The sequence below is a fragment of the Canis lupus genome, chromosome 1 (genome assembly GCF_003254725.2).
Source record: "Canis lupus dingo isolate Sandy chromosome 1, ASM325472v2, whole genome shotgun sequence".
Lineage (NCBI taxonomy): Eukaryota > Metazoa > Chordata > Mammalia > Carnivora > Canidae > Canis > Canis lupus.
In genome coordinates this window covers 85,574,032-85,831,598 of record NC_064243.1, presented here as the reverse complement: position 1 = coordinate 85,831,598, position 257,567 = coordinate 85,574,032, and the positions used below count along the sequence as shown (strand labels likewise).

At 39.6% G+C, this 257,567-nt stretch overlaps 2 protein-coding genes and 2 long non-coding RNA genes across 4 annotated transcripts; 2 read left to right on the top strand and 2 right to left on the bottom strand.

The window, feature by feature from the left end:
• Positions 1-19,235: 19,235 nt before the first annotated feature.
• C1H9orf57 (chromosome 1 C9orf57 homolog) lies at positions 19,236-118,412 on the bottom strand. Its single transcript, XM_049106316.1, has 4 exons — positions 118,132-118,412; positions 29,565-29,689; positions 23,238-23,360; positions 19,236-19,923 (listed from the first exon to the last, which is right to left on the bottom strand). Exons 1-4 carry the CDS (start codon positions 118,410-118,412, stop codon positions 19,799-19,801), a joined length of 654 nt encoding a protein of 217 aa, XP_048962273.1. The 3' UTR covers positions 19,236-19,798.
• GDA (guanine deaminase) lies at positions 118,299-197,681 on the top strand. The gene is made up of 14 exons (XM_025423311.3): positions 118,299-118,533; positions 153,643-153,731; positions 159,268-159,439; positions 166,560-166,647; positions 168,575-168,680; positions 170,605-170,632; positions 171,803-171,910; positions 174,411-174,518; positions 177,374-177,471; positions 179,803-179,870; positions 188,678-188,824; positions 191,975-192,105; positions 192,514-192,541; positions 193,643-197,681. The coding sequence occupies exons 1-14, from the start codon at positions 118,411-118,413 to the stop codon at positions 193,711-193,713; spliced, it is 1,365 nt and encodes a 454-aa protein (XP_025279096.1). The 5' UTR covers positions 118,299-118,410; the 3' UTR covers positions 193,714-197,681.
• A 2,162-nt stretch (positions 197,682-199,843) lies between these two features.
• Positions 199,844-206,927, bottom strand: LOC112644723 (uncharacterized). The gene is made up of 2 exons (XR_003126687.2): positions 206,747-206,927; positions 199,844-200,047 (listed from the first exon to the last, which is right to left on the bottom strand). It is a non-coding gene; the product is annotated as an uncharacterized LOC112644723 (long non-coding RNA).
• Positions 206,928-238,024: 31,097 nt separating this feature from the next.
• Positions 238,025-250,064, top strand: LOC112644722 (uncharacterized). Its single transcript, XR_003126684.3, has 4 exons — positions 238,025-238,104; positions 245,127-245,222; positions 247,481-247,596; positions 249,092-250,064. It is a non-coding gene; the product is annotated as an uncharacterized LOC112644722 (long non-coding RNA).
• Positions 250,065-257,567: the final 7,503 nt, after the last annotated feature.

Sequence of the window (257,567 nt, the reverse complement as noted above, 5' to 3'; positions counted from 1 at the left end):
ACCTGGATCTTCAAACTCCCAAGTCCAGTGTTGTCCTCTGGGCCCCCTAAGTAATGGCCAGGGTGAGGGTATGGCTGTAGTGTTTCCTGTGGACATTCTAGGAATTGGGGAATGGCATGTCCTAGAGGGATGCATTTCTTTCTTTCTTTAAAAAATTTTTTAATTCCAGTAGATAACACACAGTGTTATATTAGTCTCAGGTGAGCAACATAGTGATTCAACAATTCTGTACATTCTTCAGTGCTCATCATGGTAAGTGTACTCTTCATCCCCATCACCTGCTTCACCTATTCCCCACCAACCTCCTGTCTGGTAAACCATCAGTTTGTTCTGTATTTAAGAGTCCAGTTTTGTTATCTCTTTTTATCTTTGTTTTGTTTCTTAAATTCCACATATGAGTGAAATCATATAGTATATAACATTCTCTGACTCATTTCACTTAGTGTAATACCCTCTAGATCTATTCATGTCATTGCAAATGGCAAGATTCCATTCCTTATTATGGCTGAGTAATATTTCATTGTGTGTGTATATAAATATACATTATATATAATATAGATAATCTATATAATCTATATTATATATGTGTGTGTGTCTATCTCATATCTTCTTTATCCATTCATCTATACATAGACACTTGGGCAGCTTCCATAATTTGACTGTTGTAAATAATGTTGTAATAAATAGGCCCACATACATCTTTTTGAACTAGTGTTTTCATATTCTTAGGCTAAATACTCAGTAGTGGAATTACTGGATCGTATGGTAGTTCTAGTTTTATTTTTCGAAGAGGAATGTATTTCTCTTTTTTTTAAGTTTATTTATTTTTTTAGTAAGCTCTACACTCAGAAGGGGACTCAAACCCACAACCCTGAGACCAAAAGTCTCATGCTCTTCCGACTAAGTGAGCCAGGAACCTGTGGGAATGTCTTTCTTTTCTTTCTTTCTTTCTTTCTTTCTTTCTTTCTTTCTTTCTTTCTTTCTTTCTTTCTTTCTATTTTCTTTCTTTCTTTCTTTCTTATTTTCTTTCTTTCTTTCTTTCTTTCTTTCTTTCTTTCTTTCTTCCTTCCTTCCTTCCTTCCTTCCTTCCTTCCTTCCTTTCTTATTTTCTTTCTTTCTTTCTTTCTTTCTTTCTTTCTTTCTTTCTTTCTTTCTTTCTTTCTTTCTTCTTTCTTTCTTTCTTTCTTTCTTTCTTTCTTTCTTTCTTTCTTTCTTTCTTTTAAAAATTTTATTTGTTTATTTGGGGGGAGGTGGCAGAGGGAGAGGGAGAGAGAGAGTCTTAAGCAGACTCCTCCCTGAGGAAGGAGCCTGATTCAGAGCTATATCTCATGATCCTGAGATCCTAAGACAGTTACCCGACTGTGCCACCCAGGCACCCCGGGAATGTATTTTTTAGTGGGCTAGTATATGAAGCAGAAGTTCAGCTAGCTTTGGAAGAGGTTAAAGATTTTTGGAGGAGGGAGGAACTAGTACCAAAGAGCCTGACCTCAGGATTTTCAGGGTTCTGTAGGATTAAAGAATTAATAGTGACTTTGCAGTAGCTCAATTTTATGGAACACTTACTATATGCCAGGCACTGCTCTAAATGCTTACACACATACACACCACACACCAGTTACAGGCAGGAGAAAAGGCAGTGACAAAGTTCTTGAGATACTAATGAGCCTGGCATATTTAAGGAATCGAAAATGGTCAGTGTTCTATAAGAGCAGTAGTACTGTTTCTCTTCACAGCAAGCCAGTGAGGAAGGCATTGGCATTATCCCAATGTCACAGATGAGGAACTGAGGCATACAGAGGTTAATAATTTGCCTAAGACCCAGCGACTAAGTGGCAAGAACTCAAGAGCCCACACTTTCCAACCATAATGCGCTGCTATTTATTGAGTGGACAATACGTATAGGAGCTCTGCAAAAATTGTTTATGACCCGGCCCTGAAAGATGGCCATTATTAGCTTCCTCCTTTGATATTTAATCAAGTCCAGAGACCATAAGTAATCTCCTCAATGTTGTTCAGTGAGCTCAAATCCAGCTTAATCCATGCTTTTTGCTGTACATTCTGCTGCCTCTCAGGATCTCCAAGGAGGATCCCTCTCCTAAACTGGACTGAATAGCAGGGAAACCTGGACTTGTCAGGCAGGTCTTTCCTAATCTGAAATGCAGTGCTCAAAACTGAGGTCAACTGCATTTCAGATGTTCTTGTTATTAATCCACTGAGATGCTTGGACTGAAAAAAAGTAACTTTGGAATCTTGCTGAGAGTAGGATTATAAGACTTATGGAGCAGGACCCTCCCAGAGGTGATAACCAAGAATGTGGTTATAAAGCCTAAAACCATAGCTTCTCCCACAAGGAAGAGCTAGATAGAGAGACAGCCACCAGGGAACAAGGCAGGTGCATAAAAAGACTTTTAGGGGAACCTCATTCTGTACTGATTGCAATGGACCTGTTAGTCTTTTTTTTTTTTTTTTTTCATATTTCCTCAGTGATCTGACCCATTCAATGCTCATTACCTTTCATATCTCCCAAGAGGCAGGCATATGATGACTTTGGTTTTTGGAGAATTCCATGATCATGCATGTATTCAAATTCTTCTGCTTTTATTCCTCTGAATGTTTTCTGTATTCCTCATTAGTCTTAAGTATTTCTTATGATTGTTTCCTAACAGTCAGATTCTTCCAAATATATTACAAAATGTAATTGTATATATGTATCTGCTTGATGTTGAAGGGACTCTTTATAATGGCTAATCTGTGCTCATGTTGAAGTTCTACTGTAGCATTTAATAACCATGACATTTGTACAGGAACAACCTTTTGAAATCTAAGGTTCAGTGCCAAGATAATTAACATTTTAGACAATAAATTTAAAGCATAACAGACCTACTGAAATCTTAGGTAAATTGGTATCCATATTTAATCTTATTAAAAATTCTTTTAAAGTTTCTACTGCTTATTTTTTTAGAGCTTTCCAGTCTTATGAAAAGAAATGAAACAGAGTTTTAAGATGATCTATTACACTGAATCCGTGTAGGAAACAGATAGTGTTGCCATGAGTCAATTATAACAAAAAACAAAAACTGTATGAACATTATATATCAACCTATGATTGTGAGGGTCTTTTAGGTTAAAGAAAAGATTTATGTTCACAGGGCTCAGAATTCATGAGGTTATATTATTCTATAGATTATTACTTTAATTAATATTCAAGGTTAACCCTGCCAAGTGTAGCCTGGAAGTGGAATTAAATTAATGGCTTCAGGATCAGTTCTCAACCACTGTGGGATGGGAGCCAGGGAATAGATGTTCCAGCCTTCCATCTTTTAGGTGGACAAATCTGCTTTTTAGGAGGTACCAGGAGTCAAGACCTTGCACACTTAATGTTGGCTTTTCTTCCATCCCTGATTCACTTTCCCTCACTCCTGTTGCTCACAATCACCTCACAAATAACTTGCTCTCACGTCCAAGTCCTCATTTCCAGTTCTGCTTTAAGAAAAATCTAAACTGAGATCCCTGGGTGGCGCAGTGGTTTGGCGCCTGCCTTTGGCCCAGGGCGCGATCTTGGAGACCCGGGATCGAATCTCACCTCGGGCTCCCTGCATGGAGCCTGCTTCTCCCTCTGCCTGTGTCTCTGCCTCTCTCTCTCTCTCTCTGTGACTATCATAAATAAATAAAATCTTAAAAAAAAAGAAAAAAAGAAAAATCTAAACTAAGACATTTGGTACCAGAACCAGCCCTAGAAAACAGACTATTACGGTGGGCTTCCTGACATGTATTACCTACTGAGAACTTGCTAATGGTAAGTGGGGTGTTCTTGATCCTTTGTGTGCTATAGCATCACAATTGCTGAGGCTCTCGATGGATGGGTTGGGATGAGGTATAAGTGAAAGGGGAAGCACTGAGTTTGTCAGAAGCCCAGTACTTGAGTGGTAGGGGGCAATGGTAATTCTAAAAATGATGGAGTTGGCTGGATGTCTGCTTTGGAATCTTTGAAAGAAAAAATGGACATCAGCCAGCTATTAACTCAAGGGAAGCTATAAAAGCCAGAAGGCTTGCTTGGCAGCATATGAAGAGAGTCTTGTCTCTTGTAGCTATAGGGCAGCCTTTGCTAATGATCAGACCTTCAATTTAATAACAAGGTAGCAGGGCTGCAAAGAACACCAGAATGCACAGCTTTTACCAGTCTCCTGTGCTAAAGTCAGGGCTCCAGGATAAAGAAATTTGCAAAGATGTGTCTGAGAACCTTGGGTCTTTCCCCGTATTCCTCTGAACCCACCTTGTCGGCAGAAGCAATAGTCCTCCCTGCTAGAGGAGAGAGAACAGCCTCCCTTGGCAAGGAGGCCATGCAAAGCCCTTACCTAAGGTAGGCTGTGTTGCAAGATGATGCTTGTTCTCAAGACCTGACACTCTGATCCCCACCCTCCAGCTTATTGCCTCTAGGCCAATAACTAGGGTCAAGTCTCTGCATAACCCAAGAAGGAAAGTTTAATACCTGCTATGGTAGAAATAGATATTCACCTAAATAATTGCAGGGCATAGGTAGTATGTAGTGTGCAGAACCAAGGGAGCATGTGCAGGAATGGATTTTGAGGGTACTGGGTTGGGTGAGGAGGTGGGGTAGCAGAATATAAAACTGATTAGTAACAGTGAAATGATTCTCCCATGACTCGGGATTAAATGTCCTGGCAAAGAAGCATGCAGCTGGTTCCAATATGCTATTGGGTGGCTCCTTGAAGCTTAGTCATGATATGGAAGCATCCAGAGGAAGGAGTTACTATGCTCAGAGACTGGGCATGCTGGAATAGATTTATTACATAAGAGAGGCTACCCATTGTCTAGATTCTCAAAAAGGGCTCAGAAGGTACTCTTTTTATAAAAGTGAAGAAGAATGCACTAGTGAAGGGCACAAGAATCATTGAAACCTCAGTGGTGATTGCCTTTGTAGGCTGAGGTTAGCAATAGTAGGGGCCATTGCAAAATTAATCCTCCTAGTGTAAACGGGAGCAGTAAGATTTCAGAATAACAGGTGCCAGTGGCAGCATGTAAGCATCCGATGCAAGGGGGACGTGACTGTTAAAATGAACAGCAAGAGGAGTGTCAGACAGAGCACTGTGACCGGCAGAGATCTGTAAGTGATGGTTAATAGACTATGGTGTTCTCAGGGGTGAGACAAACAGGTCACAAACTGGGGAATGCTTGATTTGTATAACCAGAGGAAAGTAAGACTTGATGAGCAAAGAGTGATGTCAGTTTCCACTATAAATTATTTCTCTCCCAGTTTTCATATCCCTGTTTTTGCACCCAAAGCCCATCATTTGAAGGGGAGGGTGGGTCCCTGAAGTAGGCTTCTGCAACCTTCCAGCAAGTATATATAGGACATATTCCTTCAGTTCTTTCCCAAATAGAAGTTTACACTGGGAAGGTTTCCATATGAGCTCTATTGGTATAGTAGAGGGTCTAAGCTCAAAATGTTAGGAGCTCCCCATTATATTCCTATTCAATTCAATTTGGTAACCCTTGCAAAAACCAGATGGATTATTGCAATAAAGGTGGGCTATATAAACTTAAACAAAGGTAGCCCCACTTACAGCTGCTCTGATATATGTGGCATCTTTTTGTTACAGATCTACTACTTTGTACATGGCTATTGATCTTGGGGAATGCTTTTTTTTTTTTTTTTTTTTCAGTTCTGTCAGTAAAGGTTATCCAAGGTTTTCACAACGTGGAACTGTTATATTACCTTTCCTGATTGTTGACACAAAATAATCTCCATGGACCTTGACCATCTTGATATTTAACATAACCCATTGCCCCAGTATCTCACTGATACAATGTTAATTTGACCTGGTGAACAAAAAGTAGCACTGGGGATGCTTTACTTAAGAGTTATGTGCTCTAAAGGATGAAAGATAAAATAAAAAAGATTCAGGGGGATGCCATATTAGTAAAATTATTAGAGGTCTGATTGTCTAGGGTATGCCAGGACATCTCCTTTAGGTAGAAAGCCAAATTACAGCACTTTGTACCTTCAACCACCGAGAGGGAGGCTCAGTGCTTGTTGGGCCTCTTTGGATTTTGAACACAGCCAGTTTTGAATAAAGACCAGAGCAAGAAAGGACTTTACTGTAGGTTAGGGTTATACTGCAATCTTCCCCAAAGCTTGTGCTGAATGATCTAGCAGACCCAGTGGTGCTAGAAGTATCTATGTGGAAAGGATACTGTTTAGTCTCTGACAAGCTCTAATAGGAGAATCGCAGCACAGGCGGATAGGGTTCTGGACATAATCATGCCTTCTGTATCTGACCACTCTCCATAGGAAAAGAGGTTCTATGAGGCCTACTGTGACATTGTAGAGACCAAGCACCTGACCATATACACTAGGTGATGATGACAGAGTTGCTCACCATGGACTGGACATCATCATGACTACTGAGTCATAAGGACCTGCCACAATCCATTGTATGATGGAAAATGTTTCATAAAGATCAGGTCCCAGCAGGTCTAGAGGGTGTCACCTTTGTGGCACTAGTTCCTTTTCCTCAACTCATGCGCATGTTCTCACAGAAGCTTCCAGATGATCCAATGGTAGAAGAGGAAAATCCTTGTGTCTGGTTCATGGGTGAGTTGGCTCAGTATATTGGAGGAAAAAGAAAATGGACCATCATCACATTAGAGTCATTCCATATTGACCTTCAAGGACAGAGTGAGGGGAATCCTCCCAATGGACAGAGATACAACTTGTACACTTGGTTGTTTGCTTTGTATGGGAGAAGTGTCTGGAGATATGGATACATATAGGTTTCTGGGCAGAGGCAAATGGCTTGGTTAGTCAGCAACATGAAACTACCAATATTGGAAGATTGGAGACATGAAAGTAGACCTATAGGAGTGCGCACCAGGTCATGTGTGCTCAATAATCAGATGGAGAGGATGACTTACTCAGTGAATATCAACCAATATCTCTCTCTGGCCACCCATTGCTTGAGCATGGAGTGGCTATACTGGTAGGAATGGAGGCTCTGAAAAAAAAAAAAAAAAAAAGGAATGAAGGCTCTGCATTTTCCCAAAAAATGAGCTGCCTCTCGCCAAGGCTGACCTACTGGCCACTGGCTACTGCCAAGGCTGGATTTCCAGCATGTTAGCATCAAGGAATCACCCTGCACCCTCAGTGGGGTATGATACCTGAAGGACATCAGCCAGCTGCTTGGTTTCAGGTTGCTTACATTAGGCCTTTTCCACCTTGTAGTGACACTTCAGACCATATCATGCCAGTCTACATATGGGACTTTATTCTGTTTAAGGGGAAATACAATTATTTTGAGAGTAGAAACATAAAAAGGATCCATTAAATTCTTTGAGGTATTTCTGGTTTAAGCCTGATTGCTAACAAACCATTTGGCCACATTCCCTCCCATTCTTTCTTTAGGGGATAAGGGGTAGGACAGTGACCCATTATCATTTTTTGTGGAAGAGCATTTATTTAAAAAAAGATTGAAAATGGCTCCTCCATAGATAAAAAGTCCCAGTCCCAACTTCTCCTTCAGGTTTTCCTGCACATGTAATCCCCCTCTAAATTTCTAGCATCACTTTCTTAAAATAAGCACATGGGTGCACTAAGAGTTGTCTAGTCTTTTTTTAAAGATTTATTTATTTGAGAGAGAGAGAGAGAGAGCGCGCGCACAGAGGGAGAGGGAGAAGCATACTTCCCGCTGAGCAGGGAACCTGACCTGGGCCTCCATCCTAGGATCCTGGGATCATGACCTGAGCTGAAGGCAGACACTTAACTGACTGAGCCACCCAGGCATCTGAGTTTGCCTACTTTTAACAAAAAAGATTCTGACATTTTGAACCATCTCTATATTTTCTGCCTGCTAGTCACTGGGCTAGGTGTTTTTCATAAGGTATTTTACTTATTTTCCAGAATAACTGAACAGGGAAAATATTATAATCACCACATTGTTGATGAGGACACCAAGGATCAAGGGAGTTAGGTAACTTGCCCACAGCTGGTCAGTTGTGCAGCTAGGCTAGAATCTACCTGTGGTCCTCAGCAATTCATACAAGATTCTCATATTGTCTTTTGAACTTCGGAGCCGCATACTCCACCGGGCCTATTGAATTCATTATGCCCCAAGAATTACCTTTCCTCCCTTTTCATCCTGAATTTTTTATACCAGGCACTCTCTCTTGGACTTCATAACACCCCCGCAGTCACTGTTATAAGGTTTCGGCTCATTTAGCCACAAAGGTCACATGTGTTCTGATAAGTCAAGGCTATTGTCTCTACATAATTCGGTGCAGGACACTGAGAACTAAAGAGAGGAAATTTGGACCATCCTGCCCTGATAGATCTGGGAAAGAGCGTTGCGGGAAGTTTAGGCTGAACCACAGGGTGCAGTTATACCACTGTTGGCCACCAGGTGGCAGAGGCGCTCAGGGCAGCGCAGCGAGGAGGCTAAAGTTGCGCCCAGGCTGGGCTGCAGGTGAGGCTCTCCCCGACTGAGAGAGAGCCCTGGAAGGGTTCATTAACAGCGTTCTCATCAGGGAGGTTTATTTGCTTAGGCAAATATAATTCAGAAAGATAGAGAATAGGATTCTCTGGTGACTTTCAAACAAGCTCATTTTTTTTTTTTTAAAGATTTTATTTATTCATGAAAGACAGAGAGAGAGAGAGAGAGAGGGAGAGAGAGAGGCAAATACATAGGCAGAGGGAGAAGCAGGCTCCATGCTGGGAACCTGATGGGGGATTCGATCCTGGAACTCTGGGATCATGCCCTGATCTGAAGGCAGATGCTCAACCACTGAGCCACACAAGTGCCCTGCTCATTTTGGTTCTGATGAAGGATTTATGCCAGGGAAATGAAATCTAGAAGTATGTGTCTTTGTGCGCGTGCACACATGCTTCTGTTTGTTTTGGAGGTGGGGGTCACTGGAAGGGATAGTTTCAAAGAAATGAGATCAACACAGAAAATGAAGACATGAACCAGAGAATAGCTAGATGTGATCAGCAGACAGGATCCAGAAGAAGCAATTAGTGTCTTAGGGTAAGTTATGTAATGTGACCGAATTTCAGTTGTGACAAGGTTTTAGAAGGGAATTCTTTTTTAAAATTTAAATTTTTGTTGTTGTCATTGTTTACATAGGCTCCATGACTAGGGTGAAACCCAGTGCAGAACTTCAACTCATGACCCTGAGATCAAGACCTGAAGTGAAATCAAGAGTCGGTCACTTAACCAAATGAGCCACCCAGGTGTCCCTAGAAGGGATTTCTTAACATATGTATTTTTTTAATTTTAGAGAGAGAAAGAAGGGGGGGTGGCGCACAGAGGGGGAGAGAAAAGGAGGGGAAACAATCTCAAGCAGACAGCCCTGAGAGTGGAGCCTGACCTGGGGCTCTGGGGCTCCATCTCAGAACCCTGAGATCACAACCTTAGTGGAAACCAAGAATCTGATGCTCAACTGACTGAGCCACCCAGGCGCTCCCCAATTTTTTTTTTTTAATGCCATGGGACCATTTGATAGGCTGGTGACATTTGTAGATCCTGTGGTAGACTGTATTTTGCAAAAATGATCTTAACCCTATCTTGGGTCTTATTTTTTTCCTGAAGTTTAGTTCTTCTCCACCAAATGATAGAGTCTGTGTACTTTCACCAAGAACCTGGGTGGGTCTTTGTGACTGCCTCAACTAATAGAGTAAGGTGAAGTGCCACATGACTTTGAAAATAAGTAATAACAGTTAGTTATATTAACTGTTATACTAGTTGAGACTCTGAGGTACATATAAAAAATCAGGCTACCCTGAACCTGCCATGTCAGACTACATGGAAATATCCACTTAAAGATAGAGATTCTGGGGAATGCCTGGGTGGGTGACTCAGTTAGGTGTCTGCCTTTAGCTCAGGTCATGATTTCAGGGTGCTGGGATTGAGTCCCACGTTAGGACTCACTGCTCAGCAGGGAACCTGCTTCTCCCTCTCTCTCTCTCTCTCTCTCTCTCTCTCTCAGATAAATAAATAAAATCTTAAACAAATAAATAGGGACATTCTGGAGAGATTAAAGAGTACACTTATCATGATGAAAATATAATAAAATTTAAAGAAGTAAATAAAAAAAAATAGAGATTCTGGATGAACTCCACCTGTCCTAGCCCCCAGCTGTTCAGGTCTTCCCAGCCTCAGTGGTAAACATGTAAATGGATTATTCCAGTCCCAGCTACTGTCTATGTTTCCATGAGAAATCCCAAGCAAGAATTGCTTAGTGGAGCTGTGAGCCACAGAACCAGGAGAGATAATAATAAAATGACCATTGTTATTGTTGGTTTTTTTAAGATTTATTTATTTATTTGAAAGACAGCACGTGTGAGCACATGTGTATGTGAGTTGGGGGAGGGGCAGAAGGAAAGAGAAACTCTAAGCAGACTCTGTGCTGAGCGCAGAGCCGGAGTGGGGAAGTGGGTGGGGGCAGCTTGATCTCAGGACCCTGAGATCACCACCTGAGCTGAAACCAAGAATTGGACACTTAACTGACTATGCCATACAGGTGCCTTCAAGTGATTATTGTTTTAAGCTATGAAGTTTTTCAGTGATTTGTTACATAGCAACAGATAATACAAATGGACTTTTTCAGAGTACTCTTTCCAAATGCTTAAAATAGAAAATATAGGATTACGAAGGACTACTGGAGTATTAATAACCCAAATAAGTGATAATACATGTGATTCTTTATCAATGTATTAGATAAGATCTGGTGCTGGATATAAAGATCTGGTAATTTTAAAGTGTTGATGAACATAAATGATATCTGGAGATAATCTGTACAACAAAAATTTTTGTCTGTATAGCAAAAATATGATATAAAAATATTTGTTACTTTCATGATAACAAAGTCACAGGACTTCACAAGCACTTTTATTAATTATTAATTATAGAAGGAAATGCTAAATTTCAGTTACAGATAAGTGAAAATAAAGGAACAAAGGTATAATTTATTTTTTCAATCCTGGTTCGGGGACTGCTTTCCTCCACCCCGTACCCAACTGAGAACCATTAGAAGTGTGTACTTGTAAGAATCTCAGGTATTATAAAACAGTCCTATCTTTTGTAGATGTTGGAAAGGAGGGATGTAACATTAAATCCCTACCCAAAATCATGTGGCTCTTTGGTACCAGTGTTTTTTTTCCAAGCCACTGCTCTACTCCCTTTCTCTACAATTGTTTGTCTTGCATTCCTTCTTCCATGGGTCTGTCTGCTTCTCTCTTTTTTTCCATGACCTTTTCTTCTTCTGTGATCCTTCCTAGTCATGGAATTAAATGGAGATCTTTAAAACCAAAGCTGTGTGGTCTCACTTCTTTCTCATTCTTGCCCATAATTCCAAGGTAAACATTTTGGGCACTCATTGTTCTCTTTTACACACTGTGATTTCCCACATGAGCCCTTTACTTAATTAAACAGAACACGAATCCACATATAACCCTATGTCCCACTCCAGCATGCTCTGTACCTTCTTCCGTTTACCTAAAGTATTATCACCTGAGAATATCCAATGGAAAAAAGACAGTCTATCCAACAAATGGTGTTGGAAAAACTGGACAGCAACATGCAGAAAATGAAACTGGACCTCTTTTTTAGACCATACACAAAAATAAATTCAAAACAGATGAAAGACCTAAATGTCAGACAGGAATCCACCAAAATCCTAGAGGAGAACACAGGCCGCAACCTCTCTGACCATGACTGCAGCAACTTCTTACTATATACCTTGTCAGAGGCAAGGGAAACAAAAGCAAAAATGAACTATTGGGACTTCATCAGATAATTTTTTTTTAATTTTTAAAAGATTTTATTTATTTATTCATGAGAGACAGAGAGAGAGGCAGAGAGAGAAGCAGGCTCCATGCAGGGAGACCGACTCGGGACTCGATCTCGGGTCTCCAGGATCATACCCTGGGCTGAAGGTGGTGCTAAACCGCTGAGCCACCCGGGCTGCCCAAGATAAAATGTTTTTGCACAACAAAGGAAATAATGATCAAAACAAAATGACAACCTAAGAATGAGAGAAGATATTTGTAGACAACATCTGGTAAAGGGTTAGTATCCAAAATCTGTAAAGAACTCATCAAACTCAATACTCTCCCCCCCCCCCCAAAAAATAATCCAGTTAAGAAATGGGCAGAAGACTTGAATAGACACTTGTCTAAAGAAGACATTTAGATGACTAATAGACCCATGAAAAGATGCTCAACATTACTTGCCATCAGGGAAATACAAATCAAAACCATGATGAGATACCATCTCACACCCTGTCAGAATGGCTAAAATTAACAACTCAAGAAACAACAGGTGTTGGCAAGGATGCAGAGAAAGAGGAACCCTCTTGCCCTGTTGGTGGGAATGAAAACTGGTGCAGCTACTCTGGAGAATAGGGTGGAGGTTCCTCAAAAAATTCAAAATGGAGCTACCCTATGATCCAGCAATTGCAGTACCAGCTATTTACTCAAAGAAGGCAAAAATACAAATTCAAAGGGATACATGCACTCCAAGGTTTATAGCAGCATTATCAACAATAGCCAAACTATGGAGAGAGCCCAAATGTCCATCTACTGATAAATGGACAAAGAGGATGTGGTAACTATGTATACAATGGAATATTACTCAGCCATCAGAAAGGATGAAATCTTGCCATTTGTAATGACGTAGATGGAGCTAGAGTATGTTATGCTAAGTGAAATAAATCAGTCAGAGAAGGACAAATGCCATATGATTTCACTCATGTGGAACTTAAGAAGGAAACAGATGAACATATGAGAAGGGGGAAAAAGGGAGGGAGGGAAACAAACTATAAGAGACTTTTTAAAAGATTATATATATTATTATAAAATGTATATAAGATATATATTATACATAGGTTTTTATATATCTATATCATGTAGATATATTTATATAGATATAAATAAATATATAACCTATATGATATATATATTATAGATATATAAAATCTATATCTTATGTAAAAGACATATATTAGAGATATATGTTTTATATACTATATATGTTATATATATATATTAGAGATATGTATGTTAGAGAGGGAGGAGAGGGGCAAAAGGAAGGGGAGACAGAGTCTTTAGCAGATTCAGGGCTCAATCTCATGACCCTAAGATCATGACCTGAGCTGAAACCCAGAGTCACTTGCTCACCTGACTGAGCCATCCAGGCACCCCATCATAAGAGACTTTTAACAATAGAGAACAAAATGAGGGTAGATGGAGGGAGGTAGGTGGGGGATGGGATAGATGGGTGATGGGCATTAAGGAGGGCACTTGTTGTGATGAGCACTGGATGTTGTATCTAAGCGATGAATCACTGACTTCTATTCCTGAAACCAATATTTCACTGTATGTATGTAGTTAATACCTAAATAACTACTGTATGTAGTGAATAAATAAAATTTAATTTTTAAAAAGGAAGAAAAAAAAAAGGTAGTATCACCTGGCTCAATGCCCAACCTAGACTACCTGAGGGCAGGTCTTGAGAACTTGCATTTTAACAAGCTGCCCTGAGTGATCCAGAGGCTCTGAAAGTTTGAGTACCCCAGGTCTGAGCCTCACCCTCATAAAAGGTCCATGTAGGTTCCGCTTTCTGGGTGTGACCTCTTCTGACCACCACCGCCGCACCCTTTAGTATTGCTACTTATCCTATGCTACCTTCTTATGAAGACTTTCAGGGCAGAGAGAAAGAAAGAAGAGGAGTATGTAGGGAGACTATGTTACGTATCAGACACTCTGCAAGATCCAGTGAAGTAGATGCTATTGACCTTGTTTTACAAATGAGGAAATTGGGGACACCTGGGTGGCTCAGCAGTTGAGCTTCTGCCTTTGGCTTGAGTCATCTTCTGGGGTCCTGGGATCGAGTCCCACATCAGGTTCCATGTGGGGAGCCTGGAGATAGATTCATGCACCCGGCATCTAGGTCAAAAAATAAGGTCAGTGTAAGAGTGAGAAAAGAGATCAGGGCAGAACTTTTAGAAAGACATTCATCGAATATGGTTCAGCAAGAAATGAGAAAGAAATCTGTAAATGCTCAAGGGTAAGTTCAGGTTATTGCAGAAAAGGAACGTATATTAGAACTTAACATATGAAAAGTGGCTAAGCCTCAAATCTGAGGCTAAGTTGGATAAGGTCTATGTCATGAGAAGAGCAGAGGGTCTGAAGCTAAAAAAAAACAGCAAGGCTGTATGTTTAGTTCTACTATTTACTGTGTGACTCTGAAGCAGTTATTCAACCTTCTGAGCTTCAATTTCCTTATTTGTGTTTTTTTTTTTAAGATTTTATTTATTTATTCGTGAGAGACACACACACAGAGAGGCAGAGACATAGGCAGAGAGAGAGGCAGGCTCCAAGCAGGGAGCCCGATGTGGGACTCAATCCCAGAGCTCCAGGATCATGCCCTGATCCGAAGGGAGGCGCTCAACTGCTGAGCCACCCAAGTGTCCCATCCCCTCTATCCCTTTTAAATCTCTGTTTGGAGATGCCTTGCTCTGCCCATTCTATCTAAAGTAGAGCACACATCATCATCTTACCCCATCTAACTTTATTCCCATGGTATTTGCTTGACATTGGGTTCTTAGATATTAGGTTATTTATTGCTTGTTCCACTATAACATAAGATCCACTATAAGGCAAGGTCTCTAAGAGTAGGAACTACTTGTTCACTACTATATCCCTGGAACCTGGAAGAGTTCCTGCACTTAGTAAGTGCAAGAAATATTTCTGATTTGTGGATGCCCCCTGCCACTTTCCTAGTCTAGGCCCACCATCATCTCTCACCTGGCTTCCTGCAAAAGCCTAAAAGCTCCCCTGCCTCTAGTTCCAGCTATATTCTAAACTGAATATAGTGACTTTCCTAAGATGAAAAGCTGTTCATCCACTGCCCTTAGGCTTTTCAGGGGAGGTTCTGTGTTAGTATCAACCCTGAATCTCAAGCAAAAGAAACCTCTAACCTTCCAGCTCTTCTAATTGATTCCCTGTCTTTCAGATTTTGGCTTTCTTATACTTCCCTTGAGAATCTTTTGTGACCATCATTGGGGTAGGTACCTCCCTTTTGAACTCCATAGATCATCCTGTAATTATTAATATGACAGACCTATTATATTATGTTACAATGCCAGTTTTTGTGATTTCAGCCCTCACACTGGAAGTAACTGCATGAACATCTAAATTATTCACTATTGTATCCTCATCATCTCCATTGTACCTGACATGTAAGAGTTGCTCAATAAATATTTATCAAGTTAATGAGTCCTTTTTTAAAAGATTTTATTTATTTATTTATTATTTATAAAACACAGAGGAGAGAGAGAGGCAGAGACACAGGCAGAGGGAGAAGCAGGCTCCCTGCAGGGAGCCTAATGTGGGACTCGATTCTGGGTCTCCAGGACCACGCCCTGGGCCAAAGGCAGGTGCCAAACCTCTGAGCCACCCAGGGATTCCCTAACTGCTACTTCTTTCTCTCTCTTCCCTCTCCATAATCAGAGCTGTAACTCTACTCAGCCACTATGTTGCTGCCGCAGGGCTCTGAAATTTACAGTGTGCCAACTTTTAAAATGATGGTGCAATTAATTCAACAGCACATGCACATAGTATTACTATGCTTAACACCTAGTTAGCAAGAGTGATTAGTTAAAATAGGAAGCTACCAGATGGTAAGTATTATCAATAACACCCATATGTGAGCCAAGACATGAGTTACAGAGTTAATTTGAGGGCATATTTTGTGCTTGCCCTGGCACCAAAATTGCTAGCTACAGCTCTGCCTGGAAGTTCCATTCTACACAATAATTTCTGATGGCAGATCTATTAACTTTATTCATTGTATGTGGACATGAGAAGGTAGAAAATATACTCACACCATAAAGTTATGAGAAGGATAGATTATGGACCTGCCTTTCTGTTTCTGTCCTGTTAATTAGGAGTGTTGGGATTTGAGGCTCTGCCAAATGACATTACTTACTAGTGGTGATCTGCAAAGATCAATGAAATATCCAAGATAGGAGAAATATGTCCACGAGCAGGTATAGCCACCTCTAGTGTCTTCACTTATAGGCCAGTGCCCAGGAGAGAGAATATATACTCTTCTGGACAATCAGTCCGTGCTGCCATAGCCACAAACCTCCCCAAGGATATGGGTGTTTCCCACATCTTCAATGGTGTATATCAGCTTTCTGTTTCAGTGAGAAAATTATTAGCACACAAAGTCCTTTACTGCAGAAAATTAAAACAAGAAAAGATGGCTACCTGTTTACATAGCTTGCAACATTCAGGATTTCAAAACTTCTCCATCATTATCTAAATTTTTCTTTTTGTCCAAAGTCCTGAGCCAGACTCAGAGTCACTTATGAAACTCAGAGGTCAGTCATCAACCATCCCATTCCTTCTACTTCTTTGCTCTTGGACTTCTTTCATAGACTCATGTCTTAGAGACATGAAGCAGTGCCAATGACTCAGTTGCATCATCGCACTGACTCAGCTTCTTGCCTATTCCTGTGTTTCTCCCAGAGACTGGCACTTGTGATGGAGTGAAGACCCATCACACCTCAAGTTCCCCCTCTGCCACTTATGAGCTGTGGAGGCTCAGACTCCTCATTGGTACACTGGGAAGGATAGCAATGGCAATCTCACTTGTAAAATGTTCTCTCTGGAGCTTCCAAAAACCTTGTAACTGAGTATTAGCATGAAAAATGTCCCATCCCTCTTCTGCTAATGAAATAATTTGTCTCTTCCCTGCCATACCCTCCATATGCCCCCAGTTTATTGACTGCAAAGACTTCTTTTAAGTGAATTAGAGACATTAACTATTGAAGCTTCTATTTCAGTTGCAGAGAAAAATGTTATTAATAGGGAAACTAACCTAGTATTCAGAGGATCAAGGGAGGTCCTCAGATTCATTGGCCTTTCAGTGTGATAAAAATCAAGGCAACCACTTTGTTTTTAGGTGTGATCAGTAAGGAAAGAATAAACTTGTTAGCTGAAGAAATCTTGAATGGATAAGTGCTTGAGTGGGAGGCACACACTGAAAAGATGTGATTGCATGTCTATAGGACATCTGTGTGTTTTAAGGGAAATCATGACTGGGAAATTGTTAGAATGAAAGGAAGATAATAGGACACTGGAATGTCTCTAGAAATCGGATTCATGTAAACCAAGTGTTCCAACCTTGGAAGAAGGGGAAACACCATAGCATATCTTGCATAATCAAGTGTATTTGTTTCCCATGACTGCTATAACAAATCATGTTAGAAGAAAGCAAATGATTTGTAACTATGTGTAGTGACGCACGTTAATTAAACTTACAGTGGTGATCATTTTGTAATACTTACAAATATCGAATAATTATATTCCACACCTGAAACTAATGTTATATGTCAGTTATATCCAATTTTTTTTATATCTAATTTTTTTAAGGCCAGTTTATCTTACCATTATGGATGTTAAAGGTCTAAAATGTATCTGCAGGGTTTTGTTCCTTCTGGAAACTCCAGGGGAGAATCTATTTTTTTGACTTTTTCAGTTTCTAGAGGTTGTCCATTTTCCTTGGGTGATGACCCCTTTTCTCTATCTTCAAAGCCAGCCTGTAGCATCTTCAAATACCTCTCTTGACCTTCCTGCTTCCCTCTCTTTTTTTTTTTTTAATTTTTTTTTCCTGCTTCCCCCTCTTAAGAAGACCCTGTGATTACATTGGGCCCACCCAGATAAATCCAGGAAAATCTCCTAACTTAAAAATCCTTAGGCACATCTGCAAAATTCCTTTTGCCATGTAAAGTAATATTTTCACAGCTTTCAGGGATTAGAATGTGGACATCTATCTTTGGTGGGGGGATAGGGGGGTGGGGCAGGAGGCAATTATTCAGCATACTGCATCAAGGATGTGAAAATTATTTTTGTTCTGTGATGACTTTTGGGTCAAGTTGACATGTAAGTAGTAAACTGCTTTGGTGATGGTCATGATGGTCATTGTGTTATGATTTGGATTTCTCCTTTAATTTTCCTGGATTGCACAGAGCTAGGAGAGCATTGATCATAACCAGGGTCTCTCTTTTAGATATTCAGCACCAACTCTTATTTTTAATTGCACAACAGCAGAGAGGTGTCAGTGTCAAGTCATAAAATTGTAGGACTTGAAGGGATCTGAGAAATTATGTGACCAATCCTTTTCATTTTAAATGTGAAGAGAATGAGGTGCAGAGACACCAAGGTGATTTGTCAAGGTCAACCAACAGTAGCACCTACTTCCTTGTTCTCTAGTCATTACATCACTGTTTGAGAAACCCTATGGCGTTAGTCACTGATTGTCTGATCCTGTCATGTTTCCCTGTGATATTGGGTAAATAATGTTGTGTTTAAAAAACAAGAAAATTAAAAGTATTTTCATGAAGTTCATTGATTTAACAATATGGCTAATGCATAAAGTGATGGAATAATGGCAAATGGATTTAAATGGTAAGATGAAGGCATTTTCTCCTTAGTAAGTTCATAAATATAGTCTAGGAAATATAGCTGAAATGAGTGTGGAGGGAAATGTTTTGTTTCCTTGGGCTGTTTTTTTAAATGCTTGTTTTTCTTCAAAGTTTATAGAAAAACATTAAAAAAAATTTTTTTTATTTATTTATGAGAGAGAGAGAGAGAGAGAGAGAGAGGCAGAGACATAGGCAGAGGGAGAAGCAGGCTCCATGCAGGGAGCCCGACGTGGGATTCGATCCCGAGTCTCCAGGATCGCGCCCTGGGCCAAAGGCAGGCGCCAAACCTCTGCGCCACCCAGGGATCCCCAAAGTTTATAGAAAAACATTTATCGAGGGCCCACTGTATGTGAGATGTCGTTTTAGGTTCCGAGAAAAAGACAATAAAAGAAGATTTTGTTGAGATTTATTATTTATTATTTGGATTTCTCAAACTCCTGAAAACACAGAAAAAAACAACTTTAAAATTTGAAACCCAATAATCTAGAAGTTGTATAAGTAGGGCATTGAATGAGAATAATTGGATATGTGGCACAATATGCAGGTCAAAGTAGATTCAGAACCCTCTAAAATTGCTTGTGGATGTAAACTTATTCCCCTGCTTAAAGTGAATTGCTTCATCTGCCAAAGTTAGATGAACCAAAGCACTTAGGTGTGGTTAAGGTATGGAAATCCAGAATTTGGACAAATCCTAATGCAGATGGGAGAAATAAGTGCCAACCCTCACATTTGCCTAAGCTCTTTGCAATTTGGGTTCATAGTTCTCACAGGCCTGGTTTGCTTATTTATGGCTTATTTTTCCCAAGGTATTTGTTAAATCACTTCTCTTTTGCCATAAATTACCCCAAAAGAGCAAAGCAATTTGCTTTGGAAAAAAAAAAAAAGAACGCTTTCAGGTCTCTTGGTGTCTTGTTATACAATCCATTTCTCAGTGTATATTGGGACATGGAAATATTTAAGAAAACTAGTAAACTAGAGACAATGAACAAAATTTGACTCAGGGAATTACATTTTTACTTCTTTGTAGCTTTGAAATCACCAGAAGGGGAATTAAGCAGAAAGAGGAGAAGAGAGACATGGTGTTGAAAAGGATGTTTCTGGGAGGAGTTTTGAGGTGATAGGGAATAAGTAGGGCACCTTGGAAAATGAGAATTGGTTTTTTACAACTCACATGACCTGCACAGGTCTGCAATGTTTACAGAGGGCCACTTAATGGTAGCCTGTTTTCTTGTGATGACCAGGTCAGACTTTGAGATTGATCAGTCAAGCAACTTGGAAACGGGCCCTTGGCTCAGAAATTGCACAAGGTACGAAAGCAACAGTAAATGGTGATCATTCCAGAAGACGTTGTCATTTTCTTGAAGCAGTCATCTTGGGTCTCTGTGCAGCCTAAAATGGAATACCACTGAATTCCACCTGAAGGAAACAGAAGAGGTAGGAGTTGGGGCTCCTGGCTGGCTCAGATGATAGAGCATGTGACTCTATCTTGGGGTGGTGAGTTCAAGCCCCACATTGGGCATAGAGCTTAGTTTTTAAAAAAGAGAGAGAGATAGGGTGCAAGGTGCAACCTACCTGGCTTCAGATGCTTTAGATAACTAACAAGTTAAGAAAACAAACAAACACAAAGACAAAGCAAAAATTCTAGGTTTATCAAGATACATTTTAACTTTAAGAACTCCCACCTAAATGTATTCTAGATGGGTACATTGCAATACAAAAGCTTTGAAATTTCAAAATAGAATAGCTTTCAAACTCAGATGATAAAAGCCATGCAATTGCCACTGACTGTATGTAACTTCCTGAAGTGTTAGTTGTTTGGAAGTTCCCATTATCATTCCCCAGCTTAACCCAGGTCATGAGTTACTCAAAGGGCTGAATCCACAGAAGGGACCTTTTAGATGTATAAGTGCTTCTCAGAAATGGACATGTGTCCTTGACCTCACTGTTTTCACCCTGATTACAGAAAGAAGGCATGCTCACTGCAGAAAATGTGAAAAATACACACAAGTGCAAAATAAGTGACAGCGTTGTCCTTATTTTGTTCACTTGTTTGGAGGGAGAACACAAAGGAGTAGCTCCCCAAAGGCAGCAAAACATATGATTCTGAAAACAGTAGTCACTCAATGGGGGGCAATTTTGCCTCCTACCCCCAGGACATAGATAATGCCCAGAAGCATTTTTGGTGTTACAATTTAGAAGATATTACTGGCCTGGAGTGGGTAAAGGCCAGTGATGTGCTAAACATCCTACCATACATAAAACAGCCCTAACAAAGAATTATCCTGCCAAAGTGTCAATAGTGTCAGAGATGAGAAACCCTATTAATAAAGACATCAAAAGTGTTAAGTTTCAGTTCTGTTTCACAAACAAATGCTATGACAACCACACTGTCGTCAAACTGGGCCTTTGACCCACCAAGAACTATTGTCAATATTTTGACACATCCCAGACTCTTTTTTTAATGTGCAGAGTCCCTTAGTTCTTGTTTTGAAGTTAAGCTGCCTAGATAACCATCTGCCCATGTTTAGGAAAAGTAGAGCAATCACCGTGAGCTAGTGTCTCATGGCTCCGGGGGGTCTCGGCCACCTCTTTCCCTTTCCGTAAGGAAGGAGCTCTGACTGGCAGAGGTGTGAGCCAGAGGGAACTTGGAGCTTAGAGAGAGGACTCAGGATAGACAGGCTGCACAAGCTCAAATAACCCTCTAAATACTAAAACCCATCCCATGGGACCCCCAAATTCTCTTCTTCTCTCCCAACTTTCATCTCCTCTAACTTTTGTTCTTTCCTTCCAGTTCTATAGAGGAAATCAGAGTTCTGCTTCATGGAGACTTTTATTCATAACTGGTGTGCCATACCTATTGTTTGGCAACTGCCTTTTCTTCTGCTTAACAATGTTTTAGAGATTTTTCCCATTTTGGACAAATCTAGTCATTCTAAGAGTTGCATAGCATTCCATGGCCTGAATGTACATCATACTTTAAATAACATATAGAAAATCATTTACGTCATGGCCATTGCTTTATTATTAAATATAATACTCCAGAGATAACCTTGATAGCATGCCTTTTTGTGTCTTGTGTAAATATTTTTTCTGCAGTAGATAGCAAGAAATAGAATTGCTTTGTAGAAGACTGTGTTCCTTTATACTTTTAATGGGAATTCCCAACTCACCTAAAAATTGCTAAACTAGGGGCACCAGGGTGGCTCAGGCGGGTGATCATCAGACTCTTAGTTTTGACTCAGGTCATGACCTTGGGGTCATGAGATCAAGCCCTGCTTTGGTCTCTGTGCTCAGCAGGAATCTGCTTGAGAATTTCTCTTTCTCCCTCTTTCTCTGTCCCTTTCCTTGCTGGCATGTGGGCACGCTCTCAAATAAATACATCTTTAAAAGAAATGCTAAACTAATCTAAATTGTCCCTGAGTTTGTCATTTTCCCATACCATCACTGAGTCTTATTATTATAAAGCTTTTATAATTTTTATCACCTGATAGTTTATTTTTTATTTTTTTTAAAAGATTTTATTTATTTATTCATTAGAGGGAGAGAGAGAGAGGCAGAGATACAGACAGAAGGAGAAGCAGGCTCCATGCAGGGAGCCCGATGTGGGACTCGATCCCGGGTCTCCAGGATCACACCCTGGGCTGAAGGCGGCGCTAAACCACTGAGCCACCAGGGCTGCCCCTCATCTGATAGTTTAAAAATATATCTGTAATTTTGCATTTCTTTGATATTTATTGATTAGTTGAGCAGCTTCTTATATTTTTAGATTATGTTTATATTTCTTCTTCTGATAATTGTCTCTACATTTCCTTTAACAAACCTTTCCCCCCACCCTCTGATTGTTGGGTCTTTTTAAAAATTGTTTTTGGAAGTTCTTTACTCTGGATAGGTATTATATATTTTCTTATGTTATTTATGTTTCAACTATTTTCACCCAGTTTATTCTTTATCTTTTAAATTTTGGGCTTGCCATTCATTTTATAAATTTTAAAATATTGAAGTATTCAATTTTATCTATCATTTCCTTTATAACCTATGTCTTTTGAACGTTCAAGAGGTCTCCTCTCTTTCAAGCTTCAGGTATATTCTTTAGTATTTCTTTTAATATTTTCATCAGTTGGATGTTTGTATTTACTCTTTAACCCATGTAGACAAGGCTGGCTTCCTGGGTGTGGTGTCAGTGAGGCAGTACATACATTCACTAGGAGTGTATACTCTGGAATCAAAGTACGTGCATTTGAACAGTGGCTCCAACACTTAGCAGCTATGTAACATCATGTACATTTCTTAATCCTCCTTTGCTTCAAATTTCTCAACTTTAAAATGGGGGCAGTGACAAGATCCTTGGGGCACCTGGGTGGCTCAGTCAGTTGAGCATCGGTTGAGCATCTTGCTTTCAGCTCAGGTCATGATCTCAGGGTCGTCAGATGAAGCCCAACGTTGGGCTCCATGCTCAGCAGCCCAGAGTCTGCTTGTCTCTCTCTTTCTGCTCCTCTTGCTCATGCTCTCTCTTTCTCTCTAATAAACAAAAAAATAAATAAAATCTTAAAAAAATGGGGATAGTGATAAGATTCAACTCATATCATTGTTTTGTTGGTATAATGTAACACAAGTAAAGCCCTTACTTAGTACAACATCTGGCATGTGGTAAATGTTCAGTGAATGTTTGAATGTTATACAGATTTTTTTCTGTATTTATTTGCATTATATTTTTAAGTGTCAAAACTTACCTCTTAGGTGAATCTCTTTCTTACAAAATTGACCAGGTTTTGTTATGCAAGTTCCAAAATCCAAAAGACATCCATGGAAGGGAACTGAGAGGTTGCATAATCTACAAATCACACCTCCAACATCTCCAAAGTACAGGAAAAAAAAAAAAAAAGATAAGAAGAAAATAGAAGTGGAGACCAGAAAAAGACAGAGAGAAAAAAATAGTGATTTTCAACTTAAAAAGGTAAGCAATACATATGTTTTTCAAGACTTATTTATTTATTCATGAGAGACACAGAGAGAGAGGCACAGAAATAGGCAGAAGGAGAAGCAGACTCCCTGTGGGGAGCCAGATGCAGGACTTAATCCTAGGACCCTGGGATCACAACCTGAGCCAAAGGCAGACACTCAACACCGAGCCACTCAGGTTCCCCAAAGGTAAGCAATATTTTAAAATTTAATTTAAAAAAATCATATAAATTAAAATTATTTTGAGAATGGGGGAAATTCCAAAGCATATATGCTACATCCATGAACTGGAAGTACCCCAAATGGATACTGATTAGACACATGAGGCCAGGTGGTCTACACAATTTAGTTGGTAAAAACTTACTCAGGTCCTCAGTGCCTAATTAAATCAAACCAGTTATTTAGGCAGCAAGTTTAACTTTAGCCATCCACTATTAGGCCTTCACTTCAATGTCTAAGGCAGTACATTATATATAGTAGGTTCTCTGTGAATATTTATTGCTTGATTAATGTTTACATATTGGTTATCTTCAGCACTCAAAATCAGTGGTTTAAAATGTTATTCATTTTGCTTACGTAGAAATAGCCCAGAGAGATGCCTGGGTAGCTAATAAAATCTTTAAAAAAAAAGAAAAAGAAATAGCCCAGAGATTCTTGAACTTAGTCAACATAGGTAAGATTGGAAGCCATATCTAGATGGGTTTCCAGATTTGACAGTGCATCCCATTTATATAAGCAGTTCAAATAAAATAAACACAGATTCCCAGAGCCCCTACAGACCTGAGTTAGAATCTATAAAAGCCAGGGCTCAGAAATCTGTATTTTAGAGATGCAGAAACATCTGAGGGCATGTGATGTGGTTACAGATGTCTGGACCGGTATTCGAGAACCACTAGTTCCACTGAATTCAGAAATTTCCTTTGTAATAACTTCTGCAGGAAACCTTGCTTAGTGACTCATCACCAGTAAAAACACTTCAGATTGTTCAGAGATTCTTCTGAAACTTAGACCAAACTTGTCTCACTGTTCATAGTCCCAGTCTTTTAACAGAGGAAGGCCATTGCCGTGTCACTCCTATTCACTGATAACTCAAAAGAAGAGTTCACTAGACATTTTGCACATTGTATTTTCCATCTCTCTCTACCATATTCAGGGTTAGAAAATAATACTTTCTTTCTTTTTTCAAAGATCCTCTAATTGGTCTAACATAACCCTTCTTTTTTTTTTTTAAACATTTTATTTATTCATAGAGACACACAGAGAGAGAGAGAGAGAGAGAGATGCAGAGACACAGGCAGAGGGAGAAGCAGGCTCCATGCAGGGAGCCCGATGTGGGACTCGATCCCGAGTCTCTGGGATCACGCCCTGGACTGAAGGTGGTGCTAAACCCGCTGAGCCACCGGGGATGCCAGAAAAGGCTACTTTCAAGGGAAAATAGTCTGGCTAGCTGATGAGGCTAATGAACCTCTGTTGACTATTCTCTATAGGCTTAACCTCCTCCCAAGACACTTTGGAAATTTCATATTGGTTCTCACTCAGAGAGCAACAGACTTTTCAATCCATAATCAACAATCCATCAACAAATATTTTTTTAAGAACTAAGCTTATGCCAAGCACTCTGCTAGGCAATTTATATGCATTAGCTTAATAATTTCTCACAAGAAACCTTCCAGGCAGGTATTATGATTGCTCACATTTCACATAAAAGAAAACTAAGCCTCAAGATTTTAAGTAGCTAGTGCAAGTGGCAGAGACAGAAGTTTTTAAAGGTCCCTTGCAATCTAAAGTCTTTGTTCTATGCAAGCACACCATGTCCCTAGAGCTCCCTTTTTGTATCCTAAACCTTAAAGAACTGAGCAGCCCTCTTCTTTCTGGATATTTTGATTCTTTTTTGTTTGTTTGTTTGTTTTTGTTTTTTTGTTTTTAAAGGTTTTATTTATTTATTTGAGAGAGAGAGAGAGAGAGAGCATGAGCCAGGGCGGGGAGGAGCAGAGGCAGAGGGAGGGGGAGAAGCAGACTCCTCTGCTGAACAGGGATCCTGATGTGGGGCTCAATCTCATGACCCTGGGATCATGACCTAAGCCAAAGACAGATGCCCAACCGACTGGCCAGGAGCTCTAGATATTTTGATTCTTAGTAGATTTGGGTCAGTTGCCTGCCCAGAATACTAGTGCTGCTTAGTTCTTTAAGACATGCCTGAGATAGTTTTCCTCTTGCACTTATGACTTCTCAATCTCACTGCTTGTCTTAGAGATCCACTGCATGGCTTGGACGTTTGGTGCCAGTGGCCCCTCCAAGGTGAAGACCTCATAGGATACTGGCTCTTTCTCTGCCTTGTCTGAGGCCCATGGACTGTCATCCTGGGGGACATCTGCTCTAGCTTCTTTCCTTCCCTCTCAGATGGGCCCTCCTCCATCCTGATCCCATACCCAGCATCCCTAACCTTCCTAAAACCTTGGTTCTGACATTCTTCACAGCTGATGATGATACCTTAATTTTTAGGCTTTTTTGTTGACTATATCTGTTCATTTGCCAGAGTATTTATAAATATGTTCTTAGATCCTATTTCCTTTCTTCCAGTGCCTTTTTATCTGAACATTTATTGTTAGTTTTATTAACATTAAACAAAAGATGTATTCCAATTTGACAACTAAATTTAAAGCTTTGGACTGTATGTAAGATGAATAGTTTCCTTATATGATTAATTCTGAAGTATGCTATTCTATGACTTTATTAATAGGAAACATCCAATAGATTATATATATATGTATATTTTTTTTTTAAGATTTTATTTATTTATTCATGATAGTCACAGAGAGAGAGAAAGAGGCAGAGACACAGGCAGAGGGAGAAGCAGGCTCCATGCACCGGGAGCCCGACGTGGGACTCGATCCCGGGTCTCCAAGATCGCGCCCTGGGCCAAAGGCAGGCGCCAAACCGCTGCGCCACCCAGGGATCCCAGATTATATTATATAATTATTTTAAGGTATGTTCTAAATCATATCTAGTTATTTAAATATATACTATAAAATCAAGATGATGGTGTGCTTTTTAAATAACCACTCCTAGAGGCACCTGAGTAGCTTAGACGGTAAAGCATCTGCCTTCAGCTCAGGTCATGATCCCAGGGTCCTGGAATCAAGACCCACATCAAGCTTCCTGCTCAGTGAGAAGCCTGCTTCTCTCTCTCCCTCTATTCCCTCTGCTTGTGCTCTCTCTGTCAAATAAATAAATACATAAATAATAACTAAATAACCACTCCTTACTTCATGGGGAGGGAGTCCTTACCTCAAAGTTTCTCTTTATGCTGCATTTTCTTCTTTTACCCTCACATCTTCTCAAATTTAGTAAAATTAATGCAGTCCCCTCCCTGAAACATTTTTTTCCCATGATATTCAAGACACTGAAAATGTTCTTGTGTGATTTTTCACCTACTCATGTGCTCCTCCCCACGATTCTTACAAGAGGCTGGGATAAAGATGTACATATAGTAAGTTTCCCGCTGCCTTGCCTGTCATGCTCTGTACTTAGTAATGAAGGTGGTGTGGGAAGCAAAGGCCACAAACTGGTGGCCTGAGGGCCAGAATTGGTTTGTTTAACTTGCACAGAGCTTTCAAAAATTAGTTGTGAATCTTTAAAAATTGAGAGAGTGTTCCCACAAACTTGATTTCTGGTTTCTCTTTAAGAATCAGAAGATTTGGTAATGTTAGGCTCTCCTTTCTCCATGGCAGCAAACATATGTAGCTAGGTACCAGCTGTCCCCACTCTTCTTCCCATTGCTCGTTAGCTTCCCCCATTGGTATGAGCTGACCCAAACACTTTAGGCATTTCAGTCAGTGACTCCAATATTAGCTACTCAGAATCTCCAAGTCTCAATATTAGAATTTTATTTATCTCTGGGATGCCTTCTGGATTCTTCCTACTGAAATGTGGCCTCCAGACCAACAGTATGAGTTTACTTAGAGGTTTGTTGGAATGCAAACTTAGGCCCCACCCTGACCTGTTGAATCAGATTCTGCATTTTAGCAAGATTCCTAGGTGACTCATGTGTTTGTTAAATCTTGTGACTCCAAAAGAACCCTGGGTTCAGCATAGAGCTTACTATCTTTATTCTCATCTTGTCACTTCACTGAAGTGAAATCCCATAATGAACATGCCTCTTTGGAGGTGTTATCTTCATGCATATCTACCTAGTATGAAGGGCCTTAGGAGTTCTGTAAAGGGAATTGAAGGTGCCCCATTATCTCCTTTATTGGTTCTTCTGTAAATGAAGGAATGTTGGAGATGATGGAGAGCACATATAGTAGGAAAAGTGGTAGAAGACCCATGTCTATGCTTATTTGTTTTAATTTGTTTTGTCATATATGTGTGTGTGTGTATATATATATATATATATATAATTTATTTATTTATTTATTTATTTATTTATTTATTTATTTATTTATTTAAGAGAGAGTGAGCAGGGAAGGAGCAGAGGGAGAGGGACAAGCAGACTCTGTACTGCTGACCACAGAGCCCAACGTGGGGCTTGGTCTCACCACCCTTAGATGATGACCTGAGCCGAAATCAAGAGTCAGTCATTAAACCAACTGAGCCCTCCAGGCGCCCCTCTTTGCCACATCTGTAAGAGCTTCCAGCCTCATTTGTTTAGCTCCAGCTTAGTAATAACAACACGTGGGCCACTGCCTAGAAGCCCAGTTTTTGGGATGCCTGGGTGGCTCAGTGGTTGGGCATCTGCCTTTGGCTCAGGGTGTGATCCTGGAGCCCCGGGATCCAGTCGCACATCGGGCTCCCTGTATGGAGCCTGCTTCTCCCTCTGCCTGTGTCTCTGCCTCTCTCTCTCTCTCTCTCTCTCTCTCTGTGCCTCTCATGAATAAATAAAATCTTAAAAAAAAAAAAAAAAAGAAGAAGAAGCTCAGTTTTGTCATCTATAAAATGGGAAATAACAGGACTTCACTCCTAGGGTTGTCATGAGGGTTCAGTGAATTCATACAAATGTAATATTTAGACCAGCTCCCGGCATATGGTAAATGCTCAATAAATGTTAGCTGTATGACTCTCTAAAAGTGCTTTGTTAGGCCTTGCTGTAAGCACTTAACTACCTTTTTTAACGTCATCCTCCACTGATATTGTAATTCTCCATTCTCTTAGATGATTTTCCCCCTTTTTGATTTATGTTTTCTTAATGACTTACCACTCAAGAGGCATAGTACAATAAAAACACCACTGAAGACAATCCTTCTCATTCTTCGATGTCTAACCATAAAAGAAAATGGAAGGAAAGATACAACCCATCATTAAATCTTTCCTGGGGAGGAAGTAATAAAGTTACACATTTTAAAGGGAAATAATTGGCTAAGTTTCATTTGCTTCATTAAGAAAGTATAAATAAATTTATTTTGTGAAAGAGGAAAAAAAGGTAACTGTCCTTTTTTTTTTTTAAGAGTTTGTTTGTTTGTTTATTTATTTATTTATTTATTTATTTATTTATTCATTCATTCGTTCATTCATTCATTCATTCATGAGAGACACAGAGGGAGGCAGACACAGGCAGAGGGAGAAGCAGGCTCCCTGCAGGGAGGTGTCTGATGCAGGCCTCGATTCCAGGACCCTGGGATCACACCCCTGAACTGAAGGCAGACATGCAAACACTGAGCCACCTCGGTGCCCCAAAAGTACCTGTGTTTATCAAAAATTCACCATAAAACTTCTAGAGTATTTTAAGTTTAGCTATCTTTTTATTACCAAATACTATTCCCTCCCTTATTTTCTCTCCTAAGATATAATTGTTTAAAACAAAAAAAATTAAATGATATAGATTATGTTTCTAGAATAATATCCTATTAAAAATCTCTTTTAAAAAAATCTCTTTAACGAATCGCCTAAGGGAAAATATTTATGTATGGTTTCTCATAAACTAATGCTTTCATTGTAAATTATCATGTTTATAAGGTAAAGCATTATATGATAGTTAACAGTTGTTAGTACTTATTAAAATCAAGAGAAAGAAATAGATTGGCTAAAAATATATCATTTAGTTACTTAGTTACTTACCTACCTGCCTTCTTGAAGGTTTAGTTACTTAGTTACTTACCTACCTGCCTTCTTGAAGGTTTTTGGAAATTTTCCTAGGTCTGAATTGTTTAAAAAGTAAATTTCTGGTGTAATGAAATCTATTTTAACTGAAATCAACAAGGCAAGTTCTTGATCCACTAGATTCCAAACAGTTTAAACAGTAAAAATTGTCCAAGTAAACAGACAGGAATTGTTCATGTGTACACTCTGATGTATAGGGGACTTTAGTTCCTTACTCATGAAATTAATGAGACTAAGTCAACACTTAAACTGATTAACTGTAAATCTGGCTAAAGATGTCTATGTTTACTATACTACATATGAGTTGGTTTAGATACACCCCTGCCCTACCATATAATTTTTATAGCAGAATTTGGTATATTCAGAAAGCACTTTGATTTTAAAATAATGTTTATTTCTAAATGAATATATAGTCCCAAATTAATGCATTCTTCTTGAAACAAAATACTGAGAATATTAAAATCTCCTTTGGCCATGTTCCCACCAAACCCAGTGTCTTCCTCAAATGTAACCACATTATCACTATGTTGGAGATATATATATATATATATATATATATATATATAGTTTCTATTTAAATTCCAGTTAGTTAACATACAGTGTTATGTTAGTTTCATGTGTACAATACAGTGATTTAATATTTCCATATATCACTCATCCCTCACCCAGTCCCCCACTGGTAACCACTAGTTTGTTCTCTGTAGTGGAGAGTCTGTTTTCTTGGTTTTTCCTTTCTCTCTTTTATTCCACTTTGTTCATTTGTTTTGTTTCTTAAATTCGACATATGAGTGAAATCATATGGTATTTTCTTTCTTCTGATTGACTTATTTTGCTTAGCATAATACTCTCTAGCTCCATCTTGTCATTGCAAATGGCAAGATTTCATTCATTTTTATGGCTGAGTAATATTCCATTGTAACTTGGGAATATGTGTAACATTGCTTTTTGCTTTATTTTTACAAAAACAGTATCATACTTTGTGTATTATTTTCCCCTTTGCGTTTTACTTAAAAATATGTTGGAAATCTGTTTATGTTAATCTTTAAAACTGCTTCATTATTTTGCATTGCTGTATAGTACTTTTGGTACATGATAAAACTGTAGTCTACCCCTTCTCTGGTTGATAAGGACATAGGCTATTTTTTTTTTTTATGCCAAACAGTGTTGCAGTGTGTATATATGCTCTTGGATAACTATACAAGTTGTCTCTCTAAGACAGATCCTGAAAAGTGGAATTTCTTGTCATTAGGGTATCTTCAGGTAACATTTTAATAGATACTATCAAATTGCCCCTGAAAGTAATTATCGATTTTCCTACCACTAGCAGAGAATTAGTACTTTTTCTGTTGTACCCTCATTAATTCTGAATCAAAGATTCTCAAAATACTTATTACTATCTAAAAATCTATATTAAAATATCATTATATTTTGGCATATCTAGTTGCCAAAGATGAAAAAGTGGATTATTATTGACAAAGGTTATTCTGAAATATGTACTTTTAGTCACAGTATGGGGAAATATAAATCAGAATGAGTGTATTAATACATACGTCCCATCCCCACATATACTTATGCATACATACACACACATAATTTGCATCACACCATAGGTATGGATGTGTAGCCTGCTTTAAAAAGGAAAATAACTTCATATTTTGAATATTTATTTTTTCATTAAATATATCTTAAGAATATATATATATATTTTTTTTTTAGAATATATTTTTTAAAGGTTCTGTGTTATTCAACCATATGGACTTACTACAATTTATTTAATAACTCCCACATATTTGGGTATATCTCACTTATATTTTTGTTCATGCTTGATTATATTTTTAGGATGAATTTATAGAAGTAGAACTCCTGGGACAAAGACATAAACCTTTTATAAGGCTGTTGACACACATTAGCAAATCATTTTTTTTTTTTTAAAGTAATACCAGGGCACCTGGGTGGCTCAGTAGTTAAGCATCTGACTTCAGCTGGGGTCATGGTCTTGGGGTTCTGGGGTTAAGCCCTGTGTCACACTCCCCACTCAGCGGGGAGTTTGCTTGTCCCTCTCCCTTTGCCCCTCCTCCAGCTTGTGGTCTTTCACTCTCAAATAAAAAAAATTAAATAAAAAAATTAAAAAGTAATATCAATTTAGAGCAATAGTGTGGTATATTCATTTTCAAATCCCCAGTGCTTAGCTAATACTCTGCCGAGACTATAATAAGCTTTCAGTTAATGTGACTTTTTCTTCCATTCCTTCTGGATATTTTCCTTTTCTCACATATCTTCATGACAAGTTTGTCTTTGGTTCTGATGGTCCACTACTAGTCAATTGATTCCTTGAATCAAGGTGACATTATCTGATTAGTTCAATCCTCAAACATAGGTTTGTACAGATATAACCTCTTAGTATAAATCATGAAAATACTTTCCTTGATATACATGATCTGTATCTTCTTTCCTTTAATGAGGATTTGGTTTTGAGATTCTTTCTAATTCATGTCTATTAGAAAAAGGTTTCGGTGTCAGCAAAGAAATCAGAATGGAGAGTGGGGCCCTAGAGTGGCCACTAGATGTCTGAGAGCTTGGGGATAAAAATTTCTGAGATGTTCTAGAAAAGATGACTGGCAAGGGTGCCTGGGTGGCTTAGTCAGTTAAGCATTTGACTCTTGATTTTGGCTCAGGTCGTGTTCTCAGAGTTGTGATATCTAGCCCCTCATTGGATTCTGTGCTCCGGAGGAGTCTGCTTGAGATTCCCTCTCTCCATCACCCTCTATCCCTCCCTGCCACTCTCTCTCTCTCTCAAATAAACAATTAAATCTTAAAAAAAAAAAAAAAAGGTGACTGGCTATAAAATATCAATACTTGATTAAATCACAGTACATACTATATGATTGCATTGAACATATGAAGTTCAAGAATAGACAATACAAATGTATAGTGATTGAAGATAGAATAGTGGTTAAATCTGGAAAGGAGGATTGACCTGAGAAGGAGCATGGGAACACTTTTCGGGGTGAAGTGAGAATGTTCTATATTCAACCTGAATGAACATGTATTTAGGCAAATATAAAATTTTATCAAACTGTATATCTATTTGTGCATTTTACTGAATAATACCTTCAGAGATTTGTGTGCTTTCATTCCCCTTTTCAGTAGGGATAAGTCAGTGGGAACATTTGCAAGCACCTCTATGTGAATTAGGAATTTACTGAATTGTGTTAAGTAGGGGAGTGACATTAATTATTCAATAGATATTTATTCATTTCTACTATATTCCAGATATGTTGATTTCAATTAAAAAGATCATTCTAGTAAGAGAGTGAAAATTAGGTTGGCAACAGTGAGATTGGAAGCAGGAAGAAAGGGAGATGTTAGACTAGTTTAGTCAAGAGATGATAAAGCCAGGGCACCTGGGTAGCTCAGTGGTTGAGCGTCTGCCTTTGGCTCAGGTCATGATCTCAGGGTCCTGGGATTGAGTCCTGCATCAGACTCCCCAGAAAGAGCCTGCTTCTCCCTCTGCCTATGTCTCTGCCTCTATACTGTTTTCTGTAGTGGGTGCACTAATTTACATTTCCACCGACAGTGCACAAGAGTTCCCTTTTCTTCATATCTTCACCAACATTTGTTATTTCTTCTCTTTTTGGTACTAGCCATTCTGACTGGTATGAGATGATAATCTCATTGTGTTTTTTGATTTGCGTTTCCTTGATGATTATTGATGTTGAGCATCGTTTCATGTGCCTATTGGCCATCTGTATGTCTTCTTTGGAAAAATGTCTATTCGGATCCTCTGCCCATATTTTAATTGCATTGTTTGATCTTCTGGTGCTGAGTTGTATAAGTTCTTTATATATTTTGGATATTAACCTTTTATCAGATATATAATTTGCAAATATCTTATCCCATTCAGTAGGTTGCCTTTTTGTTTTGTTGATTGTTTCCTTTGTTAAGTAAAAACTTTTCATTTAAGAAATGAGATATCTTTGATGGAAGGAAGATCAGAGGAAAAGTGCTGGAGTAGTATAAGGATAAACGACTGTGGGAAGGATAAGTGAAGGATATGTAGCAAGGATGAGCAATGGGGTTGGATGGACTCTCCTTGGCAGGAGATATACCTCCTTGGGCAGGTATAGACAGAGTTCCTAGGTGATGTTTAAGATCTAAGGTTGTGGGCAAACCCCGGTTTTTTCCTAAGGATTATTTTACATAGTTTTCCTCTGACACTTAGAAGGAAGAATTGGCTGGTCTCTAGAATGTCACCTTCCAAATAAAATCCTAGAATTTAAGCTAGCTAGAAGTCCAGGGTCTTTAAAATGGATAGGCTGGAACACCATGGGAGAGCTCACATTTGTCCAGGCAAATCAGGACAAGACTGTCTGCCTCCCTGGATGGTCACCTCTGTGGTGATACAAAGATCTCTCATGATCTTAAATAATTTGCTTCATCATCCTATGCCTTGATTTCCTCATCTTTGTTATGAAGGGGCTTGATTGTAATATTCTATAGTTCGATCAGCTCACAAACTTGGTAGCTTTATTTTAGTACCACAATTCTTAGTGAGGAGAAGAAAGAACTCTAAACCTACAGCTTAGATAAAACATCCATAGTAGCAACAAATGGCATTTTGTATTTTACAAATCTTGATTTCTTACCCACAGGAAGGGGAGTGTGTATGATATACATGGGCTGGTGCCTGTCCTGTGGATGCATAGATACACACACTGCAGAGTACCACTAGTGAGTCACATTTTGGATGCTTCCCTCCATTTTCCGGTATATATTGTGATAAGGAAAAATGTGAAGGGGCATAATTTTAACTTTATGTCATGACGATACGATCAGGGTTCAGAAGCGCTCTAATATTTATGGTAAGAGGAGAGATTTACTTGTGGAACTTCTGTCATCCTGTTCTTTGCTGAGGACGAATTGTGAATTATATTGCTTTGGAGCTGGAAGACACTGCCAGCCACCTGCTGGCATCTAGAGCTAGAAAATTCTTTTCTCTTTTTAATTTTGGTTTAAAGGTCTACTATACTTTAAATTTTTATTTTATTTATTTACTCATGAGAGACACACAGAGAGAGGCAGAGACATAGGCAGAAGGAGAAGTAGGCTTTCCCCAGGGAGCCTGATGTGGGACTCGATCCCAGGACCCCAGGATCACGCCCTGAGCTGAAGGCAGACACTCAACCACTGAGCAACCCAAGTGTCCTTCTACTATACTTTTTTATGTGACTTTGACTTCTTTAGCTTAGACAGAAGCCCCTAATTCATCATTTCTCCACCCTTAGTCCTGTAAGACGGTTGAATAATGTTGTGTTGTCAGGTAAGTAAGGGAAAAGTGTATATGATACTACAGAAAACTTAAATATACTTTGAACTATTAAAAGTTCTGGGAATTACTGAGTTGTTTTAACATGATCTTGCCTGAATTTATTTGACTAGCCAGCTATTTTTTTTTCAATGTTTCTTAACATCCTTCAGAGCAAGTTAGGATCTGAATAGTGTCCCCTTAGTAACCATAATCACTGTAAAGATGATGATTGCTTGCAATTCTTTCTCACTCCACATTTCACAAAGCTTGTTTGAGTCCATAATTACCTTCAGAAAGCCTTCTGATATTAGGGGTAGAAAACATTTTTATTCTCATTTGGGGATGTTCAGGGTCAGAGAGGTTACAAGAATTCTTTGATATGACACAACGAGTAAACAGAGATCTGGGACAAAAAACAACCAAGTGTCCTTATTCTACACGAGGCATTCTACATGAGATTTTTCTTTCCTCCTGTCCTCCTATTTTCTATCATTGCTTCCCATTGGCAAAACCCAATGGAAAGAGGGATCAAGAAAGCCTGGTTGATTTATCCCATGAAGGTCAGCTTTCTAGCGAACAGAGTAGAGTAGAGATGGGTGGATGGTGTATCCAGAGGAACAAAAGGGAAATATTTAGCAGTGGCTAGAGATGGTCTTTTTGAGATGACATTTGAACTGAGACTTCAGTGAAACAGAAATCATAGGGAAGTGCGTTCCTGCAGAGGAAACAGCAAGAATAAAAGCCTTGAGGTGGGAATGAACTAAGTATACTTGAGAAACAGAAAGACAGTCAGAGGGTCCATGGTGTGAGGAGGTCAGGGAAACATGTACATGATCAGCTCAGGGAGGTGGATAACCATTGGAGCACTTAAAGCCTTATGAAGTAATAGTAATACTTTTATTGTTAGTAAATGGAGAATTTTAAGTTACTGAGATGTGAGGTGAGGATCACTTCAGCTGCTCTGCGGAACCTTGTTGTAGGAGTAGGAACATAGAAGCAGGATCCCTGCTTAGGAAGCGATAAAGGTGGCCAGATGAACATGATACTGGCTTGCACAAAGGTGGTAAAAAAAGGAGGTGGAGAGAAGTGGACAGATTGAGGGTCTGTGTTTAAAATAGTGAAGATAGGACTTGTTCTTGCATTGCATGTGGGAAGAAAGTAAAAATGAGGAATCAAGGTTGGTGTCTAGGATTTTTGGCTTGAACAATTCAGTGGTTATTGTTATATTTACTAAGATAGGAAAATGAGGAGTAGAACAAATTTGAGAGGAAGATTATGAGTTCTGATTGGGATACATTATGTTTTAAATATTCTGTAAACTTCCAAGTAACAATGTCTAGTAGCAGCTGGCTATGAGTCCCAATCTCAGGAGAGAATTCAGGGCTGGAAATATAAATTTGATGTGTTATTTGAAGCATGTATATAAGATTGGATAGAATTGCCTACTGCAAGATTATACATAGAGAAGAGATGTCTTTTTCTGGCAATATGAAAAGCCAGAGATTCTGAAACTCATGTCTGCTACGTGACATCTAAAAATACTCAACAACAATAAAAAAAAAAAAAAACCCTTTTGAAATAAATGGATGAGTCCTTTAAGAAACTAATGGAAATCCTCTGAGGTTAGGAATAAAGAGTACAGGAGAACCTGGAGGTAAATGTTGTGGACTGAATATTTGTGTCCCCCACTGTTCCCCAAATTCATAAGTTCAAGCTCTCACCCCCAGAGTGGCTGTATTTGAAGACAGGATTTTTGAGAAACTATGAAATTACAAGGTTAGTAACTTTGAGGTTAAAAGAGGTTATAAGAGTTGCACTCTGATCTGATAGGATTAGTGTCTTTATAAGACACCAGACCTCACACTCCCCCCTAACTCACCCAGCACACAGTTGTTGAAGGAAGATCCACTTGAAGATGCAGTGAGAAGGAGGCTATCTAGCATACAAGAAGAGGATTTTTACCAGAAACCAAATTTACTAAAATATTGATCTTAGACTTCTAGCCTCCTCAATTGTGAGAAAACAGATTGTTTAAGCAAACTAATCTGTGATATTTTGTCCTGGCAGCCTCAGCAGGCTAAGACAGTAAGTGAGCCCTGAATCTCTCATATATATTAAAGCCATTGGATGTGGGTTTAAAGCTTTGGAGCATAAGGGATATTGGAGGCAAAGTCATGGGTCAGTGCAGGACGTGAATTTACCACCTTACATAATAGTCACCTTATATAGATCTAGGACATAGGAAGAGCTATGTCCTAGGTTAAAGGGTGAACCAGAAAAAGAATATTCACCCCTCAGAAGCAGACTGCAATGTTGGCTATGGTATTATTGGAAGGAAATAAAAGAAAAGAAATGCCTTCTCTTAAAAATGTCTTTCATAGATTTGGCTGAATTTATATTATTTCTATAGTCCTAAGAACTACACATTAAGAATTGTAGTTTATTTATTTTTTGAGATTTTATTTTTAAGTAATCTCTACACCCAACATGGGGCTTAAACTCACAACCCTGAAATCAAGAGGCACATCCTCCATGGACTGAGCCAGCCAGGCTTGCCTAGGGATTACAGTTTAAAGTAGACTCTGGTGTCTTCAGACACAGAACAAAAGCAACACAGATCCTCCCTGGAGGACTCTTTCTTCATTCCAGGCCTCAAAAAATTCCCATAAAGTTAAAGCATATTTAAAATACATAAGGAGGGATCCCTGGGTGGCGCAGCGGTTTAGCGTCTGCCTTTGGCCCAGGGCGCGATCCTGGAGACCCGGGATCGAATCCCACGTCAGGCTCCCGGCGCCTGGAGCCTGCTTCTCCCTCTGCCTATGTCTCTGCCTCTCTCTCTCTCTCTCTCTGTGTGTGTGACTATCATAAATAAATAAAAAATTTAAAATAAAATAAAATACATAAGGAAACAAGCTACTTTTTAAAAAAGATTTTATTTATTTATTTATTAACGAGAGACACAGAGAGAGAGAGAGAGTGGCAGAGACACAGGCAGAGGGAGAAGCAGGCCCCATGCAGGGAGCCTGACGTGGGACTTGATCCCGGGTCTCCACGATCACGCCCTGGGCTGAAGGCGGCACCAAACCACTGAGCCACTCCGGCAAACCACTTGCCCGAAACAAGCTACTTTGAAAAAGGGTTAGCAGAAACAATATGCAGAACTAGAATTGCAAGATATTTAAATTTGGAATAATTAGATACAGAATACAAAAGATTTTTTTTTTTTGTACTGGTTAACAAAATAAAAGGAAGAAATAAAACCTGATAAAAAAAAATAAAAGACAACCAAATTGAGCAAATAGATTGGGGGGAAAAAGCAAACTGAGTATCCAAGAATATAACATGTAATAGTTTATCAACAAATGTTTATTGAGCACCTGGTATGTAATGAGCACTCCTCTAGGGTTGGGTTTACCATGGTGAACAAAATAAGCAAAAATATTTGACCTCAGAACTTATCATCTAGATGGGGAAATAAATAAAATTTAAAACGTAGTATAAGGGTTAAATGGCATACAATTCAATCTTAAGTAAGAATTGGTGAAGTAGAAAATAAATCTAAAGAAGTAACACAGAAAACAACCAAGAAATTAAACAAAACAATGACAAAATCAAGATGCAACAGAATTCTGCAGAGAAATACAAAGATGTGAAAAATGTGACAGATTAAGTGATAGAAAGGGTGTAAAAGATAAAGTTACAAAAAGAGATAAGAGAGAGAATGTGGGAAGAGAAACTTTCAAAAGTTAATGGTTGATAATTTCATGAAAGTCATGGTTTTTCAGATTTTTATGGCAGAAGTGAGATGTTAAAAGTAGCCCAAGAGAAACGACATTTCATAAACAAAGGATGGCAATGACACTGACACTTGACTTCTGAGGAGTAGAACCCAGAAGATGCGGAGGAGTGTCTTCAATGTGCTGAGATAAAATAACCAGCAAACTAGAATGTATATGTAGAAAAACAAGAATTAAGACTAATTAAAGAACTTGCAGTAAAAAAGAGAAAATGGAGTTTATTCCCCCAAAAAAGAAACTTGCACAAATGAATTTCTAAAAGATATACTTCAAGAGGAAAGAAAATGGTCCTCAAAATTGTGCGAGATACAAGACAAAATAGTGAGTAAAGATTATGCCACAGGGCAGCCCCGGTGGCATAGCGGTTTAGCGCCGCCTGCAGCCCAGGGTGTGATCCTGGAGACTTGGGATCGAGTCCCACATCAGGCTCCTTGCGTGGAGCCTGCTTCTCCCTCTGCCTGTGTCTCTGCCTCTCTTTCTCTCTCTCTCTCTGTGTGTGTCTCTCATGAATGAATCAATAAAATCTTAAAGAAAAAAGATTATGGTAAACTCTATAGGAATATATAAACAAATATTGATGTTATAAAACATGAATAATGCTTAAGTTATGGAGTTAAGATAGAGCTAATATATAGAGTCACAATTGCATATGAAAAAGCAAGGCAATTGCAGTAAAGCATTTCAAAAGCTTTATATTATATGTGAGGTGAGTGAAGACTATATTTTGGTAAGCTAAGTGTCCATTTATAGTCTAGTGACTAAGAGAATAGAAATAAGGTGTATCTCTTCCAAGCCAGTTAATGGAAAAAAATGGAATGAGAAAAAATATCTATAGTCAGTTTAAATGTAAGGAGAAAGGTGGAGAAAGAGAGAGAGAGAGAGAGAGAGAGAAACATGGAGGGAAGGAGGGAGAAACAAGAAGCAGAAAAAAATGCAAGCTTGAAATAAGATGGGAAAATAAATCCAGGGATACCTGTGCAGTTGCTTGAGCCTCTGCCTTTGGCTTGGGTCATGATCCTGGGATCCTGGGATTGAGCCCTGTGTTGGGCTCATTGCTCAATGGGGATCCTGCTTCTCCCTCTCCCTTTGCCGGCTGCTCTCCCTGTTTTTGCTCTTTCTCTCTCTGTGTCAAATAAATAAAGAAAACTTAAAAAAAAGAAAAAAAAAAAAGAAATCCAAACAGGTTAGTAGTCACAATAAATTTAAATGGACTTAGTTCTACAGTTAAGGATCATGGATTATCAGGATAGCTTTTAAAAAAGACAATTGTATATTGTTTATAAAATATATACTTATAAGGACAAAGTAAAGTTAAGAGAAAGAGAATGGAAAAAGATATCCAAGATAGATATAACCAAAATAAATCTGGTGCATTTGTATGTATGCCTGACTAGAATTTAAAGAAAAAATATAGTACTAGAGATAAAAGGGATTACTATATAATGATACGGAGTCCAAATTTTGAGATGATTGTACTAAATTTCTATACTTCTAATAATATAGCTTCCAAATACAAAAAGCATATAGATAGTAGGTAAGTGATAAACTGATCAAACTAAAGCAGCAATAGACAAATATACCATTTAATACATGTCTATCAGTGTTTGATAGATCAAAAAGAGAAATCATTCTAGATAAAGAGAATTTGAGGAATACAATGAATAATTTTTTTTTTTTTTTTTTAAGAAAGAGAGAGAAGAGGGTGGGGGAGAGTCTTAAGGAGACTCTATGCCCAGTGCAGAACCTAACTTGGGGTTTGATCTGATGACCCTGAGATCATGACCTGAGTAGAAATCCAGAGTTGGATGCTTAACCAACTGAGCCATCCAGGTGCCCCAACAATGAACAATCTTTATCTAAAGAACAAATATAGGGCAGCCCGGGTGGTTCAGTGGTTTGGCACTGCCTTCAGTCCAGGGCATGATCCCAGGATCGAGTCCCACGTCGGGCTCCCTGCATGGAGCCTGCTTCTCCCTCTGTCTGTGTCTCTGCCTCTCTCTCTCTCTCTCTGTGTGTGTGTCTCTCATGAATAAATAAATAAAAATCTTAAAAAAAATAAAATAAAGAACAAATATATAGTACTTTATACTTAATAATTGGAGAATATATCTCATTTCAAGAACACCCAGATAATTTTTATTCTTTTAAATGTATATTTAATCTTTTACTTATTCTTTTCCTCAAACTTTTTACTTAAATTCTAGTTAACATACAATGGAATATTGGTTTCAGGAGTAGAATTTAGTGATTCATCACATATAAACAATACCTAGTGCCCATCATAACAAGTGCCCTTCTAATACCCATCACCCAACTAGCCTATCCCTCACCTCTCTCCATCAACCCTCAATTGTTCTCTGTCATTAAGAGTCTCTTATGGTTTGTTCCCCTCTTCCCCCCCAACCCCATGTGTTCATCTGTTTTGTTTCTTAAATTCCACGTATGAGTGAAATCATATGGTATTTGTCTTTCTCTGACTGACTTATTTTACTTAACATAATACACTGGCTCCATTCACATCATTGCAAAGCACCCAGACCATTTTTAAAATGGACTACTTCTTAGGCCATAAAGTAAATCGACATACAGCAGAGAATCAGTATCATATAGAACTCATTTTTTAAACCAATGCATTTAAGGCAAAAGTCAGAAATGAAATGTTAACTTAAAAATATGTAGTAGAACATTAAAAAATTAGACTTCTAAATATTTAAAGTATTAAAGAAGATATCAGAATAGAAACCAGAGCTGATTGGTAATGGGAATGCTAAATAACTACAGATTTACCTTTAAAGCTTTACTCAGAAGAAATGTATAACCTTAGCTGGTTTATTTTAGAAAAGAGTAAAGACTGGAAATGAGATTAGCATTCAACTTAAGAAATGGGGAAGATAAAAACAATAAATCCAAAGAAAGTAGAAGGAAGAAACTGTAAAGATGAGAACAGAAGTTAAATGAAGTAGAAAAGAAAGGTACAATGATCCCTTCTTTAAAAATACTAATGAAAGTGACAAATTTATAATAAAATTATCCAAGCAAAAACAAAATGCAAAAAAAATAGTGATTTGAATACTGTGGATTTCTTGTCGGAAAACCATAAAAGGCCAGAAGACAGTGGAACAGCGTAAAATACTAAGAGAAAAGAATCGTCAACTCTGAATTCTGCATCCAGGAAAAGGAAACATCCTTTAGGAGCACAAACAAAATAAAGACATTCTCAGATGAAGGAAAAGTAAAAGAACTGTCAAACCTTCAGAGCTGTTCTAGAAGTGCTGAGGTTCCAGGTTCTTCAGGGAAATTATACCTGGGAGAACCTTGTAACATCATGAATAAAGGAGGAGTAACAGAGATGGTAAATGTGTGGGTTAATAGTATAGACGATTTTTCTTTTCTTAAATGTGAAAGTTGAAAGAAAAAATATTACATTACTGGAGGAGTTTACAATGTAGTTCAGATGATGACTAAAATATAAAAAAGGAAGAGGGAAGGAACCAATGTGGTCATAAGTCTTTTACATTTTATTTCAGGTGGCAAATATTAACTCTAAGAGTTAATTAACTTAATTAAGAAGGTTTGAGTATTATAATCATGACAGCAACCACTACAACAATTGCACCAAGAGATATATATCCTCTTGGTAGCAAATAGAACAAGTAGACAGAAAAATCAACAAAGATATAGAAGACCTGGAATTCTTTCAAGCACACGTGGTATATTCACTAAGACCACATAATGATTCATAAAATGAATCCTAAAATTTTAAAAGAATACAATGTATACAAAGTAGGTTCTCTGGGGGTACCTGGATGGCTCCTTTTGTTGAGTAGCCAGCTCTTGATTTTAGCTCAGGTCATGATCTCAGGGTCCTGGGATGGAGCCTTGTGTCACTCAGCTGGGAGACTGCTTGAGGATTCTCTTTCTCCTTCTTTCTCTGCCCTTCCCTACCCTCCAAAATAAATAAATAAATAAATAAATAAATAATAATAAATAAATCTTTAAGGACCCCAAAAACCAAAGTAATTCCTCTGTCCATAATAAAAGTACATAGGCATGTGTGGTCAGTAGATTTCTGATAAAGTTCAAGAAAGGATATTTTTTCAATAATTGGCAGTAAAATAATTGTATATCCATGCAAAAAAACAAAAACAAAAAACAAAAAACAAAAACAAAAAACATTTGCCTGAACCCAGATCTCACACTTTATACAAAAATTAATTGAAAATACATTATAGAGCTAAATGTAAAACATAAAACTAGACATGTTCCAGAAAAAAATAGGAGATTTTTATGATTGTGAATTAAGAGTTCTTAGACACCAAAAGCATGATTCATTAAAAAAATAAAAATAAAAAGAGAAATAAACTAAAACTGGTAAATTGAACTTCATCAAAACTAAAAACCTTTGTTCTCCAAAGGATGGTTACAAGAATAAAATGGAAAGTCATAGAATAGGAGAAAATATTTGTAAATCATATGTCTGAAAAAGGACTTGTATTCAGAAAATACAAAGAACTCTCAAAACTCAATGATGAGAAAACAAACAGTTCAATTAAAAAAAAAATAGGCGAAGGATTTGAACAGACATTTCCCCAGAGGAAATATGCAGATGGCAAATAAGCACATGAAAAGATGTTCCATCATTAGTCATTAGGAAAATGCAAACTGCTGTCATAATTGGATATCAGTATACACTATTAAAATGGCTAAAATAAAAGGGAAAGAAACTTGACAATACCATGTACTGGCAAGGATGCAGAACACCTGGAATTCTCATTCATTGATTGTAGGAATGCCAAGTGGCAGTGTTTTGGGAACACGGTTTGGCAGTTTCTTATAAAGGTAAACATACACTTACCATATGACACAGCAGTCTGACTCCTACGTATTTACCCAAGAGAAATGAAAATATGTGTTTATACAAAAATCTGTACTTAAATGTTTATAGCAACTTTATTCATAATTACCTCACACTGGAACCAATCCAGATGTCCTTCAACCAGTGAACGGTAACAAACTACAGTACATCCATACAATGGAATCCCATTCAATGATAAAAGGCAATGTACTATTGACACAACAAACAACATAAATGGATTTCAATTGCATAATGCTAAATGATATAAATCATATCTATAATGCTACATATTCCCTAGTACCATTTAAATGACCTTCTGGAAAAGGCAAATTTATAGGGATGGACAGGGGTTGAGGGGAAGGAAAGGGATTGACTATGAAAAAATAGCATGAGGAAATTTTTCCTCCCTAAGTGATGGTTACATAAGCAACCCACTTTAGTCATCAAATGGTATATATATAATGTGTGTGTGTGTGTGTGTTTTCTTAAAAAATATTCAATGTATTTGTTTAAAGATTTATTTATTTACGAGAGAGAGAGAGAGAGAGAGAGAGAGAGAGATCAGGAGGAAAGGCAAGGGAGAGGAAGAGGGAGAGGATCTCAACCAAACTCCCCTGCTCAGAGCCCAACTCCAGGCTCGATCTCAACTCTGAGATCATGACCTGAGCCAAGAGTTAGATCCTTAATCCACTGAGCTACCAGGGTGTCGCATCAATTTATTTAAACGAAAACAACAACAACAACAACAAAAAAAAACTGTTCACCTATTTCTCCCAAGCCCACCCCCTCCTCTGGCAACCACCAATCTGTTCTCTGTATTTATGAGCTTGGTTATTTATTATTTGTTTATTTTTAGATTCCACATGTAAGAGTGATGAAATGGTATTTGTTTTTGTCTCTCTGACTTACCTCTCTTATCACATGCCCTTGAGGTGACCCATGTTGTTGCAAATAGCAAGGCTTTATTCCTTTTTTTTTTATGGTTGATATGTATTTCTTTAACCATTTATCTATCGATGAACACATAGGTTGTTTCTATATCTTGGCTATTGTAAATAATACTGCAATGAATATGGAGGTGCGTATGTCTTTTCTAATTGGTATTTTCTTTTTCTTTGGATAAATACCTAGCAGTGGAATTACTGGATCATATGGTAGTTCTATTTTTAATATTTTTGAGAAACTTACTTACTATTTTCCTTCAGTGGCTCACCAATTTACATTCTCCCTAACAGTGCACAAGGGATCCTTGTTCTCCATATCCTTTTCAAAACGTATTTCTTGTCTTTTTGATTCTAGCCACTCTGACAGGGGCAAGGTGATATCTCATTGTGGTTTCGATTTGAATTTTCCTGATGATTAATGATGTACAACATCTTTTCATATACTTGTTGGGCATGTGTATGTCTTCTTTGGACAAATGTTTATTCAGAACCTCTGCCCATTTTTAAATTATATCTTTTGGTTTTTTGCTTGAGTTGTATGAGTTCTTTATATATTTTGGAAATTAACCCTTTAACAGGTAAATGGTTTGCAAATATTTTATCTAGCCAGTAGGTTGCCTTTTTTTGTTGTTGACTGTTTCCTTTGCTGTGCAGAAGCTTTTTAGTTTGATTTAGTCCTACTTGCTTATTTTTGCTGTTGTTGCCTTTTTTTTTTTTTTTTAAAGATTTTATTTATTTATTCATGAGAGACACGCAGAATGAGAGAGGCAGAGACACAGGCAGAGGGATAAGGGAGCCCGATGTGGGACTTGATCCCAGGACTGGAGATCATGTTCTGAACTGAAAGCAGACACTCCACCAGTGAGCCACCCAGCCATCCTTGTTGCTTTTGGTATCAGATTTTAAGAATCATCAAAAAATAAAAATAAAAAATCATCACCAAGATCTATGTCAAGGAGTTTACCATCTTTTTTTTTTTCCCCCTAGTTTTATGGTTTCAGGTCTTACATTCTAGTCTTTGGTTCAATTTGAGGTAATTTTTGTATAGTATAAGATAGTGGTCAAGTCTCATTTTGTGTGTGCGTGTGACTATAATTTTGCGGAGACTATTCATTCCCCATTGTATATTCTTGGCTCCTTTGTTGTAAATTAATTGATCATATATGCGTAGGTTTATTTCTGGGCCCTTATTCTGTTCCACTGATCTATGTGTCTGTTTTTACACCAGTGCCATACTGTTTTTAAATGACATTTAAATGATATTCTGGTAAAGGCAAAACTACAGTGATTGCCAGAGTTTGACGGGGAAGGGAGGAACTGAAGACACAAAAAGATAGAGGGAAGACGCTAGTATGGTAATCAAAGTGTTCTGTATCTTATTTGTGGTAGTGGTTATAAGACTATGGAGTTGTGAATTTCAGTGAGTATAAATTTAAAAGTGAGCTTTAAAAATTAGTAGAAAAGAAATCCATGAGTGCTGGCAGGGAGAGATACTGAGAATTAAAAGAAATAATAAGGAAGAGGTGGGGGGAATTCTATGTTATTTATATGGAGGGTTCAGGGAAGACTCTGAGGAAGTAACTTTAAGCTGAGCTGTGAGGGATGGGAGGAGCTGGGTAGGAGATAAGTGGGGGAAATAGGATTTCAGGTAGAAGAGATAACTTATGGAACTACTTGACAGGCAAAGGAGTACCTGGATTCTCAAAAGCTAAGAGAAAGCCAGTGTGGTTGCAGCCCAGAGCACAACAAGAACAAGAGTGATGAGAGATAAGCCTTACAGAGAGGGGCCACGCCCTATAGGGCCTTACGGGCCACTTAAGGATTTTGACTTCTTTCCAAACACAGGTTTTTACCAGTGCTTAGGATTAACATGGTTAGATTTAGAATTTTGCTTTAAAACTAGAGCTACAGGGATCCCTGGGTGGCGCAGCGGTTTGGCGCCTGCCTTTGGCCCAGGGCGCGATCCTGGAGACCCAGGATCGAGTCCTGCGTCGGGCTCCCGGTGCATGGAGCCTGCTTCTCCCTCTGACTGTGTCTCTGCCTCTCTCTCTCTGTGACTATCATAAATAAATAAAAATTAAAAATAAAATAAAATAAAACTAGAGCTACAGGTTATGAACCAATTGAGATGAGGGAGAGGAGAAGCTGGAAGACCTACTTGGTGAAAGTGACAGATGCCATCATAAAAAAAAAAAGTGACGGATGCCATGATAAAAGAAAAATGGTCTGGGCCACAGTCTTCTTCAGGTGGCAATTCACATTCAACTTCTTGAAGTGCTAACTTCTCCAAGAAGTTATGTTAATTTCTAATACATTTTGATGGAATGAAGACTTGCTCTGGGTAACTAGTGACTCATGCACGCAGTTGACTATCAGCTAACTGCCAGTGACCTTCAACTAGGCTCTTCTTTATTTCTATATCTAATCCATTCTTTTTTTCCTAGAAAATTTCCCTACCAGGAATAATATTTTATTTTATTTTATTTTTAAACATTTTATTTATTTACTCATAGAGACACAGAGAGAGAGAGAGGCAGAGACACAGGCAGAGGGAGAAGCAGGCTCCATGCAGGGAGTCTGATGTGGGACTCGATCCTGGGTCTCCGGGATCACGCTCTGGGCTGGAGGCGGTGCTAAACCCACTGAGCCACCAGGGCTGCCCCAGGAATAATATTTTATTTATTTATTTATTTATTTATTTATTTATTTATTTATTTATTTATTTATTTATTGTTTTTGGAATAATATTTTAATTGACAAAAATAAAAAATAAAAAATAAAAAAATATTTTAATTGACATACAAAGAGCAATTTTTTCTTGCTTGTGTACAAAGTTACAATAAAATGTTGACATGTTTATTAAAAAGAACGATTTTAATAAAGTTTTTGGAAACAAAATCAACATTCAAAACTTAATTGCCTTCCTGACTATCATCAATAAACCACAAACAAACATAAAACATCATTTACAATAGGAATTAAAAGTAAGAAATTTGGGGAAAAAAGTAAGAAATTTGGGAATAAATACAAGATATGCAAGAACATTCTGAAGAAATTATTACTTTATTAAAAGTTTCCTGTGACTGCCATAATGAATTCCCACAAACTTGGTAGCTTAAAACAACAGAAATTTATTCTCTCACAGTCCCTATAGGACCAAGATGTTGGGATCCCTGGATGGCGCAGCGGTTTGGTGCCTGCCTTTGGCCCAGGGCGTGATCCCGGAGACCCGGGATCGAATCCCACGTCGGGCTCCCGGTGCATGGAGCCTGCTTCTCCCTCTGCCTGTGTCTCTGCCTCTCTCTCTGTGTGTGTGCCTATCATAAATAAAAAAAAAAAAGGACCAAGATGTTGCAAGACCAAGATGTGGGCACAGCCTCACTCCCTCTGAAGTTCCTAAGGGGAACTTCCTTATCTCTTCAAGCTTCTGGTAGCTGCAGGTGTTTCTTGGCTTGTGGCTGAGTAACACCAATTTCTGCCCCCACCGTCACATGACCTTCTTTTCTGTGTCTTATGACACTTGCCATTAGACCGAAGGCCCAGAGTGAAGCATCTTGAGATCCTTAATTACATATGCAAAAACCGTTTTTCCAAATGAGTTCACATTCATAAGTTCCAGGGGTTATGAACATATCCTTTTGGGGTCATTATTCATCCAGCTACAATAAAGAACCAAATAAATGGAGGGATGTACCATGTTAGAAGACAAATGTTGTAATGTCAATTGATCCTGCCAAATTGATTCAATGTATACTAATTATATTCCCAAAGAGTTTTTCGGTGGAATCCAATAAATTGGTCCTAAAAGGGACAAATAGCCAGGATACTCATTAACAAGAAGTAGGTAAGGAGATGAGATATGACCAACTAGATATCAAGATTTATTTGAAAACTATCCTAAATAAGGCTGTTTAGCATTGGCTCAAAGCTTAAAAAACTGACCAATGAAACAGAAATTAACCTATAACATATATCAAAACCTGATGTGTGGAAGATGTGGCATTGCAGATCGGTGGGGAAAAAATGCCTCTTTAGAAAACGCTCTTGGAACAATAGGTTACCCATGTTGAAAAAACTGAAATTGGATCCCTACCTCACATGATATCCAAAACATCAATTCCAGGCCTACATATAAATGCCAAAACCTTAACACTATTTGAAGAAAATATAGAAAATTATGACATTAGAGCAGGAAATGATTTCTTAAGCAAGAAAAAGTATACTAATAATAAAAGATAAGAACAATACATTTGACCAGATTAAAACTAAGAATTTTTGTGAGTTAGAGACATCTGAGTGGCTTAGTGGTTGAGCATCTGTCTTCAGCTCAGGGTGTGATCCTGGTCCTGGGAACAAGTCCCACATTGGGCTCCCTGTGGGGAGCCTGCTTCTCCCTCTATGTCTCTGCCTCTCTCTCTGTGTTTCTCATGAATAAATAAATAAAATCTTTAAGGAAAAAGAATTTTTGTGGATGAAAAACTATCAAAAATGAGTAAAAAGACAACTTGAAATCTTAGAGAAGACATTGGAACACATAAAACAAAGCTTAATGACCAGAATACGTATAGAGTTTCTGAAATAATTAAAGGACCAACAAAACATACATATGTATTATATATATTATATTGCTATATATTATTATATCTATTAGATTCTATTCTAGTATAGAATTGGACAAAATATGTGAGCAGGCATTTTGAAAGAGGAACTATGAATCCTCAATGAGTATATGAAAACATGCCTGATCTCATTACTCACCATGGAAATACAAGTTAAAACATCAATGAGATATAACTTTACACCTTCTAGATTAGCAAAAGATTAAAAAGTTGTGAAAAATTGTTTTCTTCTGTTGGGCCTAAGAAACAACAGAAACTCTTGATGGTGGAGTGGATGTTTGTATAAGCATTTTGGTTCATAATGTGGCATTATCTGGTAAATATCGACTTGCACACATTCTGTTGATGTGAGAAGAAAAATGATTAAATTTCCTTATTATCTACAGCCCATTGACAAGTCCTTGAAACAGGCAGAGGGACATTCCTCCAGGGACTCAACTTCCTGGACGGGCAAAAGGCAATCTTAGCCTAACTCCCAGGATCCTGTAAGTCTACTTGAACATATAAAAATTCCTTTGGAAATTTCCTTTATCTCTACCCTCCAAGATACGTGTTGGCAATTGTCCTCCAAGCATATCACTCACCAATACACATCTAAAGGGTCTCATGAATAAGGTTTTATTGGACAGTAATAAATGGACTTTTCCTAACAATAGCCAGCCTCTTCAAGGTCCTGGAAACCTTGCTTCAGAATTCCTTAGAGACTTATACTCTCCCTAACTCCCTCCCAGCTTGAAAGTGTATAATGAGCCAGTCCTTATGATGCCGGTGCAGCTCTTTCTGCCCACAGGTCCTATCTTCGTGCTTTAATAAAATCACCAAAGACATCTCAAGAATTCCTTCTTGGTTGCTGGCTCTGGACCTCACCAACATTCCAAAACTACATTTGGCAACCATGAAGTGACCCCTCTCACTCTAGAGAGCTTTCTTTCTATTCTCACCTTCACTTAATAAAACTGTCACCTCATCCTTTTGTATCCACCAGATTCATTCTTTGACTCTGTGAGACAAGAACCCTGCAACCCTGAAAACCTATGACTTAGCAGTTCTCTTCTCGGCAGCAGACACTGGTCCCAGAGACTGTTTCAGACTATGGATAGCAGGCACATAGAGGAATGGTCATAGACTGAAGCAGTGCTGTAAAAGTATAGAATCAGATCCGGTCTTTATCTTCAATTGTCATATTTGGTTTGCCACAAAATTTTTCACATTAATTTTTATTTTTAAAATATTTTAAAAGATTTTATTTATTCATGAAAGACAGAGAGAGAGAGAGAGAGAGAGACAGAGACATAGGCAGAGAGAGAGGTAGTTTCCTTGTGGGGAGCCTGATGCGAGACTTGATCCCAGAACCCTGGGATCATGCTCTGGGCCGAAGGCTGACGCTCAACCACTGAGCCACCCAGGCATCCCTTATTTTTAAAATATTGCATCAAAATATCATTTATCCTGAGTATTAGGGGTTTTTTTTTTGGTGCTCCTTAAATTTTCTACCCAAATGCTGCTTCTCCTTCTGCCCATGTCTCTGCCTCTCTGTGTGTCTGTCGTGAATAAATAAATTTTAAAAATCTTAAAAAAAATTTTTTTTGGCACCCAAATGAATACCTCACTAGCCCCACCATAGTCTTGGTCCTTGTTGGTTTTACTATTATGCTTCATAACTTGCAAAATTGCTGTATGTATTCTTTTGAATTTATCTAGCATTTCAAAAATTTAAAATTAATAAGAAATAAACCATAAAGAAGAAAAGAGAGCTAGGGAAAGAATTCTGGGATTTCTTCAAATTTCAGTAATCTGAAAGAGATGCTGCAAGTTAAAAGAACCAAGAAGAAGCCAGCAAAGTAGGAGGAAAAACAGACTGTGGCATTTTCCAGGAGTGGAAATATTTGCAAGTCTATTGGTCAAGGCAGCTGCTACCTTAAATAACTAAAGAATCACCTGTTTAATATGCAGTCACCTAGACCTGGATTTCAGAAATCTTGCACATTATGCATTCATGCACAAGAAACATAAATTTTAATGTAAAATTATTAAAGGTAGATTTTGAACAAAGATTTTGGACAAAGATTTTTGGACAAAGATTCTTAGCATTCTGAGTCCTTGACATAGCACGCTGTATTCACGTGAGAGACTGCTACGCCTCTAGCCTGTCTTACCTTGCTGGCTGGCCTATTCTTTCTTAGCTTCAAGCCTCAGCTCAAGTGCAGTGTACACTTAGGGAACTTCCTTGAGGTCAGTTTTTCTTGTTTTTTACAAATTCAGAAATTCTTCTGTTTTTCATAACTGGCCTCTAGAACAGTATAGGCAAAAAATCTTTGAGGCATGCTTTGGACAGGAGAAAGGGCCAAATTCGAAGTAAGGAGAATAGATACAGGATCTCAAATGACTTAAGATAATGGGGCAAGCTGAGAGCCCCTGGAGGAAGATCTTGTGTCTGAACAGGTTACAGCAGAAGTGTTTGAGAATATGAACCAATATTTGGAATTTAAAAAAATGAGAGGGAAGATGAATATATAGTTCTGAAGAATGTATTCAGATGCTGGATGAGTCAAGTCTCTTCCTCCCTCCCTCCTTCCCTCTCTCCCTCTCTCCCTCTCTCCCTCTCTTCCTTTCTCTGTTCCTCCTTCCCTCCCCTCTTCTTCAATACTTACTTAGTACTTACTGTATGCCAAGTGCTGATTTCAACACAGAGGCTCCTGAGATTAAGACATGTCCATACATTTTGTTGATTCTAATTTGTGCGTTATATATTCACATTCTATCATCTGTGAAATTGGACAATATCTTACAAGCATATTATGATTCAATAGCATCTTACTTACTAGGTCTTTCAGTTTGAAAGTGACTTAGATTTGAGAAAATACCATAGAAGCTCTGTGCCAATTTTACCTGACAGCCAGACGTTAGTATACATCCTCCTGCACAGCTTCTTCTTCCAATCCCAAATACGGGTGATAAGGATGGGGAACAAGTTTGTGACTGATTGTGATGATTGCTTGTGATGATTGTCTCTGCTCTATCACTCCCTCCCGTTAGATGGACACAGTTTGGAGAGGTGAACTCCTGACTACCACCTGACCACATCTTTCTCTTCTCTCTTTCTTCTCCAATATCTTCCAGCCTAAATCCAGGAAGAAAAAAATATGTGGACTTTTTCTTCCCTTATATCATATTATCCTTAACCTGATTAATGATCCATTGGTAAACCATAATGGTGTCATTAATACCTTCTATAGTCTATTGAAGGGACTCTATACTCATATTCAGAGGAATTAGTTCTTGACATGTTTAGTTGGAACTTCAGGAATTTAGCAAAACTCATTAAGCAGTTATCTTCTGCCCTGAATTTATAAGTCTCGCAAGAGTGAAAGACTAAGAAACATGAGCTAGGGTGAGAGGTAGGGAGGATTAAAATGTGCCTGTTGTGAGAATAGTTGTGAGACTATGCTCCCTTTTAAACTCATTTCTTTTTCCATTCTCTTTTCTTTTGTCTTACTGCTTATTAAAAACAATATTAAATATTCCAAACTTCAGTGGAAGTACATATAGGTTTTGCATAACTCTGGTACTGACTGCTTTTCTGGGAAAAAAATAAGTCATAATTGTATTAAAAAATGCCTTAGTCTTAGTTTAGAGTTTTTACCGGAAAATGATGTTGATTTATATCAAATATCTTTGACTGATGTGTCAAATCTACCAAAATTATCATGACATCTTTTCTTTGATATATTAATTTAATACTATATATTTTCTAAGATTGAATAATCCTTGCATTACTGAAATAAACATTGTTATATCGTATTATTTTATTTTCGTATGCGTTCGATTTTCTGGTATTTTATTTTTGCCTTTTCCATCTATTTAAAGGAAATAATCTACATGGAGTGTGTGTGTGTGTGTGTGTGTGTGTTTGCTATTTCAGTCAGGTTTGCTAGCAACATTATGGGAGCTCTAATATAAATTGGGAAGCTTTACATGTTTTTTTAAGATGCTGTGAAATTTCAAATTCACGCTCTTCCTCTTACAAGATGTATAACTTTGGGCAAGTTGCCTTACTTGTTTTTAGGTTTCTTTTGTAAAAATTAAATACCCAAGTTTTTCCCATGTTTGAAGTGAATTTTTATAATTTATAATTTACATTTATTTATATGTATATTTGTATTTTCCTGTATGAATTTTAAATATATCACCAGATATATACAAAGGATTTTAAAATCATAACATGTAAAAAGAAATAAAAAAAATAAAATCATAATGTGTATCAAATCTGTGGCAAATTTTGCATACAAATTTTGCGAATCTTATAATTTTGTATGCTTTTTAAAAAAATTTTTTCTTTTTTTAGTATTTGTAGTAGTTTGTTTGTCTTTTATAACCTAGCCCTACGATTATTTATCAAATATTTTCAGGTTCTCCAGTATATTAATATTACATTTTTACCTCTTAAACTGAGTTTGTCAGTTTTATTATATACATGTTAGATCTCCTGGATTTATTCTCCACAGTTCTTTTACCCTTTTAATTTCTTTATTATTTTTCTCCAAGTTCTGGAAGGATTGCTTGGGGTGGGTTTTAATTCAATGAGTTGCTTAAAATTCAATAATCAGGTTTTCTATTTTTTTAGTCTTTTTTCACAATGTCAGCTTTTTTCCTGTTCAGCTACTGCTTATTCTGGTGTCCAAAATGCAAAATCCTCTTCAACTAATCAGAGAATTTCCAAAGTTTCATATGGGAAAATTAAATTTCATTACTCAGATCATCACTTAGATGGGTGCCTTTTTTGACTTGTACTCTTTTCCTATTTTTCCTTATTAAATGAAAGAGGTCTCAGTTGGTTCAGTGTTGGTGGTTAAAGTTCTTTTAGAGATCATGGGGATTTGAAGTTTCAGATCAAGTAAGCCTGAGCTTGGCTGGGACAGCAGTCCGTCCTTTTGTTGGCAGAGTTGCCTTTGTATAGAGAGACAGCAATGGCAACCTCTCTGTGCTTTTCTTAGCATGGCAGTCCATGTTCAGTATAAGATATTTGGAGGGATCCAAAGATTCCTGTTCTTTGTGGCTCTGGCATGCAGTGCATTCATTTGAGGTGGAGGCTAACTTACATGTGCCCCTTACAAGGTCACTAATGGCTTATTATTATCTCTAGCCCTTGCTATGGCAATGAAGCTTATGGTCAGATTTTGCTGAGGTCTCTCTTTTTTTTTTTAAGGTTTTATCTATTTATTCATGAGAGACACACACACACACAGAGGCAGAGACACAGATAGAGGGAGAAGCAGGCTCCATGCAGGGAGCCATACGTGGGACTCAATCCAGGGTCTCCAGGAGCAGGCCCCCGGCTGAAGGCAGCGCTAAACCCCTGAACCACTTGAGCTGCCCTGAGGTCTCTTTTCATTTAATTTCCAGACTTCAAAGAAACCTGGAGTGATAGGCCTTTTCTTCATGGTCTCATCTTGATGATACTTAACAAAGGTCCCTCATTTCTAATTACCAGCATTGCTATGTTTCTTGTTTATAATATCTATAGGCTATTTCAATAGAAAACTTGGATGGAGTAAAGGGTCCTTAAATGTATCCTCAAGTCACCATTTTTAGCTGGAGGCCATCTCTGTCATTCTGAAATCTGGGACAGCTACCAAATTAACACCCACATGTACTAGTAATGGCTGGCAGAGTCGGGAATTGGGGGCAGATTTATGCTATATATTTATTCCATTTCTAAGTCATCACCTACAAGCAGATGTCTTCTACAAGAACATCAATTCAGTGGCCGAGAGTATCTTGGAAAGAGGAAGCCAAGATATTTTTCATAATGGTTGGCCTTCCAATATTTTTGATATCTTGAAGTCACTAGCTCAGTTAAATATCCAATTGCATCCCTCACTCCCATCTGTTGATGCCCTTCAGGAACACAGGTGACTACCTTTATAATGCCTCTGTTACAACCCTGTGAACTGTTTCTTGTTCATAAGATTTACCTTCAAGTGGGTAGAAATTCAAATCATTCTTGCCATATGTAAATTTTCTTTTTCTAAATTTAGATTGTCAGCATCCCCGTGTACACCTGCATCATACTATACTAAGGAATTTCATCAAGTGTGACCGAATTTAATAGTGACATCAAAGTTTCCTTTTAAAATTCTAGACACACAAACATAGCTTATCATTTTACATTTCAGTTCTTTTTTTCCTATAGTTTTTTTTCTTCAGGTTCTGACTGGATTTCCTCTTACCTGCCCCTAACCACTGTATAGTAGGCAGTGCTCAAATTCAGTGAGTTAGGAGCAGAACTTTCAAAAGCTTGGCATTTGGTCAAAGCCTCAACATTTCAGCAAGAAGAAGAATGCCAGGATTTTGGTTATTTCTGGGAGGTACAGGCAAGATAGGACACTTAAGCACAAAAGCCTGTTAATGGCTACAGTTTAATATAAGGACTACTATGGGGACTCAGTATAGGAATACCTAGGTGGTGTGACATTTAATGTGAAGTGTACCCAGGCTTACAGGAAGATTATCAGGGGCTGCTTTATTGCTAACACATGAATAAAAAATCAGCAGCCTTCTAAACTTGTAGGTGATTAAACAAATTTGATCAGAGTAATAGGACATTGATGCTGATGCTAAAAGTGATTATTACTATCCAATAAACACTGATGAGTGACTACTATATGCCAGTTACTGTGCCAAGACCCAAGTATACCAAGATGCATGAGACCTGCTGACCAAAAAGCTAATTCTTTAGGGAAAGGGATCTTTTCAGAGATCCTTCCCTTACAGAGAAGCTTATAGAATTCTGTCATTTTACTGATTGGCTTCATCTAGCTCCTTAACATATATTAATGTTTTTAAATTTTTATTTTAGAAAATTTTGAACATATAAAAGAACAAATAGTATGATGAGCCTGATTAATTCATTACATAGCTTCAAAAATTATTAATACATAGTCAAGCTCTTTTTGTATTCCTTCAACTCTCCCCTTCAGATTAAAGTCCTGAACATTTGGACACCTCAGTGTCTCAGGGGTTGAGTGTCTGCCTTCGGCTCACTGTGTGATCCTGGGGCCCTGGGATAGAGTCCCATCATCCCTCTGCCTATGTCTTTGCCTCTCTGTGTGTCTGTCATGAATAAATAAATATAATCTTAAAAAAAATAAAGTCCTGAACATCATATAATATTCTCTGTAAATAATTCAGTATATATCTTCAGAAAATAAAGACTCTCTTTTTTAACAAACCCACAATCCATTATCATCATATGTAAACAGATTTACAATAATTCATCAATATCATCACATCAAACTGATTATTCTATTTAAAAAACTTTTTTAATAGTTTGTTTTTGAATTGCAATCCAATAAGATCCATAATTTGCCATTGGTTGATAGGTTTTCAAAGTATCTCTTAAACTATAGGTTTTTCCTACATCCCTCTCTCTCTCACTTGCTTTTTTTTCTTGAATTTTTTTGATGTTGAATTTTTGTTGAATTTTTTTGTTGTTTATTTTATAGCTTCCATAATTTGGATTTTGTGTATTATATTCGTATATTAAGTTTAGAATATTCCTTTATTTTCTATATTTCGTATAAATTGGCAGTTAGATTTAGAAGCTTATTTCAAGTTAAGATTGTTTTCAAAACCATTTCATAGGTAGTGTGTTTTTCTATTATGAGGCAAATAATGTCTTAGTGTTTCTTGTTTTGTGACATTCATTGGGGGTTACAAAATGGTGATACTCTAATTTTATCATTACTTCATCATTTACTTTTTGGAATACTTCTATAAAGAGAAACTTGCCCCCATCAACTATTTATTTGGTTATCCTGTAATGCAGACTGATAGTAAGGGCAGGAGAGGCTTGATTTCTTTCCCTCTATGAGATTTCAAAATAATGGCATATTTTCCTGGCATTTTGAAAGGTGGCCAATTAGTTTAGTGTTAGTATAATTACCAACTCATAGTTTCAAATGTATTAAAGCATTTCAGGCCATTGAATCATTATGCTCATTGATGCTCAGGTCTATTTCAGCCTAGCAGAGTTTAGGCTGATGCTTGAGTCCTTTTTTTTTTCTTAAAGATTTTTAAAATTTATTCATTTGAGAGAGAGAGAGAGAGTGAAAATATGAACAGAGGGAGGGTCAGAGGGACAGGGAGAAGCACACTCTCTGCTGAGTGGGGAGCCTAAGATGGGGCTTAATCCCAGGACCTTGGGATCATGACTTGAGCCAAAAGCACTCAACTGATTGAACCACCTAGGTGCCTTGATGCCTGAGTACTTTTGATACAGCCCTGGTGGTGTTTAATAGCTTCCTTCCTATTTTAAATAATAATGTTCCAGTATTTTTTTTTTTTTTTTTACATTTCTTGCTCTAGACCCATGATTTATCATTTTTCCAAAGAGCTCTGTTTGCTTTGAGACAAAAATGATATTTTGGGATAATAATCTGGATACTAGGGTGCTCCTTGCTACCAGTTGGTCATTGGTTCTTTGCCTGTCATTGGTAGTTAGAGTTAGGGAGTATCTTTGTTTTTTGTTGTTGTTAAGTTGAAATACATCATGAGTTTATACTTATACAATTCATTCCAAGTTATAATTTGGTTTTTATTTCATTTCATCAGTTGTATATCTGTATCTTCTGGTAATGATACCCGAACAGATTTCAGTTCTCTATGACACCAGCCTAATTAGACATTTTATTTTTACCATACACACAGAGTCATCTCAGAAAGCAATTCTAACACCACCTCCAATAAGATTACTAGAAATGGTTGAAGGGCTTTTTTTCCCCTCTCCAGTTCTTCTTGTCCTTAGAATGTATCTCCAATATACCTCCTTAAGGAAATATAGCTATTGGAGTTCCAATAGCTATATTTATAGCTATTGGAGTCTCAGTCAGTTGAGCATCCGACTCATGATTTTGGATCAGGGTCCTGGAATTGAGCCCTGTGTCAGGCTCTATGCCCAGTAGGGAGTCTGCTTGAGGATTCTCTCTCTCATGTCCCCTCTAGCCCCTCAAATAAATAAATAAATAAATAAATCCTTTTTAAAAAGAATATACAATTATTGTGTTTTAAAATTCTTTGTTATAATTTCCTTCTCTCTCTCACTGATTATTCTACCAACTGTAATACCTACAATACAGTTACGTTCATTTGTTTACTATTACCTTTGAATTCAGAGATTGCTTTTATTATTTACTTTTGTTTTAATTTTGATGTAAAATATTTATGTAGTTCTAAAGCCAAACATACAAAACAGGATATATTTATAGAAGTCTTGTATTGCTGTCCTCTCTACCATGCTCCCTCCCTCTTCCTATAACTAACCATTTAGAAAGCATTTTATCTCATAGTTTAGAAAACATAGTTATATGTATAATATAGTATATGATAACATATATTAAATAATTATTTATTAACCTTTGGACACAACTCAACTATAGAATAATACAATTGAGTCAGAAACCCACATGGAACTGTTAAAAACAACATAGTAGGCTCCAAATCAACTTGCTTAGGCTAGGCCTCATGTTACTAAATCAAGACAACTTTTGGTTCTCTCAGAAACGGAATCTTATATTAACTAACTAGAGTTTAAATAAAAACTTGAACCAGCAACAACAAAAAAGAAAGAAATGGAATCTTAAACCAGACATTCAGGAATCACCTGATCAGCACTAGTCAGGTAATTTGCCTGATAGGCCCCTGCCATCCCCTAAAGGAAAGTATCCTTGCAGTCAACAATCTGCTTTATTGCTTACCATGACATCCTTGTTCCTACTATCTTCTTTATTTTGTAAAGCTCCTTGGAGCTCCTTTCTATCCACCAGATTGAAAGTTGCACACGTTGCATAAATTTTTGCTCAAACTCCTAAAATTTTTTTTAAAAGATTTTATTTATTTATTCATGAGAGACACATAGAGAGAGGCAGAGACACAGGCAGAGGGAGAAGCAGGCTCCCTGTGGGGATCCCAATGGGGAACTTGATCCCAGGACCCCGGGATCACTCCCTGAGCCAAAGGCAGATGCTCAACCCCTGTGCCACCCAGGCATCCCAAACTCTAAAAATTTTAATATGCCTTAGTTTATCTTTTAACCGAAGATCTACCCAGCTGAGCACTGCCCAAATCCCTGTCTCACAGAATCATGAAAAATGATAAATAATTGTTTTAAGAAACTATATTTTGGAGTGGTTTGTTGTAGATTATACGACATATATCCTGGAGTTAATACTATAATAGTGTATACAGATATGATTATTTTTTTAATGTGTATCAGAAAATTAGTTTTTCACCGAATGCAAAGAGTTCACTGCTTGGTGTGCATCAGCCAATAAATCAGCTCAAGTTCTTTTAGTTTGAGAAAATAGTTTTTATTACTTATAGCAAGTAAGGAAATGGAGGGATAGCTATCAAAGCATTGTCTTCCCATCAGGTTAGTACAGGAAACTTTTCTTCAGTGTATTGGGGGTGGAGGCAAGAAGCTTATATATTCATTAAGGGACTTATACATATTCTATTACTTAGGCATCTTTGTTCAATTATGCATGCCTGGCGTGTCAACATGCTAATGCATACATTGTATGTTCCAAACAATGGCGTAAAACTCCACCTGTGGGAGGAACTCTTAGTATTATAATGAGTTTAAGGTAACTTGAGGACAACTCAGGAGGGCTTTTGCACAGATTCCGAGCTTCATTATGGCTCAAACTGGCTCATGTCATGGGCTATTTAGTGAAACACCTAACTGGGCATCTCCTTGGCTGGAACTGGAACTTTAAAAAAACAACTGCATTCCTTCCTTTCTTGTGTCCTGTCCCTCTCTTCCCTCCTTCTGATTTAGCTTTCAACCCTTGAATTTAAGTAACCTCCTGTCACATCCTAGGTAACAGATTTCTAAATTTTTTCCTTTCAGAGTAACAGTTAGGCTAAAAAATCATCATCATTAGGCTGATGTGGGAAGGATTAGCCCCACAGTCAACTTCATCACAAAGGTACTCTCTATGGAAGGGCACCTGGGTGGCTCAGTCAGTTAAGCCTCCAATTCTTGATTTTTGTCTCAGGTCATGATCTCAGGATTGTAAGATCAAGCCCCTCATCAGACTCTGAGTTGGTCTTGGAGCCTGCTTAAGATTCTCTCTCTTTCTCTTTCTCTCCCTCCCTCTTAAAAAAATACTCTCTATGGAGAAGTGATGTGAAAATATACCATTTCCTGGTGTAGATTGGGAAGAAATTTTCCGTGTATCCTCTGAGTCCTTGGCTGAGATCCCTATAAGAAAAGACAAATTAGGGATTCCTGGGTGGCGCAGTGGTTTAGCACCTGCCTTTGGCTCAGGGCGCGATCCTGGAGACCCGGGATCGAATCCCACGTCGGGCTCCTGGTGCATGGAGCCTGCTTCTCCCTCTGCCTATGTCTCTGCCTCTTTCTCTCTCTCTCTCTCTGTGTGACTATCATAAATAAATAAAATTTTTTTAAAAAGACAAATTAACAAGAGAAAACAAGCAAATAGCTTTATTAGCATGTATATCTCATGTGTACATTGCAGATATCCAGGGAACTGAGTAACTCCCCCAAGATGGCCCAAGCTACCACCTTAAATGCGTTCTCTAACTACAGGCAAAAGAAAGTTGTATGTATTGAGTGGGGAGGCCAGTAATATGGGGTTGACAGAAAAAGCATAGTAAACAAGGGTAGGTTTGTTGTGCAGATTTAAGTACTTCCTACATTAATAAGTTTCTTATGATTTAGTCATTCTTCTCTTCCTGGTACAGGGAAGGAGACACCCGTGGAGACACAAATGGAGATTTGCTTTATAAATGTAAACTCCCTTACAAAAGGGTGACTTCTATTCTGTTTTCAGAGCTTCTATGCCTGCAATTTCTCAAAATAATCAGCCCAAAATAATCCCTGTGCCAAAGAGGCATATTTGGGGGTGGCACATTCTGCTACTTTTTACTGGATTTGTTTTATGGCTTAATAGAGATGCTATCAGAGTCTTTGGTTTATAGGCAAATTTGTATATATGACCTCAGGAGCATGATTAAACATCCCCCAAGGCATCATAACACAGGAGTGTTCTTATCATTCATTTAGTACAGATTATTTATTATTGCTGGCTTTTGAAAGTTCTTATTTAACATGTGAATTCATTTTCTAGGCCTGCTGTAACAAATTACTATGAACTGGGTGGTTTAAAACAACACAAATTTATTCCTTTCCCATTCTGGAGGTTTGAAGTCTGAAATCAAGCTGTTGACAGGGCCATCCTCTCTGAAGGCCCTAGAGGAGGATCCTTCCTTGCCTTTCTCATAGTTTCTGATTGTTGTCAGCAATCCTTGGTTTTTTGTTTGTTTTTTTTTTTTTTTTTTTTTTTTTTTGGCTTGCAACTGCATCACCTCAATCTCTGCTTCCATCTGCACATGGCCTTTGTCAGGGAGGAAAAATAATTTTCCCTCTACCCTTGTAGGTTCTTGGCTGAAACACTTCCATAATAAAAGACAGATTAATAGAAGAAAAACAAACAGAAGTAAAACAAACATTTATACATGGGAGAGATTCAGAGAAACTGAGTAAATCCCAGAAAAAAATCCAAGCTACCTCCTTAAATACTATACCTAACTAAAGACAAAAATTTTGGGGGTAGGAGTGAGGCTAGTTACAGGAGGTTGCCAGGAAAAGCACAGTAAATAAAGGTATGGTTTGGATGCTGGCAGGCAGGGTCTGAGGACCCAGAAGGGGGTTCCTACAGGACCAGCCAAGAGGGTCTTTGGCTTCACTCAGGATGGAAATAAAATACAAGCCAGCAGGAGGTGAAAGCAGAGTTTATTGAAGACAGAGAGAGAGAGAGAGAGAGAGAGAGAGAGAGAGAGAGCAGTACAGAGGGAGCATCTAGGCGACTCAGAAAGGAAAGGAGCATGAGTCTAGTCTGTTCGGGGGGCCTGTATTGAGGATGGTGGTTTGGTGTACATGTCCCCTTAGGCATTCAGGAACTGGTTAGAACAATAAGGAGGCCCAGGTGTTATTCCCTCGAGCCAGGGGGCCTTGGCATCAAGATGTCTAGTGCCGTTAGTCTGGGATACACATATGATAGCTTGGAATACACATATGATAGCTTCATCAAGTCATTCTCACCTGGTCCTTCCTTAGATGTTATCTATTCTAGGGTAATCATTAACTCCCCATCCCTTAAAAGGAGGACATATGCTATTAACATTACAAGGCATGTGTAAAGTGGGGTGGGGATGCAGGTCCTAACAAGAATAGAAGCAAGAAAAGGAACAAAAAGCAGATTTTTATGGAGTCCTTCAGTTTCCCTGTCTCAGTGATTGTGCAGAGTTAAGCTCTTACCTTCTCCACTGATAAGCTTCTAGAGAGTTAGTCATCCTCCTCTTCCTGGTACTGAGAAGAAGACATTTGTACCCATTTACAAATGGAGATTTCCCTCATAAATGTAAATTTCCCCTGGAAAAGAGCAACTTCCATTTGTGTTTCAGAACTTTTCTGGTGTCTGTTTCTTAAAAATAACCTGCTCAAGATCATCCTTATGCTAATGAAGCATATTGTTGGGTGACATTCTACTTTTCTTCACCTTCTCTCCTGTCTCTATGTTCAATTTTTCTTCTTCTGAGGACACCAATAATTGGTTAGGGCCCACCCTTATCCAGGATGATCTCATCTTACCTTGGTAACATGTGCAAATACTGTATTTCCAACTAAGGTCACATTCACAGATACGGGGGGCTAGCACTTGAACATATCTTTTTGGAGAACATAAATTCAATTTGGCTCACAGCATGCATTTATTATCTATACAATATAGTACCTGGAAGATTGAGATTAACAGGATACCTGGTGAGTCTAGGACAGAATCCCTAAACCAACTGAAGGATCATAAAGTGATCTTTAGTTATGCAAATACAGGCCTTCATTAAAAATGTGGCTGAGCAAATATTGCTCCCAAGTGATTTCATTGGAATTTTCCTGTCAATTTCCCAGATGATTCTAATGCAGGTGATCTAAGACCACACTTTGAGAACCATTATTTTTGTAGAATGTAGATTCCAAAAAAGACTTTCAGGGTGGAATATTTTATCACCAACTTTGTTCAGAATCACTAGCTGGTGGTAATAATAAAAGACAAACGACCTTTTTGTACAGTCATCTGTATTGTTTTAAATTCGTTATAGACCACATTCCCTCACCAGCTGCCACAGGTGGACTTCTTGCAAAGCTCTGTCCCTGGTGTGGAATAAAATGAACTGTAACTCTAGGCTTCAAGGGAGAATGGGGTGCAGGGTGCTCCACAGCAGCTTTATCCTTCATCTATGTCGGCAAGAGTATCCCTGGGACAGTGGACAGGTGTTATCTCTTGAACTTTGTTGAACTGGTACAAAACAATGACCTCATGCTGAAAGCCATGACACTATTGAATTGATGGGACCTTTTTTCTCCCCCGTACTTATTGTCTGCATTCTACGACCTCCATTTAGTTTGAACAAGTCTCTTAGACAATACAGGTAGAGAAATCCCAAGGGGGCATACTAGATGGATGACAATGTAGTGATTAATTACAGAAAAAAAAAAAAAAAAGCAAAGCGAGAAAGTGATATGAGCACAGAGCTGCTTAGTTTGTGGAAAAGGCAATAGTAGTGATATTTAGAGTATATTAGACTGTAGCCAGGAGACCAATAGTTTACCTCCTCGTGATAATTAGCACATGAAGAGCATTTAAAAACACTGAATTGCTCTATGGCAGGTCTTTGTAAATGTGTAAACAGGATTAGCTGCCATAATCACCAGAGCAACTGATTAAAAATACTGAGATTTAGGCTTAAACAGATCTACTGAATCAGAACTTTGGACATACAGAGTCTGAGAATCTGTATTTTATTTTATTTAAAAAAATATTTTATTTGAGACAAAGAAAGTGAGCAAGCAAGCACAAGCTGAGGGGAGGGGCAGAAAAAGAGGGAGAAGCAGACTCTTCCCAATGTGGAGCCCAATCCCAGGACCCCCGAGATCCTGACCCTAGCCAAAGGAAGATACTTAACCAACTGAGCCACCCTAGTGCCTAGAGAATCTGTAGTTTAAAAAAGTGCCTCAGGATGATTCTGATGTTCAGCCAAGATTGGACACCAGTAGTATATAATGAGAGATATGAAGAGAATTCATTCTAACCCATAGGAAAAGTGGAAGGCATCCTGTTCCCTAGTGATGTAGTTTTAGAATGTTGACAGGTCCTGAGCCCACAGCAAAGAAAGAATTCTTCAGACATCTTTGGGGCAAAATGGTGGTTTTATTAAAGCACAGGGACAGGACCTGTAGGAGCAGAAAGAGGTGCTGCCCTGGGGGATTGTGAGGAGCAACTGATTATATACTTAACATATATATAATTAAAGATAAGGGAAGTTTCAAAAGGTTCTTCATATGCTAAAAAAGACTCAAAGGACACCAGAGAGCTTGCTATTGTGAAACCAAGGTTGTTTGTTTTTCCCTCTAGCAAGACATTAACATTAAGACAGGAACTTCCTGGGGATCCCTGGGTGGCGCAGCGGTTTGGCGCCTGCCTTTGGCCCAGGGCATGATCCTGGAGACCCGGGATCGAATCCCACGTCGGGCTCCCGATGCATGGAGCCTGCTTCTCCCTCTGCCTGTGTCTCTGCCTCTCTCTCTCTCTCTGTATGACTATCATAAATAAATAAAAAATATTTAAAAAAAAAAAAAAAAGACAGGAACTTCCTGGAGGAACATTATATTCTGCTGGCCTCAAGTAGTTTTCAATGTGTTGCAGGTTATAAGAACATTTCATTTTATCTACATTTTCTTCAGCCTTTGTTTCCCACATCACACAGCTTCGTGGATTCTTTGTGGAAAGAATTTACCTTCTTTCCTTTGACGGTCCTAAAACAAAATCTGTAAATCAAAACTGAAAGCAAAGATATTATTGACAACGTTGCTATGTATCATTCTGTCTGCTTGAGAATGTTTCTGAGTTCTTGTTGATGTTTGGCAGTCTTGCCAGCACATCCTGAATTAAATAAAATAGCTACTTTTTCTAGCACGGCATTGGAATGACTCCAGCAAAGAATTGATCTAGTAACAAACAACTTAATTTATGATGGTTTAAAAAGCCTCTGCCCCAGAATATAATGAGGAAGAACCTGACTGAGATTGAAGTGTACTAAAAGGAACATTCTCCTCTCCCTTCTTTGCACTCTGCACACACATGCACATCCACCTCTTATTTTCATAGATTCTCACAGAATACTTAGTAAGAAATTATTTGGTCTATCATGTGGGCTTTTAGGCTTTTTGAATAAATAAAATACCTGAAACTGTGATAATGTTAAGGAATGAAGATGCCCTCACAGCCATTCAAAGTGTAGAGGAGATCAGGAAAAGAGAAAATAGAATCCTTTATAAAGACTTTCATGGTAATGTTTGCAAAGACAGCTAGGAAATGTCATCTTTATTCTGGTTGACCATGAGGTTAGCTAAAGTCTGGGATTCTATTACTAAGGAATAACTGGAGAATAGATAGTAGGAGGACAAATCACTATTTTGAGCCCATCTCTTCATAGGCAACCATTGTTACTGGTTTCTTGTGTACCCTTCAAGAGATATTCTATATAATATATAAGCATATGTGCATGTATATATATACACATTCCTGCTTTTAAAAAAAAACAAAACTAGGAGCCTGCAAATTGTACTTCGTTGTTTCTGGTTTGTTTGTTTTATCATTTTTTTTGTTTCTGTATAAAATAGTTTTAGGAGATCGTTCCATATTGGTCATTATAGGTTTGTTTTATCCATTTTATTTTATTTTATTTTATTTTATTTTATTTTATTTTATTTTATTTTATTTTATTTTATTTTTTAAAGATTATTTATTTATGAGAGAGAGAGAGAGAGAGAAAGGCAGAGATACAGGCAGAGGGAGAAGCAGGCTCCATGCAGGGAGCCTGACGTGGGACTTGACCCTGGGTCTCCAGAATCAGGCCCTGAGCTGGAGGTGGCACTAAACCACTGAGCCACCTGGGCTGCCCATATTTTATTCCTTTTAAATGGCTGGGGAGTTTCCCATGCAAGTGATACACTAAGTAAAATCCTACTAGTGGCATTTAATTATGTTTTGGCCTGTTTCTACTATAAATATGCTGCAATGGCTATCGTTCTAAGTTTGTGTAAACAAACCTGTAGGATATATTCCTAGAACTGCTGGATTTAAATTTGAATAGTTATTGTCAAATTGCCTCACATTTCTTAAAAAAAATGTATGATAATGTTGCAGGATTTCTCTGCCTTTAGTGCCTGTCTGTGGTTCTTGGTCACACCACTTTGAAGGATGAAGAGGTAGACCAGATGAAGAGTGGTGGGCAGCAGAGCAAAGTTCATTGAGCAAAAGTGGAAAGCTCCAGGAGGGGGTGGGGGGCCCCAAGAGGGTTGCCCTCAGAGTTTCTAAGTTGAGGGGTTTCTATGAGCTCTTTCACAGAACTATCTTAAGCAACCAGGGTGGGATGAGTCATGCCAATCAGGGCTTTGGTCACGTATCTGTCTTCCTATTAGGTTAATGTCAATGTGCTGATGGTCTTTTTTTTTGTTGTTTGTTTTGTTTTTTTTTTTACTGATATCTGGGGGCTTACATCTGAACTGCCCCTTGCTTGTGATAGGGACAAATGTTTTATGGTTCAGCCAAGATTGGACATTATTGTCTTATTTTAGGATGTTTTGCAGAAGTCACTTCTGTGAAGGCTGCAAAGCAGAATGCTAGTGTGATCCTGTCTGAGCTTCAAAACTGCTATTAAATTCTAGCTGTCCTGACCCCACATATTCTTGTTGGAGATCCTGGCCCTGACTCTCTAACTGCCCAACACACTCCTAACACTTCTACACATAAGTTTTCTCTTTTTTTCCAAGTTTTTATCTAAATTACAGTTAGTTAATATACAGTGTAATATTAGTTTCGGGTGTAGAATTTAGTGCTGCATCACTTATATACAATACTCCGTGTTCATCACAAGTGTAAAGCTCTTAAATTCTTGATCTGATATGATGCTTTTGTGCTTAAGGCTGGATCCCTAAGGACTCTGCCCTAACTCATATCAAGATTCTAGGTATCAACATTCTCACCTCCATACTTCTACCAAGCCTACAGTTTTTTCTCTTGTCTATATGGACACCTGTATTATGCCCTCCTGGCTTCACTTCCTTTCCCATTTAGTAAGATTCCATGGGACTTTTTGTTACAACCATAATGTTTTGCCATCTTTTTTTATTCCCTTGTTTCTATATTCCTTTCATCCTCCAATTTCTAAACTGGATTAGTCTGAACATTTGCCTCCAGGATACTGAGGACTGCTGGAGAAATGATTCAATTTTCTTAATGATGTAGGAATGGAGCTGCTACTGGTTATGGCATCCAGTCTCAGCAGACTCTCACCACTATTTAACAGTGCTATACTGCCTTGACCTATGTTTATTTCCCATTCCCATCACTGTCCCCAACACTCATACCCACATTTTCACCAGATTTCTTTGATCAAAGTTTCACAAAGAAGATGGAAACTATTACATGTTAAATCAGTTTTTTAAAATTTAAAACATTTAATTTTTTAAATTTAAAATAATCTATATCTGAACATGTCTTTAGAGAGCTAAAATGTACAATGTGGGGCAGCCCCGGTGGCCCAGCAGTTTAGCGCCGCCTTCAACCTGAGGTGTGATCCTGGAGACCCAGGATCAAGTCCCGCGTCGGGCTCCCTGCATGGAACCTGCTTCTCCCTCTGCCTGTGTCTCTGCCTCTATGAATAAATAAATAAAATCTTTAAAAAAAATAAAAAAAAAATGTACAATGTGCTTGCCCAGTGCCAGGAACTGCAGTAAATAGCATGGTAGCTAACATTTTCTGAGCATTTATTATGATTATGTATCATGGTAACTGGCATCTACTAGGCACTCAGTAAATATTGGCTATGGAATGATAGGCCCAAGTGCCGATGTTTCTAGATACGGTGTCAGAAAGTAAAGTGACCAGTCTTAACTCTGGAACACATACACTTAATCTCTCTACTTCTCCCCTTGTGTCCTATTTCTTTTGTCTTTTAAGATTTTATTTATTCATGAGACACAGAGAGAGAGAGAGAGAGAGGCAGAGACACAGGTAGAGGGAGAAGCAGGCTCCATGCAGAGAGCCCGATGTAGAACTCGATCCTGGAACTAGATCCCGGGATTCCAGGATCATGCCCTAGGCAGGCGCTAAACCACTGAGCGACCCAGGGATCCCCACTTCTGTACTTTTAATGAGCATTTTGGCCAATAATCCTTACAACATCACCATAAACTTCTTTTTTTTGGAACTATATAAGCAGATTCCAGATTTTTTTTCCCCAGGGGAAAGGAGGGAATAAGCAGGTAAAATAGCTAGGAAAATTCTGAAAAAAAAAAAAAAATGATAAAGGCAAATAAATTAATGCTTATATTGTATATGAAAAAAATAGTATAGGGGATCCCTGGGTGGCGCAGTGGTTTGGCGCCTGCCTTTGGCCCAGGGTGCGATCCTGGAGACCCAGGATCGAATCCCACATCTGGCTCCCGGTGAATGGAGCCTGCTTCTCCCTCTGCCTGTGTCTCTGCCTCTCTCTCTCTCTCTGTGTGAATATCATAAATAAATTTAAAAAAATATTTAAAAAAATAGTATAAATCTACAAGTACTTGCAACAGTTTGATAACAGTGCCTGAATCCATCAACAGAACAGAATGAAGAACCCAGAAATAGGCTGAGATACATATAGAAATTTAGAATAGGATAAAGGTGGCTTTTAAATTCATTCATAAATAAATAAATAAATAAATAAATAAATAAATAAATAAATAAATAAATAAATTCAGTGCAGAAGGGACACCTGGGTGGCTCAGCGGTTAAGTGTCTGCCTTCGGCTCAGGGTGCGACCCTGGAGTCCTAGGATCGAGTCCCACATTGGGCTCCCTGTATGCAGCCTGGTTTTCCTTCCTCTGCCTATGTCTCTGCCTCTCTCTGTGTCTCTTGTGAATAAATAAACAAAATCTTTAGAAAAAATTCAGTACAGAAAAGATGGGTTATTCAATAAATAACAATAGTACAATACAACTCGTTAACCATCTGGGAAAAGTAAAATTGGATTCCTTCCTCATTTCTTATAAGGAAATAAATTCCAGACAGAAAATAATTAAGCGTTAAAAAATGAAATTGTAAATGCACTAGAAGAAAACGTGAGAGAATGTTTTTATAAGAATAGAACAGGTGCAAACTTACTAAGCAAGAAACAAAATCCAGGAGATACTAAAAAGCCTACTGATATTTTTAAAACATAAAAAAAAAATACCATAAAGGAAGTTGAAAGTAACAAACTAGGGAAAATATTTCTGGCATATTAGATAGGAAAGAGGCTAATTTCCTAATACCTAAACAGATCAAATCAATAAGTGAAAAATTCACATTCTGATAGAAAAATGATCAGATAACAGGAAGACAGTTCATAGAACAAAAAACACAAATGGCTTTTAAAACTAATAAAAAGATGAAAATAGTGCATAAAATGACATGGCAACATGTTTCACTTATGGGAGGAGGGGGCAGATTTATAGTACACAGTACATGAAAATGTTAGGAAATAGGCATTATTGTTAGGAATGAGTTGGACAGTTAGAGTCAGGGCCAAGATCTCCAACAAGAATATGTGGGGTGAGGACAGCTAGAATTTAGTAGCACTAACACCCAGTTTTGAAGCTCAGACAGGACCACACTAGCATTCTGCTTTGCAGCCTTCACAGAAGTGACTTCTGCAAAACATCCTAAAATAAGACAATTAACCATAAAACATTTGTCCCTATCACAAGCAAGGGGCAGTTCAGATGTAAGCCCCCAGATATCAGTAAAAAAAAAAAAAAAAAAAAAAAAAAAAAAGACCATCAGCACATTGACATTAACCTAATAGGAAGACAGATACGTGACCAAAGCCCTGATTGGCATGACTCATCCCACCCTGGTTGCTTAAGATAGTTCTGTGAAAGAGCTCATAGAAACCCCTCAACTTAGAAACTCTGAGGGCAACCCTCTTGGGGCCCCCCTCCCCCTCCTGGAGCTTTACACTTTTGCTCAATAAACTTTGCTCTGCTGCCCACCACTCTTCATCTGGTCTACCTCTTCATCCTTCAAAGTGGTGTGACCAAGAACCACAGACAGGCACTAAAGGCAGAGAAATCCTGCAACAGGAGCATTAAAAAAAACAATAAAAAAAAAAAGAGCTTTAAGAAATTAATCTTTAAAGCTCTGTCACTTGCTCTACAGGCACAAAGCCGTAAGAATGATCAGTCTGGTTTGTTTTGTTCTGGAGGAGTCACTTATATGTTTTAGAAGAAGAGAACAATTCTGTACTCTGAATTCTTAATTATGATATTAAACACACAAAAAGATAAAAGTAACACAGGCACAAAAATATAAAAAATGAATGTCTTCCCTTCTCTACTCCTAATTCCTAGGTGTAACCACTCTTAGAGAAGGTATTGTCCTAGTTTGGATTCCCCCAAAAGCAGAGCCTAAGACAAGGACTTGCTGGACTTTGGTTCAGGCATTTCACATGTGTGGAGAGCAAAACAGAGTCTCTCATGTCAAACAGAAGCCTATGTCAAGCCATGATGCAAGCAGTTAAAGGTACTGTAACTAGGAGATATAGCTGGGACCAATGTCAGCTGACACCCCAGAACTGATAATGAGCAGAACCAGAGGAAGTCTACAGGGACCTGAAACCAATGAAATCCCATTAAAAAGGGAACAATTTTGGCAGCAAACTGTCAGTCTCTTCAGACATGACCTCTTTGTGTTTGATCACTTAAAAAAGGCAACTGCCCCCCCAAAACTCTGCCCAACTGATCTGTGAACAGAGCTGAGATCCTTGAACATAAGAAGCAGTAAGTGCCAAGAGCTGACCCAGACAAGACCGAGGCCTTATCTCCACTGCGCGCCCACAGACTGACTTGGTGTTTGGTTTGTTGGCTTCCTACACCCTTCCGTTATTTTGTTTGTGGTGTGGTTTATGCCCTGCTTTGTGTGCTGTGTAAGAAGCTAAGTTGAATCACATGGTGAATTGTCATCAAGTTTGGAATCCTGAACCTGCTTTGTAATTGTGATTTGACTTTGGTTTATGATTGACTAAAGCTGACATTGTGGAAAGATACAACTCGTGTGTGCGCCTTCATAGCGTGCTCATGACAACATGAGCAGGAGGGGAGCAGGAGAGAGAGGCAGGAAAGAAGGAGCAGCCAGTTATCATGACCTAAAAGAAGTATACAATTTAGAGGCCCCTCAAAAAGTTAAACTTAGAATTACTGTATGGCCAGCATTTCACTCATAGGTATGTATCCAAAAGAATTAAAAGCAGGGACTCAGATACTTGTACACCATGTTCATAGCAGCATTATTTGCAATAGCTACAAAGTGGAAATAGCATAAATGTCTGTCAACAGGTGAATGGATAGATGAAGTGCGGCTTAGACATAGAATATAATGTTTCAAAGTTGTTAGAGACTAGATCTTCAATGTTCTCACCACGAAAAAGAGATAACAATTATGTGATGTAATGGGGAGGCTTGCTAATGCTGTGGTAGTAATCATACTGCAATATATAAACGTATCAATCCAACACATTGTGCACCTTAAACTTATGCAAAATCATATGTTAATTATATCTCAAAAAAGAGGCAAAAAGTATTCAAATTCAAAAGTAAGAAAAAAGAAATGAAATTCTTCTATGATGTGGAGGACCTTTGAAAAGATTATGTTAGGTGAATTAAGCCGACAGAAAAGAACAAATATTACAAGTCCACTTATACAAGGTACCTAGAGTGTCTAATTCATCGAGAGGAAAAAATAGAGTTTTCCAGGGACTGAGAGGAGGGGCAAATGGGATTTGGAGGGTTGTGAGTACAAAGTTTAGGGATGATGAAAATGTTCTGGAAATGGTTAAGAGTGACGGTTGTGTGACAGGTTGAATGTACTTAATGCCACTGAATTGTACACTGAAAAACAGTTAAAATGGTAAATTTATATTATGCGTGTTTTATCTCCACCTCCCCACAAAATACACAGAGTAACTCCCAAACTTGTCCATTCAGAGGCTGTAGTGGGTAGGCTGGAGCATTTATCCATTACCTTTTATTCCCTGTTGATTCAGTATTGCTCCTAGGGGTGTTCACACTTGTCCCTCTGGGTGACTCTTGTTTGCAAGGCTCGGTGGGCTCCTTTGAGAAGTCTCCAAGGCAAAGTATGAAAAGATCGCAGCCATGCTCTTCTGGTGGGGCCATTATCAGCATGTAGCTGAGCTTGAGTGGAATCATCTACCACAGTTGGGGCTGAAGTCAGGTCTCTGGCACAGGGATGTGCCACTTCACACAATTCTCTCATGCATTTATGAATATACAAATAAGGCCATCCATATCTATACCTACATACATTTCTATCCACTGATATTATTACTATCACAAATATTAAATCATACTGTTCTTATTGTTTGGTGACTTGCTTTTCTCATCGACGTGCTGCTAAGTTAGCACCTTGACCCGTGTAACCATTGTGGAGCAGTCTGTTGGATGGGGAGGTGCCATCACCGTTTCAATCCACTGCAGCTGTGTTCGCACATTCATCAATAACAAAATGACTCTTGTCAAGACCACCAGGATCTTAAATAAGATACTTTTAAATCCAATTTCAAAATCTGGTTTTAGTTCTCTTCGCTTTCTGTCATTTTCTTTGATGTGTTTTCTTTGATGTTTGTATTATGATGAGTGTATTTTGTGCTTGAGTCATACCGATATCAGACATGAGTTCAAAAGGATTAGCAAATGTGATGATAGATTCAAAGTCAAATCGTGATAGGAGAGAGAATGGAGTTTGTTTTTCTTGCCTCCCCCCACTTTTTTAAACAAAAATGTTTTTCTAAGCTGTTTGCTCCTTTTTTTTTTTTTTTTTTTTTTTAAGCTGTTTGCTCCTGATTTTTCTGGAAGCAAGAAAAAACTCTCAAAAATGTTTGACTTGATGTTTGAAGAAGATATCTGCTAATTATAGTTTGCAGGCGTGTACAGCAAAATAACACACATGTGGATTACAGCATTTTGTATTCTTTGCTGACACTGAGTGAAATAGGCTATTATTAGTTGAGAATTATGTGGGCAGGATATAGATTGGGGGATTTTAGCGATTAAGTGAAAAGACATTTTTTTTCTTTTTTCAATGCCAGTACATTTTATTGTCTTTCAAAGCCAGTCTTATTCCATTGAAATTGTTTCAGGAGATTTAGGAGTGCTAACGTTGCATTTTTATTAACTCATTTGCTTTGGGGTTGACATTTGGGACTAAGATTATAAAGAATAATGTTCGTACTAGTTGGAATGCAAAGAGTGTAGAGGTGAAAAGCATGAGCTCATGGGTGTCTTAGTCAGTTCAGGCTGCTATAACAAAATACCATACCCTGGGTGGCTTTCAACAACAAACATTTATTTCTTATAGCTCTGGAGGCCAGGAAGTCTAAGATCAGGGTGCCAGAGTGGTTGAGTTTGGGTGAGGGCCCTCTTTCTTGCTACATGCTTCCTCAGCTCTGGTGTGTCCTCCTCCTCTTACAAGGGCACTAATCCCATCACGGGGGTTATACCCTCATGACTTCATCCAAACCTAACTGCCCCAGAGGCCCACCTCCTAATACCATCACATTGGGAATTAAGACCTCATTATATGAATTTGGGGGGGGACACAGATGTGTAGATCATAAAGCTGGGATATTTATGTGTTTTGCCACTTATTACCTGTGTGACCTTGGTCATGACACTTAACTTTAGTTTTCTTATCTATAAAATAGGAGTAATCATTCATAATCTCATTCTTCTGTAAAGATGGAAAGGGATGATATTCTAAAATGTTTGATGAAATGCCTTTAATTTAGGTAGTTGTTATTAGGACTCTTTTATCAGTACAAAGTATCAGTCTTTATAACCCTTCAGTGGAATTCAGTTGTGTTGGAAGAGGAGACTTTTAGTTGGACACAGTGCAGCATGAAATTATTACCTGTGTCAGGAAGAACATCTACTTGGAAAGATGATTCATCAACACTGAATGAATCATCTACACTTGATGGATTTTGATAAGGTTCAGGGATGCACTGGGGATTCCCAGAATTCTAACTGGCTTGCAGGTAGACCAAACTCATGGACTTTGTTTCAGCAACACTACCCTCTAACCCCCATAGGGAACTACAGAAGTGCTAGAAGCTGAGATCTGATGCAAGCTTTTAACTTAGGATCCGATGGCATCCAAGATTGGAGGGAATGGACAGGCTTCAGATGTACTTGTATCAATGGGCTTTATCTGCAGAGAAGCCGAGAGTGTCCTCAGATTCTCAAAAAGATCTCCGATTCAACAAATCATAAGTCTGACCACAAAGAAACTGTGTTTCCCAGCATCTTCCTTAACTAAATTTGCTGTGTCCTATATTTTCAAATGAAAAACTTTTTTTCCCCTCTCCCTAAGAAAAGATTAATTTCTACTGAGATTCTCAAGATCTAAAATTTGATAAATTAATATATGCTTTGGGGGGCAGAAAGGGAGTTTTAAAATAAGGAACAGAAAAAAGCTATCTGTAAATTAAAAAATAATGAAGGAATGAGAAGCTGCATTTTGTTTTTTAATTCTAATATTGCAATGTAACCTGAATGTTTTCAGCTCACCAATCAGTGGGCATGGATGAAGAACATTAATAAGACCTGAATTTAGCTTCCTCACAGCCTTTTCTGCCATCTGTCAGGACCTCAATTCATCTCCAGTCTTTTGGGGCAATTTTATAAGATTCTTATTTGTACTCAGGAAGAAGGCCACATGTCCTTATTTTGTATCATTACTCAAGTCCATTGCTACTAGCCACCAAATTGCAATTCTTCAGCATAGCCTCTGGGGCCAGGCTTGTGGGAATGTTGCTTCCTGGCATTTCTATTCTACAGCTACTTTGAGATTCCTGCCACATGTCACCTTGTGCTGTGCAGAAATTGGGGACCTGCTCTTCTCCTAAGTAGCTATTTGGCACCTAGTGCTAATGTGTATGCAGTGTGTTTTAGAGTCTTTCGTCATAATGCTTTAGCTTTCATTCATAACCTCTGCTTCTCTATAGGGAACCCCTGACAGTTGGGGTGAGTACCAGGTGCTTTTTATCTTTCTCTTTCACATCACTTTTTTTCTCTATTTTAGATGAACATAAAAACCCTCCCTGCCTTCTTTTTGTGTATGTGTTTGAGGGTGGGGTAGGGGTTAAGTCCTGCATACTGAGTGACACATGCAAATAAATCTCTAGGGTTGAGGATTTGAGGGAAGTTATACTCAGCTTAGATATTTCATTCATTTTCACAAATTTGTTTATTTATCCACTTATTTATTTATAAAAGTGGACTCTGCACCCAACATGGGGTTTGAACTCATAACCCTGAGGATAAGAGTTGCTTGCTCTACCAACTGAGCTAGGTGCCCCTACTTTTTAAAAAAGATTTATTTTAGGCAGACAGAAAGAGACTGCATGAGTGAGGAGAAGGGCAGAGGGAGAGAAGCAGACTCTTTGCTGAGCATGGAGTCTGACTCCGGACTTGATCCCATGACCCTGAGATCATGACCCAAGCTGAAATCAAGAATTGGACTCCAATCAACTGAGCCACCCAGGGGCCCCATCCCCCATTTTTGATATTAGTAATAATAAACCCTCTAGATCACTTAGAATACTTTGGGTTGCAAGTAACAGAATATTTAATTTACAGTGTCTTAAACAATAGTGATACTAATATCTTCTGCTTCATAATATGCTCTGGATGAATATCCAATGTAAGGCTGTCTGTTTTATTTATTAGCATATTCCCAAAGCTTAGAACACCCATCATAGCAAGAGCTCAGTAAATATTCATTGAATGAACAAATGAATGTCTGTGAAGTTCTCCTGTTTTTTCCTCTCACAAGCAAGCACAAGATGGCTGCAGCTGCTCTAAGTATCACATTGTCACATAGCAATGACCAAAAGCAAGAATAAAGGGTGTCAAAAGATGAAAGACTCTATCCACATGTACTTTTCCTAGCAGGAGGAACATCTCCAAGAAAACCTGAGCTGACTTCGTATGCTTCAATGCCTAGAAATAGAGTACAAGCACACCCCTGGACCGATTGCTGTAAGAGATATGGGATTGTCATAATCGACTTAAGCCAGTCTTGATTCATCTGATGAGGCTGAGCACTTTGCAACCTAAGCAGAAAGGACAGCCAGAAAGGAGATGATGTCTGTTGGGATGTTAACCAACAGTGTCTGCCACACTCTTCCAATATTCCTAACCCCAGTTTTTGCATTTGTTCCATTTCCTCATTTGCAGCACATGTTTGTCACTGGAATAAAGTCATCAATCATGTCCTCATTTTTAAGCCTTCCATTGGGTAGAAGTGGGTAGAATATCTGGTCTCTGTTTTATTTAAATGGAGAAAAAGCCCAGCAGTCCAGATCCTTATTATCCTTAGAACTAGAATTTGGCAGGCATCTCTAGGTTGGCCTCCATGCCTCCATGCCTCCAGCCTCTTCCTGCTTTAATCTATCTGAGTGATAATAAGCAGCTGAGTGATAATTCACATTCCAGAAATGATAGTTTAATTTCTTTGCCTAAGAATTTCTGCTAATTCCCATCACGTCTCATACGTCAACTTGTATCACAAACAATGCTCTTCACAGTCTTGACTCATCCTGTCTCTCCAGCATTATTCTCAGGTCCTGTTTCTTACGCACCCCAGCTTCAGTTTGTTGTGACCGGCATTCTCACGCACCTGTGGCTTTACAAGGCCATTCTCTCTCTCTGGAGCATCTTCCCCACTTTGCCTGCTTAGCTGTCTCCATTTTATGAGCTTTCCTTGATGGCACCAGGAGTCACAGGTGCAGGTATCTGTGGTTGTCAAGTGAATGAATGAGGTAGGGCAGGTATAAGGGGGGAAAAGTGCTATTTATGATTGACCTTAGTATCTTGGAGAGAATAGGAAGCTGTGGAGACTGGTAAACTGCAGAACATGTGCTAAAGGAGAGCATTCACTACTCAGCTTCAGCAAATTATTGCCATGATGGAACATGACCCCTTCGTTGCCAAATATTCTAACTATTCCAGAGAAGCTAGGAATCAGTATTTTATGGGAAATCTCCCAATTTTATGTATTTAGAGTTTTGATATTTCAAAATATTGTAGACTCAAACTAAAACCAAGAAACCCAGATAGATTGGGCAACCAGTTTTTCATTTCTGCCTTGATCACGCCCATCTATGAGCAACCATAGTATTAGATTTTGAACCACAGGAAGCTGCTGAATGGCAATTTCATAGGTTTCAGTTTGATACTTTGATCCTCCTGTCAGTACAACACCATTTATGTTAGATTCAAATTTCACTTCTTGCTAATACGTTTCCCTTTTCCACTATACTTTCATTCATGTTAAGCAATGTACTCTTTCAATTATCCATTTTCTAAAGATTATATTTATTTATTCATGAAAGACACGGAGAGAGAGAGAGAGAGGCAGAGACATAGGTAGAGGGAGAAGCAGGCTCCATGCAGGGAGCCCGATGCCAGACTCGATCGCAGAACTCCGGGATCACACCCTGAGCCAAAGGCAGATGCTCAACCACTGAGCCATTCAGGTGTCCCATATTATTAGTTTTATAGGTGGAATTTAGTGGCCAGTTACATATAACACCCAGTGCTTAATACATCAAGTGCCCTCTTTAATGCCCATTACGCAGTTACCCCATCCCCCCCCTTACTTTCCCTCCTATAAAGTTTGTTTCCTATAGTGAAGAGTCTCTTATGATTTGTCTCCCAGTTCTGTGCATTCTAATAGCTCTGAAAACCCTTTTCTAAAGGAAAGTGCTCCCCTGCTATCTTTTTTTTTTTAATTTTTTTATATTTATTTATGATAGTTACAGAGAGAGAGAGAGGCAGAGACACAGGCAGAGGGAGAAGCAGGCTCCATGCACCGGGAGCCTGATGTGGGATTCGATCCTGGGTCTCCAGGATCGCGCCCTGGGCCAAAGGCAGGCGCCAAACCGCTGCGCCACCCAGGGATCCCTCCCCTGCTATCTTTTAATGACCTTTTTCTGGAACGAGGCCTTTTACTGACACCAGTGGTTTTTCATTGTGAGCTCCTGAGACGACTAAGCCTCAGGACACTCAGGACACTCATGACGTCCATGAGAAAGTACATGTGATTATTCCTCTCTCTGAGAAAAAGTGCCTTGTGTCCCTAGAATGTAAAGCTGAATGTTCCAGATGGACAAGAACCCCTAAGGTCCCATTCTAGGGGACAGTTTGTTCCTTTCTTTTGCACTTCATTTTCAATGCCTCCTGATGTCTCTGAGTCTACAGAACCCCCTTTAAAGGATTCATTCAGCTAAGACAACTCTATCTAAAAGTCTCTGATTAGTTTCAGTCCAATAATGGCAGGATTTATTGTCCATAGAACCCAGATTAAGAGGGAATGAGGAATGAGTTGGGGCACCTGGGTGGCTCAGTTGGTCAAGTGTGTCTTCAGCTCTGGTCATTACCCCAGGGTCCTGGGATCAAGCCCTGAATTGGGCTCCATGCTACGTGGGGAGCCTGCTTCTTCTGCCTCTCCTTCTGCTGCTCCCCCTGCTTGTGCTCGCTCTCTCTCTCAAATAAATAAATAAAAACTCTTTTAAAAAGAGAAGGAATGATTTGACACTTACTGATGTATTTTTTTTAAAGAGGGAATGATTTGACACATTGCTGATGTATTTTTTTAAAAAAGAGGGAATGATTTGACACATTACTGATGCATTTTTTTAAAGATTTTATTTATTTATTCATGAGAGACACAGAAAGAGAGGCAGAGACAAGCAGAGAGAGAAGTAGACTTCCTGCAGGGAGTGTGATGTGGGACTCCATCTCAGGATCCTAGGATCACAACCTGAGCCAAAGGCAGACGCTCAACCGTTGAGCCACCTGGGTCCCCGAGGCAATAATTATTATCCTAACTTTTCAGTTAAGTTATAGTGTCTGAGTGTCTGAGGAGATTAAACAACTGGCCCAGTACCACACAGCTAGTAAGTAACAGAACTTGGACTCAAGCTGAGAAAGGCTAAGTTGCAGACTTACTGCCCAGCTTATACTAAGAGAGAATTAAGGGTTGATCTATTCCAGTGTTTCTCAAACTTGAGTGATGAAGCTGTCTCTTTGAAGGAAAAAACAACTCACATGGATTCACAATGTTGGCATAAATCATTTGTATTTTAAGGATCTTAAATAGGCACAAAATGTTCCTTTTATGACCATATTTGTTATATAAGCATATAATCAAAATATATTACAAATTAAATAACCAAGCAAATTAAAAAGCCAATCAAGGGAATCCCTGGGTGGCTTAGTGGTTTAGCGCGGCCTTCACCCCAGGGCATGGAGACCTGGGATCCAGACCAGCATCTGGCTCCCTGCGGGGAGCCTTCTTCTCCCTCTGCCTGTATCTCTACCCCTCTCTGTGTGTCTTTCATGAATAAATAAATAAAATCTTAAAAAAAAAAAAAAGCTAATCAACTTTTAATTAGTAGCATTAACATGACAACATGCTTGTTTTGCTGAAACTGAATTGCCCAGATTAGTTTTAAAACTAAAAGTACAAGGCAGCCCCGGTGGTACAGTGGTTTAGCGCCGCCTGCAGCCTGGGGTTTGATCCTGGGGACCCTGGATTGAGTTTCACGTTGGGCTCCCTGCATGGAGCCTGCTTTTCCCTCTGCCTGTGCCTCTGCCTCTCTCTCTCTCTGTCTCTATAAATAAATAAAATCTTAAAAAAAAAACCCTAAAAATACCAAAAAATATCGACTAGCAACTACTATAGTTAATCAGTGTGTAGTAAGGGGGTGTTCATATAAAGTTCAGAATATTATTAATAATTTCAAGGCTGTGAGAAATGTCCAGATGCCAATTTTAATGGAGTCATTTATGACTCTATAAACTGTTTTATTTACTTGAAGATAAGATTAGTAGTCTGTCTCTTTGGAAATCTACATTAAACAGTACCTGTCGAATTATTACTGGAATGTGAAACTAAAATTTTCTCATATTAATTGCTTTACAAACCTATACCCCACAAAGCAGATTTCACTGGGCTTCAGCAAGTCTAAACTATTGCTATGTTACATAATGGTTCAATTCTCCATCTACTTTTTTCTTTTTCAAAGTTTTGTTAAGGATAGTGTTAGTTCTTAGGGCGCATAAGCCTCATTGTGTTTTCAGTGGCTGAACCCAATAAAATTCACTTCTCGCTCATGTCAAAGTCTGATCAGACAGTGTCCACATTTCAGGATTCCTTCCATTTTGTGACTCAACCTACCTGTGGTCCTTAACGGCCTTTCTGTTCAGCTGACAGTTGCGGAAAGACAGCAAAGATTGCATGTGCTGGAGGGAAAGCAGTAGGTTCTTATATGGGCCTCACGTGGAAATTGCACACATAACTTCTGCCCACCTTCTAGTGGCCAGAATAGTCCCCCGGCCGCATCCAAATGCAAAGGAGGCTACTAAGTGTAATCTAACTGTGTGTTAAAAAGGAAAAGGAGGGATCCCTGGGTGGCGCAGCGGTTTAGCGCCTGTCTTTGGCCCAAGGCGCGATCCTGGAGACCCGGGATCGAATCCCATGTCGGGCTTACGGTGCATGGAGCCTGCTTCTCCCTCTGCCTGTGTCTCTGCCTCTCTCTCTCTCTCTCTCTCTCTCTGTGTGACTATCATAAATAAATAAATTTTAAAAAATAAATAAAAAGGAAAAGGAAACAATAAATATATAGAATAGTTCTCATTATGAAAAAAGTCACTTTTTAGATGAACCAGAAGTTCTTAATTGAACCAGATCATAAATATAAATACAAAAATTGATCCTGTAATGATGTAGCAGTGACTAGATTTAAGTGGTGATCCTGATGATCTACATATACTTAATGTTTTAGAATATCCCTGAAATGAAAACATTAAATATAAAAATTGTCTTTGAAAACTCAAAGACCTCTGAGAAGACATACACACCCTGAAGGTCCATAAATCCTAATTTTAGGATCCATCACCCTAAATGAAATTTCCATCAGGGGTGTCTGGGTGGCTCAGTAAAGTGCCTACTGGGGTGAAGTCCCGCCTTGGGCTCCCTGCAGGGAGCCTGCTTCTCCCTCTGTCTATGTCTCTGCCTCTCTCTGTGTGTCTCTCATGAATAAATAAATAAAATCTTAAAAAAAAAAAAAAGTAATTTCCATCCTAGTTAGGCTGGAGTGCTCCCCCATGCCTATTCATTCACCATAATTATTCCTGGCTTTTTTTTTTTTTAATTTTTATTTATTTATGATAGTCACACAGAGAGAGAGAGGCAGAGACACAGGCAGAGGAAGAAGCAGGCTCCATGCACCGGGAGCCCGACGTGGGATTCGATCTCGGATCTCCAGGATTGTGCCCTGGGCCAAAGGCAGGCGCCAAATCGCTGCGCCACCCAGGGATCCCTATTCCTGGCTTTTTGTTTATGCAGCTTACTGCCTAGAATGCTCTACTCCTTTCTTTTCAGAAATTCATCTAACTTCTACTGACCACATGGCCAATGGCCTCACACTTCTATTAATGAAATCCCCCAGGCTTCCTGTTTTCTACAATTTCTGATTTTTTAGAACTCTTATCTTATTTTTTTAAAGATTTTATTTATTTTCTCATGAGAGACAGAGAGAGAGAGAGAGAGAGAGAGTCAGAGACACCGGCAGAGGGAGAAGCAGGCTCCATGCAGGGAGCCTGAGGTGGGACTCGGTCCTGGGGCCCCAAGATCACACCCTGGGCTGAAGGTGGTGCTAAACCGCTGAGCCACCCGGGCTGCCTCTAGAACTCTGATCTTAAATAGAACCGAAAATTTATTCATACCATTATTTAGCTCATGAATATATGACTAGTCTTATCAAATGATTTCCCAACCAGAATCTAGAGGAATTTTTCACTCTACAAAGAAATGAGGAAAATAAAGATACAGTGCTTTTTTTTTTAAAGTTAAACTAATTTAGCTTCCAAGATTTTTTTCCTGAGATCATGTCTTTTTTATTTTTTTAATATTAAAAAAATGACATTGCTTTTATAAAATAATGTTTTTGAGATACACAGAACAATTTTCTCCCTCTCTCCCTGCCTTTCTCTCTCTCAATGAAGAATCTGAACTCAAAGAGGTGAATTAACAGCCCTAAGTTTACCTTGTAAATTCAAACCACAGTATATTAGTCAAGATATTGTGCACAAGTAACAGGAAACTCAAAGGAAATGTCTTAAACAGTGAAGATGGGCAGCCCAGGTGGCTCAGCGGTTTAGCGCTGCCTTCAGCCCAGGGTGTGATCCTGGAGACTGGGGATCGAGTCCCATGTCGGGCTCCCTGCATGGAGCCTGCCTCTCTCTCTGCCTCTCATGAACAAATAAATAAAATCTTAAACAAAACAGTGAAGACACATATGAAGAAGTTTTGAAGAAAGTCTCCCATGCAGGGTTGGATTTATTCATTGGCTCAACGATGTCATCAAGGACCCAGATTCTTTCTGTGTTCCCTGCTTAGCCATTCTCATTTGGGTAACTTTGGTTACTAGGTGGCAGTCATGGTCATAAGCAGACATGACAGTGACAATATGAGAAGAGACGGCTCTCTGTGTTAATCTTTTGTCAAGGTGAGGAAATCTATCTCGGAGGTTATCAGCAAATTTTTCTTCAACTCATTGGCTAAAAACCTATCACCTGCTGAGACCCAAAGCAATCACTGCAACAAATGGGATGGGGTAATCATGATTGGTTAGGATGTATGACTGAGGTGGGTTAAGGTTACCTTCCTCCAGGAGTAGAAAGCAGAACAGAATTGTGTCTAGAAAACACAGAAGAAGGGGGAGGAGGTGATGCTTGTCAATAAACAATCATTGCAGTCCACTATGCCAGACTGCTTTTAGGAGTCTTCCTACTGAACAAAATACTGGTTGAATAAATAGAGGTAAAAAATATACATGTGGGGGAAGGATATTATGAATGTGAATTCAGGCATCGAAATGGAAATTGATTCCTCATTCTTTTCTTTAGAACCATCAAATACTTTTATAATTTATGATAATGTGCACTTGTATGTGCAATATAAAAATTCCTCCTTCATTCTTACTTATGGTGTTATAAAGATAAATGAGCTCTATAAAGTCATGTACCATAAATATACGTTTTTATGTGATTATTTCCAACTCTATTTCTAAAGAGCTGTATAAATTTTATAAAACGAAAAATAAGACTTTAGGAGCTGCAATAGGAAAGACAAACAATTTCGCAGATTTTTAAGGCAGCATTTTCCCCCAAAAATGTCAGAGCAGTATAAATATGTTAAAAAATGTTCAGCTTCACTAGTAATCAAAGAAATGCAAATTAGCATGAGAAACATTTTCACTCATCAAAATGACACTTCTTTTTTCTTTAGGCTTAGTATTAAAAGTTGGTGCATATGTAAGGAAATAGGTGTTCTTGTATACTGATGGTGGGATTGTAACTTGCTGCTTTTTTTCTGATTGCCGTTTTAACAACATGTGACAAAGGATTATTTATTTTCTGCCTTGGTAGACTTTAAGAAAATTGAGTACAGAAACTATATTTGCCCTACTGAATATTCCTGTGGTCTAGACTACTACCTAAATAATGCAAAAAATATGTATCTAGTATTTATTGGTGGTCACAAACATCTGTTGCATTAATAAACAGATGTTTTAAAGAGTAAGCTTAGGATTCTTTAAAAGATTATTTATTTATTCATGAGAGACACAGAGAGAGGGGCAGAGACATAGGCAGAAGGAAAAGCAGGCTCCCCGAGGGGAACCCAATGCGGCACTCAATCCCAGGACCCTGGGATCACTCCCTGAGCCAAAGGCAGATGCTCAACAACTGAGCCACCCAGGTGCCCCGTGAGCTTAGTTTTTTTTTTTTTTTTTTTAAGATTTATTTATTTATTCAGAGAGAGCATGAGAGAGGCAGAGACACAGGCAGAGGGAGAAGCAGGCTCCAAGCAGGCTCACGTGGGACTTGATCCCGGGTCTCCAGGATCACACCCCAGGCTGCAGGCGGCGCTAAACTGCTGTGCCACCGGGGCTGCCCCTTAAGTTTTAACCTGGCATTGAAGTCTCTAGGAATATACATGAAAGAAATAACAGTTATATAACAAGAATTACCCATAAAGATATTTGCTATAAACTACAATTACTTTATTGTAGTTTATAGCATCAACAAGAAAGAAATGTCAGTAGAGAAATATTGTTCAACAATAAGGGGTTAGCATTCTAAATGTTAGCACGTTCAGATGACAACAGCTAATAAAACAATTGGTGGGGGTGCTTGTGTGGCTCAATTGGTTAAGCATATGCCTTCAGCTCAGGTCATGATCCCAGGGTCCTGGGATGGAGCCCTGTGCTGGGCTCTCAGCTCAGCAAGGTGTCTGCTCCTCCCTCTCCCTCTACCCACCCTCCCTGCCCCACCCCCGCTCATGCATGCTCTCTCTTTTTCCCTCTCTCAAATAAACACTTTAAAAAAAATTGCTGGAGATTATTTAAGAACATTGAATATGTTCATAAATGTATATTATCAAACCAAACAAAATTTCAAAATAGCATGATCTCTTTTGTTAAAAACAGATATGTGCAAATGCTTAGAAAAAATGCTGGAAATACATTCAAGAAAATGTGAACAGTGATTATTTCATTATGATGGGAATACAGCTGATTCTTTTTAATGTTTTTTTTTATACTTAACATGTATTGTTTTGTCATAAGAAAGAGAAGAATAAAGGTTCTTTTGTTCAAGTGAGTGACTTGAAAAAACAATCTCCATTCGATTACTCCCAATCAAATGTCATTATTTTATTTTGGTGATGGTGGCTTGGTAAATATATACATACACTTTATCAACCAAACGAAGCACGAAGAACAAATTACTAGTATTTTTGTGACAGACTGTGGGATGTTTTCCCACTGTGATTCCTCTAGCAAAGATATATGTTTTTAAATAATTTAAAGATTACCAAAAAGAGTCACAAATTTCTGTATAAATTGTGGAATCACATCCTTTTGTTCTGACCCTCAAAATTTAATCTATTATATTTGAAGTGAAGATTCAACCTCGTATATTTCATATGCAAGAACAGCAACTTAATGTTTTAAAAAGCTGTTTGCCTGCTTCTCTCTCTTTGCCAGTACCATTTAAAGAGCAGTACAAGCATACTTATCAATAGGATGGATGAGTCACATCAATAATTACAAGCAACAGCAATACTTTTCTCAAAGATGTGCAGTGTTTTTTTTTTTTTTAAACTCTAAGCAAAATGGCATCTTTATGCAACTGAATGATATTAGGAGCTCTTTAGAAGTGATAGGGTCTTTTCTTGTTTTCCATCAGTCTGTATCATTGCTAGTGAGAAATCAAGTGATTCAGAGAACCTCAAAAGTGGCATTTTTAACACAACACATTTGACGCACAGAATATTGGGCATAAACTCATTGTTCCTAAGACATGACTCAACTTCCCTAGCAGGTTTTATAAGGTCCACCATATTTATCAACAATCTTCAGGTAGCTTCCTGGGTTCTCATGGTGGATATTTAAGTTTTTTTCTGCTTTTATCAAGTATATGCTTCTACCATCTGCCCCTTCATCCTGATCTCAACATTTCCATCATTCAGAAAAATAGAAAGCACAAGACAGAAAATGTCTCTACTTGGCACAAGTAGCATCCTACAAACTTACCTACTGAGCACCTGCCAATCCACTCTCCTTTCTCTGGTTAATTCCTCTACCTGTGTTTTGGATCTCATCTTCCCTGACCTTCCCATAAATTGTACTCTATAAATTAGATCCCTTTTCTATGTCTTCAGCTTCCACGGGCATTTTAATATCCTCTTGAATGGTGTATGAAGAAATTAATAAAATGGCACTTCCCATCTACTAAGCATTTAGTCTGTACGGAACTCAGAGCTAAAGGCTGTTACATCTATTAACTTCTTTTGACCTCTTTTTAAGGTCAGCATTGTTTTCCATATTATGCAGATGAGGGAACTGAATCTCAGGAAGGTTAGGCACCAGCTAAGCTTATGCAACAAGTCTGTGGCAGAGTAGGGGTTCAAACCAATTTCAGTCTGATTACAAGATTGTATCTTAACCATTTTGTTATTCTGTGCTTATTCGTCTCTGAAAAATCTGATTTCTATCTCATCATAGAAATTATCTCCACCTCTATCTATCTCCACCTCTCACTCCTCAACCCACATGCAGCTTGGCATGTGCCTGAGGTCATTGACACCACTCTGAGCAACATTATAGTTACCTTCTTTTTTTTTTTTTTTTTTTTTTTTTTTTTTTTTTTTTTATTTATTTATGATAGTCACAGAGAGAGAGAGAGAGAGGCAGAGACACAGGCAGAGGGAGAAGCAGGCTCCATGCACAGGGAGCCTGACGTGGGATTCGATCCCGGGTCTCCAGGATCGCGCCCTGGGCCAAAGGCAGGCGCTAAACCACTGCGCCACCCAGGGATCCCTATAGTTACCTTCTTGTTTGTAAAGCCAAAGAATCTCCTAAGTCCCCTTCAAACTTAACCTGTAGTAGCTTTGGACTCTGTTGACAGCTCTCTCTTTGTAACGTTCTCTTCTACAGACTTTCATAAAACACTCACTTTGCTAGTTTTTCTTTCATTTAATCAGTCTTTGGGGGTGTGAGTTGCTTCTTTTTTCTCTGTCTATCCCTTAATGTGTTGAAGTTCCTCAGATCTGTCTTCTTTTTATTACAAATATAAATACTTTCATTACAAATACCATCCTGGGGATTTCATCCATTCCCATCGCTTTACCTCTAAGTGCTGATAAATCTCTCTGGAGCCCAGGACTCTATCCTTACCTTCAGATCTGAATATCTGCTGTCCATTCACATCTGGTTTACATGTCCCACAGGCCCAGAAGTGGAGTAGTGATGTGTTGAGAGCATCCTATCTAGATTCAGACCCTTGGGCTTGAATCCTAGCAGCACGGCCTAGAACCACGTACCTCTGGGCTTTCATCTCTTTGGGCTTCCATTTCCTTACCTGTGCTTAACTGACCACACACACAAACATACACAAATACATAATTTTCTCTTTTTAAGAGAAATTATATAAATATAAAAAATGTATAGAAATAAAGACACTAGGGATCCCTGGGTGGCGCAGCGGTTTGGCGCCTGCCTTTGGCCCAGGGCGCGATCCTGGAGACCCGGGATCGAATCCCACATCGGGCTCCCGGTGCATGGAGCCTGCTTCTTCCTCTGCCTGTGTCTCTGCCTCTCTCTCTCTCTCTGTGACTATCATAAATAAATAAAAATTAAAAAAAAAAAAAAAGAAATAAAGACATTATTATACTATTTCAGGTCACTTTTCATAATTCTTATACAGGCCACCGGCCACTTCATCTAATGAGAAAATGAGGTTATGTTCTTTATTTTAATATTCCAGTATCCTATTTGTTATGGAGCAAAGACTATAAAGAAGACAGAGAGGGGATCCCTGGGTGGCTCAGCAGTTTAGCGCCTGCCTTTGGCCCAGGACGTGGTCCTGGAGTCCCGGGATCGAGTCCCACATCAGGCTTCCTGCATGGAGCCTGCTTCTCCCTCTGCCTGTGTCTCTGCCTCTCTCTCTCTCTCTCTCTCTCTGTGTGTGTGTCTCTCGTGAATAAATAAATAAAATCTTAAAAAAAAAAGACAGAGAAAAATAAAAGAGCAAGGGGGGAGGAATGATGATTGAAATTAAAAAAAGGCAAAAAATGTGAATTTTCACAAAATTTTACACATACTACTATTCATTAATGGTATCCCTCAAAGTAATTATAAATTATTCACTAATGGGGACTGGTTGCATTCACCCAGGTCAGTCAGTACTCAGGAAATAATAATTGAGTAGTATTTCTTAAATCTGATTTAAGATTGATTGTCAGAATCACTGCAGAAAATTTAAAATATAGGTATGTGGGTTTTTCCCTAGATGTTCTGAATCAGAATCTCTGGGGATAGAAACCAGGAATATGTATATTTTAAGGCTCTCAGCTGATTCTGATAATGAGTCTTATTTGCAAATCACTGACAAGCAAGGTTTTTAATCATTTGCTATGCCAATATAATAAAACCAATAGAATAAAATAGTCATGATGTTTCTTAGAACAAATGAAAACTATTTTTAGTGCTACCTGATATTTTATATTTCCATCCTGGATAATTTGAGAGAAAGGATTCAAAGGACTCATCTTGAATGATTACATTGATCAATCTTTTGCAGGGAGGTGTGACCACGTGACAAAGTTCTACCAGTTGGATGAGAGTGGAAATGAGGTGTGCAAATTAGGGTCTTGCCTTTCAAGCAGTGGTTTCTATTGGTTTTTGTTCCACAGACTCTTTTGGTAGCCTGGAGAGGTCTAAGGACTCTTTCTTAAAATAATATCGTTATATGCATAGAATAAAATATTTAGAATTACAAAGGAGACCAATTATATGACATACTGTTATCAAAATATTAAAAGAATCAATTGGTGATATACTGAGAGATGTTTATCAATATATTCATTAAGATTCAGCAGCAGGTTACAGCAGAATTATGAACATTAGGGTTGCTTGGAGTGAAGGTGGGAAACATATTTTAAGATAGGGTAATGTCTTGGATTCAGAGCACTTAACTTTCTTTGGCTTCTAAGAATGAGTGAATTCTGTTTCCTCATGTTTCCTAAACCCTAGAAACTTCTAATTTTGTCCCTATCCTACCTCATCAGTTACTTAGAGGAAAATTAAATGTATATATTTTATATATATATATATATATATATATAATGTAATATAATATAAATTTATAATTTGATACAATATATTTTTAAACTTGGTACTTAATTTGTTTATCCATTAATCCATCCATCCATCTATCCATCCATCCAACAAATATTTTTGAGCATCTGCTATACTCCAGTCACTATGCTGAGATATTTAATAAATGTTGGCGATTCACAAACTTGCCAAATGTTAAGTAGTGGTTATGACCCGTAGTGAGAGGCAAATGGCATCTTGACCTTAAGTCTGGCCAAATCTACTTGCCCAGTTAGAATAAGATAAGAATTAGGTTTACAAGAAACCATAAAGGGATACAGAAGAACTGGTTAGTTTTTCTATCCCTATTTCAAGTTTGTTTTATTTAATTTTTTATTTTTTTTTATGATAGTCACATAGAGGAGAGAGAGGCAGAGACATAGGCAGAGGGAGAAGCAGGCTCCATGCACCGGGAGCCTGACGTGGGACTCGATCCCGGGTCTCCAGGATCGCGCCCTGGGCCAAAGGCAGGCGCCAAACCGCTGCGCCACCCAGGGATCCCTCAAGTTTGTTTTAACTATGTGATCTTTTCTGAGACTATTTGTCTTTCTTTGAGCAAACTGCCAGCTTGCATCAGTCAGATAGGTTTAAGGATATACAAAGTCAACTCTAGAAAATTTCCCAGAAAAAAAAAAATTCTCTATGACCTTATTGATTCAAACTGGCCATCTGCATGGTTCAAAATCATTAGGCAATCTGCCAGATTCCAAATTTCCATGTCTTTATGTTTGACTTAGCCTGATCTTTTTTGAATGGCATGATACTTGTTATATTTAATGGGCTGCTTAACTTGGAGTAAAAAAAATAACCATTTGAACCAGGCTGAATCAAAACCAGTTGTTACATTTAAATTAATTGATGGAGAAAAAAAAGAAAAAAATAAATTAATTGATGGGAAAAGAAATATCTTTTATTTTTTTTATTTTTTATTTTTTTAAGAAATATCTTTTAAAATGAAAAACAGAAAGAAGATATTAAAGTAAATCTTTCCTGGGAGAATCTACCACAGATCTGTAGATATAGTTGCTCTTTACTTTCAGGCTAAAGCTTGAAAATTTGGACATTCTCTCAGGTTATCTGCCTACATTGTCATCGTGGGGATTGAATGAAATGATGTATGAGATTGTGCCTTCCTTGTATCCTCTACAGTTCAATGCCAAAATAAGTTCTTCTTTTTTAAATTTAAGTTCAATTTGCCAACATATAGTATAACACCCAGTGCTCATCATATCATGTGCCCTCCTTAATGCCCATCATGCAATTACTCTACCCCCCCCCCCACCTCCCCTTCTGCAATCCTTTGTTTCCCAAAGTCAGGAGTCTCTCATGGTTTGTCTTCCTCTTTAATTTTTCCCCACTCAGTTTCCCCTCCTTCTTTTATGGTTTCTTTCACTATTTCTTATATTCCACATATGAGTGAAACCATATAATTGTCTTTTTCTGATTGACTTATTTCACCCAGCATAATACCCTCTAGTTCCATTCATGTCGATGTAAGTGGTAGGTATTCATCCTTTCTGATGGCTAATATTCCATTGTATGTATATACCACGTCTTCTTTATCCATTCATCTGTCAAAGGACATCTCAGCTCATTCCACGTTTGGCTATTCCACATTGCTGCTATGAACTTTGGGGTGCAGGTGTCCCGTCTTTTTACTATATCTGTATCTTTGGGGTAAATAACCAGCAGTGTAATTGCTGGGTCATAGGGTAATTCTATTTCTACCTTCTTGAAGAACCTCCACACTGTTTTCCAGAGTGGCTGTACCATGTTGCATTCCCACCAACAGTGCAAGAGGGTTCCCCTCTCTTCGCATCCTTGCCAACATTTGTTGTTTCCTGTCTTATTAATTTTAGCCATTCTCACTGGTGTGAGGTGGTATCTCGTGGTTTTGATTTGTATTTCCCTGATGGCAAGTGATGTGGAGTTTTTTTCATGTGCTTGTTGGCTATATGTATGTCTTCTTTGGAGAAATGTCTGTTCGCATCTTCTGCTCATTTCTTCACTGGATTGTTTGTATTTTTGGGTGTTGAGTTGATAAGTTCTTTTTTTCTTTTTTAAAGATTGTTTATTCATGAGACAGAAAGAGAGAGGGGGGGGGGCAGAGACACAGGCAGAGGGAGAAGCAGGCTCCATGCAGGGAGCCCGATGTGGGACTCGATCCACGGTCCCCAGGATCACACCCTGGGCTGCAGGTGGCGCTAAACCGCTGCGCCACCGGGGCTGCCGGATAAGTTCTTAATAGATCTCGGATACTAGCTCTTTATCTGATAAGTCATTTGCAAATATCTTCTCCCATTCTGTAGGTTGTCTTTTAGTTCTGTTGACTATTTCCTTTTCTGAGCAGAAGCTTTTTATCTTGATGAAGTCCCAATAGTTCATTATTGCTTTTGTTTCCCTTGCCTTTATTAGACATGTCTTGCAAGAAGTTGCTGCCGCCGAGGTTCAAAGGGTTGCTGCCTGTGTTCTTCTCTAGGATTTTGATGGATTCTTGTCTCACATTTAGATCTTTCATCTATTTTGAGTTTATCTTTGTGTATGGTGTAAGAGAATGGTCCAGTTTCATTCTTCTGTGTGGCTGTCCAGTTTTCCCAACACCATTTATCAAAGAGACTGTCTCTTTTTCATTGGATATTCTTTCCTGCTTTGTCAAAGATTAGTTGACCATAAAATCGAGGGTCCATTTTTGGGTTCTCTATTCTGTTCCATTGATCTATGTATTTTTGTACCAGTACCATGCTTTCTTGATGATCACAGCTTTGTAATATAGTTTGAAGTCAGGCATTGTGATGCCTGATGTTTTCTTTTTCAACATTCCTCTGGCTATTCAGGATCTCTTCTGGATCCATACAAATCTTATGGTTATTTGTTCTAACTCTGTGAAGAAAGTCCATGGTATTTTTATAGAGATTGCATTGAATGTGTAAATTGCTCTGAGTAGCACAAACATTTTCACAATATTTTTCTTCCAGTCCATGTGCATGGAATGTTTTTCCATCTCTTTCTGTCTTTCTCAATTTCTTTCATAAGTGTTCTGTAGATTTTAGAGTACAGATCATTGACTTCTTTGGTCAGGTTTATTCCTAGGTATCTTATAGTTTTTGGTACTATTGTAAATGGGACTGATTCCTTAATTTCTCTTTCTTCAGTCTCATTGTGAGTTTATAGAAATGCAACTGATTTCTGTGCATTGACTTTGTATCCTGCCACATTGCTGAGTTGCTCTATGAGTTCTAGCCATTTTGGGGTGGAGTCTGTTGGTTCTCCAATACAGTATCATGTCATCTGTGAAGAGTGAGAGTTTGACTTCTTCTTTGCCAATTTGGATGCCTTTTATTTCTTTTTGTCTGATTGCTGAAGCTAGGACTTCTAGTACTGTGTTGAACAACAGTGGTGAGAGTGGGCATCCCTGTCATGTTCCATTCCCACAGAGAATGATATTTGCTGTGGGCTTTTTGTAGGTGGTTTTTATGATCTTGAGGTATGCTCCCTCGATCCTTACAGTCTGAAGACTTTTAATCAAGAAAGTTTGCTGTATTTTGTCAGATGCTTTTCCTGCATCAATTGTGAGAATCATATAGTTCTTGTCTTTTCTTTTATTAATGTGATCTATCATGTTGATTGATTTACAAATGTTGAACCACCCTTGCATCCTGGAGATTAATCCCATTTGGTTGTGATGAATAATCATCTTAAGGTACTGTTGGAATCTATTAGCTAGTATCTTGGTGAGTATTTTGACATCCCTGTTCATCAGGGATATTGGCCTATAATTCTCCTTTTTGGTGGAGTCTTTATCTGGTTTTGGGATCAAGGTAATGCTGGCCTCATAAAACGAGTTTGGAAGTATTCCTTTCATTTCTTTTGAAACAGCTTCAGTAGAATAGGTATTATTTTTTCTGTAAATGTCTGATAGAATTCCCCTGGAAGTCATCTGGCCCTGACTCTTGTCTTGGGAGGTTTTTGATGACTGCTTCAATTTCCTGCTGGTTATGGGTCTATTCAAGTTTTCTATTTCTTCATGTTTCAGTTTGTTAATTTATAGGTTTCCGGGAATGCATCCATTTCTTCCTAATTTGTTGGCATATAGTTGCTCATAATACTTTTTTTAAAAAGATTTATTTATTTATTCATGATAGACAGAGAGAGAGAGAGAGAGAGAGAGAGAGAGACAGGAGGAGGGAGAAGCAGGCTCCATGCCGGGAGCCCAATGCGGAACTCGATCCCGGGACTCCAGGGTCATGCCCTGGGCTGAAGGCAGGCGCCAAACTGCTGAGCCACCCAGTGATCCCCTCATAATACGTTTTTAAGATCATTTATATTTCCTTGGTGTTGGTTGTGATTTCTCCTCTTTCACTCATGGTTTTATTAATTTGAGTCTTTTCTTTCTTTTTTTAAATAAGTTTCGCTAGGGGTTTATCTATCTTTTTAATTCTTTCAAAGAACCAGCTCCTAGTTTCATTGATCTGTTCTACTGCTTTTCTGGTCTCTGTTTCATTGAGTTCTCCTCTAATCTTTATTATTTCTCTTCTCCTACTTGGCTTAGGCTTTATTTGCTGTCTTCTCTAGCTCCCTTAGGTGTAAAGTTGGTTTCTGTATTTGAGATTTTTCTAATTTTTTGAGAGAGGCTTGTATTGAAATGTACTTCCCTCTTAGAACCACCTTTGCTGTATCCCAAAGATTTTGAACTTTCATTTTCTTTAGTTTGCAAGAATCTTTTTAATTCTTCTCTAATTTCCTGCTTGACTCATTCATTTTTTAGTGGGATGCTCTTTAACCTCCAAGTGTTTGAGTTCCTTCCAAATTTCTTCTTGTGATTTAGTTCTAGTTTCAAAACATAATGGTCTGGAAATATGCAGAGAATAATCATAATCTTTTGGTATCAGCTGAGATCTGATTTGTGACCCAGTATGTAGTCTACTCTGGAGAAAGTTCCATGTGCAGTTGAGAAAAATGTATGTTCTGTTGCATTAGGATGGAATGTTCTGTGTATATCTGTGAAGTCCATCTAGTTCAGTATAATTCAAAATCTTGTTTCTTTGTTGATCTTCTGCTTAGACGATCTGTGCTTTCTGAGAGAGGAATGTTAAAGTCTCCTACTATTAGTGTATTATTATCTATGTGTTTCTTTACTTTGGTTATTAACTGGTTGATATAATTGGCTGCTTCTGCATCAGGGGCATAAATATTCATAATTGTTAGATCTTTTTGTTGGATAGACCCTTTAAGTATGATATAGTGTCCCTATATCTCTTACTACAGTCTTTGGCTTAACATCTAATTTATTTGATATGAGGATTGCTACCCCAGCTTACTTTTGAAGTCTATTTGCATGGTAAATGGTTCTCTACCCCCTCATTTTCAGTCTGAAGGTGTCTTTAGGTCTAAAATGAGTCCTAAAGATAGCATATGGATGGGTCTTGCTTTTTTATCCAGTCTGATACCATGTGTCTTTTGACTGGGGCATTTAGCCCATTCACATTCAGAGTAACTATTGAAACATATGAATTTAGTGCCATTATATTACCTGTATCCGTAGATTGTCTCTGTTTCTTTGGGCTCTCTCCTTTGCTTACAGGGTCCCCCTTAATATGTCTTGCGGGGCCAGTTTGGTAGTCACATATTCTTTCAGTTTCTGTCTATTCTGGAAGCGCTTTATCTCTCCTTCTATTCTGAATGACAGCATTGCTGGATAAAGTATTCTTGGCTGAGTATTTTCTCGTTTAGTGCCCTAAATATATCATGCCAGCCATTTTTGCCCTTTCTGGTCTCTGTGGATAGGTCTGCTGTTAATCTAATATTTCTCCCCTTATATGTTAGGAATCTCTGTCTGGAGCTGCTTTGGAGATTTTCTCTTTATCTCCGAAATTTGCAAGCTTCAGTATGTGTTGATTGTTTTTTTGTTGTTGCTGATTTTGGAAGGGGTCCTCTCTATCTCTTGGATATGAATGCCTATTTCCTTCCCAAATATACCTTCTGGTCCTCTCTCTCTCTCCACGCACTCAGGAATTAGTAATATGGATTTTTTTTTTTCAAACTATCACTTATTTCTCAGAGCCTCTCCTTGTGGGCTCTTAGTTGGTTTTCCCTCCTTTTTTTCAGCTTCCTTCCTTTCCATAAACTTATCTTCTATGTCACTTATTCTCTCTTCTGCCTCATTTCTCCTGTTTGAGCATCCAGTTTAGACTATATCTCAGAGTGTTTTTAATTTCAGCCTGATTAGATCTCATATTTGCACTAAGAGAAGCTCTAGAGTCTTATGCTTTTTTCAAGTCCAACTGGTAACTTTATAATTATAATCCTGAATTCCATCTCCGACATTTTATTTAAATCCATATCCATTAGATCTGTGACAGAGTATTACTTCTGGTTCTTTCTTTTGTGGTGAATTTTTTCCTTCTAGTCATTTTGTCCAGTGCAGAATGGCTGTACAAGTGAGCAGAGTAAAAAATATCAACCAAGACCCAAGCAAAATACATACTAGACAATCCTGAAGAGGTCAGGAATGAGAAAAATAAAAGAAAAAAAGACAAAGAAAAAGAAAAACAAATAATAATAAAAAAATGAAACAAAAAAGCTGGGGGGAATGGGGAGGGAAAGAAAATATAATCTCAGAGTGGACCAAAACAGGGATCCACTTGGTTCTGAGTGCATTTTGGTCTGTATGATAGAAGGTACTAAATTCCAAAAGTATAAAGAAAGCAAAACTTATATATATATACAAAAATAAAATTGAATATGGTGAAAGGAAGACAAAAATGAAGAATATATTTATGACATGTAATTGTAAAATACAAAAGTTAAAAAAGAAAAAACTTAAAAATGAAGAGTTGATAAAATATTAAACTAGTTGAGACTGGGAAAAAAGAAAGAATATTGGACAATTTTAACTGGAAAGATAAATCATAGGAGAGAAACCTCGAGTTCTAGATACTATTTTCTCTTAGTGCTGAGGTCTTCCAGCCCTATTTGGTCAGACAACTTGCTGTCCCCTGTTCTTCCAGCTAGTCTTCTGGGGGAGGGGCCTGCTGTGCTAATTCTCAGGGGTCTGTGCCTGAGTGTTGTCCCACCCTCCCGTCAGGTGGCGGGGCTCCTTGTTCCCTGGAGGCCTTCCATGCCTCTCTTAAGGGTAAGAGAAAAAAAAAATTGCCAAAGGTGCCCTGATCTCAGCCCCAGAGGTGAGAGATCCCAAACTCTGCAGACTCCTATAGTGCCCACTCACTCAGATCCTCCTCGAGGGCAGGTGAAGGGACACTGAGTTGTGCAATTTGTAGGGCACTAGCAGGGCGAGGTTTTGCCCGCTTGTGCTCACAGTGCTCTGCCCCTCCCAGAAGAAGTGGAGGGTTGCCCCACTTCTGTGCATTGCAGGGCCCTGGCACATTCCCCCAGTCGAGTGAGTACCCGCTCTGCCTCTCCCAAATGAAAGCAAAGGGTTGCTGTGTTCCAGTCCTTTGTAGGGACCCAGCACAGACAGGGCCACCCACCTGTCCATTTGTGGTTTATGGCACAACAAGCTGAGGCTCCTCCTGGCTCACTGACCCAAACCCATTTTTCTGCTCCAGGGCTTGGGTACTCTGCTGGCTAAGGTGCCCCTGTTTTTTCTGTTTCTCCGGGAATATTGCGACTCCACTGTCCCTCCTGAGAGTCCGCCCTCCTTCCCCACTGAGCACTGTTCAGACAGGCAAGTGTCTCATGGGAACAAATTTCTGAAGGTCCGGATTTTGAGCTCCAGGCTGTATCACTTTCTGCAGTGGGTTACAAAGCCCCCTCCCCTCCCAAAGGCTGTTCATCTTCTGATAATATCCCCTTCATTTCTCTTCTCCGCACTCCTACCTTGCAAGAAGGGGTCACTTTTCTATTTTCAGAGTTCCAGCCATTCTTTCTTTACATCTGAGGTTGAATTCATAGGTGTCTAGGATGGTTGATAGATATCTAGTTAAATTTAGGGGACCAGATGAAACAAGGACCCCTATTCCTCTGCCATCTTGCCTCCTCCCCGAGCCAAAATAAATTATCATTATCAACTCGTCATGACCTATGTAAGTCATTTCCTCCAAAAGAGGTTAGATGGTTTTCCCCATTTAGTTTTTATGGATCTGTTTATCTTCGGCTTCTGGCTTGTCTGTTCTTCTTTCTTATCTCTCTGTGACTATAAATCATATATTACCGAGGACTTTGAATCCGACCTCAATTCTGTCAACTACTTTACGTGGTGGTTTCAGCTGAGACAAAGACTTCCAGATTTTCCTAGTTAGTGGTTTACTGGATTTTTGTCATCAGTTATCCACATCCCCACAGAAAAGGGACCTTTGGAAAATAATTTCATTATCAAGAGATAAATGTAATTGGCATAGAAATGAATAGATACAATAAGTGATGGCTTATGACTACTTCTGTCCCTGCCTATTACCACCATATTATTTTTGATGTATTTACAAGGCTATCTCTCTAACTAAGTGAATGGCAAGTGGCAAATGTGCTCATGCTCATTCACCATTTTATATTCTCTTAGGGCTTTAGATACTGAAGTAGTGGAATGTGGTTGGGTGGGAGTGTGTTAGATGGCTTTCTACCATTTTTCTGAAAAATCTGCTTTACACTGGCAATCTCTTTTCTAATTGTAGTAGTAATAATGATAATAATTTAAAAACAATTACTGTCATTTTTGAGTACTTGCCATGAGCTAGGCATTTTATATCCATTATCTTCGCAACAATGGAAGATATGCACACACACAATGTTGATATGATTAGAGTGGATTGGTTATTTGCATTAGGATTTTGACAACTCTCTGTAGGAGTTCTTTACCAGTTTTCAAGCCAGCTCTAAACCCTCATAGGATTCCTGTGAGACAGGCTGGCAGCCAGCATCTTAATTTAGGCAAAATTTAAGCCTGATTCAGTTTTTTGCCTAGCACCTAACTTATTTTTAGAATGCAATACATGGTAATAAAAATAAAATAGTGAACAACAATACAATCACAGCAACACAAAATCACTCCTCAGATTGGGTGAGGTCTCATTGGAGTTTCTTTTAGGGTGTTGGAAGTATGTGGCTTTGACTGGCAATGAGAGATGACATAAAATTATACCAATTTTAGCTTTCTTTTGATTAAAAAATTATTCAAACTTTTAAAAGAATGGGCCAGCAGTCTGTCTCCATGAGAAAGCCAGAGAATGAGCCAGGCAAGTCTGGAGTCTTCACTGACTGCTTCGTTCCTGGCATTTTGACCATGGCATACTGAGCTTGTTTTCTTCACTTTACCTCCAGACGCTTGGCTTTTCTCTAGATGTATCCACAGTCCTCAGGCAGCATTAATCACCCCCTCTTGCTTCTAGATCACATTAGGACTTATTGGTACATAGGATAAAGTTAGAGAATCACTGAAGAAAAATTACTGGTTGGGACACAGGGCTCATGGCATCTGCTATAGTATATTTTTCATGTTCCATATTCTGGCCCTCAGTCTTACAGCTCCAAATATTGCTAGAGTCCCAGAACTTTCCAGATATAAGGAGACAGATTAATGCTCACTTAGTTCACAACAGACTCCATGTAAAACCCCAAATGCTATGGTTAAATGATGACAATGAGAAATGTTGCTGCCAAAAAGAATCTCTGCTAGTGAAATCTATGTGAGAAGCTAAATGTTCATCAGAACATTACTTGGAAAGCATGATGCAGGCCAGCAGAGCTAGCAGAATGAGTTGACTATTCCACTTTTATCAGCCTGGGACCAGGACTTCTACTACCAAGATAGGAAAAGGCAAATTCCTGAGCCAAGGCTTTCCTCCCCCTGGAAATTCCTTGCCTTGGAGATGACTTGTGCCTGGTGGAAAACATTGGATGACACTAGAAATATTGATTTCTGACACTGGAAATATTTCGCCTTCCTAAGACTCTCCCAATGCACTTCACTAAGCAGGTACTAAGAGAAAGATAGTTAAACACCAACTGCTATGGCACATAGACACAGAATGCCCTTATTCTAATCCTATATTCATATTAGGAACTAAACATTTTTCTGAAATAAGATGCCAAGTAATTTTCTTTTATTCATCTAGTGAGAGGATAGAGGTGGTATGTTAAAGAAAGCAAAAAAAAAAAAAAAAAAAAAAAAGGAGTAGGTGGGGTGTAGGGGATGCAGATCCCATATAGATATCTTTCTGTGACATTTAGTGGCTTACTCATATACGTAAGAGCTGTTTTAAAAAATAGATTCTCCCAAGAGGTTTAAATCTACCTAATATTCACAGCTTAGTGCACTTACATGGATAATTTTTTGGTGAGGTCTAATGCTTGATTTATAGAAAATGGTGATTAAGAACTTTACATAAGAAGAAGTTGACACCTACAAAGCTGAAGACACATAATTGGTTAGAAGCCAAGGCAAAAATCTACTCTTGCTTTCTTAACCCTTGTCCAAAGTTTTTTTACACAATTAAGTACAGCTTATTTTTCCCCTGTTACCCAGTTGATATGCACGAAATAAAGAAAGGGAATTCTGGTTTGAGAGAGAGGGAGAAGGGAAAGAGATGTTTTTTGTTTTTTGTTTTTTTGGGAATGAGACGTTGGTCGGGGCAAGTGGACCTAAAAGGAATCCCAGGGGGTTAAGGTGCAGGGAGGACGATGATGCATCTCCACTTGCACAATTCTTCTAGAATTGGTTGGTAGCTCTCATGCCAGGCTTTTGGTAGATTTTCTTCTACTACTTCAACTATATCAGCTTTGTAAAGCACAAAGCCCTCACCATCAAGTACAGGAAGGGAAAGCAGAGTCATAGAAAGGTAGTGATACTAAGACCTGGAGATCCTGGTTAATGGATAACTTTTGAGAATGGGGCAATCTCGTTTTGTTTTCTTCTACATTTATTGAGCACCTGTGCTGACAAAAGCACTGGGTCTAACCCAGAGGGCAGAGATGAACAGCACAAGGTCCCTGCCCTCAAGAAGCCACAGTCCAATAGAGGAGACCTTCTCTGAAGTAATTACTGTACTGCATATTATATCCATTGATCCAAGGGTGTGTAAGGCACTGTGATAATATGGAAATAGAACAAAATTCTATAGAGAGTGGTCAAGGAAGGCTTAAAATTCTCTCTGCACATCGAGTCAAAACTCCTTATTGTGGCATTCTTGAGCTTCTATTTATTATCTAATTCATCATCATTATTGAGCATCTACTATATGCTAGTTGCTAGAGATAAAACACAAGGTAAAGGAGACATTTGCCCTGGAGGAACTCACAGTGTAGTGCAGTTATTCTCAATCCTGGCTGCAGTTTAGAATTGTGGGAGAGCTTTAAAATATGAGTACCCAAGCAAGACTTCCAAATGTACAGATGACTTGAAAACCACTGGTATAGTGAGACAGATATATATGTGAGCAGATAATTAGGTATGGTTTTATATGACTAAAGGTCTCAAAGGTTTAGAAGAGTAATAAATCAGGCATTCAATCCAGCTTCAGGCTAAGGAAAGAGTCCTTGAAGACTTTGCTGTGCAAATGGTTCTTGCTTGAGTTGAATTGTGAAGGGTCAGTAGAGTTTAATTAGGCAAAGGATGTAAGGGAAGCGTTGCAGGCAGATACAAGTACCTGGGTGTTGAAAAGAAACCACAGGCCCCAAATGGAGTCACTTAGGTTAAGCTCTACCAAGTCTTGATACTTAACCTAAGTGTAGTCTCAGCCTCTTCCTTGAGTGGAGTTTTAAGCCAATGAACCTGGAATTTCCTGATCAGTACTACAAAGGAAACCTGCATAATAAGACTCTTGAGAAAGTGAAATAACCTTTTCCTTTGCTAGTAACTTCCTTGTCCCACCCAGTTTCTGCCTTTAAAATCCTTCCTTCCCTTTTGTAGGACTCCTTGGAACACCCTTTTGTTTGTTAGAGGAGAAACTACGTGATTCGTGAGTTGTTGAATAAAGTCGATTAGAGCTTTAAATTTACTGAGTTGAATTTTTGTTCTTTAATATGGATAAACACCCAGAGGTTTCCAATTTTTTTTCTGCCGTCCTCACTTCTCATCCCTACTCATAACCATGGCCCTAAGGCTGTAACCCCATTCCCACCACACCCCTGCTTCATGAGCTCTGTGCTGTAGTTTTGCTACCCTACTTACCATTCCTAACCATGCCATGCAATTTCCCTTTGCTACAGTGTCCTTCGTCTATTACTATAAAAAACCTTACTAGCTCTTCAAGGCCTCACTCTAGTTGTACTCTCTAAATCAGGGGTCAGAACACTATGGTCTGTGAGCCAAATCCAGCCTGCCACCTGTTTTTGTAAATGAAGTTTTATTGGTGGGGGGAACCTTGGTGGTGCAGTCAGTTAAATGCCTGACTCTTGGTTTTGGCTCAGGTCATGATCTCAGGTTCATGAGACAGAGCCCCATGTTGGGCTCTGTACTCAGCACATTCTGCTTGAGATTCTCTCTCCCTCTCCTTCTGCCCTCCTGCATGTGCTCTCTCTCTCTCTCTCTCTCAAATAAATAAATAAATATTTTTTAAAAATAAAATTTTATTGGAACACAGCTATGTTCATTTGTCCAGACATTGTCTGTGGCTACTTTTGCATTACAACAGCAGAATCAAATAGTTGTTTCAAAGATAGAATGGCCTCCAATCTTTGTCTTTGAAATAATAGTTATTTAACGTTTCTGTTTCAATTTCAAGTAACATGACAATAATCATAAAAGCTGAAGTATGTTTTATGTGATTAAATCAGGTGCTGTGTATTTGGTGGATGCTGTGATGTGCCACCCTGATTCCTCTTCAGAATGAGGATTTCTTCTTCCAGTAGCCAAAAGATAGCACTTGGCTGGTAGCTTTTGGCTGTGTTGGAAGAAAAACTTCACCTCAGGTCATGATTCTTCTGGGATAGTCTTCATCTAATGACTCATTTTTCTGGGAAGAATAAAGATCTGGTCCCTTAACCTCCAACTCAGACCTGAGGAGCCGTCTTAGTACCAGTTTCTCATGGATGATGGAAATTCAGCCTTTTCCTATGCCTAAGCCTGCTTTTTTCCACAGGTGTTGATATCAAGAACACTCACTAAGTTCCTTCTCAGGACGTGCATCCTGTGACAATAGGTACCAAGACTGGTTCACAAGCACAACACTGAATTGGGATTTTGGAGCTGACCACCATCTCCTGGCTGCCAGTGAGGATGCCATCCCTGATAAGTAGAAATAAGAAGGAAATACTAATCATAAGGGCAGTGAATTATCTGGCTGCTAAGCTCTACTGGTAGCCCTGAAAAATAGAGCAAAAAGCTGAGATAAATCAGCAGTTAAATGCTGAGTGAGAAGGCCAAAGGGCCTCCCTGAAAATACACAAAGAGGTTCTCATCTCTTAAATTGGGAGAGGAAGGGTTCAAAAAGAGGACTAAGGATAGAATCTTATTGTAAGAACAGTTGAAGAAGGTCTGCTATGCCAAGATTGGGCAAGTGGGCCCTGACACAAGGGATGGATACATCTGTGTTGATATCCTTCCAATAATTTTATTTATACTTATTTATCTATTTAAGATTTCATATATTCATTTGAGAAAGAGAGAGGGTGCACACAAGCTGGGGGAGGGGTAGAGAGGGAAGAAAAAAGAACAAGCACACCCCATGCTCAGCATGGAGCCCAATGTGGGACCATCTGATTGTGACTATGAGACCATGACCTGAGCCAAAATCAGAGTCGGCCACTCAATCAACTGAGCTACCCAGGAGCCCATGTTCCTCCAAGAATTTGAAATTTCCAGATTACACTGAGTCCTCTGAGCCTGCATAAATGGCTCACTTGTCCTCTCTGTTAAGGGAGGACACACACACACACACACACACACACACACACACCATGCTCAAATTTACTACAGAGGCTTCTCCTGCAGTAAAGACAAGTGCAAGACATTATGCACTTTATTCAGGATGCCCCCCTCCCTGCATATCCCCTCTTAACCACCAGGTCAATTACTGGGGTAAAATCACGGAATAACTCTGCCAAGGACCTGCTGGCACTGCTAGAGGGGGAAAGAACTATACCTCCTGGAGTCCAGTTTCAATACCAGCCAATACCAATCAGCCACTGGGATAATATGCCTGGGACTGGACTCTGAGAATACCTGACAAAGGTGGGTGGAAGATAAATTTGGATACAAACAATTTACCAACATAGGAGCATTCTCCTATGATATAGGTTGTAATAATACCCTTGCAAGGACCTTAGAAAAGGCATAAGCATGTTGCAGGATGGCTCCTAGAAGCATGGAAAAAGCAATGACCCATACTAAGTGAGGTAGAAGTGATGGAATTGCCATGACAGTGTTACACAATGAAGAAAGGAAAGAAGGTGTTTGGCATCTCTTCTTCCTTGCCCAGTTTGACAGTAAATGACATGGGCAGCAATCTCAGTCTATTTTTATTATTGCTGTATCATTGCTGTAAATCAACCAAGAGGATGCTAATTGGCGTCAGGAATAGTACTCCAAGAATGTCCCCTAGGGACCCAGCAGGCCAGACACACTAAGAGACTTTCAGGCTATTAATGGTTCTGCTGGACCCAAGTAACTATAGATCCTGGAGTCCCCTCATCTTCCATCACCTCATCCCCAACCAGAACAATATCCCTGTACCTAACCTTGTGGTCCAGATTTATGGCTCTGACTTATGAAACCCCATTATACAGAGCAGCCCTGGATGTTTGCACCTATGAGAGAAGGCCTATCATTTCCAAGGACAAAGTGTAACAAGAGGAAGAAAAATGTGATAATCAATTTCAGAACTATTTTCTGATAACAAGAAGTAATTTTTGCTTAGGAAGCAATCTCTGAACTTATATTTTTCTGGCCTCAATCTATATTACCTATTGATTTGCAGGTTTCAACATATCAGCTATTTAACACAAATTCTGTTCTATTTTTAAAATCTGCAGCGTGTATAATTTGGATACAAGTTGGATGACCCTCATGTATATGAGCATTGTATTTGGGAATGTGGGACTGAGAATGTTTGCTTTTAGACTAGCCAAGTGACCTTAGCCTACATGGAAATTATTTCATGGTCATTTATTTTTAAGCTCTGTGACCTTATATCATTCTGATTTCAAATGGGTATGAGAGACATTGACTCTGGTTACAATTTAAGGAGAATAAGAAAGCTCCTTCATTTCTTCTAATACAAGCTGGCTTCCTAGAAATATTCTTCCAAACGATGCTAGAAATTCCACTATAATCAAACAATCAATCAATCAATCACTGCCATAGTTTATGAATGGGGCCCAAAATAGTCACTCTATAAAATTCAGTGCCGCTTTAAAGCAAGGTTCAAGAGGTAAGCCTGGGGATCCTGCTTTGAGGATTGAAGCCAATCAATCCATTCAGAAATGGGTTACCAGGTTTTGCTCACCATTTAGCAATCTGGTCCTTTGGGCCATGCATCGAACTCTCCTTGTGTTTCTCATTTATTGCATAGGAACCTGCCAGTTTCTCTCTTTACTCCTTGTCAGGAGTGGATACCATTGGTATAACAGGGAGCAGGAAGACCATGAAAAAGAAAATATGTGGAGAGGAAAGGGAAAGGCCTAGCAGGTAGGGATATATACCAATTTGGGGCTAAAACAGTTTGCTAAAATGAAAGACCAAAGAGGGTAACAGAAAGAGCCTTGGTCTATGCCAAACTGAGGATCTTAGAGAGCCAGTGTTGTGATCTTGGACATGGCACTTGATGTTTGTTTAGCTCAGTTCATTCATCTGAAAAATGCAAAGTAGTGTGAGGCTGAATAAAGGAGGCCAGCAGGGAGAGGTTTCATGCCCTATCATGCCTTGAAGCCCTTTGTGGACCCCAACAGGAAGAGGCACACCTTGCAAGTTCTTGGCAGGAAGCCCACACTTGACTACCCCAGCTAGAGGAAGAAAGATTTCTCCTGTTTGGGCAGTAGCCCAACCAATGAGAGACCATCACAGCTCAGCCAATAAAAAGCCACTATACTTTCAGCTCCAAGTTTGCTCCAAGGACATTTTGTTTCTAAGAGCCCAACCCCATTTTCCTCCATAAAAGGGCTTTCCTTTCTGCTCTCCAGACTTGACCTATGGTTTTGCCATATCTTGCATATCTTGAATTGCAGTCCTCTGCTATTCTCAAATAAATCCATTAAAATAACTGACAGTTTTATTGTTAAGGTAAACAGCAATATGCTTGCCCTGCCTACCTCCCTGGCTGATTGTGAGACCCAAATTTATACTTTTGAAGACTCTCAATAAAGCAGACTATGCTCTATGGAAAGTACTTGGTTGTTATTACAGGTTTATAATAAGCATGCATAAGTTGTGCCTCAAAATCTATTGGGAAAGAAGTTGAGTCCAAAAAAGGCATGTAGAACTGAATGAATATTTGTGGGAGATATTAAAAAGTAGAGTAGCTTCTGCTTCATGGCTCTGCCTGGTAGCAATCCTGGTGCTGCCATAAAAGAAACAAGGACATCCCAGTTGACCAGGCTCCTTTGTTTGTGGGAACTCTGGTTCTGGCAAAGAGGGTGGGTGGTCTAGGTTGCATGTCTATGATTTACAGTAAGTTAGGTCTCTTGTTGGTTACTTCCCTGTTGAGCAAGACTTCTTTGGAAACACAAGATTCTACACTTTAGGGAAGACAGTGTCAGCTAAATACAGAGCTCCTATTCTATTCCTTTTGTTTTTTGTTTTTTTTCTACATCAGCATCCATAATTAGCTATTCATTGGCAAGATTGACACATTTTTACGTTTTCTTTTGAATAAACATATATTTATCCAAGAAAGAATTAAGGTATAGTCCAGGACATCATGACCAACCCTTTTTACTATGTGTTTTCAATTTTAATCAACACAAGTCATCAAATGATCAAAAAATAAAAATAGCAGTAATATTTGAGCACCTTCTTTATGCCAACTACTCTTCTAAGAACTATATGTATATTATTTCATTAAATTCTAATAGTAAAACTGAGTATTTGTTTCTTTATCTTGAGAAAGTAAAATTTAAGGTGAAACCACCTGCACAAGATTGTATCACCAGAATGGCACATCCAGGATTCAGATCCATTTTCGATTCTTTTCTTTTTTTTTTTTTTTTTTAATTTATGATAGTCACACAGAGAGAGAGAGAGAGAGGCAGAGACACAGGCAGAGGGAGAAGCAGGCTCCATGCACCGGGAGCCCGACGTGGGATTCGATCCCGGGTCTCCAGGATCACGCCCTGGGCCAAAGGCAGGCGCCAAACCGCTGCGCCACCCAGGGATCCCCATATTCGATTCTTAATTCCAGGAACATAATCAGTTTGCTCTCCTATTTTCACATAAAGGCAACTACTATGAGGAAAGTGTTCTGTGTACTGGGGATGGAAAGCTGAATAGAGTAGTATCCCTGTTCTCATCAAGCCCCATGTAATGTTTGGATGAACATTATAAAAGCTATTATCGAGAGGCCCACATGACTGAGATGAATGATTACCATAATAGTTTTTCATGAAAATAAAATGCTTTTACACATTAAGGGGACAATATTCCTTTTTTTTTCTGCATTAGGAAATATAAATCATACTTTTTAAAAAAGTTTTTAATTTTAATTCCAATAGAGTTAACATACAGCATTATATTTGTTTCAGGTGTACAATATATTGATTCAAAAATTCTATACATTACTTATTGCTCAGTATACTCTTAATCCCCTTCTACTTCACCCATTGCCTCACCCACCTCTACTCTGGCAACCATCAGTTTATTCTCTATGGTTGAGTCCGTTTCTTGGTTTGTCTCCCTCTCTCTCTTTTCCCTGCCCCCTTTGTTTGTTTGATTTCTTTCTCAAATTTCCACATATGATGAAATCATATGATGTTTGTCTTTTTTCTCTAACTTATTTAACAGCATTATATCCATTTTTAAGCAATAAAAGTGATAACAGAATATGTGTCTACCTTAACTTCAGTAAGGTATCAGGCAATATTTCATAAAATCTTTGAAGGAGAGTTATAGAAATATCATTTAAATGACAGTATAATATAGAGAATTCAGAATTGATCAAGAACCTATATCATTCTTCTTCTTCTTCTTATTATTATTGTTATTATTATTATCTGAGCCCCTATGTTAAAATGTATTGACTAGTGGTCAAGGTCAAGTTGGCATGAGGTTCTAGAGGGGACCCATCGGGCTCTGTCATAGACCTGACCTGTTCATCTTTCTTAATCCCTTAGATCATTGATCTGTTTAGCACACAAAATCTGTGAATGACATAGATGCTGAGCAATTACTGACACACTGGGTTAAAACTAATAAGATAATCATCATTAAGAGAATGTAAAGGCTTGGATTTAGATTCAGGAAGCCAATTACAATTAATACTAATGACACCCTGGAAAAGATTTAAATGTACAGTATACTGAAATAAAATGATATGGCTGCTAATGGTGTAGGTGTAATCTTAGACTGCATTAATGGAAGTGTTCTGTTCAGATCAAGGAAGATAAGTTTCAGTGTATTCAGCATCAGTTGTTCCTTTAAAAAATGTTGCAACAGTTCCAAGTTCTTCTTTTAAATGAGGTATTGATCAATCAGTAAGAGGCAGCAGAGACAACATTTATTGAGGACATAATATATACCAGCTAATGTGCTAGGTGTTATCCAAACTCATAGTATCCCTGTGGAGTTCGTTAAAGAAAACTGCACTAACTGAAGCTCAGAGGAGTTAACACATTGTTTGCAGTTAAGCTGAGATTTGATCTCAGATTGATGTAACTCCAAAGCTCATATCCACACTACAACATCAGGCTCTTAGAGGACACTAACTACTGAAGGGAACAACGTGTGAGTGGGAATGAACTGATATGGATGAGTTAGAGAAGTAAATTAACATTTATTAGGCATCTCCTATTTGTTAGATATTTTATATGCATTCCCTTGAGTGATAAAATAATTCAGTGAAATAGGTATTATCACATCCTTGTTTTAATATGGAGAAACTGAGGTTCAAAGGGCCAAACAAAAAACAAAACAAAACAAAACAAAAAAACCCAAAACAAAGGGCCAAACAACTCACCTAAAATCATTTAATGCTTAAGTAGTAGAATCAAAATCAGGCTACTCTCTGTCTGATTCGATGACCATAGTGGGCCCTCATTTCCCCAACTTCAAATACTCTACATGGTGCCCATACTGATTTTGCCCAATTTGTAAATGTGTATTGTAATTTGCTTAATTTTTTAAAAAAGTCTCACTTCTTAAAACTTTAGAGAACTGTATATAAAACCATAAATCAGAAACCAGCCAAATATATAAAAGAGAAACCAGCACCCCTTGCCATAAACAAGAAGAAACCATAAACATAAATATATTATGAATAAAATAATGTTGGATTCTGGCTAGATACTGTTGCCTGTGGAAGCTTCTAAGTCTGTAGTCTCCTCTCTGTTTGTTAAAAAGGGGAAATTTTTGAGGTTGCTAAACCTTTTAATGCCACACTGAGAAGGTCTCCTTGACTTAAGGATTGAAAAATTCCAATAGAAGTAATTTTCTCACTGTAATTATATGTAATTCAAGGCTGTCTAATGCACTGTGAGATAGCTAAAATCATTTCACAAACCAGCATCTAAAGACACCCTATGTTCCACCAGTTGCTCATATTCAGTATTAAATATACTTTTTATGATTTTTCTTAATTTCCTTAAGTAATAGTGGAATGATGGATATGGTAGGGGAAAAAAGGCTTAGGACAATCACCACCATTTTCAAATCCTGGAGAGCTGACATGTGGGAAGTTAGAACTGATTTCTTATTTCTTGCTCAAGAAAGTCAAAGTAGGACAACCTGGGTGACATTTTGAAATGCAGCTTTCAGCTCCATATGATATACACTATGAATATTAAAACTAGCTATAGAAATGGCTATCATTCAAAGAATTGAGTTCTCTGCCTGTGAGAATTGGTAACAGACCATCTTCCAAGATTGATATGAAAGAATTGATTTTATTATTTGGGGGATTGGCATCAACTCTAAGATCCTTTAGAACTTTAAGATCATTTTCAACTCCATCATTCTCTAAGACTCCATGATGCTTCTAGTAGCTTAAAGATCACTAGACGTTTAAGATCCTATGGCTGAGGATTTTATTCTAGAGAAAGTTTTTCAACCTCAGAACTACTGACATTTTGGACTGGATAACTCTTTGTTGTAGGGGGCTGTCCTATGTATTGTGAGATGTTTAGCAGCATCCCTGGCCTTTACCCACTAGATGCTAGCAGAACCTCCCACTGTGACAACCAAAAATGTCTTGAGACACTGCTAAATGCCCCCTAGGGAGCAGACCACTGTTGGTTGAGCATCATTGCTCCAGACCCACTTCTCTCTGTGTATATTTACTCTTCTGAGACAGGAATCAATAAGAAGTTTTCAAAATATTTATATCTCATGCATACTTTTACTATTGTGCTTAATGCACCTAGCAAACATCTATTGAGTATCTACAATATGCCAGATGCTGCATTAGGTCCTGTGGCTACAGTGGTAAAGGAGACAGACCCAGTCCTTACAGAGCTCTGTTCTGGGTGGTTGGGGTTCCAGGGGTTGAGGGGAAAAGAGGCAGCCCTGTATATGGTTTATCATAATTAACCTATGTGCCTATATGTTTCTATCATCTTGTGAGCTCCTTAAAAGTGAAAACCATGTTTTTTTTTTTTTTTTTAAATCTTTTGGTTCCCAGAGCCTAGCTGAATGCATAGAATATAATAGGTGCTCAACAAATGTTTGCTGACTAAATGAATGAGAGGGTAGGGGGTGGGTAAGGGTGGGGAGGTAACTTACTCAGCACATTGGACAACGACAAAATCAACCATATTTTATTGAAGGAGAACACTTATATAGTTCGGTTTTTGTTGGATCTTATAAAACATTAATATCATGTCATCTTTCCATGAGTTTCATCGTATGTTGTTTTTATGAGCATAGCCCCCTATCCTAACACTGCTAGGTATATGAAAAAATATGAACCAGGCATGATCTGCCATTTCTATTTTAGTACTTTTTCTTAAGATTAACAAGTAAAAATTTGAGTCTCAGAAATGATCAAAGCAGGGCTTTTTGTTGTGGCTCACTTGAACCAGGAATTTTGGTGTATTTGGTCAACTGCAATTTTACTAGATTTTATTATCAATTTCAGGATTGCATGAAAGATAAAGACTGTGAAGATTAATAATCAGGTTAACATTGTAATGCTTTGTGTTTGAGGCCACTGATATAACTACATCAGTATATTCCATAACTTGAAATGACTGTGATTTCCATGAGGTACATGGCAAATGGAAAATTCCTTATGGTATCACAAATGTTAAGTGTCTTTTTTCTAAGTCATAGTGGCTGAACTCTGAGCCAGATCTATGTATTCATGTCCTTCTAAGGTAACAGCAGTCTGTAAATAAAAATTAAAAGAGTAATTCCACTATGTACTTTAATTTTAATGTTATGTTTTGTTTTTTAAAATATTTTATTTTTAAGTAATCTCTACACCCAATGTGGAGCTTAAACTTACAACCCTGAGATCAAGAGTTGTGTGCTTTCCAACTGAGTCAGCCAGGTGCCCCTATGCACTTTATTTTTAAAAGGCCCCTTATGCTTGTGATTCTTAGTGTGAGGACAGGGACCATACCACACTTATTTTTATATCCTGCACAACACATAGCACATGATCTTTCCTGTATTAGGCACAAACAAAGTTTAGTTGAGGGAAAACAAAAAATGTTATAATTATTTCATGTACATCTTGTAGTCTATTATACTTTATAAATATTTATGCCTGTTACATTTCTAATTATGTCTGCACTTATTCCACTGAGTTAAGTCAATTACTTTGAATAGAGAAACTGGTACTCATTACACCATAATAAACATCTGCTGTTTTTGCTACCCAACATCCTTTCACCTCCTCCTGGATGCTTTATCTCTGTCTGGATAACTACCCTCTTCCTCACTCTCAGTTCTTGTACTTGGTGGAGCATGGGACTCAAGTCATGATATCACATTTTATATTGGCCTGCTACATTGATTGAGGAAAGAACATTGGTTCAATTAGGGCAAATAAGGCAATTAATTTTTGTTTTTGTTTTTCTGGAATTTGGGTTTTTCTCTCACTTGAATTTCAGAGAGCGTAAAGTCTAGAGTTGTTGCCGCCATCTTGTAGTTATTAGGAGAAAGATGCCAGAGAATGGAGGGAGGGAGGGAGAGAGAGGTGGGGGATGTGGGTAACTGGTTGCTGTAGACATTAATTAAACTGCAACTAAGCTGTGCCACAAGGTAATGTGACCATGGATTTTTAGGTTGTGTGAGACACTATATTTTGTCTTAAACTGTTTAAGTTAGTCTTCTACCACTTTCAACTCATAATTTTATACATGCCCCAATCTCAAATTACATTTTCTTTATTTCACAGAATATTATACTATAAAGTAGGCTATAGAAATTTTAATATTCCAGGGGAAAATAAATGAATCTGAATTGGGGGTTAAGTGTATATAATGTAACATTAATTCATCTAATATTCATCTAATATTTAATGAATCCTTGTTATGTGCCAATGCACAAAGAATTCTGCAAACAAACCAAATTTATAAAAGCAATAACAGAAATGTATTTTCTTCTCCCATTAGGGCTAGCTTTTTTTTGTCACAAATACAATTATTAGTGGCTTTTGCATGCCATATAGAAGAGTGTTCCATAAATGATAAGTTTTTTCATTTATGCATAATATTAAAAATCATCTCTTTAGAAATAAGCAGAGAGGAAGGAATTTTTGACATTTATGGTTTCTGAAATATGTTTAATCTTATATATTCAAGTAATGCTATAAGAATTCGTCAGAACTCTTTTTTTTCACTAAAAACGTCGTTTGAGTTTCAGTTAGTCTTTAAGTTCCATATGCGATTGGGGGAGGGTGCTAATTGTATAGCTCTTCTAAGGATGGTACCATTTGGCTTTCTGCTAGGGTAGAGCTCAAATTTGGCATGTTTCTAGGAACATGAACTCTACACCAATTCAACAGTTCTTAGTACATCCACTATCATGTTATTAACTGCACCCAGTGTCTTTCCAACCCTGTAACCATTGCCAGCTTGAACCTCTTGAGTGTGCATTGATATTTCTTGAGGAAACCCAACCCTTCTCTGTGGTCTCCAGAATTAGCACCTAAGTTCATCTCATCCTCTGGGACTTACCTGTTGATGTGGCAAAAAAATTGACTAGTAGTTCTCAAAATACATGTGAAATCATGTCAGTGAGTCTCTACCCTATTTTGGTTTTTATCAACCTACAGTCCCAGGATACTCAGAAGAGTAATTCAACAAATTTAAAACTGTGCTCTTTAGCTATTTTTAAAAGAGATTTTATTTATTTATTTGAGAGACAAATACACAAACACAGACACACACACTCACAGAGGAGCAGAGGGAGAGGGACAAGCAGACTCTGTGCTGAGCATGGAGCTGTCAGAGGGCTTGATCTCAGGACCATGAAACCATGACCTGGGCTGAAATAAAAGGTCAGATACTTAAAGGTGCCTCTTAAACTATTTTTAGCAATTCACAAAGCATAATAGAATTTGTCCAACTTGAGATAGATTGTATGGGCTAAATAAAATGTTACATCTTGGGCACATGGGTGGCTCAGTTAAGCATCTCTCTTCAGCTCAGGTCATAATCCTGGGGTCCTGGGATTGAGCCCTGACAGGTGGCTCCCCACTAAGCGGGGAGTCTGCTTATTCCTTTCCCTCTGCTCCTCTCTCTGTTTGTGTGTGCACTCTCTCTCAAATACATAAATAAAATATTTAAAGAAATAAAATAAAATGTTACATCTGTTTTGAGTTTAAATTATGTTAACTCAACGTGATGATATTCGTTCATATTGATTAGAAATTCTAATTGGTAGTTGATTTGGTCTTTAATTCGTGAAAAATAGGAAATAATTCATTCAACATCTACTTATAGCAAGTATCTATTTTTGTGTTGATGAATGAAATGTTTTAAAACTTAAGATTTAAGTAGGAGAAATAAAAAAAATGAGTCCTTCAGACTAAAGAAATATGGAGTCAGTGATAGTATGTGACCTTCCATCTTACAGAAGAAGAAACCAAGACCAGAAGAGCATCATCGGCTAGTGGCTGTGCTTGACTGGAACCTAGAAATTGTGACTCTATCTAGTGCTTATCCTTTGATGTTAAATATTGAATAATAGAATTCATGTTAGGGCAGAAACGTAGATAAAGTAACACCAGGTGAGTTGTATTTGTTTTGAGCTTGCTGCCATGGTGGGAAAGTGCATAAGCTAATCTCTGCTAAGGTGCTACACACAATTTTGAGGATCAGCAGTATGTGATGGAGGAAACTACTTAGATGATATTGAAAGCTTTCCATCCAGGAAAAAAAATTTCCCGCACCAATTCATAAGAGAATTGTGTAAGTTGCATATGGGCAGGACTGTATCTGTTTCATACAGTGTCATATCAATGGTGCTTAGCATAATGCCTATTCTAATTTAGATTTTCAAAAAGTTTGAATGGACAAATAGAAAAAATATATAGGGGACTAGTGCAATATTCTCATAAAAATCAGCTAAACGAGGACTGAGCCATTTCTCTGTTGCCAGGAAATGCAGGAGATGCTCACAGACATAACTACTGCTGCACAGATAAAGGGTGCTCCTTCGATGGGAATGCAAACCTGCATTCTCACTTAAGAACTGGAAAATCGAGATCATTATTATTTGCTATCCATCAAGGCTTCCTACTCAGAAAAGCACAGTTTTAAAAGGAATGCATTTATCCCATCTCAGATTTTTGGTGTGCTTTTTTTCTTTCTTCTCTAAAGCATAACAAGCTTGTCAGAGTTTCCATGGTGAACGTGGGGCACCATGGAAACTGATAGATTTAGCTACACAAGAAGAATAAATAAAATAGGCAGGCATTTATTTCACTGTGTAATGACAACTTCTCTCCTGCCTGGAAGAGGAAAGTGGCTTCTCATTTAACCTGCCTGTCCTTCATTCTTTGTGCCTCACGAACACATGAGTTGTTCACTGCATCATTTTACTGACCCATGGTGATTGGATTGTTCTTCTCCTTGAGTCCATTGGTCCTGCTTTGGCTTCACTTTGGGTTAGATCTGTGTGTCACTGGCAACTGTTGGAAAACCACGTACAATGTGAAAGTTGTAAATGACAACTCACAAATCACCAACAGTCATGGCAAAATGGAATAGAAAATTCTTTGCAGTCTACTGTGATAAGACAATGTGTGAGAACAACTGGAGTCAAGACTCAGGTCCATCCTGTACTAACTAGACAGGCAAGCCAACTCCCCTGAACCTCAGTTTTTCCATCTCTAAAATGGTTAAAATATATCCTCTTCCTACTCTATAAGATTGTTGTGAGGCTCAGAATAAGATAATGGAAGAGAAAAACCTTTTTCAATGATGAAGTTCTGTCTTGCAGGAGAGACTGACTAGCTATGGATATAATTATATGAATAAAGTGACCAAAATATCAAAACTGATCATGCCATGTTCCTGTCCTTTGCCTCAGGGAGTTAGAGGTTCAGAATATACTGGTCCCTCCCAGTAGTTGTGGAGTTTTGAGACTACCTGGCTCCATCTAAAAGTAGGGAGAAATGTGATTTTGAGAAATGTAGCTGCTCAACTTTTCTGTGTGTTTGAAATTTTTCATAATAAAATGTTGGAAAACTAAATAACTGAAATGAAACTTTTCTTAACTTTTAGTCCTATTGAATTGATCACCATTAGCACACAACCTCTGTAGATTTTTTTTTTGTCACTGAAATATGTGCAATAGAGCCATCACTTGAAATTCAACATTTTTTGTATAAGTCTGTTGAGTATATCCTATTAGCAGGGCACTGTATTAAGGGGATACAGAGAAAGAAAGGAAGAAGACATGGTCCTTAAGTAGAACACAATCTTCTGGTGGAGATAGATAATAAAGGAACAATTCTAGCACCCCAAAAACTCAGAGAAGGAGCACTTAGCACCTGAGAGAGAGTGAGGAATTGTAAAGATTTTCTGGAAGGGGTTGGGAATGGGCAATTAAGTTGAAAGATTTAGCCAGGGGAGAGTGGGAAGTAGAATAAGGCAGGCATGATGTAAGGTGGCATAAGGGCACTGCAGGCAGAGATCGTGAGCAAAGCAGATGCGTAGTATGTGGGATAGTGGAGGGAGAAGAGCCTGAAGAAGCAGTGAGGGCTTTGGGAAGCCTCCATACCAAGGAGCATCTCTTTTCTTTGGAAGGAAGTGATATGTGGGGTAGCACTGAAAGTGCATACCATTGTGGATTTCCTTTTGAGAAATTGTTTTGGTGAGGGTTGAAAGGTGCCATTGCTGATGGAATAGTGATACTAGTAAATACCAGGGAAATGCACATTGAATAGTATCTTCTCAGGTCTTTCAGCTCTAATATTGCATGAATATAAACGTGGGCTATAGAAAAAGCTGAAGAATAGAAGCTGCTATTGGTACATCCTTTGCCTGGTCAGAATAACCATATTAACCAGAAGCTGTCTAGTGATGAGCTTGGGCCATATTTCAAAGTTGAATGTTAAAGCTCTTCACTCCTTTCTTCCTCCAGACTTCCATGGCCTTGAGAACATTTCCCTGGAGACATTGAGATGGGAGTCGAAATTCCAGGAGGACCAACAAAGTAAAGGATGAGGATGGAGAACACATGAGAATAGTTGGAAAGCCAAGATTTCTTGGTCTTTGGCTGAGCTGAGGGTCCCAGGTCCCAGGTGAGGTGCCTACAACTTAGCTGGGAGTTGAAGTGGGAGAGAGTACTGCTTGGAAGAGCTAACTCCCCAGGAGTGCTAACACTACGTCCTCTGGGGGCCCATGACCATTCCTTCTGTTTAAGATTAACTTTATTTAAAGCTGCACAATAATTACTCATTCCATAAACCAGACATAACAATGTCAACAAACATCAAAACAAAATTCCCTAGCAATTCCATTTGCTCAACAGAACAATACCCATTGTTTGGTATACCATTTACATTCTAGCCTACATACCTACAGGTTCCTCATGATTTTAACCGCTGCATAAGTGACATTTTAAAAAAACTTACCGTTTTATTATATGTAACTCCCATATGGCTACATAGTTCTCCTATTTTTAACAACTGCATAATACTCTACTGAATAAATAGATTCTATTTTACTAAACCAGTCTCTGTTGTTAGTTGCTCAGATTGCTTTCATTAAAAACAAAAACAAAAACAAAAACATTAGCTGTATCTGTTTTAGGGAACCAATATCTCTTTTGGAAACATTTAATTGGCTCCCTTTTAAATACTAAAACCCAGACATTTTCTTCACTTTTATTTCAGAGGTTCATATGTATACGAGCCTAGGTCAAGAGGATGTTTTCTTTTGTGCTAGCTGTTGGAACTGCAAGGAGGGAGTGCGGTCTGCAGAATCAAGAAAAGATGCCAGGAAGAAAGGGCTAATGTGGCAACTTCAGGAGGCAAGTCCAATGCTCTCGGCTTCAGGGCTTCCTATTTCTGAGTCCTTGGTGGGGTGAGCACCACCTTGGTGTGCCCGAGACTGCAGAGTATCCTTAACATGACAAAACCAAGGAGGGAATGAATCATTTATGTAAACTAGCCCTGTGTCATAATAATAATTCAGAGAAAGCCTGCTAATGCACTGAAATGAGAAACCCTTATAGATATTTATATACCTCTCTATCTAATAGATATTTATATAAGGTAGGTAATTTATATTATCTAGAATAGATACCAGAATAGATACTTATCTCAGGTTACTGCTGTGCTCCCCCAACACCATCCATACATTTAGTCAATAAATATGTATGAAACACTAGGCACTGTTCTAGGCATAAGAGCCCCTATCTTGTGGTGCTTCCATTACTCTGTGTGTGTGTGTGTGTGTGTGTGTGTGCGTGTGTGTGCGTGTGTGTGTGTGTGTGTTGGGGTGAGAGAAGCAGAAATAAATGAAAGCACATGAAATAAATGAGGATGGATATGATAAATCCAATGGCAGACATAAGATGGGTTGATGGGATAGAAATTTCAGGGTTGGGGGTGCTACTAGTTTGGTGGTGGTTGGGTGGGGGGGGTTACCCCAAAGAGCTACATTTGAGGCATACCAGTGATGAGAAGAGCCAGTCATGTGAAGATCCATAGGAGGCATGAGGGGTTGAAGGAGCAGAATGTGTGAGGCACGAGTGGAGACCAGTTGGTCTTCCCGAAGGAACTCAGTAAACTGACTCTGTGAATGTAGCGCGAGGAAGAAATGCCAACCTGGAAGCGGTCTTAGCAACCAGTCTAAATCCCATTTTCCCAAACGAAGATAAAGATGCTGAGCCCCACTGCCTTGACCACAGCCCCTTGTTCGTAGCCTGGTGCTCTTTCCAGAAAGCCGCGCCACACTGCCATTCCCAGTCCCTTGGCTTGAGAACTTAATTTTTCCCCCTAGTACACCTGGAATTAAATCAAATTCATGTATTTTAGGTGTGAGAAAGAGGGGGCTTGGAGTTGTGGATGGACACAAGGGGCAAAACACTGGCGCCAAGGTGGAAGACAGGGACTCTGGGGGTACAGATCAGCCTCCCCTGGCAGGGCCCCAGGTGATTCTGTTCAGAGATGCTTTCAGAACACCAGGTTAGGACAAATTCTGCAAGCTGCAGAAACTGAGAAATCTAACTGGTCGGTAAAGCCGGCAGCGCTAACTGACCTCTCCACCTGTTGCTGGACTTGTGCCTGTTCAGACTACAGGTGCTGCAGGTGGAAAAGGTCTGGTCACCAATAGCCCGAAGTTTAAAGGGCAGAGAAAAAGCAGGAAGGTGCAACTCTAGGTATGCCAGTAAGGGAAGGTGGAGGGGGCGGGGGGACAGGTGCGATAGCAAATTGCTGAGGTACGGGGGTGGGGGCTGCAACCGTCGGCTCCTCCTGCCCCTTCCCTTCCCTCGCTCCCCTCCCCGGGGTCGGTCACTCAGCCACCCCGGGTTAAAAGAACTGCGCTGTGAGCGGTGATTTTGGAAACTCAAAGAGTTAACCTGCCAAAAACTAACACCGCGGAGGAGAGGAAGACCACACCCCGAGGGAGCGCGGAGCCCAGTGGCAGGGGAAGAAGCCTATTGGCATCGGGGAGGCAGGAGCCCGCCCCTGGGCGCGGCCTGCAGGGGGCAGGCTGCCGCTCGGGAAAGCGGGGGCAGGACGGAGTCCGGGCCCGAGGGGGTGCGCTCGGCAGCCGCCCGCAGGCGCAGGGACCGCTCCCCGCCCGCCCGGCGCGCCCTGCTCGGTCCGCGAGCCCCGCGCTGCGCTCCGCCGCCGACATGTGTGCCGCCCCGATGCCGCCCCTGGCGCACGTCTTCCGGGGGACCTTCATCCACTCCACCTGGGCTAACCCCATGGAGGTGCTGCGGGACCACCTCCTCGGCGTGAGCGACAGCGGCAAAGTAAGCGGGCGCGGGGTCCGGGCTCCCGACGCGCGCGGACAGGCGGACGCGCCGTCGCGCGGGGCCGAGCCGCCGGGTGCGGAGTGAGCTGGAGCGTCGGCTGCTCAGAGCCCCGGGCGCTCGCCCGCCGCCGGCCGGGGCTCCCCCCAGTCGCGGGAGCCGGGAGCCGGGAGCCGGGGCCGGGGCCGGGGCCGGGGCCGGGAGCTGTAGGGAACTCGCCGTGGCCACCGGCGGTTGCTGAGACGGCCGTCCAGGCTGCTCGGGGAGGCCGAGCGCGGCGCTGCCCTCGCGAACCTTCAGGAACCCTTCAGGAACCTGAGCCCGGCTTCATGCATCCTTGCATCCTGCGCCTGCCTGCACGGGCGGGGCGAGGCGCCCCGGACGGAGGATCGAACTGATCGTGGGAGCAGTAACAGAGGAGGGGGTCACTTGCTTAATAGTGCTTAGCCCTTTCGCATAGAATAAGCAAAGGACTCGTTTACTCACCTGCTCGCTCAGCAGACAATGTACCGATGATCCCAACTAGATGACTCCTAATACTAGAAAGGACAGTCTCAGAGAAAGTATCCATGTCCCCCCAAGCCCCCCTATAGCCATCTGCATCCAAACAAGCAGTCCCGTTTTAAGGCTCAAAATGTCCACTATGAGTGTATCTTCTATTCTTGTTTCTCCAAACTCGGGATGTCTGCAAACGACCTAGGTAACTTGATGTCTAACACTTCCCGTTCAGACACACCGTGCAGGTGGTGGTAACTGCATCAGCAGTGGCTTAGCTAGTTTGGTAAGTGGAAGCCATTCCATTTTTAGCAGGAAAAAAAAAAAAAAAAAAAAAAAAAGACGAGGATGGGATATTTTTGAGCTTTTCCCCAACTACCAGTCTGGTTAGCAAAAGTACACCTATTTGTGACTTGTCAGCTTGAAGTTACTATTCCTGACTAGAGATGCTTCCGAGTTGGTGACAGTTTTGAATCGTGACTCTTACATTTGGGGATACGTGAACTCTGTTTTCTTATGGTGCTTTAAAAACATTCCCTCTGTGCATATTCAGGGAGCCTGCTGCTGTGGTTCCAAGGTGATGGAACTCTCAGAGCTCCCCAAAATGGGGAGACTCCAATAACCCCCGAGACTGATGAGTTTATTGCATAGTACACTTGACCCTCAAGTTTGGGAGAACCTTTAGGCTTGGGGCAGGTCTAAGGAAGCCACTGAACTGGGGAGAGATGAGAGGAGCTTGCCTAATCACAAGCTGCTGTTCAACTCTTAGGTTTCTTTTTAAAAAGTAATTTCTCATATCCAGAACTTTAATTGGTAAGATAGCAGGCAAGAGGGTGGACTTGAAGACTGTTTCAACCAGTGGAGAGGAGTCAGAAAAGGAAATAATTTATCTAAAAAAAGTTACCTATTCTGGGGGTTGTACAGAAGAAGAAGCAAAATGTTGAGTCGGGGAGTCTATTCCTCATTAAGGAATGTACTGAAGTTATAAATTTAGAAAAATGCCATTCCCTCACAAGATAAAATTAACTAGGCATTGAATACCAAGGTGAGTTAATCAAGTACCTTGTAAAATATCCTAATCAGTGAATTGGTAACTGTTGATTGCTCTTCTAGCTGCAAGGCTGTTGATTGCTGACTATGTGTAAGGGGAGAATGTGCCATATATACTCCAAGATTTGATTTCTCCCATTTTGTAAGTGGGAATGCTTTGCCTTTATAGTTGCTGGGATAATAGTTATTTAAAAAATGTTAAGGTTCTTACACTAAATTATGTCCCCATAAAATAAATAAGTCTGTGGAGTCAGCATGATGTTTACATTTTTTACTGAGCTCCTAAAGCTGTTCACAAACCCTGGGATGATTGGAAACATCTCAGGTCGGGGATGGGGGTGGCCGGGGGACGGGTGGCAGAAGTTTGTTAATGTGTTGGTTCCTTGGGGTCATCCTCAGAGAATGTGAATCTGTAGGCCTGGAGAGGTCCCTAGGAAATGTCATTCCAGCAAAGGTCCCAGGAGATCTGGAGGCAGGTAGTGGATGGATTACATTTTGGGTGACCATAGTGTATAGGCTGTGTGATGGAACCAGTTGCATGGGGTCTTGGACCTAGTTCTTCATTTCGAGCCGAGGCCTGGGGTAGCATGTGAGAGAGAAGTGGCATGACTTCATCCTTCCTCTCCCTTCTAAACCTCATCTCTCATTTTGTGTCACTTCATTTAGACCCAGAGTATGAAAATGAGTAACTACTTTTAATTTATTAATTAAAGCCCATTCAAAACTAAGTTAATTAAAAAATGCTCTAGTAAATGTTTTAGTCCTGGGCATTCTGAATTCAGAGTTAGTTCTTCTAGTGAAGTGGCATGTAGCTTTTTAAAAGAAAGACTCCAGAGTGTATAATTTATTTGCAGATATTTAATTATGTCTTGAGACACTATGTGCTCCGATATTACTAAATTATCTGATTCTTCCCACATAGAACAGGATCAGGTTGACTTTAAACTTACCTAAAAGATGCCCTGGGTCTTGTAATACACACTTACCTGGAAGCAAGCATGAAGAAGAGAATTCTTTTGGAGGTTAGTACCCTGGGGTAGCAGGAGAAAGTCCTATAAAGAAACCAGGGAACTGAGTTCAAGTTCAGTCTATACCACTTACTTTCTCTGAGACCATGAGTGAGACACGTAACCTGTCTGAGCCTCAGTTTCCTCATTAGTAGAATCAGATTTTCTTTCCTGAGTATTAAATGAGATAATGTATGAAAATGTGTGGCACTTAGTGGGTATGTAACACATGACATATTCATTCTGTCCCCTTCTTTCCCTCTACTCCTAGTCATGTAGTTTTTGAATGTTGGTACGTTGGTGTTGGTGGGGTCAGGTTTGGACCTGACACCTAAGAAGGAATTCTTGAGTCTTTGGTGCAAAATGGTGGTTTTATTAAAGCACAAGGAAAGGACCTGTGGGCAGGAAGAGCTGCTGCCCCAGGATTGTGAGGAGCAAGTGATTATATACCTTAGGGCTGGGAGAAGTAAAGATAAAGGAAGTTCCAGGGGAAAAAAAAACAAACAAACAAAAAAAGAAAGTTCCAGAAGGACTTTCATATGCTAAAGAAGACTCAGGGTCCTGGAGGAATATTAATGATCTGCCTATCTCAGGTATCTGTCAATGGGCTGCAGGTTATGACATTTAATTTCATCTACATTTCCTTCTGCATTTGTTTCCCATATCACTATCAAACCCTTAACCCCTTCCTCACTGTAGCATTTTTTGCATATTTCCACATGGTGGCATCATACAGACCAACAAGTGGAGAAGAAAGCCATGGCCTGCGATGCACTATGTGGGAAGCGGAGAGGTCACCAGATCTCAGCTGTGCAGCCTCACAGCTCCTGTCATTGGTCCACAGGGGCACAAAGATGCTTCTGGGAAGAAAGATCTGACGAACATTTGTTGCCAGGTTCGCTAGCACATCATGTTTAGTATCCCACCGTGTCATTATTCTCACTTACCCATGGGGAAGTTGAGACTTGTCTTCAGCTTGAGTTATGACCCTAGGGTCCTGGGATTGAGCCCCATGTTGGGCTCCCTGTTCAACAGGGAGTTTGCTGCTCCCTCTCCTTCTGCCCACCCCCCCCCATTTGTGCTCTCTCTTACTCTCTCCTTCTCTCTCAAATAAATAAAATCTTAAAAAAAAAAGAAGAAAGAAGATGACAGGGGCAGTATAGTGTGTCAATTAAGATATGAACCTTTTTTTTTTTTTTTTTTTTTTTTTTTACTTTTTTCCCCTTGAGTATGGTGGATACACAATGTTACATTAGTTTTAGGTAAGATGAACTCTTAAGAGCGTTTCTGTCACTACCTATGTGAATTTGATGAAGTCACTTAACATTTCTATTTCCCGGTTTCCTAATGTATAAAATAATTAGTGTAATCCATCTCATAAGGTTGTTGGAAGGCTTAAATGAATGAATAATTATGAAGTGCATAGAATAATGTCTTGCACATAGCATATGCCCAATAAACACCAGGAGTTATCAGCAGTGGAGATGGAGAGAGGTGGGTAGGATTTGTAGCGACTGAGATCAAGTCGATTGGATTTGATGAGAGATATGTGTGACTGTATTAAACCAGATGGTGGGATACTTATTTTCCCAGCTTCCTGGTGGTAAAAGGTGGCCACTGATGACCTTGTGACATGCAGGAAGTTGGCTCAGAGGCTTCTTAGAAATATTTTTCTTCTTAATAAACACGGGAAGAGAAGGTCTTCCTTTTTTGGATGCTCTCATGAGAGGAGCTGCTGCTGCTGCTGTTTGAGACTGTGAGGAAAAAATTAAGATGATCTCAGAGCCATTTGCCTAGTCCGTTCTCGAACATCATCAAATACATACAGGAATAACATCACTGGATAGTTAACTGTCCCTGGAACTGCCTCCTGCCCACTGTCCTCAGACTTCTGCATGATAATGAAATGTCTTCTTTGTCTCCATCTCTGTTAATTGCAGCCTAGGACACCTCTGACTCTTGCATTGCTTTTTTCAAAGAATCATATTTTACAAAGGACTACTCACTGTCTTCCCCTTCTCCCATTTCTGTCTTCTCCTTACTGGCCCAAAATGTCAGTGTCTTTTCAGGCACCCATATCAGTAGTCAAACCTGGCCAGTTCTCCTCTGGGGTATCTTTGTACACAATCCTCTCCATTGTCATTGACCTTGTCCAGCCTTTCATTGCCTCTTGCTAAAGAAATAGAGGAGCCTTCTAGCTCTTTGCTCCCCTGCATTCTGGTATATCTTCCACATGCCAGACCATTACTTTCTTGGAGCATAATAGAATCATATATCTCCTCTTTGACAACCACCTGTGGCTCTCTGTTGTCTCTAACATCCAATGCCCCCGACACTGTAGACATGACACTATTTGGCTCCAGCCTGCCTTTCTAATACTTCCTCCCACTCCATCCTTCTCTCTGGCAAATGGGAGGAGGATTTCCATGACTGGTTTACACCGCAAGGTATCCATGAGCTGAGGGATGTCTATCCCTGCCAATTTCTCACTGTTTCCTAGCACATCGTGTTCTTTTATGCCTCTTCTGCGGGTGCCAATCTCACAGCCTAGAATAGCCCTCCTTTTTCTACCCCCCCTTTTTCCACTTCACCTCTTGAAATAAAAGGCCCCATTCTGACATCGTCTTCTTTTCAAAAGTTTCCCTGATCATCATCCTTCAGGTAGAATAGATTACCCTTTGTTCTCCCATAAATGTTGCCATATATATTGAAACCATTGTTTTTCTGGTAGTTAAGAGCATGGCTTCTGGAGTCAGACTATGTGGATTCAAATACCAACCCTGCCTCTTACTTGGATGAATTTTCTAACATATCTGAGCCTTGGCTCCCTCATTTATCAAATATGAATGACAATAGTACCCTGAGAGAGTGGTAAGACAGATGAGATAGTGTGTGTAAAGCATTTGGCACTAGTAATTGACAATAAGTATTGGCCACTGTTCTTATTTTTCTTTCACTAAGGTAATTATTTCATTCTTACCTTTCATCATGCTTAGCTTTATAGAATGTTCTCACTCATTGAGCTGATGAGAAGTTCTTTGACAAATGGGAGGTGAACTGGAGAGAAGTTAATATTTATTAAGTCATACTGTGTGTCAGACTCTGACAGATTCTTTGTTCATCAGCAATCCTGAGATGAGATAGCATCATGATCATCTTTTTCTTCTTCATCCTCTCTGCTTTACAAATGAAGAATGGAGGCTCAGAGAGTTGTCTATCTTGGCTGTAGTCACAGCAAGTAAACGGCAGAGCCAAGATTCACACCCCTGTCTGTCTGATTTCCAAGATCTCTGCTCTTTCCAGAGTCTCTGCTGCCTCCTGTTATGGGAAAAGCTGAAATTATATTTTCCTAAGGGCTTCTCAACAGTATCCCATTGTTTCAGTACAAGTTAAGTGGTTAGTAAAGTGTGTTGCATGTGATATGTAATACAAAGATGTTTATGTGTGATGTGTAAAAAAAAAAAAAAAAAAAAGACGTTTCTAATTCCAGAGATTTTTTTCCCAAATTATAGTTGACACACAATGTTACGTTAATTTCAGAAGTACAACAAGTCTATACGTTATGCTATGCTCATCACAAGCATAGCTGCCATCTGTCACCATACAACACTTCTACGATACCATTGATTGTATTCCCAGTTCTGTGCCTTTTATCTCCATGAATTGTTCTTTCTATCACTGGAAGCCTGTGTCTCTTACTCCCCTTCACCCATTTTGCCCATCCCCCTTCTTCCTGTCCTCTGGCAACCATTAGTTTTTCTCTGTATTTATGTGTCTGTTTCTACTTTTGTCTTGTTTATTCATATGTTTTATTTTTTGGGTTCCACATGCAAGCAAAATCCTATGGTATTTGCTTTCTCTGTCTGACTCATTCCACTTACATAATACCCTCTAGGTCCATCCGGGTTGTTGCAAATGGCAAGATCTAATTCTTTTTTTTAAGACGGAATAAGAGTCCATTGTATATTGTATACCACATCTTCTTTATCCATTCATCTATTGGTGGATACTCAGGTTGCTTCCACATCTTGGCTATTGTAAATAATGCTGCAATAAACATTGAGATGCATCTATCTTTTTCAAATTAGTGTTTTCATCTTTCTTTCTTTCTTTCTTTCTTTCTTTCTTTCTTTCTTTCTTTCTTTCTTTTTGTTTTGTTTTCATTTTCTTTGGGTAAATACCCAGTAGTAGAATTACTAGATCATATGGTGTTTCTATTTTTAATTTCTTTAGGAACTTCCATAGTGTTTTCCACAGCAACTGCACCAATTTACATTCCCACCAGCAGTACACAAGGATTCCTTTTTCTCTACATCTTTGCCAACACCTGTTATTTCTTTTCTTTCTTTCTTTTTTTTTACTTGTTTTCAGAGGAACACCTGTTATTTCCTTTTTTTTTTTTTTTTTTTTACTCTAGCCATTCTGGCAGGTATAAGATGATATCCTAGAGAGATTTTTAAAGAGCACAATTGGACTTATTCTTTGAGGCTTTGAAGCAACACTGCTGGGTTTAACGAGTTTGCTACCCCCCTTCTGGTTCTATAACATTTCCTGTTCCTGGAATTTCTCAGCAATAATTTTTCTAAGATTGAGTTGATCTTAATAATAAATAAATGTTGATCATCTCCCAACAGATCTTATCTCATGCGTGATTTTGATGTTGTTTTCCTACTTTCTAAGAAGGCATACTCTTTTCCTTTGTGAAGACATTTTTTAGTTGACTTTATTACACTAATTTGTTAATGCTAAAGGATAAATTGCATTATCTTTAAATTTAACTTCTTTTTTTTTAAAGGTTTTATTTATTCACTTATGAGAAACACAGAGAGAGAGAGTTAGAGACACAGGCAGAGGGAGAAGCAGGCTCCATGCAAGGAACCCGATGTAAGACTCTATCCCGGGTCTCCATGATCACATCCTGGACTGAAGGTGGTGCTAAACCGCTGAGGCACCCGGGCTGCCCAAATTTAACTTCTAATTGAGATCCAGTTTTCAAAACCTTTTGACTGTTGTATTTGATGCTTCTGCTTGTCAAATGCTAATTTTGTCCCACTAATTAATTATTCATACACAATTACCTGAAACCATTACGTAGCAAATACCTCTCAAGTCTTTTCTTCCCCTGTTGGCCTGCACAGGATGGCACCCCTATGATTCCCATTTCTGTAGTCATAGTGCTCTTTCTCTTCTCAGCCTATTACTGGGTTTTTGAAAATTATTTTGACGGGATGAACCTTTCTCAGCAAAAACCCCACCAGAGAACCCAATTGTGTTGATCTCAATTTATCGGCAAGCTATTCACTCATGAGTTAAAAAACATCTTTGAAGGCTAGGGCAATGATACAGTAACTCTAATTAAAAATAAGTTCTTTTAGGCTTACATATAATATTATAGAAATTATAAGGGCCTAATGTTCTCCAGTAATTTAAATAGAAAAACATGTATCATGTGATCATATGCTCCCTCCATCCACCCACACCCTTATACACACGCATGTAGAACGCATTTTCAGAAGGCAATAATAAAATTAAGAACCTAAATAATACTTTTGTAGGGCAGGAGTGCAGAGTTGGAATGTGGAGAATTTTTGTGTTGTACTTTATAACTTTTTTGTATTGTTAGGTTTTTTTTGTTTCACTTTTATGATTTAATGTAAAATTTACCATTTTAGAGTGTATGCTTCAGCATCATTTATGACGGTCACAATGTTGTGTAACCATTACCATTCCCTAGTTCTAGAATATATCTGTCACCCCAAAAAGAAACCCATTAACCATGGAGCAGTACTCCCTTCGCTTCCCCTCCCCCACTCAGCAAACACTAATTTGCTTTCTTTCTCTAAGTTTACATATTCTAGATGTTTCGTATAAATGGACACATACAGTATGTGACCTTTTGTGTCTGACTTTTTTTTACTTAGTTCAACGTTTTCAAGTTTCGCCCATGTTGTGGCATTGAGTCAGAGCCCCATTCCTTTTAACAGCTGAATAATTATCCATTGTAGAGATATATTTTGTTTATTTATTCATCAGTTGATGAGTGTTTGAATTGTTTCTATCTTTTTGTTTTGTTTTGTTTCTATCTTGCTTACCATCAACAGTTCTGCTACCAACATCCTTGTGGAAATTTTAAAAACCTTTAAAATCTTTTGATGGCTTTCCATTGCTTAACTATGGGATGAACCTTAGCCTGGCCTCCTGAGTATTTGCCCAACTTTCCATATCATTTATGCCTTCATGTTTTTGTTTACACTCCTCTTTAATCTTCCATCTGCTGGATGAATATACCTTTTAAGACTAATTTAAGTGTCATTTCCTCAGTGGTATCATTGTTGTCACTCCAGCCCTCCTGTTCCCAGGCATAGCTAACCTCTTTGAGCTCCACTTTTGCTTGGCACCTTTTTACAGCTCTTACTTAGTCTCTTGACTCTTCCCCATAACCTCACCTTGAAGGGAGGGGTTATAACTTTATCACTTTCATATCCACAACTCTTAGCATACGCTAGGCACTCAGATGAATATTTGTTGGATAAATAAATGGTGTTTGGACTCTCACAATGTGATAACCAAGTTGGAAAAGTTTACTTTAGGAGTCAGCAAAATGTACAGCGAGCTAAAAATATCTTCCAGATAACCAACTGTTTGAATAAGAACTCTGGGTTTTTCTAATCTAGATGCTTGATACAATGTAATTGGCCACTGGGAGTTGTAATTAGTTTCATGTCCTAGTGAATAATTAAGAACCTGGAAAAGTAGACTTTAATTGGAACCCTGAGACCTCATAAAATTCTCAAATGTCTTTAACTCAGACTATGTTAAGGATTTGGAATAATGTAGATTATAGAGGACTGCTTATTCCGTTCGGTTTTGTATAGTGGTTTGTTAAGTGTTCACTTCTTTATAAGATGGTGATTTCCTTAAAATATTGCTTGTAAATTGCCACTTACAATTACAGTCCTGGAATATGGTAGGCCCTCCATGAATAATGGTTCTTATTATCCATCTCCTGTCCCTCCTAGTACCTAGTGCTTTAGCACAAATTGGCATTCAGTACATGCTTCCGAATAAAAGAAAGGACAGAATGGGCTGCTGTACTCTGTATGCTATTCCTTTGGGAGCACAGATGAGGCAGCAGAGTTTTTCCTCCATACCATTTACCTAGAAGTTGTTTTCCTCCTGCCATGTGTAGAGCGGTCTCATATAAACCTTCACCCTCTTTTGAAGTAAAACACAGAGAGAAGCCATTCTAGGTCCCCAGCTCAGTGGGAGCATGTGAACCTTCTCAAGATCCAGCCTGCTGTGGACTCACTAGTCCTGTGGAGCTAGTATGCTTGGAGCTCGTACGAACTGACAACTGATGAGGAAAGAACAAAGACTTCAAGGGGTTGGAATAAAATGATGAGCAAAAGAGATGCAGGTTCTGTCTTATTTGCACTCAGAGTCAAAAATCAAATGATCATGGAAAAGTATATGATTTCTAAAGGAGAAAAATGCAGAGTGCAACAGAGCGTGAAACCAGAGGATGTGGCTTATTTTGAAGAGGTACTTCAAGAATGCACTCCTAAGAAAGTGACATTTGAGTTGAGTTTGAAGGTTAAATGGATTTAATTAGGCAGGGAAAGATAGAGAAAATGCCTGTGCCAGAGACTCACTGGGGAGAAAGAACTGGGAACTGATGTGATAGAGAGTAGAGAAGGAGAGTTGGTGGAAATAGATGAGGCCAGAGAGCTAAGCACCAGACTATTGTAGGCTTTTTCATTTATTCCCAAGACAATACAATGGGAAACCAGTAGAGGATGTTAGATAGAGGAAGATAGATCAGATTTGCATTTAAAAATGTGTATATAAACAGTAACTGCAGAATAACAGTAAAAATTGCAGGAAAACAAACTGGACCAGTGGTGCAGGGCAAGAGTAGTTGCCAGAGGAGATGAGTTGGAAAGCAATTGCAGTGGACCAGGAAAGAGACACACAGATGGTGGTAGAGTAGTGGTAGAGAAATGGGCAGATCTGTGACACAATAGAGAGGCAAAAAAATCAGTGAGATTTGGTGACTGGTTGGGTAGAGAGGGCTAGGGACAAGCTTCTCTGGGTTTCAGGTTTATACAACTGGATGGATGTGTTGGCCATCACTGGTGGAGGGAACAGAATAGATCCACCCAGGGAGAGCAGGCTCAGAGGTCTGTTATGATCATGCTGAGTTGAGGTGCCCTTGTGACATCCATATGGAGATATCAGGTAGGTGTTGGCTTGCAGGTCTGAAGCTCAGAGGAGATACCTGAATGGTAGCTATAAAATGTGAAATAAGGATCAAAAGAGAATGACTAGGTTGAGAAAGGCAACCCAAAGGTCAGGGGATAACCATGGGAGGGTAGTGTAATAGAAGGCAAAGGATAGGACACAACTTTAGGAGGAGAGAGTAGAGCAGATGGTGCACATTACTGAATAGCAGAAGTAAGAGGAATAATACTGGGAAAATGTCCAATGGATTTAGCAACCCGAGGTTATTGCTGGCCTTAAGAAAACTTATTTTGTAAAGAGAGAGGATGGCAATCAGCCTGATTTGGGTTTTGGAATGGGTAGAAGATAAGAAAATGCAGAAAGCGATCATAGACAACTCTTCTGAGATAATAAAGGTGTCATATTTTTGTTTACCATATGAGAAAAATAAAAGTGCCTTTAATAGTAATAAAATACAAATAAATTACATATGTTTTATTCTACCAATGCTTAGGTTATTTGAGGACTTTTTATACAAATGTTTCACTTCCATAAGTTATGTAAGCACTGGTATTGCCCACTTGGAAATGTTTGAGTGGATGCCAAGGCCTTGGCAAACATGTTATATGTCACAGCTTAGAAGTAGCTGCAGCCTTCTTAATAATCATTTTACTGTCTTATCTTAGAAATATAATTTATCTTTTATGTGTCACTGAAAATCTTTGTGTTCTGTCAGTGTTTTTGTTTTATAATGCAGGATGCCAGTAGTGAAACTGTTCTCATGTTGTTAAGATCAAACAGGAAAGGCGTACTTTTTCCTTAGGTTTGAGATTTTTTTTTTTGAAATTAAAACAAAAATAAATAAATAAAACTGGGAAAGACCATAAAACCAGATGTTTTCTTAATTTCAAAGTGCAGTTTGATTACAGGAAAGCATTTTTGGACTTCTGTTTTCTCAGAGGGAACTGAGAAAAACCTTACCCATTCCGTCCTTTCTGGTGAATTACTTTGAAAAGAAGATTTAATCCAGCTGAGATAAACAACTTATAAGTGACTCATATTAAGAAGGAGAACTGCAGTCCTTACATGTATGAACACAGGCTTGTATAATCATTCTGTTTTTATTTCTCTGTCCAGACAATGAAGTAGAAGAAGGAGAAAAGCAGGAAAACCTATGCTAGATTTATGCCAATTGAAATTAGAACAAGGTGAATTATACCTAGAAAACTAGAAAGGACTGGATGCTTCCAAAATGCCAAGTCATTGGGCAGATAGAGTAAGAAGGCACTAAGAGGAGAGGATATGGAAATGCAATCAAGTGACAAATGGCAATAAAAACTCAGATCAGTTTACAGTGAGTCATGTCTTTGGGCTTCTCCATCTTTTTGTCCACACCCTGAACACTTTTACCTATCACCCAAACCATGCTCACCTTATCCATCACCTTCTCCAAAAAACAACTGGATTTTTCTAGTCCTCACTGATTTCTCCCTTCCCTGAGTTTTCTCAGCTTGGTCTATAATGCCAACTTGGAATTTACACACATGCCACCATGCACTGTTTTCAGTTTCCTATATGCACATAAATTTTATTTCCTCAGCTAGAATATAAACTCTTGAAAGGTGAGGATTACTTCTTATATATATATCTGAATCCTTAGCAGTCTGATGGGCATACGATGTACATCTCAACAGTATGTGTTGCCTTGGATTGTTATCAGTTGAAGTGCATTATGGAACATGATAAAAGGTAGGCCAAGAAGCATATTTTAAGCAACTTCCTGCCAAATCTTGGGATTTTCCTCCCAAACTCTGTATGCAGTGATTTGATTGGCATGCATCCGGTCACAGGCTCTTGGCGTGCACAGGTGTGACTTTCACAGATGAACCCGGAAGATATTTCTGATTTTGTGGAGGTTTATGACTGAATCCCAGAAGGTGCATGTTGGCCTGCTGGTCGCTATCTTTTCACGAGCCCATGAGCCCACGAGCCCACCTGGTTCATTAGCACCAGCGTCTCAGTGCAATTTCTCACCCTTGGTATATATGGAGTAACTCTCATGAAACAGTTGGAAAACAACCCAAACTTGGCATTTCTATAAAATGTTAGAATGTTCTTGAGAAAACTGATGAGCAAAGGAAGATGCACTGCTATCAAAGTAGTTTCTTTTTTACTAGTGGTGCTGCTGCCTTAGGCTATAAGCTAGCTCATCTAGTAAATAGAATGTGCTCAGCAAATATCTGAGGGATGAATAGGTTAAAAGAATGTTTATTTCTAATAAAGGCAAAAGATTGTAGAGCGCTTCTTATATATCAGCCACTGGTCTAAGGCTTTTACATATACTAACTCAATCATTGCAACAACTCTGTCAATTAAGTGCCATCATTATCTCCATTTTGCAGATGAGGAAACTGAGTCATCAACAGTTTTAAGTGCTTTGTTCAAGGTCACATAGCTGTTAACTAGTGGAGTTAGGATTTTTTTTTTTTAATTTTTATTTATTTATGATAGTCACAGAGAGAGAGAGAGGCGCAGAGACACAGGCAGAGGGAGAAGCAGGCTCCATGCACCAGGAGCCCGACGTGGGATTCGATCCCGGGTCTCCAGGATCGCGCCCTGGGCCAAAGGCAGGCGCCAAACCGCTGCGCCACCCAGGGATCCCTGGAGTTAGGATTTCATCCACATGGTCTAGTTCTAAAGTCTGTACTTTTAGCAGCTCTTGTAGGACAGAAGTTAAATGCTGTACTGTTGCTCAACTGTTTGGTGATACATGGAAGCCTTAGGGTATTGTCCTCTGTTTTTGTTTTAAAATTTTTTGCTTGTTTTCGGCTTTTTGTCTTGTAAAAGAAAACTAAGTGGTTATGAAAATTTTGTCAGCACACCTTCTAAAGCAGTTATGTGTTCTTTCTGAGATCCACAATTTTCTAATTCTTAATCAGATTTTTAACAGCACTGTTGTGTTGTTGTCACATGTTAGAGCTTTAGAACCAGTGAGTAATTTGGCTTTGGGAGCCGTGAGAAGTAAACTAGTATCAGTTCGTAGCTAGCATCCATCTTCACACAGGAGAGGAATTTGTAAGGCCAGGAGTTGGGCTCGTTCTGAGTCTCTTTCATTAGCTTCAGGAGTTGAGTTTGTGGTGTTAAGCAGACAGGTCAGTGAAGCTCACAGTATATCGGTTGTGTGAAACCTAATGTTGAGTGTGTTAAGAGCTACTTTAAAGAGAGTCCAGGCAAACAAAGAGGGCGAAGAGTCTTAAGTCACATGAAATATTTGTCGGACTTAGATTTTTATCTTTTAAAATCTACTCTTTTGGCAATAGAGTCATGATTTGACTTAATTCAGTTGCTGTGAATGCATGCTGTCTGGAGGGCCACCATGATTTTGTGCCACGTTTATATCGACTTCGTAAGTAGGCTTTATAAATCAAACCTTGGAATAATTATCCTGGTGCAACTTATTTGAAGAACTATCCCAAATCACAGGTAGGAAGTCTTGGCAGAAACAACCAACCAGAATTTTGCCTTTGTGCTCTCATCAAACTTTCCGCATGCAATCAATCTGATTAACAAATAATAAACAACAACCAAACAGGTTGATGAGCTCACACTAAAATTAGAAATTGAAAAGCAAAAACAAACTAAACTAAACTAAACTAAAAAAACCCAACAACCCTAAAACCAATCAACCAACCAACCAAAAAAGTAGTTAAAAAACATTTGATTTTCCAGGGGAACTGCAAAAAGCTTTGTAATTAATGCAACAAATGAAAAACTGAAATAAAGATGTTTTCAATTTCAGCATTCAATTTCACATGATAGAAAAAAATAGATGTTTAAAAAATGTAGCTCTGAGAGCAGGTTAAGGGTGCCCTACGTCTGAACCTTCAGAAAGAGACATTCTTTGTTATTTCATACAACTATGTCCCATCCAGTGAGAAATTGGGATGAGGAGAGATGAGTTGTAAATTAAACAGAAAAAAATATAAAGCTTATTTTCCCTTTAAACTTAGGGAATATGACATCCAAATACCATTCTAAGCTTGCCATAAAAATACAACAGGAAAGTTGGAGCAGTCCCACAGGTTTGACTAATGATTCTGTGTTCATGAAAACACATAATTATCCCTGAGCTCTTGGAATGAACCAGTTGCAGTAGCTCAGAAGGGGGAGGGGATTTGCACATATTAATTTTAAAGATAGAATTCTAGTTAGCAAAAATGGCTCTCCTAGAACTATATAAAGGATACAGCAAGAGGCAAGGAATATAAATAAAACCTGAAAGAAAAATAAAGCTCATTTTTGTCTTCATCCAGTACAGATCTTTTCAAACCCTAATACTGAACTTTTATGAAGCTGAATATAAAGGGGATTTTTTAAACTAAATATTATAGGAAAATATTTAGTCCAGAAGTTAAGATACCTGAAGTAGAGAAGGGATTCTCTTATTCAAAGGATCATGTGATCATGGGCTAGTCAGTATTCCTTGGGTGTCTTATCTGTGAAGTGGGTATAGTGATGTGGTCCTCTAGAAAGGATTTTTATTTTTTCTTTTGGGAGCGAGGGACCTCTGGGGCTACCATGCATTTTGTCTGAGCTTACTGCTCACTGCTCCTCTTTCAGGCTGAAAAAAGGACCTTGAGGCTTTCCCTATATCCTTCAAGTGCTACCTAAAAGCACTACTTAAAAAATCTAATGCAACACACAATTATTTTGTACCTGGAGGGCCCTTTAGAAATATCTCACCCACCGTAATCATGGAAACAGGTATCACTGATATTATTTAATGCTTACTTTATGCTAGGCATTCTTTTGAGCATTTTCCTTGTGTTATCTCATCTAATGTTCATGCCACTTTATGGGGAAGGTAGTAGTTTTATTCTCAGTTTATGAGGGAGGAAACAAAGGTCTAGTGAGATTAAGTAATGAGTTGCCAATGTCAAACAGCTGATAAATGTTGGAACTGGGCTTTAAAAAAATAGACCTAAAGAAAAAAATCCACACACCCAGTGGGTAATCTCTAGTGCACAAAAGGAGGTGTAAGGGCTAGGAAGTGCCATTCCTTGTTCCTATAGCCTAGACATGGTATTGTGCCTTCCAACAGGCAACTGATTTCTGTTTGTATTTCTTTGTATTTCTTTTGTATTTTGTATTTGTATTTTTCTAGAGATAGTGTACAAAACACACAAGCTAATATATATATTTTATATATTAAAATAGTTATATGCATTCTTTTTTTCCCCTTAGCACGTAATAGTACACTAAATGCACTGTTAAATGCTTTGTCTTGGACATCTTTTCTGCATTCTGGAAATGATGAGAAAATAGAGATATATTTATATATTTGCTTACCTATTCAGATTTCTCACTCACTAGATTACTGATTGATTATAAAAGGATACAACTCAAGAAGAGCCAGATGGAAGAGATACATAGGGCAAGGCATGGGGAAGGGTCATGGAGTTCTCCCCACATCTCCACCTTTTCATCCATCTTGAAGATCTCTAAACCTCATCCCTGTAGGCTTTTGTGGAAGCTCCATTAAGTAGGCAGGGTTGATTAAATCATTGACCATTGCTGTTTTATTTAACCTTCAGCCCCTCTCCCCTCCTAGAGATCAGGGAATGGTACTGAAAACTCCAACCCTCCAATCATAAGGTAGAAACATTTTTCAGTAGAGGAGTAACATGTGACCAGAGCTCTATTGTTGAAAGATGGCCCTGGTGGCTGTAGGGAGGAGACTGTAGATAGAGATGAATCTGGCAGCAAGGAGATTCTTTTTTTAATAATGAATACAAATTCCCACTTCTCCGATTACCATGTGGACAGTGTAAGCTCTTACTTCTTCCACCTATCCAACTCCAGGGGCCTCCATTCTCCTTCCACTGCAGCCACCAGCAGGGTCTCACCTGGAATCTTTGAGCTCTGACTGGGACCTGTTCCTTGTCTTGTTTCAGCCCTAGGGTAAGACTGGGCCCTACCCTACTCCCTTCTGCCTGCCTTTGATAGAAACATGGAAATAAGAAAGCCAGAAAGTCACATTTCTTGAATTCTTATTCCATGCCTGACACTTCTCATTCATTACCTCATTTAATCTTGTGGAGAATTATTAGTTTTATTTTACAGGTGAGAAACTGAGCCTTAGGAAAGTTTAGTAGCTTATCTAAGGATTTTTAGATAGTAAGAAGCAAAGCTTGGATGCAATCCCAGGTCTTCATGGAGCCTGAACCTGCACACTCAGATCTCAGATGATGCTACCTTTGGGTTTTCAGAGGAATCGACATGCTTAGCACCTCTGTCCTGGGTTAGGGCAAGGTTTAGAGTTGAGGCTGGGGATAGGGTTCACCTTAGGATCTCCTGATCTCTACCCTGGTGTCCTGCCTAGATATGGCCTGCCCCAGTTAGTTTGGGGATTACTGGCTCCTGGTGGGTGGATTAGAGGGCATGAAGTTCAACCCTGCCCAGGTTCTCTGCATTCATATTGTCAGTTTCAAGCTTAAGGATAGGCCTTTGACAACCACTCTCTATTTTGAAGCTCCTTCCTTCTCTTTTCTTCTTTCTCGGATTCTCTTTTTCCTTCCTTCCAGCCTTTCTCCATAGATTTATTTGAGTATCTCCATATGTCTAGTGCACTGTTTGATGCCAGGAATACCAAGGTCCAAGAGCCTCACTGTCTTTTGAGGAGATTATACATTAGTGGGGAGACAGATACCCTCACTTTAAATGATAATGCAGTGAATTAAGTGCTTGTGTTAAATTCCTTCAGCTACTATTACAAATTGCTGTAGGCCTGGTAGCCTAAACAACACATGTTGATTCTCTTACATTTCTGGAGGTCAGAAGTCTGTAGTCACTTTCACTGGGCCAAAATCAAGGGCCCTACCCCCTCTGAAAGTTCTAGGGAAGAATCTGTTTTCTTGCCCTTCCCAGTTTCTAGAGCTACATTCTTTCCATCCTTGGTTCATGGACCCTTTCTTCATCTTCAAAGCCAGTATCTTCCTTCATTGATCACCTTGGCTTCTGCTTCTGTGTCAAATCTTTATCTCCCTTTATTAAGAACAGCCTTTATTAAGAACAGCCTTGTGATAACTTTTAGGACCCACTCTGATAATCCAGAATAATTTCCCCATATTATGATTTTTAATTTAGCCACATCTGCAAAATCTCCTTTGCCATATAAGATAACATTCACAGGTTACAAGGATTAGGAACTGGATATAACTGGTCATTATTCAGTCCACTGCATTGCTATTGCATGCAAACAGTGCCAAAGGAGCACCTCGTTTAGCCTGAGGTGGTAGGTCAAAAAGATTGCCAGAGTAAGTGGTAGACCCTAACACTGAATTGTTAAAGAGTGGGTGGGAATGAGCTTCCATGTCATTACTCCCCAGTCCTGTCTCTCTGACTTTATCTTTATCTTTATCAATTTGTTTCAGGCTCCTCTCTCCCTTCTAGGCTCATTAAAGCAGCTGCTAACCCTAGGCTTCTCCTCTTGGTCCTTTTTGTTCATCTTCTCTTTCCCAGATATGTCAGCCTATGTCAGATGTGCATGGGGTTCACATTCACCACCAATGGAGGTGCTTAAAACAACAACTCCAATTTCTGTCTCCAGACCCGGCTACTCCCAGAGCTTCAGTCCTATGTCCACATCTGCTATTGGACAGCTCTATCTGCAATTCCTACTCCTCCACCTCATCTCTTCTCCCTACCCACAAACCAACATCCCCCCTGGCTTCCATAGTTCTATCCTTCTGTCCTCGTCCTCTCATTCAGAGACTTAGTGTGTGTGTGTGTGTGTGTGTGTGTGTATATATCTCCTCAACTGTCCCCCCCGTAACATCTAGTGTACTACCATGTTATGTGAGTCCTTCCTTAACATTCTTCCCACATCCTGCTACTCTCTACACTGGTAATTGCCTTCACCCAAATGAACCATGCAAATGGTTGGCTAAGGCTTTTTCCTATTGCTAAACACTCCTCCAAACTTACCTTACAATCATTTTTCCATTAATTTTTACATATGACTCTTATTAAAAAAAAAAAAACAGCCTCTAGAGCATAAAGTCTAACCTCCTTAATGTTACATTTCAAGGTTCTTCAGAGTCTAAGCACTACATTACATTCATGCATTTATTCATCCAGTGTTCATCAGACACCTTTCATGTGCTAAGATTGTGGCAGGAAATGGAAGTAGAAAAAAAAAAAAAAAGGAAATGGAAGTAGGATAACAAGTAAAAACAGACATCTCCACCCTTATGGAATTTGCCATTTAATGACAAAGACAGATGTAAATAAAACATTAATTATGAATACATGTGAGATTGTGAAATTGCAACTATAATCAAACAGTAGCTCAGACTTATGGATGTCTGTGATGTGTTGGCCACCTTGCTAAATACTTCACATACATTTTCTTATTTAATTGTTACAAAGTGTTCATACCTATTATCCCTACTTTATAGATGATAAAACAGGCACAGAGAGTTTAAGTAACTTGCTGAAATGCATGCAACAGGAGAGGACTTAAGCCAGACAGCCTGGTTCTAGATTATGTGTATTTAACCTCAGTGTTGCATTTCCGTAAAGAAGTAGTGCCAAGTGCTTTGAGAATCATTAATTAGGGATAGGGAATTTGAGATAGTCAGGAAAAGTGTCCTAAGGAAAGACAACTAAACTGAAATAAGAAAGAAGTATAGAGTTAATTGGGCAAAAGGAAAGGAAATGTGTTTATGCAAAGGGAAGGTTTATGTAAAGACCCGTTGGGGGAAAGAACAGGGTGCTGACAAGGTCTGAATGGGATCAATGTGGTGGAGCAGGGAGAGCAAGGGAGGTGTGGAGCAAGGAATGGGATTAGGCTGAAATCGAATTAGGCTAGGGAAGCACATAGGTGCCAAACCACCCAGGGCCTCGTAGATAGACCATGTTATAAACTTTTCTTCATCTTAAATGGAGTGGGAAGCCATTGAGGTTTTAAGCAGAGGGTAAGAAAGAGATGTGACAGAAGTTTCTGCATAGTATCCTGAGTTGATGAGGTCTCATTTGCTAGAACAGGAACCCTGGAAAGGGACTAGATTTGGGAATAAGATAATGGATTCCATTTTGGACATGTTGATTTTGAAGTACCTTGTGAGAAATACTAATGGGATATCAAGGAAGATGTTAAATATATGAATATGAAGTTCATAGACATCTAGGTTGGACCTTTAAGTTTGGGTGAACAGAAGGTGCCATATTGAAAGAGACAGTTCCGTTATGTATGAAGAGTAGAAAGGCTCAGTGCTTGTTTAAATGACCACTTGTAACTGAGAGACGAAATTATTGAAGGCTTCATTCCTGCTAAAGATAACTTAAAGACCTATTTTTGAGGTCTGTATTAATCTTTTGCAGCAGATTTGAATGTGGAGTAATAATCAGGCAGAGTGGGAGGAATTAATTTTAGACTCCTTGTCTACTTTCTACTTTTACAACAGATTACCATTGTATAATCATTTATCCTTCAATGATAGGAACTAATTTTTGGCAATTGTAGTTTGGATTTATTAAAAGAAAAGTGGCAAAAAAAAAAAAAGGCTGTGTGAGCAGGCTTCTCAAGACTGCAACGTACTCTTAGTATTTTAGATCAATCAAAATGGATCATATTGGTTAACTATTGCTGCAGAACGTATTACCTCAAAACGGAGGGGCTTAAAACAACTTATTATTTTTACAGTTCCTTTGGGTCAGGGATTCAGGAGCAGTTACCTGAGAGACTCAGGGTCAGAATCTCTCATGAGGTTTCACTCAAGATGTTGGCTAGAACTGAAGACTTGACTGAAGCTGGAGAATCCACTTCTGCTGTTCAATTTTATTTATGTTATTCTTACAGTGTTTGGCAGCAATCCATGGTATTTCCACATAAGAGCTTCTACTGGAGTTGCTTGAGTAACCTCATGGCATGACTGGAGGCTTCTCCCAGAATAATAATCCAAGAGTAAGAGAGCCAGGTGAAAGCTGTTCTTTTTGGAGCTAGCCTTAGAAGCCATATTTTGTCATGGGTGCTTCTTTCCTAGCATACTGCTAAGTTTGGCCCACTGTAAAGTTGGAAAGTGGAAAGGAGTCTTCCACCTTTTGAAGTGAGGAACGCTGAAGAATCTGTGGATGTGTTTTCGAGCCACCACATGGATGTTTGGAATCTAAGTTGTGGAGGGAGCCTCCCCTCTCACCCTGTGTAGAAACTAATTTCTGCAACAACAAACCTAACAGATGGGCAGTAAGCCTCTGCTTGGCACTTCCAGATATGAGAAGTTCACTATGTTGTGAGTCAGTGAATTCCATTTGTACCCACTTTTAATTGTTAGAAGTTTCTTCTATTCATGAAATTGAAAGCTTTGCTGCCGAATATTTCATTATTAAAAGCTGCTTCTGCTGCTCTGGAGTGGCACATTTATGTTATGGTGTGTCCATTATTTGCAACCATGGTAATCTTTCTTCCTTCAGAGAAAATAATGTCATTTCCACTTAGAATTTTCTCTCATGTTTTTCCACATTTTAGTCACCTTCCTGAAAACATTCAGTTCATCCCTCCACAGCTGTAAGCCAACAACTAGTTCTGTACTTCAAGCTAAGTTTAAAAGGACATGACAAAAAAAAAAAAAAAAAAAAAAAGGCAGTTCTTATTTGGCACAATAGGGCAGGACTGAAAAAGTAATGACCGTGAAAACTGAAATCATGCAAAATAATCTTAAGAATCAACAAAAAGGGACGACTGGGTGGCTTAGTCAGTTAAATGTCTGACTCTTGATCTTGACTCAGTTCCTGACCTCAGGATTGTGAGTGAAGCCCCATTGTTGTGCCCAACAGAGAACCTACTTTGAAGAAGAAGAAGAGGAAGAGGAAGAGGAAGAAGACCAAGAAGAAGACCAAGAACAAGAACAAGAACAAGAACAAGAACAAGAAGAAGAACAAGAATAATTAATGAGAAAATGATGATTATTGACATCTTTAAAAACTTTTGTTAAAATGAAAAAAAATTTTTCCAATCTAAATGCTTGGGGAAATGAATAAAAAGTAAAACTTAGTGTTCATTTAGTATAATTTAAAGCATTCAAAATAGGGATTTTTTTGTTTCTTTAATAAAAAATACTTAGCAAAAATAGTTTGTACAGTGCTTACCTTTTCTTCTCATTTTATAATGTATTACAGAGTGAGCATCTTTTGTTTGCCTTGGCAAATTGTCATCTAGCTTTTGGATCAGCTTCCAAGATTTTATCTCTCTAACTCTCAGTGTCATGAAATTTCCCTGAGATGCTTCTCTGAGAGTTCCTTTAATGGGAAGCTTTTACTGGTGTCACTTCTTCCAAGACGTCTTCAATAACTATTCTCATTTATGTTGATAAGTCCACCTCTGCTAAGTTCCTCTGGCTGTTGAACTAGAATTTTTTAAATGGTGGCAATGTCAACATTCCCATAGTCAGCTATTTCTTCTGTTACACCATTTATGTTAGATTTGAATTTCACTTCTTGCTAATACCTTTCCTTTCTCCACTATACTTTCATTCATGTTAAACAATGCACTCTTTCAATTATCCATTTTCTAAAGATTATATTTATTTATTCATGAAAGACATGGAGAGAGAGAGAGAGAGAGAGAGAGAGGCAGAGACATAGGTAGAGGGAGAAGCAGGCTCCACGTAGGGAGCCCGATGTGGGACTCGATCGCAGAACTCCAGGATCACGCCCTGAGCCAAAGGCAGAAGCTCAACCACTGAGCCACCCAGGTGTCCCTCAATTATCCATTTTTATAAAATGCCATATGAGTTTATTGCTGGAAGACAAGGAGGCAACACAACTACATGCTTTGCTGTCAGTGTTTGAACTGAGTCACAGATGATAGATCATGGTAACTGCTATTTGAACCATGCTGTTGGGGAACTGTTGTTGTTTAAACGATGTTATCTGAAATTTATGTGTATCAGAACCATGCAAAGCAAGGGTTGCCTGTATTTCTACATATTTGACCTTAGTTAGAATCTGTTTTTATGGGCAATTATTCCACACTGTTTATTTTGAGCTTGTGGTCCTTGTGGTTATCAAGTCTCATATATCTTAACCATGTGCATTTGACTTTTCTTAAATATAAATGTCAGGTTTTACTTACGTTCTGGTTAAGCTTTCTCTTGTTACTCTTAGCCTATGGATGTCTTTTTAAATCTTGATTTTGCTATCTAGAGAATAAGCTGTCCTCTCCAAATTGTTATCCTTTTCATATCTAAGCTGTTAATAAAAACATAGTTGGGGTGGAGCTCAGTGATGTTTCTTGAGATCTCCAGACATGCATCCCTCATCATGTTAATCAACCCTTTGAGTAGGAATATATAACCAGACATGAATTCTCCAACTCTCTTGTCAGCCAGTTGCTTTTTTCAAATTTATCCAACAAAGCTAACTTGTGCCATCAGATGCCTTTCTGAAATCAATGCACATTGTGTTAGCTGTTGTCTCCTGAAATACTAGTCTGGTTACCTTATCAAAAATTAAGACCAGGGCATCCCGGGTGGCTCAGAGGTTTAGCACCTGCCTTCATCCCAGGGCATGATCCTGGAGACCCAGGATCGAGTCCCATGTCGGGCTCCCTGCATGGAGCCTGCTTCTCCCTCTGCCTGTGTCTCTGCCTCTCTCTCTCTCTCTCTCTGTGTCTCTCATGAATAAATAAATAAATCTTTAAAAAAATTAAGACTAATGACTAATGTTTGCAGAGAGTTTTAACACTTCATGGAGTATATTACACATCTCCATTTGAAAATATTTTGTCTTTTTGGGGTTGAAAAATGTGGCACACCTTATTACCACATTTTTGAAAATAGTAAATCAGAAACAGTATGGGATTTGCCATTTTTAACAGAACTCCTAAATAGTAGAATCTGGATTCTTCAGTGAGTTTTTTTTTTTTTTTAAATATTTATTTATTTATTTTAGAGGGAGGAGGGGCAGAGGGAGAAGGAGAGGGAGAATCTTAAGCAAACTCCCCTCTGGGCATGGAGCCTGACTTGAGGCTCAATCACATGACCCTGAGATCATGACCTGAGCTGAAATTAAGAGTCAGATGCTTGACTGAGCCACCCAGGTGCCCCTAGTGTTTTTTTAACCATCTCAAACTTCTTAGATGAGGTGCCTACAGAAAACAAAGAGTTTCTGTGTTTTTTTTTTCTTTGCTGATTTATTAGATTAGTCTTCTAATCCTTCCTCTGATAGAATCTTTATATCAGTTTGCTAGGAGTACTGGAACAAAGTACCACAAACCAGTTGATTTACCCAACAGAAATTTATTTTTTTATTTTTTATTTTTTTCAGAAATTTATTGTCTCCCAATCTGGAGCCTAAAAGTCTGAGATCATTGTTATCAGCAGAGTTGGTTCTTTCTGAGAGATGTGAGGGGAGCATCTGTGTTAGGCCTCTCTCCATGCCTTGTTGATAACATCTTATTCCTGTGTTTATTCATATCAACTTCCCACATTTTTCCTTCTTGTAGGGACATAAATCCTACTGGATTCAGATCCATCCTCAAGACCTTCTTTTCACTTGATTAGTGCTGTAAAGACCTTATCCCAAACACAGTCACATTTTGAGGTACTGGGGGTTTAGGACTTCAACACATGAATTTTAGGAAGATTCAATCGAACCTATAATAGGTCTCTAAGGCAAATTTCATGTTTTAGAAAAACAAAGTAGTAAGCTTGTATACCCAGTACTTTTCTGCATACCTGCATTTTCTTATCAGTATATATGTATTTGCTACAGTCCATTGAGATAAACTTTATGAACTATTGCTATCACCTTTCAGTTTTCAAAAGGAAAAATGAGTGCTTTTCCTAAATTCATGCTCAGATGTCCACTTGCTGAATTTCGTATCTGAGTATGTCTTTTGTGAGACAGCAACCAAAATTATTGGCTTGTTTAATGATTTAATGATTCAAATGTGTTTTTTAGTGTTGGTTTTGATTTGAGATTTGGGGTGAATTTGACTCAATTTTTGATGATAATTGTATCCATCTTAACAGTTTCCCTATTCTGAAAATTGGCTAAGGCATCAAGGGGTTTTGTATTTATGAATACAAATGTAATCCCAAAGCCATTCACAAACTGTCAGGTGCATGTAGAGGTCATTCAGCACATTACTGACTCTGAAAAAAAGGGACATATATTATCTTACTTTTTTTATTATTTTTTAAAAAGATTTATGTATTTATTTTAGAGAGAGAAAAAGCATGAGTGGGAAGGGGACAGAGGGAGATGGAGAGGGAAAATCCTCAAGCAGACTCCCTGCTGAGCATAGAACCAGATGGAGGGCTTGATCCCAGGACCCTGAGGTCATGACCTCAGCCAATACCAAGAGTCAGACACTTAACCTAGGTGCCCAATATGACCACACTTTAGATTGCTGGTTTAGGGTTCTGTAAATATTAGATCTGTGTCTTTCTGTTTTCCCACTGCCTCCACCCTGCTTGCAGTGTTTCTTTTTGGTCCTTTGGATATTCCACAGATCATCAAAGTGAGCATTTTATATATGATTTTGATGTTAAAAAATAACATTTATTGTGATAAATATATCATATATTATTATGATAATTTGTTTTTGTTCATATGTTTGCTCATATAAAAAAGAACAATTATAATGCCTGTGTGTCGGGTATGAATGAGGACACGATGAATGTCGATTTTCTTCAAAGGCTTCCAGGTTCCCTTTCCATTCCTTTTCTTTCCCTTCCCCCTCTGAGGGAACTATTATCCTAAATTCTATGTTTGTCATGTCCTTACCTGTCATTATACTTTCCTTTGAATATTTGTATTTCAAATAATATACTATTGGTTTTGTAGTTAAGAGTTTTTATTACTTTTTTATTTTTTAAAGGTTTTTTTTTTTAAAGATTTTATTTATTCATTCATGAGAGACACACAAAGAGAGGGAGAGGCAGAGACACAGGCAGAGGGAGAAGCAGGCTCCACGCAAGGAGCCTGACACGGGACTCGATCCCAGGACTCCAGGATCACACCTTGGGTGGAAGGCAGGCGCCAAACTGCTGAGCCACCCAGGGATCCCCAAGAGTTTTTTATTTTTAAATCAGTGCAAAATTCTTTTAAAAAGTCACAAGACTACTATGAATAATTCTCATATAGCCTTCACCCAGGTTTCCCACTGTTAACATTGTACCACATTTGCTTCATGGTTCTTCTTCACTCTCTCTAGATACATGTAGGTATATATATGCAAACACACATACACACATTTTTTTCTGAACTAATTGAGAATAATTTACAGACATACTGTGTAAGTCTAAATACTTCAGTGTGTATTAAAAAAAAACAAGGATGCTGTCTTATATAATCATGTACAATCATTTAGATCAGGAAATAATGTCGTTCTAAATCTGCAACATTATCCACAGATCCATTCAAACCTTGTCCACTGACCAACTAATGTCTATGATAGGTTTTTTTTCCCCTTCTGGGTCAGGATGCCCATTAGAGTCCAAGTTGCATTTACTTATCATGATTTTTTAGTTGCCTTCCATCTGAAACAGGTCTTTAAGTCTTTCTTGTCCTAGGTAAATTCCAAGAATACAGGACAGTTTGTTTGTTTTGTTTTGTTTTAGAATGTCTTTCAAGTTAGGTTCACCTGATGTTTCTTCTTGATTAGACTCATATTATGCTTTATTTGGAGGGAGGAATACCACAGAAGTGATGCTGTGTTTTTCTTGCTGCATCATAGTAGGAGGTACACGATGTTGATTTATCTATCCCATTATTCTTGGTGTAACTTTATTCGCTTGGTTAAGGTAGTATTTATCAGGTTTTTCCACCATAAAGTTATTATTTTTCTCTGTAAAATAAATTTTGGGGAGAGATATTTTTAATTTATATAAATATGTTCTTCAACAAAATTTTCACTTGCTAGTTTTACCTTAATTGATGATTTTTTTCGTGAATCATTTATTACAGTGACGGTTGCCAAATGCTCATTTTCTAATTGTATCATTCTTTCCACACATGTTAGTTGGTGTTCTACTGTAAGGAATTCTCCCTCCCCCATTCATTCATTCATTCATTCATTCATTCATTTGTGTGGCCCCAGGGATTCATATTTTATTCATAATAAAAATTATAAATGAATAATCATAAATTTATTATTATTATTTTTATTATATACTCAGATTGACCTAGATTTTGCTAGCTGAAGCTTCTTCAAGGTGGCTCCTGTGTGCTTTTACCATTCCTTAGCTATTTTTTTAGTGCTTTCTATTTGGTACAAAATTATATTCCAGATTTATCTTGTACTTTGCTCTAGCCCTGGAGTCAATCTGGTTCTTTCTAGTGGAGAATGGTATATAGAAACCAAGATCTGAGCATTATAGGTGCTGATTGCTACAGGGTGTCATTGTTTCTAGGTCCTCTTAGCAGATGGACTTAGGAAGGATCTATATATGCATGCATGTGCATTCATTCGTTATTGATCTGTCTAACCCCTGCATTGACACCAGTACCTTCAATTCAAATCCAGTACCACCCTATGCTAGCTCTCCCTTTCCATATTTGTAACTCATCTCTAAGAAGACTATCACTAACCACAGGATGTTTATATACTTGCTGTATATCCTGTGTATAATCAGTCTCTTGACCCTAGTGGCTGACTCCTCAGCCATTGCTGCCCACTTAACTTGCCTCCTTGACTCTGTACTTCTTAACCCCTAGTCCCTGTGGCCCTCTTAGCCTTCTCAGCCTTGGTGACCCCTTTAGCCCCAACTGCTTTTGTGTTCCTGGCCCCTCCAGCCTGGGATGTAGTAAGAGAAGAGAAAGGAAAGAAGAGACACCAAAAAAATATTTTATAAAGGAAAGAGAAATTATAGGGGAGGGCTCTTTTTAAAAATTTTGTATGAAAGATGATTTTGTATGGTATGGTATTTAATAGCCCTCAGCCTGGACAACAACTGTAGATACCTACTAGCTGTGTTATCTTGGGTAAAGTGCTTAACATTATCCATGCCTCAGTTTTCTCATCTGTAAAATAAGGTTAGTAATAGTACCTACCTCATAGGATTCTTGAGAGGTTAAAATGAGTTAACATATGTAAAGTGTGTAGGACAGTGTCTTGTACACAGTAAGTACATTTAATAATATTTTTATTATTATCAGATGTCCCATCACTTTAAACATGTTTTATTTTTCTAATAAAGGGTTACTAAATGCCAATGAATCATAAGTGATGTCATTAGATCAGGAGAATTACTAAATTTACTTTTGTATCTGTCCAAAACCACATTTTCTATAGCAAAATAAAATTTTATAAGGCAGCCAGAATCTACACTTTTCCAAGAATATTTTATCAATCTTATAAGTTATAATAATTGTTAAAAGTCATTACAATTGAAAAACGAATCACAAATTCAGATAAAGCTTTTTGGAAATGTTAGTGTAAGCCACTGGGGTGATTTTCAAATTACACAATTTTAACTTACATAAGTCTTTTTAAGGGTCTGTAGCAGAGGCTGGCAAACTGTGACCCGCAGGTCAAATCCAGCCCACTGACTGATTTTATATAGCCAAGGAGCTAATGTAATTTTTATATTTTTTAAATGGTTGAACAAGAAGAATATTTCCTAACAAGTAAAAAGTAAAAAAAAAAAAAAATGCAAATTTTGTTTTCTATCCATAAAGTTTCTTTGCAACACAGTCATGCCTATCTGTATTTATTATCGAGGGCTGCTTTTGTGCTCAAATGACAGTTGAATAGTGTGACAGCAAAGACAGTATGGCCCACAAAGCCTAAAATATTTACTTTATGGCCCTTCATAGGAAGTTTGTCGACCCTTAGTTAATACTATTACAGAAGCACGGGACTGCCTGGGTGGGCTCAGCGGTTGAGCATCTGCCTTTGGCTCCGGGCGTGATCCTGGAGACCCAGGATCTCGAGGAGCCTGCTTCTCCCTCTGCCTGTGTCTCTGCCTCTCTCTGTGTGTCTCTCATGAATAAATAAATAAAAATCTTAAAAAAAATACTATTATAGAGGCAGTCTTAAAGGTCTGGGAGAACCCATGGGAAGATGGGTCAAGTCCAGGAGGTACTCCTGGCTTTCCTTGTGACCTTTGACAAGTCATGTAACCTGGTCTGTTTCCTCATCTGTGACATGAGAATATCAGACCTGAGTATCTAAGTCCCCCATGCCACCCTTTGGTGCCTTTGTAACATGAATTTGTTTGATTGTATCTTTATAGGCTGACAAGTTTTTATGTTTGTTAGTTGTGTGTGTGTGTGTGTGTGTGTGTGTGTGTGTGTGTTTTGAGGCAATCTCACTTCATCTTTCTTTCTCATTAATCTGTTTGAGGTGAATTGAACTTATTAATAAGGTGACTTTTATCTTTGTCCAAAAGATTCAGAAATCTTTGAAGCCATCTATTTTTTATCCAATCTTATTTCTCATTACAGTGCCTAAGTGTGGATTTTATGTAATGGAGTGTGATATACACTAGCTTCTTTTGTTGGGTGGCCGAGCTATTTTGCAGTGGCCTGAAAAGCAGTTTACTTTGTTCGTGGCAACAAACATCTTGCCCAAATTTGCCATCTGCTCTTTGAAGCCTCTGTCTTATAGAGAGTTTTTTCATTAGTTGACAGTCATTACTCATATGCTTTTGGCATTCGTATTGCTGACATTCTCCTTATTGCTCATCCTCAATAGTATCTGTCCAAGTTACACATGAGAGAGCACTTGGAATGGTTTCCTTAACAGAAAGGATTCAATTTCCTCATCTGGAAAACAAGGAGGTCGAATGAGATGGTTCCAGTCAGCTGGCACCATCTCTGATTTTAGGAAACCTGGTTTTTAATGATTTCTGTATGTGCTAGACAGTCCACCTAAACTGTGACTTGTGGAGGAAGGTCATGGGTTATAACAAGCACCCATTAAATGGTGAAGGATTGAAGAGGTGAATGAATGTCCACAGAAGCCCAGAGAGGGGTGCCTCAGGTGGTTAAGCATCTGCCTCCGGCTGGGGTCGTGGTCCCAGGGTCCTGGGATCAAGCCCCCATCAGCTCCCTGCTAGAGGGGAGTCTGCTTCTCCCTCTCCCTCTGCCCATCCCCCCACCACCTTGTTTATGCTTGCTCTGTCACTCTCTCAAATAAATAAGTAAAATCTTTAAAAAAAAAAAAAAAGAAGCCCAGAGAAACTCAGGATCAAAGAGCCATGGCCCCATAAAGAGAACATTAGTGATATTTTATAATTTTGCCACATTCATTTTCCAAAATAATTTTAGATATTTCCTAAAAATATATCCCAAGGGGCACCTTGGTGGCTCATTTGGTTAAGTGTCTGCCTTTGGCTAAGATCATGGGGTCCTGGGATCGAGTCCTGCATCAGGCTCCTTGCTCCGTGGGAAGCCTGCTTCTCCCTTTGCCTCCCTCTTTCTCTCTGATGAATAAATAAATAAAATCTTGAAAAAAAAAATCTCAACGCCATGGTCTACAAACCCCTTGGCTACCATCTCTATTCTTCTAGTCCTTATAATGTATCTCTGCTGGCATCCCTGGTGTTTCAAAACTTACCAAGCATCTAATTTAAATTAATTTAAATATACATGTCAGAGCCTTTCTACTGATTTGTTGCCACTGCCTGGACTACTTCTCCCAGAATATGAAAGTGTTTTTCTCAGATCCATCATATACCACATTTTATCTCATCCATTTACCTTGCTTTTTTTTCATCACAGCACTCACTAATATATGCAATATATCTCATATTCACCTATCGATGTATTATTGTTCCTGCTCCCCGGAATAGTGTTTTTCATGCAGGGATCATGGAGGCGGTAATTGTTGAATGAATACATAAGTAAGAGCAAGGAAACAATCTTAGACACTTAACCAAATGAGCCACCAAGGTGCCCCTTGGGATATATTTTTAGGAAATATCTAAAATTATTTTGGAAAATGAATGTGGCAAAATTGTAAAATATCACTGATGTTCTCTTTATGGGGCCATGGTCTTTGATCCTAAGCACTTGATTTGTGGATTAAAGTTCTCTCCAACCCAGTGTTGTAATGGTGTTTAAAGAAGACTCCTGTCTATAATACAGCTTGTAGTTTCTTGCCTCTCTTTTCCTGCTCCTATCATTATTTACCCTTTCTATTCTTTTTTCTCCAACCCTAGACACTTCTGTGAGACTTCTGCCTTTGGACAACACTGACTCTCTATCTGAACCTCGAGGCCCACTGCGCTCTGTCATTACCCCTTCACTTTGTCTCATTTATCATCTGTCTCTGTGTATCTTAATTCCCCAACCACAGACTCCATGAATAGAGATTATTTTTATGTATTCTATTTTTTTACTTTACATTTTTATATACAATTAAAATGGAACTAACTTGATGTTTTTGCTACAAGTAAACATTGATTAACAATTTTGAATCTCAAAGAGTATAAAAGATAAAAGCAAAAATCAGCCCCAATCCTATTATAAGGAAATGATAACTACCATCAACATTCAGATATGCCAGCACACACACCACATTCATTTTTTTTTTAGATTTTATTTATTTATTCATGAGAGACCAAGAGAGAGAGAGAGAGGCAGAGATACAGGCAGAGGGAGAAGCAGGCTCCATGCAGGGAGCCCGATGTGAGACTGGACTCGATCCCGAGACTCCAGAGCCATGCTTTGGGCCGAAGGCAGATGCCAAACCGCTGAGCTATCCAGGGATCCCCACACACCACATTCTTATATAAAAAAAGTGTGATTATATCATACATGTTATCTAGTATCTTTTAAAAGCACCCTAAGATTGTATCAGGGATAATGTTCCATTCGGTAGATATAAGGGTTCATTGTCACTTTTTAAAAAAGATTTATTTATTTATTTATTTGGGGGAGAGAGAAGGAGAGAGGCATGCAGGTGAGTAGGGGGAGGGGCAGAAGGAGAGAATCTTTCAAGCAGATTCCCTGCTGAAGGCAGAGCCCAACATAGGGCTCAGTCCCATGACCCAGGAGATCATGACCTGAGTGGAAACCAAGAGCTTGATGCTCAACCAACTGAGCCTCCCAGGTGCCCCTTCACTGCCACTTTTAATTGCTGCAGTGTTTAGTTGTATTTAATCAATCTCTTATTGACTGACTTTGAAATTGTTTGCGATTTTTCACTTTTGCACATGTGTGATGTATGCTTTTGGGGGTAAGTGTGGTGAGAGATTTGAAGAAAGGATAGATTTCAAACCTTCATGATGCAGGACTGGATGTGCGTTGGCTAGAGAAATGCTCTTCACATTTTTTTAAAACTAACATGTCCCTTAAAGGAATTTTCAAAAACTTTATGTGCTTTTGCACTTTTAAAAGTTGATATGTATAATTTTTAAAGTTTAAATACATTTAAAGCCCATAATTTTTGGCAAATTGTAAATATATCTTTTAATATTGAACTGTGAATTACTTTTTAAAATGTATCTGATAGAATAAAGATAATAAAGATATGGTGATTTGATATATACCTTAATCTATTTTTTTTAAAAACTATGAACTAGCTTTTCATTAATGGTCTAAAATGCTATATAGCCCCTTTTTCTTCTTGAGCTAATAATTCTATTCTACTTTCCTTACAGAGCCTATGCTAATGCAATATAGTTTTATATTGGAAAGTCTTTTATTGATCAACCATTGCAGTCAAATTTGTGTGCATAAATGTGTTTAAAATTTCCTGGGACCATAAGGTACTTTGTTAAATGTAAAATAAAAAAGCTGGTTAAAAAAAATAAAGCTGGTTTTTCTCCAACTAGATAACATATGTATGGATGAGTGTTACTTGTTGGTAGAATAAAATAGGAGCAGCATCAATTTTTTTCTTCTTTTCCATTTTTATAGATGTAAGTGCTGAGAAACGTTTTCATGTCAGTCAAGTTGGATGTGATTGGGAGGAGCTTTGCTATAGCAATATCTCTCAATTCTTTGAATTCCTTCTGGGTTATTTGATAAAAATTGCATATTACTCTGTCACTGAAAAAAAACGTTTTTAATGATCTTTTGGTGGCTATACAATTAAGTTTTCTGTAAGTTTTACTGAAAGTAAAGCCCGCAGTGCTAGAGAAATATCCTAGGGTGCTAGGCACAGGCATTGGAAGGAGCACATTTGACCTAGATAATTATGGATATTCCACCTATCATGATGTCATGTGTTTTGTTCCAGTGCTGCTTGGCTTTGCAGGTGTAGCCCAGAGAAGGGGAGAGTTGGGTTCAGTTAAGGCTGAACTTTTACCAGATATATATTGACTAAGACAGAAAAAAGATGAAATAACAGGTGGTGGACTAGAAAAGAGTAGAGAGGAGAAGGTACAGGGAAGCCTTTTTCAGGTGGAAGATTGGTTGGAGACATTGAAATGGCAAATGGGAAAGGGAGGTTAATTGTGATCTGATATGTGATTCAGGAGTTTGGGAGGTGGAGCAGTGGTGGGTCATGAACCCACTGTAATGTGAAGTTCATGAACTTCATTAGTTCATGGAAATAGGTGGTCATGGTATCAAAAATCCATGATGATTTTCAAAGGAATGAAGGCAGGGCTTGGAGTGGAAAGAAAGAATGTGCAGCATGCATCACTGAGTCTAGACAATAAGAATAGGGTGCTCTTGAAAGTTGGAAGGGGCAAGTCTTAAAGGACTATGCTAATAGAACGGAGAGACTTGTATTTTGTGATGGACATTATAGTTAGTAAAACTTCTTCATGGGGTGCCTGAGTGGCTCAGGTTAAGCAACCAATTACTGATTTCGGCTCAGGTCATGATCTCAGGGTCATGAGACTGAGTCTTGCCTCAGGCTCTGTGCTCAGCACAAGTGTGCCTAAGATTCTCTCCCTCACCCTCTCCCTTGGCCCCTCCCCACCTGTTCACATACTCTCTCCCAAAAAGACCAAAAACCAAAAACCAACAACAAAAAACCCTCCTCAGTTTTTTTTAGAGTTACTAGTTCCTTCAGTTCCCCTCTCTCTCCAGAATAAATTTTGATCATTTACATTTTCCTCAAAACCCATTTATTTTAAATATATATTCAAATGTGTGAATATAGTGCTTTACAAATACTTTTATGTAGGTGTGCATGTGTGTACTTATGTCTTTAAGGGTAAATCAGCTCTGAATTATATAAATAAATTGGTTTTGTGTTTTTTAAATTAATTATGGATCTGCTTTCATACTTATTGATTCAAATCTGTTTTTAGAATCATCAAATTACATTTTCTCACTTGTAGGAATTACATTTTCATCTTCTCTTTCTAAGATAAAAAAATCCAAGTTTTTAAAAAAGCATATTGTCAATGAATAGAGAAATCAACATTTTTTCCTTTATTTTCAGTCCCACAAACTTTTTTGCAGTCTATTGCCTTGCTTTTAATGAATTAGATACATTTTATCTATCAGTCTTTTTTTCAGTATTTAATGTTTCCTGACAATTTTACAATTTATCTTGACAATATTACATTTATAAATGAAATGCAGATTATTTCCTGCACATGTATTCAATTGTTCCTTGTTTTTTTCTTTGCAATCCATTTTTATAGAGAAGGAATAATAATGCATTTTAAAAAGAATCAGCAATGGATATAATGTATCTAACATTTAATATATTCTAGGGATGTGCCAACCTCTTCACCACAGTTACCATATTTAGTTTTTACAGTAGCCCTGTGAAGTGTGTACTGATGTACATCCCCAGTGTGCAGGTGGGGAAACCAGACCAAGAGCTAATAAGAGGCCCATCCAGAGTTTCCTAGCTATTGTGCATGGGCTCATCAGCCTGCATGAGAGATCGCTCTGTTAGCATCTCATCCACAGTACTAGAAAAATATAACAGATCCCTTTATGGCAGATGTCCAGTACCAGAGCATAGACATAATTCATGCTGAGATTCAATTGTCAGGTAATCATTATGTGCAGTTATATTCAGTGTTAATAACTTGCCCCGCGATATACTACTGCTGTACTCTGGACATGACTTTCCTTTAACAGCCCAACAAAAATCTTTTGTTCATCTGCAGGGAGGTACACAGTTGTTTCCTTTAATCATTCTGGGGTGTGGGGAGAAATAGATATCAATTAGCCATTTTTAATACCATGCATCTTCAAATTAGAACTTTTGAAGTCTTACTTGTATCTATATAAAGGCAAAAAAAGAGAAATTGCAGGCAGTTTGCTTCCTTGGACAAGCAAAGGTGAACCCCTGTCTCTTTGTCCATGAACTCTATCCCATTTGGTATTGAAAACCTTTGAAAAAGATTTAGATATTTAACAACAAGTGCCTATGGCTCATTGATTTGTGATTCTTCTCTTTCTTTTAAAGATAATGTTTTTAGAAGAAGCATCTCAACAAGAAGAGCTGGCCAAAGAATGGTGCTTCAAGCCGTGTGAAGTAAGAGAACTAAGCAACCAGTAAGTCATAGCCAACTTCTTCCCTTTTGCTGTTAACTAGTGCCCTTAATGAATCTCAAATAATTAGAAGCCTGCCTTGACCAACTGAGGGGTTTTGTTTTGTTTTTCCTTGCGGGGTAAGGTGAGAAAGAGAAGGAAATTTGAGAACAGGAAGCTGTGGGATGGAAGCTTTGAGAACAGGAAACTGCCATCATTCATTTATTTCTTCAGCAAATCTTTGTTGAGCTTACTATGTGCAACAACCAGGATCTGGAGGAGAGAATGATCTATAAAGTCTGCCCTTGCAGGGTTTACAGCCCATGGGGATCTCAGAGGGTAAGCAGGTGCACACATACAGAAGCATGACAGTGATGAGTTGTGATATGTTCCTCGAAAGTAATAAAGAGGGAGAGAGATAAACTGTTGGGAGGGAGGGGATGGAGGTTTGGCGGGGGCAGTAACTGACAGCACAGTTAGGAAAGATTGATCCCCCAGAGTGCATTTGAGCTGTGGTTTTATGTTTTTTTTTTTAATTTTTAAAATTTATTTGAGAGAGAGAGAGAGAGAGAGGATGTGAACAGGAGGAGGAGCAGAGGCAAAGGGAGAAGTAGGCTCCCCACTGAGCAGGGAGCCAGATGTGGGGCTCCATCCCAGGACCCTGAGATCATGCCCTGAGCTGAAGGCACATGCTTAACCTACTGAGCCACCCAGGAGCCCCACGATATGGATTTTCTTAAATGAAAATTACGACTACAGCACTCTGAGCAGTGCTTTGATAGAAGTGGATCAGATTGTGGCCATGGACCATAGAGAGGTTGGCAGGGCCAGAATTTGGCTAATGTAAGTGGGGCATTCACATTGGGCAAGGAATTTAAGGTGGTGGGGAGACCAAAAAAGTTAGTAATCAAGATAAGTAATAGTTTGAGGCAATATTTTAAAAAATCAAAATTAATGAAAAAATCAGTGATGAACAAAATATCAAATTTTAAATAAAGACGTCATTGATTAATTTTTACCCCTGCATTGTTGTGCAAGGAAACAGTCATTTTTGAAGAGCCTGGAGTTCCTAAGCCCACAAGATCATCACACCTCCTGCAGGGCAGGTTAACAAGGGGTGACAATGGTGTGTAAACAGCTTGGGCAGCTCAGACCCTTCTAGATAGTCATGTGTTTTGATCATAGAGATTTTATTAACATTGTCCTCTTGGTTAAAAGACGAGTAGGGGTTTTGATAAGTGTATATAGGGGTGAACATTGTTCTTTGTGCTCAGATTCTGATACAGACTGGCCAGCACCACAGGTTTGGGATATGAAATTGATGGTTTTTATCTGGGGGGATGTCAGGCTTTTCTGAGGGAATGAAGAGTGAGTGAGATTGAAAAGCCTTCTTTCATCTCTGCTTCCTTAAGAACGTGCTCAACAAACATGATTTTCCCTCTCCCCCTACATTATCATTGTTTCATTATGACTATAGGCTTAACAATATCACCCCTCCCGCAACGTGGATTTTTCTCCCACATTCTCTTCACATCATGTCATGTGTTTTTCATATGCTCAAAAACGCTCTTTTGACCTCATCCCCCTCCTTTGCTGCCCAGAGCTAATAAAATGTCAAGGTTTTCTTTTGGATTCACTTTTTTCCTTTCACCATAATCTTTTTTTTTTTTTTTTTAAGATTTTATGTATTTATTCATGAGAGACACAGAGAGAGAGGCAGAGACACGGGCAGAGGGAGAAGCAGGCTCCCTGCAGGGAGCCCCATGTGGGACTCGATCCCAGGACCCCAGGATCACGCCCTGAGCCAAAGGCAGATGCTCAACCACAGAGCCACCCAGGTGCCCCCCGCCCCCATCACCATAATCTTTATTCAGGAATGTCATGCTTGGAACATGCATGGAAGAAGGCTCCCAGCACATGCCTGCCACAGCCAGATTCATGTCTTAAACCTGAAGTTCAATGTGTCATAGTTCTGCAACAGAGAAGAAAAAACAAAGTAACAAGTATCTTCTCCCCTCCTTCCTGGCTACAGAATAACCAGTAACACACACACACACACACACACACACACACACACACACGCGAATAACAGTACCAGTTAATTCACTAAATTGATTATTCAAGGGCAGCCCGGGTGGCGCAGCATTTAGCGCCACCTTCAGTCCAGGGCCTGATCCTGGGGTCCTTGGATGGAGTCCTATGTCGGGCTCCCTGCATGGAGCCTGCTTCTTCCTCTGCCTGTGTCTCTGCCTCTCTCTCTCTCTCTCTCTCTCTCTCTCATGAATAAATAAATAAAATATTTTAAAAAATGATTATTCAAGACCCTTTTTTAAGACACTTTTTTTTTGGCTGTTTTGAAACATGTTTTATGTATATGTACATTGATAAATTTTAACAAGTCTATATAACTATGTAACCAACATACCAATGAAGATATAAAACATTCCTATCAACCTAGAAAGTTCCTTTGTGCCCCTTCCAGTCACTTTCCAGCCCCTCATCCACTGTTTAATTTTTTCTACACTTGATCTTAGCCATAAGACCAAGAAGTGATTAATTTTTTTCCTACCACATAGATAACATCTGCCTATTTTTAAATGTGGTGTGACTGGAGTAAATAACTCTTGTGAGTTCTTTATTCATCATGATATTTTTGAGATTTGTCCATATTGTTGTTTATTCATCATGATATTTTTGAGATTTGTCCATATTGTTGTTTATATCAGTAGTTGTTTTTCTTTTTTATTGCCAAATAGTATTCTATTGTGTCCATATACCAGAGTTTATCTCTTTCCCTGTGATTTTTGAATTGTTTCCAGTTTGAGGCTCCTATGCATAAGGCTGCTATAAATATTTTTGTACAATGGTGTTTTTGTTAAGCATGTGTTTTGTTTCAGTTGGGTAAATAGCAGGAGTTAAAGTGCTCACTAAGATCCTTCTATTTTAACCAGATCTACTTCTCTCTTCCTCCTCAGCCCCCATTCTCTCTCTCTCTCTCTCTCTCACACACAGATATCCTCATTCACCCCTAATCTGCTCAACTACATTATAATTTCTTTGAAGACAAGAAAATGTCTTATTTCTCTTTGGACCTCCCACAAGGCTTAGGAGCATTTTTAAAACTAATCAGATACTTGGGAGATATTATTTGATTGAACAATTCAACTACATGAAGAAATCACACTGCCATTTAATTTCATGGTGGTAGAGACAGTAAAAGCCCCAAGGACTGAGGTATCCTGAGAGGTCAGCAACTAATGCCTGAAAGGAATCCATAGTTTGTCCTCCCTCTCTACGTGCCCCCTGCATTGTAGGCTCATTTAATGCTACCTTCTTGCCATACTAACTTGTCACTGCTCATCATTGCCAAAGTGAAGTAAGAATTCTGTCCTGTGGAGCACCTGGCTGGCTCAGCGGTTGAGCATCTGCCTTAGGCTCAGGTCGTGATCTTGGGGTCCTGGGATCAAGTCCCACATCGGGCTCCCTGCATGGAGCCTGCTTCTCCCTCTGCCTATCTCTGCCTCTCTCTCTCTTTGTGTCTCTCATGAATAAATACATAAAATCTTAAAAAAAAAATTCTGTCCTACTAAGGGTAGTGACCAAGAGTACTGAGGCCTGCAGATGAACTGCGTGGATTTGAATTTAGACTCCAAAGCTAATTGAATGATAAATTTTGTTCAAGCTATTTTCATTTCCTAGTTTTGAGTGTCTCCTATGTAAATGAATATAACAATACTACTTCATACGTCTGCTGTGAGCACTGCATCATCATAACTACTATTTTTTGGAGTGCTTTTTATTATCCAGGCACTGCTTTTACACATGCTAACAATCCTTACAACACCCCTACGGTGCTACTACTGTCTCCATTTTATACATAAGGGAAAACTGACTCACAAAGAAGTTAAATAACACATCGATTATCCCACTGCTCCTTTATGATGGGATCTGAATTCAAAATCAGATAGTCTGAGTCAAGAAGTATATACTTAACTCCTGTAATAAACTGCCTGGGGCAGCCTGGGTGGCTTAGTGGTTTAGCGCCCCTGCAGCCCAGGGTGTGGAGACCCAGGACCCAGTCCCATGTCGGGCTCCCAGCATGGAGCCTGCTTCTCCCTCTGCCTGTGTCTCTGCCTCTCTCTCTCTGTGTCTCTCATGAATAAATAAATAAAATCTTTAAAAAAAATAAAAAAATAAACAATAAACTGCCTCCCACAAGTAAGCTGATGCATGTGAATGCTGTGCCCTGTACATGCATCTCTTCAGGAAACATCGCTGTCACCACCATCAACATTTTTGTCACCATTCCCAGTTCCCATTTCTTTAAAAATAAAGCACTTTATAGATACCCCTGGCTTTGTTTGTCTTTCAGTTAGGTGGTATACATTTGAACTGGCAGCATAAGGGATTTTTTGTTACATCAAGTTTTGAGCTCAAGTTCTTTATATTAAAATATAATTAATATTTTCTCAGTGTGATGGTGGCGGTGGTACTTATTGTCTTCTAACAAATACCTGTTTGTGTCTGTTAGTTTGGGGCTGCCTCGGTTCTGCGGGTAGTGCCTTTGAAAACTCTTTTTTAAAAAAGATTTTATTTATTTATTTGAGAGAGAGAGAATGCATGGAAGAGAAAGAGAGGGAGAGAGAGAGGGAGAAGGAGAAAGAGAGAGAGAGAGAGAGAACAGGAACATCAACAGAGAGAGAAGCAGAGGGAAAGGGAGAAGCAGGCTCCCTATAACAGGTGGCCCAACTCAGGGCTCGATCCCAGGACCCTGGGATCATGGACCTTAGCTGAAGGTGGACATCTAACCAACTGAGCCACCCAGGTGCCCCTGAAAACTCTTAAAAATGTCTTTCCAGGACTTTCTGTTATGAGAATCAGTGGAAATATGAAAGTTAGTCGGTTGGCCAGAGTAACAGCAGGAGTGACCAGCAGCACCTGGAGAAGGCCATCATAGCACTGCAACTGTGTCTTCACTTACACCACTTACCCCCTGATAGTCTCATCTCTAAGATTGTCTGTCCCTAACCAGCCTCAGTTTGCTCTTGCTGCTTCATTCCAGAACTCAGCCCCTATGTCCCATGGGAAAGGACTAGATTTCTTGTAGTCAGCCAAGGGCAAGACGACCACTGAGTCTGGCATTGTGGCCACTCTGCCATCAGCAGTCATCCTTAGTGACCTAGGAGTAATTCCTCAGTATGCCTCTAGAAGTTTAAATCTCTTCTTTCTCATCTTTGCTCTTCATCCTACAACCTCCAATTAATGAGAACGAAGTCATGAGATGTCTTGTTCCATGACTGCTATGCTTCTACTCAGTGGATCACCTTGGGTTAACCTCATACCAGCCATTCCAATGTAGGAGCTGTATCTTTCCCAGCAGAGTTTCACTTCTATTTCTTGATCTCAACATAACAAGAGAATTTACAATTGCCTGATTGCATTGGCTCTAAGCCTGTGTGAGGTGAGCAATTAAATCACTATGGAGAGAAAATGTCATATAAAGATATGGAAAATGATTGAAGATGTTATTAAATTCTTTTCCTCTTGTATTGATTTCCAGTGAGTTCTTCATGCCTGGGCTGGTTGATACACATATCCATGCCCCTCAGTACTCTTTTGCTGGGAGTAATGTAGACCTGCCACTTTTGGACTGGCTGACCAAGTACACGTTTCCCACAGAGCTCAAATTCCAGAACATCGACTTTGCTGAAGAAGTATATACCAGAGTTGTTGTAAGTATCTTGCTTGTGAGTGGCGGTGAGTTATGACCAAATCACCTATAGATATATCCATTTTGTGTGTGTGGGGGCATATTTGAATTATAAAACACAGGCAGTTAAGGCTGGAATGGACCATGGAGACTTTTTTAGTCTTTTCACAGCCCAGGGAGTGTGTGATCATCTACCTCAACTACATAAATAAGCTAACCCCTAGCAGAGAGAGTACTTGAATCCAAATCCCCAAGCCCCCAATCTGGTGGGTTCTCTTTACTCTCTGTCTGTTACTTTTTATGTTTTGAGTTACTAAATTTGAGTTTAATGCACGTGTGTGTTCCCTTGCTCCTGCCAATCCACAGTGCTGTTCTGGGGACCATATGGAATAGCTGTGTAACCTTTGGAAAGTTCTGTGACTCATTTTCCCCATCTGTAAAATAAAGTAGAGATAATGATAGTAACTACTTCTTGGGGTTGTTGTGATAAGTTAATATTTGCGAGGTTCTTAGAATAGTGCCTGACACATGGTAGGCGCTCTATATGTTTGCTTTTAAAAAATAGCCAAGGAAATTTAAAATTTAAATTTAAAATTACAGTTAGAAGGATATCACATTATTTTAGTAGGTTCCCAAGAAGGGAAAATAGGATGCTCCCCATAGCAGGGTATGTGGGACGGTGATGGGCATTAACACCACTAGAGGGAACTATGGAGCTAGTCTGGTCATTGAACAGTGACCATTGTGTATGCCAACCACAGATTGAAGGCTCTGAAACTGACCTTCCACTCTCTCAAGGAAATCAGTCCCCTTCTTTCGACTCCATCCCTATGCCAAATCCACTAAGCAACCAGAAACAGCTTCTGCAGTTGAGAATACCCTCTGCAAATACCTCCTTATCTGACCACTACCTCTTGTCATGCAACACACTTAGTCCGAATATTTCAGTATTGCTGTTGGACCCATTGATAGTTTTCCTTCTGAAGTGATGGCTATCTTCTATAGTGTCACTTCTAAAGGGACAGTATCATAGCCCTATACAGTTACCTAGCCATTCTGCTATTTCCCCTGGTCTTGCATGATTCAAGCCTTGAGGAGTAAGAGTAAGTGCTGTCCTTTAAATGCTTAAATTATTTATGTATTAATTCAGTGTAATTGTGGATCTTACTTATTTAGCATGCATCCACATGACACCAGAAAAATTGAGAAGGACTCACACGGTGCATGAAGTTGCTGGGCCATTGTGTTAATGAATTGCATTAACCGCACCAAATCTTTTTATTCTCAAAATTTATTTATACCTCTCATTGTTCTAAAAAGAGCTTGAGATATCTTCAAATAACATAGTATACAATGGAAGCAAATGAGTCACCAAAGCATGGCAAAGGAAAAAAGGGAGGAAAGAAAAAATAAAACTGAGAGATAAATGTTTGCAATGGGAGTCCATGCGCTTGTTAGAATTTGTCACAAATACAGCTTTAAATTTCTAGTAGCTGACCCAGAGAGGGAAATAAATTTTGTAATTTACACTGTGTATATGATAAAGAATAAAATATTTGTTAAGGTAAAGCATTTTCATTCCTTATACTGATTTTCTTAAAAATTAGTTTCAATAATATTTTATCTAGATATATGCTCTCTTAAAATGTATATTGTTAAGGTGCTATAATATTTTTTAAAAGCCCAAAAATATCTTTGTTTTATGTTTAGACATTTAGAATATCTAGAAACATATATCCTCAGGCAGTACTCCATAAAGGCTGTTTCTTATATCAGAGAGCTAAGTATTTAATGTCAGTGGTACAAAATAGATTTTATTTTTACAAATATTTGCGTTGCATATGTCTGTTTCTGATTATGAGCAGATAAGCCTGCACACTTTAACAGTTGGATGTGCTGATGCTATGGTTGAAATCTGTATGTGTTGAGATTTGTTAACTAGAACCTGTCCCTAGGCTGACGACTGCTCATGGCAATGCAAAGGGATGCTAAAACGACAGTACATATAATAAGAACCAAGCCATTATTGTTTTGTTTTTTTTTTTTTTACTTTCTCCCTCAGGAAACAGTCCTAGATCTATACTTCAGCAAATCAAGATCTCAGAGTTTTGCACCATAGATGACAGTGATCATTTAATCTGCAAATAATTTTAAAGTATACATTAACAAACATCTCCTGAGATTATTTAGAAAAAAAAATCTCAGTAAAGCAAGCCTGGATGATCTGCCTTTAAACATTGCAAACTGGGTGAGAGATTACAGTTTCAAATTGGATTGGAATGAACTAAAAAGACTGGAAGGTTCAGGAATCTATATTAATTATATAGCTTGTAGTCAAGGGATTGAAGAGTGGTAAATGTACCAAGATAAATGCATTGCAGATATTCTGGGAAATAGAATGAATATGCTTACTCTATGGGGTTGTCAAAGATTCAGCTGATGAATCCAACTAATTCCAAAGAGGTATCAAATCACTAAAGTACAAGGCGAAGAGAAAGGGAACAGACCACTCTCCCTCACTATGGCAGCCCACTGGAAATGCAAATCATCTACTCTGTGAAGAGGCCATTGCTACTCGCCTTGAAGTTTGTAGTCACCCTATGTTTGATGCCTATTTTGAGCTCAAAAAGCTTAGTCTCAAAACTCTTCTTGTCAAGAATTGAAGGTTGAGGAACAATTGAGAAACACAACCTACAGTCTGATGTTGGTCTTATTAGATTCTGATAAATGGGAAAAATACAAACCTGTCACTAATGGATGAGTGCTCTTGAAAGCTTTTTATGAAGAATTAGGGTGGAATTGGGTCCAGGATGCCCAAATATAGAACAAATGAAGAAGGAAAGTGGCTGCATTCCTCTTCAGTAAGGTTTTATAGCCAGATTCATTTCTTTCAGTTATATTAGTCGCACACATGTAGCTGGTGTGTTAAATGGGCTGAACTCAGTGGGAACCAGTAAGAGTAGCTCAGGGGTTCTTTCCTTTCTTCGATCTCTCCTTCCTTTTCCTTTTTTTCTCTGTGGTTTCTCTCTGTCCTGTTCTTTATAACTTGGGCCAATCCTTGAACTTTCTAGTTCCTTCTAGTCCAATTTCAAAGTGCAGTTTCTCAACTAGTGAAAGCTTCTCCCCTCCCTCCCCCTACCCCCATCAGAGGGAGGACTTACTGTGAGTGTCTCTGTGGCACTTCCATTATCCTTCTTGCTAAAGGGCTGACACTTTCCATTTTGAGTTCATCTTCAAGCCAAGATTTTAGAACGTTATATAATATTTTGAGAACTTAGAACATGTTAGATTATACTTCCATTTTAATTTTGAGTTCATTTTATTCTGGTTTGTGTAGGCAACTTACATGATTATTTTTCTTGGGATTTTGCTCACTTTATTTTATGACCTGATCAAAAGGTCAATTTTTATGATTTTTCTGCCCACTTTTTAAAAGATTGTGTGTTCCCTGTCAATATGACATTTTAATGTCTCTATTAGATTGTTAAGAGTATTAGACAAGTCTTCTACCATTTTTCAATATTTCCTCCAACAAGACAAGAACCTTATGTATATTCCCTTCTTCATCCATACCTCTTACCACATCATATGTTCTATCATCTGAGGTTTGGTTCTAGTTTATTTTTTTCAACATCTACACTTAATTTAAAATAAGCTTTAGGAGTCCCTAGTGGCACAGTCAGTTAGGTGTCTGACTCATGCTTTTGGCTCAGGCCATGATCTCAGGTCGTGAGAGCAAACCCCAGGTCAGGCTCTGTGCTCAGCAGGGAGTCCGCTGAAGAGTCCCTCTCTCTGTGCTGTTCCCTCCCACTCTCCCTTTCTCTTTCACTCAATCAAATAAATAAATAAAATCTTTTTAAAAGATTTTATTTATTTATTCATGAGAGACACAGAAAGAGAGAGAGGCAGAGACACAGGCAGAGAGAGAAGCAGGCTCCATGCAGGGAGCCAGATGCGGGACTCTATCCCTGGTCTCCAGGATCACACCCTGGGCTGAAGACAGGTGCTAAACCACTGAGCCACCCAGGGATCCCCTATATAAATCTTTATAATAAAATAAGCTTTAACTTTAAAATTTAATTCCACTTTATTTTTCAATATCTGTATTTAATTTAACAATGAGCTTTTTCTTTTGCTACTTGGATCCCTGTCTTCTTTTGTATTCATTGTCTTGAAATATTAGCCTCTGATAATCATTTCCAATAAGGTAGGTAATAAACCTTCTTATTTATCCTTGAATTACTGAAAATGGTTTTACTTTGTTCTCTCAAATGATGTGCTTTAGCTGTAGAGAGAATTCCATTTGAAATTATTTGTTCATCAGCATCCAATGTGTTGGTGTCACTCTGACTCTCATTCCTTTCTGGCCAATTTGCTGGCCTTCAAGATTTTCTCTTCATTCTTGACATTCTGTGATTTCATTATGGACCTTTTTTTCAGTTCATTCTTTTAAATATGTAGTTCTTTCAATATGAGAACTCCTGTCTTCCATCTGAGAAATTTCCCTCTCTCTCTTTCCTCCTCCATTCCCATATATTCTTCCCTCCAGTCTACATTTTTCTCTTGATAACTCTTGTTAGAAAAATATGGAAACATCTGTATATACTTTAGTGTCTCTTTCATGCTACATTAGTAGAGAATGCTGTGGCCCAATTTTACAAATCATTAATTCACTCTTAACTGTTGCAATAGCCTGTTTCTCTTTCAAGGGTACAATGTCCTGTTCTCTTCATCTAAGGCTGCTAATTTTAGTTCATTTTATGTCTCTTGTTGCTTCATAATTCTGCTTCCTCAGGGGTTCATTCAACAATTGTTTCCTGGGCACACCGTGGAATTTAGGCATTTTTCTGGTTGCTGGAGATGGACTTCAATATCTCTGTCATGATACTAGTAGCCTTTTTCCTGAATTTGTGATTCTGATGAAGGGTTTATCCTTATCTGTAACTGTCAGGCTCTAAACAACACCAGCAGCCAGACATGTGTTACTTCATGTACAAAGTATCTTAAACTTTGAAAAGATTTACATAAAGTCCAGATTTCCCAGTTCTCCCAACCTTTAGGACTAACTAATGTCACTGGGCTCTCGCTTGTTTTTTTCAACAATTGGTTTAAGCTGAGTAGTGGCTGTTAAAATAGGGCATGTTCTTCCCTATTATCTTAAATGTGAAGTATTTTTTCCCCTGAGAGATTCTTTTTAAATTTGCCCTACAATCCGTTTATTGACTTTTAAATTTCATTTATAAAAAGCTTTACTGTCAGAGAGCTCTTCTCTGATTTTCATAGCATTCTGTTCTTGATCTGTTCTTGTTTTGTGAATGCAGTATGTTCTTTTATTTAATTGAGAATGTTAATCATAATTTTTAAAAGATATTTATTTCTTTTTATTTTTTAAAAGATTTTATTTATTTATTCATGACAGAGAGAGAGAGAGAGACAGGCAGAGGGAGAAGCAGGCTCCATGCAGGGAGTCTGACGTGGGACTCAATCCCAGGTCTCCAGGATCACACCCTGGGCTGAAGGTGGCACCAAACTGCTGGGCCACTGGGGCTGCCCTCTTTTTATTTTATTGAGAGTGTACATGTGAGTGGGGGAAGGACAGAGGGAGAAGGATACAGAGAGAAGTAGACTACCCACTGAGCACAGAGTCTGACTCAGGGCTCAATCCCACAACACTGAGCTCATAACATGAACTGAAATCAAGAGTCTGATGCTTAACCAACTGAGCCACCCAGGTGCCCCCATTGATTTTTTTTTTAATCAAGCACCCTTCTTACGTTATAGATTGCCTCTTTCCTTGAAGATATTTTTCCAGATTCTTTTTTCCTCCTTCTCTTTTTTTTTTTTTTTTTTTAAAGATTTTGTTTATTCATGAGAGACAGAGAGAGAGAGAGAGAGAGAGAGAGAGAGGCAGAGACACAGGCAGAGGGAGAAGCAGGCTCCATGCAGGGAGCCTGACATGGGCCTTGATCCCGTGTCTTCAGGATCAGGCCCTGGGCTGAAGGCAGTGCTAAACCGCTGAGCCACCAGGGCTGCCCCTCCTTCTCTTTTTTATATGAACTTTCCTCCAATGTCTGTTGAACCTTAAACATATTTTTTTGTACTTAAGTGTGATGCTCTAAAATGCTGATTGGAAGTCTAGATGGGAGTACCACTACTGACTAGTGAACTTCATTATAGGATGAAAAGTGAAGGTAATAAACAGCCTTTTCAACTATGGGCCCCAAATGCTATTTGAGGATATCTTCCTTCTACAGCCATTCTTCTCTAGGAAAGAGTTCCTCAGTCCTGGTAGGAGTGGTGGGAGTTGCATATGTGGCATTTTGAGGAAAGTGGCCAAGGATTCAGAGGGTCAACCAGATTATCCACTTAAAATTCTTTTCAGTCTCTGCTGTACCTTGCCATATTGGGTGCCTAGTTTCCAATACTACTCCTTTTCTGCAAGAGCGGATCTCTCCTGCAAGAATCAGGTTGGGGTGGTTGGCTGATTTCAACAAAGACAAGGAGGATCCTGCCAGGGTTTAATCATCTGTATACAGACTGTCAGCCAATTTTCTGTTAACAGCTCTTTGCTTCTTTTTCCCCTTATAAAGTCACTTCCAGATTCTCATCCATGTCTTTTTTGTCTTCTAAGAACACGTAGAAATGTTTCCTCTGCTCATGTCTCTTTCTTGTGGGTTAATACGTTTTATCCTCCTTTACTGTTAGTTTACTGGAAATTTGCTAAGGAAGGGAGATAAATACATGTGACTAATCTGCCAGGTTGAACTAGAAATCTGGCTGAATAATTTTGCCCTCTTCTATCTAGATGGAAAAATCTCATTATTCATCTCTTGATGCAATAAAGTTTGGATATCCTTAAATAATTCTAAAAAGCAAGGAATTAATTAGTATTACATTTTGTGAATTCTGCAACACAGAACGGTGTGAAATCTAGGAAATCAGAAGTACCAGCTGCTTCTCCAGCTCACACTTTCGGAATATAAATACTTTTGCCATTTACCTTAACTGTATTTCATATCAAGATGGCATCCCTTTAAGTAAAAACATTTTAAAATTAAAAACTAGAATTCTATTTTCATCTTTATTTGCCATGTGACTTTTCTGGGCACACGCAATTCATGGTTTTTGTGATTTATTTTTAGAGGAGAACACTAAAGAATGGAACAACCACAGCTTGTTACTTTGGAACAATTCACACTGACTCATCTCTGCTCCTTGCAGAAATTGCAGGTGAGGAAATGAAACCATGATTTATGGACACTCAAGCCAAGACAGTCAGACCATGCCCAGCAATGACTGATACATGTGGGCTGTACTGCCTTTTAATTGCTAGAATTTGAGCGCTGCACTTCTTGCAAGTAATTAGGTGTTTGTATATAGCCTTTGAATGTTTTTTATTGTGTAAGCAATATGATTATTTACTTATGGTTTTGATTCCAGAATGATGTGTATGGGTCTGAATTTTGTAGATTAATTTAGGGCGTTTACTAATTCTCACGGTGGCAACAGTTTAATGTATTATAATCCGCAGGCATGTCTTGGCTGTTGGCTAGACTTAGAACACTGTGCTAGATGATGGGAACACAGTGAAATAGAACATAGTCTCTGCCCTTGAGGAGCCAGACAGGATTAACCAATTAATAACGATATGCCTTGATTAATAACTGTACTAACCGTTGCTTTGCTCTTGCTAGATGCCTGGCTTTGCACAAAGCATTCTATATGGATTATCTCAGCTCAGTTGCAAACAGTCTTTAGAAGTAGTTGTTAATGTCCTCGCATTATAGATGGATAAACTGATACTCAGAGGCCATAACATGCCCAAGTCACACAGCTAGTAAGCAGATATGAGATTGGCTTTAGATTAGTAATTCCAGGGGGCACCTGGGTAGCTCAGGTTGTGATAGATCCCAGGGTCCTGGGATTGAGTCCCACATCAGGCTCCCCACAGGGAGCCTGCTTCTCCCTCTTCCTGTGTCTCTGCCTCTGTGTGTCTCTCATGAAGAAAAAAATAAAATCTTAAAAAAAAAGATGAGTAATTCCAAAATTTGTATCTTGCACAGTGCCCAGAACATAGCAGATGATCAGTAAGTACCATTGGCTGATGTGCTGGTACTTCTGCTTTTTAGCCAAAGTAGTTTCAGCCAGAGGCTTAAAGGGGAGCACTGAAAATATATATTGCTATTTTTGGGTGAGATAGAGGAAACAGAATTGGATCAACTGGAAAGAATTCATAGAGGGGGACTTTAAACAGCGCATTACAGGGACATCAAATGGGGATAGAGGAGAGTATCTTCCCAACAGGGGAAATGACATGGACAAAGGTGTGGCGACAGGGAAATCCATAGTGATACACAAAGCTGGGAACAGAGTGACTGACCTGGAGGACAGGATTCACTGCATGGTGGGTGGGAGAGGAGGCTGGGCAGATGGGATAGTTCAGATTGTGGACAGGTTCAAATATGCATCAGATACTCAAAGATTTTGAGCCAGATGAGGTATGTGATAAAGGTGGTGTTTCAGGGAGGAGTAACTAATGGCTAGGTATTAGAACGAATTACAGGGGAAAGAGAGAGGCAAAAAGACTGCTGCAAGACTCCTAGGACAGAGGCAGAGACATTGTACATAAAATTAATATCACCCCACGTAGCTTCAACTTTCTAGCTGAAATAAAACTTCTGTAGCATCTCTAATGAGGAATAGGTTCCGGAAGTGCTGAGCGCTACTAGTAGTTCTAAATCAGATTCCCCACTGATGGCAATAATTGGCATTGCTGCGGATAAGACGAGCAGCAGTATCTTTTCTAAGCTCTGTGTGCCAGACCCTTTATATACATTATTGAGTGTATTCCTCATAGCCCTACACGTAACAGAAGACATTGGGCACATACAAGTTTAGACCGTAATCAGATACTATCACTGAGTCCTTAGTAATCCAAGGAATAATGAGTCAATAAAAGACCTTTATATCTTACAGAATTTGGTGTGGTTTTGTTGCCATTGTTATTGTTCTTAAATGGTGTGATGATCTCACTTGACATTCTCACTTGTGTCTTCATAATGATTTTAATTTAAATGTGTTTCCTAAATACTGGGGAAAATAGTCTTTTGGGGAGAAGACAACCTGACTTCAGATTCTGTTTGTGTGTGCCTCACAGATAAATTTGGGCAGCGGGCATTTGTGGGCAAAGTCTGCATGGATATGAATGCCACTGTTCCAGAATACAAGGAAACCACTGAGGCATCAATCAAGGAAACAGAGAGGTACATTTGTCCTGATTTATCTGGTGGGAGATCCCTCTGAGGCACTGATGGAGTTAGAGATGGGGAGCAGTAACCTCTGTGGACCAGGAAGATATGCACATATGTCACTGTGTGGGTCTGCCTTCGATCATGCAGTTGGTCTGCTCCTAAAGAAAGTGTCGCATGTCAATACTATTTTGAAGCCTCTGGGAATTTGCTATAGGAGTTTTAGGGCCAATCCCCTTGTGAAATGAACGATTCTTTTCAAAAGTTAATGATTTACCACTTCCCTCTTCTCTCTTATAGATGGGAGGCTTCTCCTATCCATTGAATTGCTTTAAGTGTATGTGGTCTACGCATCAGATTACTTTTGGTTGTGGGGTCATCCTCTCATCTGAGGTCATGAGCTTTTGTTAATGCTCTTTTTAGATTACATTGGGATAAAATAGTGAAAGGGATTATAGGGAAAAGGAGAGAAAATGAGTGGGGAAAATCAGAGAAGGTGACAAAACATGAGAGACTCCTAACTCTGGGAAAGGAACGAGGGAGAGTGGAAGGGGAGGTGGGTGGGGGGATGGGGTGACTGGGTGACAGGCAATGAGGGGGGCACTTGATGGATGGGCACTGGGGGTTATATTATATGTTGGCAAATCGAACTCCAATAAAAAATATACATAAAAAATAAATAATATTACATTGATATAGTCTATGAATCCCAAAAGTACTTTATCGACATTTCTTTAATGGCTTTTCCATAGTCCCTTGAGGATTTTGATTTGACTAGGAATTGTGTTGTATGGCATTCAACATTCCAAGAGATGTAGAAGAGCATTCTTCCATTGTAAATCTTCCCCAGGACCTAACCTATCCTGATGCAAGTTTTAGAAGCCCAACTTTTCTACAGTTCCAAATATCCTCCACCTTAAATGTGTCCTCTGAAAAAGGGTGGCTTAGGAACTGCCACCAGCTCACAGAAAGGGCAAAGTGAGCACCTTCCTCTTATCATTGGCCACATGCTGAACTTTTTTTACAGGTGTGGGTTTGTGGTCATACTAAACCTTAATCATTTTATTCTGAAACAAAGGAGTACCAGAAGGCAGAAAGGTAGCTAGTAAATTTTTTCAGTCAGGGCACAAATAGCTGTTTCATGGACCCTACAGAAACTACCATCACTGATTGCCACCCCTGTCCTGTCTAGCCCCATTTCCTCCACCCTCTCCATTTTACAGCACCTTGGGCTTATTCTGTGTCTGCCTTACCCCAACATCTATGCCCAGGAGGACTCAGCCTTTGAAAATAAATGATGAGGGCTACCTAGGTGGCTCAGTTGGTTAAGCATCTGCCTTTGGACCGTGTCATGGTCCTGGGGTCCTGGGATCAAGCCCTGCGTTGGGCTCTCTGCTGGGCAGGGAGTCTGCTTCTCCCTCTCCCTCTGCCTGCCAGTCTGCTTGCTTCTGCTCTCTCTCTGTCAAATAAATAAAATTTTTAAAAAAGAAAAGATAAGAAAGGAAATGATGATACTGTGTGAGAAGTAGCTCTCACTCTGTAAAGGAGGAGAGAGCCCTGTGGCTTCTAAATGTCTCCAGGTGCATAGGATTCCAAGACTCTAAATATGCCTGGAGCATGACACCCTGAAATGTTCCCCCAAATAGAGCTTAAGCCAGTAGAATGGCTTGAGTGCTATGGGAATACTCATGAACAGCTCAGCTGATGTTAGATGATAAAATTGCATCTCCCTGTGATTTTGCACTCTGTCTCTCTGGGTGCAAATGAGAAAGCAGAGTAATTACTACTTGTTAATCCTTAATTAGTGGTGGTGAAACACGTATAGCGTCAGAAGGGTTTGCATGGATATGAAGACATGTAGGTATCACGTTTCCCTCCTTTTAAAAAAACTACTTAAAATGCAAAATTTTATATCTTCCCATTTGTTGCTTTATTTCAGATTTGTGTCAAGAATGCTCCAAAAGAACGTAAGTAAGCTTGTTCCCCACTTGGTTTTGGATTGCTATTGTGTTATTTGTAAGATTTGTTATTAAGTTGTTTGGTAAAGATTAGTCTGTGTACATTTGGCTTACTCCATGCAGGCAGAAATGTTTTCCCAGAGCTTTAGATTGTTTTTACAGTGGACCCTCAACTCAGTTCTGTGAGGTCAGCCTTTTTTTGTCTTCTCGATGGCTTTCCCTTCCTCTCTTCTGGAACCGTCTAAATACACAGGACTGGCCCAGGGAGAGGTGGGAGAGGGCTTCAGGGATGTGGACAGATTGATAGCAACTGGAAGTTGGTTATACCAACATTGACTCTGGCCTCTTGGATTCCCTGATCTGGTCTGAAGCATGGGTGGTGTCCTGATGCCCCAGTCATTGGCCACCTTGGACCCTAATGTTTGGTATGTCACATGGCCTGCAGACCCTCAGCCACACCACACACTCCTCTTTGCAGTGTCCTGGCATTGGTGAGCCTGTGGAGGCAGTGCTGTTTCCTGCCTCTACCGCCAGCAGACTGGACCGTAGCTCCATTGTGCAATCTCTTAGATGGGCAAGCCAGACTCTCCCCTTACCAACTTTTGAGGGCTGATTGGAAACCATAAAAACCCCATTACTTTCAATCTCATCTTGGGAGAACAGATGGAGCTTTGTGGTTCCACATCCTCACCACTCCCCTTGGAGCCCTTCCCACCTGTTCAGCCTTCACCCTGGGTGACATCAGAGCCAGTGCTGCCACTAAACGTCCTGAGGGAGGCCATGGCCAGCACTCCTCCCCAAGATGTAGTTGGGGAAGGGACCACCGCTTCACTTTTAGTTTCCCATAGCAGTCTCCTTTAGAAGTTCTTCTGCTTCCCATTTTTCTTCTTGAGGGCCACCAAGTCAAGGCCTCGTCTGAGCCTTCATGTGGATGTAGGACTGGGGGTATCTGTCATTTGAGACAAAATCTTCCGTTGAACTTGGTGCTAGTCTCTCTGTTGTCCTTAGCCATGAGCTGTTTCCATGAAACCCACTACTTCCACCCACTCTTAGAATGAGGGACTATCACCCAAAATGAAGACATAAAATTATCACGTTGTATGATATGCATGTTGAGGTATGCCATGCATTCATGATATCCATAGTTTCCTTACCAATTTTTTAAATTATTATTTTCAGTATTCTAGAGTGAAGCCCATAGTGACACCACGTTTTTCTCTTTCCTGCACTGACACCTTGTTGAATAAACTAGGAAGCATCGCGAAGATCCATAATTTGCATATTCAGGTGGGTGTTTTTCTCCTATACATGCCTCTGTCAACACCGGCAAGACTTCTCAGTACCCTAAATTCTGTTGGTAATCTCCAGTTCTTCTCCTGAGATCTCCTAGAGAAATAGAATCAAACGACAGGAAGGGCTCTTAGAGACATCACCTAAATCTGCTGCTTTAATTTCCCAGATAAGAAACTTAAACTTCCTTTTACCCTCAATTTTCTTTGATCAAGCATGGAGAGACAAGGCCATCATATGTAACCAAGCCAGATCAATGAGACACTGCTTACCTGTTCTCTGTAGGATAAATTTAATACATTTCTTTCCCACTTTTCTCTTTTATTTGATCCTTTTCTCAGTGTTCTAGGCCTTCATTTTTGGAGGAACCACCTATTATTTGAAAAGCAAAAAGAACCTAATTTCTACCTTACAAAAATGCATTTAAAAGCCCTTTTGTTCTGAGTTTCTTAATTTAAAATCAGGAACAAAAAAAGTGTATCTTACTTTGTCACTAAATGGTTGCAATTTAGGAATAAAGCACTTTTTTGAAGCTTTCAGCTGGGTTAAAATTGGGATTTGCAAGCTCCCCTTCCCCCGTCCAAGCTTCATTACAGACTGCACTAAAATTTTCCCCCTTAAGAGTTGACTATCTTATAACAAAGGGCAAGTTAGGGAAAAGGCAACACATTGATTCTTTATCATTTATTCTTTATCATTGATTCTTGATTATTTTGTTGAGGCTCATTAACTATTCTCATTACCCTTCTCCCTTTTCGGAGGACTGTGGTATTTGTATTTTTTATTCAATCCCATACAATTGTAGGGGAGGAAAAAGTCATCCTTGACCTTCTTAGAGTCCCTGGCTGGGTCTGGAGACTAAATTGACAAAGGAGAAAAGCATACGAATGTATTTAATATAAGTTTTACATGATACAGGAGCCTTCATAAGGAAATGAAGATGCAAAGTAAGAAACAGGAGCATTTCTAGGCTAGATTTGGTGACAAGTGAGCAGTCATGGAAGAATATGATCGTTGTTTGGATTCTTCTGAGCACCCCTTTGTCTTCAGAGATAAGGCTGCTCCTTTCCTCCAAGTATAGGATGGGCACCCTCACATAAAAGTTTTTTGATCTGTTACAGGGATGATGGGGAGGGGAAGGTCATTCTGATCTTCAGCTATTTTCCTTCAGCTTAAAATGTACAATATACTACAGTGCCACATTTGGAGGTAGTGTGTCCTGAACTCCATGAACACAAAACAAAATCAAGTATATCTTTGCTAGAGGTGTATGCATGTGTGCATGTTCATTCAGCATTTATTCAACCTTATCAAAGTGAAAAGAATCATCTGCTTGACCCTTCTTCCCTTCAGATGCCCATGTATTTCCTTAGTGGTCTAGATTTCCTCAAGGCCAGGATAGAGCTCACCCTCTAGGTAGAACACTCTATTTTTAGACCATTGCTCTTTTTTCTCTCATTTGGTTCACACTCTACCTCATGGAGAAAGGGAAATGGCTTTGCTATTCTTGGAAGTGGCAACTTGCTCATGAGTTTTTTTCCCATAATATGTACTCATCACCAGTTGATCTGGAATGATTTTTGTTTTAGGCAAGGGGATGAAGTGGTTACACTTAAATGTTGTGTCTCAAAAGTACTTACTGCCCTCTCAGGGTTTATGGTGCCCTGGAGTAAGGTTGGTGTGTGGGCCAGGACTCATTTGTTTCTGTTGGATGTGGATTTTTATGGGCTCTTTTTTGGTGACTTCAGAATTGTCAAACTCAGTTATTCGCAAACTGTCTTCTGTACAAGAACTTATTTTGGAAGCTGACAAAGTGGGCAAAATGAGGACAGTGTTCTTAAATCCCAATCCTGCTTCTTCCTGAGACACAACTTGTTTATGCCTTTTACATATTGGATTTCTATGAATTTTTATATGAATAACATATTCAAAACTGGAAGAGTTTAGAATTTAGAAAATCACTCATTTAGCCCAACCCTAATATTTGAGAGATGAGAATGTAGAGACCCAAAGGAAAGAACTGATTCACCCTAAGACAAATGACTAGGCTCAGAACTTGGGCTAGCATTCATCTCTCCTTGTTCAAGTTCCAGTTTTCTTAAGAAAGAACCATGCTGTCTGTCCTTTTATGACCAATAAACTCTTTTCTTAATGGCCAGTACCAGAAGAGGCAAGTTGCCACAAATAGCTAGGTTCTTGACTCTCTTCAAGTACTTTTTATTTTTATTCATTCTTGCTATGGAAAGAACATAATATGGATTAAGGTTAGGGCTAGAACATTACATATCGATGTAATTATCATGCTCACATTCATAGTTTCTTTTTCTTATAGATGTTATGTATAATATGAATAATTGTTTTCAATAAAGCACATGTAGAATCTTTGTTGTCTTATATAGGCAAGTAGAAACCATCCTTATCATTGTTGGGATAGGAAGTATGATTTCTAATGGTATTTCACATTAGAAAATTGAAAATATTATTTCTTTTCTTGTAGAGCCACATAAGTGAAAATATCAGTGAAGTTGAAGCTGTGAAGAGCCTGTTTTACGATTATAAAAATTACACAGATGTGTATGATAGAAACAATCTTCTGACAGATAAGGTACATTGCATATCATGACATAATCTGTGTAAAGTAGGGCATAGTTTATCTACATTTTAAGATCTCAGTAATGGAGGGCAGTGGGGAAAAATGAAATAATAAAATAAAATCTCAATAGTAATCTTCAGACTTCAACATGTGCACATTTCCCAAACTAGAGTAAAGCTTATACACCACGCGTGCATGGATGTATAGTTAAAAATTGGCCTGAAGTTTCATGCCAGTAAATAAATCTAAAGACTTCTTTGGGGGTAAGAATGTCATTTGGCCCAAGGATATTTTGTCAGTATCCATCAGAATGTAAATGTGCATTCCCTTGAGTTAGCAGATGCATTTCTAAGGATCCATTCTGTAAGGAATATGAATAGGAATGTTAATTAATGTGAAAGTCAGGAAATGTCTATCAGTGGGGGATTGTCTAGATTATAGAACATCCATAATTAAAATTTTATCCAGCATTCGCAAGAATGATGTATACAGGCTCACAAGGAAGAATGTTTATAAGGGTTGTTTGTGTTTGATGTGTGTATGTGTGGGTGCATGCTCACTTAAAAACAATGATTTGGAGGGGCATCTGGGTGGCTCTGTGGTTAAGCACCTGACTCTTGATTTGGGCTCAGGTCATCAACCCCATATTGGGGTTGATGCTGAGTATGGAGCCTGCTTGAGAATCCCTCTGCCCCTCCCCACTTACGTACTCTTTCTTGCTCTCTCTCTCTGTCTCTTAAAAAAAAGTATAAGGGAGTACAAACATTGAATGTTAAAAAACGGTCTTCCTGAGGGAGAAAACAGAAGGACTTTTTACTCTATTTTTAAACACTGTGGTATTGCTTTAAAAAATTAGTATATAATACTTTCATAACTAAATAATTTTACATTAATTACAATTAATATAGTGAGGTGACACCTCATTACAACCATATACCCCTTGGCCTCCAATGAATTGTACAGACTGCATGGAGAGTTGAACCTACTGCAGCAAATAAATTCTACTGCAGTGAATAAATTCTTTCGGATGATGAACAGAGGGCTGAATATGACTACTTTGAAAGGTTAATATTCTACATAGATCTTGTAAATGCTACGCTGTAATTTTCATCCTCCTTTACATATATTTCCATATGATTAATAAATTAACCTCCTATTTGCATGTTAATTTTATTTGCACAGAATTTGGGAAATTTTTATTTTATTAATAATTCTGTGGTCACTGAGCTGTGTCTCCCAAAGGAGAAAGCTATTAGAAACAGGTTTTGTACTGAAGGAAAAAGAATTTTGAAAGAGTAAAGCCTTTTTATTTTATTTTATTTTATTTTATTTTATTTTATTTTATTTATTTTATTTTATTTTATTTTTTCTTTTGAGTAGAGTTGATGCACAGAGCATTACATAATGATTCAACTTTTCTCTGTTATGCTGTGCTCACCACAAGTGTGGCTACCACCTGTCACCATACAACATATTACCATTGACTATATTCCCTATTACCATTGATTATATTGCCTTTTATTCCCAAGACTTATTCATCCCTTAACTGGAATCCTGTGTCTCCCATTCCTCTTCCTTCATTTTGCCCATCCTCCTGCCTCTTCTCTTCTAGCAACCATCACTTTGTTTTCTTTGTTTATAGGTCTGATTCTGCTTCTCTTTCTTTGCTTATTAATTTTTCTTTGTTTTAGTTTGCACATATGAGTGAAGTCATATGGTATTTGTCTTTCTCTGATTTATTTCACTTAGCATAATAACTTAGCATAATGCCCTCTAGGTCCATCAAGGTTGTTGCAAATGGCAATATCTCATCTTTTTTAAAGTTGAGTAATATTACATATTATATATATATATATATATATATATATATATATATATATATATATATATATATACTGTAAGAAAGGCTTAAGTCTTATTTAGGAAATCCCACAAATCTTACCAGGACTAAATAGAGAAGTGTTGTATGTGTGCAGTGCCTGCCTTCATGGATAATTTTGTCTTCCAAATTAATAGATACATTTCCTAATTTTGTGAAAATGTAAATATAGGTGATAAAACAGTTTGGGTTTATTTTAAAGATTTTTTTATACTTATTCATGAGAGACACAGAGAGAGAGAGAGCCAGAGACACAGGCAGAGGGAGAAGCAGGCTCCCAGCGGGGGGCCTGATGCAGGACTTGATCCCAGGACCAGGATCAAGCCCTGAGCCAAAGGCAGACGCTCAACCACTGAGCCACCAGGTGCCTCTTAAACGGTTAATTTGGTTGTGTTAACTATACTCAAATTTTAAAAAGACTTAAAAGATAGATAAATAAAGATTATTTGGTTATATGTGTTGAGAGCATCAGTGCCTGTATTTAACTAGGAGCAGAAATAAAAGCCCAACTCTTTCCAGGATTATGCCTACAGCTTCCATGTCTGACAAAGGAAAACTTACTTATAGTAAGTTCTGATTAAGATAGGAATAAGCACAACCCCACTGGTTGCTCACCATGTAGAATTAGAAAATAAAGTAACTTGGTTGTTTTCTAAAGCGGAGATGAAGACAGCATAGTATCTTTGAGCTGGGTGGATATCCTATGCTGTAGATCACCTGGACCCTCATTATTTTATAGATTAAAAAAAAGAAAAAAGTAAGATCCACATATTTGCTGAGAATTGTGTAATCCAGTGTTTTTACAGGCCTTTTTTGAAGAGTAACTTGTACATGGATTTTATACATACAAGTAATCATAAATGTTCTTATGAAGATGTTTACAGACAAGTCACAGCTTTTGTCTGTGCCTGTAACATCTTGCTGTCAGTGAAGACTATTGGAAACGTTTTTAAGTGGTAAACTCCACACAGGATACTCTTCTCTCCAGACAGTGATGGCACATGGCTGCTACCTTTCTGCAGAAGAACTGCAGGTATTCAAGGAACGAGGAGCAGCTATCTCACATTGCCCCAATTCTAACTTATCGTAAGTATGCAATAATTAGTTGGTAGTAGAGTATGATCATTTGGGTTGCAAATTAGCAGCTTAAATACCTTTGTTTTCTCAGTCATGCCTCCAAGTGTCCTTCTCCTAGAGTTCTGTTTGATTGGGACAGGAACCAGATAGACGCACAGAGGCTCACCTGTGCATTGATAGGGAGAAAAAGCACTCAAAAGAGGATATTTTTGCCTTTGAAGAACACAACATCTCTTAAAATTTTTGTGCAAAAAATGGGACATTAGGAAAAATAACAGAAAGAGTTCAAAACCTACAGCATTTTGGGGTTTGAGCTAAGGACTACAAGAATGCATATGCCAGCCAGGTGTTCTCAAGAGAGGGGACTGACTTCCCATTACTTTGCATGCTTTGTAGTCAGAAAGGTCAGTGCTATGAGAAGCACTCCATTGTATATGTCATGCTGCTGGATCCAATAGAATGTCAGTTCACACAGGAGGGACCATGTCTTATTGTAATTTCCTAGAATTCAAAGCTTCATTCATAATTAGTTTTTAACCCTTTCAAAGGTCTTAAATCTTATAAGGGAGTCAGATGAAAATTATGACCTGTATCTTCAGAAAAAAGCTCATAGAGATAGAGATGTCACATCTAATTTCAGGAAATTCATAGATCCCATGATACCCATGGATGCTAGATTAAGAATCCATGTTCTAGGATTCAATACAGAAAGGATCTCATTTCTAGTGCTAGTTGATCCAGACTATAACTCCTCCCACTTAGAGGCAGGTTGAGATTGATCATTCATATATTCATTCAAGGAATTTATTTAGCTTCTACTAGATTTTAGTTTTTTTGAGGATTACTTTGTGTCATCTTGTTTTGAGTTCCTGGAGAAGCAGACCATGATACAATCCATGTATGAGTAGTTTATTTGGGAGGTGATCTGAGGAAACACTTCTGGGGATTGATTGGTAAGACAGAGAAGGGAAAGAAGTCAGTAAGAACGTATCATCAAGCATGTGACCACTGTAGGCTCCTGAAGTTTGATTCTTCCAGAAAACTCAGGGAACCAATGTACAAAACAGACCTCAAAGTCATTCTGCCCAAGGGGTGAGGAAGCAGGGATAGTTATCTCCACAGATCTGTCAGTTATTGTGGAGGGCTGCTGGGTGAAGTGAAGAAGCATTAATTCCCTGGAATTCCTGACCTTCCTGAAACAAGGGCAGAGTAGGTTGTGTCATGGGGAAAGAGCCCGTTGGTAGAGTTGGGAGGTACTGGTGATTGGAAGTCTAGGGAGTTGGCCAGCAAAAAGGATGCATGTCAGATGTGGTATAGGAAAGGCATGAAGGCCACAGAGCTATATTTCTGGTGTGTATTGAAAGGTTCCAGAGTCTTCTGGTTTTCAGACATGATGGGGCATGACAGGGAATCTTGTCCATGTATGGCGAGGGACCATAATTATGGTCTAGCAACTGACCAGATAGGGAAAGGATTTAAGATCCCATGGGTTAGTTATACACTATCTAAATTAAAAGATGATCCAGTTTTGCAAATTGAGGTTGGAAGTTAAATTTCTTTATGGATAAATTTCTGTTAGATGGTCACTGCTGTTCTTTCTCCAACAACTTTAAAAGATTTATTGCCTGTGCATTGGGGCTTCGACAATGGTAGTTAGGTGTATCTTCAAGCAAGACCACTTTGACCTTTGCATCTTCTCAGACTTCTAAGGAACACTTTAGTTTTCCTTTGTTTTTATAGAAAGGTGGCACATCTAGTAAGCTCAAGGTCATAATGTCCAGAATTCAGCCTGGAACCTTCTCTCCTAGCTGCTACGGTCCTCAGCAGCAGCCTGTGAACTCTCAGGCCCTGACTCATTCGCCTGCACCTCCTTTCTTAGTAGTACCCTCTTTGATTTTGGAAGTCATTACTCACTCAGGGTAACAAAGGATCCCAGACACAGAGGAAAGATGATGCTTTATAACTTCTACTTCTTAACATAGAAGCATTGATAAGTTGGTTTTAAAAAAACAAAACACTGAAGACCAATAGACTTTTGCACTACCTGAAAGATCGACTTTCTTCATTTATTTTTCCTTATAAATGATCCCATTTTCCTTCTGTTTCTTGCTGTTCTGTACCTTCCTGAGATTAACCTCGACCCAAGTACTAAAGCTCCTTTATGATCACCTTTTACTCTGGGACGTGCGATTTGGTTTGGCTAATGTGTTTGTGTCAACATGAGCTGATATGATGGGAAACATAATTTTAGTGAAATCGCCATCATTATTGCGTTGGTATCCTCTTTTTTGGTTGGAAACACATGGGTCCCCTTGTTCTGACTATCTCCTCTCTCTACAGGCTCAGCAGCGGCTTTCTCAATGTGCTAGAAGTCCTGAAACATGAAGTGAAAATAGGGCTGGGTACAGGTCAGTAATTTGCTATTTGGATGTGGGCAAAGTGGTCGAGTAGGTGCATAATTTTATGATGTGACTAATTTTCAAGCAACAGTTTTATGTTTAAAAATTTAGTTTTATTATCTGGTAAAACTCTTGAGCTAATAAAATAGGTTGGAAGCAGGAAGAAAATGTATAAAGAGGGAAGAGTGTTGATGAGACTAAATTCCTGAAGGCCATTATCCTTGCTTACTGTCAGAGATTAGGTAAAAAAGGGTAGGTCCTTCTAAGTTGTGTTAGGGGGGTTTTTGTTGTTGTTTTTTTTTTTTTTTTAATAAAAAAACTTCTTGATTTTTTTCTTCCTCTTTTGTTTTGTCCTTCTGGCTAGATTTTGATGGTTTGGATTTGTATGGTTTTTGTTTTCAGTAACTGTCATCACAAATATTGTCTTGGAAGAAAATTATTTGATCTTGCCATAGTGAGCACAGATTCAGTCTATGCCAGTATTGAGAACTTTGAGATATATGAAGAACTTGCTTTGCTTTTGAGCAGTGTTTAACAAAATGAGATTCCAATTCCCACAGGCAGTCTGTTGTTTGCTGACTTGAAGGACATTCTAGGTGGCTGATGAGTTAGTGATGTCTCTATTTTTTACAGTGTATTTCAATTGTTTTTCCTGACTGTGGGCAGTGCAGCTCACTTAGAAAGTATGAGACAGGCCCAAATGCCTAGGCATATCCTCTGTGAATCTTTTATTACTGTGTGTGAATAAACTAAAAAATTTTTAAATGGGTGTGGGACGCAAGGATTTATTTTTTGTTCTTGATGCAGTTGTCTTCCTGATACTTAAAAGCATTGGGATGTTTGCATATTGATGATGATGGTTGTCATCCTTTTCTGCAATAACTCACATTTCAGTTAATTTTATACCAGCAATATTAGTAAGAAATACAATAAAACAAAATGAATTATTCATATTTTTAAAGAGATATGCTAGATTAGATATTCTCCCCAATTTTATATGAGTCAAAAGAACTACGATATTAAAAAAAAATTCTCATTTAAGTCTTCAATCACGGAGACTGTGGTAATATGTGGATATAGTCACAGGTGTTAAGGTAGTTATTTTAACTTCACAGAAAAGCTTTAACAAATAAGAAAAACATGGCCAAGAATTTTTGTTATATACTAGTCTGTTAATGAAAAATTTTGTAGACAGCCAAAAATCAGGTGGGTATTGCTTTCCAGTTTTCTAGAATTTTGGTCTCCATGATTTAAGCTCATCACATCACTTCCATTTCTTGACTTTGAGTTGTATAGTGATGGAAAATATTTATGTAAAGTTTTGTCACTTACTAGCTATAAGAGTTTGAGCAAATTTCCTAAGACTTCATTTCCTTAATTTCTATAACAATAACATGAGTAATAACTATGTCTATCTTACAAGCTTGTTTTGAAGCTTAAACGAGAAAAAAAGTCCATGCAAAATGGTTAGCATATACTTGGCAGATTGTACTAGTCAATAAATATTGGTTTAAAGGGAAAGAACAATGTTGGTGTATTGACCAAAGGTTTGATTAAATATGATATATTGACTTATGAATTGGGAAAGTACTGTTGCATTTTACACAGTCTCTGTTGTAATAGCCCTATTTTGTTCCACTCTTTCTGAAACACAACCTTTATATACCAACCTGCCTGTTCCACGTAGCCTTCAGAAGATCATTTAACCTCACACTGTGGGCAGAGAGCAGATCCAAAAGTGGTTTGTTCACCCTGTCTATAAGAAGTGGAGGCAGATCTGGACTTTCTCAACTATTAGATAGGAGAAACCCACATGAAGTTTAACAAAAATATTGCAAAACAAGAGAAAGTCATATCAAAAAGAATGAGGGACACCTGGGTAGCTCAGTTGGTTAAGTGTCTGACTCTTGATTTCAACTCAGGTCATGATCTCAGGGTTCTGTGATCAAGCCCCACACTGGGATCCACAGTGGGCATGGAGGCTGTTTAAGACTCTCTCTCCTTTGGCTCCCCTCCCCGCTCATGTGCAATGTGTGTGCTTTCCTCTCTCAAAACAAAAATCAAATAAAAACAATGAGAAGATGAGCTTATCTCTGAAAATGCTCTACTTCAGGATCTAGAAGAAACTTTCAGAAAATTGCCATCATCCGTGGAGTACAAGAAGACATGGTACTATGAAAAGACCGCAAGTTGTGATGGAAAAAGGAATTTTTTAAATGAAAGAAGAAAACTGAGGGAAAAAAAGAATGAGAAGCATGTAGACAATCCTACATGACGGGAGGGAGGGTAAATTTTACAACCACTTTGGAAAACTGTTTGGCAGTTTCTTATAAAGTTAAATATACCTCTACATATGACCCAGTAATTCCATTTTGGGGTATTTACCCTAGAGAAATGAGCACATATGTTTTCAGAAAGAGTTGTACATGAATGTTTATACCAGCTGCATTCATAATAGCCCCACAATGGAAACAATCCAAAATCTTGCCGACAGGGGAATGGATAAGCAAACTGTGGCGTATTTATACAGTGGAGTGCCACTTAACATTCAAGAAAGTAGGAGCCATTGATACATGTGAAACAAAGGTAAATTGAAAAATATTTTGTTAATTGAAAAAAGCCAGGCACAAAAGAGTACATGCTATATGTCTCCATATGCATGAAACCTAGGGACCAGTAGAGCTAGCATTATGTTGATAGAAATCAGAAAGTGGTTGCCAAGGGTGGGGTATGGGGGCAGGGAAGGAAAATGCCATGAGAGAGCTTATTGGAGGGATGGAAATGTTTAATATCTTTCTGGAGGTAGTTAAATGACTGTGTACAATTGTTAGCATTGGTCAAACTGGGTACCTGAGTTCTGTGCATTTTATGTTATCTCAATTATATATCAATTTAAAAATAACAAGCCATGTAGGAACCTATGAGGAGTAGAACGATTGCAGAAAATTAAATCAGTGATGTGGAAAACATGGTTGATCAAAGACCAAAGGGGTGTTTGAGAATGATCTACATGGAGCATAGAAAGCATAACACTAACACAGGGGGTTTTCCTGACCCACGATTCAGAATAAATGGAATAGAATTTTTGAAGAATAAATCTTTTCTGAGCTTAAGAAAGAACTGCATCATATTCAAAGAGAACTTACTCTGCCTAGGCTAAGTCATAACTGAACACATTGTGGCAAAATATTGGAATTGCAAAGAAAAAGCGAAAAAAGCCCTAAAACATTGAGGCAGGGAAAAAAATGTCAGTTATCAATAAAGCAATTAAAAACCAGTTTGGTTTCAGATATTTTTGCTGGCATGAAAAATACCAAGAACAAGAAAGAGTTTGGAGCCAAATAGTTGTTACTTAAGAATATTATATTGGACGAGATTTCTCCCTCATGTGTGAAGGCAACAAAATTCTCAGATGTACAAAGTTTTGGAAAATATTCTCCCCATGAATTCTTGGAAAAAATTACTTGAAAATCTACAGCATTCAACGAGTTTTGAGACAAAAACAACCAAGGTCTGGGGAAGTGATGGTAAATAGTCTATCAGGGAAAGCTAAGTCTATTTTAGCTAAGCTAAGCTAAAATAGAAATAAGATTTTAAAAAATGTAAAAGTTTAAAAAAAGAAAGCAAAATCAAAAATTTATCTTAAGAGGGAGTATGTACAATGTTAGAAGTAACATTTTAAAAAATTATCAGGCTGTAAACCTTAAACTGCTCTCAAAAAATAAAGTCAATAAACAACAACTACAGACATATAAAAAAATTAAAATGGCAATATCAATCAAGAAGGGCTTCCCTCAGGTTGGAAGAGGTTCCCAGGACCTGAGTACCTGATAGTTATTTTTGAAATCAAGTGCCAGGTCCTTGAGTTTGAGTGTTATATATTCCTTATACCATTTGAACATCTTCAATCTTTGATCATAAATTTTAAAAATAATACATACTCTCCAAGAAAAAACATTCCAGATATTAAAATTCTTCTATTTTCTGATTTTGTTAACAGAAACTGAGAAATTGTGGTTTATGTGTAAGGTTGAGAGGATGAAGATGTATTTGGCAAGTGGGAGCAAAATTATAAGTGTATAAAATTTCTCATCTCAGAATCATGAGACATAGTAAAAAACAGTAATCTGAAGGGAAAAAAAATGGAACAAGTTTACATCAACAAGACCTATGAATTCGTTAAAACAAACGACATATACATGGAGCCAGAATCCCACTCTTTTCCCCCAAAGATTTATCCATTTATTTCAGAGAAAGAGAAAGAGAGAGAATGCGTGCATGCATGTACGTGTGAGTATGGGGGAGGGAGAGAGGGAGAGAATCTCAAGCAGACTTCCTGCTGAGTGTGGAGCCCCACTCAGGGCTCGATACCTGACCCTGAAATCATGACCTGAGCCAAACCAAGAGTCAAATGCTCAACCGATTGAGCCACCTAGGTACCCCCAGAATTCCACTTTCCAACAACTGTTTCCCATCCATCTTACTTGTTCCATTACTGCCAAAGTAACAGTTCTTTGATCAGTCTACAGACTCTAAGCCACTGATTCCATGCTTTCTCAAATTCATTGTTCCACTCTTGATTAACCCATCTTAAATGCCAGAGTTCGTTGCCATAATCATTCCCTTGGAAACTTCCTTGCTTCTCCTGTCCTTGCTTTCTTTGTACTCACTTTGTATTCACTCAAAAGCCCAGCCTTCTTGGTTATCCCAACTATTCCCCTTCTCAGTGTCTACAGCTGAGCAGCTAGAAATTGCTGGGAAAAAAAATTCTCCAGTGGGCTTTCATTTTAAATTTTGTTCTCAAATCCCAGATGGCCCTCAGCACTACACAAATAGACAATTAGGTTGCTCTAATAAGCATGTGTCCCCATATTCCAAGGCAGCCTTTTCTTATTTTTCCTAAAATTTCTACCCTGAGGAGTGTTCTGTTTCTGCATTGTACTGACCCAACCTGTGACTCCTTAATATCTCCTGAGTCCAGCCCCTTTTCCCAGACAGCCACCACCACCTGATGCAGGTTGCCATGGTTTCTTGCCTGCTCCTGCACTAGCCTCCTAATTGGTTTCATATTCATCTTGGGCCTTTTGAATCCTTCCCTTTTCATTTTTTTTTTGAATCCTTCCCTTTTCAAAAGAATTACAACAAAAATCAGACCATTTCACACCCCCTCCTGCTTATACCCTTCAATGCGGTTTTGAATACGCAACCCTCATTCCCAGGCACACAAAGCTCTGCACAGTTAGAGGCCCATCCACCTCCTAGCCTTGTGTCCCACCACTCCCTCTTTCCTACACTGGTTATTTTTCAACCCGCCCTAGGAGTCACACTCCTTTCTACCAAAAGACCTTTGTGTATTCTGTTCCTCTGCCTGGAATGCCCTTTATGACACTCTTTACATGGCTGACCTCTTCTCATTCCTTAGTTTAAATGTCATTACCTTAAAGAAGGCTTCTCCCTGTAGAAATGGGCTTTCCACGTCCATTTTCTCTGCCATTAGCTGAATACAATCTAGAGTTAACATCTGTTTGTGTGTGTGTCTCTTTTCTTTCCCCTTCACTAGATAGTTGGCCCACATGGAGCCGGTAACTTTTATTTATGAGCCTTAAATAGATGAAGCACATAGAAGATGCTCAATAAATAAATGACTGTTGATGAATGAATGAATAAATGAATATGAAATGAATACACACATATCCAATCATGTCGTTTTACGTGTCCATTGCTCTTTGACTCAAGTTTTTACTTTCATATGGTTTCTTTAGAGTCTTTTTTTTTTTTTTTTTTTTTTTATGATAGTCACAGAGAGAGAGAGAGAGAGAGGCAGAGACACAGGCAGAGGGAGAAGCAGGCTCCATGCACCGGGAGCCTGATGTGGGATTCGATCCCGGGTCTCCAGGATCGTGCCCTGGGCCAAAGGCAGGCGCCAAACCGCTGCGCCACCCAGGGATCCCTAGAGTCTTCTTGTAATTAACAGTGTCCTTATTGTTGACTCTGGCAAGAAGTGATGGTGGTGTTCTTCATCATGGTAGTAGCCGGGCATGGGGGACCAGGAATGCATTTTCTGCAAAATTCATTCTTTTTGGTCCCTCTACATACCCCATCTAGTTTCCATCTCTTGGTCCTTATTCCTCTGCACTTATGTTATTTAATTGGATTTTCTCAGCAGCTGTTAAGATAGGTGATGTAATTTCTATTTTCTGAGAAACCTGAGGTTCAGAGTTACTAAGTAACTGACAAAAGGTCAACAAAGCAATAAAGTTCCAGATCCACAGTTCAAAACCAGGTCAGTAAAATGTGAAGCTCATTATTTCTCTTTCCATCCATCACAATGTCTCTTGTGATATGATAAAGTGAGGATTATACCTGCATTAAATGTGCTGCAGAGGGAGGAGGAAGCCATTGAATTCACTGGATAGCACAGGGATCAGGAAGTTACTCTCCATGGAAATTTCTGGAACAAAAGCTTGACTCCTCCTGACTAAATACCACACTCTGTGTGATCCAGGGTTCTTCAATTCATCTGCCCAGTATTGTTCCTATTGTTATTTTATTAACATAACCAAAGAGTATAAGAAGATAAGCAACATAATAAGACCAGTCTCAAAATTATCTCAATAAATTGCATTGCATTGTTTTCTAATCTGTCCTTATTCTTTCTATATTGATGATTTTGATTAGATATTGAAGAAAAGACTTCTTCCTGCCATATTTCATAAAACTTGTTTTTATAACTGCAAATATTTAAGTCTTCCATGTTAATACCATCCTAACAGCATTGCTTTTGCTTTTGTTTCCTTCCAGTCTTTGTCCTCGTACAGCTGAAACCTTGAACAATGTAGGGGTGAGGGACGATGACCCCTGCATAGTCAAAAATCCATATATAACTTTGACTCTCCCCAAACTTAATTATTAACACTCTACTGTTGACTGGAAGCCTTACCCAAAATATAAATAGTGAATTAGTTCATGTTTTGTATGTTATATGTATTATATATTGTCTTCTTACAATAAAGTAAGCTAAAGAATAGAAATTGTTACTGAGAAAATCATAAGGAGAACACCTGGTATGGCTCCTTCAGTTAAGTGTCCAACTTTTGATTTTTGGCTCAGGCCATGAGCATAGGGTCCTGAGCTCAGCAGGGAGTCTGCTTCTCCCTCTGCCTTTTCCCTCCATACACACTCTCAAATAAATAAATAATCCTAAAAAACCATAAAGAAGAGAAAATGCCTTTATAATACTATGCTGTATTTATTTTAAAAATCTGCATATAAATAGATGGACCCTCACAGTTCAAACACATTGTTCAAAGGTCAAATATATTTTGAGATATGTATTCAGTCTTCACATGTTTCCATATCCTATAGTGATAGCATTTTTGTTCTGCCTTTACATCTTAACATTTTCATTGTTCTAGCAATAAAGAATTAGTAGACAACATATTTCAAAATTTAATGTAAATTATTCCCAAATCTTATTTGTTTACTTAGTTTAAGCTATGGCAGAATTAAAGTTTAATGGATTGTTACTAAAATGGATTAATAACTTTTAAAAAAAGTTTTATTTTAATTCCAGTTAAATACAGTGTTACATTAGTTTCAGGTGTACAATACAGCAATTCAACATTTCCAGAGATCACCCTGTGCTCATCATGACAAGTACCCCCCTTAATCCCCATCACCTATTTCACACATTCCCCTACCCACCTCCCCTTTTGTAACCATCAGTTTTTTCTCTATAGTTGTCTGTTTCTTGGTTTGTCTTTCTCTCTCTTATTTTTCCCTCTGTTTGTTTTGTTTCTTAAATTCCACACAAGTGAAATCATGTGGTATTTGTCTTTTTCTATGTGACTTATTCTGCTTATATTATACTCTTTAGCTCCATCCATATCATTGAAATGGTAAGATTTCATTCTTTTTTCATGGCTGATTAATATTTCATTACATATATATTTGTATATATATTTATATATATCACATCTTTATTCATCAAAATGGACTAATAACTTAAATAGATATAATAAGACTTATCAAGGAAGTGGGTGATCCTCTGACAGTACTCTTGAGATAAAAGAAAAAAAATTTCTATACAGGGGTATCTAAGGACATAGAAGACAGTTGAACATAGAAGTGAACTGCAATCGAGGGATTATTACTTAATAGGCTATTGCTTTTAATCTTTGAAGTGCAGGTAGACATTGAGAATTATATATATCTACCTAGAAATGCAGAAAGAATCCTGGAAATATAAAGTATATTTTATTAGTTATAGATGTATTTTTCCTATAATAAAACATATTAATTTACTTGACACTTATTATGCAACCTCATTTAGTAACTTTGGCATGTATACTTGTCAAACATAGTATTTCAATTTAATTATGATTAGGGAATTTTTAAAAAACAAAATCACTAAAAATCAGGGGTGCCTGGGTAGTTAAGCGTCTTATTCTTGGTTTTAGCTCAGGTCATGATCTTGGGGCCGTGAGATCAAGCCCTGCCTTGGGTTCCATGCTCAGTTCAGTGTTTGCTTAAGATTTTCTCCCTCTTCCTTCTCCTTCTGCCCCTCCACCTATTCATGCTCTAAAAAAAAAAAAAAAAAGAATAAATGAATGAATAAATAAATATCAAATAAATAAATAGTTGCCGGTTTTAAATTCTTTTCATTGTTAGTCTGTGTCTATTCTATGTTTAGATAAAGATCTTTTCTTTGAAGTATACTACAGACTGAATATTGGTCACTAAAAACAAAAGCCCAACCTCATCTGCCTAATATTCCATTTATCTCATAAGTTTTGGCTTTATTTTGTCTGCCATAGATGTGGCTGGTGGTTATTCATCTTCCATGCTTGATGCAATCAGAAGAGCAGTGATGGTTTCCAATATCCTCTTAATTAATAAGATAAATGAGAAGAGTCTCACCCTCAAAGAGGTCTTCCGACTAGCTACTCTTGGAGGCAGCCAAGGTAATGGCCATTATTTTATTTGTCTCTCAAACAGTATTTATCCGTGCCAAACTGTGTCCTCGGAAGCCATATGAAGACACTCAAGAGTAGCATCAGCAGGCATCTCATATTCATGGCTGTTGCATCTCATTTAACACACTCCAAAATTAATGAGTAATGTTCAGACATGTGGTAGAGGTATCATTTCTCCAGCAAGTCCCCTGGCTTTGGCAGAAGACATGTTCGACACACAATGATATTAATTGCTTTAATGGATATTTGCAATGGTCATATGTACATGAGTTCTCTAAAATAATAAATTCTTTTCCACTGAGTCAAGTAACACTCTCTATTGGCCTGATGATGATGGCATAATATTATTAGTAATAGTAAAAATAATAGCCAAGGCTTACTGAACTCTTACCAGGTAAGAGGCACTATGTATCATGCTTTCTGTGTTCTTACTCCATCCTTACAACCACTGCCACTAATTCTATCTTACCAGCGAGGTACCGGAGTGAGGTGGACCCAACTGTCAAGCTATGGAGTACCATGGTTGGAATCCAGAAAATCTGATGCCTGAATGCTGGTTCCTAAGCTTACAACTGTGTTATCTTCCCACTGTGAATCCCAGCTCAAATGATGGATTTTGTTGATGTATTTAAGGATACTAATTACCCAAAGCTATTTAAAAGGAAAAAGATGTAAAAGGATAGTTGGTTAATATGTAAACACTCTTCCTCAGGTTTTTCTGGTTCTCACCTGTATAATCATTTTTTTTTAATGGAAAAAAATAGAGATTGGTCATTGTATTACTTTCAGTCACTTCAGTGTTTTGGGGAATCTGGATGTATGATGGTGAAAATAGCATAATACCTCAGGGAGCTAGTGAGAAATGAAAACATTCAAGTAGAGACAGATGTAGAGAGAGAGATTTCTGAGCTACCCTGGGTCTCAGAAATGGAGGATGATAGAGGCTGAGAGTATCCTCTGAAGAGAAACCTTCTGGCTCTTTGAATGTTCTGGGCTGTGATGAATGCCATACAAAACATTTCAAGGAAAACCAGCCAAGGTCATGCTCTTTGCATTTTCCTGCATCTTATGATGATGTCATTTTCTAAAGTTCCAACTATTCAGTCACCCCTGTTTTAAATAAGTGTGGCACTCCCGTGTTTGTGCATCTGAGTTTGTGTCGATGCCCTACACCTGATCTTCCTGGTGCAAACGGATTGTACTTAAGTGCCTTTTTAATTCTAGGCTGTCTGTGAGATGCTTCATCAGAATCCTGTATGTCATCAAGCTGGCATGGGGTGCTTACCAAATCATTTTTATCTTGCTGTGTAGCTTTTAAATCCATTTTCTGGGCCTCTGAGCTTACTGTGATGAGATTTCTTCTCCTTAGCCTGTGCCTCTGTGAGACTACAAGTGGAATGAGATGAATGGATTGCTGTTTAAATTGTGGCATCTCCCCAGCTTATCACACAGCCTTTCCATTTATTCTCAAGATCAAGATGAGCCTAAATCACCTTCACAGGACATCTGCTCCAAAGGCAGCAAAACTGCATTTCCTGAAATGCATCTGAATCGCTCACCAGCCCTGCTGGGCCTCTTTGCAATAATCTTAATTTAAACAATTTACAAATTTGTGAGAGTGATGGTGTCCTTTTTTTTTTTTTTTTTTTTTTGATTAGCACATGCCTGACTTTCCAGATTCTAATGATTAGCTCAGTTAGTGTATATATATATATATATATATATCCCATCAAACTCTGGCAAATTAACATGGTTATCTAGCCTGTTAAACACACAACAATTTTATGTTGAAAGCAGTCATTAAAAACTCATATTTTGTTATGCTTCATTGTCAAAGGCAAAATGAAGTATAATTGGCAAAGGAGGAGAGAATTTCCAGTGATTTTCTATTACATTTGGTCTTCCCACACAATTAGTAGGAGTCACCTAACTGCCTTTAACATTTTCTAATTACTTTTGCACCCTTGTCTTCCTTTAAGAATTCTTTAACTAAAAAATCTTGTTATTTTCTGAGAATAAAAGAGTTGCCCTTTTAACAATCTTTTAAGAACAAGTAAGATTTCTTAATCAGTGCTTGGAGAATTGCCAAAAGGCTGATGGATATCCATACAGAGATATATAACGTACCAGATATTGTCTAATGGAGATACCTGATCCAGTATTTTCACATCAGACTATATCTTGATGGTGACGGAATTCAACCAAGACATGTAAAAATGCAGATGCACTCCAGCTGGCCTTCCTTTTATGCATGCTTCCATTGGTAGCTCAGTGTACACTTAGATCATAGGCTTTAAGGAGCTTTAGATTTAATGCTTTTATTGACTAGGAAAGCCAACAACTCCCATCTTCTGAAACTAAATCATAAAAATGACATATGTTCTTCCTTGACGTCCAATATTCATGGGACATGAATTCTTGCTATGAGATGGATCAAGTCAATAGATAGTATTGACCTATCCTATTTTAGAAAACCATTCTTCTCTGGCAACCAATAAGTCTGAGGTTACAGAGAAATTGGTCTGCTTTCTAAAGCATTGGCACTCTTGAGTTACAAGGATCTATTTACTTTCAGAAGTGAATTTTCTCCATTTGGAGGATTTAAACTAAGGAACTTATGATGGATATGCCTGCATTGGCAAATATGCAAAAGGATACTTATTTCTTATTTATTCGAGGTTCATTTCACTGCCAAGAAAATAGATCCTGTCAGCTGTTTCATAGAACAAAAAGGGCAAGGAAAAGAGTTGGCGTGTTGGGGGAAGAACAGGAGGGAAAAAGAAGAAAGATATTATGTCTATCGTCACGTTTTTTAGAGGGATGAATGGAAATCTTAGACCAGCTGGACTGTGAAGTGCGCTGATAGAGCTGAAATAGACAGACGTGGCATCTGAATTATAGATCATGGTGATGAGGGGACCTGTTTTTATTCTCAGATTTTGCTTTCTCTGTGCTTATTCTGCTTTCTGTGTGTCAACGTTTTAGGATCTCTTAGAATGAGAGAGTTTCTCTGCTTCACATTAAGATACTAATTTTTTCTAGTGATATGTTAACTGACTCTGTCCTTCTAAATGAGGACATTTTCACCATCTGATGACTCAAAATACTGACTGTTTATTCCTTTATTCCACCCTATAGCCCTGGGGCTGGATAAAGAGATTGGAAACTTTGAAGTGGGCAAGGAATTTGATGCCCTCCTGATCAACCCAAAAGCATCTGACTCTCCCATTGACTTGTTTTCTGGGGATTTGGTTGGTGAAACCTCTGAAGTAAGTGAAATAAATTTCATCAAAAGTCATCTTTTTCATGAAGTAGTCACATTATCTCTCCTGGAGGAAATAAAAAACAAAACCAGAAATGGAACCATTTAAAGGGATGCAGGAGGATCTTAAAAGGGAAGCTAGAGCCTTTTCAAATTATTATAATTTGTCAATATAATGTTAAGAATAATGGTAGTGACAAAAACTTATACTTTGAACATATTTGTATATTTGAATGTATTTGACTACAAGAAGCCCATTTCTTTTTTTTTCTTTTTTCTTTTTTCTTTTTTATTTTTTTCCCATTTCTTTTTCATTAATGGAAGTAGATTGTGCCATTGAGAAATAAATTTATAAGTCTGCTCTTCTAAATGCACACAATATATCTTTTTCTTATTACTTTATTTTGCATTTTAGGCTGTAATCCAGAAGTTCCTCTACCTAGGTAAGTGGATATATGTCTCTGTACTAAAGAAAACCTTTCCTTGTCTCTTTCTTGCGTACGGCTTCCTGTATGTATGGCATCAGAAGTTAAACTCTATGTGTGACCATTTTATTTGATTTATTATTTTATTTTAACATTCCTCAGCATTAAGCCCATTTATGGCACACTATTTAAAGGCAATATTTGAAATGCCCAGGCTCCTTTGGAAGATAAATCCAAAGCTGAGGAATGGCAGGCCCAGGGGAAGAAGCCATCATGTCCCTTCCTCCTCCGTTCACTCTGTACCCCCCACCCCAGACTGCCCTACCATGTTGTATTTGTGATAAGTTTGTGATGGAGTCTCTGCATCCATATTTGGTGTGGTTTTTTAAAAAACATGTACTTACATTTGGTTCTGTTCACTGAGAGAGAGAAATAAATGGTACTGAAGATTTTACTTTGCCTCCCACTTGGTCCAGGGAGCTCTGAGTCCTGGGTGAACTAGAGATGGGAGAGATGCAGGTGCCATTTCCAGAGCCCCTTCCTGCAGGCCCTCCATCTTCCCATGCTGAGTATGATTCTGGGATGTAAAGATGAGTGTTTCCTTTATAGTCGGGGCTGGTGATGCAAACCACTCCCAACTGAAAGGGCAGCCCATGGAAAGTCAACTCAACTTTCTGTGATTTCTGCTTTTGGTGCAGAATTCAGACCCTGATATTCCAATTCAATGCAGCACCCTTCTTGGTCATGTCCCCTTGTTCAGATTATAAAACAGTCTGAGAGAAAAGAGGCAGCCTTTTGTATTTTCCCTCTCAGAAGTGGTATTTATTTTTAAATCCTTTCTAGTGGCAATTAAAATATTAACTTATATAGGGGCGCCCGGGTGGCTTAGTCAGTTGGATGTGGGAACTCTTCATTTCAGCTCAAGTCATGATCTTAGGGTCATGGGATGGAGTCCCCACAGGGCTCCATGCTCAGCAGGGAGTCTGATTCTTTCTCTCTCTCCCTCTGCCCCTCCTTTCAGTCACACTCTCTTTCTCTCTCTCTAATGAATACATAAATCTTTTTAAAAAATACTGACATAGAAACATTTTATGAATGATTCCTTCATTTTTCTTTCAGGAGATGACCGAAATATTGAGGAGGTTTATGTGGGTGGAAAGCAGGTGGTCCCCTTCTCAAGCTCAGTGTAAGATCCTTGGCCTCTACCGGTTCTCCTGGGATCATGTGGTTCTGCATCTCTCTTGTGCCCAGGCAGAGTTAGGAAGTCAAAAAATAGTATCTTGTTCTTGGGATGACTATCTCTTTCTGTGTCTAGTTAAAATATTCACTTGACAAATCGTTTGAAGGAAGTTGCGCTAATCCTCAACTCTCTGGTTGGGAGGATTCGAAATGTCTCCCTTTTGAGCTGTTCAGATTGACTTTAAGCTCAAACATAAGGGAATGTTATTCCTGGTGGTGTTCTTATTATGAGATTTAAGTAAAATCGATTTCATATTTGGAAATGTGGAGAGCAAAGATATTCCTATATGGCTAGATATTTTGAGCTAATCAGTGTGACAATCAGAAAATGGAAAATGAAACCGTGGATATATTTTTATGAGGGAGAAGAAGTTAGACTATGAACAAACATTGGAAAATTACTTCAGATTATATTTGAAAATTATATACTGAGCATATTAATTTTAGGAGAGAACTTGTTGAATTTTAAAACGTGTTTCTAGATTGACCTTGTGTTCTGGAAATTTGCACTTAATGGAATTTGCATTTCAGAGATTTGTTATTGTTGTGCTTTGCCTTCTTTGGGGATGAAATGTCAGAAATTGAATGCCACATGCTTTCTTAATATAGTTCCGTGCTTCAAAGTGTTTGACAGAGGTTGGGTGTTAAAGATTTAAAGTCTCTTAGGAATATTATTCATATAACTACATGGCACAAATAGTGGTATTTTTGTGTATTTCAAAATCACCTTAATGTATAACTATGCGATGCTATTATTGCTTCAGTGTTATTTGAAAAGAAACAAATTCCATACTCCACTGTTGTGTAGACTGGAGTCTTCATGAACTGGGGCCAGTGCTGGGCAGCAAAGAGCTGTCAATACTAAAAGGAAGGGCTTCATTGAAATGATGTGTTCTCCCCAAGCATTATGTCATGATTGCTGGAAATTACATACTCTGATACCATTCTGGTAGAACTTTAAAATGAGGGACAAATTCAATTAAAAATATGAAAAATCTTTAAACCCTGTTTACTGAAAGTACTGTATTTTTCAATTTATCCTGTTGTTCTTTTAATTCCCAATAATTTTCAGGCCATTAGGATTTTAGGAAAATGAAAACTATGTACATGTCCCACTTAATGTTTATATGAATGGGACTTAATCTCTCAACTAGGCATCTAGGAACATTAAACAAAGCAAAGAGTATTTTTATGCCTCCTAATATAGTGTACATTCCCATCACCCACAATTAAAAGCAAATTGACTTCTTGATAAACCCTGAAGAAGTATTGATGTGAGTTTCTCATTTAATTCCATTAATACTTTAAACTGACATGGAAAAGGAATAAATCTTCTTAATATATCATAACACTGATACCTAGGGGTTAAGTGTGACTCCTTATAATTTACCTTAAAGAACTTTATGTGATATAATAGAGTTAACTCCATATTGACAGAACAAAATTCCCCCACTTGTACTAGAAATTTTATCCTCACAGAAGTTATGCTGAATCAGCAGTAATTTGCCCACATTTTTTTGTTTTTCCTGGTGGAAACACTTTTAGATTTGATTGTGTATACACACCACCCAATGACAGAACAGATTTTTGGTCTTATTTTTATTTTTTTAAAGACTTTTCTTATTTGAATATAGTTGATACCCAATTTGGGCTTATTGAAAACACACAAGCAAACAGAGTTTGTGTTGTGGGATATAAAGTAACTCCGTAAATTTAGTTTCCAGTGTCCCATTCCTCTATTTCCAGAATTCCCACTTTCTGAGCTATGTCAGAAAATGCTCCACTAGTCCCCTCGCCCCTACCCCCCACCCCATTCTCTGTAGTGCTGGTGAGTGTCTCCTGCTCTGTCCCCTGATCCCTGCTAAAGGAACATGGTTACCTGATGTCTAACCCACATGCGTGGGCTTAAGAATTTGGAGAAGATGTGCAAGATCCCCTAATAGGCAGCAGCTATATGCCCAGCCTTTGCAAGTTCCTATGCCTTTATCTTCCTTAAGCATGTACATTTTGATGATGAGCATCAGTGTTCATTTGGATGAAGGTTTCACATGCAGTGTATATAAACAAGCACGGCAGCAGCAGCAGGAAGAGTGACCATCTACAACCAGTCTGTCAAGCATTACATTTATCCCTGGGAGTATGTTAAGACCTGAGTATCTTTCCTAGTAAAAATAGAATGTGTTGACATGTTTACGTGTAGTTCAATCTCCCTGCATCTCTTATAACTTGTGTTTGGTTTCATCAAGGGCAGTGTTTCTGAGTGTTACATTTGCTTTTTTCAGTATGACTGGCATTGGCCGTACATGTGGCTAGATGCTCTACACTTGGAAATGTTGGCTTTGCCTACTGTGGCTTGACTTTCTGAATCGTGGCAAGGTGGTATTTCAAGCCCAACTCTATTTGTCACTTTATGTCCGAATATTTTGCTCTCTGACAGGAAAGAAAGAATTAAGACTTCTTATCAGGCTCCTGACCTCGCCTTGCACTATTTTCCTCTGCTCTCATGGTATTTTTAATGGAATACTCTTTAGTGGGTAAAAATGGATTTAATAGTGCTGACAGTCATACATTTAAAAGATATTTTCTACCACAGAACACAAAAACAGGCTAATCGGCTAAGGTGAATTTAATTTCCAAAAGGGAATGAAACATGGGATTAGGACCTGAGAGGTTGTCCTGGTCATTGTAACCTGAGGTTGAGACTGCTCCCTTCATCGGCTCCTTTTCAGATTTAATTGTCAAAGGTTCTGGAATCCAAGGGAATATTTTAGAACTAGCTCCCTTCAAGCCAGGAGGAGGTCTCTCTAAGCTACTATTGTGAGCATTGAACCCGACTGAATCTCTTTTTCACTTCCCTGAGAAGTGGCTGGAAAGTGGTTGGAAACATTCCTGTTATGCTTAGCTGATTTTGGACTGTGCCCTTGAACATCCCTGTTGGCAACCACAACTGAGATGTCAGAGAGGTGACATAATGGATGTGAGATCCAGCAATGTATTTTGAATCTTCACTCCCTTCCAGACTCTTCCTATTTTTAATTTTTTCACCTCAGAACTAGACATATGGAAAGCTTTCAAGGCAAGCTGGAAGGCACATTATATCGATTCTACCTTGTGCTATACATGGAAGATATCCAGAACTGGATGCTTCTGTAGCCTAGTGGACATCTTTACATTGTTGTCCATTTTTTTAAGTTGATAATATTGTTGGGCACATTCACATGTCTAAAAGGAGCATTCTGAGTTTTTAAAAGGTAGGCTAAGAAATGTATCATGGCAGTGTCTTGAAATAATTTTCAAATTACATGGATTGTTATGAGCTTCTGAGATTTTTTTTTAAAGGCTCAGAAGAGATATTTGCAATTTCAGAACAATCTAGCCCCTTTAGGTATGATTTTGGACCCTAGCCCTTTTCAGTGTCTCTAAAGAATAAGTGTGGAAAGAATTGCACTGATGAACAGATGCTATCAGAAAGCCCTCACATTGGACCCCCTGTGTTTTCTTGCTCAGCCTCTCCCATTCCCTCCCACAGCCCCAGGGGTGAGAGAGATCTAAGAGCTGAGGGGTTAGTTTGTATCTCTCATCCAAATTTACTGAAATGCAAAAGTTGAACAGGCCAGTAATGGAACTCAGTGCAAATTCCAAGACGGATTTCAGAGTCCATGCAGAGCAAGTGACTTGAACAGATGTCATGTGGCATTGACTTACCTATTCATTTCCTATTCAAAAGCCTGTCAGAAAGCATTCTGTATCAAAAACCACCTTACATTGTATGTTAAACTCCTGATAGCTGCTCTTAAGAATATGTATGTGTGTATTCATGGGGACATTTTTACTCAATATTTGTATGATTTGCTTATTGTTCATGTGCTGAGTGAGCTCCTTTGTGCTTCAGACAAAAATAAATGAGATTTTGTGTTTACATCTTTGTTGTTGTGAGTTCTATCACTCTGACAGAAGGGAGATTAATCATACAATGTTTTTCTCCTTTTAACATGAATTTTTAAAAATAGAATAGAATATTTAGCTATGGGCCAACATGTATCTTCCCTTTTGTGATAGACAATATACATGACTTAAAATTAAGCTATAATGCCAGCCCTTTAGAATAGGATTGCTATTGCTTTTGATTTCAGCATAGTTAAATTTCATATTTTCTAAAGTCACAATCCAGAGTAATAAATGCACTTAAACATCAAGAATCAGTTCACACATGCATATATATGTACATGTGGATTTAAAACAAAAGTCTCATAAAATAATACTTTCCCTATCTGTGATGCCCTGGGCTATTTTCTGTCTCTTGCTCTATTCTATTCCTTTCTGTTCTGTGCTATTTAAGGTTTTTTTATGCGGGTAGTTATTTCCCAAATTGGTTTCTTGAACCCAGTGGGTTGTCACCTGCAGTGAAGAAGCAGGGTATCCAGTGTCTTTTGAGCTGTGCACTGTAAGTCTCCATGACTGCATTCTGTGATCTGGGCATGACCTAAGTACCTGCCTTAGAGTAATGAGGATGACTAAATGGAATAATACATAGCCAGCACTTAGGAGAGCATGTGGGACAAAGTGAGTGCTCACCATCTGGTAGTTTTTTTTTGTGGTTTTTTTTTTTTTTTTTAATGAATACAGACTGAACAGAAATAAAAATAATTTAAGCTGTATTTTTATCAGTTTATTTTTTAGAATCTAAATCCAGTGATTTAGGATCTCTCTGTGCATAAAAATATTCTGGAAGGATTAAATCTGATTTTTTTCAGCACTATTATGTTCATTTTTTATTTATAACATGAAGCATGAGAAAGTAGTAGAAGATTTGGTCTATAAATTCACCCTCAAATGTTCTGAGCAACCCACTATGCATCTTTTTTCCTTCCTGAAGAACAACTTAATCAAAATACCCAGAAGAGAACTCTCAGGTGCCTAATCTAGTAATAATGTGTGCCTAATTTGTAACTGTGGGTACAGAGTTCTGTAATAGTTAATTAACAGACATGTGCAAATTATTGCATGGTACTAAATTAGGCATTTAAATAAAATAAGGTGTAGATGCAAAAATTCTTGCCAGTGGCAAAATAGGACCTGTAGTAGGATGTTTTAAGACTCCATGCTGAGGCCACTCAGTTAAAGGAACGGGATCCATAAGTATTGTCACCAGTTGGAGCAGGCTTTGGGTTCTGGGGTGTTAATTCTATTTTAAAATGAGACTAGAGGGAAAATTTTTTTTTTAATTAAATGGGTTAAGGGAAATATTCTCTGTTCTTTAAAGGGATAAACATTATTTTAGAGTATAATTAATTTTTTTCACAAATCAAATTCATCCCCTTTTACCATCAAGCCTGCCTACACCATCATTGTAAAATTACATTAGATTTGTCATACTTGGGGATCCCTGGGTGGCTCAGCGGTTTAGCGCCTGCCTTTGGCCCAGAACGCGATCCTGGAGTTCTGGGATCGAGTCCCATGTTGGGCTCCCGGCATGGAGCCTGCTTCTCCCTCCTCCTGTGTCTCTGCCTCTCTCTGTCCCTCTCTGTCTCTCATGAATAAATAAATAAATAAATCTTTAAAAAAAAAGATTTGTCATACTTTTTGTGTTTTCCATGCTTCTATATTGATTGAGTCTATATTTTGGGGTAGGAAGAGAGCTAGGTTGCTAAAAAAAGCATGGGAAAAACTTTAGTGAGAAATTTTTCCGTAGTAACTCAGAACAAAATGAAACATTTTTACCTAAACATAAGAGGTGATAAAGAAAATATGAATAGTTGACATGGAATTTTGCAGGCTCCTTGAGCCCTCCTCAATTGCCTGGACTCTTCCCACCCCTATAGGGAATTAAACAAATGTTTTTTCCCCATCTGTAGAAAGAGAGTTCAAAGTCATAGCAGAAAAATCTAACACACAAGAAATAAAATCCCTAGAAAGATTATCATTCAGTCTGATGACAAAGGTTCTCATATTCGCTTGAAAACTGAAACTTGTAGCTTCACTGTGAAATTAAATCCCGTCCTAATCTTGGACGGCCTCCAAATCAGACTTTTGTTTTACTTGTCAAACAAAGCCACAACACATACGTGAATAGTCCAAGGATGAGTTGTAGTTTTTTAATTGATAAATTTGCTTCCTGGAGCATTTGAGAGACTTTAAGCAGCTTTGCTGGGGTTTTGTGTTTTGTTTTGTTTTCTTTTGTTTTGTTTTCCTGCAAGAGTTGATTCCTTTGCCATCTGAGCTTGAGAACAAATCCAGGGATGGCTTTATGCTTGGAAAGCACTTTGAAAATCTCCATTGAAGCACCTAAACCAAATTGATAGGTAAGGAAATAAGAGGCTTTTGTTATTTCAAAGGAGAATTTAAGAGGTTCAGGAAAGGCAGTGCCCACACCTCTTTCAATTCATGAACAGTATGCTCCTGGCAGAACTGTGAAGATGAATCAGCCTTGGCCAATTACATATTCTGGATTAATTTATATAAGTACCACCAACCCTTCAGCATCATAAACCTGCCCTGGCACCATGCAGTGGCGTGCTCTGCACCCAGTCAAACCAAATGGCGATGACTCAGGTGTATGGTGTAAAAGAGAAGCTGTGGCATTTAGGGCATTTGTGATTGTTGTGTTAAGCTCAGTGATAGATTTTTTTTTTTTTTAATGTCCAGGACAATTGCCCTCTTTTGCAAGTAGGTTCTTTATTTCAACATATAGGGGAGAAAACCTACTATGTAGAACGTGTACAAAATCTTCATGTTCCTTGTAAAATTACTGCCCAGATAAAATGAGAAAGAAGTCAACATAAATGCGCAAAGAGTCTTCATTAAATATTGTTTGCAGTACTGTGGACCATTTAACATGGCAGGACTGCTCCTAACAGAAATTGCACTTAATCAGTCAGATTGCCCTGAAATGTACATAGCCTTTCATGTGTGGATAAAACTGAATACTTAAGATGAATGAATTTGCTTCTTGTACAAAAAAAAAAAAAAAAAAAAAGGTAGAACTCCGTCCCTGCAGGAAGTAGAAATAACAGCCTCTTAAGTAATGTTTAATTTGCTGATCATGAAGTTGGTAAGTTTTAGACCATATTCACTCAAGTGATATTTTAGTAAATGCACACCAGATACCAGGCACACGGCCCAGTTTTGAGGGTTCAAAACAATGTTTATCTCTTTGAAGAACTCAATCTGGGACAGTTGGTGAGAGGAATATGTACAGAAGCCAATATATTAAGATCATGACGGATGTGTGGAGTGCTTAGAGGGGCAAACTAGTGTGTATTGGGTATATGGTCAGCAGAGAAATCAAGGGGCATAGTCTGTGGTGGAGGTATCACTGAGGAAGTGATATCCAAGCTGTGAAGAATAGGAACTGGGATCCCTGGGTGGCGCAGCAGTTTGGCGCGTGCCTTTGGCCTAGGGCGCGATCCTGGAGACCCAGGATCGATTCCCACGTTGGGCTCCCGGTGCATGGAGCCTGCTTCTCTCTGCCTGTGTCTCTGCCTCTCTTTCTCTCTCTGTGACTATCATAAATAAATAAAAAAAAAATTAAAAAAAAAAAAAGAATAGGAACTAATTTTTCATGTGAAGATTCTCAAAAGGGTATTCCAGAAGGAGCATCCAGCATGACCAATAGTAGTCATCATAAAGAACTTGACCTTTAGGGGGACCTGGTGGCTCAGCGGTTGAGCATCTGTCTTTGGCTCAGGGTGTGATCCCGGGATCCTGGGATAGAGTCCTGCATAGGGCTCCCCACAGGGAACCTGCTTCTCCCTCTGCCTGTGTCTCTGCCTCTCTCTCTCTGTGGCTCTCATGAATAAATAAATAAAATTAAAAAAAAAAAAAAACTTGACCTCTAAAAGAAGTAAGATAAGGTTGAGGTGGGCTAATCCAGTGACCATAAAGGTCACAGAAAGGTGTTGATTCAAAAGGAAGGTTCAGGCCCTTCTTCTAGAGACAGTGATTTGGTGGATCTGGACCAGGATGTTGGTGAGGGCAGGAATCCGGTGTAGCAAGGAAGGCCATCGCTGTGAAGACAAGGACCAGGTGGGATCAGAGGCATGAAAAGTGAAGAGAGAAGACATGTCACCCATTGAGTCCAGTAGTATGATCTTCATGTGCAACAAAGGTCCTTTACCAGTTCATTAGGCAAATATGTTATGAGCACACAGTGCACAGAGATGCCGGAGCCACGTTCCTGCCATAGGGAGAGACCTGAGAGGGTGAGTCCTGCCTATCAAAATCCAGAGGCCTTTTCCTGACTCTGGGACTAGAGACGGAGGAGCTCCTGTGCTCCCAGAGGCAACTGGAGACCCCCAGGGCTGCTGCAGCTCCACTGCTCTGCCATTCTGTGGGCTACCTCAGTATCCTCTGGTGGCTGAAACTAAAATCCCTCTAATCCCCCCCCTCCCCGCCCCACTGTGGCTGAATTCTTTAGAAACAGGTTATAAACCTTCTTCTTAAAAAAAGGAATGAGTGATAAGAAACTATCACTTCACCAGGAATTTGGCTGCCTCCACACCCCATGTGGCCTGAACCTGGCACCCTCTAGGACCCCAGACCAGCCTCCACTCATGGTTCCCTAGTTTCCTCCAATAAATGTACGAGGGGTAGAGGTGTAGAATCCCAGGTGGGATAACTGGGAGAGTCAGATGCTGTTCGAAGAAGTAAATGGTGGTGAGTTTAGCCAAAACACGAATCTGTTCCCTCTGCAGAGACAACCACACTTCTTTGAGTTCATGGGGTAGGGAAAAATTGTGGGACAACCTTGGGAGCCATGAGCTAAGAGATGGTCCAGGTACAAGACAGAAGTAGCCTGACTCACCAGGTCACCAGTGGAGCAGAGTCTCCTCGGTCCAGAAATACACAATTGAAGGTGGAACCCTGGTCCCACTGAAAATTCACGAATTGTTAAAACACTGCCATTCTGATACTGAAATCCAGGGCTGTTGGTTAATACCTTTGTTGAGGGCTTTCAGGGCTCTGCCCTTACCCGCCTGGACTAACCAAACAAAACCCAGGTTGGGAGCTTCCAGGGGAGGGACATCCCTGTGACCTTTGTAGGCAGGATCAGGCTTCCCTGCTGCTAAAGAAATCTTGAGCTCAGGAGAATGAGCCTCACCCAAGGGGTGTGGGTATAGGAATCTCTACCACAGCGTGCCCTGTCATCATGCCCTGACCCTCTTGTGGGCAGAGCATGGGTAATGGCATGACACTGCTTTGACCTCCCAGGCTTCCTGCAGTGCTTGGTCAGCTCAAGAGTTCTCAGAGCTCATGGCTGGTCTCCTCTGGCTGCAATCAGCGTTTTCCACTTGTGCAAACTCAGTGGACAAAGAATACCACGTTCTGTTTTTACAGTAAGCAGACTCAACTTACAGAGTTTAGTAGGACCTGATCTCCAGCCCACTGATGGCCTCTCCTGGGTGGGTGGGGCGGGGGAGCGGGGAGGCGGGCTGGCTGCTGCTTGTGGTCAGTTGTGGCCTACGAGATACTGGCAACCAGAGACAGAGCAGCAGTTCCTTGGGAGTCATGCAGGGCCTGACAAAGGCCACGTGACATCTCCCCAGCCAGTCTAGGGCACTGCTCAGTGCCTGGTGGCTGTGCAGGAATGCTTGAGCCAGGCCCGTGTCCTTGGGTCTCTCTGGGAGATCCTGGTATGAGCTGCCCTGATTGTCATTCTAGGAAAGAACCAAGGCACTTTAGGAGAGAAAAGAGCCAGTAAATGATTCTCTGCTCTGTTTGAAGAATCCTGACAAGTCCATGAGAGGCTGCTGGAGCCCTAGAGTCATCTGCGGAGGAGGCTAGTCCTCTGAATCACACACGCTGAGTTTGGCAGTAAATATCCCAACAGGTTAGCATCTTCATTTGAGGATAGGGCGGACCTTGTCCAAAAAGAACAGAACAGCATGTCCCCTCAGCTTCCATTTCATGCAGTGCCCATCGTTTGACTTCAAGGACAGACATTAACACCACTTGAAAATGCATCAACATCCTGTCACTCCCTAGTGACCGATGCCAACAATATCTCTCACAAGCATCTCAGAAGAATGTAGAACAACTTCTGAGGAGAATTATGGATGCTCTGGCTGAAAACAGTCATTTTCAGGGCAGCCCGGAACTGCTTTCCGGAGTAGGGAAGCTCTGAGAAGGGGCACTGCAGGAACTTAAGAGACAGAAACAGATGCTTGAGGAGGAAGCAAGGGGTAAATGATGAGAAACTGTCGAATACCCAAAACAGCACTCAAGATTAGGCAAGTGTGCCTGTTCTTTCCAGAAAACTCTACACGACCCGGCAGTAGACAGAAAGTGGAGGTCACCTGGTCTGCGAATCTGAAGTTGATGTGAAGAAACTCATGGATGCTGTTTGGTCAAAAGGCTTGAAAGAGAAAAACTAGGACATATTGAAGAATTACCTGAAGAAAGCCAACGGAATAGAGAGCAGAGAGATCAGTCAGCAGCCTGCTCCAGCATGTTTACAGGGTAAACATTCACAGCTCAGAAGTGAGATTCAAGAGCTTCCGCCAAAACTTGAAATACAGCCTGAACTACCTCAAGAGTGGAACGCATCTTGGCAGAACACCGAAGGATGAGGGAGTAGCCAACGGGAGAGGAGAAACTTTGCACGTTGTGCGAGAACATGGATGGCCGCCTCCGGAAGTGCGCCCCCTACTGGCAGATAGGGCAGGCGCCTTGGAGAAAGGATCGGAAAGAACCATGACTGGCCGTCAAAGATGGACTGTCCATCCCGAGGAAAAGGAGCACAAGACGGTTGGGGGGCAGCTCTGTCGACTGAGGAAAGCTCAATGAGCTGAGCAAAGAAAATGGTCACAAAAGACAAGACCCGGCCGAAGCCGAGTTTGGAGTCCAGCTCTTTCCCTCCTGGCTCCCAGCTGCTCCACATCGGCCAGTCCACAGGCCCCAGGGTCAGACAATCTCCTGGATCATCAGGCCCCCGAGAAAGGAAGAGAGCTAAGCAGGGAGCGCCAGGGATCTGTGTCACCTGCAGGTTTCATTCAGGTGTGTAGCAGGTGACCTCAAACATCTACAGTCACGTGCCTGTGATTTCTATCCTCAGGAATAATTTTGCTTCATCTCTTTTTTGGTTTGACTGCTGTTGTTTGATTGACGTTACATTTGTTCTTACTGCCAAGGGCAGTGGCTTTCAAATATAGATGGTTTTAGGAGTACCTGGGTGGCTCAGTTGGTTGGTGTCTGACTCGTGATTTCATCTTGGGTCATGATCTTGGGGTCATGGGGTCGGCCAACGCATAGGGCCTGCTTGGGATTCTCCCTCTTGCTCTACCCCTGCCCCCCTCAGCTTGCATTCTCTCTTTCTCCCCCCCTTTCTTTCGCTCAAAAAAATCCAACACCACCACCACCGCCAAAACCAAATATAGATTTTTCTAGATGGTTTTAATATCATTCTTATGAATACATTATTTCCACTTCAATTCTGTCTCCTCTAAAACAGTAGAATTACTTTATTTTGACTAAAACAAAAAGTCAACCATACTAACCCACAATTGAGAGAGGTTTGACATGACTGGGATGAAGATGTTTAAAAACAATAAAGATAATCTCTCTATGCTGTGAGTTTTTATCAGAAACCTAAAAAGTTACTTAATTTTTATAGCAATAAGTTTTTTTAATAAAAGATTTATTTATTTATTTATTCATGATAGACATAGAGAAAGAGAGAGAGAGGCAGAGTCACAGACAGAGGGAGAAGCAGGCTCCATGCCGGGAGCCCGATGCGGGACTCGATCCCAGGTCTCCAGGATCACGCCGTGGGCCAAAGGCAGGTGCTGAACTGCTGAGCCACCCAGGGATCCCCTATAGCAATAAGTTTTAAAAACAATGTCAAAAAAATTCTCAACCACGTTCCCAGCTAAATTTAGGGATATTTTTATTGGTTTGATCCTAAATTCACGTTATTTTAGAGGAGTTGACATTTTGCAAATATGTGTTACTTTTGTAATGTTTCTTAGCCCTAATCATTCTGTTTATGATATTCTTTGCTGTCTAAACATCTTGAGTTTTATGCAGTGAAGAAAGGTTGCATTTATGGGAAAAAATTGCCAGTAGGTAGCCATTGTTGAACTGTCCATTCTAAAAGGGAACAGTCATTTTCTCTAAAGAGGATGCTGTACTAGGACACCCCAACTCCACCATCACAGATGATTGACCAGGTATTTGTACTTGACAACCTAGGCCAATCCAATGATGTTTTCCTCGAATTAGGATTCAAGCGCCAAATAAACCCACTGCTTTTACTGTTTACTGCAGGATCCTTAAGGACACTTGTATTCAGAGGTCAAGTGTCTGTTTCCATTTGGGTGTGGCTCTTAGGAGCCATGGGAAGGCCAGCTGAGTAAGCAGATGCAACCTGCAGAGAGAAGTAGGACCACAGGCCAGGCCTGTGCTGAGAAACAGAGAAGAACCCGTGTTCCCAGAGAAGGAGAGAAGCTGTGTTGGACCTTTTATGGTTTTGTTCCCTCAATTAAGACTCTCAAGGGGTTCAGTCCATTAAGCATCTGCCTTGGGCTCCGGTCATGATCCTGGGATCCTAGGATTGAGCCCCATGTAGGGCTCCCTGCTCAGTGGGGAGCCTGCTTCTTCCTCTGCCTCTGCTTGCTGCTCCCTTGCTCATGCTCTCTCTCTGTCTCAAGTAAATAAATAAAATCTTAAAAAAAAAAAAGACTCCTGATAGCTCTATGTGTGCTTCCTTGTTGAGGATCCCATAAGATTTATTGTATTAAATCCTCTATAGCCTTCTTTTTTTCTTTTTGTAATCATATAACTCTTATTTAAAGATCTACCTGGGGGCACCTGGCTGGCTCAGGGATCGAACATCTGCCTTCGGCTCAGGTCATGATCCCGGGGTCCTGGGATTGAGTCCTGCACCGGGCTCCCCATAGGGAGCCTGCTTCTCCTTCTGCCCATGTCTCCGCCTCTGTGTCTCTCACGAATAAATAAATAAAATCTTTTTTAAAAATAAAGACTTACCTGCTATTAAAATGGAAGGTTGTTATTCCTTCTCGGGCAGCTATTCCCCTGGCAAACAGGCAGCTGGATTTGAGCGGGACAAGGGTTAAGGTCTAGGCAGGGAGAGGCAGGAGGCCTCTGTCTAGGATCTGAGGGGGGGGGGAGGGGGGCGTGTCAGGTATGCAGATGCGAAGACAAAGGAAAAAATTAGAAAGAACCAGGCCACCCTGACCCAACTGCTAGGGTTAAAGTGTTTTTCTAATAATTACATTGTGACCACAGGAAAAAAAAATTGACTAGGCCTCAAAGGAGAGGTTAACCATTAAAAGATGTTGTTGTGAATCCTTATTCAACAAAATAACATATAACAATATATAACAATATATAGGAATAACAATTCATAGGAATTGTAAGGCCACAGGTTTCCCAGCCAATTCTAAATAAAAAAGTGCTAATGATAAACCCTCATTGGCAACTGGGAGGGCCCCTTTCTCACCCCTGAGAGTGTTCGCTGTATCCTTGCTTAATAAAACTCCCTCCACTGCCTTGCTCACTCTCCAGGGTCCGAGAGATTCATTCTTTGACTTTGTGAGACAAGAACCTCGTTCTCCTGCTTCCATTTCTTGAGGCAGAGGTGGAAGGGAGGTGTGGGGGTATCTTCTGCCCTTTTCACAACACAAATTAGAGTTAGCCTTCCTTGGCGAGGTGAAACAAGCCCCTGCTGCCACACACCATCAGTTGGTCTGACTCCCTGATTAAATTCTTTAGGTTTGCACTTAATACTTATGAAATAATTCTCTGCATTAAATAGCTGCCACCTCCTGCGGGCTTCTCAGCTACACACCAGAGTAGCCGAATGTCTCTCAGCTTCTAAGAGGGGAGGACCTGGGAGTTATGCAGAACTCTGCAGTCCTTGGCCCCAGAGGGAGAACACCCCAACCAGATGCACCCCTCATTCTATGAAAAGGAGAATTTCCTGACTTCTTCTCCTACTTCTCTTTAAAAGATGAAAAATTAACTAAGATTGATGTGATAAGAGTAGTTAATACTTAGTGAGTACTTATTTTATGCCAAACCTTGTTCCAAGACATTTATGGCATCCACATAATCTTCACAAGAACCTAACGGGAAGGGATCATCATCATCTTAACTTCACAAAGGAGACTGAGGCCCATGGAAATGAAATAACAGGATTGGATTCGAGGCCTGGTAAAGGACGTTGGAGGGATAATTGGCAAGATTTGAATAACATTTGCAGATTAGATCAGGGGTCTGCAGACTGTCTTTGTGAAGGCCCAGGGGGTTTATGTTTGGGGCTCTGTGGACCAGCAGTGAGAGCACTTCGGAAGTCTCTGTCATAATCACTCAACTCTGTCTTTGCAGCGCAAAAGCAGCCCATACTCAGTGGACACTAAAACATGAATTTCATGGAATTTTCACTTGTTAACTGGTTCTCAATTATTTAAAAACATCCGTAGCTACAACAGGCTCCACAATGTGGTGGAAATGATCTGACCCTCAGGTCATGGTTTGCAGATTGCTGCGTTAGACAACAGTGTTTGGTCATTGTACTCTGGTTATCCAAGAGGATGCCCTTGTTTCTAGAAAACACACCTGGAAAAAAAAAAAAAAAAGAAAGAAAACACACCTGGAAGTATTTAGAGATAATGCAATATCTTGTTTCCAACTTGTCTCCACCAAATGGCTCTCCTGCCTTTGCTTGCATACCTCCACTGACAGAGAGCTCGTTTTAAGCAGCTCATTTCATTTTATGACCACATAAATGAATGAGGAGATGATGTATCAGATTGAAAGAAAATGTAGTTCAATGTGATTTACATGCTAAGATAAATATAATTATTTCATAGTGAATGAACCTGGCCCTTGGGTACAAGATCTAAAACAGACATTTTGAGAGTACAGGGTGAGATTGCAAGCAGGCCGGGGAGGTGGAAAAAATGTTTAACAAGTGCACCACCTAGTGACCAAAGCTTGAACAGAACAACGTCTCCCATCAAAATGGTCAAGTTGCTTTGGGAGAAAAAGGCCAAACTGATTTTACATTGACATCCAGTAGAACACAAATTCACAATTTACATAAAATACTGAAACTATACAGTAAAATTTGGAAGAGTATTTTTTTTCTAGCAGTAAGCTGGATATATTCTTTTTCTATGCAAAGAAATTAATAAATAATTCTTAGGTTGAACTCAGACTCTTTAATAGACCAGACGTAAAGAAAGGTATGTTCTCAACACAAAAAAAATGTCATTTATTTACTGTCCTTAGTGAAGAAAATTTCACAAGGAAAGATAGACAAAATTATGAAATTTCAAGTGGCTTGCTCAAGTCATCTCAGTTCCTAGAAGATAAAAAGCAAAGATGTGTCCACTGAAAAGGAATCGTGCATGTGGAAATACTACAGAATGATGAATTTCCATGGGTATATTAAATTTGGCTTAAGAAGTAAGAAAGTAATACAAATTGTTTTATATATTCACCAAATATGAAATTCAACTGCACTGCTTATAGTTTGGTCAATTATTTTCAATTTCTACAGATTCATGCATGATTCAAGTACAGCTTACTCTAGCTTATGCAAACCAATTACCCATTAGCAAGCATCATCCCCTCTGCCAGGATTAGACAGTGAAATGACATCATTAGCAGGGGAATTGGGAAGATGATGCTGTCATAGTCCTGTGAAGGATGTTAGGAGTCAAGTCTTAGAAATCTTGAATCTCAGGTTTGGAAGGTACTTTAAAGGTCATCCAGTCTGGCCAGCTGGCTGATGCTTGAATGGCTTCTTTAATATCTCTGGCAATGAATATTCAACCTTGCTTAAGCCCTGGGAGTGAAGGGGAGCTCAAGGCTATGTCCCAAAGCACTTTCCATTTTCAGAGCACAATTTAAGAAGTCTGGCTAAAATGACCTATTAAAGAGACCAGGTGGCATGATCACATAGAGAAGGCACATAGAGATGAAGAAGTCCTAAGATCACATGGGGAGAGGAACTCAGCTTTTCCAGCATCCCAACTGAGTCCAGCCTTCCAGTCATCTCTGCATGAAGTAATATATGTAAGCAAACCGCCTCGGCTATTCCAGCCCTGTTGAGCCTCCAGATGACCACAGCCTCAGATGTCATCATGTGGAATATGAGAACTGGCCAGCTGGCCCCATTAATCCACAGACCCATGAGAGAAAATAATACAGTGGTTATTTTAGGCCACTCTACTTTTATTCCCCCCCCCCCCCCAGTCCAATGGTTATACTTAAATGGTCAGAGCAGTATGTACAGTGTTACGGTAGTTATCAATTTTTTAAAAGGATTTTTACTTATTTATTTGAAAGAGAGAGAAAGTGAGAACGCATGTGCATATGGGCATGAGCATGAGCTGGGGAGAGGAGCAGAGAGAGAGGGACAACACTGAGTGAGGAGCCAGACATGGCAGAGGCTCAATCCCCAGCCCATGACCCTGAGATCATGAACTGAGTCAAAATCAAGAGTCGGACGCTCAACAGAATGAGCCACCCAGGGGTCCCAGCAGTTATCAATTTATTGTCTCTTAACTTTAAATTCAAGCTTTGTTGCCTTATTTATGAAAAAGTAACCGGTCCTTCAACTGTTCTTTGTGGGGCACAATGTTAAGCTTCATCAGTAGAGGGCGCTGGAAAGACATGTCAAGAGGAAGGGTTCCAGGTGGACTCTTCACAAGCTTGGGGAGAGCCACTACTTTCCACTGCTTGGATGATTGCTAGAGACCCGTGGGACACAGCTTTCCTCACATTTGGGAATCCTGAATTTTCTCCAACTCTTGTCTCAGGCAGCTGATGTGGCCAGGAGGGACGGCACAGACCTATACCTCAGCCTGGCTTCCTACTACTCACGTGCTTTCCTTCCTTACCACCATGGCATAAATATATATATATAATATAAATATATATTTAAACAATATATATTTAGCTTATTACTTATTATTATAAATATATAATATATTAAAAAGTGTTTCAATTATGTTATCTAAATACATAATATACATAAATTATCATATTTATTATTAAAAATATATATCTTTAACATTTTCTTCGAGGAAGGAGGATTGAACGGAAGACAGATTGGTCATTGAATTTTACTTGTCTCTTGTTTGAACTCCTCGTTGACAGCAGTGAAATCTTATGACTTGGGCTTCAAACTGGCTCAAAATTTCAAAGCCTCTCTCCCTTTGTCACTGATACACATTTCTGTAGATTTTTGGTTTGATGATCATATGTAAACTTTTGCCTGGAGAACAAGTCATCCATATCCTCCTACCAGATTGGATACATGCATAATCCTCCATATTGAACAGTAGAGAGATTGGAGAGCCACCCTGCACAGTGCTTCTGATACTGTGTTTGTTCCCTGGAAAGGAGAAACATTTAGGGTATTGGGACCAACGTTCTTTTGGCCCACCTAGGTAGACAGGTTAAATGAGTTTGATATTCAGTTATCTAGGTTAAGTGTGATTTATTATTGCCCTTTGGATCAAATCATTCAGCTGATAATGAATGTGATTAATATCCTGTCTAAGAAATCACTGACACAATCTCAATACTAAATAATGATGTGAAGGAGGCAGAATTGGAAAGTATGTTATGGGCAAAAATGTAAATTAGAGCCCATCTGATGTTTTATTCAAATGGGGTATAACCCAATGCCCAATCAAGAAAGTGAATAAAGCACATTAAATTGATTTGCATCAGCAAACTTTAAAGTGTATGACCAGATTTGTACATATCCAGAGTGCCAACACTCCAGTTATACGAATTTTGCAGGCATCTTGCTGTGATAATAATTGAAAACAATGTCAACTATTTTGCTTTTCTAAAACTACTATACCTTCAGGTCAATAAAAATGTTTTCACATTTGCTAATTCATGATCTTTTTCCTGTCCATCAAGAGAAGAGTTCGATACATATCTTATTTACTTACTGTAATGGAAATTGTTCATTACATTTTGAGGACCAATAATCTTGGAGAAGAGTTGTCTTTCAGGGGGAAAAAATGTATGTGATCTATGTTTTAAGATTCTGAGGACAGATCTGGACTAGCCTGGAGACATAGAAATTCACAACTTCTGGAACAAAAAAGAGACCATGGCATTTGTCTTGATCAGGTTTCTTTGTTGTAAACAACAGAAACGATCCCAACTAATTTAAGAGTAGATTTTTACAAACTCACCATGGAGGCTGGAGAATCAGCCTTAGAAATCAGGCATGAAACAACGTGAGGCTGATAGACTGGAACTACAGTGAAAATCAGGCTACAGGAACAGTGTGCTCAGGGCTCTGCTGACACCACTTTCAGGGGACACTGCCAGTGCCTAACTCCAGTGCCATCGGAGAACACCGCCACGGTAAACGATTCTAACTGTACTTCTGCTTTGGTTCCTGGCCATCTGATGGGCCAGCCTGCATACTGTGCCCCTGGATTTGTAAGGGGCATGAAACGGGAAGACTTCATCCCAACCTTCTTCAGCGAGGGATGGGGTACCACATCCCACTGACACCTCATAGAGTGGGGTATTCCTGCAAATTAGAAAAGGGATGGATGGGATCGCTGGGTGGCTCAGTGGTTGAGCATCTGCCTTCAGCTCAGGGCGTGATCCAGTGGTCCAGGGTTCGAGTCCCATATCGAGCCCCTGCATGGAGCCTGCTTCTCCCTCTGCCTGTGTCTCTGCCTCTCTGTCTGTGTGTCTCTCATGAATAAGTAAGTAAAATCTTAAAAAAAATAAAAAAAGAACGGATTAGGGGACAGTCTGGATAAAGACACAACTGTTTACAATGCTCATCCCTACAGTGTAGGGAGATACTGAGTTGTAAGTCCCATTATAGTTCCTCTCATGCCCCAGAACAACATTTGTGTTCCCTACATCCTGTCCACACCTGTCCCATTATTTTGTCTCAGCAATCCTGATCCACTAGTAACTCTACTGCCCTGGCCTCACTGCCACCCTCCCCCACCCTTCCTGTTGGATCTTTCTCTCTAGGTCATGAGAGCCACTCATTGCTGGTGTTTGAAGAAGGAAGCTACAAGGATGGGAAGAGGGGGAGGCAGAAAGCTATCTGCAGAGGAGAATTTTTGTTCTCACTGTCTAGGCGATGGCAGGAGTGATAAGTGTTCTGATACCCATGGCTAGAAGCCTGTATGCAAAGATGAGCTCTGCATATTGCATCCAAAGCCTGCTGACAACAACATTGAATTCTTACACATCCAATTGCTTTAACTACAGCCCAAATAAACATATTTTTAGCACCTAAAGCCTGCCAGATATACATACCTCATGGAACTGCACTCAGCAACAGCTAGCCATGCATTAGATGAACCCCATGGCTATAAAAGGCCTCAAACTGCTGCTGCCCTTCAGAGCTCTGAATCAGAGACTCCCCACCTTGCTGCTGAGTGACATTGCCTAGACACACAACACCCTCTCAAATTCCCCTCTCCTCTGAGAGTTTCCTGGCCCTCATCCCCTTTTGGGTGGTGGCCCCTCCCCGACTTGTATGGAAGATCTCTTGCAGAGAGGGTTAGCCTTTTCCAAACAACTCTATCCCAGCATTGCCCAAGAAGCACTCTGTACCATAAAGCTATCTCCTGATCCTGTCTTTTCCTATATCAGCCCTGAAATTCTCCAACACGCCACAGCATCTTGCCTTGTCCATTATTCAGAACTTATTCATGATCAGCCAAACCAAGGGTTAGACAGGCTTCTGTGAAGGAATCAGAAACATAACCATCCGAAATAAGTAGAGTGACCTGCTATCTTGGTTTGCCAGAACTGAGGGTGTTCCTGGGATGTTGAGCTATCGGTGCTAGAACTGAAAAAGTCTTCACCAACCCCCATGGGTTGGTTACCTTAGGAATAACTGTTTTTGTGGGAAACTACATGCTTCACTCCAAGCAATTGATTTCAAGTCAACTTAGTGAATACAATCTTTGGAGACAAGTATTTGACTCACCTACTCAATGTGATCAGGCCTATAAGTAGGGTGGACGGACATAGGGATGTTTATATGATTTTCTGACACCTTCCACCAGAAGTCTTAATGTTCAGGAATATTTTATATAGACTAAGCCTAGGATACTAAAGATATTAGGAGAATATTCGTGTCTTGGCTGAATCACAGGAATATTTTATAGTGGCCCAAGAGCCAAAACATGTGCTAGAGTTTAGAGAGTTTTCATTAAAAGTTTGATTATTTCTGATTCCTGGTCAAAATTTGCTCCAAGCAGGCCAGTGAGACCATGCTGGCCAAGATCCTGGTTGGCAGGGTAGCTGCCCTTGAAATCTTGTGGGAAATTTTGTCACCAACAAGATGTCAAGGTCAGCTCTGCAGGTGGGAGAGGGCTCATGGTTGAAAATTACTGACACTAATGAAAAACTCAAAGCCCTTTGAGTCCTGCACATCAATTGGGGTGAAGCTCCATACTTTGAGGTATTCCTGAATCCATTTTCTTGGTAACCAGGAAAAAAAAACAAAAACAAATGAACAACTTTTGGAGGGGGTGCATGAACTGGTTCTTTACATTTAAACTCCTTTCTTAATATGTCTTTATCAGAACGACATTTGAATCTGTGAAAAAAAGCTCACTTATCATGATGTTTGTATTAGTTCGGGTTCTCCCTAAAAACACAGCCTAAAAAAAAGAACTTGGATGCAGGTAGTTAATTGGAAGGTGGTTCCTGGAGGCTGGAGTGAGGGAACCAGGAGTGTGAGTGAGAGACAGAGAAGGAAGAAAAACCAGTATAAGGGTGTTTATCAAGGTTGTGGCCACGAGCTCATTCCTGCTGGGAACACTGAAAAGTATACAGTTTCTGTGGATCGAGAATCTAGGAAGAGTTTGGCTTGGCAGCTCTGGCTTGGGAATCTTTCATAAGGTTGCCAGGAGATGCCACCTAGAAGCATTGTCATCCAAAGGCTCAATCTTCTCTATCTAAGGCGACTTATTCCCAAATGGCGTTAGTGCTGGTTCTTGACATCCGGCGTCAGCCCCTTTCACGCAGTCCCTCTACAGGGCTTGCGTGTCCACACAGCATGGCAGCTGGCTTCCTCCAAGCAAGTGATCCAAAAGCCAAAATGGAATGTGCACTACATTTCACAATGTCGCCTTGAAAGTCACATGCAATTTCTTCCTCTTATTTGCTGTTGATGCACAGACCAGTCCTGATTCAATGTGGGAAAGTTACATGAGGAGGGAAATTCTAGGAAAAGAGGATTATTGGGGGTCATCTGGGAGCTGACTTCCATATAGCCAGAGTTTCTTTATCAATGGGAATAATTATGGGACTATCTCATAGAGTCATCGAGAATATTAAACCAGATAATGTATATGAAATTCTTAATGTTCTGCCTGGAATAATAAATTCTCAATATATACTGTTTATTACTATTATTTTGAGCTCCTTTCTTCTTATCAGCTTGTGAAAGTTCACCTGTGTCCATCAGGCTGTGGAACATGTTTACTTATGGGCTAAATCCTCCTCCCCACACCCATACCCCCCAGCTGTTGTCTGGCTTTTTTTTTTTTTTTGCAATCAGAATAGCATCCTGATGTTTTGGGTTGATTTGTTGTGATTTGGCTTGATTCCTATTCTTTGGGAAGAGTTCTGTGGATAGATTTTATTATTTTATATCCCCAAACGCTGCTGTAATCCTCACCTGGGTCTCATTTTAATGTATTCTCCTGTGTCCCATCCAGTGACATAGCAATGTATGAATAAATCCAACAATTCTGGCCAGAAGAAAATCTCTGATTGGTAGGGACACACAATATCCCCCTTTTCCTAATGTGTTTTTTTTGGGGGAAAACTCGATAACTCTACTGTTTGCTTTTCTCCTCCAATTGCCTTTGAGGATTACATTTGCTTTCCTGTTAGTTGGCCATGGCCATGCTTGTTTTGACACCGAATAAAAGCCTGAAGCCTAGAGCCGCAGTGCTCGACATTGGCTGCTCATTAGAATTGCCTGAGAGCTTTTACAATTCCCAATACCTTGGACCCACACCAGACTAATTGCATAAGGATCTCTGGACATGGAACCCAGGCATCAATGTTTGTTTTGAGCTTCCTAGGTTGATTCCAGTGCACAGCAAAGGTTGAGAGCATTGATTCTCAAGTGTTGTAACCTTAGAACCTCATCATTCTTCAAAATTATTGAGGACCCTGAAGAGTTTCTGTTTACGTGGATTATGTCTATACTATTTAGTATCTTAGGTATCAAAACAGAAATAGTGTATGTATTAATTGACTTCAATAGCGTTAATAAACCCATTGTATATTAATATACACAATTTTATGAAAAACAGCTATATTTTTAAAGATAAAATTTAGAAAAGTGGCATTGTTTTACCTACAAATTGCCTATCTCTTTAATGCCTGGCTTAATGAAAGATAGTTGGATTTTCATAGCTGCATCGACAGGCAATCCATTGTGATTCCAGCAGGTCATGTGGCCTCTGAAATTCTCTACATGCCCATGCAAGAATGAGAGTAAAAAAGGGCAAATTTTTGAACTATTGTGAAAATAGTTTTGATTTCGTAGACCCCCTCGGGGTCCCTGGACCACGCTTTGAGAACTGCTGTGCTAGAAGGCTGTAGAGTAAGTGAGTGCGGAATGGGTTAGCTATGAAGCTCTGCAGCTCTCGCCCTCTTTCCACTTTATTTTCAATGACCTCTGCTCTCCCTGCCCTTACTCCAGCCCTTTACACCACCACCGACCTGCGCGCTGGGACTGGGTTAGGGCAGGGAGATCTTGGGCTGTAAGAAGAAACGGAGTTGAAGTTTTTTTAAAAAAAGATTTAAAAAAAATTATTTGGGAGAGAGAGACCGAGAGAGACAGAGATAGTGAGAGAGACAGAGCATGAGTCAGGAGGAGAGGGAGAAGCAGACTCCTTGCTAAGCAGGGAGCTCCACATGGGGACTCAATCCCATGACCTTGGGATCATGACCTAAGCCAAAGGCAGACGCTAACCAACTGAGCCACCCAGGCGCCCCGAGAGTTGAAGTTTTGACTTTTGTCACAGTCTCTCCCAATCTCTCTCCCCTAGAAGGACTTCGGTGTTCGACATTTTTCTTTGGAGACCTGCCCTTTGTTACTTTTAGTCAATTGGTGCAACAAAAGAACCACCAGAAGAGAGCCTAGGACAGTAGGTTTCAAGCTACATGTTCATCCGAATCACCTGGGCAATTTGTTTAAAATGCAGCTTCCAGGGTCCCTACCACAAAAACGATGATTTCATAGGACCAAGATGGGGCCCATGGATCAGCATATTGAAACAGGCACCTGAGGGCATTCTAATCCAGGTGTTTTGGAGGCATTGCTTTGAAAAACAGTGACGTAGGAGTAGAAGCAATCTGGACCTGAGTGTTCCAGGCAAAGCGATCCCAGGCTAAATCCCTTTCATGAGAGTCAGGGTGCAGACTCTAGCTGATTGTTGTGCTTGTTTTGTTCTGTGCTGTGGTCCTGTTTCTGGTAAGGGCACTCAAACAATGTCACCTTAGTTCTCTGGGTTCGACAGCATGTCACTCATGGCTAGAAAACTGCCCTCAACTCTTGCTTTTCTCCCCTTTCCTGGAATCTCTTCTTTTGTTTTTTTGCCTAGACTCTGTCACTGATTCTAAATGGAAACACGCTGGAGATTGTTCAGCGGAATCATCCAAGAATCAACTAAAACCATGCAGCATGGCCCTAAAGCACCAAGTGAAAAAATTGAAAATGCTTAACATGGAGCAAGGGGAATTTGACCCAGATCAGGGAGCCGTCTCTACATGTATGAAGACTTGTTTTAAATGATCTTACAAGTATAATTCAGACACTGCTTGGAAACTTGGAGAGAAAATATTTTGGTTCATTTTACAGGATTTTCTACAATTAGAGCTGTCTGAAAGGTGACGTAGACTGTCTTGGGAGTGAGTTTGCCATCACTGGAAGTATCCAAACATAGCTCAGACCATAATCTGGTAGGGATGACATGGAGCAGGTTTAGCCACAGGTTGGGTTATTGGAGAGGACTTTCAAAATCCTTTCTAACCTAGATGACTTGACTTATGAACTGAACAAATAGAACACTTTTGCTCCTGTGGTGCCCTGCTTATTTCTCAGTGAAGATTTCCTACACAGGAAACACATAAGACCAGACCAACCCGTGTGTTTCATAAGGAACCAAAGCTGTACATGTAGTTCAATTTATAGGTAGTGAGTGCTTCCCTGAGAGTTCACGCGTTTGCTGGTGACTCTGCACTACCTTCCATCTCTACACATGTGGTCTCTCAGAGCCTTATGCTCAGATCTCGGTCCCAGGACCAGTGCAGTGACCTCACAGCGGGGAGCTTCTTGGAAATGCAGACCCTCCAGCCTCATCTCAGATCTGCTGAATCAGACTCTGCAATTTAACATCCACTGTTGAGGTTAGAGGCAAAAAAAAAAAAAAAAAAGAAAAAGAAAAAAAGAAAGAAAGAAAGAAAAGAAAGAAAGAAGAAAGAAAGAAAGAAAGAAAGAAAGAAAGAGAAAGAAAAGAAAGAAAGAAAGAAGAAAGAAAATGTTTCTAACACAAAATAGTCTATGAATAGAAGTCTCTGTTAGGAGAGGGATAGTGGTTTGTTCATTTCTGAGGCTTTGCCCAGAGCTGACTCTCAGTATATGCTGATTTGAAGTGGTTTATAAAACTAGACAAAGAAAGAGGAGTAGCAACAGGGTGGCAGGGAGATGTCAGGATGGGGGTCATAGAGGAATTATAAAGCAGTAGGAAGACTCTAAAGATAGTTTTGGAGACAAACTTGCTCTACTTTTCTATTTTATCTTGAGCTCATCAGGGTCCTCACTCAACATCACTGCTTCGGCTGGCTGATCCAGAGGCTGCCCCAGGTAAGGGCACTTTGCCAGTTTGTCTGGATGTGGATCAGGTCACCATGTGGCAGGAAGAGCATGTGCCCCTCTGCTGGTTGTACCCAGAGCTACTGCCCTTTCATAGCCTGTATCTGTTAGCTACTACTGTGTGACAAATTAGCTCAAAGTTTAGTGGCCCGAAACAGTAACAAACGTGTTATCTCACATACTTTCTGTGGCTTGGGAATCCAGGAGCAGCTTAACTGAGTGATGTGAGTTCAGGGTAGCTTCAGAATGTCTGCTAGGGCTGTCATTGTCTTGACTGGGGCTGGAGGATCTGCTTTCGAGATGCTCACTCTCATGGCTTTTGGCGGGACACCTGACTTCCTCACCATGTGGACACCTCCATGAGACCACTTGAATGTCTTCCTGGTAAGACAGCTGATTTTCCTCAGAGCCAGAGATTGAAGAGGGAGCAAAGCAAAAGCCACAATATTTCTTACAACCTAGTTTCAGAAATCCATGCTCTGGCATTTCTTCAATATCCTATTGGTCACACAAGTCAGCCCTATTTGATGTGGGAGGGGACTACTCCAGAGCATGAATACAAAGTGGGGGGACTGTTGGGGAAATCTTGAGGGTTGCTAGGCATACACCCTTAGACTCTGCTGATTCACTTTGGTCATTAAGACAGCCTCCCTCAACACGTGTCTGCATATATAAACATGTTGAACAAGCCTGGCTTGTGACACAATCAGAACACAGCTTTATTTTAGTCTCCTACACCCTATGTAAAATTATTCCATGGGTGGGATCTTCCCCAGCCCCTGGCAGGCCCATGATGTCATGGCTTACTCTTTTTTTTTTTTTTTAAGATTTTAATTTATTCATTTGAGAGGGAGAGAGAGAGAGCACGGTGAGGGGAGAAGCAGAAGGAGAGGGAGAAGCAGGTTCCCCACTGAGCTAGGAGCCTGATGTAGGGCTTGATCCCAGGACCCTGGGATCATGACCAAAGTGGAAGGTAGCAGCTTAACTGACAGCTACACAAGCTCCCCTTCGTGGCTCCCTCTTAAGTAACACTGAGACGTTATGTTACTTTAGAAGCCAAATTTATTCTTGATTCAGAAATTAGAATACCTAGTCCCAAGTATAAATTCAAGCATTGAATTATTTTTAAATTTTATTTATTTATTCATAAGAGGCATAAAGAGAGAGCCAGAGACAGGCAGAGGGAGGATCAGGCTTCCAGTAGGGAACCTGATGTAGGACTCAATCCCAGGACCCCGGGATCACAACCTGAGCTGAAGGCAGATGCTCAACCACTGAGCTACCCAGGTGCCCCTCAAGCATTGAACTTGATTCAACTTTGAGTCTTCTCCCCACATGTGGGCTGGACCTGCTTTGGGCCAAACTGTGGAAAAGAGAGTGTATCCGTTGGTGGCTGGTCAGAAATAGAGACACTGTTCTAGACTCATCATGCAGAGAGGGATTTAACTGGTTTTTAAAGGGGAAGAACTGGAGAAGTGCAAGAGGGAAAGGGTGAGGGAGCTGTGTGCTGGAGCCCAGAGCCAAATGCACAGCTCAGTCCCAGAGGCATGTGAGCACTCTTGCTGGTGGCACCTCACCTGACCCGCTAGGCAGAAATACAGGCGGTTGTGCTCCGGGGAGCTGCTGAAGCCACCACCACTGTGCTTGAGCTCACAGTTAATGCTGTAGCCTGCAGTTACCCAGTGCCAGAAAGAGCTGCCAGAGCAGAAAAATGGCTCCCTTCCTCCTTCCAGCCCCTTACCTCTGTCAGCAGAACCCAACTCAGAGCCTCCTAGCAAGGGGATCTGTGGATCTCAGTGTGAGAAAGGTCAGAAGTAATACTGAAGGTCAGTGCAAAATAATTTTCTCTCCTTTCTCCCCCAATCCGCCACACCAACTTGCTAGCCAGTTTCAGGTCCTTTCAGGGTTGGGTGGAAGACAAAGAAGGTCAAAAAATGAAAAGAAAGGAAAAGGAAAGGTCTAACTTGAATTTGGACCGTTGAAACCTGGGTCACTGCTCCCTAGACCTGGCATTGCTACACGTGACTTGTTCTTCGTGGGGATGGTTTGTTGGCTGTTTGCAGGTCTCTGCTGGGTCCCCTCTCCCGAGTTCCTTGAGCCTGGGCAGATGCAGTGCAGCTTTATGTCATATTTGACCCATGAGTTCTGCAGCTCCCAGGATCTGCCCCAACTTCCTGATGCTGTAGACCCTCATCCTAACCTGGAAGTCTGATCAGAGAGACCCAAGATGACCCTTTGCCAGCTCCGAGTGCTGTGAGGCCCACCTCGGGCCCACAGGAGGCACTCATTTCTCCACCTGCCTAAGAAACTGAAAATTTTTGCCATTCCCAACCTGTGCTTCAGACTTCTCACAGCATGGCCATCAAAGCAGTTGAGCAACTTTTCTCTCACTCACTGAATGACCCAGGCAGGAGTTGAGTGCCCCTCAACTCCCCAGAGAAGTATCTCAGAGACCTTCTTAGTTTTTCCACTGAAGAATCCATTCCCACTCTAGACTCATAAGGAGATGGGGCTCCTAGTCCAGCTTTCTTCGGAGACAGCCTCTTCACCTAATCCCTTCCCCACTACCTTGGGGCCTTTTACATACCCTTTCTATTCTCAAAGTGGTGTGAGATTGTGAGGATCCTGTAGCAAGTTCTCAATAACGGCCTTTAAATTCTGTGCACGGTGATTTGGCGCCTCGCACTGGACATTCACGGCTATTACAACTTGACATCTATCGGAATTTGAATTTTAACTCCTGCTACGTAGGTACGCCTGAACTTCAGCTGTGGGAAAGTTCATGGTCCTCCCATGGGAATAGGGATAGTTAAGTAGTCTCTTCGAAGTTGTATGAGCAAGGAGAAGTAGAAGAGTAGTGAACAGGAAAGGTCTTACTTGAACTAGGACTGCGTTTTAAGGAGCGCCCCCAAACTCCCTGAGAGTTGAAGAAGTTTTGATCAACCCAGGGTACACATAACATCTTGGGAGAGCTGGGGATGAAGAACGGGGTAGCTCTGCCCCTTCTGAGACTCAGATTTGCTTTAGCCAAGTCTCGTTCTAACGGGTTTCTCAGCATTCAGGCACTGTGCCTGGCACTGGGGGCTACCAAAGCATAGACCCCACTTCAAAGAGCTCACAACCTATTAGTGCAGACCTCAGGGCAGGTGTGAGTTTAAGCCCCTTACTGTAGGAGTCGTGAACAAAATTCTTTCAACCCCTGCCTGACCTTCAGACTATTTTTCAAAGTAGCTGTACCATTTTACCTTTCCACAAACAATGTATGAGAATCTCTATTCTCCTTGTCCTCACCCCTGCTTGCTATTGTATTATTATCATAGCCACTCCAGAGGTGTGAGGTGGTGTCTCATTGTGTGTCTTTTTTTATAAGTAATCTCTATATCCAATATAGAGCTCAAACTCAAAACCTGGAGATCAAGATTCACATGCTCTACAGAGTCAACCAGGTGCCCCTCATTGTGGTTTTGATATGTATTTCCTTAATAACGAATGATGTTGAGTACCTTTTTATGTTCTTATTGGCCATTTGCATACCTTTTTTTTTTTTTTTTGAGAAATTCCTTTTCAGATCCCTTGTCCATTTTAAAACTGGTTATTTGGGACACCTGGGTGGGCTCAGTGGTTAAGCGTTTGCCTTCAGCCCAGGGCGTGATCCTGGAGACCCGGGATTGAGTCTCGCATCAGGCTCCCTAAAAGAAGTCTGCTTCTCCCTTTGCCTCTGCCTGTGTCTTTCCCTCTCTCTCTGTGTCTCTCATAAATAAATAAACAAAATCTTTAAAAAAATAAAACTTATTATTTATGTTCTTATTGTTTAATTGTATTTATATATTCTAAATACAAATCCTTTATGATATATTCTAGATACAAGCTTCTCATGATTTGCAAATATTTTCTCTCATTCTATGGATTGTCTTTTCACTTTTTTGTTGATGTCCTTTGAAACACAAAAAAATTTTTAATTTATACAAACTACAATTTATTTATTTTTCTTTTATTGCTTTGTGTGGTGTCGTAGCTAAGAAACCATTGCCTAATCCAAGGTCACAAAGATTTACTTCTATTTTTTTTTCCTAAAGTTTTATAGTTTTAGCATTTTTATTACAGTCTTTGATCCATTTGGAGTTAATTTTTGTATACAGTGTAAAGCAGAGGATTCAAATTCATTCTTTTGCGTGTGGTTATCCAATTGACCCCGTACCATTTGTTAAAGAGATTATCCTTTTTCCAATGAATGGTCTTGGAATACTTGTCAAAAATCAATTGACCATAAATGTGATGGCTCATTTCTGCATTCTCAATCCTATTCCATTGATTCTTTTTGTCAACCCTTATGCTAGGTCCATAGGGCATTCATTACTGTAGTTTGGTAGTAGGTTTTGAAACCACAAAGTCTGAGTGCTCCAACTTTGTCCTTTTATTGCAAGACTGTGTGACTATTCTGGGTCCCTTGAATGTCCATGTGAATTTTGGGATCAGTTTGTCAATGTATACAAAAAGATGATCATGTTATTTTCTGACCTGGATTATAGCAATATGGTATATTACAAGACTGATTTCAGATGTTAAATCAATCTTGCATTCCTAGGAAAAAATCACTCTTAGTCATGATGTATAATACTTTTTACATTTTGCTGGTTTCAGTTTGCATGTATTTTGCTGAGGATTGTATATAGTGTCTTTGATAAATATTTGTTGAATGAATGCTTGAATTATGCATGTATGAATATTTACAGAGGGAAAGCCTCTCTTATACAGGCAGACCTTATAATACATGCATACAAATTTTGCATATAATTTTAACGAATTCAAGGATGTGAAATTAAGTACCCCTGAAGAGTTTGGCAGAATGTATTATTGTATCATATAGGGTGGACGTGGTTATGTTGAAGAGGAAAGAACACTGATCAGAACCAAAAGGCGGGGATAATGGCCTTACTTTGCTAATTCCTGGGTGAGAGACTGCATGTAGTTATCTTATTTTGGTAGACTTATATTTGATAGACTCTGTTTCTTCATCTATATAATGAAGGTGGGAGGGAAAGCTTGGGGAAGGTGTTTATTTGAATTAATAAACTCTCAGATACTTTCTGGTTCTTATAACCCATAATTTTCTTTAAAAAAGATTTTTTTTTTAATTTGAGAAAGAGCAAGAACAAGCAAGAGAGCAGGAGCAGGGAGAGGAGCAGTGGGAGAAGGAGAAGCAGACTCCCCACTGAGCAGGGAGCCAGGGTCAGGGCCCTATCCCAGGACCCTGGGACCATGACCCAAGCCGAAGGCAGACACACTCAACCAGCTGAGCCACCCAGGCACTCCAATCCATAATTTTCTAAAATACTTTGTGAAATTCAGTTGTAAGGAGAACGCATTATATATTTTTGTTTAATGTCTCTGGAGTGGCTTTGGGGAGAAAGATACATAAATGATTTCACTATACTATAGTATGATAAATGTAAAATTTATTTATAGGAGCACAGAAAAGAAAACAGCTAATCCTCTTTAAGGGGATATGATTAAGCTTTCAAAGAAGATGACATGTGCGCTGGGTCTTGAGAGACAAGTAGGAGTTTGCCAGCTACAGAAGGCAGAGTTAGAAGATGGCATTTTTCAATATTTCAACTAATATGCTTTCTGCTTTTGAATTTGTATTTACAATTTTTCAACAGGTAAAATTTTTATTTGCTTCTAAAGCGCTCTCCTAAATAATTTGTGAAAGAAATCCCTTGGTCTAAGATGGAATTTTATATCTACAGATAACTCATTCATGTGTTATATTATTTTTGAACTCTGCGTTTTCTGGACTATGTGACTGATGTTAATCTGAACAGGCAGAAAGACCTATAATTTTAGGGGCCCTTAAATGATAATAAAGCCTTATGGGTATCAGATTGGACTGGCAACACGACTACAGGGTTCTAATTTTATTCATTTCCAGATGCCATGTCACCACTCCTCCAGCAGGGGGCGTGCTTTTAAAGTTATGTTCCTTCACAAGTAAGATTCCACATCCTTTTTACTTTGGGTTCATGGACTTTAATTTTTGTGCCTTTATCTCTTCTGGAATTCGCTTGGGAGGCAGGACATAGGAAATATTTAAAAGTGAGGTTAATTTCAAATCATAAACAAGAAGTCAAAAACCATTTTTTTTTTTCCAACGGAAGGAAAATAGGCACTTTGCTTTAAGGAAATGTGTGTGACAAGACTGTTCAAGCTTGCACGGTACAGTGAGGATGAGGAACAGCCCAGAAAGCTGAGACAAAAGTGAGCATCTTTGGGATATTTATATTCAATTGAAAGTGATTTGATTTAGTCCAAACAATTGTTTAATTTGACTTTTTTTTTTCATTTACACATCTTTCCGTTGATAAGGGATGAATGAGCAATCTATTAATTATGACTACAGGCACACATCATGTGGTGGTCAGTAGGCCAGTAGGGAAGGATTCAAGGACCCAACTTCTAACAAAATGAACAGAGTATCACCTGACTACCTCTCTGTGTTGTTGAGATATTAAATAAGAAAGAGACTTTTAAAATTATTAAGCTGGGATCCCTGGGTGGCTCAGCGGTTTGGCCCCTGCCTTTGGCCCAGGGCGTGACCCTGGAGACCCAGGATCAAGTCCCGATGTCGGGCTCCCTGCATGGGGCCTGCTTCTCCCTCTGCCTGTGTCTCTGTTCCCGCCCCAATCTCGATCTGTCTCTCTGTGTCTATCATGAATAAGTAAATAAAATCTTTAAAAAAAATAAAATTATTAAGCTGCAGACATGTAAGTTATTTTGAAAGCAGGAAACGCTTTGTCTTACAGCATTCTTCCCACTGGTGGGAGACCATCTACTCAAAGGGCAAAGTCTTTTGTGAGTTGCAGAGCCTTTCCTTCCTTGGAGGGAGTCATTCAAACTTCATATGTAAGAAATCTTTGTCATTAAGGCACAGAGTCTTATACTAACAAAAAACTTCTTCTCCTTGGAACAGAAAACCTGGACCTCATTTGTGACTCTTCTAAATCTAAGTTCTCTGTGGAAACTAGCCCCCCAAATTCCAGCAGTAATCTAGATATGCATATTAATTCATTTTGTTCCGCAAGTAGATGTTAAACATTTGCTCTGCACCAGGCACCGGGTTTATACAGGGAGGATATTTCAGTGAATAAAATAGACAATAATTTCTGTCCTGTTGGCCCTTCCGTTTTTGTGTGAGGCATATAATTACCAGGGTTTTTTTGTTTGTTCGTTTAATGGGATATAGAAATACTTCAGAGAAGCGTGCATTTTCTATGTTAACATATTTGCTGAGAACTGATGAGCAAATCTCTGGGTCCTTAAATTAAAATATTTACTTTTTAAATTCCATCTCACTCTTGAGGTACAGTTCATTAAGAATTCGATTTTGCCCATTGTCAATGGCAATAGTATTGTCAATACTATATATTCTGTACCCACTGCAGACAGAGTCTGATGGGTGATTATTAAATATGCGGTTTCTGGTTTAGTGTGCATCTTTACCATTTTTTCATTTATTTTTCTCTATCTTCCTGAAAGTTCTTCTCTATCTTCTTCTTACAGATACTTGAGAGCAAATGGCCTTGTAATGAGTCTTTAGTAATAACTTATTATTACAGTGCTTTTTAGTTCACAAAATATTTTATCGTACATAATCTCTTTTGAGACAATAGGTGGTCTCACCCATAGATGTTATTTCCACTGTAAGTAACCCACACAATGTTGCACAACTGGTGAGAGGCCCTGCTGGGATTTGAGCTCATTTTCTGTATTCAGATCTCAAGCCCTTTCTTTCCTAAAGGCCACCTCTTTCTCTTGTCTTTAAAGAAGAAAAATATCACCTGACTTTGCTGTTTTAGTTTTGTCTATAATATGTCCAAAGTCAGCCTGTCAAGAGATGTATTATAGCTATTAAGCAGAGGAAGGCAAATTCTAGATGATTTTCCCTTTAAGTTTGTGTAAATTCCTGAATCTGTGAGTTTAGAGGTTAGCAAAACCAGTAACTGATACCATTACAAACTACACCCAATCTATTTCCTGACTCATCTTCATTTCTAGCCTAAGCTACAAAACTCATCAAGTAAGAAAGGTAGGAATGCAAATTGCTTCTAGATACTCTACAAAGAAAGCCATGTTTAGGTGTAAGAACCTTTTTAAAAGATTTATTCATTTATTTGAGAGAGAGAACATTCTAGTGGGTGGAGGAGCAGAGGGAAGAAGAGAGAGAATCTCAAACAGACTCTCTGCTAAGTGCGGAGCCCCATGCTGGGCTTGATCTCACGACCCTGAGATCATGACCTGAGCCAAAACCAAGAGTTGGATGCTCAACTGACTGAGCCACCCAGGCACCCCTAGTTGTAAGAACTGTTAATGCTGATTCTGGGTTCATCTCTGTTTAAAGTTAATACTAACCAACGGAATAGATATGTTCTGAACTCAAGGGAGAACACTAATCCATTATAATAAAAAATTGAGCAAACTCTACTTCAAAAGGCTAAGGATGGCCAGCCTTAAGAATAGCAAACTAGGAAAACACTAAATTGGTTTAGAAAGTGAGGCAGAGCTGGGCATCTGTCACCATAAGGGGCTGTGCTATTGGGTAAATAGTTCACATTTTTGTAATTCTGAGCGACTTTGTTTTACCTCTGTGTACCTGTGGATGACCACCCAAGCAATGCCCATGGTGGTCATTGGCTGATCTTCCAATCTGTGTAAGGGAGAAATCAGACTGTGAGGAAGGAACTGAAAGAACAGAAAGAAGAAAGAGAACAGAAAGACTTGGGGTTGGTGATAGACACAGTTCTCATAGACCCTCATTTATGCCACAGATTTCCTAGCCCAGGGTTCAGAAGAGATTGGGATTCAGAATTTCTATATCCTTATCCTTTTTTTGCTTCCTGTCAGACTCTTTTCTATGTCCTGGGCTCACCACAAACATTTGTGGGGCCCAGGGCAAGACTACCAAAGGGATCCACATGCCTTATGTTTAAATATTTAAAAGTTATAAATCACGTGGACAGCCTGGTAAGTGGTACAGGTTGACCTAATGTATACCATTATAATGACCCAGAGGATCAGGTTTGAATTTAGAATCATCAGATTCTCCAAAGTACCACATAGGAACATGGTGGCCTAGGGAGGCTGGGCGCTGATTTGCTCAACCCTCCTACCCGAGCTTTGTCCTCAATCTTTAGGGGCTTTAATCTAAAGGGGCTTTAATGCAAGATGTATGGACAGCCCACATTGCCCCTTTGGGCTCTGTTGAAGGCAGCAGGTGCTTAGTCACTTTGTGGCTGGAGGCTATCATGGCACTGGCGAATCTGCTCTCCTTGACCTTGCAGACAAGGTCTGCAGAAGCCCTCAGAAATGAAGTCATTCGGTCAAGGTAGGGAAAGGAACTGATGAATTCCACATCCCTTTGGCCCATGAATTCTTTCCCTCATAAGGACAGATGTTGTTTGTGGAAGGCCAGCGTAGAACCCTCAAACCTACACGTCCCAGGACGAGACCCCCTCCTGCCTGGTCCTAAACGTAAGACCGCTGTGTCCTGATGTCCACTCTAATTTTCTAATCATACACAATGCATGGAATGTTCTCTTTAAAATAGCCTTGGAGGCAGGAGTTGATGTGCTGCCACCCAAAATGTGCGGCCATGCATGTCCTATCCTGCTGTTTCGGGTGGACTGTGCTAATAAAACATTTCATAAATAAAACCCAGTTCCCAGCATTCTGTGTGGTCAGACATCACTTAATGAAAATCCTTTTCATTGTCATTATTATTGTTTGACTTTTGCTGGTCTAATGTTTAAACTCAAGAAACCCTAAGTCTTCATTTGTTTTCATTCATCGTGGCCGGCTTCCTTTTGTCTCATTTTTAAACCCTCAGACTAGTTTCATCACTGGGTTTATGTAAAATTAATTGCACAATTTCTCTGTTTGCTTTGGTAACATGTAGCTTATCATTTTTAGACACTTTTGGGTTATAATTACATAAAGACACACTGGTACATTTCTATTCTCCCCAAGTATTTTTTAAAGCTGTTTAGAACAGCTCTTGGAACCAAGATACTCGTTTCTTTCAGTCCTCAGGCAGCTGGCGAGTCCTGGGTTGGCTCAGCTCTGTGGCTACTGGCTGCTATTTTCTAGAAGCTTCATTCCGTTACCCCAAGGTGCCCTGAAGCTAAAGAGGTTAGGGAGCTTGGCAGAGGTGGTTTCACTTCGAATGTATCTGGGGATACACGCATTTAGGGTCATTTAGGGCCACTCTAAATTTTGAATCTAAACAGCATTGATGTTTCCTCCAGTTTAACAGTTTATTTGTTCACCACAATCTTCCAAAATGCCTTTCCTTCCTCCTCCTAATTTCTGCTAGTTCTACTTATCTTTCAATGCCTGCCGAATTTATTCATCATCAAACAGGTACAAAGCTCCTTTGTTCCAGGCATCCTGCCTACCTTCTCCATGAAGCTTTCCTTGACCATGCTGGTTGGCCATGGACTCACAGTGTGTCTCATTCCCATGTTTTTCTTTTTTAAAGATGTATTTATTTATTTTATTTTATTAAAGATTATTTATTTGGGAGAGAGTCAGTGAGAGACAGAGAGAATATACATGTGAGTGGGAGGAGAGGCAGAGAGAGAGTGAGAGAGAATCTCAAACAGACTCTGCCCTCAGCCTGGAGCCAGACATGGGGCTCTATCTCATGACCCTGAGATCATGACCTGAGCCAAAATCAAGCATTAGATGCTTAACCCACTGAGCCACCCAGGCGCCCCTCATTCCCACCTTTTACCTGCACACAGCACCTCGTTATTTCGGTTCTGGTTTCACCTACCTAGATCAATGAGAGTATAGATCCCAATGAGGTTATAAATCCTTAAAGGAAAGCACTGCTTCTTATAAAGCCTTGAATTTCTCACTCCACCTACCGAAATGCACTTCGCATCTCTATCAAATCTGTTGAGTAATGATCATGATCTAATTTACTAATTGGTGATAATAAATACCATTTACTGAGTACAGGGCTTAGAGCGCAGTCTGTCCAGAGCCTCGCTGAACTGGATTGAATCTTGACAGCGCGGCTTGTTAACCTGCCATTTAGGCCACTGACTTACCCATTTTCTCATCTGTAAGACTGAGGTCAGGCTGGCACCTCCGTCCTGGGGTTCTTTGCGAATTCAGTGAGCTAATCATTGAGCTAATCACTAATCTCAGGTAATTCTGCCTGGAAGTTACCCTTCAGAGTGTTAGATGGTAATGATAATAATCATGATTCCTAGGCCAGGGGATACATTCTTTGTGTGTATTACCATTAACTCTTATTATAATTCTACAAAGTAGGAACAATCCTTATGACTTTTTTAAAAAAGATTTTATTTATTTATTCATGAGAGACTTAGAGAGAGAGGCACAGAGACACAGGTAGAGAGAGAAGCAGGCTCCCTGCAGGGAGCCTGATGTGGGACTCGATCCCCAGACCCCGAGATCATGACCTGAACCAAAGGCAGATGCTCAACCACTAAGCCACCCTCCTTATGCCTATTTTATAGATGGGTAAGCTGAAGCTTAAAGGAAGAGAAAGGTCTGGCCCAAGGTCATGGAATAAAATTAGAGCCCCAGCAAACCGAGTGTGGAGCCTACCTTTTTAACCACTACAAGATGCCAAGTGGCAGAGGGAGGCATATCAGAATCCAATGGCATTGTGCCCATCAGAGCCTCAGTTGAAGAAACAGGGAAAGCACAAGGGTTTTTTATGTAAAGGAGTCCTGCCCTAAACTGGAAGGAGGGTTCCAATTTGTCTGAGCAGGTGCATGACCTAGTAGCAAGTTTGCCCCAAGTCAAAGAATCTGGAGTGGGAGGGTGGCATGTCCTGTTGCCATGTAGAGAAAGGAGGGTAGGGAACAGAGCATGGCATTTGGTTCTATACTCTTGGAGCCCTCTAGGGCAAGAGGCGGCAGACAGATGATGAAGCAGCTGTTTCCATGAGGGATCTGAGACACAGAAGTATAAGCAGCCTGGCTGGAGGCCCAGCAACGGGCTGTGACATGGAACGGGTTGAGCAGCGTTCTCCCCACTGCACGGGCCTGGTCACCCTCCTTGGTGGTCAGGGCACCCTGGGTGCAGACATCTGTGTTTTCCCTGAGGGCTCCAGCAGATGCAGTGGTGTGGAGGGACCCCAAAGTGGCTTCCCAGGCAAAGCAAGAGTAGAAGCCCTTGAAAACCCTGAGCACCTGTAAGACACCTTCTGGGATTCATGCTGAGCTGTGGTTGTGCTTCATGCAAATGAATGCAAGGCTGTGAAAGCCAAAGGCTTCCTTCTTAGGGACGGAATTGTATCCTTCCAAATTCATGTCAAGGTCCAACTCCCAATATCTCAGAATTTGTAGATGAAGCCTTTAAAGAGGTGATGAAGTGAGAATGAGGCTGGTAGGGTGGGCCTTGATCCAATATGAGTGGTGGCCTTATAAGGGGAGGAAGAGATGCCAGAGGCACAGATGCACAAGGGGCAGGGCAGCCATATACACAGGCAAGGGGACAGCCATCTGCAAGGCAAGGAGAGAAGTCTCTGTCAGCACCCAGAACTGTAAGAAAATACATTTGTCCTGTTTAAGCCACCTCATCTGTGGTATTTTCTTATGGCGGCCCTAGCAAACTTGTACCCTATTCCTAAAGATGCATTTCATGCCTCTAGGCTGCTCTAGTTGCCCAGGGCAACTCCTGGGTGACTCACGTTTAACTCTTATACCTGTGTTTAAGGCAGGGAGTCTCATTCACTTTACAGAATAGGAAACCAAGGTCAGGGAAGGTAAATAGCATGCCCGAGATCACACAGCAACTCAATAATGGAGCTCAGATCCAAATGCAGGTCTCTGTCACGCCCCAGTTCACACTCCACGTGACGCCGCCTACCTTCCCCTACACCATCGCCAGTGATGTATTTTACTCACATACGAATCCCTAAGTGATTAACAAGAACTGCACACCTCCTACTGCCCCCATTATCCAAAGAAAGATGGTTCTTCATTTATGACTTGAGTATAATTGACTGTGAGGTAACATCGAACCCAGAAATATGTGCTGACAAAGGGAAATATGATTTTTTAAGAAATATTTTATTCACTCATTTGAGAAAGAGAGAGAGAGAGAACACTCACACAAGCCAGGGGTCATGGCAGAGGTGGAGAGAGAGAGAGAGAGGCAGACTCCCCTCTGAACAGGAAGCCCAATGTGTGGATCCCAGGACCCTGGGATCATGACCTGAGCTTAGGCAACCACTTAACCAACTGAGTCACCCAGGCACCCCAGAAAATTCAATTTCTTAAAAACATTTAAAAATATTTCTAAATCATTACTACGCAAGACCATAAAATGATCTTAGTAAGATGCTGTACAGTGGGGCCCGAGGCAGTAAATATATATATAGGTCTAGTCCTGAATAAATGTGTATCATACAAGCAGGGGAAGGAAGGGAAGGGGGTGGGGAGGAGAGAAGGACTGGAGACTTCCCAAAATCAAAGGCTACGTCTTCATCAGTGCTCTGTACCCCTCTGGGGGCTTCCAGGGTTGGGATCCCTGGGTTTGCCCGTGTATCCTTGTGGATTGGCCAACTGAATAAACAATGGGTTCCATCCACTAATGAGAAGAAAAAAAATCCTTAGGCCTTTTCAATGACCTAAATTCGTCAAAGTATTTTGGGCTTTTCCTAATTTGCTTTCTGTTTCATTTAAACCAATGAGGTGGAACTGAAAGGGAAGTAAAGATGGAATTGAAGAATTAAGCCACAGACCAAAGCAGAGCAGAAAGGGGTTCTTGCCTGAATATTTGAATAGGACTAATGAGAACCTTGTTCCCCTTAACAGTCCTCATTGAAATCTGCCCCGTCCACTGCCTCAGGTGAGCTGGGGATGTGCTTGTTTCAGGTGGATAAGATAGCCTTGGTTTCTAGATGGTGAGCTACAGTCAGAGATGCCACTAGCTCAGAAGACAATGTGCATCAGTGGTAAACATAGGCAGAAATCCAACCCTTGTGAGCCAGATGGACTTCTTTGCAGGCTGCTGATTTTTAAGAACTGTCTTCAGAGCTCGTCTGTTATTTAATTAACGCTTGAAGAGAATTATCTAAAGGCAAAGCTCAGAGGATTTCTGGGGCAATGACACTGTTCTGCATGATGCCATAACGGTGGGTACGTATCATTATACATGTGTCCAACCTGGTGTTGTGCACAACACCAACCGTGAACCCTAATGTAGATGGTGAACTTTAGGTGATAATGATGCGTCAGTGGAGGTTCATCAACTGTTGCAAATGTACCAGTCTGGTGGGAGATGGTAGCGAGGGGTGGAGGGAGGTTGTGCACATGTGGGGACTAAAGCTACATGGGAAAGTTCTGTACTTTCTGCCCCATTTTGCTAGGAGCCTAAAAAATGCTTTAAAAAGTAAAGTCTACGAAAAAATAATCTACTGAAAAATATGAACAATTAAAAAATTAATAAAGCCTCCTCCCCATTAAGAATAATGGCTAACAACAACAAAAAAGAATAATGGCTAAAAAATTTATGAACAAGGCAAAACAAAGCAAGATATCCTTAAAGTTTTCACATACCATTATAAAACCAACACTTTGTTTTAGTACTCTAATAAAATGCAGAACTTCCTGAGCACTCTATTCAGATTTTGATCAAGCATTGCAGGAGAAGGGGAGCGTTTTCTTACGTTACCTTGGCTTATTATAAATATTAGTGTAGTAGCTATACTGCTTTGTTTTTCCTAGGTGCTACTTAGCAATTAGTATGAAGACTATAATGTATTAGGGTGAGTTATTCTTCATTGGTATCCCAGTATTTCCTCGGGCACAGGGCAAGTTCTAACAGCTGAATGATTTTCACAAATATTCTCCCATTTTTCCCCCAATAAACTCACCAAGTGACTGATTTCTAACACTATCTGTAGAAATTTTAGTGGGCTTTCTTTCAATTACAATGTTTCCATTTAACTTGCAAATGGAAGATACCTCCATCCTACTATCTGCTGTTATTATAAACACAGCTTTGAGTCTGAACAATCCAATGCTGATTAGAGGTCTTCAGCATTAAGCATCGGTCTCATTTCTAAAGTTTAACAAATAACACAATACATAATTCTCTGGCACGTCCAGTCCTTTTATGTCAGGCAGTTGAAGCTCCCTCTACTCATGTGACAAGCAAACAGAATGAATACTATAATCAACAGAGCAGGCTATGATTAACTTTGCACAGAGCTGTCCCCAAACTCTGCACAAACTCCATAGTGGTTCTTAGATAAAAACATGTCAAGGCATATTTCTCTAATGAAGAGAAAATTTCTAATTAAGAGCATCTGATATGTCTTATTTTTTTAGGTGATTATGAATCAAATTAGCACAGGGCCTGGCCAAACTGCCTCTTGTATTATTTTCACTTGCTTCTGCTACACCAAGCCAATCATCTGCAAGGTGCTGGTCTTTATAATGTAGTTGGGACCATTATATTAATTAATTAATTAATTGAACAATAATGCATTGAGCTCATTCCCATTATCCCGAAATAGGGCATGTTCCAGCCACATCTGTGAAATAAGTAGATGCAGCGTTATTCCCATATTTCTTGAGTGTGTGCACATAGACCTATCAGAAGAATGAAAAAAAGAATTTGCATTTCTTTTTCTTCCATGTTACAGGACAATATTTAGTACAGTAGAAATTGACCTTTGGGATTCTTGGGGAACATTCTTGATGGGACAATTTTATCTCCTAGTTTTATTTATTTATTTTTGTTGTTGTTGAGAACAAAGAAAGACCTCATTTGATTGTCCTGTGTCCCTTCCCAAGCACTAATGATGTGCTTGAAGATAATGTTGTGAAGTCGGAAATGGTGGCTAATAGCTCTGAACTCGAGGCACCTCCACAAGCCTGATTACTTGCTCTCTTTCTGGACAGCAGAGGTTTAAGTTGCAAGTAGTAGGAATTGAGCAGCGTCTCAGCTGCCTTCCCATGACAGACATTGTCAACCATCTGGTGCCCTCCATACATACAAAGGTCTAAGTGAATTTATTTACAAAGCACTTAGACCACTCCAGTGAAAGGACCGGCATTCTGTCTGACTCCAGAACCAATTTAGAACCACTTTGCTCTAATGTCAATAATTTCATTATTATCCCAAGTCAGGTGATGGTGGCAGTCCTCTGACTAACGTATTTCCCAATCTGGGAAAATTTTCTTATCAGCTGGGCTAATAAGGGGCTAAGTTTGGAGAGGGGTCCTGCTCAAGGACAATCTGTCTGGAGAAGTCGCTCCAAACTCCCGAAGGACTCGGGGGTTTAATATGTCTAAAGCATCACTAGGTTAGGTTGAATTCTAAAACCTTAAATAATTTGTGGGGGTGTGAATGCTGTGTGCCATGCCACTCAGCAACCTTCACCAGGACTGCGAATTTATTCCGCCAGCTGTTTCTGGGGATGGTGTCAGCTGACAGTCCTCCAGCTGCTCTACCCAGTGTCACAGCCCTTCCTGGGGCAGCCAGCTTCCAATTATTGGTCCCGGCTTCCCCCTCCCAATTAAGAGCAACCCAGAAAGGCCATTCCAGCTTCAGCACTCCTCATGGAGTCACCTTAGGCCTTGGTTACACCACTACTTTGCCCCTCCCCATTCTGCTTTCTTCCCTCTCCTTCCCTACCCATCCATAGGTTTTCATCCTAAGGACACTTCCTAAGAAACTATTTGCATGCTGATTTTCATTTCAGAGTCTGTTTCCTGGGGAACCCAAGCTACAGTCTCTGGCTTCCCCTTTTCCTTAGCTTTTAAATACGATTGCTTTCTTGAAAATGGAACTAGCCCATGGAGAATGTCTTGATCATACATATATATGGTATACTTTTTCTGCACGAGATTTCTGAGGATGTAAACTATGCCTACTTTATAGTCTATATGCATGGAACGTCTGGTGCAGTTAGGGTATAACAAATGTCAACCGGACAGAAGAAACTCCACGGTGGGGTGGGGTGGTGAGTATTATTACTCACAAGTGCTAAATATTTTATTTGGGTCTAACTAGTGACTTCAGAGGACTGCAAGTGAGTTAAACTCACTTGGGTAGACCATTATGCACAGGCAGCTACATTCAACACTGGCAAGTACATACACTTTGTTTTCCCTTGGATATATTTGAGGGTGGGGAAATGGACCTCTTGCAAAGTGGCAAAAGGGAATTGTTTGTCAATTGTCAAGTTTCTTATTTCAGGACATTTTTGGAAAGTGTCTTGCTATTGCTGTTTTTCTTTTCAGCTCTGCATATAGATTTTTGTTGGTCTTTTTGTTTCCTTTAATGGATCTAAATTTAGGACTGATTGAGAGAATTCTTACTAGCAAGTAATGTTGTCAAACAAGTAGACTTAGAAATAATGTGACCATAGTTAGCTGGGGTCACTCCACCCCCTTATGCCCTACAGGAGATAGCCTCAATACTCCATCCCATGATTTGTGGAAAGTGTAAGGCACTCTTCAGTGATCCTATGAATTTCTGGATGGCTTACACTCTTCTGGTCAGCTTTGACCCCAAGCTCCTATTCTGCTAAATATGTTGAGTTTAGAGATGGTCTTTTTGTAACCTATTGTTTTCTTTGTTCTGTACCATGTCAATATAACATAGAACTCTGTCTTCCCTCCACCCTGCCCTTTACAAAGACACATGCACAGACACCATTCACAGGAGGTATTTTTTAAAAAATTATTTATTCATAAGAGACACACACAGAGAGAGGCAGAGACTAATCAGAGAGAGAAACAGGCTCCCTGCAGGGAGCCCAATGTAGGACTTGATCCCAGGACCCGGGGATCACGACCTGAGCCAAAGGCAGAGGCTCAACCACTGAGCCCAGGTGCCCCCACAGGAGGTATTCTTGTACATGGCCAAATTTACTAAAGTTTTGGAAAGGTGAAAGTTGTGCAACCAGAACACAAAATTAATAATTACAATATTAATCATATTTGTCGTCAAAAAACCAGTCTTTCATCCTTATCTGCAACAATTTGACAGCCTCTCTCTATTCCTCCCTTATGTGCCCACTTCTTTTTAAGAGAAGAAAAATTCCCTCATAGAGCATAATTTAGCCCTTTCAGATACTTATTAGGTCATTTTGACTGCATGGGACAGAAGACCCAATTCAACCTGGTTTCCGAAAGAGATCCCAGGAGTCGGATAACTTCAAAATCGAGCTAGATCTTATTTCAGGAATGGTGGATAAGGGACCCTGCCGTGTCAGCGGATCAGCTTCACTTCCCTGTTGGCTCTGTTCTCACCGATGCTGGCTCCTTCTCACATGTCCTCTGCTCGTTGTTTCGTAAATGGAGCACGCGGACTTTTCACACCTCTTCGGCGCCTCACGCCCGCTGAAGCAGGGGCCAGCCTGAGTCTCAGTCTCGGCAGTCAGGCGGCATTGCATTGGCTGCCAGTGGGTCACATGCCCATCCCTCAGCCAATCGCTGTGAGCAGGGGAATGCAGCGTGCTCATTGGCTTAGGCCCACTTCCACCCAGCCCTGGAGCTGCTGGGGGTCGCATTAGCCTGACTCAGATCACGTGGAAAGGGTGAGCGGCTCCTCGCAGGGGAACCAGCTGGGGTGAGTGGCTCCTCAGACGGGAACCAGCGGAGGGGTGAGGGGGTCCTCAGACGGGAACCAGCTGGGGTGAGCGGCTCCTCGGATGGGAACCAGCGGAGGGGTGAGGGGGTCCTCAGACGGGAACCAGCGGAGGGGTGAGCGGCTCCTCAGAGGGGAACCAGCGGAGGGGTGAGGGGCTCCTCAGACGGGAACCAGCGGAGGGGTGAGCGGCTCCTCGGAGGGGAACCAGCGGAGGGGTGAGGGGCTCCTCAGACGGGAACCAGCTGGGGTGAGCGGCTCCTCGGACGGGAACCAGCGGAGGGGTGAGTGGCTCCTCAGAGGGGAACCAGCGGAGGGGTGAGGGGGTCCTCAGACGGGAACCAGCTGGGGTGAGCGGCTCCTCGGATGGGAACCAGCGGAGGGGTGAGGGGGTCCTCAGACGGGAACCAGCGGAGAGGTGAGCGGCTCCTCGGAGGGGAACCAGCGGAGGGGTGAGCGGCTCCTCGGAGGGGAACCAGCGGAGAGGTGAGCGGCTCCTCGGACGGGAACCAGCGGAGGGGTGAGCGGCTCCTCGGAGGGGAACCAGCGGAGGGGTGAGGGGCTCCTCAGACGGGAACCAGCTGGGGTGAGCGGCTCCTCGGACGGGAACCAGCGGAGGGGTGAGTGGCTCCTCAGAGGGGAACCAGCGGAGGGGTGAGGGGGTCCTCAGACGGGAACCAGCTGGGGTGAGCGGCTCCTCGGATGGGAACCAGCGGAGGGGTGAGGGGGTCCTCAGACGGGAACCAGCGGAGGGGTGAGCGGCTCCTCAGAGGGGAACCAGCTGGGGTGAGCGGCTCCTCAGACGGGAACCAGCGGAGGGGTGAGCGGCTCCTCAGAGGGGAACCAGCGGAGGGGTGAGGGGCTCCTCAGACGGGAACCAGCTGGGGTGAGCGGCTCCTCGGACGGGAACCAGCGGAGGGGTGAGCGGGAGGGGAACCAGCGGAGGGGTGAGGGGGTCCTCAGACGGGAACCAGCTGGGGTGAGCGACTCCTCGGATGGGAACCAGCGGAGGGGTGAGCGGCTCCTCGGAGGGGAACCAGCGGAGGGGTGAGGGGGTCCTCAGACGGGAACCAGCTGGGGTGAGCGACTCCTCGGATGGGAACCAGCGGAGGGGTGAGCGGCTCCTCAGACGGGAACCAGCGGAGGGGTGAGGGGCTCCTCAGAGGGGAACCAGCGGAGGGGTGAGGGGGTCCTCAGAGGGGAACCAGCTGGGGTGAGCGGCTCCTCGGACGGGAACCAGCGGAGGGGTGAGCGGCTCCTCGGAGGGGAACCAGCGGAGGGGTGAGGGGGTCCTCAGAGGGGAACCAGCGGAGGGGTGAGCGGCTCCTCAGACGGGAACCAGCGGAGGGGTGAGCGGCTCCTCGGAGGGGAACCAGCGGAGGGGTGAGCGGCTCCTCAGAGGGGAACCAGCTGGGAGTGCCACAGATTGGTGGCATGTCACAGGGCAACAGCCCACACCAGCAGTTTCAGCTACAGGCTTACCCCACCCTTATACTAACCTTGGGGCCTCCCTCTAAATGTTTAAGAATTCCCTAAGTCTTAAAACGATTGCTTGAAATGCCTGCCCAATTAAGTCTGTAAAGGCTATCTTCCTGCCCATTGACAGTTTCAAGTGGGGAAGTTCATTTTTATAGATACTCTGAAATGGCCTGTGGATGCCATGAATGTTCCATATCTTGATGGTAGTGGTTAAATGGGTGTATACATGTGTAAAAAGTCATCAAACTGTACATTTTAAGGTGTGTGTATTTTACTGTATGTGTTATGTTTCAGTTAATTTTATTTTTTAAATATCCTGCAAGATGACCAACGCATGTCCGTGTGATTCTGAGTGTGATCATCAAGCCTGTTACCTTTGATCTGCTTTTCTGCTAAGTCTGATTCACCCAGAGTTGATGACATAGCCTGATTGAGGTCTGGCGTGTAGGAAACCCAGTATCAGTTTGGAGTCAAGTCCTAATTGGTATTAATGTGGGTGTATTTGCCTGAAGTCTCTTCTGGGACATACATATCACTCAGAAACTTAGTATGTTGACATAGGAAACAACCTGAAAGACAGTGACCATGATTAAGGCTTCTAACCATTTCCCCAAACTATTCAGGTGAACATATTTAAGGCAGAAGAATAGTTTGCCTATTATCATAAAGCTAATCAGTCATAAGTGCTCAGTGAAACCATCACAACTGATGTTCCTTTAGAGAGGGTTACAATAAACTTAAAATTGGAGATCTGTGTTCAAGTTCTGCCCTGCTCCTTTACTGGCCATGTGAGTGTCAGTTCCGCATCTATGAAATGATGATAGTGAGAGTCCCCTCTTTCAGGCCTTCTCTGAGAAACAGATGACATGCACAAACAGCCTTTGGGACATGGTGAAGTCTCTTTATTATTCTGGTCCCCCCTCCTCCTATTTCCTTTGATAGAATTCATCACTTTTTTGTTAAGTGTCTCTTTTAGACTTCTCTTAGGCATTCTCCTGAATGAATCTTTTTGTTCATAATGACTTCTAAGCTTAAGTGACTACCAGGAGTTGGTCCAGCAGCCACTTGCATTCTGCCAATACATCAGAACACCTTGCCTGAGTTTCATCTTAACATTTTTCAGATTCTGTATCCATATATAGCTTCTCCTTGTCTTTCTGGATCTTCTGCAGTTCAGTCTTCTAATTCACTCTGCTTAGATTATTCCTCTTTGAAATCTCATCATCAACTGTGGCCAACTGGAGCAGGGACAGAGTTTCATGATTTCTCTTCATCTGTTTCAATTATCGTATACTCCTTGACTAGATAAGTAAGACGAATAAGAAATAATTGTTGATGGTGCAGTGAAGTTTTCTTTTTGAAAGATGATACTATGCTTAGGTAAGAAAAGTTTGCTGATTTTTTAAAAAGATTTTAATTAGAGAGAGAGTAGGTGGAGGGGTAAGGGGGGAAGGAGAGGGAGACAGAATCTGAAGCAGATTCTGAGCTGAGCAGAGAGCCCAGTGTGGGGCTCCATCCTGTGACTGCAGAGATCATGACCTAAACTGAAACCAAGAGTTGGACGCTCAACCAACTGAGCCACTTAGGCTCTCCTTGCTGTTTTTCATAAACTACTAGAGAGAGAGAAATTTTTTCATAAACTACTGTATTTAATGAGAGTTGTTAGAATATTAGAGAGATTAATTACATTAGATCCAGATTTAGAGTATCTACTGTGTAGAAAACATTATTTTAGATTCTTATATTTCTTTTTTTCCTTTGTAAGATTTTATTTGTTTATTCATGAGAGAGAGAGAGGAGAGGCAGAGACATAGGCAGAGGGAGAAGCAAGCGTCCTGTGGGGAGCCTGATGCAGGACTTGATCCCGGGACTTTGGGATCATGCCCTGAGCTGAAGGCAGATACTCAACCACTGAGCCACCCAGGTGCCCCTAGAACTAATCTTAATGAAAATTATGATGTCTGAGGTGTACCTAAATGCAATGATCATCAATTTCTAGCACAATAGGGATTTCAACTCAAAAGCCTTTGGGGAGACTATAATTTTATAATATAATTATTTCCTTTAGTATTAATTTAAAATGTAGTCAAATTGAAAGCTTTGAGAAGACCATCAAAGTATGTCCCCATGGGGACACATCTGTTTTGTGGGTTTGCAGAACCCAAATGGCTAGAATGATAGAGTTATCAACATTTAAACATGCTAACGTGAACATGAGTAATATTACCAAGATGTTGAGGTATACACAGGTACTTGTTTATTAAATTAGTATATTGCTAGGAAAAATGTGTAATTTTTAAAAGAGATTTTATTTATTTATTCATGAGAGACACACAGAGAGAAGCAGAGACACAGGCAGAGGGAGAAGCAGGCTCCATGCAGGAAGCCTGATTTGGGACTTGATCCTGGGACTCCAGGGTCACTCCCCAGGCCGAAGGTAGGAGCTCAACTGCTGAGTCTCTCAGGGATCCTGAAAAATGTATAATTAAAAGTAAACAAGAGGGCTTTACAGCTTTGTTCATTCTTTTGGAAAAACAGACACTGTTATTCACTATGAAGTCGAAGATGATCCTTTTCCTAGACTCAGAGGCCCTGGTGGAGCATCACTAGGTCAGGGAGTGACTCAGATTTACAGTCCAAACAAGTTCCTGTTCTGAGTGGCACTATACATCAGCTTCTGTGGCCCTGCTGGTGAATCATAGCAGCTGCCATCACATTGCTGGGAGCTTTTTCAGCCCCTCTTAGCCATAATTCCCCAGATCCATTGCTCAAGATTAACAAAATATAACACACAAAGATTAGAGGTCAGCTTTGAAATATAAAAGCATCATGCCCAAATGTTAAAAACAAGGTCAGCAATAAATCATGTTGGAAAGAAGCTGAATGTCATAAACACAAGACAAGCGATTATAAATCATAATTCACAGCATGGAGCTCCGTCACCCTAACAGAATGGACTAAAAAAGTAGTGACAACAGCTAAGACAATGACAACAAATGACACAGGTCAGCAATCTAAGGCTTAGAAGGAACAGACCAGAAATGTCACGAGGGTCCAGAGGGAAAAGGCAAAGGGCACGTGCCTAGACAGACTAACTAGGTATCAAAATCATGTTTGCTGGTGTGTTCATTGTTTTTCATCCTGGAAAATGCCAAATTTATAATTATTAGACTTTTGGTTTGGCTGGTTGGTTCTTAGAGGTTACTCTAGAAATGCAGGATCAGTTATTTGGAGGACCCTAAGACTAAAATCTTACGTGCTTCATTAAAGATATCCCTAACATCTTAGAGGCAGAATTACTTACTTCTTCAAACAAGAAGAGTCAACTTACATTATGTTCTTCTGGTAGCACGTGGCAATACTAAAATATCCAGGCTTTTTTTTTTTTTTCCCCCCAGTATGTAACAGTATACCGCAGCACAAAAAGAAGAATAATTTACTCTAAGAGATAGGCCGCAATCACAAATCTTACATCTGCTTTCTTGGTCAGTTGCAAAGCCAACACTGGTTTAAATTTTCTAATGGCCATTCATCATATTTTTCTTGCGGTAAAACATAATTACAGTGTGTTAATACTTATGAATTACATTGAGGTTCTCAAAGTGGAGTGAAAAGCAAGTAAATAAATATTACATGAATAAGCAATTATATAGGCAATTAATGCCTCTCAGATTGTGGGCTGTAAATTTGAAAACACTAATTGCATTACAGGGTATAGGCCCATAGACAACACGGAAAGGGCCACTGTTTAGAATAAAATTAACTCCTCTCTGATCTTTCAGATCAAGTGAAACAGAAGAAAACAAAGCTCCAGTCTATTTAATTTTTTTTTTTTTTTTACATACTGCTGGAGATATTCTGTATACAAAGTATTAGTTAAATAGAGTTGATTTAGGGACACAGGCAAGTAAATGGCATGATCTTTTTCTTTCTTATGGTCATATAAAGTCAGTGCGTGAAAACAACTTCTCAATAGATTTAAAAGATCTGATGGCCAGAACAGTGAGAAAGAAAATATGTGAGAGTAACTCAGTCTTTGAATCTTGTTCAGATGAGATATAAATAGTAAATACTGCAGATAGCCACATGTGATTATGGAAAATTCGATTTTTGCAATTTTCTTTTTTTAGGTATAGTATTTTAATCTTTCATGACTAGGAAGAAAAGTGGACAGAAATGGAGAGTGGGAAATCACAATTCTGGTTACTAAGTCTTTTTAAACCACAGCTTTGGAAACTCAAGATTCCAGATCATGCTGGAAGTGTTAGATATTAAGGCAAGAATCCAGCTTGCCGTACAATACAAAGCATTTGGGAATGTCAGAAGCTTACTCTTCCCCCATTCAACAATTCTCTGGAGATTCATCCATAACAATCAGAAGCGGGAAATTTTTCTTCTTTTCTCATTTGACTGCTTTAAAATGACTTAAGGTAAAATACCTTGAAATTGCCCTAGAATCAAAGGGGTTTTCTTTATAGCTCTTCACAAAAATAACTGCACAGGTATTATTCAAAGCCAAATGAGCTTTGAACCTGGGCCCAGATCACACACTAAGAAATTTGGCCCTATTTTATTGGCTTCTTTATACTCTACTATATTTTCTGAATTTCCTCCAATGGACATATATCACTTTTATAATCAGAAAACAAAATCCCATAAAGAAGTTTAGTTCAGATCTAAAGCATGCTCAGGGCCAATAGAAATGAAAAAATAGGCTGGAGCCCATGGCGTGAGTTCTTATAAGCACCACCGTGGGAGTCTGTGCACAGTTTTAAGAACTGTTCCTTATGTTTAGTAGCAAACATTTGGATGATGTAAATGGACACAATTACTCCCACCCCACCCCCCTCCCTTACTGATGAGCAAAGAAGGATGTGTACACTTACATAATTTTCTTCTGCACGGAGGTTAAAAAATAAATTACCCAGTAGCAAGACAAACAATGGGAAGACTGCTTTAAATAAGTCTGGAGCTGTTTGCTCTGGACAGCATTAAGCCATCTGAGATTTTTACTAGGGGGAGACATCAGGTCCATCAAAGGGAGCAAGGATGAACTTCTTAACTTGAAAATTATTGTTCTCAGGAGTGTAAAGAGAGGCAACATGTCTCATAAAAATTTGGAAAGATCAAAGCAGCATAATGCAGGAGGCTCTAGATTCACCACCAATTCTGATATTTATAGGCTCTGTGGCCCAGGGGCCATTTACCTAACCTCACTGAGCCTTTGTTTTCATTTATAAACTGGCAGTGATAATAATAGTACCTACTTGGAGCGTTATTGGAAGGATTAAACTAGGTAGTTTATAGGATATCTACTAGCATATGGAAAGTGCTCTAATAAATGTTAACTTTTATGGAAACCTATATTGTCTACTCCCTTTATATGACTGTGGTATTAAAATGAAGAGCAGGGTCCAAATGTTTTAAAATATGTTTATTACACAGTAGACTAGGTTGGACACAGCAAGTTCCCTCACCTTCATGGTAAGAGTATTATTTGTAAACTTTCAACCAAGCCTTAAAATGATGCCACTTAAGTAGTTACTCGTCCTACAGTATGTGGCATGTAGAACTTCTTTGTACCAAATTAGGGTGAGTTTATGTATGTATTTAAGGTGCTAGAAGGTGTCCTGGAGGGAAAATCATGTGCCACAGGCAGTTAATACCCACCATTTGCTTCAACGTGGATGGAACTGGAGGGTATTATGCTGAGTAAAGTAAGTCAATCGGAGAAGGACAAACATTATATGTTCTCATTCATTTGGGGAATATAAATAATAGTGAAAGGGAATAGAAGGGAAGGGAGAAGAAATGTGTGGGAAATATCAGAAAGGGAGACAGAACATAAAGACTCCTAACTCTGGGAAACGAACTAGGGGTGGTGGAAGGGGAGGAGGGCGGGGGGTGGGGGTGAATGGGTGATGGGCACTGAGGGGGGCACATGACGGGATGAGCACTGGGTGTTATTCTGTATGTTGGTAAATTGAACACCAATAAAATAAAAAAAAATAAAAAAAAGAATCTGCTTATAATACTGTAAGCCATTCCCAACGTTCACTTGGAGTGAGAATGTTATGAACAAGTTGCCTCTCACTGATTTCTCACAACCACTCTATGCAGCAGGTACTGTTTTAATCTCTGGAGAAAACTGAAGCTCAGAGAGGTTAATGGCTTTCTCACTGTCACACAGTGAATAAACAGTAGACTGGGCACTCCATTGTCTAACCATAAATGGGAACATCCATTTATCTGAGAAAAAAAAAAAAGACATGTGAGCCTCACCCTTCTTAGAAATGGTTTGTGGTGCGGAAGAAGAGAGGAGAGAGGAAGAAAAATTCAGTCTTCAATTTCTTTTGTCGGAAGGCAAAACCAACCACGATTGCCCCAGAAGCAAAATCAACCCCTGGGGTGAAAATACAATCTTCCAAGGAATCTAAGAAGAAGTTATGCTTTCAAAAGGTGTGAACTTCGGCTGTGTGTGTGTGTGTGTGTGTGTGTGTGTGTATGTTTACACTCCCTTCTCCCCTCTAACCTGTTTGTCACTGGGAAATGAAACAGTTTTGGTTTGCAAGCTGTCACCAGGGAGTGGAGCAAGACTTTGTAATAAACAAAAGCAACTGCCAGGGCCCCCAGCTAGCCTCTCCAAGGCCAGCCTGCCAAGGAAACCTGGCATTGTGACAACGAGGTCCACTCAGCATGACCAGTGGTCACCGAGGAGCACCTCTGGAAAGGACAGCCAGGTGGAGCACCCCCAAGCTCAGCAGGGAAAGAGTGCAGCCTCCCAGTAGTGAACTGTCTAGGCTCTTAATATCCCCCCAACCTGGAACGCCTGGAAATGAGTACAGTTGTATGCATTCACGTGTGTATGTGTAGACACATGCACACATGCACAGAGTTCTCTAGAAAGAAACCTGTAGAGCTCTCAGCAAATTCCTAAGAGCCTTCCACCCTCAATGGAGATACCACAGTTGGGAGAAGCGCGTACTCTGATCCTCCAGAAAAGAATAGCAAGCTCACCACTTTTATTTCTGAAGCAAGTGAGCCCAGGCTGTCAGCCCACTTTCCTCTTACAAAACCCTAAGGCACTTAAAGGAGACCACAGGGGGAAAAAAAATAACCCAACCCCTTTTCTAATCTAAACCTAATCCTCCTTAAACCTCGCCTGACCCAGGCTACCAGGAATCCTGCCAGTGCCAAATGATATGATGTTTATTCAGCTCAGGTCTTAGCCTGCTGCCTCCTGAGCCACAGAATCAAAGAGGAACATGTCAGCCACCACCTGCTGATAAATGGGTAAACAAAGGGCCATTCGAGAAAGAGGAGGACCAGTGTGGGAGCACAATGCCTTTGTGTAGTTCTGACTCAAAGAAGGGAACAGCAACTAAGGAACAGGCTTGAGACATGCATAAATGCTGTGCCAAGTAGTTTGGAAGCCTGGGTACAGCTGTTCCTTGTACGCCCTTTGCTCCTTGCCCCCCCTAAGACCACAATGGGGTTCCAGTGACACGGTGCCCCCCTTCCCAGAAGAAGTTGGCAAAATCACAATTTGTGAAGCAGTTAGGTTTGTGTTGGAAGAGTGCTCTCCAAAGAATCCTCAGAGAAGCCTCAGCTCAGTAAGAGTGACGTAGAGCTCAGAAGGCATGGCCTGACCCCCATTTTACCAGAGCAGCTGTTTTGATCTGTTTTATATCTGGGGGATCTGAATGAGATTTTGGAGGAGGGAGTTCTGTTGCTAAAAACAGAATGTTTGCAAGATGCTCTTGAGATACCAGATTTGGCGCATCTCTTCCTGAGAGGGGCTTAAATGAAATAAGTCCTAGAGGTCTGGAGATTTAGCAAGCTGGTTTTATTCTCAGTGTTCTCTGCTTCCCTTCTCTAACAAATGCCTCCTTATAACTCTTTACATGTGTGTTTGAGTCAGCATTGTCCTCTCAGGAATAACTGTGAGAGGGCTAGCTAACAAAATTTTCAGGGCTTATTGTGTGCCCTGCAATGCTCTGGGCATTTACTGAACCCTGACAGTCCTTTGGGTGGACAGTCCCACCCAAAGTGGGAACACAGTAAAGCAGAAACACAATAACGGCATCCACAATGGCAGCTTGCCTCAGTGTACCCAGCTTGTAAGTGATGGGCCAGACAGGCAGCAGCGCACATAGTAACTCAGAGCCAGAGTTCTTACTCAGTGTATCATGTTGCCTCTCGTGTCTGAGCAAGGTGTGTGTGTGTGTGTAAATCAGATGGACGTTATTTTTACATGTTAAAAATAAATAGAGAAAATCTGAAGGTAAAAATAGGAAGAAAAAATCGCCCATCATTCCACCATTCCGAAGACCACCAACTGTTCATGTTTGGGCATATTTCCTTCCAGTCTATTTTTATGCATAAGTTTTAGCTCTGCACATTTAAAGCAGCTGTGATTGTCTATGCATGTTTTATTTCGCTTTTGTCACTTAATATGACAATGTAACATGATGATATTTTTAATAACATTGCAAATTCTCTTTCATTTTTACTGGCTAAATAATAGTCTCCTAGGTGGAGCAGGTCAGTTTAACAAACACTTATTGAGCACGTTATATGTCCCAGATGCTATGCTAGTCCCTGGGAATACTGTTTTCTTCAAGGAGCCAGCAGTCTATGGTAGGTCAAATAAGGTACATAGATAACTATATAGTTGTAATAATTGCTAGCACTACTGAACATATACTGTGTTGCAGGTGCCACTCATGAATGAACTCACTGGAACTTCACAGCAACCTTATGAGTAGGGATGATTTTGAAAGATGTTGAGACTGAGGCATATCTTGCCAACAAGATAGTGCTTCTAGACATGGTAGGTAGAAGGTACACCAAGATGCCTACCTCCTAATCCCCAGAATTTATGAATATACCTGCAGGGTAAAATAGTAAAATGTAACGTCACCTTAATTGGAAAAGGAACTTTGGAGATATGATTAAGTTAAGGATTTTGAGCGGGGAAGGTTGTCCTGGATTATCTGGGTGGGCCCAAGGTCATCACAAGGGTCTTTATAAGAGGGAGACAGCAATATCAGTCAGAGACGTGACAATGAAACCCAAGGTGTGAGTGTGTGTGAGAGAGAGGATATGTGAGATATGTGAGAGGGAGAGAGGGAGGGAGAGAGAAAGAGACTGGAAGATACTATACCGCTGATCCTGAAGATGGAGGAAGGGGCCATGAACCCAGGAAGGCAAGAGGCTCTCAGAAGCCTCAAAAGGCGAAGAAATAGATTCTCTCCTGGAACCTCCAGAAGGAACACAGCCCTGCCAACACCTTGATTTTAGGATTTTTGACCTCCCCAGCTGTGTGATAAAAAATTTATGTTGCTTTAAGACACTAAGTCTGTGATAATTGGTACAGCAGATGTAGGAAACCCAGGATTCAAACCCAGGCAGCTTGACTCCAGAGCCATTATTCTCAACCACATTCATATGTGCTGGGCGAGGTAGTTAATATGCTAGCACTCTATAAAAGCCTAGAGAAAGATACTCAGCAGAACGATAGGGAAGGACAGGAGGATGACAACGTGACTCTTTAAAACAGCATGAATTGTGAAGGCAGGGAAGGATGAGAAATTAAATTAGTGTAGGAAGATAACCATGATATCATAAGTGAAAAAATTCTAATACTGTGTATAATGATTCCCATTTCCATTTATAAATATATATGAACATATACAGTCCCATAGTTCTCTCTGGGGAGTTAATTTGTGGGTAAATGTAAGGGGAAATTTTCACTTTTTACTTACATATCTTCATATTGTTTGAAAATGTCACCAGACATGTATTTTGCATTAATTTTTTTGTACAATAAAGTGTTTATAATATACCATTTTTTTTAAGTTGGAGAAAATAATATGCCTTACTGGGATGTAAATCTTTGTTCATAAAGCTTTGTGCTTCTATAGAATGATTTTCTTAGTGTGGAAATTTCCTGGAGGTAGAATTGCTGAATCAATGGATAGAAACATTTGGAAAACGTATATATTAAAAAATAATGGAAATGGTAGTCAGTAAGCCAGAATGAAATTTAGGAGGGGAGAGCAGGTATTTAACCTGGTGAGCAGAAGATATGATAGTTTTCCACTCCTCTGTGCAGGCTGATACATTGAATACTAGTTCCCCAGGGCCGCCATAGCAAAGTACCACAGACTAGGTGGTTGAAACCCCAGAAATGTATTTTCTCATAATTCTAGAGGCTGGTTTTCCAAGATCAACGTGTCAGCAGGGTTGGTTCTTCCTGAGGGCTCTCTCCTTGACTGGTAGATGCTCTTCCTCCTGTGTCTTCACATGGTGTTTTCTCTGTGTAGGTCTGTGTCCTGATTTCCTCTTCTTCTAAGGACACCCCACAGCTTCTACTAGTGTCCACCCCCATGACCTCATTTTAACCTCATTGCCTCTTTGAAGACCCTATCTTCAAGAATGATACCACATCCTGAAATACAGGAAATTAAGACTTCAATATGTGATTTTGGGGGGACATAATTCAGCCCATAACACATGGAAAAGGAAGTTCTAGAAGAATGCAGTACCACTGAGAGAATTTCTGTGTGAAAAGGCAACTTTGTAGTATCTTAACATTTTCCATAATGGAACAGAGCTAAAGAATGAACACCAGGATTATGCTGGTTTTAGGCTCGCTTTTTCTTACCTGTCCCGGTCAGCTGGGCTGGACTCTCTGACTTTTCTCTTTGGAAACTGAATCTGTGTGACTCTTCCCAAGTACCTCTGTGGTTCCACTGTGCCTCTGCAATCAATCTCCAAAGACAGCATGAGAAGAGGGAGAATAAATCATGAATAGGAAGAGAGTTTTTTGGCTCCTTTCCCCCTCCCAACAAAAATGCACTGCAACTTCTATGTACCCTTTGTCTGTCCTTGATTCAGATCATAAATATCTACTCTTGGAATGGAAAAAGAGGAAGAGGGTGGAATCCTGAGCTTTTTCATAGGTTAGAGTACATCACCAGTAAAGAGGTTTGTAGAGTCTCAATCAGAATCCGGAAACCATTTCAGTAAAAAGCCAGATAGGAAATGTTTTAGCATTGCAGGCCACAGGATTGCTGGTATGAGTACTCTACTCTGCCATGTAGCACCAAAGCAGCCACAGAAAAACATTAAAAAGAAAAGAGAAAAGCATTGTTGTGTTCCAGTATAATTATTTACAAAACAAGCAGTGGGCCAGTGTTAATCTATGGGTTGTAGTTTGCCATTATTTAAGGAAATTAAAAATATTTACTATGCTGAACAAAATTATGTAGTGAGCCCAGACTGATCAACTATGAATCATACAAATTTCTTTTGACTTATTTAATAAATTATGTATTTTTGAGTTTAAAGAATAGTCTGGTTTTTCAACACACTTTGTTCATTTATTATAAAGAAGAAGCTTTGAAAATTAATTTAATAGCGTATTTCTGAACCTGAACTTTAATTTTTTAAGAAAGATTTTATTTATGTATTTGAGAGAACACGAACAGAGAGAGAAGCAGACTCCCCACTGAGCAGAGACCCTGATGTGGGGCTCAGTCTCAGGACTCTAGGATCATAACTTGTGCTGAAGACAGACGGTTTAACTAACTGAGCCACCCAGGTGCCCTGAACTTTAATTTTTAATAATTTCTTTGCCACATAATGTTTAGGTTAAACCTGACATAATCACATGCTATAAATACAAAAAAAAGGGGCAGAGATAAAGGTCAGAATAAGTCCCAACAATTTGGTGTCTCATTCTGTCATTCAGTTAACCAGTATTTGTATATGTGCTGCATGCAAGTCACTAGGGTGAGTGCTTTGGAGAATTTTCCAAGTCACGAGTATTTCTCTCCAAATAATGTGAGAAAAGAACTCCTCTGGCCATGAGTGATCAGTCTGGGGGAGAGCATGTGACCAAGTTAGAACAAGCAGACTATGCCTGTGGAATTTGAATCTAAAATGGAATACCATGGCTGGAAGAGCATAGAGTTATTTCACAAAGAAGATGGTTCATTTATTTCTGCCACTGAGCTACATGGAGCTTCCCCTTTTCCAAAGTTGGTTCGTGAAAGAGACATAAGAAATAATATTGAAAAAAGTAGTTTGGGGTCAGCTGTGGTGAGCCTTCAAATCCAGAAGGAGGAGACTGAATTATATCCTGTAGATAAAAAAATGTCCTGTGATGCCATGACTGATTTGAGTGAGTTAATGATAAACCAGGCAAACACAGCTTCTACCTCCATGAAGTACTTGATATGAGCCTGAGTTACACTAAATGAATGGAAAACTGAAGACCAAAAATGTGTGGCATTCCACTCAGATCTGCCAGTTTGAGTGCTAGAGCAGATATTCTCAGCACGAGTGACACTTGGGCTGGAGAATTCTTTGTTGTAAGGTCCAATCCTGCACATTGTATGACATTTCACAACATTTAGCAGCCATCCTGCACATTGTACAACGTTGAGCAGCATCTTTGGCTCCTACCCACCAGATACTACCCACTTGATGACAGATAAAAATGTCGTTTATCCAGACACTACCACATGTCACCTGGAGGACTGTATTAATTCCGTATTGCTGCTGTAACACATTACAAGAAAATTGGTGGCTTAAAAGAATTCAAATTTATTCTTTTACAATTCTGGAGGTTAGAAGTCAGTCTTCTGGCACTAAAACCAAGTTTTTGGCAGGGCTATTTCCTTCTGAGGCCTCTGAGGGGAGAATCTGTTTCCTTGACTTTTTTTGGATTCTAGTGGCCACCTGTAATCCCTTGGCTAGTGGTGCCTTCCTAGAGGGAGAGATGGGGAGTTGCTGTTCCATGTGTCTGCTTAATTGAAAGCAGACTCCACTCCAACCACTCCAACCTTGGCTTCTGCCTTTGCATGCTCTCCTCCACCCCGACTCTTCTGTCTCCTTCTTATAAGGATCTTATAAGGATGTATTGGACAGCCTGGATTACACAAATTAATCTCTCCATTTTGAGATCCTTAATCTCATTTGCAAAATCTCTTTTACCACATAAGGTAATGTTTGTAAGTTCTGGGACTTAGGACACAGATGTATTTGGGGGTCCATTATTCAGCCTACCAGAGGAGCAAAATTGTCCTAGGTTGAGAACTCCTCCTCCAGAAGAATAGGACCAGATGGCCTAGATTCACGTCCCAGGTCCACACTACCTACCAGCTGTGTGGCATTGTTTCCCCTTCTGTAAATGGGACTGGTAGGTAGTAATACTTAACCCATGGGATTAGCAATATATGAACTGAATCACATAAAACAGTTATCAAAGTTTTGGGCATATGGTGCTCAATACACATTAGTTACTAAAAACAAAAGTAAGGTCCAACCTGAGATTTATAAATATGGGGATCATTTTCATGACCACACAGAGAAAATGAGAGTGGTATCTAAGGAACAAGTCCTCAGCTAATTTGGAATGGGTTGGTAGAATTATAACTCATTTAAATATGACATTTCCTGATGCTCAGACTATTCTTAAGAGGTACATGAGAATATACAGAATTTCTCCAACAAGTGCTGATATTAATTGAAGTGTGCTGTGGGCCAGTCTCTATTCTGTTTATTCAACACTCACAACTACTCCAAGATGTAGGTAATGTTATTATTCCCATTTTACAGATGAAGAAACTATGCTACAGAGAGATTCAGGATCTCATCAGAGTTTATAGTGTTGTTGATGGAGGTGAGCTTTCAATTAAGCAGACACACAGAACAGCAACTCCCCATCTCTCCCTCTAGCTCCCCGCAATCACCATTCTGCTTTTGGATTTCTATGCGTTGGACTACTTTAGATGTCATAGAGGTGGAGTCATGCAGAATTTGTCCTTCCATGACTGGCTTTTTCACTCAGTGTAATGTGTATTTTTTTGTTTGTTCTAAAGATTTATTTATTTCAGAGGCAGGGAAGGACAGAGGGAGATGGAAAGAGAAACTGAAGCAGACTCCTTGCTGAGCATGGAGCCTGATGTGGGGCTTGATCTCAGGACCCTGAGATTGTGACCCTGAGATCAAGACTCGAGCCAAAACCAAGAGTCGGTTGCTCAACCAACTGCACCACACAAATGCCCCCACTTAGCATAATGCTCCTCAGGTTCATCCCTGTTGTCACATATGGCCAAATTTCCCTCCTTTTTAAGGCTGAACAATACTCCATTGTGTGCATAACTGCCTTCAAAGACCAGCTCTTCTCCCAAATCAAGTTATTTCTTACTTAGATTAGGGACCAATTCATATTTACTCCCTGGAAATAAAGTTAGTTAAACAGAACGTGAGAATAGGAAAATTTTTCACAGTGATGTCCCTGCCTACTTTATTCTTGTTATACACAAGAATATATATGTAACCATAACAACCGAGGGATTCTTGGAGCAGGTAAAGAACAAAATATCAAGATTCATTGGTGGGATGCAGTCTGGATTCTCCGTTTCCTCCTTCTCTTTTTAACTCATTATTGCAGAGTCCTGAGTTCCACTGAAGCCCCACGGATTCCCTGGGGGAGAAGCCGCATTTTAACAGGCTCCCCTGGCAATTCTTCCCCACACTCAAGTTTGAGAACACTGCTTCTACCCTTTCCAATCTCAGTTCCAGTTCATCAGGGAGCTGTTTTCTCCTTCATGGAAAAATCACTGTCTTAACGATCGCTACCAGGGCTGCCTTATTAACTAAAGGGGGCACAGAGATTCAACTCTCCATGGTTGGTAATTTTTGCGAGGTAATTCCTGCCATCTTTTCTTCCCCCAAGGGGCAGTTTAGCAGCAAATGGCTATTACCTTAACCAATTGAAAAGAAAATAACAAAACTAATAGTCAACTAAATTTGTTTTTTGGTTGCTAGAAGAGTCAGCTGCCTAGACAGTGCATCAAGAAGGGTGAAGAAAGGCTCATCTTTGCACAGAAGATCTCTGTCCCACCAATCTGCCAGGGGATAGTCCTGTGGCTTGGAGTCTCCTAAATTCCAAATATGTTACCTAGACGGTATAATAAGTTATACATTAAACTGCTATGATTCAACCACAGCCTCAAGAGGATCGCAAAGTCAGCTAGGAGGTAACTTAGCAAATAACCAAATAAAGGCTTTCAAGAGTGGTATTTAGAAGAGTATATTTAGATAAGCAGAAAAAGATTCGGCAAACTTGAGGACAGAGATTGTGACAAAAGGCTGAGTGGGTAGAGCCAACCAGCATGTCATCTTCTTCCACTATTTACCTTTTTTTTTTTTTTTTTTTTTTAGGATTTTATTTATTCATGAGAGACACAGGCAGAGACATAGGGGGAGGGAGAAGCAGGCTCCCTGCTGGGAGCCTGATGTGGGACTTGATCCCAGGACCCCAGGATCCTGACCTGAGCTGAAGGCAGATGCTCAACCACTAAGCCCCTCAGGCACCCCCCACTGTTTGCCTTTATGCCCCTGATGTGTCTTCTAAAACAGGAATCAGCAAACTTTTTCCGTGAAGGGTCTGAGTGAATGTTCAGGCTCTTTACCCACTACTCAGCTCGGCCACTGCAGTACAAAAGCAGCTATAGACGGTATGTAAATGAATGAGGGTAGCCATATTGCAATAAACCTTTATCTACAGACCCTGAAATTGGAATTTTATGTCACTTTTACATGATCCACGTTTTTCATCATCCTTTGGGTTTTCTCCAGCCACTGTTAGTTAAGGGGCCAGAAAGAAACAGCAGGATGGACAGGTCATATAGTTTCCAGACCCTTGTTCTAAAGCAAAAGCCATTTGCTATTTTAAATACATACCCAAGCCCTTCCACTTCTCTGGATTTGCTCCTGCTGTTCCTTCTACGTGGAATGTTTATTGTCCCATCCCTTCTACTTGCATATTGTGCTCACTGCCTGGTTCAATTACCGGCTCCCCCCCCAAAATGGCCTCTCCTCCTCCTCCGGTGTCTCCATCTGTACCTCTCTAATAGTCTCGATCATTTCGGATTTGCATTACTCTGTGGCTCAAGCTGTTTTATTTTTATATCCTCCATGGCTTAAGTGTTTCTTGGATCAAGGCAGCAATCAGGAAACAGTGTAAGATCAGAATAAGAAGAATGGCATGCCAAACACCTGTAGGGGGTTGAATGGTGACCCCTTAAAAGATAGTCCACCTTCTAATACCCCAGCCCTGTGAATGGGAACATACTTCGGGAAAGGGTCTTTGCAGATGTAATTAAGTTATAGATCTTGAGATGAGATTGTCCTGGATTACCCAAGTGGGCCTTATGTCCGATAACAAATGTCTTTATAAGAGAGAAGAGATGAAGAGGAGCACGTCATTGAGGAGGACACAGGGACTGGAGAGATGCCAACCCAAAGATTGCAGAAGCTGGAAGAGGCAAGCAAAGAGTCTGCCTTAGAGCCCTCAGATAAAGTGCAGCCCTGCCAATGCCTTGATTCTGGATTTCTGACTCCGGAACTATGAGAAAATATTTTTCTATTGTTTTGGAACACTCAGTTTGTGCTAACTACTATGTCAAAGCTAACAAACCCTCCCTGCAAGTTAAATATTAATATAGTAATAGCTGGTATTTATTTAGCATTCATCTTGTGCAGCTTTACATAGATTATTATATTAAATTTTCACAACAATCTAATGAATTTGGAACCATTCTTATCCCTTGTACAGAAGGGGAAACTGACATTCAGAGAAGCTGAGTAACCTGAAGACCCACTCAGCTAGTAAGGAATGGAACCCGAATGGAGGCCACATCATCTGACTGAAGAGTCCCCTCCTTTTAATCAATGTTATATGTTCAAGTCTCCTTAATTATTCATCTGGCATTTCACATGCCCTAAAAATGATGGGGAAAGTGTTGGGCAATGACTTCCATCTCCAGGGGCTGAAATTCCTCGAATTGTGTTTCTACTATTCCAGCAGCTCTTCTTTCTTTTCTTCCTCTTTTGCTTGCATTAATAATTGTTCTTACATCACATGTGATAAACACCAGACACTTCCATGAAAATAAAAAATATGTATTCTAACTTTTACATAAATTTTTTCTTGCTAGAGTATTAAAAATTAAAGGCATATTTATCCACCAGATTTCAAGGAAAAATTTGCAATATGTTCAGCAACCTATTCTTGATGAGCAAGGATAGAATAGGTTGCTGCTTAGGCCAAGACAATAGAATTAATCTATCTCCTTCTTCTCTTCCTTCTTCTTCTTCCTCATCCTCTTCTTCCTCTTCTTCTTTCTCTGATTATCAGAAAAGAAGGAAAGAAAGGTTTCTTACCACTTTTTAAGCCTTCATGGAAATCCATTTCCCTGAGCCACCCTAATTTGAATACATATAACAACTTTAGCTTCTGGTTTCCATTAAGGAAAATAAATAAGAAGAAATGCAACTCCAGGCAACAGTGGGAAGGTGTCAGCAGTGGAAACCTGGCCGGTTGATGGGTGAGAACAAAGTGTCCAGCTGCTACTGGGACCCCTCCATAGGAAAAGCTCCATGGACCAAATGCTGGTCATACCAAATGACCCACAGTTAGGGCCCACAGGGAAGCCAGACAGCACAGTATTTACGATCATGAATACACTTGGGTCTAGGTTTGAATATGCTGTTTTTGCTGCATCCTAGTTGTGTGACCTGGGCAAGTTAACCTTGATAATAGTACCTACTTCATAGGTAATATTTATGTAAAATGCTGGCACATGTTAGCGCTCAGTATGATCAAGGTGTTAGCTATTAAAATGTTTATATTCAAGGCTTGAAGTACTGAAGGCTGTCTTAACTCACTGCCATTCCTTCTACCACCGCCACCCCTCCCACCGCTCTCTCAACGATTTCTTTGTTACTAGGAATAACTTTGCCACTTCATTAACTTTTGAGTAGCTATCTGAAGGCCAAAAATAAGTTGGAAAGAAATAAAAATGAGAATTCCCAACGCTCACATAAACTCTCCCTTAAAAAGTAATTACAAAATAAAAGATGCTTTCAGAGAAAAGAGATTTCACATGACCGAAATGGAGATCTTTTACCCAGTGTTCTAACCCAACCAATTCAGATTACTTCATAACTCCATCACAGGAAAACCTCATTAGGGCCATTTTCATCACTTCATTCCTCTCCTCCCCCATGCCTGCTGCCTCGTAGAAGCATTCATTATCTCAAGATAATTTCACTGGTTATTGAGACATTATTATTCCACTGCTTCTCTGGTGACCTCTTCATTCCTGAAATCACTCCTTTGCTTCCAAGATGACATGCTGGTAAGAATACTGTTTTCCCCCTATGCCTGCATTAACCAGGTCCCATAGCCCCAGCATTTGAAATTCGAAGACCAGATTGGATAATGTCATTAGTAGGAAGTGGTATGTGGTAGCAATAGACACAACATTCATTTTACTAATAACACTCAGCATTTCCTGACTGCTGTCTTCATATCACTTGCTTTCAAAGCATTTTCTGTCTACTTGATATGGATTATGTATGTATGAATGACTACACATGTATTTCTTGTGGTAATTGTTATGGAATATGATGTTACACCCTCTTTATATGTGGTGTTATTTGTTGTTGGAGTGAGACCCAGAGTTACTTCATTAACTGCTAGGCTGGCACAGTGAATACGTTGCAGACCCAGAAGTCCAGAGGCTAGACTTATATTCCTCACAAGTCTTCCTAAGTTTCTGTTTTTGAGATAATGGTAGAACTATATGCTTTAGGCCTTCCAACCAATGTTCCATAGCATAGTAACTGTGTTTGCTGAGTCTGCTAAATTCTGTCCCGTCCTAGAGAACTTTACCCTGAGCTGCCTTGTCGCTTTTGAAACCCTTGCTGTTGAATCTCCCA

Excerpts from the sequence above, each read along its gene's own strand:
- GDA (XM_025423311.3), top strand. The coding sequence starts at position 118,411 with ATGTGTGCCGCCCCGATGCCGCCCCTGGCGCACGTCTTCCGGGGGACC. Across the intron at positions 118,534-153,642 it reads GCGTGAGCGACAGCGGCAAA|ATAATGTTTTTAGAAGAAGC; the intron begins GTAAGCGGGCGC and ends TTTCTTTTAAAG. Across the intron at positions 170,633-171,802 it reads CAAGAATGCTCCAAAAGAAC|TATTCTAGAGTGAAGCCCAT; the intron begins GTAAGTAAGCTT and ends TATTATTTTCAG.
- C1H9orf57 (XM_049106316.1), bottom strand. The coding sequence starts at position 118,412 with ATGTCGGCGGCGGAGCGCAGCGCGGGGCTCGCGGACCGAGCAGGGCGC. Across the intron at positions 29,690-118,131 it reads GCGGTGTTAGTTTTTGGCAG|TTGGAATCTAGTGGATCAAG; the intron begins GTTAACTCTTTG and ends TGTTTAAACTGT. Across the intron at positions 23,361-29,564 it reads AAAAACCTTCAAGAAGGCAG|ATGTTGGAGGTGTGATTTGT; the intron begins GTAGGTAAGTAA and ends TGTACTTTGGAG.